General features: G+C 37.7%; 3 protein-coding genes across 10 annotated transcripts in view; 2 read left to right on the forward strand and 1 right to left on the reverse strand.

Annotated features, from left to right (window-relative positions):
• Nucleotides 1-6,373: 6,373 nt before the first annotated feature.
• On the reverse strand, nucleotides 6,374-232,924 carry ARL15 (ADP ribosylation factor like GTPase 15). 8 transcript variants are annotated; one of them, XM_038125726.1, is made up of 10 exons: nucleotides 226,314-232,755; nucleotides 223,733-223,748; nucleotides 221,830-221,920; nucleotides 221,187-221,243; nucleotides 210,080-210,145; nucleotides 151,557-151,701; nucleotides 149,326-149,385; nucleotides 136,969-137,177; nucleotides 35,573-35,683; nucleotides 6,374-10,241 (listed from the first exon to the last, which is right to left on the reverse strand). In XM_038125726.1, the coding sequence occupies exons 4-10, from the start codon at nucleotides 221,238-221,240 to the stop codon at nucleotides 10,089-10,091; spliced, it is 798 nt and encodes a 265-aa protein (XP_037981654.1). In that variant the 5' UTR covers nucleotides 221,241-221,243; nucleotides 221,830-221,920; nucleotides 223,733-223,748; nucleotides 226,314-232,755; the 3' UTR covers nucleotides 6,374-10,088. The 8 variants fall into 8 exon arrangements, with proteins under 8 accessions (XP_037981654.1, XP_037981657.1, XP_037981656.1 ...); XM_038125729.1 differs by lacking the exon at nucleotides 210,080-210,145 and adding an exon at nucleotides 224,547-224,601 and having other exon boundaries at nucleotides 226,314-232,751; XM_038125728.1 differs by lacking the exons at nucleotides 223,733-223,748; nucleotides 226,314-232,755 and adding an exon at nucleotides 232,783-232,924.
• A 23,059-nt stretch (nucleotides 232,925-255,983) lies between these two features.
• Nucleotides 255,984-263,868, forward strand: HSPB3 (heat shock protein family B (small) member 3). Its single transcript, XM_038125733.1, has 2 exons — nucleotides 255,984-257,222; nucleotides 259,529-263,868. Exon 1 carries the CDS (start codon nucleotides 256,606-256,608, stop codon nucleotides 257,200-257,202), a length of 597 nt encoding a protein of 198 aa, XP_037981661.1. The 5' UTR covers nucleotides 255,984-256,605; the 3' UTR covers nucleotides 257,203-257,222; nucleotides 259,529-263,868.
• A 5,670-nt stretch (nucleotides 263,869-269,538) lies between these two features.
• SNX18 (sorting nexin 18) overlaps nucleotides 269,539-288,358 on the forward strand; it is a 22,085-nt gene continuing 3,265 nt past the window's right edge. Inside the window, exon 1 of the mRNA XM_038125723.1 lies at nucleotides 269,539-271,229. Coding sequence (XP_037981651.1) covers nucleotides 269,681-271,229 — 1,549 coding nt within the window. The 5' untranslated portion in view covers nucleotides 269,539-269,680. The remainder of the gene's footprint in view (nucleotides 271,230-288,358) is intronic.

The raw sequence follows: 288,358 nt of genomic DNA on the forward strand, positions 1-288,358 counted from the left end.
AATGATGGCATTTACCTTACCATATGGAGGTCTACATATTTCAGTACAGTGGTGGTATCCAACATGCTTATCTGCACTCCCACTTGACTCTACATCTGTCTAACTACCCAGGAGAGTGATGCATCTGGAAAGGTTGAATAGGCCAAGGGAGTTTACATGTATTTTGCAATGTTCTTGAGAAAATTTACTGGAGGGAGGTCAACATGTCTTTTCTCTTGTATCTCTTTGCATTAAATAAAAACACATTGTATGTTATCTGAACACCCTGACATCTAGGTTTATTCATTAGTTTGTTTGTTTTCACTAAGAATGCAGAAATATATTGGAAAGTGTTTGCTTTTGAAAACCTTGTACACAAGGGGAATGCTTGAGAGAGCGTAATATGAGGATTAGTACTGAGTAACAGATTTGGATGAAGAGATAAAACAGGTTTCTGATGGAACAGATTACAGTAAAAAATGCTTTTTGAAGAAGTTCATAGAGTTGCACTCCAAAAATTAGCATCTTTGTTATTTATGGTAGTGATTCATGGTAGCCTGTGACAGGATGCATGGGAATGGAGCATGTCCCTGGGAGAAACAGTGGGGAGGGTCGAGCAGTGCCAGGAAAAAGGACTTGCTCTGGGGGTGGGGAGACCTTTCACATGCCTCCTCTGTCCATGCAGCCTGCCAAGGCACAGGCTTTGATCTGCCCAGGATGACAGTGAGCCAAACTGTCCCTCATTCAAATGAATCCACCAGACAGTTGTGAGACATTCCTCAAAGGGTCACCAGCACAGGGCTGCGGAGGAGGGCAGCTCCGGCCATGCTCCTGTCTAACATCTCCTCACAGCCGCACCACCTGCTGCAATTTCCCCCCACATCAGGCTCAATTTGTATGCAAATCCTCCCTCATTTATTCTTGCTCCCTTTGGAAAGGACAAATTAAGTATAATAACGGTAATTGCTTTAATAACATGAAGAAAATGACACCTTTATGGGACCAATAATCAAAGACTGAGACTGTAATACAGCATGACAGGTGTGAAGGCATGCCACCAGCAGTGATTTTCCCATTTCAGTATTTCTTTCGTCACCTTGAAAAGTGCTTGTCTCGGTAAGCGAGGCGTGGCTGGTCCCTGGCTGTAAACTCCACACTGTTCCTGGCAAGCCAGGCGGGGTTCCCGTGGCAGAGGCACCACTAGCAAGCAGCGGCTCCACTGGAGCAGTGGCTGCAGGTCATCAGCACCCAGCTCTGGGTGTGGGTTGGCACAGGGCATGGGTTGGCATTATCTCGTGAGGTAGAGCCACTACCAAGGCCTCCTCAAACTGGTGTCTCCCCTCAGCTCTGCGGCAAACAAATATCTTATGGTTGATAGGTCACAGGCTCAGGTACATGGTCATCCCTGAGGAAGCCTCAATGTCTGAGGTCTCAGTGCCATTCAGAATGGTGGCCCACACCTCACTAGGCTCACCTTCTGCATTTCTTATGCTGAGCCAGACATTATCTAATTTTGGCAACTTTTTCTGGTTTAATTCTGACATTAGTAAATGAGAACCAACTTTCAGCATAGTCAGCTGGAGCAAGGTACATTTGATCTTGGCTTTTAGTTATCCTCAAAGCCATCTCCTAACAGTTACATTTTCTAGCTATTTGTATTCTAACTTGTAATTTTGATAATAAAAGAGAGTCTCAGAACTATCCTCCTGTAATAGTCCCTGCTTTGTTGAAAGATAAACCCAGCATCAAAGATCAATTATTGCATGAACCAGAGTTCCCACCCAAAATAAGCAGATATGGAAACACAAAAGATGATGAGAAAATGAGCCTTCATGCATACTCTGATGAAGAAAGAACAGGATACTGTGTCTCATGACAACCATGAATGAACTGGACCTTGGGTGCCAGGGGAATTACAGATCTGTGTTAACAACCGCTCCAAGGGCACACTTGTGTGACACGGAGAGAGATGTGCAAACAGGTGTGAACATCAAGGGGTTTTAAAATGTTATAGCAGGCAGAAGTTAAAAGGATCCAGTCACTAACTGGAAACATTGACTTCTAGTGAACACCTCCTCAGGCCCTAATCAGGTTAGATGTGAAATGGGTCTCACAGACCAAGTGCTTGAGAACATGCTAATGACATCCTAATCCACATAGTATAACTAAGTACCACACTTGAAAGAAAAAACAGTTTCTGTTTAATTTGCTTCAACCCAAAACCTAAAAGCAAAACTGCCTTCTGAATCTCACATGAACAGACAGAGCAAAATTTACTATCCCACAGCAGTTTGTATGGAAGATTTATCCTCATTATTGAGAACCCAGAAAGCAAGATATTTCTAATCTACAAACACTGTATGCATTTTCTTAAATGTCTATGTCACCCATACATCTACATATGAAACCACCATATTTGACCTTGATATTAAAATTCTTCAGAGATCAAAAGCAAGCGCTAAAAATAGGCAAGATATTTATATAGCCCATAATTGTAGAACCCTGTATTACAGGCACCTCTCAGTGGAGACAGGCCTGAACTGAAATCTCAGGTCTGCACATCATACCAAGAAAAGAAAACAAATAAACAAAGAGCTGATGTTCTGTCTCAGATCTCAGAAGTTTACCAGGAATGTTCCTGGTGAGAGCTAAAAGACTTTGGTGCATGGATGTTTGGTACTCTTAATGCTCCAGAAATTTAAAAAAAAAAAAAAACAACAAAATCAAGAAAAGAAAAAGAAGCTCTCTTTAGTCTGAGAGTGAGCCCTGAAGTCAGCATGCCATGTCAATGAAATGAGAGAACCCTAAAGAAAAAAGCCTCAGCAGCATACTGCTATCTTTGGGTAAACATTTGTTTGCAATATCTTTTAAAAATAATACTGTCAACTTCAGTGACTGACGATTTCACCCCATTTATCATTGACAACCAGAATTATTTTTTCAGCTGTGGATCACGTTAATTGTGGAAGCTAATAGAAAGGAATGTGAGGTAAATGGTCTCAATACCTTTAGTATATGTGATGACTTTCACAGACTTGCAGTACTGTATTTACTGTAACCAAAAGGTCATGCTCTATATCTTAAAGGCAAAAGTGAACTTTCCTGCATCAATCACACTCCTGCAAAGCATGCAAAAAAATATTTTAGACAAGGCAAGCAGCATTTTTAAAAATCAACCGTAGTTTCAAATAATTGAAGGAAGTTCAATTCAATTCTTTTAATTCTGACACACGTGTGTAAACCAGAGAGGATTACAACTACTTAGTTGGCAAACAAAGTAATTTATTAATGGACTGTTAAATGCTGTTATAACTCATGTAACTGAAAACAAGTGGTAATTTCTTCTCTGCAGCAAGATAAATATTGAGAAAAGGATGAAATTGCATTTTTCATTCCACTGTTAGACAAAAAAAAAAAAGTTTTCCAGATACTGCAGTTAATCAATGTTAATTTTAAATGGTGACAATCCCATTCACATCTTGAATCTCCAGGTCCTACAAAAATACCATACATAGCAATGCTATAATAAAATAGTTCTGATGTAGTTTTGCAAACAGGTATTTGTTTTCACAAGCATTAAAATTTGATACTGTCAGAAATGGGGTCTTTGAAAGTTACAATAATATAGCAATTTGGTTATAACTTTCTCTGAGGAAATGAGAGGATATGTTCTTTCAAATAAATGAGAAGGTCACAAAAGACAGAAAATGCTATTTTAGTGTCTGTTAACAGAATACAAAATAGATTCATTTCTATAGATAAGACTTTTAAAGTGCCCTCTTTAATGCACAGCAGGAATTATTGCTGTCAAGGGACTATGTCAAAATTAACAAACCCAAAATGTAATCTACTATAAAATTACACTTTTTTACAGGATGCCTTTTTGATCCTGAAATATCTATTCAGGATATTTCAGGATCAAAACTTCCTAATTCAAGACTGTCATATTGTGAAAACACCAAGTACTTCATTGTGTGATTGGCCATTAAACTTGTTTTGGTTTCTCAACACTCATATGCAAGTTATGATTTCTTCTCTCCTGCCTACCATCTCTGGGATTATGCATTTGAACAGCACCAGACCTTTTGTTTGGGATTTCCATGATTTAGCATTTCAGCTGGCACTGTTTTAAACGAAATTACAAAGTTCTTGTCCTTCAATGTTCAATGCTTCCTTAGAAAGATGGCAGCTCTTCATACGTGGAAGCTGCAAAACCACAAAAGGATTTTTTGTCTTCTTTCACTTATTACACACAAATGCTTTCTAGTGCATGCTGAAATAAGGTAAATTATAGTTACATTGCATGGTAATAAAATGAACAACAGCATTTCACTTTTGCAAGGTGATAGGTGAAGAAAGAAGTACTGAGGTGGCTAGTTTTATTTGTTGTCATTTTTAGGTACAATTAATGCCTCTTGCTCCTTAGCAAGTGGGCAGGTTTTTAAATACATATATATAGTTATATATATAGTTTATTTCATGCATGATGTTGTGTTTCTGTGCTTAGAACTTAATTGCAACAGCTTTTTATTACAAATCGGGTCTTTACTAAAACCAGCCTGGAGAATAGGAAACTGAGGAGAGATTTCATCACAGTCTACAACTTCCTCAGGAGGGGAAGCAGAGATGCAGACCCTGATCTCTTCTCTGACCAGGGACCAGTCTCAGGACCTGAGGGAATGGCCTGGAGTTGTCTCAGGGGAGGTTTAGGCTGGATTTCAGGAAAAGCTTCCCCCAGAGGGTGTTTGAGTACTGGAGCAGGCTCCTTAGGGATGTGGTCACAGAACCAAGCAAGACAGAGCTCAAGAAGTCTCTGAACAATGCTCTCGCAGAAGGCACCATTCTTGGGGATGGTGCTGTGCAGGGTCAGGAGTTGGACTCAGTGATCCTTGTGGTTTCCTTCCAACTCAGAATATTACACAATTCAGGCTATTTTCAGGTGAAGAATGTCTCTTTTGCCATAATCATCTCAAGCCAATGCTGGGCCTTTTGCTGATTACTTCAGTTGGGTTTTCTGTAAACCTGACAAGATTAGAATATGTCTGCTCTCTCCCAGTTTATTGCTACAGGCAACTGGAGCTCCACAGACTACTGTTAGTACCAATACTGACATTCATTTATCTGCCTTTCCTAGAGAGACTTGGTGATTAAAAAATCAAGGTATATTTAAGGCATTATAAATGGAAGTGCAGAACATGATATCCTATTAAACACCACCCAAATACCACATATTAAATTTTCCTACGAAATTAATATATAATGAACAAGCATAATATATAGTCTATTTTGACTTCTCTAAACGTAGCTGTGATAAAAGCTAAAATACCTTATAAACAGCTAGAATTAAGAGGAAATGTCTCATAACTATTTAAATTAAACTTCAGTCAAATCTACACAATGAAATTAGTCAGTTCACTCATGAGGGCAGAGGACTGAAAAGGGTCATGATCTTCTTCAGTTTCTTAACCTAACAGAATTCAGTACAGCCTGCTTGATTTCCTCTTCAACTACAGATGCTGAAAAAGGTATGGTTTTTGTTTTCATATTGGGTATGGGACTCCCTCTTATCCTCATGTTAACCTGGGCCCTGGGTGACTAACCCTACAGCTGACACAAACAGATGTTTTTATTTGTTTAAACTATTAGGTCAAAGGGCTAATGAGCTAATGAAAATTCTTTTAAGAGCTATCAAATGAGGCATGATTATCTGGTTTTAAGCTCCTATTTGTGTGAAACAAAAGAATTAAAAAGAATTCTCAGTTTACAAGTCTTTCATTTCAGTCCTAGTCTTGGTTAAGAGGCAGATTTTAAAAACAGTGACATGAGGAAAAGCATACCTCAGTAACTGCATTACCAACTCCAGTCTCGTTTAGCAGTGGTGTTCTTCCATCAGCTGTTACAACTTGCATTGTGAGAGCACCTTCTACTCAAACAGGGCTTGACAGGATAACATTGAGCCATTTCAGCAGGCTTCTATTTTTCCCAGAATATATTCCTTTGCTCAGCTTCTGTAACTTCTGTTTTGTAAATGTACTTTGCCAGGTCATTTATTTAAAAAGAATTTTTTAGTCACATAAACATGTCCCTCAGTTTAATATTATGGAGTAACTGTATGGAGGTTATTCCAATCTCTGATTCACCAATAAACCTGCAATACCTTTCAGATATACTTCCAGAGCAAAAACATCTTGCTGTGGAAGAAATCAGCTGATTTTGGAAGTTTCCATTTCATACATATGTAAGTGAATTTGCAACTGTGTATGATGTACCAATAATTATACAGTAGTATTTGTTTTCACTTATGAATAAATAATTTATCTTGAAGAATCCACATCAAGGTAATATGCCATGCTCCCAAACTGGCTACTTACTCAAGAAACAAAAACTTATCAAGTGAGTTCTACACAGTGTTTATTTTATTTTTTTTTTCTTTCTTTCTTTCTTTTTTTTTTTTTTTTTGATAGTGGAAATCATGTATAAATCACAAACAGTACAAGTTCCCCATGTCAGCAGTTGACCACTTGATTGGGTCAACTTCTGTTGATACTGTATTTTAAGTATAAAGTCAAGATAATATGACAGTTAACTAATACTTTCGACTACAGTAAAGATACAAACTTTTGTAATATAAATTAATTGCCATTACAAAAAGGCAACTGTATTAAGTAATATGGTACAAAAATCTGCAACTTCTATAAATATAATGAAATGCAAGAAGTTAAACGAAATAATACATCACAGATTTTTGTATAGCGCATTTGAATAGGCAAGCTAAGATACACATGGAGCATTATACAGCAAGAAAGAATATCAAAACCCACTAAGACTTAACTTTTAAGCCATAAAATGCTAAAAGTACAAGTACAGGACACAACATGAAGCACTTAAAATTACCAGCTCAGAGTGGGCAGACAAAGAAGCCTTACTGATGAGTTGTAAAGCATTAGGCAGCAGACAGAAGGTTGTCAAAACCAGCTGTTGTTGGATACTGATTGATAATGTTTTCATTCTGACGGCTGAGACACCGCAGACAGCCATAGGTCTGAGAAGAAGCCCAGTGTGGGCACACACACACACACACACACACACACACACACACACACAAAGTAATTTAACAGATGGCTAAAGAACATTAAAGCACAATATCTTTTTTTAAAAAGACAATGTTCACTCCTTAATGAACTTGCATGGAAAGTAGAGCCTAGTGCCCAAGTTTATTCCACCTAAATGACAAACACATGTGAAAAGATTAAAACAAACAAACAAACCAAAACCCAAAGCAGTTAAGATTGGTTATTTGAAAACTGCATGGTGCTTACATATTCTACCATAGCTAGAGCATTCAACAACACTATAGACAAGGAAGTGTGACATGAGCTGCTATGAACATTGTTATCCCCTCATAAAAAGGTGAAGTTGTTTATAGACATTTAAAAGGTACACATCCATTAAGTCCATCTACAACACAAAACCACAGAAGTACTACATTCAAAGTAAAGTGTTGGTCTTAGCCTTCAGCAGTTATGAGGTATTGTTCAACCTGTGATGAGGAATGATCACTATTTTAGTAAGAAAAAGCATACTCAAAATAATTCTGAAAATTAAAATCACTGCTTCTGTGCAGTTGACATTTGCCTAAAGAAAAAACATTGACATATCAAAAGGTCCTAGTCTAAATGGCCACTAGCATTCTCCCAAACCACATTATCAAGGACTTCTTGGGCATTTTCATGTAAATTATGTAGCACCTTCAAACAGTGCATAGTCAGGAGATCACTACCAAAAGTTGGAGCCATTAGAGTTTTTGAACCAGACAAACTCACTGATGGTAGAAATAAGTACAGTTTCAAGAGTGCAACAGAGTTGGGTTTATTTTCATTTCCTGTACCTTTTGGTTCATAACTAAACAAAAGCAGGGGAAAATAGTAAAAAAAAAGTTATTTCACATCTTCTAACTAATGGCCAATGGAAAAGCAGTAAAAGCTTGGAATCCCTCATTTTGCCTCCCCAAACTGCCTGCTTTCTCTGGAAATAATGCTCCTACTCCTCCTCCCCGCTTATTTTTCTTTGTCCCTGAACAGAACAGAAATTTGGGGACCTTGTGGAAATCTGGGGAGTCTGTAGCCTTTAAGCTCATGTCAGCAACGAGGGAGTTTGGAAATGTAAATTAGATCCAGTTCCTCTTTAAATCCAGGGAAGAGAAGCTTCTTAGCCCTCACAAGAGAAAATTATGGGCAGCTGGGTCCTGACTAAAGTGTGCAGAGAGACCTGAATCAAAGCAGGGCTTCTCTGTGCTTTAAAATGAACAATTCCAGTTCTTGGTTGTTTCCAAGAGTATTAGCAGTGAGACGATTGACCTGACAGGAAAGAGAACATAAAGCAAGGACATGCCCTTCAGGCTTCCTGCCTATTCCATCTCAAAATTAACAAGGAGTTTACCAGTTTTCCCAGCTTCTTTTTGATAATAGAAAGCAGTTACAACAGTGGGAGCAAGGCAGGAAATTAATGACAATTGATAAATAAACTAAAATACCTATGAGAAACATTTTGTTTAACAAAGAGCAAAATTACAATTAATAGGGAAATGGCTTTTATGAGCCTTCAAAAGCTGATATTTACTATTTTCTTATCCCCACATAAACTAATAAGAAAATACAATAATCTTCAAACAGAAGATAAATGCTCAGAGTGGAAAGAAATGTTGCTTAAAGCCCCGAAAAGAAGGCATTGTGTGTTTCAAGACAGAAGCAGAGTTGATGAGGAACTAAAGACACCTCACTTGAGTTTCTGTTTGCAGATACTCATGCACAAGGGTAGCTGAATGCGCAAGGCACAGCATTCAAGGCGTGCACAGTCCAGACTGATCTGCACATGCCCTGTTGTCACTGTGAACCAGTGGCCTGGCACGTTTCTTCAATGGATAAAATCAGTTTATGAGTTTTTTAAAAATCAACAAAAGGTAGCCAAAATACTGCAATTCTACAGTGGGGAAAACATGGAAAGAAGAAAAGTGGACTGTGTTATGTGACCCAAATCAACTTTTTCTAAACACATTACAAATGTTGTTTCCAGTGACTACTTTTTCGTCTTAGTAACATTTAACCCAGAGGAAGTTTGAAAGAACAAGATATAATCCCCTTGAAAAGAGAAGCTGATAGTACAAACACTGGAAGACCCTTAATTACTGGATAGATGCCCTGGCAATGTTACAATAACAGTAGTAGTCTACGAATGAGTGATAAAGGAAGTATTTAAAATCACTTACACTTTTAACTAGCAGCAAAGCCTCCACAGATGAACTAACAGATATTTGCTCTGCTTTTCTTATGGAAAACCACTTTCAATTAAAATTATTACTTTATTCAACTTCTGTATATTTCTAAAATCTTTCATATACTTCTAAAAATCTTTTTACTTAGATCACCTGTTTATGTCAGCTGATTTCCCCAAGTACTGTTATCTGTGCACATCTGTTTGTTAATTTAATTTTCAGCAAACTTCCAGCAAAATACCATATTGCCTCTGGCAGGGTTTTGCAGTGACTTTAGAAGAAACTCAACTACCTTGTGTAGTCCACTACCTCGTGTAGTCCACTACCTCAACTGTGTTTTCACTTAGAAAAACTTTAGGAATAACCTTTGCATTAACATGAAACTGCTTGCATTTTAGGTATCCTATTAAGGTTCTCAGTGGCTGTGCTTTTCCATAATGTGAGGTCAATAAACAAGCTAAATTAGACTTGTAAATTCTTTAGACATTACTTATTTCTAAAATTCAAGATAACACGTGGAATTCCTCCTTTACGGACTCTGTTATTTTTGTGTGCGTAAATTTTTCTACCAAGGATGATCACGGTGCAAGCAAGCAACATGTGGTGTGCAGAAATAGTGGTAAACAAAGAGGAACTTTCTACTTCAGTAGTGTAGACAACTTTACTGGAAATAGCTGTGTACCTGATTCACAGAACATTTATTTTAACCAAAGGACATTCTGCATTAACTCTGTATGAACAACATATCACAGCTCAGCCTTGATACTACACTGTAATTAAGCTGTGACAGAGGGAGCAGGTACAGCAATGCGTGGGAACCTCTTCTTTCTCTTGGCTTTCACATTCTTGAAGGTTCGAAGTCTCTCTCTTCTAGCAAGTTTATTAGAAGGGAGAAGCTGTCTTTTACTGCCTCCATATCATCCAAGGAGCAGGGTTTAAGAATCCAGCGCTTTCCACGTGCAAGTGGCTCAAGTTCAAAATATTTTTTTATCTATTAGGAAAAAAAAGAGAGACCAATGGATTATATTATGACAACTCTCTGTCTCACATCTAAAAAACCAAACCAAACTAAACCAAACAAAAACATGTAAAAAAAAAAATCAGGATATTCATTTTTAGAATCTTTTCCACAGCTGCTCTTTTAGTACAGGTTATATGACATGACCTGAAAGTGTTTTCTTTAGGTGTGCTTGGAAGCTACCATTCTACCCCCACATTTAACAGCATGGGAGGTCTGAGGAAGAATTGTACTGACTTGGTGCAAACAACTAAAAATTCAAACATGAAACATGTGCTCAAAAACATATCCAAAACAGCAAAAGTAAATAAGAAATTGTGTTTGTATTTCACTGTTAAAAATTAATTATTTCATTATACTCTTATTGGTAAACACTTAAGATACAGAATTTGTCACCATACTACTGTAACTTCACGAATTGAACATGAAAAATTTACAGATCCTAAGCATTCTAGTCAAACATGAGCTATAGCACAGCATCTCTTTGTGACCAAGAAAACCCTATAAAAATAAAAATTCTTGCAAACTTATGTAGGTTTTCATTTTTAAAAATTAAACATAGACTAACACACTAATGTTAGTAGGATAGTAGTAAGTATTATACATGAAACATGATGCAGTTTCTTGGAAACACCAATCATTACTGACATTGCAACCACTGTCAAGACACAAATACAGATCCAGAAAGACTGAGAAAGATTTAAATTTGGTAGTATATTCCAATCACTTTTCAAAATGGAAAGTACAATATCAAAACAAGTTTTTGATGTGTCTTAGAGAAGGACAGAAGCCGACAGGTTATACTGGTCCACAGTTTACTGTTTTCATTAAAATTTTAGTCTTTGAAGGTATTTGATCCAACAGTCTACTCATGTTTGACTTGTCCAATAGAATTTTAGATTTTACATCCAAAACTACATCTCTCGGTTCCTGCTACTGTCCATATATCAACAGAAATGTTTAGTCCCAACTTAGTCTGCACATTTTTGTTATTGCAGTTATTGCAAAATACTCTTAATTTTCTTTCAGGAGAGACTATGCCATAAATATGCAGCACAATCACAGGAACGGTTACTCACAACATGGTAGGCAGTAGAGGCCCTAGACAGGCAACTGGAGCCACACTGTGTAAGGCTCCATGTGCAGAAGGAATGAAAAGAGAAAAGAAAAAAAAATGGCTTTCAAAGCCCATATAAAGTGCAACATCTCTGTGTTGCTCTTATGGTGTCTAGTGATAAACAACAGTTTTGTTTATCTATTAATTAACTCTAATAGAAAAAAACAAGTTGATTCATATCAACTCACATAATTCAAAATTCAACCATGATCAGGCATGCTTTCTTATTTTTTAGAATGGAATTTCAACCAAAACGTTTAGTAACAAATATTAAGGAAAAAAATGGTGGTTTTGAGATGAGAATTTCTGCTAACCCAGAAACAACACTGTGAAAAATTTTAAATCTCTTTTATTGAAGTAGAATTGTACCAATAACATTTGAAAATGAAGCATGGTACTTAACATTCACTTCCCCTCAAACAAATTTAGAAAATATACAAGTTGAAATAAATGGGGTTCCAAAAAAACCAGTATTTTAATAGCAACATACCAACTCTTTAGCATTGCTATCTCAGTGCCACACCAGTATCTGATATATTAGTACAATTATATGTCATAAAAACCAAAATACTAAGATCTACAAGGGATGCATTGCAACTTTTACAGCAGCCTGAATTTACCCCCATTACTATACTGAGTTAATGGCACTGATCACAGTACTGGAAAAGCAGGCTAAGGAAGCCCTATTGCCTGTTCCAGCAGCAGCCTCCTTGACTGTCACATGAGGAGAGGAAGCAAAAGCTGCATGGAAGGATAACAAAGCAAGGTGTCAGCACAGCTAGCAGATAGAGCTGCCCACTGGTGTTAAGCTGACAAATATGGCTGAGTAATCTAAGATGTTTCAGACCCACAACCCAGAGGATGTCCACCACACCCCCTCTACTGGAAGACTATTGCCATCAGACCCTGGAACTCACTGAAGTCAGTCCGCAATCTTCTTTACACACCCTCTTGGATTCTGCCATATGAAGGAAGGTCATTACATTGTAAGGACAGCACTTGGATTTAAAAGTAGAAACACATGCTCAAGGAAATCATGGCAGTAACTAGTACTGAGTCTTGTGCATTTGTGGGCAAATACAACACAAGTTACCAAGGTAGCCGCTAGCCAAGAAAAATACAATGCCTTTAAGCTATATTTCAGTGACTGCAGATGCCAACAGATTTAGTGAAACAAATTTTGCAGATAAATTATGTGGATACCCAAAAAATGTATTTTTTTCTGTTTCTATCTGTGTAATCAAAATGTTACTAAATTAGTGATGTGCTGTCATCATTTTTCCTGCTAAGGAACAGTTCAAAGTATCGGCAGTAATAGGTTCTTGATGAATGCTGAAATGAAAGTGTTTGTTAGGCGGTTGTTTTTAAAATGTGAGGGTTTGATACTGGCATGAAAGCACAACTGCTTATACTCACAAGTAAGAGTTATTTCATTCATACCTTCTGTAGAAAAAAAAAAATTTGCTAGATGACTTGTGTGTAATACTAATCTAGAAATAAAACACTAATTGGCTTGCAAATACTAACTAACTAAACTAACTACTAAACCAGAAGGACCACAGAAGTGATTTTTCACAACCCAAGGGACACTTTGTGGTGTGTTACTATACTTCCTCATTTAAACTTCCTACCACAATGGAGTTTGCTAAACCTTAAGGTTTAGCAAGAGGGCTCTCTAGGCTTTGAAACTTCCAGAAAGAAGCTTGCAGACCCAAATATTTTCCAATTTACTGTAACTTTTTCTCCCTTCAACTCAGAAGAAGTCATTCTGTTCTAAAAGCAAGTACTTTTTTTGGACTTGAAAAAAGAACCACTTTTTACATGCAACAGATGAAACATGAAAGATTGACACAATCAGATGCCCAATTATTTTTATACAGTTAGAGTTTTCCACTGGAATGCACTCAGCTCTCCATTCATGCTTGTTTTTGTAGTTCCTTTCTGCCTCACTGACCATCATCCACACTCATTCCCTGCAGATTTCCTAAGAGGATGTACACTGATCACCCAAGTGTCCAAAGAAAGCTGAAATTCATGGAATACTCACACACCTAGGTAGTTCTTGCATAATCAGCAGTTACTATTTTACAGCTCCCTTCAATCACACTAGCACAAAGGGGCGAGTTCCTAAGAGAAGCTCTTCTGTCTTCCCCTCTGCACAAACAGTGAAAAGCTTTCCACCTGTTCATGGATGCTGAAGTGAAATATAAAGACTCAAACATGTTTCAGAAGTCTGATGCATTAGCTGCACATTTACATATTGGCTTTGCATCTTCAAGAGTTAACTTTGAGATTACTAAATTTTTAAAAGATATAATCTTAGGAGAAAATACAACCAATTAAATCTAATTTTAAGACCTCTTTACTAATTTTTACAGGATATCACTGTATGTCTTGACTCCACATGGGGGCCTTGTTTTATAGAGAACCTGACATTGTATTTACACCACATTCTGAAGTCAATAAAATCTAACAATACACGTTTGCAATTCCCACTCTTCCCACACTCCACCTTCTAAGTCCTATTCTACTGGCACAATACATTAAACATATGGTCATCAAATGTTGCTTAACCTATGTGCTAGAAAAGTGAAGACACAATAAAAAGGATCAGTGCCCAGAACCTCAGCTGGTGTAAATTATCATAGCAGTATGGAACTGATGTTACTAAATTGATATACGTAAGCTGAGTAACCAGGCCCTGCTGAAAGCTTTTCTATGTTCTATTAATGAACTTCATCATCTAGTCAGTTTACCACCCATGTGAACATAAGATCCATAGGAGAACTTAGATGTTCTAATATAGGAGAAAAGTAATCTCTATTATTCAATTATTATGAAAAAAAGCTGATTGAAAGCATTATTTTTCATTCAAATTCAAAATTATACTACCAAATTTCATCAAGATAGAAAAGCTTCCAGTCCACTGTGACTAATCTGTTGTAAACAAATACAAAATTCAGACACTCACTTACATTACCAGGCTGGTAAATGGAGAACTTAATGAATAAAATATTTTTTCATTCATTGCTGTTTTATTGAAAAATTTTATTGGGACAAAAAAAATTGTAACAAAACATGTGTATTATATCAAATCAAAGGCTGCCTTGGTCTTGTCAGTGTCCCCACTAGACTAAATTTTTGAAAAACTTTTACAGGATTTACCAATTATTACTGCAAAAGGGTGACTGATGAATGTATGAATTGAACTAAAATAATCTAATTTGCTGAATCTATGTATTAACCATAAGACATGGTTCATTCATCCATTCCAAATCTGCATGGACAAGAAACAAAGTAATAATGGGAGACAGGAGTAGACCATGTTAACACTGTGAAAGTTTCACTGAGCTGTGATGCTGATAATATCTTTTCAGACATCATAAAAATCTGTCTTTTGGAACAACCATTTAGAAGATGCAACAGAGAGAAGGAATTTTTCTTGCTGTCTCTACAAACAACAGACAAGCTGCCTATAACAATTCTTGTGCAAATTCAATATATTTGGAGAAGAGAAAAAGTCAAGAGTACTTTACTTTACATAGCATTAAGTTTTAAAAAGGGAATCTACAAAAAAAAAATGTAACTTAAAGAAAATTACCTATGCAGCTAAAAAAGTAAAATGCTTGCAGGTGGCACAGAAAAAAAATACCATAATTAGAGGCTCAGAGTATATTTATACTGCTTCAGAGGACTTTAAAATAAACAAAAAAAGCTTTCACCAATTGCAGTAGGGAAAAGGATGGCATTAGAGGTAAAAGAAGTCATGTCTAAAAAAAGAAAAGAGAAAACAAAGGAAATTCTGGCAAATTAATTAGAAACCACAAATGTTGACCTACTAACCATAGAGTAGAACTCATTACTTAAATCACCACTGATGCTAAAAAGTAAATTGAAATCCACTCTAGCTTATGTTGGTGTGCTCGACTACAAACTACACAGCCTCCTGAGCTGCTACATGAACTTTTCTGCTGGTTCTTTTCTGAGTACAGTGATTTATAGGATTGTGTGGGGTGGACTGATAGCCACTAAATCTTAAATCAACTTGTTTAATCCACCGTCATACAGGAGCTTACACGTCCATGCTTTTCCTGAAAAATCTGCTAAGAAAGCTTCTTATCTGACAGTCCACTTGGCTAAAAGGGACATCCTGCCTGACCAGAGCAGCTGTAACATGCACAACTCTCAGCCAAAGTTTTGTAATATTTATTCATCCTACAGAGACACTTCACTTCTCCTAAAAAGATACTTCACGTATGCCTGCTCGTATGCTTCTTCTTAACAGTGATCTCATCCTTGTCTAGAGGGATCCTTGTAATGCACCTATGCATCATAAGCACTCCTCCTAAAGCACCTGTACCTCATGTTTATTGATTCCATATGCAATATCTCTTACACAACAGGGAGGGGAATGAAAGTGCCTCAGCTGATGAGAAGGGATGGTGATGTGCTGTGGTCTGGAGCAACCTATGCACAGGGCTACTCCCAGGAATGCCAGCTGAGGTCCAACAACACTATCAGCAACAGAAACGCTTTTATAGTCTAGCTCTTTGAGGATATATATTTCACTGCTCACCGACTTTAATGTGCCAAGGAATCCAAAGTCTGTATGCACAATGTTAAAAATTTGCAATGAGTCCATTAAGTACACATGACAATCAGATTTATGTAATTGAGCTGCCTTTTTTAAAACTTTAAAATACAACCTGCTGAAGTAAAATCAAAAGAAAAAATAAGTCTGTCCTCTTCAGCATTTCTGTGTCATAGCAGGGTAAGCAATTTCTCTAGACAAGATTACAAAACCATCAGAGGCTTTTTAGTATATCTCACAAGTAGTGGTGAATGCTTTACAAATTGGTATTTCTAGTTTGTACAGCTTTCCAATTTTTTTTTTTTTAGATTTTGCCTTTTGTAAAAGACTACCTGAAACACATCCAACTCAGCTTTGTAAGAGAGCTGGATGATATTTTTGGCTTCTAAGTCTTTACAAAGGGGAATACAATCACTTAAAGTAATGTACACAGTGCTTTGTGCACGTTTCCATCCTTGTTATCTCCAGTGGCCACAAGTCACAACACTTTTCAGATTACAAGTGATAGTTGAAAGAAATGTATTTTAAGGAAGATAACTAACTATTCAGAATGAAGAAATAGGATGCCTGACAAATCCACAGAGCCACACTATTCCAGAGAGCACAGAGTATTGGCAAATGCAAGCAGGAGACAAGAAAAGGGGGAGTGAGCTAAAGACCTGGAAGGTTTTTAAAACAGAGAAGTTAGGGTGGTTTTTTACAGATACACAGAGTCATGTTACAGTGGGTCTGGAAAAATAAGATGGATGAGAGTGAGGAGAGAAAATTGCAGAGGTTGCAGAAGTACCACTGAGATTTGTATGTGGATGGAAGCAAGGATAGGCTTTGAGAAGCTACTAGGATCCATCAGTTCTTTGCACACACTCTTTGTATTACACAACAGTGCACTACAGTGCATTAGATTTTTTTGTTAGATTCTGTTATTTTGTACAAAAGAAATAGTAAATCGTGTAGCTGCCAAAAACATACACCTATACTTTGCCTTCCATGTCTTATTCACCCAGGATATTCCTTTCATATAAGCATGTGCTTTTCTTACAACTGGAAGAAACTGAAATGACACTAAAAGAGCAGCAGCATACCTATATGGGAAAACCAGACTTCCAGATAAGGATTCATATAACCAGAAAAACAAGATAAGGGCTCACAATTATCCAACCCTAAAGTGAGTGAAAGAGGATCTTGAGTGATAAGGGAAACAAGAACAGAGAAGAGGATACTGTAAAAAATGCATGCAATGAAAGCATAGTAAAATATTTTTCTTTAATGCCACTTTAATTCTTTATTTTACTTCAAAGAATTACTCAGAATTGAAAATCAATCATCACTTTACTGCTCCTTATGCTTTCTCTCTTACCCACTGTGTTTTATTAAGTACTGTGGGTTGCCACAGATACTGTCTGACAGTTACATACTTATATATAAAGTGTTAGAATACAAAATCTTAAAGAGTAATGGTGCAAATCAGCCCTGGTTAAAGATAGATATTTGGAGGACACCTGAAATTCACATATCCTTCTTCCTCCACATAGAGCACAGACACAAAATTGCCAATTTACTGTATATAAGGACAATTTTCTATTTTAGTGTATTCTTAGCACATCCTAGTATATTCTTAAGCTGTACTGAAAATGACTGATTGAATATAAGATCAATTTAAACTTAGGATAACTCATTTAAGTTACTATTATTGCTCTACTCTGTTAACCAAAAGTATAGAATGGAACATATCCAAAGATAATTTTACAGGAAATCTACTGAAAGATTTTACTATACTATCAGTCATCTCCTCTCTACAATCTCTGACTCAGGTTTGTTTTTGTTATAACTTCAGTTAAATAGCTTAAGGAATTCAAATGACTAGTAGAGACTCAACACTCAAGACCTTCAGGAAACATCTTTCAGAGACTAAGAGTTTTTGTAGCATCCTTTTCTGTTAAATAGATTGCAGGTACTCATGGTTTAGTTCAGAATACAACACTACTGACAGAGTATGCTGATTTCAGCAGCAAAATATGCTAGTTTTCTCTACAGATTATGGTTTGAACTAGTAATAAGACTGAGGCACAAGTACTGAGATTTTTCCCTCCCCAACCCAAAAAAGTTTACCTGCAATGTTGAATGTCAAAATAATGTTTAGAGTAATGAGAAGTCCAAAGATCAATCCTTATTATGACGTCCTTTCTGCAAATAGCATGTTTTCTGTTCCGACAGCAGATAAGCAGTATTTTCTGGACAAGTGCATATGTGATGATTCATCTACATTTGCCTGAACAGGTACACTAATCTAGCACTTGAACAAATAACATCTGTATACTGTGCCCACGTCTGCAAAGCACCAAAGTACTGTATGGACATGTACCCTTGTATCAGCAGCAAAGAGCAGGATCTCTAAGCTCTGTGGTTGGCTCTTCACATTCACACTGCTGACACTGTTCCAAGTTAACAGTCAGATTGAGCACAAAAGAAAAGTCACTCAGCAGCAGCTGTGGTTCTGTGAGGTGTGTGCTACCACAAGCAGACACAGACAGCAGTTGTGCCTATTTCCCTTGCTCCTTACCAGGTACAGAGCACAGCATGTTAGTATAGGATGGTTCCAACCTACCTTCAGGTCTCTTGCCAATGGGAGAACTATTTGTTATACAAAGCCTGCATAGAGGCAATAGAAGCCCTGAACTAACTGCAGTTAACCATTTCTTGTTCTAAAGCAGAAACTGTGTAATAAATCCATTTGAAAAAGTTAACATAAAATACTTGTTAAGTAAAAATTTTTCCCAGAGACTATGCCACTGCCAGGTTCAGTTCCTGGCTGTCAGAATGCCACAGGCTCTGTGACCCTCCCAGCAGCTCCAGCACCAGGAACTTCTGGTGGACCTCTTTCTGAGGAATTCTTTCTGCCCTGTGGTTAGAGGATGCAAGTCTGTACTTTGTGTTTTCTAGATCCATGCCTCTGAGAAGATTAATGCCTCCAAACTCACAGCAAGCCACCACTTAAAACTACTATTCCAGTCAGCTCCAGACTCATCTATTTTTTGATACTTTTTAACCCTCCACCTAGAATTATGGCAGAACCCCTCCAGGTTCTCTGACCAGGGCTTGCTTGAGTAAGGCCCCCTCACTTATTTCAGATTTCTTCACTACGTACACAGATACCATGAGAAAAATTACACAGCTCAATTCAGACACAGTCCTGTACACAGGAGAACATCCATGTGCAAAACAAATCTGCCACTAACCCTAAAATGATAAGAAATGCATGAGCAATCATAGATATGGAAAAAAAAGTGAGCACTTTACAGCAAGACAGGATGTTTTAAGTCAAGTAAATGGGAAGTAATATTAGCAAACTAATTTGCATTGAGATTTGCAGCAGTGGTGCTGGAAAAGATCTGGGTGACCAGAAGGATTTGGTGGAGATGGGTGAATCCAATGAGATGCTGAAAAAGAGTATTGTTCTTTTAAATCTTGAACTTAAAGGTAAAGATTCTCTCTGTTTTTTAAGTTACAGAGTTATTCCTTCTGTTAGCATAGCTTGCAGCAGGGAATTCTATCTTTCTGAAAAGTCTTTTTAGTAAAAATATTCCATGGGAAGAGCTAAGAGAATGAGAGATTAATATTTTTCTTTACTTCATCAAGAGATCACTTCCCTACATTATACTGATCCACACTTCAAGGAAAGAGATTAAATGATCAAGAGTTGCACATATAAGAAAGAAGAGAGGTACACCGATACCTCAAGAACAATACCAACCTTGACATAAAAAAATCCAAACCAGCCCCAAAGTACCATAAAATGGCTTGGGTTGGAAGGAACCTCAAAGATCATCCCTTTACAACCCCACTTCCATGACTGAGACACCTTTCACTAGACTAGGTTGCTCAAAGTCCCATCCCACCTTGAGCACTTCTTGGGATGGGGCATCCATTCTCAGGATGCCCTTCTCAGGGCAACCTGTTGAAATGTTTACCTTCCCCACAGTAAAGCATTTCTTCTAATACCTAATCTAAACCTGTTCTCTTTCACTTGAAAGCCATTCACTCTTGTCCTATCATCACATGCCCTTATAAAATGTCCCTCTTGTCTCTCCAAAGAATGGCCAAACTCTGACTGACAACATTTATAAAATTTATGGTCTTCTTAAAGAAGAGCTACTGAAAATAATATTGAAGGAGCACAGAACAGGTTTTTTAATCAAGCTATTGTTACTTTTAAGTGAATTAAGGCTTTATTTTGTACACACCAACTGTGGAATACCTTTAAAGTCATTGAAAAGCCAGATTATTTCTGAAGAAAAGCACCTGGAGGCAGGTGCTATGCCCTAGTAATGCCCCAATTATCATGACTGTACCAATGAAAAACAAAAGCAGGTACTTGTCAAGTGATTCTAGCAGAAAGGAAAACCTGGCTTTTGCAAGCTAACCGGCAGCTCCTTCCCTCCACCTTTGGCTGTGACTTGCCAATTTACCAACAGGCCCTAGTGTTACACCTGGTGTAAGCACTGCACTGAAAATTAAATCAAACACAGCAAATGTATAGCTGGCACAAAATATTTATGAGGATGAGAAGATTAATATCATTTGACTAAAATATATTAATGCAACAGATTTTTCTAAGCATTCTCCACTTACCTTAGAGAGCAACCTATCTATTCCAAACTGGGTCTAATAGAAGCAAAATCACCTCTTTAAATTCTGAAGTTCCAGTGCTCAACATAAGTCAGAAATCTGCACATTTGCAATTCCTAACTGAGTTTACTTTGCATTAGAAATCATAGGCTAAGATTGCTGACTACTAGTGACAAATAAAAAGGTTATAACCACTAGCTTTTACAGAACATATTAAAAATTGGTACCATTTTACCACTTCTTGATAATGAATTATTATATATGTCTACAGCTAAAAAGACCTTAACTAAATACTCCTTACCAAGCCAGGAAGGGTTCTGTATATTGAAGCTAATAAGTTTAAATTTCAAGCTCTCATATGAGAAACAACCAATTATCCTGTCTGAAACACAGGCTTGTAAAACTCTCAGTTACTTGTAAAATGGTCTGCTACACACGAGTAAGATGTTGTTTAAATGAGTTGTTTGACTGGATGCATTCACCATGAAATTGATTCTTTTAAAGCATTATTTTTAAACTTCATACAAGCTAACTGCATAAACTGAAAATGGGGAAAATCTGGCATTATAAAGTGTAAGTTGTAGTATGAGTTTAGTATTTTATGAGGTCGAGGGTTACTGGAATAAGAAACCCATCAAAAACAAATAGCCATTTGTGAGGCAGTAATTGAAAGGTTTAATATGATTAAACTATTCTGCTATTTCGATGCCAAGATGTATAGTATATTATCTACTGTTATACCACCACCACCTGTGCAACTCCAAAGTATTACAAAGGCAATAAAACAACAAATAGAACATCTTTCAACCATAAACACCAAAAATAAATCTGAGTTTTGATTTTTCTATAGTCTGAAAGTAGCACTATATCATAGCTTTTTCCTTGGCACATCCAGATAGATTTAGTATTACTATCCTGTTATGTCTATTATTCAGTGGGCGGCATAAGGGGATAATTAGCAACAGGTTACTGCATATTCCTCAATCTCCAGCTCAGAGACACAGTTTTCAGCTTTACATGGTCCAGATTTCAATGAAAAAGGAACCATTGCAAGGAGGTAATGAATTTAAATATATATATATTAAAAAAAACCCACCACTAAAAATATGTTCTTCAATAACACTTTAGATTTGAATGTTTGAATGTACATCCTATATAAACAGACAGACAGATCATGCCAGTTTTACTGAAAAGACTAGAAAGTGCAAATAATGTTTTAAGTTTGCTTCCAGAACTGAAAAATGGTTCAATTGCTTTATAGTGAATCAGTTTACTAATGGTATGCTGCTAATAATTCAGATGTTTTAGTGACTTATAACACAAAAGGTCTACTTGGTAAACAGCTAGAATTTGAAATATTAATAATGTAATGTTTCCATCTATCCTCTCCCTGAAGAAATCACCTCCTTACAAGATGAAGCACTAACAACAATTGAAAAAAAATTAACATTACAAAGTGTTTTATACATTGCTCCAGAAAAGCAGGGAAAGATGCAATGCTGCCTACTGCAATACTGTTTTGGAGAGGGATCAAATTCTTAAGACTTCAAATAAATAAGTTTTTGCACACTGTACAGCAATTTACTCAACATGCAGTGAAGAATGCCACCAGCCACACTGTTTTATAAGACCAGTTGCAGACAGATTAATAGAAAGGACAGTGTCATCATCATGTCAGTCAGACCCCAGGCAGTGCAGCAGGAATTGGAGAGGGTAAGTAGAGATCAGCCATATAAAATGGCTTTAAATGATTTACAAGCAATAAAACTTCCTGCTTCTAAAGATGTCTAATCCATGACAGCAGAAATTACTTCACATTAAAAAAATTCCAGTCCAGCTGGTAGTGTATCTGCTTGATGTTCCAGCTAGAAAGCATGAATCTGCAAAAGGACTTGACTACATTTGAAGAAGAGTATACTGAGAAGTGAACAATGCTTAGAAAAAAATCAAGACTGAAGAGTGACATCTGCCACAGAAAACAAAAAATGTTTCTTTTGTTTTTTCTTCACAAGAGTTTAAATGTATTAACAGTATTTATCAGTTAAAAAAAAAAAAGGTATAAATTAAATCGCCTGGGTTTAGATTAAAGACAAGCATGGACAAACAAGTACAACTGGATCCTATTAAAAAAATCCACTGTCCAGTGGTCTGATTAGATCTTAGCTGTTCTTATGGGAAGGAAGAGAGCAATCCTCATTGAGAGAGAATTCTCACTGAATTCTCAGTGTGACAGCTCACTTCATACAAAAATATATGCAAGACCATAATGCTTCTAGTAGGATTTGAATACTCCATTTTAAGTTAAAAGTTGACATATCTGACTTTTCTGAATTGTACCAGAACTGCTAGACAAAACATGAAGTTCTTTCCCTTTTAGCCTTGTCTGTTTTTATGAACACAGAATATGAAGACAAAAAGCCAATGAAACTACATTTGAAGTTGTACTGTTCCACTTACATAGCCCGGACACTCACTAGGCATATATACATATACCAATCCCTATTCCTGTGAACACTCTGTCACTTACTTTTCCCAATGAATTTTCTAATCTAAAGGGCAAACATGAACAGTTCAATTATTTTCTTTTCAGTATCCAGAGTATGTGATTGATCAGCTGTTTGGTTTGCCTTCTTCACTGCATGACATTTTAAAGCATGATAGTTCAATAAACAACAACACTCATGTTTGTGCACAAATACCCTGAATAATGCGCAACTTCTCATTCTCTACTTTCTTTTCATTACAAACATACAGAGATATTAAGTTTATTATCTGTTATGCAGTTAATTCATGCTTGATATAGCAGTGTAAGAAAGGTACTGGATTGCTCTTTAGATATCAACTACACCTTGGTCTACAAGCAAGAACATCTCAGCTAGTATCACATAAAACATAAAGTGACATTATCATTAAAACGGCTGCCCAAAAATGCACAGCTGGAGCAAAAGGGGAAATATAATGTCTTGTTAATGTCCTATCCAATACTGTTTTGTTAAGCTCTGCTAATATCTTGATGGGCTATAAAGAAGTAAAATCACTTGGTAAAAAAAATTTATTAATAGAGCAGTCCATCTACCTATAACCAGTACCAATATGCAAAAAACCCAGCACAACAGAAACACATTTTACGGGAAAAAAACCCAAATGTTTTTGGTCTTACACTTTGGTATTAGCACATACTAAGCACTTACACTTTGAAAGACACTATAACACCACAATGATGTACACCACCCTCTCTCTGATACAGACAAATCTGGAACATTTTGAACCTAGTTTGTGCTTAAAGCTGATAATATTAAGAAGAAGGAAACAGCAAGGAGAAAAATTAGCAGAAACATCAAAAAGAAAGAAAAAAAATCCCTTTGCCTACAATTGCTAGCATAAATATATTTTACAGCCATGATCTAGGCTACCTTCCTGCAGAAGGAAGCTAGTGCAAAGAAGTGGAGGTCAAACCTAGAGTGACATGGTTCACTGAATGACCAAACAGAGGTCTACATATTTCCTTTATGGCTGCTGGCACCAGTTTTGGCCTAGAAGCCTCTAATGAACAAAGAGAGCTCTGATCCCTTCTGGAGCCATTCATATGTGATTAAGATCCAACAATACAACGCTTTGATCCACTGAGTTACAGAAAGATTGGATGTTTCCTGAAGAAGTCATTTCGGGTGAAAAGGAAAGAGAAGAAAAGAAGAAAATTTTCCTGATCAGGTCAAACTTACTGAGACAGCACTCTTCTCACATTTGACATTTATTGTATTCTCTTGAGATTTTTGAAGCTTTGGAAAGATGACAGATGACTGAGGTAAGGAAAAGAGGAGTGAACTGTGGCATCAGTGTCTCAAACTCAAAGAATAAATTTAACTTTTTGAAGATGGAATAAGATTCATTTTCAAGAGAAGGAAATTGAGTTAGGTAATTCAAGGGATATTGCAACAAAGGAGGAGAAACAACCACTACAGCAAACGGGATGGATGGCATCTTTCATAGATATGTTTGAAAAAGCTTGCAGCACCACAGTCAAAAATACATGTTTCTTTGTGCTGATGTAGCTGAAAACAGCAGGAGATATATGGGTAAGTCTATAAAAAAATCTCAGAGAATGAACACCTGGTTTCTTTAAAGTAATCTTTCTATCTTGACACCAATATACTTCACATAACCCAAGAGAATTAAAGGCCTGTTTGAAGTTAGAAGAGCATGTTCTTGACATACCATTTGGAGGAGTATTTAGTTTTTTTCAACAGACGTAAGTATTAAGCACAGGTGATGGATTCAGATCCACAGGAATGAACGGAGGCTGGAATGTCTAGACAACCAGGAAAGCATAACACAGGTGTGACAACTCTGCTCGACTATCACATTCCAACATTTTCAGTATAAACTAAATAACTTCCATCATCTGTTGATATAAAAGCAGAAGAGGAAAAACATATTTGGCTTTGTCTACTACAAATGTCTACTCCTAATAATTTATTTTGGAACCTAATTCTCCTGTTCATATTTGGGTTGGATGCTTCTAAGTCCACCTGGGAATGGCTCAGCTCTCTGGCTATCCAGGACAACAGTTCTTAGTTCAGAAAACACTTCAAGTTATTTGTCACTGGCATAGTCAGACTGCTCATACTTGAATGCTTTTTATGTGGCTGTCCTACTGGATTGCAGGTGATTTTTTGCTCAAAAAGAAAATCTTCATAGTTTAAATTTAAACTCTAACTTCTTAAAGAAAATCTTCATAGTTTAAATTTAAACTCTAACTTCTTGAATCCTTTGCTAATGTATGTGTTCTATGATTCCTCATATACAAAGCAAGCAAAACACATTATCTTTCCCCAGATGTTTTTTGAAAACCAGTGATGTAGAGCTACACTGACAGACAACTATCAAATCCAGGGAAGCTGAAGTGAAAGCAAAGGGAATCAACAATGTGGTAATCCTAAAAGTAAAATCTAAAGGAGATTTGCCACCAGTCTTCTACCATGAAAGATAATACCACCTTCTATAAACTACTCCATTTTATAGTGCTATAATGCCAGATGAATATTAAATAAATCTTGAACTATTATGCACAGTACACATGGAAGGCAATTAAAGGTTAATATGCTCCTTAAAACAGTATGACTAAAAAAAAGTGAAAAAAGCACTTTCCATCTCTAACAGATTGAGGCACAGTTTACCTGTTTTGCAGTTGAAGTTATGGAAAAGTTTTACTTTTCCTGATGCTTTAGGATTTTAACTTTTATACTTTTCATGTATTTGTAATCCTGTAATTCTTTAGTGTATAACTCTAAACTCCATATTCAGTGTTAACTACTGTCTTCACATTTTGGTCAGACAAAACAATTCCTCTCTAGGCCTGGGAATCAAGGACACCTCACTGTCTCAGGCCCCAAGAAATGTAAACAAAAGTGAGCTGGGGAGGGAGCAAACTTGGGTAAATTACTTCATTACATGAAGCTGGAGATTAATGGAGATTAACCCCCAATATGCAAATAGACTCAACTTATAAAAGTGTGAAAACCTGTGACCCATCATCCATTTTTGGGTGTAGCCCCTGGGTGGGTTCTGTCTGCCCTAAATGTACCTGAAGGCCCTTCAATAAGTATTACAGCTTTTTATTCTCTTAATTTTGTCTGGCCTCTGTTTTTAGGTAAGCCTGAAAGGGCAACATTCCTATCACACACCTGCATTATCGCATGTTCAGCAGACAGCTGATCAGCAAAATCTTCAGTAATTAATGTTTGATTACTCCTGTCATAATTTCTTCTGCTTCACAGAAGATAATCTCTAATTAATAATTTAATTTTAATCAACTAATTAAAAATGTATTAGAGACCATTTGCTATTACAAATCCATGAAAAGAAGACACTTCAACAAATCCAATAGACAAGTACAGATACAATTTCTGGAAGTATAGAACTGTAGGAAAAAAACCCAGTCTCTTTGGAAAAACTGACAGTGGACTGACCTATGAATTAGTAGAGGGGCAAGAGTCTGGACAACAGCACCCTCCCATGACATTTACAAAGCTGCAGTTCATCAATATTACTGCTAAGAGCAGAGCTTGTACTGACAAACCAAAACAACTTATTGACCCTACTTATCATTAACAACAAAGGCATAAATTTCAATGGTAAGTAAGTAGTTAAGCAGTTGCTAATTGCTGCCAACCTGCAACTGGACGCAGCCACACACCTGTGCTTCCAAAACGTCCTACAGTCACATACAGCTGAAATGTTTGACGGCCTAAGTGTGACTGCTCTTCTTCACCTTTAGGTGATTTCCCCTTTCCAAAGCTGTCTGTCCTGCAAAAGTACCCCACATATAATTGTGTGACAATTTTCATTCTTTTCCATATACTCCCTACCTTGGAAAGTCTGTTTTGTTCTCTTCTAGTGACTGGGGAATTGATTTCTCAGGAATTAGCTTTCAAACAAAGAAAAAGTACTAAACTAAAGGTTGTTATAACAGATTATGATAATTAAAAATTGCAAAGAGAGTACTGCTGTTGTAACCCTTAAAGAAGCTGAGTTATGCCCAGCTTCTTGAAGAGGCTTTCCATGAAAGCCCTCTAACTTCCTTCCTCATTTAAGTTCAAAGTAAAAGACCTGGCAACCTTTTGACTGAACTTGTCTAAAATACATGTGGCAAAGTAGAGTTTTCACTTGGAGAGCTGCCAGCCCACCTTTGGCTCCCAGTGACAACCAAATATCCAGCTGCAGCTAGGTCGAAGGATGAGAATTTGGCATATCAACAGCAGTCAAATAGGAAAAAGTTTACTCCCAGGCTCCATAGCTAAATGATCACCATTTTAGCTTTGACTGGCCACCTAGAATAAGGGAGGCAAGCTTTCTCAGCATTCACCAGCCATGGAGCTTTATTTCCTATTCAAATTTAACTTAGCAGTAGAATGGTCCATGTTAGCCAGGGGCAAAGGTGAATGCTGCAGAACTGAAGCCCTGTACAAATGCTGGAATCACAAAGGGTGACTAGAGCTCCATTTGTGGACTTACATTAAAATCAAGTCAAGTATGCCCAACAGAAAAAAAGAGAGCTAAGGGGTCTACATGGTTGTGCAGTAGTGGGATTTCTTTTCTTTTTTTGGTTTTTGTCTGTTTGTTTGTTTGGCTTTTTGGGGAGTTTTGTTTGTTTGGGTTTTTTTGGGAGGGTTGTTTCTTTTGGGACTTTTTGTTGGGGACTTTTAAGTACAGGTGGGTTGTTTATTTGGGGGATTTTTTTTTCTTTTTATTTGGTTGGGTTTTTTGGTTGATTGGTTGGCTGAGGTTTTTTTTCTCATTCTCTTGTTTTCATAATTCAGCTCAAAAGAGAGCCCAGGAAGGTAGGAATAGATGAAGAAATGGTGAAGGAAATAGACAGCTAAAGTAAGATATATTCCATTAGAAACAGAGGAAAAGACACAAAACTCAAACCAGAAAGTTCAGAACATGATTCGTTTCAGATTAATTTTGTTTACTAGAAATTGCAAGAGGTCAGTATGAGCCATTATTGCATAAAAACTCTCTCTTCATCATCGCTACTCAATTCTCTCCAGTGTTTCCAATTCATCTCATCTGACATCTTTCATTCCATAAAGCCTGTATTTTGGGTCATAATCCTTATTTTAAAAAAATTATTTTTTAAATAGTACTGAGATATCAAAGGAATACCACACTACTCCCTATCTTTTGGACCAACCTGAATCTGGAAAAGCATCAAGATGAGTAGTGTTTTTATAATTCATGCTTACTCATTAATGCAAGTACCAACTGCAAACCACTTTACCATGCACTCTAGTTCAACAATACCACTGCCAAATGCATATCATCATCATTATATACTTTGAAAGCATGGCTAATAAAACAATATGGTAACATTTACCATCCTCGTTCCCAGTTACAATGTCTAATATTCAGCTAAAGGAACACCTAGATAGATAATCATATGTATCATATATAGAGAGAAGGTAAAAGATTTGAACCATGTCTTCAATAAATTAAAATTCAGATCTGGGAATATTTTTTAACATAAACATAATTGCTGAGCACTGTGAGTTCAGCAAATTTGGTTTCTCTACTTCTATATCACTTGGTTTCATTCTAAGGGGGCCCATATCTAAATGATGCTCACTACTTTGGGCATCATTTAAGGAGGCATAAACAAGCTTTAGAATTACTACAAATTACAACAGGGATACCAGTCTCTTTCTAAAAAATACTATTGAATTCTTGAAGACTTTTGTGCAAGCATACTATCTCATGCCCAAGATATTAATAAAGGAAATGTCATCTATCCCCATGAGCTAAATAAGTACTGTTTTCCCAGTTTTGCACATGGAAAGCGGAAAGGAAAGATTACAATCCTGAAATGGCAAGTTACTTCACCAAGTGTTTGATTACCAGTTTTGAGCAGTCCCACTCAGATGGGTAAATACTTCACTTCTGACTTGCAAGCAATTTTTTCCAATTTTTCCCAGCCACCCCCGTCCCAAGTATGTTGGAATAAGCTCAGCCAGGTAATAGCTAGCCAGAAGAAAAACACCACTTCTTTTTAGGAACTAGCACCAGCTCAGACTTGTTCTTTTCTGAGTCTGTGCCTTAAAGAAGTTCAGGAAACTTGTCATTTCTACATAGAAACTGCCTCCTAAAATAGACTCACTTATAAACAGGCTCTGGGCAGCACCTGGATCTGGTGATGATCCCATCTTATGACCCCAGAAGGGGAACAGCACAGATGAGTTGGTGAGGAGCTATGACATGGTTTTGGGTTTTCCTTAGAACCCCTTGTCTTTTGGGAAAACATGGGGCATTATTAGTGCTTATCACCTAGCTATTAATCAACTCCTTACAGAGAAGTGAATGAATTCAAATTTGCACTCAATTAGTTAGACAAAAGTTAGATTGCCAGGGAGGGAACAACAGAAAAAGGTGTAGAGGGTTGGTTTCCTTGGAGGACAAAGAAGGACTTATCTCTCTTTAGATCACCTCTTTAGATGCACAGAATGGCCTGGGCTGGAAGGCACCTTAAAGATCATGTACTTACAGCCACCTTGCCATGGGGATGGATGCCATCCACCAGCCCAGGGTGCTCAGAGCTCCATCCAACCTGGCCTTGAACAATGTGGATCATTCATAACTTCTCTGATAGACCTGTTCCAGTGCTTCACCAGCCTCACAGTAAAGAATTTCTTCCTAACACCTATTCTAAACCTACACTTTCATCAGTTTAAAGTCATTCCCTCTTGTCCTGTCACTAAATGACCTTGTAAAATGTCCCTCTCCATCTTTCTTCAGGCTCCCTTCAGAGACTGAAAGGACACAATTTGGTGACCTCAAAGACTTCTCATTTCCAGACTGAAAAATCCCAATTCTTCTAACTTTCCACATAATAGACATGTTCCAGCCCTCCAATCACCTTGGTGGCCTCCTCTTCACCTTCTCTAACAATGTGATGTCCTTCCTATGTTGAGGGTCCCAGAGATGGATCCAGCACTCTAGGCGGGGTCCCATGAAGGCACAGCAGAGGGGTGTGCCTTCATGGGACCCTTCCCCTATGCTTTCCCCTCCCTCCCCTGCTGCCCACGGGGCTCTGGATGCAGCCCAGGACACGTTTGGCTCTCTGGGCTGTGAGTGCCATGGCTGGGCCATGTGCAGCCTCTCACCCACAGCACCCCCAAGTCCTTCTGGGCAGGGCGGCTTTTGTTTTGTTGATGCCCAGGCTGTGCTTATACCTGAGACTGTCCTGATTCAGGTGCACACCAGCACTTGGTCTTCTTAAATCTCATCAGATTCCCATGGGCCAACTTCTTGAGCTTGTCCAGATCAAATGTTGGGAAGCAGAAAATTACAGTAATTTAGAATTATTAAAAAAATTAGGATTTTTTAAATTAAGTTATTTCCCAGTATTTACTAGTAAAATGAATTTTACATTGTAAACCCAGTAAGCTTTCTCATCTACATGTCTCAACTTTTTTGCATAATAATGATATGCTCATATTAAGTGTTAATTTTTTCCCTTTCAGGTAAGTTTTAATCCACAAATACAGTGGGTCTAAGATAGAGTAAAACTAAGTTTATACAAATCATATTTTGTTAGCAAATCTATCTCTTATTTTTATGGGTAAATTTATGCATAAAGAATTGCAGTATGTTGAACAAATTTTTGCCATTTCCTCACATGAACAGCTATATTGGGAAATCCAGTGCTACATATATGCCACACGTATAGTTGTTCAAAAGATAGCTGAGACTTCTGCTTGGCATGAAACCAAGGAAACTAGATTCTAAAGCCCATTAACAGTACATCATGACTGGGAATTAAAGACTCTTGTGGAACCATAAACCGTCTAGGAAGAGAATGAAAAAAATCATAACATTTGATCAGAGGATTTATATATTTTTATTAGTGCCTGGCAGCAGACTAGTAATAGATCATTTAAATGTGTACAGCAATATATCTATGTTGTGTCAGATGCACAGTGCTGAAAAAGTCTGCAGACAGTATTCATATTTTAGACAGTAGAGTAATAATAATTTTAAAAACCCAATCAACCAACCAACCACCTAAAAAACTACCAAAAAAAAGCCAAACAAAACCCCAACCCCCCAAAGCCTGACTAGACTTCCTATAACTCTTATCTGTAGTTATCAAGGCAATATTCTCTGGAACATGGAGATTTTCTAAAGAAGTCAAAACCAAATGTCTCCAGACTATCAATGTCAATAATTACATAGCAAGCACTGCTGGGAAACTAGAATTCCCACATTAAAATTCCAATCTAAAACACTCAAAACATAACTACCCCCCAAACTCTGTTTAAATAAGGTAAAAATAGCTGTTCAATTCACAGCAAATTTGCATAGTCCAGAAGATGAATGCTTCAAGGCAGAACTACCTCTCTGTCAGTGGCTGCAAAAAGTAATATTCTGAAGTACAGCTGGACCATTAGTCAAGAATTTCATAGCAAGTCTCATGAATAAAATATTACTTTCTTCATAACAGAATGTAAAATGAATATAGAGTAATATTTAAGTTAGATTTTATGTTTCCTAAAACATTCAAGCCCTGAGAAGCCAAATTTTTTGTTTGCAAAGTTCTGTGTTTAAATACCAAAAGGACTGTATTTAGAAAACCAAGGATGTTTAAGAAGTTCCAGGATCTTTTTTTGGCTTTCCCATTTAAGTTTAGTGACACTACAAACCTAATATTAATTCATTTTAGTTACCAACACATTTGAGAAGTTTGTGGATGTAGAGTTAATGAACACAACTGAAGATTCTCCAAGTAAATACAAACAGAAAGTCAGAACTTTAGCTGATCATGGAAACATTAAGGGTAGGTTTTTGTTGTCCTCCTCACCCACTAAAATAGTCTTGCTGTTTACTTGTTAAGATATTTATATATATTTATACAGAATTTAAAGATAGAAAGCAAAAACTTCAAAGAAAAAAAGATAAAATAAACATGGCTTGTTTATCCCTCTTCATTCTTTCCCCTCTCCCCCCCAGTCAAGTGCTTTCCTGTGCCTACCTTTTTCTGATCTTTCAAATCCACCCAACTGGACAAGAACCATCTGCTGCAGCACCACAGCCCACAAGGCCAGGAATAGCATGGAGAACCATAGCATCACTTAGCCCACAGGCTGTTTTCTCACGACTGCTGAAAACATGTCCAACAGCCAGGTCATACTGCCTTCCATCTCCCACAGAACAGATTGCAGTGACTCAGGATCCTTCTGGGTCAGAAGTCCGCTGGGCCAACCTGCTGCTGCTGTACACAGAACTAATTCACCCTCTTACAGCCACTCCACCAAGCCTATTTTCAAATAATTTAAATGTATTCTGGCAGACAGCTATGACAAGTAAATGCCTTTTAGCAGCAGACTGAAATGAAACTTGGGACATTCAATAAAAACAGATCTGCAAGGCAGTTTAACACTGGACAACTTGTTTTTCTTAACATGCTTTTTTTTTAAATGATACTTCACCAAACTACAGCAAGTGTTGTATCACATTTTCTCTGCATTTCTGGAGAACCTCTTAGAACTATACCTGAGGTCGTAACACCCTGCTGTGCAAAAACAATATTTATTTTAGTGATTTGATTAACCCATTCTAGGTCAGTAAAGCTTGCACACATTCATGTTAGTTGACTTCACAAGTTGACTATAAAAATTATACAGATAAGGGGAGGGGTTACTGCCAGAGACAGAAGAACTTAAAATAATAAAAATTAATGAACTCCACAGCAGAATAATTCAGATGGAATTATAATGTATGCTTCCTTTTTGTTTCCTGCTTACTATGTAATAGGACTTACATTGGCAATTAAATCATAGTAAGATACGTTTATGTACTGAGCATCCCTTACAGTCTCCTCATCCTCTCTGTAAACACACAAACCAAGAAGACGCAGAAATTACCAAATGGCAAAAAGTCCAAACAACTCCTAAAATAGTCTCAAAACCATTTGCTTGAAAAATATTCAGGTACCACCTGAAGTCAACAGAGGAACTTTCCTATTGGTACTTTATATGGAAACAACTGAGACGTGAAATCTTCATACAGAAAGACAGCTATATTAAGCAAGATAGCATTGTCTTTCCTTGCTGTTATTCTTCACTGCTCACCACAGTCTTATACACTCTGATAATAATCCACTGACAGCAGAATGAAAAATGCATTGAAAGCCTCTGATATAAAGCAACATAGTGACTACCTAATTAGTACCACGAATATTACGTATTTTTCCAATTAAAAATGTAAACGTTAGTTCCATAAAACTTTTGTATTACATTAAACCAAGTTTGAGATACATGAATTGAAGTACAGGAACAGTGAAATTTCTTATTTCCCTACTTTGAAAAGTTAAAAGTCAATATAAAATTCTGGAACATCACAGCAAGACTGATTTCAATTCAGTATTGCAATAATGATATCTTAAGAACTAGTATAAATGGAGGCAAGGAAAAAAAAACCCAAGGAAATTATTTTCCCAAGCAATTGTGATGTCTGCAAAAGGACCAAATGGAAAGTGATTGGTAGCATCAAGACAAGTAATAAGTCTAAACAGGCTGTGAAAGCACCATGCTCTGTACACCTCCATCAAAAATTGCAAATTACTTTCAGTAGTACTTTTTTACTCCTGAAAGGTGTTCCAGCAGTTTCAAACACAAAAGTACTTTAAAAACTGGTCCCAACTTTGCTGGCTGCTTGTCTGAGCCTTTTGCTGTTGACAGATGTTTCCTTAATAGCTCTAGCAAAGATGATTTGTAGGAAAGATGAAGACTTGACAATTTCCTAGGTGCTCTGTACACACATTTCAGGAAAGGCAGGAAAAGCTCTTCATCTGGGACAAATTCTCCTTTCTGAGGAGAAAAGCATAGTGGAAGTTGTACCTTCAGACAATGACGTTCTTTTTCCTGCCCAGAGATCTGTGGTTTCCAAACACTACAAGTTACATGGCTCTTTACTGACAGCAGTCTTCTCCTGTCAAAGGTAAAAATAATCTGGTGCTAATGAAAAAGTGTAATGTACTTAGAAACCAAGTAGATACCATGGGTCACAAAGTAAGAAACTTGTAGGCAATGGGCTGAAAGCCAGAAGGAAGCACTACTAATCTGTTTGCTGCAGCTGGTGCCTCTTTCTGCTTCTGCTTCTGGAGAATCAGAATGATACTTTGTCCATGCCAGGACTACTGAGGCATGCAGAATGGTAAAGCACAACTCAGGCAGTGAGTGAAAATAGACAGCTACTGTACTACCAAGCAATTATTTCTGGATACTGGCTTTCTGTATCTCCAGGCAGGCATCACAAGCTCAAAGAAGCTCATTTTCTGTTTTACAAGCCCTGATGCCCCAAAAGAGATATTGTGAAAAAGACTGCTGAGTCTCAGTAACTACCATCAATGCTGTGATAATGAAGGAAAAACTGCTCATAAACACCATGTCCTCTCCTCCTCCCTGTGAGGGCAACTTCAAGTTCAACTGCAGCCATTCACATGTGAAGCTCTGAGAGGTTATGCTTGCTTACAGACTACTCATGAAACAGCAGTATGACTGAGTGCAAAATCTCCCAACTGAGAATAAAGAGCTCTTAAGTAAAAAGAGAGAACTGTCAACTTGAAGAGACTGGTCTTTTTCTAGTGGGAATACCCCCATGGAAATTCCTCCAAATCTAATATGCAAGACCACACTGTTTTAAACTAAGAGTTCACAGGCTCATTTGAATTATCTGCACAGGAAAAAAAAAACAAAACAAAAAACCAACAGAACACAAATGAACATATATAGAAAGTTCATTAAAAGAATACCATCTGTGAATTAACAAATCAACTCTTGCACAAAACTTATCTACAAAAATAAAGACCAACATTTTTATTAATTTTAAGATCCAGACATTAATAGTTTGATTTGTCAAAATTCATTGCATTTTACAGCACTTTCCAGAGTCATTGTGCTGACTAAGTCTTTCATAGTCAATATTTACCTCAGAAAAGTTCTCTCAAGCTGGGTATCAAGAGAAGAGAACTGAGAGAAAACACAAAAAGGAACCACTAAAAACCACTAGGTTTCAATGGCCTGTTTGGCACTAGACAAAGAAAATCTATGACAAAGGCAGTCAGTTAGAGAAGACTTCAATTCCTACAACCACATAGTTCTTTGTGTGTTGCCTTGCACATCCTCCCAACTGCATATTATTCCTTTCTAAAATGATTACCAGCAAATTAAAAAGAACCAAGATTAAATAGAATGCTAAGTAAAATTTTAGGCACGTGCTGAACTTTAAATATTTAAAATGTACCATTTATACATAAAAAGAATTGAAGACACTTAAGGACCAGAGATAGGACCCTTATCATCTTTAAAAGTCCTTGTTTAAGAGCTTTGCAGAATCAAGGCTTAAACACTAATACATATTGTTAATGGCTGATTCCTAGAAGAACCCTTGCTGAATCTCACTCTTTTTCCTTACCATTAAAGTATCTGCATGTGCTTCAGACTGTCTGACGGCCAATTTTTGGCTCTCCATACTTGGTACTAAGCTCTGTGAAGCACATATTTCACAAAGACACTGCAGAAGAATCTGTAGAAGGAAGTTTAACAATGTCAAGAGCACAATATCACATGACTGACATTAACATTTCACCAATAGGGAATGCTAAAAATAATCAGGAATTAATTGAGGCTCGATTTGTTAAATGAGATGCTTATAGTTACATTCGTAATCCAGGAATGCTGATTTGAATGCTGACTTTGAATGCTGACTTAGTTTTCAGAGGTGTTGAGAACTTGCAAAGTTCAGGATTTAGGCCTTAAACATCACACCATTTGTTGAAGTACCTAAATATAAATTACGTAACATAACTGGAGGTTAGGCTGAATCGCTTCAAAATTTTGTGGATGAGAAAATTAAAATTAGTCACTACTTTATTCCAATGAAACAACCAACAGAAGCACTGAAAATCATGTGGTGACTGTGGTTTTATAACACTATGGAACCACATCACTGTAGCTACATGAAACCAAATCATGCTAGCTAGAAAGCCACTTTCAAAAGTATTTTCTATAGCTAGTTTTCAACCTGGAAACAGGAAGAAATAACACTGATGTTCTTTGTTGTACCCAATTTTGAATAATTTTTTGGGAAGATGATTGTAAATAATTTGGGCAGAGAAAACATTTCCATAGATGGCCACAGCGAAAATGCATCCACACAAAAACTAAAAATAAAACAGAATTATGCATCAAACTAACATAAGTGTTATCTATTACAAAGTGCAAAAAGAATGCAGCTCACATTGAACATAAACCATAGCATGCTCAGAAAGATCACACTAACCTACATGCAACCAACTGAAAACATAAAATCAATTACAACTTTAAAAAATATATTACACAGAAGTCACCTGTGTGCCCTGTGTGGCATGGGTCCACACAAACGTCAGGTAATCTGTCTTCAGTCACTGTCCTTTGTTGTTGATGACAAAGATTAGCAGAGAAACAGAAATTTACAGAGGGAAATGTGCCTGAGGCATAAACCCTCTCTCCCACATACCAATAAGATCCTATCTCATGTACTTACTGGAATCCAAGCACACAGGGCAGAACCTTACCACAGGTTCCAAAAAAGCAAATTAACTGTTTCTCAAAATAAGTAATTTAAAATAAGAACAACTAGAAAAGAGATAAATAATTTCTACAAAAGAGAGAAATTCTGTTCAATGTGGCATCACTGGCCACTAAAATCACCTACCAATAATCATCTATGTCTGAAAAAGCATGATTCTACAATCAAATGCAATTACAGCAGGATGGAAGAGGATATAGAGGCAGCAATATTTCCCCCTTAAAAACAACGATAATGTAGCTGTAGTAGGCATGTTCCCAGACATTTTTTTCTTTACATTTTATCTATATATTAGAAAACCCAAACCCTTTCACTTTACTTTAGGAAAAAGAATGTTTTTCTCCTTCATATGCAAATACTCATCTACATAAAAAATAAATTCCCATAGAGCCGAGAGGGAAAAGTCTCTCCCTCCTACAATTTCCTTTTTCACCTCCAAATGTCATATTATACATAACAGCAAGTTACACATATGTATAGAGTAATAAATTACTTCATATACTGTTGCATCAGAAGACACACGGAATGTTTATAGTAGTCCTAATAAAATGCCATTTTTAAGATAGCCCACATACTTGAGCACTTGCTTCACTTTCATCTGCCAAGATATGTAATAGGATGAGTGTTTGGTGCTTAGAACTATTTTTTGATTCTTATTTGTATCTGGAATTACAAAACATTTTATTAGGAGAAAACGTACTTCAAAACATAACTTATGGAGAAGCAACTTAGTGTTTTCACTATATTTTTTTCCTCTTACACAAGCCATACACACACAATATGTGACAAGTAGATGAAGTTCAATGAAGGAAAATTGGATAACTAATACCAAATACAACCACATCGGACTGATCCAGTTAAACAAGAATGCATGTTGTAAATTTTGTCTCCCCAGCTAGTACTTTTGGTGTCTAAATTTCCATCAATGCAATGATGTACCTACTCATGAACATGGGTCATTTAAAAGGATTTCCCACAGACAAAATATAACCAAATGTGAAAATAGCTGCCACAGAATGCTGTGGATGCCAGAAGTGTAAATACATTCAACAATTAATTTGAGAAATTCATGGAATCATCATTCTTTTAGGTGGAAAGGTATGAATGCAACACTGCATGATTAGGAAGTATCTAAATATCACTCAAAACCAGGATAGGATGATGGGTGAAGCATCACTGTGTACCCGCACTGGTATAATGGCAAAGCAAGCCATCCATGGTCAGAAAGGGGCACTGGGAAAAATGATCCTTTGGTGTGACTCAGTGCAGCAGTTGGTGTCTTGCAGCTCCATACCAAAGCTTTTATCCGAAACACAATCTACTTCCATTCTGTGTATCATACCTAAATCTTTTATATATAAACTGAAATAAACATCAGAGTGATGAATTGTCTAGTGAAGCCAATGCACAGGAAACTGCATTAACCTGTTCAAGCAGTGTCTATATTCATACTTCACTAAGAACAACTCAGTGTACCTGTCTTTACATTGTCTTGCCAATCAAAACATCCATATTGAACCTACATTAAGAAAAGTGTTATTAATATTTTAAAGCATGAAATTATTTGGAATAATTTTTAAAAAATTATTATCAGAAGGCATCTTTGCCATAAGTTAAGTCCAAGATGAGATGTTTATATTAAAAAAAAAAAAAAAGAATGCTCCGTACTTTCTGAACACAAAAAATTATGCGAAAGTATCTAAGACAGTTACAGAAGTTTTTGGACATGACAGCACATAACAACACTCATCCAGGAGCAAAAGACCCAAGAGTATGGAAAATTTCTCTTACTCAATGGCATCATACATCAGTTTCCTTAAGCAAGAAAATACAACAAAATTCCCTATGTAATACTTGAATGCAAGTGAAAAGCAACCCTTATGAAATCAGATTCAAAAACCCCAATTATTTTGGGAATAAGAATGGAATGGTATTAAAGGTCTAGTTTTTTCAAACAAGGGAGCCAACCAACTGAATGTAATGAAATGAAAGTTAAAAAGAGATAGAAAATCATTACTAACTCTTGGACACCAAGTGCAGATTTCTACCAACATAAAATAGTCATAAACATTTCAAAAGGAGTGTGAGGCTGAACCATCAAAAGCGTAAAAATCCCTGCACTTCAGGGGAGGATTGCAAGCTTGAGCCAATAAGGTGCAGCTCAATACTTTAGCAGAGAAGGAGGGAACATTCCTCAAGTATAAACCACCAGTAATTAGGCTAATATTTGATGCGCACAGCAGCTTATGGGTTTCTATCACATAGCATTCTAGTTTATATTATTAAAATTACTTTAGCAAAAACCAATCACAATATGTGCTGTAACTTGGTGTTCTGGGTAGTTGCCTGTTGGACTTGACTTTCAGAGGCTTTTTGAGTGCAGGATATTTGACATAGTGTGAAAGATCATAAATAGTTTTAACATCACCCAAAACTACCAAAAGATATCCACAGATGAGCTACAAACTAAAGTGGAGGAACTCATGCAGACAATACAACCTTGGCAGTCAGCAAAGCTTAGACCTCCCAAACTTCCTGGTTGTTTTTCCTCTTGCTTTGGAGGAAAAAAAAAAAAAGAGGGAAACACAACCTTTTAAAATTTACAGACTGCTATTAGGTTTCTTAGCAGTCAGCCCTGGGTCAGTTATGGGAAGATTCTTTTCACATGATGGATACCAGAAGTAAAGTGAATTTATGAAAAGCATTATGTGAGAATCTAGACTAAATCTTATCTTGCTTTCACCAATAACAAATCTGGGAATTTACCAGATTATAAACATTAAGGATTAAAAAAAAAAGTAAAGCCATGTGATTTTACATAGGATCTCAGCAGGGAGTCAGTGTGGGCCAAGAGGCTCACTTTGCAGGAGGTTTCATTGCAAGACCAAAACACAGGACTGCTCACCACATTCCTTGACCATGTTCCCTGTCCTAGTTTATTCTAGCTTTATTTGGTGTATGGGCATAAAATCTTTAGGAGACTGAAAATCTCTGACTGATAAAGATGTCCAGTGGCATGAGGCAAGTATTGATGGATAAATGGATCTCTGACATTACTGAATTTTTTGCACATTAATTTTATGCAGCAATAGAACAAACTAAAAAGTCCCATTAAATAAGCGCTCAAGCAAAATTCCTATTATCATACAGTCTTAAAATGATGTTAAGAAGTCGTACATTTTCACTCATCTCCATGCCCTCAAAACTGTTCCCAGAACTTTCATGTGGCTTTTTCAGCACAGCTTCAAATTACAAATTTTGTGATTTACAAGCATTTTTCCCTGCAGAAGGACTTTTCCAAATCCTTCTGTACAGAGATACCTGCACAAAATACGGTCGTATTATATCAGAAAATAAACTTTTGAAATAAAAAGTTCAGTTACAAACCATTAGAAATTACCACCTCAGTTTTCCAAGAGCACCCTTCAGGGTATGGAATTACTGGGTACTCCATATTTTAAAATACTTGCTATTAGTTCTGCAGATCTAACCATTGGTATATCACTGTCAAATGTATTGGATAAGTAAATTTTGTATGGTTATCCTATTTTCAGCAGAGGCAACCAGAAACTGTATTTCCTTGTCTGTACCACTGTACAGATAAGTCTGTAACATTTTGATGGACCTTTCAGAAGGTGAAATTATTTACATTCATAAAATTATTTGAAAACTAGAATGCTTACAAAGAAACGTTCCTATTAGAACCTATGAAGGAGGGTGGTTTGATATAATAAACCCCTAAATGTACAGTCTTCAACTGACCAGAACATCCTTTCATGTACTAGAAGCAGATAGTGGCATGTTTCAGCAATCTCCTTTCTAAAGCCTTAGTATCACCACAAAGCATATGGCTAAGGATCAATGCAATGAGATCAGACTGTTCACTGGGTTACACAGAGATCTCATTTATCTTTGTTTTTGGAAGGCAGAAAGGTAGGGTGTATTTTCACATTAGCAACTGCAGAGCACTCCAAAAATCCTGGCATGGCCAATGACATGGAAGTTTCAGGTCCTATGATTTATTCTCCTCCAGTACACATCAATTAGTGTGTGTAGATGGAATCCTTTCACTTCAACTAAAGCAGATAATGCAAAATAATTTTTGCTGACAGATTTTTTTCTTCACCTGTTTTTTTTTAAATTAATTTACAAGTCATTATGATTTTGTTCAGCATATATGTGTATCCACAGACATACTCCATTCATCCATTTGGCAGAAATTAAGACAAGAAACAGCTAAATAAGTCCTACAGTGCATTTAAGTATTACATCCCTGCATTCAACAGGTAAACCTACATCTAATAATTTTACTGAATAAGAACAGAATGAGTGCATGTGTGTAGACGATAAATTTGATCACAAAGCACAAAAGTTTTACTGAAGGTCAAAGTAAGTGCTTTCATTACACAGTTTCTTTTATATAAAGGATCTGACCTTTTCTTCAGACTGCTCAGCACTTTTAAGTTCGTCTGGTCAAATAATTTCACTGCAGCCTTCATCTGAAACTACAGAAGAAACTATTCATAAGTACACATAACTAGCAATGATTTTTATTCAATCAGATTTTTAATGCAATGGGTTTAAAATTCAAATTGGGAAGAATAAAAGTATGAAAAAACCATGTTTTTCAAAACAGAACATCAACATGGTATCCCATGCAATCCAGGGAAATGAGATATAGAATATTACTGCACCATTTTTCCTAGAAGAGTTAAACATCAAAATACCTTCCCTTGCAGTTTAAACAAAGGCCAGACACAGAGAAAAATGCACAAAGTATGACATTAGCCATACTGGAGTTATTAATGGAATAAATGCAGTCAAAGACTCTCTGAATATAAAAGCATCACTCTCTCCCGTCTCTGGAACTCTGCCCAAAACACAGCCATATTTTCATATTTGTCAGCCTCTTTTCCCTTGTAATGAAAGAGTTTCCTTCATAATAGGAAATAAAAATTAAGTGTTCCTTCTGTGCTTCAAAGTAAAGTGGATTCAGTAATGATGCAGACAGTACAGTGTGCATCTTTCTAAGAAAGATTTACTGCTTCAATTTCAACTTAACATTTTGTATTGCTTCAGGGTTAAAAATACTAGAACATGTAATCATGCAGAAATCTATTTCTTACAAGTGAATTGGATGCTTTTTCTGGTATCTAGCTCTATGTTTGGGAAGGGTCACATTTACTCATTAGTACTCTGAGAAAGAGGTCTTATAATGTAAACATATGTGCTGTAAAACTAAGTCTTGCATAGTCAACAGTAAAATAATCCTTAAAATTTCAGTGTAGAATGTTAACTAGACTTGGCCTTAAAATTCTTTCTGCAGGAAAAGTAACTGAGCTAGAAAGAACTGCTATGTCAATCACTGATTTGACAGACTGACAGTTACATCAGTTATGACAATTTCTGGTCTTACAGACAATCCACAGAGTTTCTGCACAAATCACAGCTATTATTGTTTGAACTAGAACCAAACTTTAAAGCAAGATCCTGGTCTAGTTTTAAAAATTGCAGAAGCTCTGACACAGGAACAAGTCACTGTGGAACAAAGCATTATGTTTCCAGGCACTATACTGACAGTTTACGTTGGCCCAAGACAAATTCAAGGCAGTTTACATCCTCTGAGAACTACCCTAATTTAAATTATTTGGTGCTTGGTGAAGGCTAAGTGGGCATGGACTATGATCATGAATGAGCTGACCTGTACCAAATTCATAGCGTATTGCAACTATCTTTCCTCCCACCCCCACAAAGCAGTCCTGGAGCATACAAAATTATTTCTGTATTTAACTCCCTCATATTTAAGACACCCTTCTATTCAAAATCTTTCATGTGTTCACTTACAGATGACAGTAATTTCTTGTTTATTTACTTGTTTACATAAGAGATACAGATTCTTATTTTAATTAATAGTAAGTGATTTTGCTGTATCTGAAATCAGATATTCCAAACACTTTACTCTGAAAAACAGGCTCCAGATCTGTTAGAAATGGGGGCAAAACCATTAGAAAGTATTTGGACCGATAAAGACAATGTTTTCTTTAGCTGAATGAGGAATGGTAGTTTCAGTGTTTGGTATTCAAAGACAACTTTGCTGTTACTATTGCCCAAGAAAGTCCTGCTGTCTTAAGGCAAAGTTGAAGCATCAGGGAGAACACAGAAATGCCAATATTGCAAACCACGTATCACTTTGTGCAATGTTTCATCTTATCATGATTGCACATGAAGTTAAATAATACTCTTAAGTGGTATTGTTCATTTTTTAACTAAACTCTCTGATGAAAAAAAAGAGAGAGAGAGAGAAAAGCATATAGTAGACCTTTATATCTCTTTTGGAACACTTTTCTACATACTGTAACAGTGAGCTATTTTCTGTCCTCCCACTCTCACCCAGAAGCTATGTCTGCTTGTCACTTAGATAGCTGCTCATGAAAGATATAAGTAGTAACAAGTTGTTGATTTCAATATTTAATTTATTGCCAAGCCTAGAAGCAATAAGCAAAAATCTGTTTGACTACAAGGAGTCAGCAAACTAAATACCACCACAAACAAGCCTGTATCCTTTAAGTGTAACTCAACCACACCTTACAGCTCTTCTTTATGCAGCAAGTTTTTACATAATAAACATCTAATGAAGCTGGAGTGTCTCTACACTGTCCTGGATATCTAGCCTCTTGACATAATGCAATCAACTGTTTCTTCCTTGCTACACACATTCATTTTAGTATTAACAAATTTGGTGTCACACTGTGACTGAGGCTATGCAAGGCAGCACACATGCACGCTTTTCTCTAGAACATGTTTTTGGGGGCTGCAGTCTGAACCTCAAATACAAAGGTGAAGAGACCTTCCAGGTCTACGAAGACTTGCAGAACATTACCCAGATGCATTGTAACAGGACTTGAAGGACACATATTATGGATTTTGAAGGGACTTACTGTTCTGTTCTGCATCACTTTCAATGTGTGAGAGAAGAGCAATGCCAACTCTCCTCATAAGCTAAGACGATTTACAGTTACAAGTAATTATTGCTTTATATTTTCTTTCAAAGTCATAAGCAAAAGACTACATTTTTAAAATGTCATTTTTTTCATGTTTTCCAAAAGTTGTATCAGGTAATGCACATTATTTTTGATCCGAACCCAAATGACATTCATTTGAATGTTCAAACACTTTTTGTTAGGTATCTATTTAATACTAAATGTTCAATTTGGTAATAAGAATAAATTTCCTGAGCTGAGGTTCCATTCAACTGCGGTGTATGCTCAACAGATCACAATAACACATTAAATAAAAGTTGGGTTTTAAACTTCCTGGACTGAATATTTTTAATTAAATAAATGGAAAAAAAAAAAAATATGAGTATGAGCTAATGGGTTATCAAAAGTTTTCAATCTGTAGAAATTTCCTGCATCTCCAGAATGAAGGCAGATTCAGCATTGCTAATGGCGTACAAGTCTCAGTGTGGTTGTAGGAAAATAAACCCAAACTCCACAAAATCTCTACAAGCTCTTCTAATCCCTGCAATAAACTTAGTAAGATAAAAATAAGGGCAATGAGAAACCTGCATTGCAATATTGAGGGAGCATTGCCAGTTGCTGCTCTCATTTAAATGGGGATCTTTTGTTTGAGCTCCCCCGTTGCTCACTGCTAGAACAAACTGCCTAGACAAGTTTCTCAACCTTCAGGTGTTCCATAGGCCAAAGTCAATATTTTAAATACCACTCCAAGAACAACACCAGCATTATTAAATTACAATTTTATCATGAGTCTTAGGATATTTGCTGATTTTTTTCCACGTCCCAGTTTCCAGAGCCACACAGTGACAAGAAACCCTACTTGTTGAATTAAATGAAAAGAGTTGTTCAAGTAAATACTCTTAAACAAGCAGCCTACCATGCTCCTTACCAGCTTTGGGCTAAGAAGGTGGGTAAAAATGCAGTTCAATAAAATTCATGTTGCAAACATCTAATCACAAGCAGACAGAAGTCTGCACTACAGTGCTCCACGCTCAGTCTTCTATAAAAATACAGATGGGAAAATGTTTTTTTTGGCCATTGATCTACTTGATCATTGCCAACAGCTAGAAATCTAGCAGGATTTGTAGCTCATGAATACTTCCACCAAATTTTCTGGTAGTTTCCCTTAAACTAGAACCAGTATTTTCTTTCTTTTCTTTTGATTGAGCTTCTGCCAACCAACTTACTTTTGTGCATCAACCAGTCCTCCAAAATACAGTGACAGACTGCTGAGACCATCTTAAAAGAAAAAAAGCTCATGTTGATAGAATTATGACAGCAACAAGCCTGTAGCTCTCTATTCCTGTTGGATTTTGATGCCAGGAGAGTTCCCCTAAGAGAGAAGAAGTTCTTCAAACTCCCTGGGGGAACGTTTTGCAGGAAAGGAATACTTGAAATTTGATTTGTCCACTGAATGAACAGCACTAAAAGTCTGTTCAAATGCTAAAACAAACACATGAAGTACAGCACAGCCAAGTAACTTTACTTTATAAATCATATCGTTTTCATTTCCTGAATTCATAACCACAGTGATGCAATAATGGAAACTTTTGTATATTTATAAGTTAGATGACCCACAATCACTCTCTACAGTAAGCACTAGTAATTTCTGACTATTAAAGTAATTCTTATATTCTATTGCTATGATTTGCTTAACATTATAAGGTGAGTCTTCTATTTCACAAACCGTATTACATTGGCAACAAGATTTCTGACCTTAGCCAACAGTATTGGATGTGATTAATTTCTAACATTCTTTTTGGAAGTCAAAATAAACATCCACTCAGTTTTCTTTGTTTGCCATCTCAATATACTAAGCTGGTTGGCCTTCTCACAAATTCATGTTGGTTGTCCCTAATTAACTTTTTTTTTCCTTTTAAAAATGTTTGAGTTACATACAATTAGATTATTTCCATTTAAACTCCCTTTCATCTAACATTAATCCCCAATTGTTGCATTTCATTTAAATAACAATCCCACATTATAGTTTAAATTAAACTGTCAATTAAAATAGACTGTCCAGACTTACAACAAAAGTCATTTATGTGGCAAATAATGATGGGAAAATGAAGATACCTTTTACACAAGCCTATATACAAAGTACTGTATTATAGAATCAGGTCTTAAAACACCACCACATCTGATCAAGAAAGTCAGTATGTACCATTTTAGAATACGTAGAGGAATTGCTTTAGGATATTATTTTGTAACCCTTCTTTCTTAAGTTAGTCTCACTCTCAGTATCTTGTGCTGCTTAGAGGTAGAAATTAATTTGCTCTCTCAGCTTCTGCCATAGATTCATCACCTAGGTAATTAACAAAACTGCTGAAAAGATACCTTGCAGTTTTTTTCTAAGTTCTTCTGAAGGAGAACAGACCTGTCCTTTTGTAGAATAACACACAAAGTAGCCGTGCAAGGTTGGATTCTACTCTTCACACTTCTAACTAATATTCACGCATTTACTTCACACCTTCAGTGCAGTAGCTGCTTTCCAGACACTTGAGAAGGGCAGCCTGTTATCTTTCAGACAGCAGATCAAACTAGATGTGCCATTTAAGCAAAATAACCATAGAATAGCTTGCTGGAAGTAACAACCACACTATGAGGCTCAACAGATGAGACGCAATGAAGAAATTCTGTCTATACAATCTGCTTCATCCATTTCTTTTCATAATTGGCTTTAATCTTTGCATCTCATGTCTCATTCTTAGTTTGTTTAATTGGCTGTAGTCTAGAATGGCCTCCAGCTGTCTAGACCATTGAACTAAGAATGCAACCTGCACTAGCTCAAAGAAGAGTGCCTCAAGTTTTGCTCCTGAAAATTTACATGAGCAGTTATTCACACTGCTTTCTAGTCTGTCTTTGCAAGGTACTTCCTGTTCTACTTGTTTTAATTGCCTGCCTGTCATTTTACCAAAGCATTACCTGACTACCAGTGTATTTACCATAAATACACATTTGTTTCGCAAACAATTACAGCTTTCCTTGGTGTGGATCTTCCATCATTCTGCCCTCTCATTCACTTACAATGTATATTTAATGTCCTTCCATAATGTTAATTGCATTATTGTGTATATTTGCTTCAGTTCAATGAAGTATCTTTCTCTTTCTTTCTCTCCTCCTCTCCCACATCATAATTTTTCTTTATTATGGGTGCATGACTCCATGGCTTAAAAGTAGAAGATTTCTGCATGTTTAATCTTAACTTTCCCATAAACTAGCTCTGCTGGAAATGTTATGTTAAAGTCAGTTCTCTGTAGCACTTCAGTAAATAGTTATTTAAATTTTATATCTAAGAACAAGGTGATTTTAAAACACCCATAGTTATATATTTTGATTTTTTTTCAACCAACACACAACTTACCATAGCTCCTAAAGAGTCTCATTCATTTTTCTACTCTCTGACTTAGAAGATACAGCTGGGCTATGTACCTGTGTCTCGGAGTAATACACCAACATGCTCATGGCTTCTTATCATCATTTACAAAGACCAATTGTCCCTTTGAAATGCCAATCCCTGAACACTTTAAAAAGGTTCTTTGATAAGGATCTAAGGGAGATTAGTTGTCTCCCTCTCTCTCTTTCCAGCAGAAAAGAGACTTGATACACTAAGAGACCTTCATTCGACTGACCTTATCCACCCAGTAATTTGGCAGATGAAGTATGCCACCGGTCCATTAAACCTCCAAGTCTCATGAAGATCAACAAGTGTGCAGAGCACTGTAATCACATTAACTGACCCACTCTCTTGAAGAATGAAGCCCAGATCCAAACCTCATTAGAAATTGAAGAAGCCACAGAGAGATATAATAGCATATGTACTTTAACTACAGAAAAGCCAGAGGTAATCTTCAGATCAATTTGAAGTCTCAAGTCCATTAGAAATCTGTACCTTAGACTCCTTCCAAGGTTTTCATCATCTTCAGATTTTTTCTTTAGCATCTGCAGATTGTGCATCTCCCTTCTTGTTTTCAACTTTTTTGTCTGCTTATCTAAACTGTTTAATAATTTGAAAGTTTATTTTCTTGGATTTCTGTACCCATTAAGAGAGTCACTCTTCTGTATGACTCTCCCTCCATTATTAAGCAGTAAAACCTCAATGAAGTTTTCAATAAATTTTCTTTCAGCTTGTTTTCATTCCTTTTGATGATATCTGCCAAACTTCTTTATATTCTCTTTCACCACAACTCTTCACAGGCTATGATTTCTGTTTTATGTATATTTTAACAATTCTCAATTATAATTACCAGATTTAAAACCTATCTTTATGTGTCCCAGAAAGCCCATCCTATTTTCTTCCAGATTATTCTTCCTATTTGATCCTTCTTACTCTTCCATTATCTCCATACATTGTCAACATCTTTTGGACAGCCTGTAAAGGGATTACTCACTTTCATGACATTGTTATTTATAGCTACTTAAAAGTACAAGTTTACCACATATCAGTTGTATAATCCTCCCTTCAATTTTATTCTTTTTTTTTTCCTTGGGCCTCTCCATAGAGTTATTTCTTCTTCACATTTTACATGTTCTCCTGATTAATTTTTTCAGTGACAGAATTCAGACACTCAATAAATAAATCTAACAAGATAAGACATAGCTCAAGTCTGCTCAGGAAAAAAAGTTCAACTTTAATCCAATACTGTATCTCTGTATAAATTACTGTAGCAAGGTGAATGGGGTGGAGAAACTATTTTAAAAAGAAAGTGACTCCAAACACGGCCCAAATAGTGAAGATAAGGATGCAAATCTAAGCACAATTCTGAACAAGATCAGCTAAAATGAGTAAGAAAACCCAGACAATTTATACTTGATCATTAATAACATCTGAGCTTCTCTATGAAAATTTCCAGATGTTTACCACTTACTTTTAGAGTGTCAGTCTTAAGGGTTAATCAGTTAAAAAAATAAGTTGAAAACAGACTGGAAAACATAAAATGCCTCTAATCAATACAAAGATGGCAGGGTACAAAGTAGCAGCATCTGAAAATATAAGTCTATACCTTTGTATAAAACCACTAGATTTTGGAAAAATGGAAACATTTTTGAACAATAAAGAATCCCATAAGAAGTAAAACCCGTAAAAAAATTCAAAGTCTGAACATGCCATGGCAAAACAGTCAATAAAATATGGAGTATAAAACTCCATGTAAATTGCTACTATTTGTGATAATCAGAAACACTGAAATAGAAGTGAAAGTAGAAGTCAGCCACAGTATTTATCTCAGGCTATGAATTATCATTTAAATTAAAACATTATCAGAAAGATATACCACTTAATCATTAATAAAAATCGCCTGTATTCAATTATTATTCTATCCATAGTACTAGTGTGCTCATTAAATATAACTCTAACTGCATAATCCTTCCCAAGTATTGTATCTTGCAAAGGAAGAGGCTGAAGTCTCAATTTGAAAATGTAGTAGTAGTCCTAATCAACATCTAAACCTTAAGTCATTTAATAATAAAAGATTTAAAATTTGTTGCTTGATTCTATGGAATTAAAAACAGTGGTGGAATAGATTTATCTGGAGATTACTTAAGTGGGCAGGAAGTAAGATCAGTAGTCTCCAGACCTCCTGAGGCACTTAAGCAAGAATGGAGAAAGGAGACCTGCATTTAAATAATGCAGCTGGGAATGAGATAGGAACTTCCCAAAGTGTCAAGAGAATCAAGAGAGGACAGAGTGAAAGAAGCTGCAGAAGTTAAAGTTAATATACACAAGAGTACACACATACTGAAAGAGCTTGTCTGCCTTTAATATCAAAGCAAAAGCAGTTTCAGGACATAAAACATGGCTGACATGAAAGGACTTATAGCTCTGAATATTACTACCACACTTTGAATTTCCTTCAAATTAGGGGCTGTCTCACAGCAGCTGCCTTATAAGATTCAAAGCTCCATTTAGTTTTGATAATGATAATAAGGCATCCCTCATTCCTGTTGGAAAAAATGCCCAGTTTAGTATTAAGAACATCATCTGGGCTCTCTACCATATGGAAATACAGATCAAATCTAAATAGAGAGCTGACTTCCTTCAGACATTTTCGGAGTCAATTCTGGATGGTAACTAGCTTTTCTTGATTACGATGCTGAATGGAACAGACAGAATTAAATCAAAGAGAGCTAAAAATTGTATCATCAAGTCTAGCAATAATAGAAATCTTAGAATTGTGCATATTCTCAGGAGCTGCAGAGTACTATTTTTTTTAAATTTTTACATTTAATGAGTATTTTCCAATTCAAATAAATAGTAATCACTTTAGACCTTTGTAAGCTTTACTTAAGCTACTATGTACTTGGACCCAATACAGCACCCTTCTCTCTATCTGCTGAAGCCATTTTCTATTCAATGCAAAAGTATAAATCAGAAACCAGTATCAATTGGAAGAAAAAAATCTACAGTAATTATTAATAGAACTACTTACTTTAGTGTGGTTCAAAATAATTTACTGCTGTCAGATTTGGTTATTTTTTTAGGGAAGAGATGGAAGTAGCTAGAAAATTAGTATGATCCATTTATAACGAACAGAAAGAACATAATCATCACCCCTGAATCTTTACAGGGGAGTGTTTTGCCAAATCACTTTCTAGGCCTCTAAAATGGACACGAAAATAAAGAATAGACCTTTAGCTCCTAATAGGATACCTTGATTGAAAAATAAACATGTCACAGTAGCTCAAGGTAGTGGGTGTAATTTTTTTTACAGACAAATAATGCCCATGGCCAACATGAGAAACTGGCATTTAGATTCAAATCCTAAATTCTATGACATATGTTTTTATTTTGAGTTTTTCCCCCATCTCTGATTCAAAGCACTGGCAAGAGAAATTAAATCAACAGATTTTTGGCACAGCCATGACAGATCCCACATTACAATGAAAAAAAGATTTCCCCAAAAACTGTGTGCGACATTTTCTCTTTGAGACCAATGAAAGTCCAGCATTATCAAAACATGACATGCCAGACTTTCAATATTACTCAACTGAATACATAAAACTACTAAAATGTTGATGTTCAGAATAAGAATGCAGTCCATGGATTTAAGGTTCAGAGGTACTATCAGATCACTCAATTTTACAATCTGTGTAACGCATACATGGCATTTCAGGTCGTATTTCATGTAATCACTACAATGACTTGTATGACTTATAACTCATGGACCCCATTCCTGATGATTCAAACAACTGGAGATAAAAGCAATATGCTGCACTCCAGTTTCTCAGTGGTACAATGAGATACCATCCAGAAGTGCTAGGCATGGGAATGCTGGAAGATAAACTTTAAAGGAAATGGAAGCAAGGTACTTTAGTTAATGTTAGCGTCTCAAGTCAGCTTATAGTACAAACACAGAAAATCATATTTCAGGTTGCCATGGTAACAACAAACAGATTAGAAAATTTTCACCAGATTTACTTTTTTGTTTGAAAGGAGGAGGAAAAACCCCATGACTGTCATGATTCCCCTGTGGTATTCTCTACATAAGCAGAAAGCCAGGTCAGAAAATATATTTAAGGTATGCGCTGTGCTTATGAATAACCCGTATCTTTATTCCAAAGAACTTAGTACTTAGTTTCCCAAACAAACTGCTATTGTATCACAAGAGCAGGATAAGGAGAGATGAACATGTGGAGGCCTCTTTCAGCACACACACATGGACTAGAAGACCTTTGAGCTGCAAAGGAAAGACAACCAGGATAAAAAAGGCGTATCTGAGAACAGTGTTCTGAATGCAGATGGCTCCTTCCATTGCTGATATGCAGTCTGGGATCACCAGCAAACTGCTGGCTGTGAGCTCAGCTGACGTCCTCTGCTGAGCGCACAATTGCTTCACTGCAGCACATCTCAGGCTTGGTGGAAGTACACGGCTTTTAATTCATCTGTTCACACAATCACCCCCAGAGCCAAATATGAGGTATGCTTCCAGGGTCCCAACAATAAAAACCAGAAATATCTGAACAACAGTGTTTGTCATATCACCACAACTAACAGATTTACAACACCAAGGAAAAAAAAACCCAATCCTGGTTAAAGTTTTAGCTTTTTTCAGAATACCACAAAACAAGTTCTTCAGCTTTTCTAACATTCTCCACACAATTTTGAACACGTTTGTAATCCTATCAGAGGATGTGACACCAGCTAAGTGTGTTTGCATTGTGCCAGACAATGTGTCAATGCCCACATACTCTAAGACTGTGCAGAAAAATTTCTTTGTGATAAAACCTTTTTTATTCACATCAAGCAACTCAAAATTCTTGCAACATCCCATTTCCTGATCAGGATTGAAAATAGTGATGTTGATACTCAGGCAGTAGTGTACCTTCAAGTTTTAAGCTCTGAGCCTATCAAACTGCTGTAATAACACTTTTGTCAGTGTAATAACACTTTTTGTTATCCAATTTGAAATTCTTCATGTCTCTGTCAGTTTTGGATATGTTTTCTCTTCTTTCATATAGTCTAAAAGGAAAGCACTACCATACAATGGCAGATAAAAGAAATGAAAGTTGCAAAAGAAACTCAGGTTGACTGGAGGACAGGTAATCATATTTACAAATAACACTGATGATCAGATTTTAAGGGTTCTGACTAACATATAGTTAGGTACCTCTCATTTATTTGCATATTTCTATGCTACTTTACATCTAGTAAGGACAAGAAACTTAAGTAAGCACACAGACAAGCAGATACACAAATGAATATCTGCCCTCTGTTCAGGGGTTCAAGAGGTACGTGATCAAGCATAATTCTATTTTCAGCACGTCTAATGAAGTGTCTGTCATGATAAAAGGATAGAAAAAAGCCCCTTGCCTTGACGAAATGAATCTTGCAAAACGATAATTAGGAAGAAAAAGATCTTCTAAGCAAATTTACACTTAAGGGAAAAGGACAAGACTGAAAACTTACTTTCCATACTACAAAATGAAACCTTAAAAAAAAAAAAAAAGAAGAACAACAAGGCTACAATACGGGCAGTACTTCTACCAGTTGTACCTGAAAGTATTTTTCCGATGTAGAAAGTCATTCCAGAAAGAGCTGAATGGCTCCTTCTTCCTATGCCTTTCTCTTCAGACCAGATTGACTCAATTTGCAATCATGAGCTTAAATTTCAAGAATTCATTTTCTATGCTCTTTCATAAAATACTAGCCTGATGAAACTGAAATTTCAATCTGAGCATTTCTATCAAAGGGACTGGGATAAATTAAATTTTAAAAAAACATAAAATGGGATACATGAAGTTTAAGGTACCACTAATTCAAATTCAACCTGGAATTTGACAGTTTAAGTGTGATCTTTTATTGCTGCTCATCCAACAGAGAACTTGTACTTTGCAGAGTCCTTTGCAAACTGCATCAGGTGACTTACCTTTGGTAGCACAAATGTCAAAATGGAAGCCAGATTTGTCCTGATACGGCAGAGTTAATAAGAAAAGAAACTGAAACAAAAATATGTATTGTACTATAAGGCAAGAGGATGCAACACTGAGTACATACAAGGAATAGATCTGTTGAGTAAGGTGACATTTCACATAGCCACTTTTCAAAGCCCAACTACATTTTAAGGGCTTTTGCATATGTTTTACCTAGAGACCTCTGTGATGATGTGCCAATATCAACTTCCCTTTCTCTTTAGTTGCCTGTTTTATTTGATTTCTTTCTTCAGATATGTGCCAACCAGTTCAACTTGTTTAACAACATTTTTTTAAAATCAGCTGCCTTGCTGGAATGTTGAACTGATGCATGTGTGGGTGTGCTTGAAATGCATGTAAAAATATATTAAAGCAATATAAAGGGTCTAGTTTGAGCCTATAAAAGTAAAAAAAAAATTAAACACAAAGGCCAAATACTGAAGCAGACACCTCTTTATATATCATAATACCTTACAAAAACAACCACCTAACTTGCATAGAAAGTGCTGTGGAAGTGGAAGTGCTATGTTCATTTAATACAGCTGTGGTTTATACAGTTAAACAGCAAACCTAATGGAATATCACAGGCCATGTTAATATTTAATGGAAGAAGTTAAGATTTGCAAAAAGTTTCTCTCTCCAATATCATAATAGGTAATAAAATTATGCGATGTAATATATTTGATGATTATATATATTGGATTGTGCACTAAAAAGAAGTTCTTTCCAGAAAAATTATTTAATAAAATGCTGATGACATGAGGGTAACCAAGCAAAACAATTGAACCAGGATGTCAGATGGGGATATACTGTTAATGAAATCAAAGCTGCATCCTGATCTGGAAAAGCATTAAGATTTCCTTATTAAGTCAGCTTGAGGCACAAAAGCTTGCCTGTTTCAGGCTCAGATCTCCAAGTCATAAGCAGCAATTAGAAACCCCTTAGGAAATTTCAGTTGCATTGTCTGACCTCTATGTTTGTGACTGAAAACAACTATAGGATGAGAATAGACGCATAAACCTGGTCAGAGAGACAAGCTCTCAACAGTCCACATTTCCACCTAACCCTAATAAATCACACTAACTATAAGTCTTCATACTTATGATATAAACTATTTTGTAATGTTTTGATAAAACATTAAACAATAAATCACAGAATAGTAGAAAGACTTGGGTCAGAAGGGACCTTAGAGATAATCTCACTCCAACCCGCTACCATAGGTAGGAACACTTTCACTAGATCAAAAGGTGTTGCTTCTGAAGTCCTTAATACTTAATTGGATTCATTTTTGACAACTGATATAATGTCAGATTCTTCTTGTTCATACTGGGAGAGAGAGAGTAGAGTTAATGGGAGATTTTACAGCTCTAACAGTCACTTCAAGATACTTGGATGATCAGCATCACTTTGATAAAGAGCAGCTATTTGTGCAAGTCCTGCCTTGTTCTTACGTGTACTTAGGTACTTCTATTCTGCTAGTGGAGAAACAAGCTTGTTTGCAAAAGGAAGTGGAAATACACCAAGAGTTTTTTTCATCATCATATAAAAAGAACTGTTAAGAAAAAAACCTCTCTTCCAGGTCTCTGTCTTGCCATATCTCTGTCATCTGAATATTTTCACATCTCTGAAGCATGGTCATATGCTTTTCATCTTCTCTAATGCCTCTGAATTAACCATTTTTCTCCATTTTTCATCTATACCAGCTGTCTCAAAGAATCATTTTTTTTTCCTGTTAAGCAAACTGCAGTAGTTTTCACAAGAAAAGTGAACAAAAAAAGCAACCCACATCACCTGCCTGGTCTTGACTTTTGGATAATCGCCAGTGACTTCACCTGCTTGAACTGCTTAATGATTTTGTGAAGGTGGGAAGAGTAGTAGGGTCTTGCTTTTTTAATCACTGCTTGATTTTTTCCATTATGTGAGGGGAATTAATTTGATTAACTCAAACCTTCTTGGTAAGTAGAAGGTATCTGGTATCAAAGACATTTTAGGAGTCCTCCCAGCTCAGTAATTCTGCTTGCCTCTACCTGCCTCACTACAAGCAAATTTGTGATGAAAAATTGATGCTTAAGCTTGTCTAAACCTGATTGAAGACACATGGACTAAAGAAGATGGTAGCCAGTGGATTTTTTTTTTTACTTTACTCTTGTTGGCATTGTTCACCTTTTGCTGTCACTCACCCAGTAGTGGATCCCTAAAGTAGTAACTTGAGATTTTACTCATGCACTACTTCAGCAGAAGTTCCTGCCACATGGAGTTCATAGGAAGGTCTCAGGAGATGTAAACCAACTAGTAGTTGGCCCAGATTTGCCCTTTGTGTTTACATACATTCCTTCTTGTAAAAAATAGAAAGTTCCCTCAAACAGTCCTCAGTAATTGCAGACGCTGACCTAGCAAGTTGGAATGATAATTTGCTAACAAATGAAGTGTTAGTCATAAAAAGTTGTCTATGCTCATCTGTTAAGAGTTGTAAGGCTCTATGGACTGTTATTTTTAAACACCTGAATACTCAAAAAGTCACAGTACAGCTTAAAAATAAGAGTAACTCCTGCAATATTACATACCTATTCAGATTGCATGCATTCTTGGACATCTTGTCTTTATCGATGCAGGATTGATCTTTTATCAGTCTGTTTATATGTCTTTGGTAAACTTCATCTATATTTGATGACTGTGGCTGCACAACTCCCTGCTTTGACATGGCAGATCTTGTACCAACTGCAAGAGCAACCAACTCATCAGGCACCAGTCCACCAGCCCACTCCACAGAGAGAGATTTGCAGGCGTCCATTAACCATGGAACAAAAACCAGGCCCATAAGTTCAGCTTTCACTGTGATGGTAGCTAAATCTCACCCTGACTTTTGCTCAATATTCAAAAATTTCATGCCAATTTGACTACTTGAATCTCAATATTTTGAGCAGAATGCTTTCTGTATCATTCCAGAAGGCAAGGGGACATAACCATCTGATGTAAAACCATTCAAACAAAGAACTTTGTCATCACAGTTGTACTTAAATTAAATTTAAATTTAAACCACGCTTTTCTAGTAAGTACAGCAGATTAACACTAAAACGATTTTAGTTGAGCAAGATGTACTGACACAGATATTAGAGGATATCACTGTCATTTCACAAAACAATCCTCCTTTATGTTACCTCTTTGCAATTTGATCAAAAATACTTCACCATTCCAATTTAAGACTTATTCCTCTCATAATTATGCTTCTTTGACAAGAACCTAATCGCTCACCTGTGCTAAGAGCAAATGAAGCTATGCTCAACCTCCACGCTATTGAAATACAATATCACATGCAGTTTCTAAAGCATTTCTCTCAAAATCTGTATCTATTCTTGTCCAAACCAATAGATATGACTATTTTACCAGCATTTCTGTAAAGGACACATCTATAACGACAAAAGTATTACCCAGTTGTTAGAATCAAAAAGCACATTTGACATAACAGGGTGGAAGGTCTAACACATTTTTCACTCCTGTTAATGCCAGAGTTAAATTTATGTCAGTGCTATCCAAACTATCAATATGTGAAGATGTCAATCAAAAGAAACTTTTTTCCCCTATGGTTTAGTACAAAGAACTGCAATGAACGAAATAACATTGAAATGGTCACTTTGGGTGTTGCAACTACAGATTTCTCAAATTTATATATTTTTTCTTTCCAGTAGTGTGAAATACCTGTCAATCTATGCTTAGTACTATGTTACATAAAAATTGACCTTTTAAAATGATATAATAAAAAAAGGAAAGAAATAAAATTCTCAATTACTTCATGTCATGTACAAGCACTTATTTTTTAAAATTTATATGTCTGTCTTCAAAATACATAGCCCATGTTCTAATTTAAAAGAGCAAAGCCAGATATATTAAGAACATACTTCTCATTTAGTTCCTTCTAACTCAGAAGTTAGTTCAGGTATTGACAACCTTCCTTTAGTTAATTAACATACTCCTCCCACTTTCTTCTATGGACATTTTGTTTTGATTCTTGAAAAAACAAAAATCATTTGCAGTTCCAGGAGAAGATATTAGGCACTCAGAGGGTACTGGTCAGCAATATAATTATTTTTACAAACTCTAATCACTGAATTTCAGGCATTTTTTTATCCAAGTGGCAAATATATTGAATAACTGACTGAATTCTTCAGGGTCACACAAAAAAAAGAGCTACGTGATGTATTTGCTAAAAAAGGAACTATTTGGGAGAGTTGGGTGGGAAGAACCTCCTGAGAGAACAGCAGTCAACAACAGATGGTAGATAAAGGAGGAAATAATCCATAAAACCTATCTACATAAACAAAACAAGACATTCTTTTTCCTGCAGAAGCTCATAGCACATTTCTTACTAGACAAAACATTAAACCGAACAGAACAAGCCTGACATTGAGGTGCTAAGTGCAACCTGGATTCAGAGTCTGTCCTGCAGCATATATTTAAAAGAAAAAGACTGCTTTATGCTGAACAGCAGTATCTTGGAAACACATTCTCAAAGTAAGAGTCAAACAACAAAATTTTATCAGAAAGTTTTTACCAACTTCCTTATCATTCATGTCAAGTAGTTACAAATGAAAGGAACAGAAAAAAAGATGGTGTGCCTAGGGACACCAGGACCTGATCAACCCTTTGTTGTACTGTAGATTTGAATAATAAGGAAGAGATTTTCCCTAAACTCTCATCACAGATACTAATAGTAATAACTCTATACTTCTTCAGTATAAAAAAATCAAAATTAATGACTGAACAAGTATTATTTGATAGTTCAGCAAATAGAAGTTTCAGGATATTAATAAGACTAAAAGTCCTTATCCTATTTTTTGCTGACAGTTTGGCAAAGCCATATATTTCTAATAAAGAGAATGTATTTTGATTTTTAAAGGCAGACATTTATTTTTGGGAAGGCTAAAAACCACTCCAAATGAGCATTCTTTTATGTTTTAAGTAGCAGATTACAATAGGACCCACATAACGATATAAGTGGTTCCTTTTTAAGTCCATGGCCTGAGGCAAAGGTGAGTGATAAAATACAGGTCAAGAGGAGCACAAGAGTGGAAGTGCATTGCAACTGCCTGACTGCCACTAGAGAGACCCCTGGGAGCTCTGCACTTGCCCCTGGGGAGGGCAGAGGCACATGGGAAATATTACTCTTGCCAAGGTGGAAGACCAGGATGTATGGGATAAAATTGTTACAAAAACAAGATGAAAACTGGCAAGTAACAAATATGTAGGAGCAGCAGAGCTCCCCCAGCTTCTGTGGGACCAATGCAGGGGATACCCTGAACTGAAAGCAGAAGGTATCCATAGTTCAAATGAGAAATGCACCTCTCCTCTGTTCAGCTTCTAGTTAAAGCTTGGAGGCAGGTATGACCGGCTCTACTCGAAGCTGGTGCAGCCTCACCTCGAGTCCTGTGTGCAGTTTGGGCACCACAAGAAAAAGACATTAAAAAGACATTAAAAGACAGTGTCAAAAGAAGGGTAATAAAGATGGTGAAGAGCCTAGAGGGGAAGCTGCCTGAGAAGCAAATGAGGTCACTTGGTCTGTTCAGCCTGGAGAGGAGGAGGTAAAGGAGGAAATGGGGGAGGGAGACCTCATTGCAGTTACAACTTCCTTGGGAAGGGAAAAGGAGGAGCAGGCACTGATCTCCTCTCTGTCACCAGCATCAGGGCTCAAGCGAACAGCCTGGAGTTGTGTTTAACCTCAGGGGAGGTTAAATCTGGATATTAGGAAAAGATTCTTCACTCAGGGATTGCTTGGGCACTGGAACAGGCTCCCCAGGGAAGTGGTCACAGCACCAAGCCTGACAGAGTTCAAAAGGCATTTCGACAATGCTGTCAGGCACATGGCACCATTCTTGGGGATAGTCCTGTACAGGGTTAGGAGTTGGACTAGATAATCCAGATGGGTCCCTTCTCACTCAGCTCATTCCGTAATTCAGTGATTCTACGGATAACTGGACTGGCAAGGATGGAAATATTAATAGTTTGCTAGTCATGCTGGACAGCAGACACTCAGGCTCACAATACCATCTAACACATCATCGAATAAATTACAGAAAATCTAAAATACATATCTGAAATAAAAAGACTCAAAGGACAGCTGATATGGTCACTAATATCAGACAAAATCCACACTTTCAAGCTACATCATACAAAGAAACTGGAAACAGCATCCATACAGTTTATGTCAAACAGGGCCAGATGTCCTGGCTTGCTCACCTGTATGGCAACTCAATCTGTCATCTCACAACTCCCCATCAAAACAAACCAGTCTGGACCAAGACGAAGTCATGCAAGCCTGAGTTTAAAAAGAACTTTTCCCGACTTGGAAAAGAAACAAATTAAACCCATATGTTACATATGAATCAAGCGTTTCCATAAGCAGCTGAAAGAGTAAAATTTGGTTTTCTGTGTCCTGCACTGATTCTTTGTTATCGAGGTGAACTTGTTTTTCAGAAGACTGCTCTGAGATGTTGAAGTTGGACAACAGTCAAAAGTTATTGCTAGTAGAGCACACAGGCAGGCTCACATGCAGAAAACACCATCACATGAGCTTTGTTTTCTTGGGAAACCAATATTCAAAAACAATTCCTCAAAGGATATTTACTTTAAAGTAAAACCTCACTTGTGACATGACAATAATAAAGAATCACATATTTTTAAAATGAGAGTTCACACCACATTCCTGGGACAAAAATCTAAAATCCTGTTCCAGGGAGTAGAAAATTCAAAGCAACAAAGCTATCTTGCTGCAATTTTCTAAGGTATTGAGGCATTTCTAAGGCTGAATAATTTCTAATTCAGAATTTAATAATGGTAATAGAGGGAGCACTGAGATTCATGACTGGTTTGGTACCCCAGAACCCAACCCTCTTAAATTAATTCATCTGAAGCTCATGCTGTCCTTCCAGTACTATGTTAAAGAAGATTGTACAGGAAAAAAAAAGGTGTTCAAAAAATAAGTGGTTCTTCCATGACCTCAGCTGTTTAACTGATTGCCATGAGCTCATGTGCAGAACCTGAGAACTTCACCATCATACCTCCTATATTAAATCTTCAGTTACACTTGGGTTGAGAGCAGAAAACAAAATTGTATCTATCACTCAATAGATTTTAGTCTATAAAGATCATATCTTATTTAGCATACTAAAGTAGGAAAATACAAAAAACTTACAATAGTATTGTCAGAAGCTTTTTACTTAGTTACAATATTTGGAAATTTTACAGCAATTATTTAAAAAAAAATGAGATAGTGGAAGTCTTGGCTACAAAAGAAAATCACTCCCTACTAGCTGGAGAAAGTTCCTAGATTTAATTTTTTTGTTGTTTTGAAGTACAACATTTCAACTGATATTTGAATACTTTTGTTTCATATTCTGTATTACTTTACTGCAGAGAACAATCTTTTCAACATAAAATAAAGCAAAGTATTGGGCTTTTTCAGAGCTGTGCCATTAAACTCACAAGTTCAGAAAACATATTTCATTTTCAACAAAAGATTTCTTCCTATTGTAAACAAAAACTTGTCAACATAATAATTTGGTGGACTTTCTCAAGTTTTTTCAAAGCCACTCAAGTTTACTGACCACTGTACCCAAATACAGCAGTCAAGCTGATGAAGAACTAGTATTCAGCAGGTGCAATGACCCAATCAAAAAGACATCTGCCACTAGCATGTGTACAGTTACTACTAACCTGGAAGCTGCAAACACACACTGACATGGCTAGAAAAGGTTTCTTAGTTGCCTGATTAATCTATTAAAAAGTCTATTAACAAAATAGTTGACAGTTGTCTTATAATACTTATAAAAATACTAAGACTGGTAAAATGAAGACTGTTGTGGTTTTAATATTTAATAATCCAAAATATATTTAATAATGTTTAAGCCCTAATCCATTTCTTCGTAGATCACAGAAACCAAAAGAAGTTTCTGCTATAGACATAGATTTATATGTCATCCTTAAAATCAGTCAGATGCTGTTGTCAAAGATAACAGCCTTTAATCAAGAGGATGTGGCTATGTAAACACAGGCAAGCTCAAAACCCTACAATAAAAATAACAACCCCTCCAAAATACAGAAACAAAGGTAAGGAACTATCCAGAAGTTACAGTCTGAAGACCTTGTGGGTGTAGGGGAGAACAAAGTCCTGTAATGATTCTTAGACAGCATCATCATTCTTCTAACAGGAGAGGAGGCAATCACTCATTAACAAAAGTAACACTAACAATTTTTCCCACTCTTCATGGCAAGTGCCACAACATCAGCAATTTCTTTAAGAATATGTTTTGCAGAACAGATCACGGCACATTGAAAATTTGAGAATACAGGTTTCTTTCAAGATGTCATAAGAAACATACCACCTCAAATGTTCAGTATCTTGCTCACCTAGCATTATTGTTCTTCTGACTGGAAACGAGATTCAATTTTAGGTTAAGAAAAGCTTATGGGCTGATTTTCTAAAGCAAGCAGCTTGCAACTAGAGACAAAGCTCAGAAACACATACTCAAGACAAAAAGACTTAATAAAGGTCAAAGGTTCAGAAAAATTCTGCCTTTTGGCATAGGCATTAGGTGTATTAAAAAGCATTCAAAGGGGCTTCAGTTACTTTTATGCTCAAATAAGATCAATTTATAGTATTAAACACATCTGTTCTAGTATCTTTAGTAACAATGTTTACATAACAAGTATTCTCTGTCACAGAATATTATAAAACTACTATTACTTATTCAAGGATCTGAATTCCCTAGGAAATTATGTGGAGCCAAACAGTATTATACAGTTTTTCATAAGTGTTTATGGCAGAACTTCAACTACTTTCCTGTTAATGAAGTGTCCAGAGTGGGTTTTTTTCCATGTTTATCTTAAAAACATTAATTTTCAGAAATTATAAACATGTGACAATAATGACTTCTGCATACTGCCAGAAGCTAAATGGAGTCTTTATAGTGAAAAGATTAATATAACTTATGTCCCAGTAAATCAGTTAGATTCACAAAACAAGAATGTTTTCACCAGCAGCACTGAAAATGCTGAGGACTAGAGCAAGTAGCCTCTCACAGCTCAAAGAGCCAAAGAACACCTATTCTGTGAAATAGTCAACACAGTACTTTTTTTGAGTTCAAAGTATTACCAAATAGTAAATGCTCACTTTCTTAAAAGTGGTAAGATGTCCATATTCTGACCTCTTCCTTAGGAATAGCACTAAACAAAATTTTATTAGACATCTAAAATTCACAAAGTAGTCACTAGCATAATTTGGGGGTTAACAAATAGGTTCAAATTTTCACTGTATGCAAAACTCATTCTAAATTTCAGTTTAGAAACAGAATATGCATTATATAAGATCTACACATAATTCTATACACATGCAAAGAGTATCATGAGGATATCTGCATGCAACGTTTTTTAGCAGAAGTAGTAGTGTTCACTGTATCCAGGCTTGCTGACCATAATTATCTCAGGCTCCCTAGCAATGCAAAAAGCTCTCTTCAAAACAGCTTTTCTTTCCAAAAAATACCTTTTTTTTCATGTCTCCAACTTAAACTACACATATACACACACAGAGTTCAATGTGCAGCACATTTAAATTATTGTGTATAGGGAAGCTCAGAGAACATGGGTACTACAGAGAGTCACCTAGGCAGCTCTTAAACTCACTCCCAAGTTTTGCTGAGTCACCTACAGAGGATGCAAAAGCGAGTGTGTTATGTGTAGATGAGGGAGGCCAGGAAAAGGATTCACTACAGTTTGCCAGACCTTTTTCCACAGAAGTTTGAGGGTTTTGGTTTTTGTAGGTTTGTTTTTTTGGGAGCTGAGTCCACAGATGCCAACTCTTTAAACATCTCTAAAAGACAATGGACAAAAACTAGAAACTGCTGACCTTCCAAGCATAGCAGACTGTGGTTGAACATAGCAGCACACAGTTACAGAGCACACTGTGGGGCTGGGACCTGCAGAAGGCAGCCCAGTGCCATGTGCTGGGCAGTGCCTGTGCTGATGGTGCTGATGTGCCTGTAGCTGAACTCTGTGAGAAGACTGATTCATTAACTTGGTTGTCACTGCCACCTGCCAGCTCCTTCCCTGGCATGTCAGAGTTTTTCTCGCCCTACAATATGCTGGCATAAGTGCTTGAGCAATTATTTGCTTAAGCAGTTCAGTTCTAATTGCTTGGGCTACCTTTGGCATCAGTAGCACAGTTTTTAAACTATTATTTGGCTAAAATTTAAGCCTAGAGATGATATGGGAGTAATGAGCACCCACATGGGTTATGTGATGGATGCTAACTTACAGCAGGGACAGTGTCAGGGAATCCTGAAACAGAGAGGCAAACAGGGTGAGCAGAGCGAAATGGGGTAACTGGACAAATTCTTTCTGCTCAGCTGTAGAGGAGGATCAGCAGGGAAGACAGGGAAGAGGAAGGGGAAGGGAAGCAAAAGCTGAATACCACTGGCATGTACCAGCAGCAATCCAGCACTGATAGGAGAGCTTGAGACCTTCAGAGCTGATTCAGGCATAGAGCTGGGGTCCTCAGAAGGGCTGCTAGCAGAGCAGCACCACGTCCTACAACTACAAGCCACTCAGCTTGCTGAACACCAGAGTAGTTTATGGCTGGTAACGTCACAGAGCCATTATTATGGTAGTCCCCATGCTCATGAGGAACCAGAAGCTAATGTCCATCATGGAGCACAAAACCACACAATTAGTGCCTCCACTGAGAAAGACCTGGGCAACTCAAGTGACAAATGCTTTCATGCTTGCTGGCTATTGTATTTAAGACAGCACTTTACAAGCATGACCTAATATATTGTGAGATTTGGGACATAGTGTTACTATGGTAATAACCTCCTTTGCTTTCTTCCCCTTGCAGGGGGAAGGCCACAAATTGCAGGCAACAAATTAAAAGTAGAGCAGGAAATATTATTGTTCATAGATATTAACTGGTACAACTCTGCATTGTCTTAACATAATTCTCTTTTTCCATCATCACTGAAGGTTTATTAAAGGTTAGAAGAAAACAAATGATCACGGGTACATAGACTGGGGGATAAGCTTATTTTTGCTAATTGAGATGGAAAACTTGTGAGGCCCAATTTCCACCTTAGCCTGCTTACTATGTAGCTTCCCAATCTTTTAGCACTATTACAATTAGATTTATACTACCTTGCCAGACAAAACACACAAAGAATTAACTGGAATGATTACAAATGGATACCTTTTTTTCCCTTTTTGTTTAAAAAAACCACAAGTTACCCAGTTGCCAGAACCATATTTAAAATGGAACATCTACCAAGAACTTTATATGGCCCTCATAATTTCTGTTCACCTATCTGAAACCAATCAGAACAAGTAGAAGTCTATTTAGGAATCTGACTGAGATATATTTTAATCCATAAATAATATATGAAACTGCCTAGGGAGGATTTTTAAAAGGGGGTTTATTGACATGGGTAAGAAATTTTGCACTTGTAAATAGAAATAGTTGAAAACAGTGCAATTTTCTTTGGATAAAAGATCATTCTATTGTCCAGTGCAAATATTTTAAAGAAAACCAAAGAGACTGAAATTATTGGCTCAGTTTAGAAATTATGACATTGAACAAATCAAAGTAAAAAAAAAAAAAAGGCACAAAACAATACTGGGAGATGAGAGGTCTGGTCAGGTTTTAGACAGACTATCCAAACAGCTGGAAAAGATGTAGATTCTCTGAGGGAAATTTGTAATGTATTTGACTCATGTTTTTGTGGAACTGTGTATTATCCTAAGGGGTTAGAAAGAAGGAACACATGCCAAAAAGTTACAAACACTATCTGGAAAATGATAGCATTTTAGTAGTTTTCCAACATAGCCAGCAATAGAAATTAAAATTTAAAAGTAATGAAAGAAAAAGTAAAACACCAATTAGTGGGGTGGTCAAAATGAGAGATTACCTATGGATGAAGGGGATTCTTCTGCTTTGTTTTCACAAAATAAAATAGGTTCATGTTTCCAAAAACTAAGCTTTCTTTAAAAAACATATTGTCAGGATTAAATTTTTTAAAATATTATAAATTTCTTTCTAATTTTTGCAATTTTTTCATCCCTTAAAATGACAGAACATAAATAAAATTCATCATTAATACAACTCTTACAGGCTTGCTTTTTCAAGTCACATATGTACTACACTCTGTAAGTGACAGACTACCCTTAACATGTGTAATACTGTCTCCTCAAGTAAATCTGTTTTATAATGATTATGACTTTACAAACTATTTATTTTTAGAAATTTGCAATATGCTTCCTCTCACCATTTTCAAGTACTTCATAAAGCTGGTAATTATGGAGATATTTTGTGTCTTTGCACGATTACATCTTCTCATGTTAGAAGCCAGTTTCATGCAATTAAAGATGGAGCTGGAATGGCTTACAATGTCACTTTTCCAGACAAAGGTTGCTATCTTCCCTGAAATCCATCAAACCCAGATAACTAGGGTGTTTCATCTTACTAATTACTAATAATTTACCAGTTACTATGTCAGTAATAAAGATAAATATTCAGAAACTACTCCAAGTAACTGCTTCTTGTCTCAATTATAAGGATTAGAGTTTTTTATTTCTACTTCAGTAACCCAGCATTTAACATTTTGGAGGAATACTACGTACTTGTGGAAGAATAATGCAGAATTTGCAATTTTGCAAAAGAATTCAGTTGACAGGGGCCAGTGACAGAAAAGTCTCTATGTAAAAGGGTGTGCATAGAACACCTGATCAATGACAGGTGTGGAGAGATGTGTGTGGAGCTTGGCATGGGACACCACATCACAGCAGAGTCCCCGAATACAGGGCCCTAGGGGGGGTGACACACACCTCCTTGAGTTGCACAGGTATCAAAGCCTTAGACATCAAATGAACTGACAATTAAAATACACCATTTCCCAAACAACTGGGTCCTGGCTGATGGAAGCTGCAGAGAACAAGTGAGACTGTGACATGGAAATGGAAAGCAGCACCAAGAATGCATTTGGAGTGATTAATATGCTATTTAACAATTCGCAGCACAAGAAACTTGATGAATCTCAGTATGCCAGAGCAAGATGCAAATTATTTCTGAGTCAGGCAAGTAAAGTGTTCATTAAATTACTGATCAAACTGAAGCTAGCTTTGAGTACAAGAAATTTTAATCCCTTTCTACTATGGGAAGCCTTCAGCTGCACCCCCTGAGATGGGCTGCTAGGGCATGGTCCGTGTTGATGGTTCCACACTGGGGGTTCCTGGCACAGGAGGAATTCACATGTGTAGGTGGCTAAACCTGCTCTTCATTGGTAGAGTCATACTGGTGGACTAACCAGACATATGGCTCAAAGACCTAAGCATCATTGCAAATAAATGAGCAATACCTATCCTGAGTAAATTCCTAAAATTGAGCACATGGAAGGAGGTTGTAGGAGCCCAATTCTGTTCCCAGAAAAATTCAAAAGCGTTTTGGCCATTAGTTTTTGTTTGGAGGACACAGCTCTGCAGAAGAATAATCAAGTTCAAATTGTTTGCAAGCTTAACAATTTTAAGGCTGAATGATGAACACATCCAAACCTTCGGGGAAAAATCCTGCTTGCTCTTTTAGTCCAAAAATGACAATTAGATTTTAAGCGGCACAGTTGAGCAGATCCAAACACCAGTTTAAAATTCAATCCAGAATCCAAAACATAGCAGCCAACTGAGAAGCATCTGGGGACATCCTGATCGGACCAAAGAATTTATAACACAAACCCAGTATTTATTTAATAATCATAATAAATGTACCAAAACACATTCATATAAAGGCCAAAAAAGTAATAGCGTTTACCCAGATACAAAATTCTAACCAAATTCTACTTCAAATCCGTTACATTTGAGAAAGGCTTAAACTGGGTTTTCACTTCACCTTGAAAAATTACCAATCAAGCAGCAGAATTTTAATTTTCAGTAGATATCAAGTAAAAAACATTAATGAGAAGAGTTCTGCTAGAGTGGAAGATCTGTGTGTACTCACAAATTACAGTTTGGTGTTTTTTTCCAGCACCCAAATAAAGAAATGCAGATTGACAAATGAAGTTCTTTAAAAAGAAAATGTTTTTCCTGTGTTTTTAATTTAAACTGTATCTCAATGTTGGATCTGTTACAGAAGCAGAGGCAGTCTTTTTAAGATGTGCTTAAATGCTTGTGTACAAATATTCTCCATTTCAGTAATGAGACAGGTCTGTTTTAAGACAATAAGACGTGACAGGTAGCGCATTTGTGGGAGATCAGTGATTCCCTTGGTTGCTCTGCAAGATGCAGGTCTAAAGGCAGAGTGACATCAACCAGCTGAGAAGTGCAGTAATCCCCTGGGACTAGCTGTCATGTCTCATTGTCCTTATGAAAGAAAAATGGTAAACAAGGAAGCCAGTCTGCAATTATGAATTTATGGATGTTTGTTAATGAGTATCTCAGACCTAGTCAGAGAGCTCCTTTTGGAGTATTTTTCAAATTTCACAGGCTGTTTCAGAATGGTCCTTCAAAACTGATTAAAAATGCCACCATCATTAGATTATGTGAGAAAAAAAATCCACATTAAAATTTGGATATTGTGACTTAACACAAATACACTTTGAAAGCCTGGGGAAAACACCCCCCCTCTAAGTCTCAGGCATCAGCTCTTCCCAGTGAACAAATAATCCAGGGATGAAAAAAAAAAGAAGATGGAGAAAAAGAACTTAATTCATAATGGTATAAAAAAGAATGACCCAAGAGGACTTCAAGGAACAAACTTAATATATTTCTGGTTTAAGACACACAGACAAAAAATGAAATATCAGGAATCATATATTATGATTTATGCTAAAGGAATCCTTCAGAAAAAATGCCAGACAATTACACAAAAACCTAATGAGGATAAGATGACACAATTTGAATACAGATCACCCAGACAGACACCCTCTCAGCCATTTAGTAACTCCAGACAGTTTGCAGCAGTTCTCTTACCCTAACTATCCTTAAAATCAGGGAAATCACCCAGTTAAAAACAAAAAAGTCTTTTTAAAAAATATTTTTCTTAATATTAAATTAAGTGCTATTAAAAAAATAGAACATAACTAGAGCAAGAATATATTAAGAGAGAGAAACACTGGTGATTTATAATGAGTGCTGGTACTAGATAGGGGAGTAGGGTTGGGATGGCAATGGATAAGCAGTTCATAAAAGTGTCTTGCGCTGCAGGTCATATACAATCTAACACAGTATCTTTTTTATGGGAGAGATTTACTTGCATGTCTGCTTAATGCTTTGCTGCATGCCTGGGTATACAAATGATCCTTTAGAGAGGTACAGTGCTGTTTCATATAGGGTGTTTAACAGTATCCAGGCACCAGTCTGCAGCTGGAGCTTTATAATTGATTAGAACATATTTTCTCCAAATAAAACTAATTTTTCCACAATTTGTTGAACAACAAAGGCAAACACCCACTGAAATACCTGACAAAGCTTTAAGAAAAGTCTGTCCATGGAAAAGAGAAGCAAATAACAGAACAGTGCTTACTGCAAACGGCTGAGATCCAACTAACTGAACAAATTTTGTCTGAAGACACGTTTCATTTTACTGCATTGGGGAAACCCATTGCTACTCATCCATTCCACATTCGCCTTCTTGCAGATTAACCCAGGTGCTGCACATTGCACAGCTCAAACTAACTTATGAGCAGCATACCAGTGAGCTCAAAGACATGAAACCATTCTGGTTTAAAGACACAAGAAGCTCAGTTTACGTATACGACTTCAGTACGACGTATACTGACTTACGTTCAGTATACGACTTCAAAAGGTGGTAAGAGAGGGAGAGTGTGGCATTGCAGCTGCAATATATTTGTACTCACCAGTGAACCCTCTCTCTCCAAGTGCATCTCTGCAGACTTTCCATCTAACAGACACACTCACAGTACTCACACACCCATAGGCTGAGCAGAGCTCAGTTGGAGGGCTGGTGTCCAAGGTCAAGCAATTGAAGTCACTTTGATAGAGCCACAGAGGCACCAAGTGAAAATGAGAGATCAAGCTTCATGCCGCAGTCTTCCAAGTCTCTGATGTGCATTATTTCACATGTTCAGGTCACCAAAGTGGCCACTGCTTCAGCTCAGCATGTCACAAAACCTTGTCACCAACTGCTCTATGAAGCACTATTGCCCATACAGTTTAAAGACATAGGGCACATAGTGCTGTTCCACATCTATTTACATTTAGACATTTCTATGGCAATATAAAAATTATCTGATCCAAATATAAATATTTCTATGCAGCACTAATGTAAGTGACCCAAAGAGAAGACTGATTAATTTTCTAAAATTATCTTAATTATATAATTATGGCAAACTAAAAGAAAAAAGATACATATATTTGGAGCATTTCATGTGCAATTACATGGATTATGATTTAAAAAAATGAAGGAATTAAAACAGGCAAAAAAATACTAATAACATATATTTTAGGATTTAAAAAAGAAAATAATTGTGAATGATCCAAAACAAGACCAAGGATCTCACATTTGTGTAAGAGACACTATTTTATCTAGGTCCAAGATATCATAGGAAGACTAACAAATTATTTAAGGAAGTTGGTTTATAATGCTTGAAGATGACATATCCCAACTCTTGATTTACACAGCACTTGATTTAGGTACAAAGCACTTTTCTTTTTCACACCTCAGATACAAATGGAACCAAGGAAAATTAGATACCTTCTTACTCAACAGTTTTACATGTAGATAGTTACTGTGCTGCAGATGTTTTTACTGTCATTACACACTCTCATTCAAGCAAGATAAAATAGTTAATTACATATGCTTTAGTATATGTCAGCTTAAAGAAAAGGTTAGCTTAAACTGTCTTCATCAGTAGATTACACCAGCACATTTTACTTTGCTCCAAAAATGAAGAGAAGCACTTGCAGTGCTGGATATGTCATTGCAGTTCAGGGCCAATAATCAGTGTTTTGTGGGGTAACTTCCCAAACAGCTTATGGCGGCTCCTCACAAAACCTGACTTGGCTGCATTTTCACTTTGGTTGTTGCAATTATACGTTCAAGTTGAAGACAGTAAGATAGACAGTCTTTTTTTGCCACAACAAATTCACTATTTTCTCTTGGTACCAGGGAACAAAGCTATGAAGATACATCTGTTACTGTAAAAAAAAAAATTAAAAGAAAAATTAATAGTATAATTCCCAAAGGCAGTTATAATAAGTATCCATATCAGGTGACCTATGAGTCCAGTATTTTAGAAAAATGAAGTTAAGAGTCTGCAGCAGTTAAATGAAAACCTTTTTTTCACAGGGCATCAATATTTCTCCCTTTTCTCATATCTCCAATACAGGATTGCATTTTCTTGAACTGTTGGTATCTGCTTTATTACCAGCTCCCAGAGATATTGGTCAAGAGTCATTCATGGTCTGAGTGGATTTTTGGAGTGGGAGTGGATGTTTTACTGTGGGGGTTTCTGTTTTTTAAAAAATACTTCACTTATACAAGGATCTACAACAGTAAATGCACAGTGTACACACTCAAGTTGTACTAGCTTGAGAAATAATATAGTTAAAGAGTTACCAAGATCCTCATGTTGGCATTTTTTTCCCCTCAAAACAGGCAAAATTATTGTGAACAGTAGGAGCTGTACACTGTAAAATCTTTCTATTTAAATCAAAACCTTTATTCTTAACTTCAAGGATGATGAACAACTTGTTGAAGGCATATGACTACAGATTCGAGACAAACCTTATAGGGAAAACCTGCCTCTACAGTTTTTGATCACTTTGACTCAATCAAGCCACAGAGAATGTTCCTGTCGGTGATCAGCACAGTCTTTGTAGACACAGTGCACCATAAGAAACAAAAGCAGAGTTACTGAATGGAAACTGTCTAGACAGTCAGCAGAAACTTGAGCATTAGCAGGTGGCATCAGCATGTCTCTGAGCCACGACAAGGGAGGATTTTGCTCTTTCCCTAGAGAGACTTTTCTCTTGAGTATAGTTCCCACCTGTGAACAAAATGTGTGATCCCTTCATAGGTTTCTAAGGGCTCATTGGGTCACTTCTACTGTGTGAGCTCAGGCCGCATGAGCAAGAGACTAAATCCCTATTTTGAGGACACAGCTACAGTTTTTAACTGCTCACACCATGCAGCTTGGTTGCTGCTATAGCAGCATGCACAGAGTAAAAGTGAGAGAAGCAAAGGACTCTCCTTTCACATCCTGCCTTCACTCTTGGAAGAAAGGGATGATAGCATAATGATTCCCGAATGTCTTAAAGAAGGAAATGTAACAGTGTCCTAAATTTCCTAATAACTCAAGCATCAGATTACTTCAACTGTAATCACCATTTCTATTTTATAACCAAACCTGTAACTCAATAGCAGTGGAACCACACGGAAAATAAACTGAGAAGAATGTTGATATTTAAAAAACTATAAGCAAATAAGTATAATTTGATTCAGGTTTTATTTTTGTTTCTCTTTTCCTTAGTAATTTTTAAAAAGGCCAGTTTGGTTTCCACGAGTATATTTCTTTTGCAAAAATTTATTCTACAGCTGTTTATGAATTTAGAAAAGTAAAGCAAGAGTGTTGCAAATCAGGCTTGGGAAAAATCATCACAGACTGCTTTCATCAACTGCAACACAGAAACACTTTAATACTGACCCTTCACCAACTATAAACTATAGGAAGTATCTAGTGCATTAGCTGTTTCCTGCTGGTTCCTAAAGTTTAAACATTTGCATTTGTGCACAGAATGAGAACTTGACAGTCATCTGACTACAAAAATTGGTTTGGGGTAGATTGCTTTGGTTGTAGTAATGTTATTAAAACCTATTAGTTTTTATGAACATTAGTATAATATTTAGTATATTGGATCTGCTTTTTTAATCCAAAAAAATCAGCAGCTTACTGCCACTGTCAGTTAAAATGATGCTAGTCTCAGTGGCAGCATGCCTAACCTCAAAATCACTGAGGTTCATTGCAGCAAGCTAGCCACTAAATCTCCTCAGTGTCCAGTGGGGACAATCAGAATTGTGCTGATTGAGAGGAATCTACAACAAGGATACAAAAGGGTCACCACACCTAAACAAACATTGTGGCTGAAAGCAATTTCAAACTTCTATGTTTTGTAAACTAGAGAGACTTTTTTTTCCAAGGAAAAGTAAAATGAGATTCAAGTCTTCCCATTTATTTTCTCTTAAATCATCTGGTTTTCTAGAATTTATTCTTTACACTCTGCCAAGCAATATTATAATTTACAGCAGTTTTTGCTGATAGAAAAAAAACTGGAAACCCTCTCCAATGCCAAGCGACAGCAGTTTAGAGTGTTTAACTGGTGAGTAATGCACGATGAAATACCACAATGCAAATTTTTTTCAAAATATTTAGGACTTAGAGATTACTTGCGGAAATGGTAATGTTTCCTAACAAATCAAGTGTTTCAAGAACGGACCACCCAAATGTATTATCATAAAAAGAAGTCAGATACTTAATTACATAATAGAATGACACATTTCTACTTTACTCCTCTATTTTACATTTTTTAATTCCTTTTTTTAACAAAATGTATCCTCTCTAGAGAGTAAAAGATTTACAACAGGAGGCGGGTCGAATTAATTTGCTAGTAACCAACTTCCTCGTGTTCCAATTACTTTGGAAATAGTTTAGCTTGAACCATGATACTGTACATACAGCACAAGGGAATGAAAACACTACCCCTTTTCCGCATCTGAAATGGCTTTCCCTAGACCACCTACGCTGACTTAAACCATGTGCACTCCCAAATAAATTTAAAAATCATAGACTCATAGACTTGTTTAGGTTGGAAAAGACCTTCAAGATCATTGAGTCCTACCACTAACCCAGCACTGTCAAGTCTACCACTTATGGACCACTTCTCCAGTGCCTGACAACCACTTAGGTAAAGCAATTTCTCCTAGTATCCAATCTAAACCTTTCCCTGGCACAACTTTGAGGGCATTTCCTATCGTCCTGTCACTTGCTATCTGGGAGAAGAGGCCAACCCCCACCCACATCACTTCAACCTCTTTTCAGGCAGTTGTAGAGAATGATAAGGTCTCTCCTGAGCCTCTTTTTCTCCAGGATGAACACTCCCAGCTCCCTCAGCTGCTCCTCACAGGAACTGTGCTCCAGACCCTGCCCCAGCTCCATTGCCCTTCTCTGCACTCTCTCCAGCTCCTTGGTGTCTTTCCTGCAGTGAGGGCCCAGAGCTGGACACAGCACTCGAGGTGTGGCCTCACCAGTGCCCAGCACAGGGGGACAATCCCTGCCCTGCTCCTGCTGGCCACACCATTGCTGATCCAGGCCAGGATGCCACTGGCCTTCTTGGCCACCTGGGCACACCCTGGCTCATGTTCAGGCACCTCCAGTGTCTTTCCAGGCACAATTTCCCAAGATTGTAGTGCTACCTGAGGTGTTGTGACTGAAGCACAGGACATGGTGCTTTGTCTTGTTGAACCTCAAGCTCAGCCCATTAGTCCAGCCTGTCCAGATCCTTCTGCAGAGCCTTCCTGCTCTCCAGCAGATCAACACTCCCACCCAACTTGGTGTCTGGGACAAAGTGACTGAGGATGCACTTCATCCCCTCATGCAGGTCATTGATAAAGAGGTAAACAGGACTGGTCTTGACACAGAGCCCTGGGGAGCCCCACTAGTGTCCAACCAGATGTAGACATCTGGGCCTGGACATCCAGACAGTTTTTCAGCCGGTTGAAGAGTGCACCTGTTCAAGCCATGAGAAGCCAGCTTCTCTGGGACAGTGAAGTGGGAAATGGAGTCAAAGGCTCTACTAAAGTTCAGATAGACAATATCCACAGCCTTTCCCTCATCTACCAGGCAGGCAAGTCTGTCACACAAGGAGATCAGCAAGGATCTCTGACTAAGCAGAGATCTGCCTTTCTGCCTGGGCCCAACACCTGGCAGACCCTGTACATGCTGTGTGATGGCAGTCAAATGATATGTTCCATGACCTTTATAGCACTGAGGTTAGGATGACAGGCCTGTAGCTCCCCAGACCCTCCTTCCAGCCCTTCTTGTAGATTGGCATTATACTTGCCAGCTTTTGGGAAGGCTGTTTGGGACCCACCCAGTTTGCCAAAACTGCTTGTAAATGATGCAAAGTGGATTGGTGACCACTTCTGCCGGTTCCCTCAGTACCATTTCTGGCTCCCATCTGGCCTCATAGTCTTGAGTGAACAACTGATCTTACTATTAAAGATTATTACTATTAAAGAGGAAAAGCAGGCCTTAAGTACCACAGCCTCCTCCTCATATTTTGTTACTATGTTTCCCCCTGTAGTCAATAAAGAATGGAGATTCTCCTTAGTCCTACTTTTGTTGCTAACATATTTATACAAACATTCTAAGTGCCTTTTATGTCAGTAGGCGGATTAAGTTCTAATTGGGCTTTCGGCTTTCTAATTTTCTCCCTGCATAACCTTACAACATCCTTGTAGGCCCTCTTGGTTGCCTGCCCCTTCTTCCAAAGGCCATAAACTCTCTTTTTTTCCCCCCTCAGTTCCAGCCAAAGCCATCTGTTCAGTTAGTTTTGTCTCCTCCACTGCTGGCTTGTGTTTCAGCACACTGGAGGGCCTGCTCTTGCACCTTCAGGATTTCCTCCTTTAACAGTCCAGGAGTCCTGGACTCCTTTGCCCTCTGCAAGTCCAGTATGGCAGTTCTGCTGAACCCCCTCCTTACGTGATCAAGAATTGAAAACTTTTTAATTTTTATGATAATTGTGCCCAAGACAGCCGCTGACCACCACATCACCCACTATTCTTCCTCTGCTCACAAAACAGCAGGTCCAGGAGTACATCTTTCCTCACTGGTCCACACACCAGCTGTGTGAGGAAGTTGTCTTCCACACACTCCAGAAATTTACTTGGCCGCTTCCTCTCCACTGTATTGACTTTCCAGCAGACATGTGCCAAGTTGAAGCCTCCCACAAGAACAAGGGCCAGTGATCATGAGACTTCTTCAAGCTGTTTATAGAATATTTCATCGGCTTCCCTATCATGGTTGGGCAGTCTCTAACAGATTTCCAGCACAATATCTGCCTTGTCATCCTTCTCCTGATCCTTATCCATAAGCAGTCAATCCTCTTGTTTCTATTGTGAAGATGTAGACAATCAAAACATGCCCTAAAGCAGAGGGCTACCTTACTGCCTCTCTTTCCTTGCCAATCTGTTCCAAAGAATTTCTAGCCCTCTACTACAGCACTCCAGTTGTGCAAGTCTTCCCACCATGTTTCCATGATGGCAACTATGACGTGTTTTTGTGCTGTGTAAAAGCTTCCAGCTCCTGCTGTTTGTTGCCCATGCTGCGGGCATTGGTGTACACATACTTGGACTATTGATCCCACTACCTTTTGAGGGAAAGAAACCCTAAGTCCTTTGTGACCATTCCTAAGGTACTTCCATGGTTTCTAACACATCAATAATCCTTGTGCTTTTGCTGCCACGTAGATCTCCATCTTCTACCTCCACTGAGACAGGACTTTGCTAGCACATTTGCATTCATTCAACATATTTTCTATCACTTCAACTTTTGGTCAAGAACTACTGTATTTCTGCTGTCTGTGCAAAAGTGAGATATTTCTTGAGCTACTTCACAAATTTTACAACTGACCTTCTAAAAATCTTATTTCTCAGATTCTTAACTAGTCTTCTTTAACAAGACATACAACTAAAGATTGCTTAGGCAATAAAATGTGAACTAGAAATAATTTATGTAAAAATTAATCTGCATGATGATGTGCCATGCTTTGTTTATGCCAGTCTGCTAATTTCCAGCAGTTAGCAAACAGACCAGGTATTCTACTTTTTAACACAAATAAACACACAGTTCATATTAAGACTTCATAAGATCGTCACAAATACTGCCTTAATGCACACATAAATTACTAAACCTCTCCTTCATATCTTAATTTTCTTCAAAATGAGGAAAAATATGTTCGTAAAATGTATACAGCAATGATATGTCTGAATGTTCATAGTTACCTACCAGAAACATGCCTTAAACACTGGATAGCCTAAATGCTAGTGAATATTAAGCAGACACAAACTGTATTTTTCTATTTGAGAGCGAAGTGCTGAAACAACTACTTTGTATTTCACTACCTATAAGCCATATTGTGTGTTCATCACCATTTTACAGAATAGTAAAGTCTACTAAAGGGACTATCAGTATCTGATGAGAAAGCAATATGTATTGGCAATCCATTAGAAAAGGGTAACAAAAGGACAAAGTATTAAATAATTGAATTTCACAGCAGATAACTTTAGCGGGTGCCATAAAACGTGCTATATCTGTAAAAACATGAACATACTGAAGGGGAAGATGGAATAAAACTGGATCAGAGGTGCTCTGGCAAAGAAAGCAGGGAAAGAATAGGGATTTTGTAAAAGAATTCAGCACTGGTCCTTCTCCTTTTCTGGGCAATTACCCTACATTTCCTTCTGGGACTGTGACAAGACACTTTTTAAAAATTTTTTTAATTTTTATTTTATTGCACTGCAGACCTACCATTTATTTTAACATATTCAATGGGTGACTTTGTACTTTCCTTGGGTGGCTGTCCCATTGGTGTACTTCTTCTGTGAACCTGAATTTCAGACGATCCTATACCTCATCTGAAACTAATCTACTGTGCAAAGAAATTTCTACTTATCTCCTCACTGCACTAAAACTGTTTAAACCAGATGTGTCAAAGTTATTCTGCAAGAAGGGACTGAATTCCACATTTAATTATGCCCCATGGAGCAGGTCATAAACCTCATGCTATCACTGACAAACTGTTTTTGATCCCTGTTGAAGAGAAGCTGCTTTGGCCCAATGACTAAACACAAAAAACAGACCTATACAAAAAATACAAAAATGTTTCAGACTTGCTTTGTAAACACAAGGAAAATAATTGGAGAAGAAAATGGTATTAGATGTTAATGTAGCATTGACTGACAAACAGTATAATGGGACAGAAAACCGCTAGCAGTATGGAAGCAGAACCAGTGCATGTTTTCTCTTCTTGGGAAGTATCCCATTTGTCTCATTCTGCAACAGAATGGCTGGAAGAAGTTTATAGCCTACACATATTACAGTGTGGCTGCACTGTAAAATGGACTATGGAGACATCCTAGAACAAACATCTCTCTCTGAAAAGAAAGGCAAGTACATTGAGAGATGCAGAATTTCACTGATTCTGTTTACAGCAAAGACATGTCTATCCTCCAGCTCCAACAGCAGTGTTAGTACCACCACTGGGAACAAAAACTTGCAGCTTGGAAATGAGAAGAAACTGGACAAGGACATAGCTGGAAGAAAAAAATAAGAAAAAAAATCAAGATGGCTGGTTAAATTCAGTATCTAACTTAGACTTTCTCCATCTTTTCAACCCATACATCACTGGATGTGTTTGAGAATCTTTCATCCCTCTCTACAGTACATACCTCCCAGCTGATCATCACTTTTTCCTACCTTATTTGTTGTTGACAGCTTCCCCTAAAATCTGTTTCTTCTTAAATTATTGGCTGGTTCAAGTGAAAAAAAGGTCACCATTTTTGCTGATGCTGGTGGACTGCATGACTTTGGACTGCTGCTTTTTAAACACTTTCTACAACAAATCATGTGACTTGGACTGGCAAAATTTAAACACTCCTATGTTTTGAAAACTTCCCATAGATCTTTCAGAAGCAACACTAGCTCACTCTTTATTAGGTACATAAATAAAATACCTTTGCTTTTCATGGACGGGGCCAGTCATGCCATCTAGTTTTCTCTCCAGTTTCACTGTTTTATCCACAACCTATCACCTGTGACATTCTGCTAACAGCAAATATATATATATGTTACAAGAATGAGAGGGAAAAGACTATGTTAAAATGATCTTAGAAACAGCAGAAAGAACAGAGAACTGCACAGTATTGTCAAGAGTTACTTTAGGTCTTCATGCAAGCATTGCTGCCTAGTATATATGTGCGGTACAGAACATTTCATTCAAGAGCAGGAGAGCCTTCAGCCTGAACTCAACTTGATAGCTTCAGCTAGGTTTCCTTCAGGCAGCGTGCCCATTAGCCTGCAATCTATCAGAACTAAACTGCACTCCTCAGGTACTTCTATATACCACAGGAATGAAAAATTCCCAGTTTAAGCCACACGTGGGGTGAAAACCTTGAGGAAGTTTCTATTACATAATAGCTACTTACCAAGGCTGAAACCTATGGCCTGGCAAAGCATTTGCCTTGAGCAGAAAGTTTTGTCCATGATTCACTGGTAGGAATCAAGATCTCACTCAACTCTGTTCATGAGCATCAGGGAACTCCAGAAAAAAGTAACAGGACCTCTGTATCTCAGTGTGACTTCAGGCACAAGCCTGGAATAACACCATCACCTGGCAGGTTAGTTGAGGCTTTATCTCTGTGGGTCTTGAAAAATCCCTGAAGGGAGACTCCATAACTCCTCTGTCTGGGTACAACCACATTCTCCTGGGGAAGATCCTCTCCCAGATTGAGCCCCACAACACACAGCTTCTGGTTATTACTCCTTATGTCACCTGGCTTTACCAAGAAGAGTTTGATTTCATTATCTTTCTAACAGCTTCTCAAGTATTCTTTCTGTGTTTCAGCCTTCTCTTTGCCAGACAAGAGAAACCCAGCTTCCGTACTGTCTCTCTTGGTTAGAAGATGCGTCCTGGTTACCCTGGCAATTTGCCACTAGACCATCCTCACTTTCTTCACATCACTGCTGACTTGAGGACTCCCTGACCTGCAGCACAGTATCCACAGAGGAAGAGAAAGGCCAGGTCGACTTGTGTGCAGCTCTGCAGAGCTGCTGCTAACACCCAGAACAAAATTTGGACAACTCATTCATGGTACTAATCACTCATGTGCAATCTGTGCAATGAAAATGTAACCAGAAAGGGAGAGATCCAGATGGTAGTGGCTAGATCTGAAATGTAATTAGTTCAGTCAATACAGTAGTGTATTTTTAGATCTTCCACTAGTCAAAACAAGAGATGTTGCTCAAGAAAATTTAACATTGCTTAAAAAAAAAAAAAAAAAGGAAAGAAGATTGCAAGAACTGTTTGCATGTCAATTCTGTAGAGACTTTTCTGACAACTTAGGCAAGGGCTGGAAAGCACATTTTAATTCATACAATGGCTAAAGGTAGGAGCACTGCCAGAAAATATGATTTGGAACAATTCTTGGAATACAGAGGTTCATCTGTTTTGCAAAAGAAAGAATCAGAAGCACATAAGTATAAGCAGTTATTTTAAACTTGCCAATTAAGCAAGGACACCAATAGCTAACAGATGCAGTTATTTGCAAATGGTTTCAGCAAAACATACATACTACATATGACAAATCCTGATTGAAACCTGTGTCCCAGTAGAGACACAACTATAACACAGACCTGTCTATTAAACTCAGCATTTGTTTGAGGGCTATTACATTAGCTGTTTAATTTGTATTTCAGTAACAGTATCTTTCAGATGCAAAGTTGGAATGTAGAAAAATTAATCTAGATTGTCATTTCCCGGAACCATTTAAACCACTCAACAGAAAACTTGCCTTTGGAATTTTTCAGCATAGACTAAGAAAAACTGTTCCTACTCTGAAGGATCTCTTTCCAAAAAACAGACCTAATTGTTTCCAAACACACCTCAGAACACCGAGGAAACCCAAACCTTCACGAAGCAGTTTAAAAACTGTGGCTTTGATTATCACTGACACATACATCCATTACATTGTTTAGGTCTGTTTTGATAAGTGCTACACAAACACCGCAAGAGTGAAAACACAAGAGGAACACATATCATCTGGGAGGATAGAGAAGTAGGAGACACCAGCTAAGTAACAAACGGCTACTTCATGTCTCAAGCTGTGTAATTGACAAATTTCAAGAAGGAGCCTGGAAGAGCAGGGTATGAACTACCAGAAGGGCAGCTAAATGGAACCTCCTTATGAACAGGAAAAGGTACTGTAAGGAGAGTCAAAAAGACTAATCCCAGAGAGCAAGAAAACTGGTGAAAAGCTAGATGAGTGCATTCTGCTTATTAAAACAATATTTTTAAGTTTAAAATAATTTTTTTCTAATGAAGAAATATGAGTCCAAGGGCTTTTTTATGAAGGAAGACCAACACCAAGAGGAAAAACCTCAACAAAAACTACACAAAGCAACCCCATCTCCCTCAAGAAATGAGACAAGACAGTAAAGAACTGGGTTATCCATTTCAAGAAGTGCATAAGGTAAGCTGTGGTGGTTTATGTTATGTTGCATTTCAGCGGTTAGAAAACTTCACTGGAGTGGTGAAGAGTCCCATTGGCTCAATGCAGAATAGCAGTGGTAGCCAAGATAACAGTGATAAACCACTTTAAAATGTCTGGTGCACCACAAGAGAGCTGTGTTTCAAGGATATCAAAAATACATGGCAAAACAGCCATTAAAACCATTCATTCAAAACACGGTTTGACAGTTTTCATGGGGCCAGTTTAAGATAATGGATTTTTATTTATTTAAGCATTTTTGTGAAGTGACAAGCCCTTTTGTACATAGGTTGAACTATGATCGCTTTCTAAATTAATGCAAACACAGTTCAACTTCTGTTGTTTTCATCTTTTGCTTTCACTTTTTGCCTAAACAATTTTATGAAATATTCTGAGTTCCTGCTACCTTCTACCCATATTAAGCAACCTAGGATTGTAAACGAGGGCAGAGTTTTCAGGCTGAATGCAGAGTATTCTCCACTCCCCTAATCGTGCAGAACCTCCTCCGCCTCACATCTGCAGGGCTGGAGCATTGCCAGTGGCAGGTCTGCTCTTCACAGGATCATTCTTTCGATGCCGCTGGGGATTTTCTGCAGAAGATAATTTTGACCATATCTTACTAAAAGTTGATGCCCTTTGATGGCATCAACTTGATAGTTTGATAGCCTGTGCAATTTGGTCGACTGTCTTGCTTAATTTCTAGAATTGCTGGCATTCTCAGTAATAAACAAACCCCTTGATTCACACCACCATGATGACTAGTAATTTTGGCAGCTCTGCAGTTCAGACCCAAGGCTGAAATGGCATAGGAGAAAAAACAATATTTCCCGTTCCTGTGAACTGACTTTCGAAGTCATGGCTGTAACACTCTGGGCAGGCTGACTCTGGTCACAAACACAGGACAGTTTTTAGGACTAACCACCATGCTCTCTCCACAGAGCTTAAACTAAGATTAAAATAATATTTGCATCAAGAGAAACTATAGCTGTAAAGAGAGCTAATTTTGTGCTTGTATGGTTGGAATATTATACCTGAACTTGCTCAGAAAGTATGTACTTTCCTTTAACACAAAATTAGCTTTGGGTGTAACTATTATTTGTTTTTCAGCAGAACCTACAAACTACTTCTGTTTGCTTGCACCTAAATGTGACAAAAAGATGTCCTCCACACCCATGAAGTATAATTTTAGGAGCCAGAGGCTTCTGAAAGACACAGGTGAGCTAAGAGCTGGCTCTCATCTTCCTCTAACCACAAATGGAAAGGTGGAAACTCCTAAAGAAGGAACAACTCTAATCCTATTACTCTTTTGCTGCTTCCATGCCATGCCAGCCAAGCACCTCCACAGCAGTCACATTCACTGTCTCCCTCTTGCGGGATTAATGGCCCTTTCCTTGTTGCTGTCAGAAGGTAGTACACCCATCAGGAAACCTCCTTTGCTCTAGCTAGTGTCAGATTTATCTGAGATGACAGATTTTTTTTGTCTTTGTTTTTACTTTCTGGCAGGACTTTACAAGAGTGGCTACATTTTAAACCTTAAAATTCACTTGCTAAATACTGTTCATGATTACTCATTCATTCTGCAAGTTTATCATATTTCAAGCACTGCTCCAATTCTACCAGATACTGAAAATCACTAGGAAATATCTGAATTAATATTTTCCATCATATGAATAAGAGAAACAAATAATTGTAAAAAAAAATTAGTTTCTATACTCATCTTTACTTTTCATTTTTTGTAAATTAGATTTAGAATATTTTTATAAATTTTAACGTTCCTCTATTTCAAATGAGAAACTAATGGTTTTGTAAGTATTAAACCAAAAATTTTGGCTGAACTGCTAATAACTGAATAGCTGAGTTTGTGTGTGTGCATATAAATATATATATACATATATATATACATGTGCATGCACAAAAAGGCAACCCCCTGAGGTTAAATTATCTTTACAAGAAGATTTTCCTTTATTATTTTTTATCATGATAAAATCTATAAACCCCACTAGAAACTGAGGCCCCACTGCATGATTTGCCATACAGACATCTATTAGAACTTAGTTACAGCCCAAGAGAGTTGACAAATGTGTATTTCTCCTATGATGCACATAAATACAGTGTGGCTGTTCAGTTCTTCAAAACTAGTCTGAATAATACCCTCGAGAGCACAGATATCAAGAAAGTACTATGATTTGAGATTTACTATTCCTTTTTTTTTTAAAGACTAAGTAGCACTTCAGCTTAAAACATTGCGAGAAGCAGTGTATTGAAAGACAAACATAAAATGGACTTATACAACTTTTATAAAAGCAAGTCCAACTAAAAATTAATCAAGTTTTTAACTGCTGAAGCAGTCAAAAAAGGAGTGCTTTTGCAATGGCAAACTTTTCCTTTGTACGGAAAGAAGTGGGGTAAATGTTTCAGTTTAGTCTTAAGCCAAGGAAATTAAATCAGCCTCTCACACTATCAAGAATAAAAAAATAACTTGGTGGGCCTTCTCTCTTTCACTCATCTCACAGTGTTTTTTAGTGTTGCACATTGACAATGACAACAGCTCGTCTCACACACACACACACACACACACACACACACAAACACACACTTGTTAATTACTCAGTTTTACTGCTATGTGTGATGCACAGCTGTTGACTTGCACCCATTGCAATAGATTCTGCACATACAGAACAGAGGCTCGGCCTCAGTGCTTAGAATGCATGTGTAACAACAAAAAGAGCAGATGGATGCAGACAAATTCCAAAAACAAGACAAAGCTGGTCAGAATATTCCCAATAGTGTGGCAGATAACTGGATCTTATATATCTCTCTATATAAAATATATATGGCAAACTTCTTTTGAGGAATACACAGAGGAGGAAGATGCTTGTTTAAGTGTTAGGTGAGCAATTGAATTCATCATCATAAACAGAGTTAGAACACTTCACACAGTCCTATTTAAACATTTATTTTCATGAGAACTGAAGTAATGAATAAAGAGCTCTCTCCCTCTCTTAATATGCAATTGGATTCCATGAGGAATCCCCAACCAATCACTCCTCTTTTTTTTTTCCAACCTCTAAAAAAAAACCCAACAAAAACCCCCTGCAATCAAACTAACCAAACGCCCCCCCTTCCCCATTCCCCTGCAAAAACCAACAAAAACCAAAACCAGCCAACCACTGAACAAAACACCCAGTGTATCAACAGCATTAATCAGTCAAACACGTACCATGTATGATTACAGTGGCAGTGACAGGAGTATAAAAACATAATTTTAAGAGCATATGAATAAAAAGATTCACCAGAGTCTTATAATGGTGCTTGTTTATTGTGAAGCTACTGACAGATTCCCTCTGATCTTACTTCAGGTTTGTATGAGTAAGCAACTGAGTCGGTAACCCTTTCAGTACAAATCTTCAGGGTAAACGGGAAGCATTAGTTAATGTAAATACAACACAACTGTTCTCAAATCTATCAGTTGAAAATTATTCACATTTTTGCCATTTCCTGATCAAAATCAGCACCTCCTATTAATTTACTAAGTGCTACACTCCAAAATTAAGTTCATGGCATGAAGGATACTAAAACATAAAATGTTTACCATCAAAGAATGTAAATACTAAAATTATTAAATAAATTAGAAGATTAAGGTCCCTAGGATCAGAGAGGAAATGTCTGTAACATTGCTTTTTTATCTGTATATTTCTCCCTCCCTTCTCTTTTTCACTTATCTTGCTCCTTTTCCACCATCTCTCCAGAACTCAACAGGAGATCAAAGGATGTTCCACCCATAGTAAATCAAGCTAGAGGCTGCCAGTCTGGAGAACACAGCCAAGCCACAACAGCAGAGGAAATGAACACAACTGCACTTACATCAGCAAAAGAGTTTAATAATTTTTAAAGGATAGAAGTCATTTATTCACTGGTTCCACAATTACAAAAATGGTGTCTATGGTTTAGACATCCAATAACAAGAATAAAACATATTATTCACTTTTTAAAAATAACCCTGAAGCTGTTTTCATTGTTCTAGGAAAATACTATTTTTTGAAACCTGTTCTTTTTAAATGTTTAAGCTAATATTCAGTATGATTCAATCTAATTTCTATTAACATGTCTGCAAGTGTAACAATATCCGTATCCTTTTCAAGCTGTTTGAATGTGGGATTTTTTCCAGCGTTTTCTTTAAAAGTTTAGCTGGCTGTTTTATAATTTGTCACCTTTTGTCTTCTTTCAGCAGTATGTCATTAAGTCTTTAATTTGGCGTTTCCTGTTGTCTGCAGAGGGATATATGCTGTTTTAAATCCAAAGGACTGCAGACATAGATGGTGGGTAAAATCTGTGAACCATAAGTAAATTCTTATAAGGAACATACAAAAAAGATTGTTCTTCAGTCAGACTTAAGCCATTACTTTCTTCAAAAGAAGAAAAGACGCAAGTTAAGAAAAAGGCACCGCCAAAGACCTTCTGCCCAAATGTGCATCTCCATGAAGTTTCCTGCTGAGTGCATATGAATGCACAGCGATCTGGGAAAAGGATCCAAATAGGATTTCAAACATCCAAAAATTTTAACTCAAACATTTAGGTATTTCACCATGCTGCTATTCATTCATTCACTGATTTTTTTTGTCTTAGTTTAAAGAGATGCTAAACAAAAGGAGAAGAGCTCTACATGTATTTACATTCCAAAACTAAGCTCCCCTTACCACCCCCCTAGTCTGTCATCCCTTCATAGCTAAACAAACCGTAAAGTCTAGCCCTATGTCCTTGAAGCAAAGTCACAAACACAGTAACAGAAAAGTTTGGTCTTTCAAGAAAAAAAAAAGACAAAAAGCGGTTTTAATCTATTATAGCTGCCCATGCTGTTTTGACACCACATTCAGATAATATGTGCAGACTGAACTGGTGGAGGAGTGGGATCAATTTTGTTATTATTTTGGCTCTTACTAAGCTTTGTTCTTTGACAATTTCCCAGTCATGAATAGCTATTCCTGTCCTACTGCTAAGACTTGCTCTTAGATACAAGTGATACATTTACCAAAACAATTTCACAAACAAAACCAGAGGCTAAATATTTTACCATGTAAAAGGCAGACAAGACCAATGGTTGGCTCTCTGCAGCTTAGGGGTTTCCACGTAGATGAAGCTTGACAGACCCAGCCGTCTGTGCCACAAACAGCTGCAGGGCCCTCTTAGGAGCCGCTGTGTGCTTCAGCCAGGGCAGGTCACACACTGCAAACACCAAAACCTGCCAAGTTTTCCCCATTTCTGACACAACAATACTTTTAACACAGTACACACATACACGCAAGGGGCTGTATCTTTCCCAAGGAGAGGAGAACCTAAACAATATTAGAAAGGCACTTCATGCCATTGAGAAACTCCACAGTACTCTGTGCTGAACTCTTACAGCACATGTGTCGTCTCTGGTGGAAGAGGCAGCAATACCCTATTTGAAGCAGAGCAAAGCAGGAGAACAGAGTGTGAATGACTCAGTGGATTGCAAAGAAAGTTCTTTCACATGGAGAATATATTTAACCAACCTTCTCCAAAAGGATTCATAACAAATTATACCATCTTCTGTTTGTGAATCGTATTTTAAACTTTAGTATAGTATATACAGCTGGATTTAAACATGGGAATTTTACTATAAAGTTATTTATTCTTATTGTTAAAATGCAAAATTATAAATCAAAATAATGTTTCTTCATAACAAGGCCTCTGATGAGAGTGACAAACATTACTTTGGAAGCACTTACAAAATTACATCTTTTAATATTAGAAGAATCTGTTGAGATCATTGTGACAAGGATGGTAACTTGAATTGCATTCTGTTCTGTTTCAGTTCTTCTGGTGAAACATTGCTAAGCACCACCTTTTTGAGCATTAAACATGCAGCAAAACTTTTTGCCTAGGTTGCTGCTAAACTATATTACACTTTCTGACCATGTCCATGATATGTGTTTTGCTTTGTTATTCACATCCAGCCTTAAAAGCTGAAGGATTCCAGAACCTGACTTTCCATCTGGCTTGTTTGGAAAAGTTCTGGCCTTTTCTGTGCCAAAAGTACAGGAGTTTTATGATCTTGAAAGTTGTACAGGTTGAATTGATTTCTGCTATCAAGTATGAGGCAGAAATTTATAATCAAGGTTTATACAGCATATTTAACTGCTCATGACCAGCATTGTAATATTCATATCAGTTTTTAAGAGCCTTCATTTGTATGCTTATTATTTCATAAATATACTTAAAATGTTTTCTGAAGCTGTATACTGTCATGAACCCAAAAGGAAAATTCTCCTAGAAATGGTCAAAACTGCTGCTAAGACAAATCTGTGTGGGGAGGGCATTCTGAAAACACAGAAGTACTACACCTATTCTGTTCAACTCCTGCACAGACTTTTACTAAAAGCTTTCCTGTGGTTTAGCTAAATCCACTTTCAAAGTGGACTAAAAAAGACACTCTTAACATCCTCTCAGAGAGCTACTGTAGAAGAGCTATTCCTTGACAGATATTTTGGGCAGATATTTTGGGCTAGTTCTTCATGCAGACAAGCCTTATGTGACACCTTTCTTGGCATAGTTTCTAATGTCACATCATCCACCACAATGCTTCAGTCTTTTGTAAACAATTTTGTGGGTAAACACAGGTATTCTTTATCCCAAGTCCTCTAAACTCCAATATAATTCTCATCCATAGAAGGCTTTGTGTATACAAACAGTTTTTCATCAAGCACTTGCATAGAAAATCTGAACTTTGAACATTCCTTTACCATACTCTGAAAGTTGTCACTAATATTTTTCCATTGTAGAAAGAAATTTTCCATCCAAATTAAAAAGAAAGCTCCCCAGCTGTATTCTTTTTAAACAACAAACATTAAAACTTGCTGTTTCAGTCTGGGAAATTATGCATTTAGAACTTCAGAAGCACATAATCTTTAGGACTCAACTTGAAATTGTTTTTTTTCTTCACCTTTATAACAGAAAAGTACCTATTCTGATATAGTAGTTGCACTGCTAATCCAAGACATAACATGGTGCATTAAACCTGTTCTGTGATGACAGAAAACATGTGCAACTCTGCAGAAACATCCATCAAGAGAAAGGCTTCCAGTAACTATAAGACAGAAAACAGCAAACTCTAGACCCCAAAGGGAAAACAAAAGAAATAAAATGTAATTTCACACTTTGTCAAATGAGTAACTACAAAATAGGTAAGTAAATGTCCCTCTCTTTTCAAAAGCAGACAACTTTGCCAGCCAGCCCACTCCAGCCTAAGTAACAGAACGTATCACTACGTAACCTTCATTTCCCACGTAATTACCCTGTCCTTATCTGCCAGCATTATCAACATTGCATTAAAAGATTATTTTATTTCACTTGAAAGTTTGAAACCTTTAATATGGAATTGCTATAATTAATTGTGTTTCACATATATCAATGAATATATTGGAACATACATTAAAGATGCAACATAATCATTGTTTTCCTATCTCTGTAAAAAATTTCAAGAGACATTGGCAAATCCCTGTTGTTTTGGGACATGCTAAACTAAGTTTGAGCACACAAAAAGCAGGTCTGCTGGAAATCAATTACTCACTCTCAGAGGATGGTAAGGCCAAAAAATGTAAAACCATTTATTAAAAAAATGTCCTCAACATGACAACAAACGGGGCACTGCAGAAAACAAAACTCTTCTGGACATCATCAAAAGGCTGCTCATGACCTGGTTAGAGAAGATGCTCAAAGGCATGACGTGGGAAGCCTTGAAAAAAGATACACGCAGTAATACACCATGACAAAGTGATTATTTTTTTGGACTCTACAGTCTGCATGATTTCCATCTGCTGTTTATTCGTTCTCTTCACCCTCATCCACTCATTTACATTTTGTTAGAAATAGACACATTTTATATCTAGCTGTTTTACAATCCAGCTTTGTTCTCTTACTTCCCTCTTTCCCACCCAAACTCTTAAAGGCTTCTAGATTTTTCTAACAGCTTTTTCTCTACACTGTAAACCTGGTTGCTAAAGTGCAGAAGACTTTAGCAGTTCTAACTCTCCAACCTAATCATTGAAGCTTTCTCTTCTTGCGCCCAGCCCTCCAGACACTAAAGCTTTTCATCTGGCCTATAAGATTTTAATGTATTTGTAGGTGAGAGAAACACAAGTGCAAGAATGGAAACCCCAACTAGCCAACCAGCATGTCCCCTGTTAAAGAACACACTCATATTAGTCAGCAGTGACACCGCCTGGCTTATTCTTCCTCTAATCCAAAAAAATCTTTTCAAGAGTCCATTGCTGTTTCTGGGTCCAAGCTGGCTTGAACATTACTCCTTTGTAGTCCATATCTACAGATTGTGATCAAACAAGGTGCCAGAATACTGTCTCTGTCCACTATTTAAAACAAGATTAGAGCTCTTCCTCTAAAAGACAAGTCCTAGAAGTGAAGTCCCTTCACATATTAACAAGGCAACTCCACACCAATTACCATCCTCTGCTCCTGAAATTTCAATAATGTTATAAAAGCAAGTACTCAGAAGCAAGTAAAATGGGGGGTAGACCTTCCTACACAGACTGAATTTTGTCCTCTCAACTGACATTAAAATACAAAAATAACTACATTCATCCGTAGGGCCCTATTTTCTGTAAAGATGTTTCCTTGATTCCAGGCAGCCTCTGGAGAATGAGTTCTCTGTCTCCATGTGCAGGTTAGACTTAATGAAGAAAGCATAACCCATGCAATTTGCATGACACTCTGTGACAAAAACAGAGTTCTGCTTTTGTATCTTCCAGTTAGAAAGCAAGCTCTCAATTTTACTTTAATTTTTTTGCACTGTAATTCACCTTTACCATAAAGCAGTTAATTACAGTGGGAACGATGCATGGAGCAAAACAGAATGAGAACCCCCTGTTTTGGGGTTTTATTCCTCATATAAGGGCCAGTGCATTTAGACACCTTCAGAAGAAGAAGGATGCTGATGAGGATTCACAGTAAGTAGCCTTGGGTAGGTCAGAATTCTTTCCCTGGTAAAGAGTGATTAGGAAAACACAGATTATTAACATCAGTCAGCAGACATGACACCTGATCGCACGCTTTTCTGATTACCTGCCCCAGGACACCTCTGTCTGGGCCAAAGGGTATTTAGAGGGAGGAAAGCAGCTGCAGCCGTAGTCACCACTATTTTATCTGCGTCCTGTCTGGAGTTTAAATTGTGTGTGTCATACTGACGCAAGACACTAAGATGGTTCAAGTGTTGTGCTAATAATGCTTAGTGATTTTGGCAGGAATCCAGGAACACCCTGTACAAAGGAAAACCTAGACAGATTATGACAATTTTCAACGGTTTATAACTTGCTCAACTCTCCAAAACTTTTCAAGGATCTAGCAAAAGACTTCCCCCACTTTCTACCTTACTTTTTCAGGAAAGGAAGTAGCTGTGAGGAAAAAAAAATCCTTTCAATCCAGGAAGCATTAATATTGAAAGGAGTACCAATGGCACTTCCCCTGAAAAATTCAGACACCGTCTGCATGATAAAACAGGAGCAAAACTCCCTTATAATAGTCAATTATCAGCCTGCAAAACCTTTATGAGCCTTCATCTTGTAAAATCCCAGGTCTACAGCTCTGATAAGACATTTTAAAAAATGCCAGAAGTTGTTTTAAATGTGAGGACCTCCTAACATGAACTTGTTCTACTGGTAATAAATCTATCTATCAAGTTTACTACTTAGAATAACTAATTGAATGGAGATCCTCATAACTCTGAAACATCATGTACAGTACTAGACATAAACAGGGTTCACTTGAATCTTCAGGAGACTATTGCTATCTCACTTTATATACAGAGCCCTTAATCACAAACTTTCACTACGTGTTATACTTTTGCAAGGCATTTTAATTCGGAGAGAGAAAAGAAATCTATTTAGTTACAGAAGCAATCAGTTTAATGATAGGAAATACATTACTGCACAAGAGTCTGGAACAGTTGGCCAAGCCATCAGAAAGCTGTGATATTTAAGAAATGTTTTCTCTATATAAGCCTTAAACTGACCTAGTTAGACCTTAAACAGAACCGGAATTAATTCTGTAAACTTTTAAAGGTCTTGCCTGCAGGAATACATTTGCATGACTATCATCCTGGAGTTGTGTCTAGTCCAAACTTTAACAAATTGACAAACACCGTAAGTGTTCCCAGAAAAGAAATTTGTTTGGAAGTTTCAAATCCAGATACTTTAATGCCTGGTGAGTGAGCTTGAGCAGTTTCACTACTCAGTTCTCAGGAGGAAACTGACAAAGAGAAAAGTTGTTCTTTACTGTGCAGAAATGGGTTGAGAGAAAGGAAACATTAAGACAACTCAAGCATGGGACTGATTGCCAACATGGTCCAATGGACTAATCTATTAGACTTTGACAACTCTAAATTCAAAGCATAAAATTCCAGGAAAGCCACTGTATATTGAACAAAGCAAAAATGAAGGACTTAATATTGATAACAAATACCTCAAAATCTGTGTCAAGCATTTTGTTTCAGATAAGAAAAACATTTCCTCCTAATGTTCCCAATGTGGCAGTACCTAAAGGACAGGTAATACTATGACCACCTGTCATACCTAACTCAGTTCTTAAATGGGCTCTGTTATGCACAGAAGTAGGCTTAGGAGGAAAAGAAAAAAGCTAAGATGATCATGACTATTTGCCCCTAAATAAAAAGAAAACAAAACCAAAACTACTATGGAATAGAAGACTTGAGCATTTTCAAATCTTTACCCTATTCATAAACAAATAATCTGTGTGGATGAATCTACAGTAGCAAAGTTCTTCTCCAGAAGAAAAATGGACATAATATGAATAGTGAATAATGGCCATGAATTTTCAGTCACCTAGGCAGGCTAGGCTTTAAGTGGTATTCTTATAATTAATTTATTTCCCAACATCTTGTATTGTACATCAACTCTTTGTATTCAGTTAAAATCTGACAATTTTATTTTTAAAAAATGCTTATGAAACATATCGTGCCTTGAAAATGAAACTCCAGTACAATAGATCTGTCTTCACTCTCTGAATTATTCACAGACAATATCCTGTTCATCTCAATACAATTTTATTCTTACAAAAAGCAAACAATACACTGGTTTGGGGGCTGGGGGGAGAACTGTATCCCATCTTGTCCTAACCAGTCCAGAGCAATTCTACATGGGGAGATTCCTCTGGATATTATTTAGACTTCCTTAATGAAATTCAGGTGTAATCCCTAAGGCTCTATAGCAAAGAGTATCTTTAACTTAACTACAGAATACAGTATTTGCCAAAAGGAGATTAATTATGTTTAGATGTGTCTACAATGAATACCAACAAGTTTAGAGTCTCTTTAAAATATATTTCAAAATTCATTTAACTCAAAATTCAGTAGTGAACAAAAAAATATAAGCACCGGGAAATCCAATCTATAAAGACTTTGTTTTCATTTGTTTTAACTCTAATAAAGTCAGTCACAATATGAACTCCCTCTCTAGCCCATAGAAAATACTTATGAGGAGCAAAATGTTTAATTCTATTCCCAGATTGCCACAATACAGTCTCTGGTGTAATCCACAGAGGTTTTCCATCAGCACACTGTGGAGCCCAAAATATATGTGCCTTTTAATTTGTTTCCTCAAATGCTTTTCCTAAAGAGAAAGTCTTATCCATCAATACTATTTTGGTAAAGTTTTATATTTCTTCAATAGATTTCATGCAGTCTAGATTAAGAGCAGAGTAAGAGTCAAGCCCTGCATCTCTTCTGAGCAACCATCTTTTCCAGAAGCTTCAGCTTCCAGATTTTTAAAAATTTTTTATTATTCTATTAATACTTTCAGCTGTGAATCCACTATCCCTCAGCCTGGGACTATAATGTACTCAGAGCATTCCCATAGTATGCAGGGTGTGAGACTGCTTTTTGTTGTCAGACAGAGCTCATGAATAAGAAAAGTAAAAATATTGACTAAAGGAAAATAGAAGAACATTTCTAAAGGTAAAACTGTGAATGGACATCATACTAAATGACAGACCTTCCCTTCTTCTGAATCAAGGAGATAAAGGAGATGATGTTTAGATTGCGCTGTACATTTCAGGCAAATATCCTCAAAACCAGTCAATACCTCAACTTCAGATTTACAAAATAGTAAAAATAGGCAGATACTGAACAAAACAGTCATTCTGCAGAAAGAAAGCTAACAACCCACTGACCAAAAGGGCAAATGAGGTCTTTACAGAGTCAGTTAATATACATGCTTTTGCATGGAAACATAGTGCCAAGGAAAAAAAACATCTAGAAATACCAGGCATTTTGGAGCTTTTCTTTGGTCACTAAATCAACTTTCTGTTTTACTTACACAGGCACCACACAAGCTAATGCAAGTGTCTAAACCCAATAAGCAGTGATACACTAACTGTAGTCCCATGCTGTACCCCTGTGTCCAGATTTTAAACAGTTTAAAATCATAGGGGAAGAAAAAGCCACAGAAGAATCAATGCTGACAGTCCTTGATTATCTTAGCATAAACTATTAATTATTAAACTCTTTATTTACTGACAAAATGAAACAATATCTTCACTTCTTTCATCACTGTAGTGTATTTATTTTTCTTCTCTAAACACTTCAGACTCGATCCTCTTACCTGATTGTATTGATGCATGCTCATGAATGGCGTGGTTGTGGGGAAGGCTCTCTTAAACTAATAGAGCAGAAAAAGCCTCAAAGGAATAGTGCAGTACAAATACTTGTCTAGACATAGAAAAGTTAATTTAACATTGAAATATAATTTAAACAAGTTTTGGACACAAATCCTTCAAAAAGCTAAGCTGCAAGTTTTATGTTGCATCTACATTTATAATTGTATTACAAGTCCATATTTTGAACATTTTCTAGTACACAGGTTACCAAGGCAGGTAAGTCTGACTCAAGAGGTAATTGATGTACTTTAAAATTTTCAGTATTGTTAACCTTGAGAAAAGCATCTATATTCCTGACCCGCCTGATTTTTCAGTTTAAATAACTGATCTCTCACCATAACACTTTTCTTCCTATAGACCTTTGTGAAGACTCACAGTGATCTGTGCTAATAATGACTTTTGTGTATAACAGAACAGCAGTTCACTGAGAATTGAATTTCATTTTAAAAACAAGAATAATAAAGCAAATCAGGTTCTTTCATAGCAGAATAATGTATTCCCGCATCTTGTAATACAAAACCACAGAAAAGCAAACAGATAAGAAGTAAGCAGGAAAACAAGAAAAAAGCATTAGTAGCTATTACCTACAGAGTTCTCTTGCCTCTCATTTATATATGAATAAGCAAACTGTGTTCTGTTAAGAGAAGTGTTTTTCCCAGTTCAAGTGTTAATGTTATAGCTTGTCAAGGAAGAGAAACTTAAAACAGATCAAAAAGAAAGACCTGTTTCCAAACTGGAAAGTGAACTGCAAGGGTGATTAGAAAGGGCAGACTGCTCTGCTTAAGCACAGTAACTACAGAGAGATGTACTCCTGATGACCAAGGAAATGACCAGGTGAAGAAAAAGACCCCATCTCTGTTCTTCTCAAACTTAAGGTCCAGGAATAGCTAACCTAATTTATGTGCATGTCTAAATGTCAAATTCTTCAGGCTGACATAACATTCACACATTATTCTAATTGACAAACCCTTTTAGAACTCATAAACTGGTAATTAATCAAATTGTCAAAAGAATATTAGAACATGTCATTTTTGATTTTTATCTACACACAGAGGAAGGTTCTGTCACCCAATTATTTTATCAAATACCCTTTAATTTTGCATTTATTCTTACTCTGACAGCTACAGTATGTCCCAGCTTGTTGTAAAAAAACCTAACAAACATTGTGGCAAAAATGAATGGAAGCAACAGACACCATCTAACCAACCCAGTTCAAGCAGCACAGCCAGAAAAAATAATTACACAACAATGTAACATGCTAAATCCAAAACCAACTAGTTTTCACTGGATGGTCTTCAAACTTCTAAAAGTAACCTGCAAAAGAAGAAAGATTGTACACAGAGTCTTATACAAAGACTAAAAGAGTAACAATGCTACTCCCTTAACATTATTACCTCTTATTTATTTTAAAGAGTAACATATTTTATTATTCTTTATACTTCAAGACTAGGAGATTTTCATAGACTGCATCCTTTAACTAATTAACTTTAATTAAAGTATTTAAGTTTTCATTTCTTTGGGGTGTTTTGCTGAAGAAATCTACCCACATTTGCCATGAGTAAGCTTGGATTTTCATAAAGTGCTTGTGATGCACTCTTGTACAGCAGTAAACAAGGAGTATTCGGAAGCATGCCACAGTTTATAAAAACTGTGAAGAAATAAACAGGCAGACTTTTTAAAAATGCAGGCAAGCCCAAAAATGAGAACTAGAGATGACCTACCCCCCCACGCCCAAATGGGGCATCTAGGGAATGTTGCATCCTCCTCCTGTTAGGGAGATTGTCACCTTGTCTTCTTTCCTACCTCCCTGGGAATTTTCTTCTGGGCTGCTCACATGTAGTGAGCAATAAAAGGCTGATGAAAAACTCATCCTCTTACTGAGTTTCAAAGCATCTTCTTTTTGCCAAGATCAATAAGAGCAACACTCAAGGCTTTAAAAGAGACTACCCTGGTTTTTATATTTTTAACCAAAAGCCCAGTACATTTGATGAGACAATAAAGGCAGAAAAACAAGCTGGAGCAAGCTACTTTTAAAGGAAAGACTAGGGAGAAAAGAAGTGTTTCTTCCTTAAACAAACATGTTAATAGGATATCTCTGTTAAGTTAATAAAAAACCCAAACAAACAACTAACAGCCAACCAACCAACCCACCCAATCCAAGCTCCTGTAGTTACATGTGAATTTCCCATATTCACATATCGAGGATTTAAATACAGTTCTGACCATCAGCATCTGATGCCGCTGCCCACTCACTGCCAGGGATACCAGTGGGACTGACTCTTATTCACCCAGTTGCCTGTCTCAACATGGGCAGGACTTAGTTTTCTCTGAGATACTGACATCAGGATCTTTAGCATAAACCAGCCAAATAATTTTAGAAGTCCAGTTTCTAACCACAGGTAAAAGAGATGGATATAAATAAGTGGTCATGCTCCATGGCAACAGCAGTCTGGGCACAGACTGCCCAAACCTCTTGTTCATTCATTTGTTTTCACCTGGATAACTACACCACTGTACTGCCTTTATCTGTATCCTGACTCTACATAGTCTTCTCACACAAACATCCTGCAAACAAAATCCTACTCTCAGACCAAAGGAAGGCAAAAAAATCTAAGATCTGTTATCTCCAGTTTTCTACAATTTTTCTCCTTCTTGTCACTTTGACATTTCTTATGATAGATACAATCCTTGGCATAAAGATGCTAGCTGTCATCTAGTGTACCTTTCATAAAAGAAAATTTAAAAAGGGGAGGCAAGGCAGCTGTATGTTCTTCCAGTACTTTTTCCTGTAAGAATAACTGAAAATTATGGAGAACATTGGTAATTCCTTGTAGAAACTGCAGGCATGATCCTAGAATACTGCTGCTGGGCATTTCTATGGAAGACCTGAAAACTTAAATGTCATCACAGCTATGCTTCTTTAAAATTTACTGTTTATCTGCATGATCAGAAAGGCCTTGCTCCCAATGTACAGGTGTGGGGCAGGGCAAAGCTGTAAGTTGTGGTGCTCCAGCCAGATCATCACACATTTGGTTCTGCAATATAAAAAACTTCACACCACTCCAGAACACAACAGCAAAGACTTGACATCCTCTAAACTAGTAATGAAAAATAGTGAAATAATAACTATTATTATATGATCCTTGAGTACTATTCAGGAACTTGTGTTTTAATAACACCTGTAATTCTACCTAAGTGTGATCACTGTAGAACACATATTCTGGAGTAAATATACTCCCCATCATAGGACCTTGAAGTCTATGAACTGCAGCACTCTACATAAGAGCTCTCTGGGAGAATACCAGAGTGTATGGAATTTTAAACTGTAATGCTCCATTCTCAGAAAGACTGAGTCCCTAAACATGAACTATTCTAGTTCAACCTGCCCTGGAATTCATTTAAATCAATGTGTTCTTACTAAAAATACTTTTGAGGTATGTTTTTCTACTGACAGTTTTTTCTAAAGCATGCAGGACTTTTAATTTTACATTTAAGATTTTTTGAATGTACTTCACAGTTTTTGTAATGTATACAAATACATGTTAATAACTGAAATTGAGAATTGCGACCTTACATTAATGCCACAGAAGAAATAATTTCAGTCACTATAAAGATGGATCTGTTTCTGAATGCTAAGGACTGATCAAATTCCCAGATTCCCAGAACAAGTGCTGAATGTATTTCATCAAGATTTTAAAAGGACACCATGCTCTTAATTAAGTGAATTGAAAAAAACACTTTCAAATTGTCTTCAAAATAAGGAAGGGGGAAGGTGTGAGACTTTTGAAATGGGTTCTGTATAAACTCAAGAATTTCAAAAATGTTATTGCATATTATTATATAGCATTAACTAGTATGAAAAGCAGTAGCACTGGAACTGCTTTTATTACTTATATGATAGCCTAAAACACTAAACACATTGGAAGATCAGTAACTAAGACTTTATCTTACAACTCTGCTTCTAAGAAGACAGCTACCGCAACTAATTTAGGTGCATTTAGAAGAGGGTATCACCATTTGTGAGCGCACAAGGGTATTAAAACAAGTATCCCACAAAATTTTTAGATGCATTTTTCTTGTTTTGGAAAGACACCAGACTACCCAACCTACTTCATAGAGCTTGACTTAACTTAAATATACCGTAACATGATGTGCCTATTTATTTTGCCATTACAAAACCTGTCTGCCATGTTCTCTTTGTTTTTGTTTTTTAAGCAGAACTGAATGCAGTTTGATGACACTTTGATAATATTTAGTAAGGAACATATTATTTGATACTGAAGTATTTAATTACTCTTTGCTTCAAGATATAACTTGGAGCCAGAATTTCGTAGCACTTAGTTAAATATTGGATAATGATCTCATTTAAATGATGAAGTAATTACGGAAAATACATAAAAGGAATTAGCTTGGACACATCACCAGCATCTTGAAAATGTGTTAAATGATTATGATGGACACTGCTTGACAGGGCTAATAAGGCAGATGGACAGAAGTTATTTCATTGCATACTAATGCTGATGGCCTTAAAACTATAATTTTTAAAAGTATAAATAACATACATTTTTAATATATATATGTATATGTATATACATAAAAAATATTCACAAACATTTTTTCCAGCTGAGTAAATAAATATTTAAGACTTAATTTTCTACAACAGAAATCTACAACCTCATTAGACAATTTACCTAAATAAATATAGTAACTACACAAAAAATAGTAATTTCTAAGTGTACACAAGCAAACTAGTATTCTCAGACACTGGAAAACCAACTGTTATCAGTGAAGTGTTTACTTCTTTACTAAATTGTGGTCAATCTGTAGATGAAAGCACTTTCACAGTTCATCAGACAGCATGAGATGCAAAAGTGAGGAAAAAAAAAGATGGTCCCAATCTGATAGGGTAAGAAAATTGTTCTCTTTTTTCCTTCTTCCAGAGATCTGAGGTGTCAAAGAAAACACTAACATGATTAGAAGACAGAACTCTTTATAGCTTAAAAACAATAATCATATAATAGCAGATAGGAGCCATGTGAGTTTGCTGCAAAATATCTTCTTATCTGAAGTGAAAGATGTTAACACTTGTAAAACTATTAGAATGATGCAGCATGTGTCTGTCATTAACAAAATAGAGAATGGCAGGCAGTGAAATCTTTACTATATGTCAAATTAGTATGAGATTGAAAGTAAAAATATAGAACTCTGACTTGGATAAATTGAAGAAGTACAATGTCTGTGGGGGGGAAAACAATTTTGGTTTACATGTATTCCCTGGGTATTGTACTTAAGAAAGAATTGTGACAAAAGGTGATGACCAAGTTTTATAATAGGAAACTGTTTGGGTTTTTGAGGGTTTTTTTTTTGTTTGGTTTGGGGTTTGTTTGTTTATTTGTTTGTTTAAAAACTAATTACTGGCAACAACTGATGAGAGAGAACTGAAGGACAGGGATATCTCTTAGTGTTTCCTGCAAGTAATTTTTCCCAGCAACTAAGGAAATAATTTAAGCCTCCACAAAAAAGACAGCTCCAACTGCCTTTTTTCCTTAAATATTTTCACAGAAGGAAACTTGAATATACACTAAGACTACCAGCAAATACATTCCAAAACTAAAGTACAGGGATTAAGTACAGGGATTTGTTAATTTACATTAAAAAAAAAAAGAAAAAAAAGTGATATTCTATGTACTCAGCACATCCCTTGCAATTAAGTTTTGCTCCCTCTCATAATTTTCAAAGACTTCAAAATGAATACTCTATGATTTCTCTCATTATAAGAGATGTTGTTTTATATGATATTACAATTACAAGTAAAAAGTGCTTGGCAAAGATACTGGTAGGTTATTTATCAATTTAGCTGGTTTTGTCCAAGGAATATTTTCTGCAGATTTTCCTCTTGCTCTCCTTCTAGCATCAGTTCCCCAAACAGAACGAATTTGGTCAGTTCCCTTGAATTCAACAAAACATTGATTGGTTTTGTTTTAAAAATCTATCTGCCTGAGGAATTCAGAGCCCAAAATCTACTTCTTAAAGAAAATATTATCATTGTTGTAAGTAAGGTTTTCTGGTAACAAAAAATAAGGACTTCAGGCTGATGGAATAAACTGGTAATTTAAGTATTTACTTCTCTATATTGCTCTAAATGAAAGCAGCAGAGCTGTTGCTGGTGTGATTTTACCACCATTACAAGGGAGCGGGGAGCTTCAGCCAGTGTGGCACTTCAGCCAGCACTTAACAGAGATCCAAAACAACATTTCTTCAGTCAAGTCCACAAGTTTGTCATTACACCTCTTCTTTCCCTTACCCTAGCCTACTACTTGGCTCTTCAGCCCAGTTTGAAAGGAAGAATGTTCATTTCCCATGCAGAACTACTGGGAGTAATTTTTCACTGTATTTTGGAAAATGCAATAAAAGTGTGTCAAAACAGCTAGAGCAAAGTATCTTTAAGGACATGTATTTTGCTTAACATCACAATACAAGATAACTTCTTACAATAAGATTATTGAATTTGTTCTGCTCTGGTTTTAAAGACTGTAATTCTTGTGCTTTATACCATTTCTCCTCCAACACCTTCAGTATCATTTGAGAAAAGAATCCCACAAAATGAGACAGCTTTTAATGTCATCAATACTTATTTCAATTACTACACAAATCAGAACAAACCCTCCCTTCCTTATTAGTCTTCAGTAACTCATAAACAGTTGTTTCAGTTAACTCAAAAGCAGTTGTTTTCACAGCCTACAAGTACCTCACTAGGCTGTACATATTGAGCCCTGTTACTCATCCCTCACAAACCAGTCCCAGCACCCTCTTTAATGCAGGGTCAATTTGTATGCAAGAATGCAGGCAGTTATTGCCCTGCTACTGAGATGTTTGAAAGCCTCAAATTGTTTATGTTTGTTTTGATCTCTTTGAGAGATGCAAGGTGATTTTGAATACTGTCGCATACTTCATTCTTGGGTAGGTCAGATATGTTTCACTTCCCGAGTGAGATTTTTTGGCAGCTGCTACTAGGATTTCTTAATATTTGCTGATGGCTTCAATTACATACGTCTCATGTTTATTCCTACCGTTTTTTTAGAAGTTGTTATGGATATATTTCCCTAAGTTCATTAGCCATTTGCTCATCCATTAACAGTAGCATATATATTTAAAAGAACCTGTTAATAAATTGTCTATTTCCAACATATAAACTTGGATCTAAATGACAAGCATGATGACTACATATTTTCACACGCTGATACAGACAAGCCTTTTTCCAGCACTGAACACTTCCAGGAATTTTCTTCAAAACTCAAGACAGCCACTGTTGTGTATTAAAAGCCATACCTGTTATTAAAATACATCTTTGTATCATGGCAAAGTGCACTACTATCAGTCAGATGATAACCAACTTCATGAATGATTACTTAAGTATTTAATCAGCATTTAACCCTTTTAAGTCTTTGCTACTTGGCAATTTTTGAAGCATTTTATCCTTGGGAGCCAATACTTTCTCTGAGAATTACAGATACAGAATAACAGATTGAAAAAAAGCTGCAGTAGTACAAAGTAGTACAAACAACTCTTACATATATACTCTACTCCTCACTCCTATATCCTCCAGAAGCTGGTCATTTTCTTCCCTTGTCAGCTTACACTTCTTCATCTCCTGGACAGCTTTCAACTATATGACAAAGAAGAAATCAAATACCAAAAAAGCAATAGCTACATATCCTCTGTATGACAGTGTAATTTCTTCTGCCTTAAGGCAGTGTCTAGTGTTGAAATCAAAGCCTCTTTACTTTTAACTGATGTATATTACACTAAAGACTTAACTCTTGCTTACATAAAACTTCCAGAAAGACCAATTTACTCACAATAGTTCTATTTAGCTTTTAGAGTCCAAGCCAACCATATATTTCATAGCCAAGGCAGTGAGAGTAGTTGGACAGAACCCTAGTTCTCATGCAAAAGAACAGAGGACCTCAAGCCCTACTGCTACTTGTATTCCTATACATAAGAAACAAGACAGCAATGTCTACACACATTTACTCTTATATGTTTTGAAGCTGTTTAGAATGGTGATAAGGTCAATATTTTAAAATAAATTATCTTCAAGAGTTTTAAAAACAGTTTTTATACTTAAAGTCCAATGTATTTGAAACGGATCATTCACAGTTTAATTAAAATCTAATACTTGTATGACAGGGTCTTGGAAATAGGTATGTTCTTCTGAATTGGGATGCATGATTCTGTTACTTGCATGAGAATCAAAGAGAGAAAACTTCAACTAAAATGAGCAAATGAAAATGCACCAATAGAAACTGTGACTTCCTAAAGAGCAAAAAAATGAAATTATTAGCTTCACATATTTTACACACATCTGCAAGATATTAGCAGAGAGTTGAAAGGGCAACAGCATTTGTGCAAAAGTCGTGCATGTTAGAAGCACAGCACCCTATATGTGCTGCTGGCTACATAATTCAGCACATGTGAGCAGTTCCCCCTGTTCCCCAAGAAGGTGTTTGTTGCATAACCAAACGAAGTCACTACTGACTACCTGTTCACTGTCACCCAGCATGGAATGGTACCACACAATATATATTTAGCCAAAATAGGTCATATACAACAAACCTTTCAGAAACATCTGTAACTGTAAATTAAACACGTCCATGAGTAACTTCCAGGGGACTGAGGCCAATTGGTACAAAATGACATGCGTCTAGGGTGGTATACTCCCTTAGTCTGCAAAACAGAGTGGCCTCACAGAAATGGTCTTTAGGGATGATCCTTGGAACACTGACTACCAAACAGTGTCCAGAAATTAGCTCAGTAGTTTTGGCTTTAAGTTAATCAGGACATTTTTCTGTAAAACTTTTACTGTGCACATAGCCAAATAAATTCAAAATGTCCCTGGTCCAGTCTACAGCTACAGAGAAAAACTGCAACCCATCTTCAGCTGGTAAAGGGGAAATAGTCCAACATAATTTTAATTAGAAACAGGCAAAATTGGAGCCCAAAGCAGAGGAAACAGATGCTACTTTGTTACTGCAGTGAGAAGGCAGCTGTTTTTATCTCTGAGGATGGCATCTGGTTAAAAAGTTCCATACACACAATGCAGACAGGCAAAGAAACAACCCTACACCTGTGTTCATAAACTACATAGCTACCTAATTTACCAGGGTTACTTTACACTCCCACATCAGATAACATGGTTACGCTACTTTGAGGGACTTGTCCTATCCCAACTTGCTTCCTCAGTCTGGCAATCAGGTCTTAGGAACAAGATGGAGACCAATGATAACTGATTCACTATCCAGGAACAGTTAGGAAATAATCATGACCTTCACACTGCAAGTTCTAAAGATCTGATGAAGCCACAGGCTCAGTGAAGAATGCATCTCACATCATAGTAGAAAAGGAAAAGGAAACCCTCCCAGCTGTGGCTGAGTCACATAAACAATGCATTTCACAAAACTGCATTTTTGTTGGGCATGTTTCTCTGTCCTTCTATAAACAGTTCCGGTATGCTACTTGGGCCATATTCTATGAAATTCCTTAAGCCTATGGTATTTATATTAAAGTACATTTCATGACACAGCAAATTAAAACAGGAGTTTCCACATATCTGCACTGTACAACATTCTCCACTATAGTAGGAAATTCCACCACTGTGGAATCTTTGGCAGATCTCTCTTTTGTCATTGGTTATATTCTATTTTACACAAAGTAGCTTAATTAACTTACATCAACTCAGTTTTCTCTAGCAAATTTTGCAGGCTCGGAAGATAAAAATCTCTGGCTTTTTTTAACAACTAAAAATTCTTATCTGTAAGAACTGACAGAAATTATACATGTGCAAAATTCATTTTAATCAACAACACTTAGCTACAATTATTCCACGCAAGTGTTTTTCTAGCTAGTCACCTTAATGAGTGCTGCCTCCTAGTACTAATCAAAATAAATACATACATATATACTTTAGCTATTGCTATAAAGACTAATTTTATATTGTTATGTTGAAAATAAACCCACATTTTCTGAGTAAGACAAACAAAACAATGTCTATGTATTCAAGTGTCCTTGAAACATGCACTGATTTTACAGCACAATTCCAAAGCCCAAACAAACAAGATGTGCAAACATCTTTTATTGTACATGGAAATTAAGATAATTTCCACAGGTAACAATTGGTCCTTTAAGCCACCATCAATACATTGGGAACTTAGGCTGAAAGATAATTTTTACTCTCTAAAGCAACTTCATAAATTACATTGTGGCAATTCTCTAAGCAGTTTTAAATATAAATGCTGTCTAAAAACCAGTCTTCTAAAATTGCTCTCAATTCTAACTCTTCTGAAATAACTTTTTTCATTTCACATCTGCAGAGAACATAAAATTCTGGAAAAAGAATCCTGAAACTACAGGCATATCTCACAAGGCCATCTCTAATTTAACAAAGTCAGCCTGAGTGAAAGAACGTAACAAGCCTGATCAGACAGACACTATCAAAAAGTGTTTAACTCAGAGCTATAAGCCTAATCTTTTGGTGTCTAGCATGCACTAGTTAAGTCCCTAAAAAGAAGGCACAACTAGATTCATAACAAATTTTGATTTCAACTTACTAGGTCTCAGAGAGCAAGCATTATAATCAGGAATTTCCAGAAAGGATGACCTAAAATCTTCTGTTCACATAACAATCAGTCTTTATTAGGTTGTACTCTGGGAAATACCTATATCTTTTAAATATATCAAAGTCTAAAAATATCTCCCATCAAAACATCTCTTTGAGATTAAGAGTTTCTGTTCTCAAAGAATCGGTCAGGTTGGACGGGCCCACAGTGATCTGGCCCAACCTCCCTGAACCAGCAGGGCCATTCTGGAGCACACAGTACAGGACTGTAACCAGTTGCAACCATTCCCTGAATATCTCCAGGGAGGGACACTCCACAACCTCTCTGGACAATCTGTTCCAGTGCCTGGTCACCCACGAAGCAGAGCATTTCTTCCTCATGTTCAGGTGGAATTTTCTGTTCATCGGTTTCTGCCCATTGTCTCTTGTCCTATTGCTCAGCACCATGGAGCAGAGCCCGGTCCCTCCTCTGACCCCTGCCTGCAGGCACTGACAGACACTGATGAGGTGCCCTCTCAATCATCTCTACTTGAGGCTGAAGAGGCCCAGCTCCAGCCTTTCCCCACAACAGAAACATTCCAGTGCTTTAATTGTCCTAAGCTGGACCCACTCCAGGACCTCTGTGTCTCTCACATCCTGAGTAGTCCAGAACTGGACACAGCACTCCAGCTGAGGCCCCACCAGGGCTGATCTGGGGTTTGTTTTGGTTTTTTTTTCATTTGTCTTTTTAATTATTGAAATCTGACACTTGAACTAGCAATTTTTAAATGTTACTTAGGTCATTTATAAAACTAGGTAAGTGCATTTTTGTAGAATGAACAAATCATACAGCATCAAAAATAACAACTCTATGAGACTGTAGCTTACAAAGTATTACTCCCTACACCTACAAGGTTAGGTTGATTAAATGGAAATATGAACAGTCTAGTGTGTGACATTTTTAGAGATTATCTCCAATTTCAGGGAGGAAAAAAGAAAGTCAAGGGCTTTTTCAGTCACAGAAGATCCATTTCTGTGTTCGAAACTGCTATTTTATTATAAATACACTATTCTAAGTTTTCATTTTTTCTTTATATTAGAATAGCTAATTTCATAATTTAAACTATGTCTTGAGCATAATACAGGTTTTTTTGGTGCCCTCAGGTTTTGGTCTAATTATTTTACATCATGTGCTGAATTACAGCTATAGTGAAACAGAGGTAGTGACACAATCACACAATTTTTAAAATACTTCAACAACAGAAGTTCCTGTATTAAGACCACATTATCAGCAAGTCTTCCTTTTGCTGGGTCACAGGACTCAACAATTAACATCAAGGCTCTGACACTGAGTAAAGCCTCAGCTTTCATCTAATTCAGATGACCTCTTCAAAGCTTCATTATAAGATTTAATTGCACTAATTAACAGAGATCAGAGTCAATTAGCTATTTGCAGTCTGCACATCACATCACAAGGCACCTATGTTTGCAGTGATGCTCTATGACAGAAAACTAGATCAATTAATGTAACACAACACTTGTTTTCTTCCCCAAATGTGCATCTCCAGATTTTGGATGCCTCTGTGCAAATGTTGTCAAGGCTGCTAAATCCAGAAAAAGCTAAGTAACATTAAAGCTCTTTACAAACAGGAATTACTGGGGTTTTTAGCTATGACAAGAACTTCCAAAAAAAGTACCAAGAAAAACAGTAATAAAAAATCCCAACCTATCAGTGTCCTTTTAACATTCCAATATGAAGGACCAAGCTTCCTGAACAGCTACATTTTTAACTTCAGAAGACACTTGGAGAAATAAATAATAAAATAATAAACTTTTCACACTGCACACACCCTTCAATCTCTTTGTAAAATGCACCTTTGCCCTGCAGCTGTGCTGCACAGCAATAGCATGCACAGCACCAAGCCTTGCATTCAGACCATGGAAGTTTCCCCTTACAAGTGGCTGCAGTGCTGTGGCAGGATAGACACTCATCTGCCAGTTCTGAGCTTAGAAAAACATTTCTTTGAATGCAGTGTAACCTTCTGTTCGCTATTAATTACAGGCTCAGAGACCAGTAGTAGACAAGTCTCTTCACCGTATTTATCAAGTAATGACATCAATTTAAACAGTGGCTCCAACTTTCAGCTGAGCCAAGACATGCCTAAATAACTGTGATCTTCATTTTGCTTCATTAGAATATGCACAGAAATATAATCCTAAATTGTTATACATATTTTGTACTAGTACATTGCAATGACCATTATTTATGTATCCAAAGTCTATCTTGAAGGCTGGCCTGAGCTTCCTTTGCCTGAGCTTTAACCATGTATAGCCAAGAAAGGAGCGCCTAGAGTGGTGTTCTATGTGCCAGGGCATCCTGAGCCCAGTGCCACAACAACATGGCTGCATGACACCTGGTCTGCTCATAGTCCTCCTGCAGCTGGAAAACACTGTGTAGACATACTCTTCATCTTTGGATGATTTTACACAGTATTTCTTATTTGATCTTAAAGATTGTAAAATACCCTAATTTTTTTGGTGGAACACTGAAAACTGGTGGTTGCAGGAAACTTCTGAGTGCTTTTGGTTGTTTTAGCTTTACATCATTGGCTCATATTCTGCATAACAAATGCCAAATCAAGTTCTCTTGTAAGTGGGGCCCAGTGAAATTCTCATACGTCAGTAAACCACTGAGATGCCACAAAGCCACTGCTTTAAGTAATGAGGCTGAGTTTACCAACTATTATGCAACATGACATGGGTGCAAAAATCACTTGTGTAAGTTTTTAATGAATAGATAACAATAAACTCAAGACTATTTTCCTGCTGATATTAATGTACATGCCTATTTCAATAACAATGATAAATATTAATTATGCTTTTTATATTCCTATATAGATATAAATTAAAAATTAAACAGTATTGATCATGCTTCAGATTGAGAAAGGGATCAAAGAGATCTAAGCAAATGAAGGGCTACACAAGGTGAGATGGCTCCAGTTACAATAAATGCATATCAATGGCTTCTGAAAGGAGTAAGATCAAATACACATATATTTTACTGAGCTCTAAACTGCCCATCAGCTTCTCAACTAGCGCAGGAGTTGAATATTGTGTGGAGCCAGCTAGGACAACCAAGAGCATTCCTTCTCACCTGCAGGTAATCACAATCCCTGTTCCCACTTGGAAAACTCATGAAACTACATCTTTAAAAGTAGTTTGATCTGTTGGCCTGAGATTATGATTGATTATAATTGTAGGTTTATTACTTCAAAAACCTTGGGAAACATTCATATGTGAACATTTCCATATTTGCTTTGGTAACCAAGTCCTGACACACTGCATCTCCACAAAATTCACCAAAGCACTCTAGCAGGTTCTAAAAAAAGGAGACAACCAGAAAAAAAGACACTAGAACCTAAGTGGATTTTTTCCTTGGGAAAGTAGTACTACTTTGGTGTTCATACTTAATGCAAAATACTCCTTCTGCAAATAAAGAAAATACAGTAAAATCAATGAGTATGCTAGGAAGGCTTATGGAGTAAAGAAGGGATATAGGAACCCAGGGAAAGAACAGCCATGTTCCTTCACTACCATAAAAATCCTGTGTCCTGTCTATTTACCATCATACATATAAAACCAAATGAAAGCCAGAATCACAGAATCAATTAGGCTGGAAAAGCCCTCTGAGATCATCGGGTCCAACCTAAGAGCAAACATTACCTTGTCAACTAGACCACAGCATTAAGTGCCATGTCCATTCTTTCCTTAAACACTTCCAGGAACAGTGACTCCACCACCCCCCTAGGCAGCCCATTCCAGCATATGATCACCCTTTCTGTGAATTCTTCCTAGAGCAGAGCCAAGAGCCAAACTATTTTAAAAACACAAAGCCTGCCAGAGTTCAAGAAGTGTTTAGACAATGCTCTCAGGCACATGAAGTGTTTCTTGGGACTGCCTTGTGCAGGGCCAGGAACTGGACTTCAATGACTATTGTGGATGTCTTTCAACTCAGAAAATTCTACGATTATATAATGAACAAAAGTTGGGGTTTGATGATTGTTTATTCCTCCAACTTCCTTCCCCCCCGCCCCCCCCTTTCGTTCAGGTAAAACAGCAATTAAATTCACTATAGTTCCTTGGAGCATTTACTCTGGGCTTTGATCACTGGACCCAAAAATCTCAGTCCATTTCTGTAACCCATCCTTATGGAAGGGAAAGGAACCTGAAGGAACCTAAGCAGAGATGCTTTCTCACACCCAGTGAGATGCTGCTTCTCTACGTCAGAACTGGGTAGAGACCGGAAGAGCAGCCAAGCAGCTGCACAACTGCAATAAACGCAATTGACTGATCCCTTCAGAAAACTTTTTCCCCTATTATGTTTTAAAACCCGAGCCAAAGACTTGTGTATTTTGCTTCATTTTCAGAATCCTTAAGTATGCTTATGAAAAACTTTCTTAGAAGAACAGATTTCCATTACAAGTGATTTTGAGAGAAGCTAATACTACTAAATTTCAAGCAAAATTCATATTGAAAGATATCTTTAACCTTATTCTAAAAACTTCTCAAATTAATCAGATTACATTCACAAGTCAAACTCATAGTTCAGCTTCCACTGTTCATGTCTGCCATTTCTGCCTGAGTGCAAAATCTTGCTCAATTTGCTCAAAGTTTACAGTAGTCTACATTTTACTGAGAGAAGGAAGATTCAGGAGGTTTGGGGGATAAAGAGATGGAAGAATAGAGGCCTGTTAACCAGTCTTTATTTTCCAAACTATTTTGGTATTTTTCATATTCCTGAATATTTTTCTAGGTGATCAAAAGAAAATGGGTAATGGAATTTTTTTTTTCTGTATTAAAATAAAATAATTACTACAGATTACCAAATCATTTTAAATCTCTGAGAAGAGACACATGAATAGTTTTGCCCTTAATTGAAATTATTATAGATTAGTATTCCTACTGAGAGTACTCCTGTTTTCCCTTTCATATTATCTGGGTGGAGCAGATTAGGCGATCAGTCCCCAAGTTTTCTCTTAATCCTCTAAAATCTCCTGTGCTTCTCAAGTTCCTCTCTCTTTCCACACATGTCTTGTCTCTGATTTATATAAAGCTGGAACATAGCTTTCTTCAGGATGCTATAATGTTAAACAGTCAGTATTGGCACAAAAATGTGATTTTTCCTGTCACTAGTGGAGTTTTGGTGGCTTAAAAGAATTGAAAGCAACCAACCCAGCAATTAACCTACCAACACCCAAATCCCCGCAACAACTGAAACAACAACAACAAACACTTGCAAAAAACTTTTTTGGCACTTTTGAGGAGACACTGCTATGTTGAAAGCAATAGGATTTGAAAATTTTGGGAAAATTAAGGATGGTAAATCTATTGTACACAATACATAAATAATTTGCAAATTAAAAAAATAAAATAAAATACAATTTTAAAAAGACTAATTCTGAGAGATAAATAAAGTCTGGGATTTCCATGATTTCTTCTAAGCTATCCCCTCTTTAGGGACCTCTCCATCACACAAAGAGGAAAGAAGACTAAAACCAAGATGAGTGACACAGCTAGACTGAAGTGATTCGCCTGAAGTTTTTTGCTCAATTACACATTCCTGCACTTCTTGTTTCATCCTGAATAAGATGAAGATGCTCTCAGAAAAGCCTAACCTCTCCAGAATAGCAGTAGAGGATGTCAAAGGGATTAAGGTTTCCACATACTAAACCACAGATTTTCTTGTGTAAAGTGCAAGTTCCGTAAGACTAGCAAAAAAACAGAAATGAAGACCAGCACAGACTTGCACATCACAGTAAGACAACTCATTCTTCATAAAAGCACACATCTTCACAGCACAAGAAAACTCATGCTGAATGTTACAGGCTTAATCCTCTATTATAATCTCAATCTCCTTTACTTCTAGGAAGAAGGGTCAAAACTTTGTATGATGTTATTTGAACATATTTTACTTGTCCTGCCATTTTCCTCCTCTTTTAGAAGAATGCTGTTATTCAAACATCTGTTGTTTTCTCTGTAATATAATGAACGATATTTTATGGGCTGTATAATCCTCTAGAAATATTGTATATTTCTGCAGTTACATATTCTTTATTGAAGGCAAGAGTGAAAAGTACACTACTTAGTTTCCTTACACCTGACTGCGTTTTATATTTCTCATGATGAAGAACAGGACCAGCAAAGTCTACACACACTGTAAAGGCCTGTTGAAAAACTACTCACTTCATGATCTAAACTGCTTGCAATAACAGATTATCTGATTAAAGCTCCCCTAACACAAGCAGATAAATTTATCTTGCCTACAGGCATAAATGAGACTGCATCTGCAAACTTACAATAATGTTTATCTATTGGTCTCTTTCACAGCTCAATAACATGCACTAAAGAAGTTTTTTAATAAATTCATCTGCCTTTTGTAGTTCGGGGGAAGAGGGGAAAGAAGGAGAAAATGCAGACATCTCTAGTTTTCGTGTAAGACAACAATTTTAAAAGTGTCTATTACAGTACACTTGGCTCCTGACAAACTAGTCGAGAACCTGTCATATGGCATGCCAAGTTCTTTTAAACCTCTGAACAGGTTTATTATTACTGCTCTACAAAGTCTGCAACAAGTCTTGGCAGACCTACCACTCAGCAAGAAGAACACTAGACCAGATGTGTTTAGAATTCAAAAGTGCAAAGTTGCCATTTTCCATTTACAAGTCACCTTTAATCTTTTCAACTAACCTTTCCAACTATAGTCAATCCAGAGTCTTGTCTACTTTAGCAAGACAGATAGGTGGAAATGTAATGAGAGAGTTCAGTTGTCAGGCTAGCTCTTCATGGGCCAAACCCACTTTTCTAGAACTTTTAATTAGTCTTTGGGTAAATGTAACTGAAGACAAACTAAACTGACTAAATGCTGCTGGGCAGCAGAACTACAGTGCACAGATGTACACTATTTCAGAAAATATTCACTGCAGCACTGTCTGGAAGATGTCTGTAAACACACACACACACACTCTCTCAGAATAATTTTGAATTATCATTCCTCTCCCTCTATGTTCCCCCTTTCCACCCTGGACTCCCCAAAAATATCACAACTGATAAAACCATCACATTAAAAGTGGCCAGGATGTCACCAATACTGACAAAATGATCAGTGATAAGCATTTCAAAATGCTGCAACTATTAGTTTTCAGATGGTCATGTAAAGTAATACTGCAGTAACATTTTTTTATTAAATTGCTTCTTTTTTCAAAAGAGTTTCTGGCTCACAGAATTAAGACAGAACAAGCTTAAGAAAGAAAATTAATAATTAAGACTCCAGAACATAATTCCTTGGAAAACAATGACAGCTCTATCATATTCAGGACATAACTAATCAGAACAGAAGAGATTTTTTTCATATAAGACATATGTCTGTGGCTTGTGGGGGCTAAAGGGTTCTCAGAAGTTTAGAAAACTAGCTAAGATACAAACAATGGAAAATATCACAGTATTTCATAAGTGCAAGTATCAATACATATCTGAGAATTCACAATAGCATTTTCTGAAAAAAATTCAAGTATTTTCTCACCTGGAAGTTTTTATAAAGAAGTAGTTCTCTTCAATCTGAAGTGATCAAATAACAAAGAGTATATTTTAGGAAAGAATTATAAAACTGAGGTAAAGCACTACAATGAATGCACATTAATAAAGGAGTGAATTAATCCCTGATATATGTTACCTGAAGGAATATCAAAAATTACAATTTTTTTGGTAATGTATGAGGTTTTAGGTTTTGCTTTTTGTTTTGTTTATTTTTAATGGCTGTATGTATGCATGCATGAATTTCACAGCATTTTGCTAAATATTGTAACAAACGACAAAACACCAAGAATAAATAAGAGAATAAAGCATCAATAGCTTCTCAATCCCAAAGTATTTAAATTTCAAAACATGTCATTTACACTTTTGAAGAAAGCTCACATTGCAAGGAATCACAGGTGCAAACTGCTGGTTTGCAATAGGATCCATAGATTCCACAGTATTTCTCAAGTGCAAGAAGCTGCGCCTTCATAAGAAACACTGACAATATCTTCAGAAAATGTGCTTCCCCATATTTTGCATGCTACTAGTCTTTCATCAGACATTACATTACCTTAAAAACATTAAATAACTGAAAAAATCGGTGACAAATTGCATTCTATAGAAAAAAGCTCAATATGATGATCAATTCTCAGAAGCAGCTAAGAACACGCCATGCAGCTTTGATTTCAGATTTTGACTTGTTTTTTTGAAAGGACAGTTTCTAACAGAGTAGCTATAGCACAGTATAACGAGCACAGGGTTTCAAGCAGCAATGGATCAATGTTAATCTATGATCAACTTATGTAAGGCCCTAGTAACTTCAGATGATTTCGAAATATTAACCAACACCCAACAAACTTGGCTGAAGAAGCTTCCCAACCTTCCTGCTTATTGCTGGCATTTGCATGGCAGTACTCTTCCACAACAAATCCACACAGCCCGTATCTTTGAGAACTTCAGCAGTGTAACACCTCGGAGCACTGCATCAGTATTTCACTTTAGACCATGTGAATTGGTCAGAGTTAAGCTGAAATCTAAACAGCAAAGTTTACAAACAAGAAGCATGCTCCCACAAACTAGGGAGTGTCTTCTGACCATTTCAGCAAAGATGCCCTCTAAAAGGATGGTCTTATATACCTGCATTATTACCTGCCTAGCATGACAACCCAATTTCAGGACATTATGTAGGCATTCTGCTTCTTCTTAGTACAAACCAAGATGAGCTGCTCAAATGTGGATGACCTTATGGAAATAAGAATCACACAGTTGGTGCTCTCAACAGCTTATGTACACCTAGTCTCATCTTAAGGACAGAGATCAGCAGTTGGAAAGGTCATGACTGAGACCTCCCAGGATGATGAAGAAGAGCAGCTAATCATGCCACAAGTTATGCAACTGCTGGGGGGGAGTTCAAAAAACCAAAGCAGATAGCTACAAAGACAGGCCTATGTACAACAGATAGATATCTATATAACTGTAGGGATAAATACTTACCTGTATGCACAGGAACATCAGACAGTGCCAGACACCCTTCTCCTCAGGGAAAACTCAGAACCATGACACACTGTGAATTTTGCTCTACATGACCACCATATACCTTCCTATAGACCTCCGAAGTGAGTACTGGGATCTGACTCAGAGACTGATGAATGTGAGATTATCCATGTTAATATTCTGATAACATTATGTCAATGAGGTGAAAGGATAAGCTTATAGGAAACAAAGGGGGATTATTTCTATGAGTCAAAAAGAATTCTCTTGGCAAACAGAATTTTGGGGTAGAAAACTCATTGGACAGAAACTCTTTTTACACAGGAATTTTTCCACTTGGGTCATGCACCTCTACTAATCAATAAGTAACTTTCTGAAGACAGATGAAGAACAAACACACATTGCAAAACACACCATAAAATGGGAGTTGCTTCCTCTGACGATATAATGAAATACTCTAAATGACACAAGTGTCCTCCTACAAATCTTTCTGAACTTAATGCCAGGACATGCTTGGTTACTGTTTGTCAAGTTAAGTTCATTTTCTCCTTTCAACAAGCACCTCATACAAAAAAAATCCTTATTAATTAATGTTGTTATTCCATAGCAACTTCCTTTACACAGTCACAACAAAGATCTGTCCCATCATAATGAGATTACATAAAATATGCATCCACCTTAGTTGTATAACATCACCTAAGATGGACTTTAAATATGCTCCTTTTATCAACAGTTTTTTCCTTAAACTGCATCCTTTTTTGGACAATCAAAAACCAAACTGTCTTCTTCAGTATAAGAAATCTGGTTTTATGGTCTTGCTGCTTCTTATCTCCTTAAAGGAGTTATTAGCATTATTCAAAAAGATAGTTGATAAAGAACATTTAACTGTTTAACAATACTCAACAGAGAGTTGATTATAGAAAGACATGTCAGTGCACATATGGCAGGCGGATAAATTATGCACATCTGGATTACTTTTGGCAAGAAACACAAGTAAGTGTCTAACGCCAAGTTTAGCAATCTGTCACTATCAATATGTGCATTTATTTAAAGACGTCAAGGATTCAAAGTCATATTTTCTATTTCTTCATAAAAGTTCCAGCTCTTCACGAGACAGCAAAACAGGTGACAAAACACATTGCATAAATTGCCAAAGGCTGTATAAACAGGGAAAATTTTTAACTTACCATGCTTACTGGAGTAGCCAAATTTATTTTCAAATCAACTCTACCCTTCACCGGTTTATATTAGTATTTAATATATAAAGTGGGTATATAATCAAGTTCTGAATACCGAGCCTCAAAACTTAGATGAAATTTTGCTAAGTTCAAAGAAAATGAAATAATATGAAGCTATCTAAAAAGTTTCAATTATGACCTTGTCTGTACAATAACTGATTATTTTTGGTGATAGTGTAATGATAAAATTTACTCATATCTAACTATATTACTCAAAACTAAGTAATAGATTTAGCAGTAGGGAGAACTTGCACCATACTGGAAGGCAAGCATAAAACTGAAGGTTGAGAAGTCATGCTTGTTCTTAATTCCAACCTAAGATAAGTAACCAAAAAAGTTAAGTGCAATTGATATGGATTTATATTTGCCACAGAAAGCAATAGTTGCAAACAAAAAAATTATCAAAAAGCCAGAGCAAGTTTTCCTCAAAAGAACAGAAAGATTGATCAAAAAGGCCTTTATAAATCCATAAGTATCTTAAAAATATGAAAATCAAAATCAAATTTTGTGGCAAAAAGCCTAGTTGCTTTCTTACACATTAAAATCATTCAGCTTATACTAAACAAAGGGAGAAGGGGAACAAGTATTACCACTGCCTACCATTTTTAATGTACAAAAACCTACAAAAACAAGTTGTAAGAATTTCAAGACTACTCATTGCTTAAAAGGAGGTGAACACCCCTTAGTCTGATGGTGCTGTTTCTTTGGTATCAGAAATTCCACTCAATGATCATAGTATGGTCATCATCCATGGTCTTCTTATGATTTTCATCTCTGAAGGGAATAAAACCTCATTCTGTCTTGCTTACACTATCTAGATGTATGGAGAGACAACATTAAGCCTGTGTAAATAATGTAACTTTTATATTCATATTAATATATGAATACATGAAAAATATAAAGGTTTTGATTTACAGTCGTAATAGAGCCTTAATTACATTCACAAGAAATTTCTTGAGACAGGTCATAACATTTATTCCAAATACTTACTCAAAATTGTATTCATATTTGTTATACCAAAATACAAAAAAATCATTATATATTTCACAACCTGATACCTTGGCATATTTTCTACAGAAGTAGTAACCATTTACATTTTATTTCACACAAACACAGAGGTAAACAAGTAGCTACAACATTTAAAATTTTAAAGAATTAACTGATTCTCCATCTTGCTGAACACCATATCTGAAGCTTTGAGTGAGTTTTCACCTAGCCAAACACAAGAAAGAGAAGCTGGAAAAAAACAGTAAAAAGACAGTAGAATTATCTGCCTTCCTGATAGGCAACCATGCCTGTGGCAGAGGAAAAGATACTGCACTGTTGGGGTTACTGAGAAAACAGTTTTCATACCAGCCTCGGGACAAACACACTAGACAGACAGCATGAATTCACCCATGAGAGTTTAAATTAGATGGATTTTTGTTTGTCTTTTCACTTGTACTTTGCTGCTAATTCACGTTCTAGTGGATAACAGTACCTGCTACTCACCATACATAATCTATTTCTCTTGTTTCCAGTACCTCGAAAATTTTCACTCTTCTTCACAAGTACTCAAAGAAAATATGCAAAATTTGGCACAGGCACTTCCCACCACAGAAGGAGTTGAGAAATTCTCCTGACAAGTATGCATAGGGTAATATTTTAAGCAGATGATTAATTAAATCAAATTGAAAATCTCTTAAAAAGAATAAATGAAAAATGTTTGTTTACTAGGACAAAAATCTTGAACAGCACTGAAATGGGTAAATACCAAGCTGAACAGCCACTGGTTAGGTACTGACAACACAATAGTTTACACTCCCTATTGGGCACTTGACATAAATTACTTACATGCCAGCTGAAATAAATGGACATGGAACTTGATAACTTCAGTTGTACTATATTTCACTTTAAAAATTCTTTTAGCAGATTGGCAATAGTTTATCCTGTGTAACAGCAGCTCTTTCTTTGCATACATATGTTCAAACTCAAATGAATTGACCTGTGTCTATGAATTGACACTGCAATGTCTTGAATATTGAACTCTCTACCAGCAGAGGGGGAACCTCTATTGTGATTTATTTCTTTCAACACAATCTTAAAGGCAGACTTCTAAATCCATTATTTAGCTTCTAGTGCATTCTTTTTACAAACCTCACATGCAGGACTAAGTTAACACTCCTACTTCCCATGGGCACTCAAGACAGAAGACTCAAATTGGCTGACTGTGCTTGTTGCTTTGATGACATCATGAGACAGCATTTCTAAAGCTACTTCATAATTTTAGCTTATACCAGAGTGACTGTATGTTAAGGGAAATGTATACATTCAGATTTTTCTTGATCCCTGTTTTAAATTACCTCTTATCAATACAAATAACCCATTTCACTGTCACAATCTTTTAGAGCTTTTTTTTCTGTGGAGAAGAAACTTCATCTGTCACATCTGCCACAGAAATTAATGCTCCTTCTCCTTGTACTTGAATTTCCAAGACACTCAAAACTTCGTATCTTCATTATCATTTAGAGCACTTACAAGACTCTTCTATATGGACATAAGCTGGAGAACAGAAATAACCTATTCCCATAAAGTCATACACAGCAAGTCAACAGCAAATACAAAGAAATGGACCTATATTTCATACATCTTAGTGATTGCAATGACTTTTCCTACTATGATTAATCCTCATCTTAACTTCCTTCCCTCAAAAGACTCCCTCAGATAAAAGCAAACTTTATTAGTTATCCAACAAAACAATAGATCACTAGCTATTTTGCTCATAAAGCATTATATTATGGCATTCTGTTAAAAATAAAACCTCTTTCTGCCAATAACAAATGAAAAATTGGACAGCAGGCATTTGCTGGAGAATCCTCAAGGTGGAAGCTTTACATATAGAAGCAACATAAGAGTAAAAATATTTTAAGTATACATAGGTTTTATTTAACTTATGCATTTTCATTTACATCACCCACAAAAGGTGCTCTAGATTAGAGTTACCCTGAAACAGTAGTAGGAGATATAAAACAGGAAACACAGATCTAATGTAATTCAAGAAAACATTGTAAACAGATACTCTTTTTTTTTAAGGGTAAAACATTTTAAGTGCAAAACATTTTTCTCACTAGGAGACAAGTGCCAAAAAAAGGAAAAAAAATTAAAATAAAATATCTAAATCGCCGTCTAACTTTGCCAAAATCTAATCTGAGTGCTTACATTGTGCTCAAACAAAACTTTGATCATAAATTTCTTTTCAGAGACTAAAATGAATGACAATAGGAAAGCAGGTTTCTATGGCAGGGCAGCTCTGTTAAAGCTTTCAATAACCATGTCAGCTCCCAGGGGCTTTAATTTGCTTCTGTGGTGGCCTTTGTTTCTATCTTTAAAGAATTCAGAAACTACATGACATACATGTACTTAATTTTTTTTTTCAGTATTCTTTGGTAAAACTCTAATTGCTCTCAGACACACATTTCTGAGGGATGATGGTCACCAGAGCCGATTTGCAGAGCACCAGACAGGTGAGGATCTCAGCCTCTGACAAGGAGTCCCAAACGCTGGCAATTTCAATTCTTTTGGGGAGGTAACAGGCAAGCACAGCTCTAATTTTCTGCTTTTTAGTATTCTTCTTTCCACTCAATGCTTGGTGACATTAGCTGGCACACCCTGTCTGTCAATATTTTTTTTTTCTGAAGAAGTAGTTTCATGGGGGAAAAAAAGAAAGAAAAGGAATTTTCTAGGCCTATAGTTTGCTTTTCTCCTCTTCATCTCTTTTCCCCTGTTATTTGCCTCTTAAACTTTAGATGAAAACCTCGAGTCTGCAAAGACAAGCAAGAGATTACTACTGCATGACAAAAAAAAACCTCTCTTGTATTTTATAACAATAGCCTGCCAGCCTCAGAAACAGACTACAAGAGACATGTAGATTGGCTCTTCTAAAGCAAAACTTTGGGTACTATGTGTAAATAATATTCTCTAGTGTTATGAAATACAAAAAAGCTGATATGGCCCTTAAATATAGTACGACAGTACAGGAAAACCTTGCAAGATCTAGTACCAAGCACACAATTTAAAGTAAAATTGAGTGATTAGAAGGGTTGTATTGATACATGCTTGCCATAGAAAACTATGATGATAACGTCTAATTGTGGAAATTTTCCTCAGTGCCAGAAAGCTCATGAACAGAAAGCTCATGGTGGTAAGAGCCATAATTCTTCCTTTGCAAGAATAGCAAGTATTCCACTAAATGGGTAGATAAGGCCTGGCTGGATAGTGCCCTGAGCAACCTGGGCTAGTGGCTCCACATCAGAGGGGTTGGAACTGGGTGATCTTTGTGGTCCCTCCAACCCAGGCTATTCTATGATATTTAGAAATTGAAACTAAAATCAGAGAGATTTTAAATAATAAGGTGACAGAACCAAACTATTTTTGAAAGTCTTTCAATAGCCAAGAAGTAAACATTTGCTCAACAAGAACAGACTTCAATCTTCCACTTATAAGCAGAAATTTAGATTTTCAGAGTGGTTTTGAGTAAGATAGTTATAAACATCCTGTGAATAATCACATCTGCCCCAGTAAAAAAAGCTGCAGATAAGAAAACATTTCACTATTTCCGAACACTGCACAAAGCATCCATCTAATGAGGTCTGAAGATTTTAGAGAGACAACTGTGATAGAGGTTGTTAGACTGATGGTCCTGATCAGTCCTACCTACCACTGTTGTAGAGAGACAGTAGTTGTCCAGAGTGCAGTCAGCTGAAAAATGCTATATTTGTGGAATCCTGCGGTGTTTTGCAGGATTTCTGACAGATTTTTCCCAAATTTCAGTAGAACTACATCAGTTTCTTGGTGAGTCTTTTGTGGAGCTCAAATAGCAAATTCCTTTAATAGGTACAAGGTTGTCACAAATTTCAAGTAGTAATACATTACAGCAGTCTTCAACAAAATTTGCACTGCCTTCTAAAATGTGTCATTGGTCTAAATTAAGAACTAAGTAACTGATAAAGGAACATTTAAGTTCCATAGAAGAGACCTGGGATTCAGATTCACAGCTTTCTCTTCATGGGTAGAAAAATTCAGAATTTTATCAAAGCTTGTAAACAACTTCACTGAATAAGCTAGCTGACACTATTTTTTGCATATTAATCAAAATTAAAGAGTTGTTATGTATTAGCAATTACATTCTGTATATTCATGCTAATAATCTGAATAATTGCCCCAAGAGAGGAATTCTGAAATACTACCAAATAGAAATAATTTCTTTTTGCACACAAGATTAATTAATACTCTATTAAGAACATAAAGTCAAGCAAAATAAATGGAAACAACTGAAATAATCTAAATGGTAACAGGAAATTTAAAATTTCTAAGGTAAGGAGAATTACGGCCTACATTAGCAAAATCTCCATGGATTATTTCTGTATTCCCTAATACCATAGCTGAATTTACAAGGAGGAAAATGATCATACAAATAGAGAATATTACATCAACATAGTTCTCAAAAAGCATTAAAGTCAGAGGATGGCTCAACTGTTTCTAAGACAGACATACTTCATAGGAAAATACTAATACTAATACATATTAAAATGAATGAAACACGCAAATTTCTCTACAACAGAATAACTAATTAGAAGATGCTCTATGTCTCAGGAAACTCAAGAATGCCATTTCAGAACTTGAGAGTGCTATATTTATTTCCAATTATTGTAATAAAAGAGAATACAAACTGATATCACAGCAATCAAAATCTTTTCCAAAGTGTCAAGAAAGGTTTTGAATGACAATGTTGAAGTGTCAGAGAACATCACTACCTTGTTCAATTAATTTGCAGCAATTGCTCTCCAGCAGGTTGGAAAGCAGCATATAGCTATATAAGTGCACCAAAACCTGTATTTTGAATGTAAATTCGAAATTTAAACCAAATTTTAATTCAAAAAACAAAATCAATTTTCAGATGCAAAAAATAACCTAGTAAGTTTCGGCAGATTTTTCCAATATTTGATGTATTTTAGTCAACTAAGTCAGTATTTTAGTCAACACAATGAGTGTCTGATAGATAACCCTGAACAGGGCAAGTCAACTCTTCTTTCATTGCCTGATCACAATACCCTGGCAATACACACTGTATTCTCAAGCACTCCTAGTTACCCATTGCAGGTTCTCAGAATACTTGAAATTGTGCTTTTCAGAAAACATAAGTTGAAATAATTGCAAATCCAGGATAAGAAGATCCTCATAGTGATTTATTGTTTAAATTATTTGCATTACTCCTACAGTGAGAGAAAACAATACTGTGACCACAACAGCAACATATGAGTGGTGTGGGACTCTCTGTGACCACAGTGCTTACGACTGATACCACATTTCTTTAATTTGTGTATATCAGGTTCTATGCATAAAAAGGCACTGTGAAGCAGCCTGAATAACAACCGTGTCAGAAATGGAGAAAATTAGAAGCATTCAATGATTAGAATGATAGCACCAGTTGGTGCTAGTAGTCTTGTTTTCCTTTGTTTGTCCAAACTTTTGAATTAAGCTCTTAATTCCTGCTTAACATACAAACTCTCATTGGAATCACTAATAATTAAAAGGCCATTAGCTTTGTGGTTGTATCTGATAAGTCTACCAGTGCTTAAATTACTGTAAAATAATGGCAGATTGCTTCAGTACCTCAGAGATGACAAGCAATTACATTAAAAGACTGACATGTTCCAATACCACACTACTACTTCAGTCAAACATCTAAGTGCAGGGAGCAAGATGCATGAAAAAGACCCAGACATCCTCACATCTAAAAACCCTGAAGTAAGGTGCAATGTAGTCATAGACGTAACTCCAGCCATCTCTGGTATATCAACTTACAACTGAGGTGTTTCTTTAATTCAGATTTTGCAACTGTAAGAAGAAAATTGAGTAGAAGGAACAGAACCACAATTATGAATCTGACTCTTGCTGAGAAGGGCAGTTTTGCAAAATATTTCGTATCCAATAAGCTAGATTTCTAGTCTCCCCTCTGGCATGCTTCTATCTAGCACAATAGTCAAGTTTCTCCTCGTTCATTGCATGTGATTCCTCCCTCCAACCTCTCTCTCTCTGAACGGTCTCTATTTTAGGGTTCAGATACATATGCTACTTGTTTTGTCCTCAAATGCCATAGGGAGATTCAAACCCATGCCATGCATATCCTGATCAATATTATACAGAAGTGGATTTAAACACCAGACCACAACTGAACCAAACTAACACAAAGAGGCCCTATATGCCCCACTGTCAGACACAGGAGATTTTTAAATTCTCTCTCAGCTAGGTTCTACCAAAAGTGGAGAAACTGTTTGGACCTTGTTTAAATGCAGTCTACTTCTACAGCATCCATCCCTCTGCACAGGGCTAAGGGACTGATGATCTGATGCCTTTTACATGCACAAAAACCATCAGCCAAACCCTGAGTTTACTACCCACAAGAGCAGACAGTTGGGTTTCAGCTTTGACCCAGTTGGGTTACTAACAGCCTGTAAGTATATTCCTAACTAAACCCTGCTGTCAAGTCAACAAACAATATCAACAAACCAACATGTAACAAAACAAAAAACTTAATCCAATGTTCCCGATTTCAAAACAGGCAGTTCTTCAGTCAATAAACATTTCTTCTAATGCTACAAGTAAGTGAAAGGTGACTAACAGGCAAAAGACTTTTTAAATGTCTGGCAAGTTTGGAGAGCGTTTGGAAGGAATAAGCTTGCCAGAAACTGCTGGCAAGCACACTCCCTACAACAGCCAGCAATGGATATCCAAGCATGCATTTTTGCTTCCTTTCCCAGACATAGTATTACCACCCCCACCTTCTTATTTATGCAGGGAAAGGGTGGCATTATTGAATTTGTTTTCTTAGTCAAGCAAATTTTTTTCCTATTGCACAGAAGGAATGATTTCCAAAAGGAGAGGTAGCCAAACACATCTGGGGAACATTTTAAGCCCATTTTACAGGTACTAAAAACTGAATTGTCTGAGTCCATTAGCAGAACATAACACTTCACTTTTATACAATGTATTAGCTACTGCATTCCCAGTTTAGAACAGTTTGAGAGTTATACTTCTCAAATATAGCACTGAGATGCAAATAATGGCCTCAGAAAAATGTAAGAAGTCGTGCCCATTTTCTTTAGAAAAAGAGCACCTGCAACTACTTTTCTATTTTGCTTCTTTTGTTTCACTAAACTTTGTGTTTGCACCCTCTCCATGATGTGGATTAAATCACAACTACTTCACACTACTAAGGATTATAGAGTGGACAGACCATGGGAATTGAACCCACAGGAAGGTTTTGCTGGAGGTTTAGTATCATGACATGATAAAAAAGAAAATCTTTGTATGTTGCATTCTAATGCCTACATCAAAAGTTAAAAAACTCTGTCTTAAAAGAAATGCTTTCTAAAAATGAACTGGAAAAAAAAATTCCAGAAGCCGCCATTTGGCTGTATCCCCTCTTCTTTTGTCGGCTGTCTTCCTGAAGCAAGCAACAATATTACCATCAAAAAAGAACTTAATCATTTCATATAATACCTGGCAAGTTTATGTGAAAACAGTTTATGTTGCAGTAGACTTTTTGTGGTTTTTAAAGCACCAACCAGCAAAAGCTATTCACATCCTAAGGAAAGTTAAAAAGAACATATGAAAATTTCCCTTTTTTTCAGATGAGTAAGTAATATTTGCTCTTCCAGAGCCTATGATTGGTAGTATCAATAATATACTCTTGAACTGACTTTTCTTTATAAATCAATTTTGAAATACTGCTCCAGTGTCTTGATTCCTAAACGCACACGCACAAAAATTAGTCTAGCAAGATGACATTAGTCTCTTCTCACTGACCAAATGCTTTGTAATAAGCAGATTGGCAGAGATGACTTAATTCAGACACACTGAGTAACTGAATAATTAAATCAAATAGAAGAGCTAATAAAGAGTGCATAGAGACTGCACAGACAACATTATTTAGGGAATGGAAAAAGTAAAGGGGAAGAGAATACTAGTAAGGCTTAAATGCGCCTTGATTCAGTATTCTGATTTGTTAAACATTTCCCCATCATTTTATGCCCTAATAAGTTTCCATTGACTAACATGACCTAAAGCTACAGAGAAAGCTAGCTCAATGCAGAGTTTCCTAGAATGTGTCTCCACCAAGCTGCTGCAACTAAATATCAGTTAAAATAATTGAGAAAATGGAAGCATACATATCATAGCAAATTTTTTTTGAGACCGGTGTTTGGGTATAGTAACAACCAAGCCACTTTGAACACCATGCTGTTTCAAAATACACTAATCCTATTTCAAATTCTAATAAAAAGTGAATTTTACAATGTGTTAAAAACAGGAATGACATACTGTGAAATTAGTTGAGAAATGCAGCACTGAATATAAAAAATGTACTTTGTTACCCACATTCAACTGTCAGTTAAACCTCAGGTTATCAGGAGGTAAAACTATACCATATATCTACTGTAAACAAAAGATGACCAAGAAAAACCAAAAAAAAATCTGGCACCATATATTAATACATAATCCAATACAAGTTAAAACCAAAAGTTAATGTTCAATGTGAACACTGAAGCCTGACATCCTGTTGTCTTCTCTTCCCTTCAACCAAGAAGAGATACTCCCTTAAATGCCAATGAAATTATTTGAATGATAAGTGGGAGCACAGCCCCCTGAAGTCAGGTAAGGAATATAGTCTTAGTTATGGGTCAGTTCTTCTCAGCTGTTTAATTTCATGTATTTCTAATTGCAAAAAGACACAAGGATCAAGGCAATCACATCTGTCTATGCAGTATAATCTAAAAGTTAACACAGTCATACGGCAATAGCGAAAACCTGACTTTTGACAGCCAACAGATGTAAGAATCAATTAGTGAAACTTCTGGTAGCAGACAGAAAAAGTACCTTACCCCTAAGACCACCCATTTGTTTTATTACCTACCGCTACAATGCACAATTATAATATAGCTAAAAGGCTGCACTTCGATCTTCACTAAAGCCAGCCAGATCAGAAATAGTAATGACAAGAGTTTGCTATGAGTTAAAGGCTATCAGTGCAACTGCTTGTACTCTTCAACTTATGGAGATTCAGGCCACTGCCAAGTAAGTGAATGAAACAGAAGAGTAAATGTAATTTCAAGAATAGGTAGCTTCAACTTTTCATTTTTCCAATTTCAAAGCAGCAGGCTGTCAACTCCAATTCAAGTGCTCAGAAGCAATCTTTACTATTAGAAAAATAACTTTTTAGTACATAAAGACAATTTTTGTGTGTGTCTGCATTTGTAAATGTAAATTTAAGATAAATCTATGCCTATTTCAAGACCAAAGGCATGAAGATTAATGTTTACTCCAAGAGAAACAGTCAAGAATATGAGAGCAAAAAAGTATCATAACATGCTGCAGAAGATTAAAAATCTACATTCCTGGAGAAGTAGAGCTAAAATCTTATTTTGACATACATATTCATATGTGTACATACATATGTGTATGGATTTAACACATACAAATAAAAATTATATATTATACAAACACGTGTACACATACACTCTACAGATCTCAAAATAAGCAGCACGGGCACATAATTAAGGGGTCCCCAGGGCTCATAAAGAAAGTGCAACGACCTTGTTAGTGTTTGGCCTTTCTTTCGCACCCAATCTCATTGTAAAACAGTCAACCATGAAAGTACTTTAAAAAGCTGGTTTTCTTCTTATTTACAGCATGATTTTATAATGTACCATTCATGTTTTATAGAAGCTGGTACTTCTGTATATCTTTCTGTCAAATTCAACATGAACCACAAACTTTCTAATTTACAACTTTCAGAAATTTGAATGTTTTTGAATACCGGGATTTTCAACTTTGCAATTTAATGACAACCCTGCCTTTGGCCTTTCCTGACCTGTTGTGAAGTAAATCAGGCACACTAATGTGGGCTAACAAGTCTTTTTCACACTGTTCGATCACCCTGCATCTTTTTTCTCAGCAGACACCGCCTCTCTCCCACTCTCTGTCTAGCCATCCTCCCTCAAAGCAAACAAAATGGTCACTGTAACCCTGCATTACTGCTCATTAGATCACAGGTTAGTCAAGTGGAACTGCCCGAGGTTCCCAAAGGAGAGCTATACTTCAAAAATCTGTCCATGTCAAATGAAGAAAAAACCCCTGAGCGTGGGGTCACCCAGATCAATGATCAAAAGAGACTGAGAATAGTGGAGGGAAAAAAAGAAAAAAAGAAAAAAAAAGAAAAAAACCCTTTTTTGTAAAAAAAAAAAAAAACCAGCCTTCTGTATAATAAATCAGAATAGAAAAATACTAAGCTTTTTTCCCCACTTTAACAACAGTCCATTTTGGCTTTAAAATGTTTTTTCTTGTTTTTCAGAAGATTTTATAAGAGTATTTTTAAAGTGTTAAGATTGAGGTTTCAATAAAATTCAAACTTACTTTAAGAAAATTAGCAAGAGGAATAATAATGGAAGGTAACAGAGATTTTTGCTCCATCACATAAATACTTAGTTATTCCAAAATGAGTCAGCATCAATTTTCATTCAATTATGACTTTAAATTAAACAAATCATACATTCTGAACTTCATGAGAAATGATACTGGTAGCATGTCCACAAAAAAAAGGTAGTCAAGCAAAAACTACATAGTCTGAACTCTTCTGCTACATGACAGATGTGCAGGCACGTGCAATACTTCAAGAATGTACAGTACCATGTCTGTGGCCTCTGTTTGTCTTTTACATATGTAGGGCAATTTTTCAGTAACAACCACAAAAACAAAAAAGCCCAAACCGAATTAAAAAAAAATTAAAATACAGTAATAATTTTAAGTAATAAATTTTGATTCACAGAACAGATCAAATTACTCAATGAAGAGCACTGACTGTTTAGTAAGGCTCTGTGCAAACACAAGGTTATAGATATCACATGCATTAATACTGCTTATTCAAAATGAGTTACGTATTTCTAGAACAACAAATATACGCTGTGCCACTAGATGCTGTTGCAGCTAAAGAGACCTGATTGTTTCCTGGAATATTGGTAGCAGAGCATCTTTTTGTTTACAGCTCTGAAAAGATTTCTTCTCCTGCTCTAAAGAGTGACTCAAATTTCACTCTCTTACTTCCTTTATCCTCAGCCATGAGTAAAGGCATAATTAGCAATAAGGAGCAAAGGTAAATAAATTGGAACAGAATATCTGTAGTAGATTTGTAGTTAATATATGGTCTGTTGTAAAAGCATTACTGCAACAGAACAAAGCTATAGGAAAGCAAAGGAAAGAAATCCGTAAAGTACTTATATGTTTCATAAAATGTAGTAAACTATTTCCTAGTATTTATTACCAGAGTAACATAAAAACCAAAATGAGACTGTAAATGCTGAGATAATACACTATGAAAAAATATTGAAAAAAATTTACAGAATCAGCTTGTATGAACAGAGAGACAGACGAAACAACTTATTTTAAAATAAATAATGCAACTGTAACAAATATACAACAGTATAGCCAGTAATCCAAATTATCCACCTCTGGAGATATGTGTGGATGAAATGAAAAGTCTTTTAAGCAAAGCTCATTCACTAAAGCAGGTTGGGCATTTTGTTGGTTTTCTTTTCTTTTAATCAGTTTGCTAGATGCCTCACACATCTATTAATAGGCAATAGATGCCTGTTAATACTTGAAATGAAACTCCAGCATGCATTAACTTTAAAGAGGCCCACACATTAATACTGAGCCTTTATTTTTAAGACAGTATTAATACAGCACAGGCTTTCTGACCCTTGCAACTTCGCATCTAATCAGAATCTGAACAACTAAATATAACAGAAAAGATCAGAAAAAGCAAAGATGTTGAGAAATATGTAGTCATAGCTATGGATTATTCAATACACTGTCAATACTCTGTTTTTTAAAACAGTAGGAAAAAAAATCAGGATGACGTGTGTAAATCTGAATTATTAATAAACACATTTTCAAGCGAAAAATTGCTGAACTTTGCCTTTTTTAAAATATGTTACCTAGTTAATTTGTATGATCCCTCAAAGTGTCCTTTTCTAGACTAACTTAAAACTTCAAGCTGTTCTGATTCTAACAGAAGTTACTGTTTCATGTCAGACTGCTGTAATAGATTTTCTAAACATTTAAATTATTTTGAGAAAACATTTATGCTTATAAACATTCCAGCATGACTAATGATATGCTGCAGTATCAACAAATCATCATTAGAATAATGTCGTTATATTCAAAACCCTGCTTCTAGTCTTATGAAGACAATTGTTCCCAGATGCTAGAGTGGATAACTCATGTTTCTTCAGAAGCATGTCTGCATCTGCTGTTGAATTACTGCAAGAAGTGGATGGGAAAATGGTTTCCTCTTTTTGAACCAAAAGTCATTATGCACTGAACAGAAGTGGTTTCTGAGGAAATAATGGGCACTGTTCAGCCTATATTGCTATAGAAGAAGGCTTCAATAGCTCAAATTTTCTTTAAGTAAAAACTCATAGTATTGCATCCTCACAGTATCTGAACTGTGGGGCCCTTCACTACTTTTGAATTTGCAGAACTCCATTCCATTCTTCATTTTTGTTTGAACCCCAGAATGCTTTCTACTCATCTCTTCTGCTTTACGGCCAGTAAAGTCTTGGGAAGTAACCGGGTAAGAGGTGCATGAGACTTGTCAGCAGTCCCCTTCCCTTTCTCCTGTTATTCCTTCTCTCTGGTTCATTCCATTTAGCAAAAACAGCAGTGTCCAGTCCAGCAATCAAGCTCACAGCAGTCTTTGATTTTTGTCTTCCACCACATCCAGGGAACATCCAAAATTTTTCCAGGAGTATAATTGCTTGAAAGAATGCCAGGGTAAAAAAAAAAAATGAGCTCAAAACTGAAACTGGAAAGGAAGGAATTTAATCTCACCTTACAGTAGTATGTGTTTCCTTCCTGGCCTTTGATAATTGTAGCATTGTTTCAGTAATATCCAGACCACTGATGCAAAGATGATCCTTTCCCCATCCTGTCACTTGGGAAAACATCATTGTTTCATGAATTCTCACATACATGCCAACATCCCCATCCCAGAGATTTATGGTTCGTTTTCACTCATAGGAATTTTACACTCAAAAATCTAAAGAACCACCAGCCTCTGATAGGCCAGTAACACCTCAGTTTTCAGGTTTGTTTTTCCTCACACTGCAGCTCATATTCAAGAGAAATTCTCCTCAAGCATCTTCAGAAATTTTGATTTTCATACGGAACAGAAAGCCTCCCATGCTCAGGCTGAGCTCTGAGCACCTTCTATTTGATGCAGGTTTTAAGAAACTCTGCATACACGTATTTCTAGCAAGATCTTGAGGGTGTTGGTAATTATAGGCAATAACCTATGCTGTGTCACAATGTAGGTAGTATTGATGCAGGTGAAAATTTTCTAATTTGTGGCACATAATTAAAATCCAACTTGAAATACTTATATAGATATAAAATGGATAGATTTTCTCCTGCTGTGCTTATTGTTGAACTTCCCTGACATGACCAATTAAGATACGCATCATGACTTCCCATGTGCGTGAGTATGCAATTCCTGCAGAATGGACTGTGGCCAGAAATTAATTTCATACACTGCATACCTACTCTAATGGAATGAAGATTATGTGATCACAAACAACTTGAAAAACCTTTCTTATAAAATTTACTTAGTTATATTGAGTACCAAATATAAATTATGTAGTTCAGCTACAAAAAATTATCCTTTCCTCGGTAAATACAAAGTTCACAGTATATTTAACTTGCCTTCAATCAGCAAACTTATTTTAGCACTAAAAAGAAAAATAGAAGAAAAAGTCCTCTTCTTTTAAAAAGCAGCAGCTTGTATTATTGAACTCAAGATTTCATTCTAGTACATATACATACATATATCCATGTAAGATGGGTGTTTGAAAGAAAAACACAAACTAAATCATTTTTACAATAGAAGAGTTTTCACAAACTTGATCCAATGCATTACTAAATACTTTTCCATAATTTTTCAACTGATCCTGAGACCATTTTTGCTAAAATGGTAGAGTTATATTTGGAAAGTAGTTACACAGTCACTATTTTGTTCCATTTGTAATAGTTATTAATTCTGAAAGAAATACGACTTCTCTTGTTCATGTAAGATGTCACTAACAGTAATTAAATTTTTGAGCATTCAAGAATTCCCCAGAATAGCAATATCACAGACCTAGAGGCTCAAAAGAGTCATAATGATTGTGTGGTCAGATTTGTATCCAACAGGCCTCAGGATTTCATTTAATTCTCTTCTAAAGCACACCAAATTTTTACCAAGCAAAAAAGGTTTCAGAAAGAACTACAAAAAGCTGCGCTCTTCTCTGGTAGTCCTTACTGACTACCATATAAGCATTTGTACATAACATTTCTGTACAAATATTTGTACAAAATATTTGTCATATTTTAAATAAATATTTATATTTCATAAATATAAATATTTATGAAATATATTTACTAAACTATGCATATAGATTTGAAAGTTTTTCAAATCAGTGTAGTATAGTATCTGAAAGCATTTTAAACATTCTCTCACAAATTTAATTTTCTTTTTTAGAAACTATGCTCTATCTTTACAGTCATTGTGTTTAGCTCTGCAAGTGCAGCCAATTCCTTCTCTTTTAATGACATTTTCCATCTTCTTTCTTTGCTTGGAAGTCAACAAAGACACTAAATTTTCAAAACATAGTGAAAATATATGCTTCTTTCCTATCTCTCTCTCAAGTCCAGTAAAAGTAATTGCACACCTATACTCTAGAACATTGATTTTTATGTAAGAGGGAAAAATTATTTTTCAGTATTTCCTGTATAATCTTCCTTTACTGTGGTTCACTGTAGAGGGATAAGCCAAAAAAGCATAACAAGAAACATAGTAGGTAGAAGGGTCCAATTCTCACTAGATTTTAGAGGTTCACACCTCCAACTTTCCACACCAGTTCTAGTTTTACACCTTCCTCCCACCTCTTGTTTGTGCCTGTACGCTAATTTTCCAATTGTCTTCTCGTCTGAATTTATTTAAAAATAATACCTTGAGGAAGAATAGTAGTTAAGTAATTTTTAGGTCCAAACCAGTTCATCGCATGGTCGTCTGTCACACCTGAAAGATGGGGGAGGCAAAGAGGCCAGCAAGCAAACCTATACTGCTGATGAAATAAATACTCGAAGTACACACCATCTATATACATATAAAAAAACCTTTGAAGACCCAAATAGTGCTGCAAAAATCCATGTCTGATGTTTAAAACTATATACAGCAATACTCTTCGAAATCTACTCCAAGACATGCATCTGCTTTTTTTGCGGACATGTACCTGGCAGCATTCACTACAAAGGGCAGGTCAAGAGATTTATTTCTCTAACTACATTTTCATGTTGTGAAAGGGGTGTATGTGGACAGGACTTCTACTCCTGTGTCTTAGCTACTACTACTCTTTATCTTCTTGTACGTTTTGTAATATGTGCATATTTGCAGATGTGCTTGAGCAATTTTTTTTGTATCTTCAGGAACACCACTCCAAATCAGAGTTTCTGGGGGCAGTCTTTGAACTCATTTCCTTGCAGACTTACATATTTGTCAAGAGCACAACTAGGAATTTACTATTCAGAGAAATACTTTTCTTTGTTAAATTTTTGTTTCTTTGTCCCACATACACTGGGACAGCAATATTAAGCTTTATTAAGTGATATTATTCACAAAAACATTATCAGCTATACTAATGCATCTTTTTATCTAATGAATACATTGACAGTTTTATCTGTTATGGCTTTGTTTATTTTAAAACATGATTGAAACACAAACCCATGAAAAGAAAATGTGTGGTTACTGTTTGGATTCAGTCTTGCAACTGCATGAAATTTCTTGCTGTTCACATTTAGCTAGGATACGGGTCTACTCACATTTATTTAAATTTGTTATCTTTTTAGATTACATTTTTAGTATATTATTTTTATCATAGGATCCTTTTATATCTAAATAATTTTCCTAATAGGTATGAAGAAATTTTTAATCAGAATGGAAGTTCATATGAGAAATGCATGTAGGAGTTACTTCTACATTGTTCTAAAAAGGGAAAAACTAATATTGTCTAAATACTAGTTTAATAATGTTCTCCTCTCCTGCAAATGTGTTCATAACTGAAGTCTGACAAATAACTCTTCTGTTCCCTCAAAGGCCACAGTTGTGAAGGAAGCAGCCAATACTCAAAATAGCAGAGTCCAGTTCCAAAACAATCTGCAAATATCAGGGGATACACCTTGGACGAAAAGAAGTATTTGCAGTGAGGGGATTGCAAATATTAAGGTCACTAAGGTCGCTATGATCTCAAAAACAGGGTAGGAATCTATATTTTGGCTATTTACTGCAGTAATCTGAAAATAAATCATCTCAGAAACAGTTCCTTGAGGAACCAAAAATCTGTCCCCGATTTAACTTTGCTCTGGATGTCCCTGTCACAAAGCACACAGATTTGCAACAGCTGGTCTTTAAAAACTCAGATTTGAGAGGCTTGATCAGGGACAGACTGCGGAGAAAACTTTCATTTTCACTCTTGGTTATAAGCTATGTTTAATTAAGAGTACCTGCTCCTGGAGAAAACATTTGCTCAAATCTATGAGCAAAGAAACTACATATTCTCTGAAGCTAAACCTCTTTAGTAGTCACTGTTCAATGCAGTTTTTCAGATTGCTTGTAATGACATCTATTACTCATACACTGAAAGGGTTTCCAAAGAGAAACCATTTTTCCTAACTAGCAGAAACCACAAACAGCATGAATTATGGGAAAACAGTACAAAGATATTGGAATATAAAGAAGTGATTACATCCTGGAATTGAGCCTGTCATACTAAGTAGCCAACTTAGACCATTGGCAGGCCCAGAAAGCCCAATCAGCAGCATGCTCCAGATCCCCACCACCAGCAAGAGCCACCACAGATGCTGGCAAACCTGAGCATTCTCCTGCAATGTTTATTTAAGGCTTCAAAAAGACACTTTATCTACAAAATTATTTCAAGACATAAACAACAGAGAAGAAACTGGCAGAGTAATAGATAACAGCCCTCACAGCCCTAAGATGGGTCTTCATTAGGAGAGTTACCTTCCACTATTCTGCAAACAGAAAACCTAATTAAACACCGTCAGTGACTCAAAATCCATATAACCTCAAAAAGATAAATACATCACAATCTATGTAAATAAGTAACAAACCTTTCACACTCACTTTTGAAAATATTGTTAGCATTTAAAAGATTTTTTTTAAATCTTGGTCTATCAAAGCAAAAAAGGACAATAAAAATTACTCTCCTATGGAGTTTCACACCCCCATCAAGTCAAATTTAAACTAAGGTCTTGTATGCAAGAAAAAAAAACAGCACTTGTGATCAGTATAAGCTTTCCACACTATTCTTTTCCCAACAACTATATTTAAAGCAATAGTATAATCTTAAAATATAGAGAATAGGTTGATTTACTCTTAACTAGAAGGTCTACATTAAAAAGTTCTAGCTTTTTTTTTTTTTTTAAAAAGGGAATTTAGAACTGGTCTTCAGTGATTTCTCCTGTTACTAGCGGTCACCAATTTAAATATATGAAAGAAATTTATTATTTCCTGAATTTTTGATTATACAGGTTATACTGTATGAATGTCTTCACATATATGGTCTTAGAATAGAATAGTTCAAATGGAATGGATCTACACTGATCATCTAATGCACCTATAAACTCAAAAAGAGACTTGAATATAAAAATAAAAACAACCCAAAGTCAACACACTGCCAAATAAGAAGCTGCTTTACCAGTGAACTGGAAAAACTAGTTCAATTTGGTTCCTCCTTTAGCCAGTCCTACATGGCTTCCAGGAGTCCTAAACAGATTCAGACAAGCATCCAGAATAGCCTGCTCCTAAAATATAGTGGCTACGGACAACTTCCAATACATGCAGCTCCTAAATATTGCTCTGACCTGGGAAAAAAGTGCATGCTGGTTCAACTCACAAGAATCCACTGCAACATCCAGCTTCTGATACTCATACACAAAGTAGCATACATTCAAAAAAAATTAACAAGTTGATAATCACAGTAATGCCTGTTCCCTTTTAGAGCAATTTGAAGCACTTTTATCACCACTACTCTCCTGCAATATTTTAAGCCTGTAAGAGAAATCTGACTAATCAAAACCATTTCGACAATCAAAAGTACTTTTGTGCGGAGAAGTAAAAGCACATTCTGCCAGGAAGACACTTATTTAAAAAAACATATAATTAGATAAACTGTTTTGAAACTGCAGCCTGTCTTTTGGAAACCATGGCCAAACTGATATGTCACCACCTTCCCTCATATGCTGAGTAACTAAATTTATTTTGCATTTGTAAAATTTTTTATTTGCTATTTCATATGTTTTATAAAACTACAGTCAGAACTGACTTATACGAGTCAGTATTACTTATATGAGTAATTCTTCATTACTTTAATTTCAATCTAAAATGAAGTTATTCTGGAGCAAACCCATTGGAACAAAAACAATTGTATCAGTTTTACAGCCTGGTTAATTTATGCAGTCTTTATTTCAGCATGGCTCAGTAGAAATCACTTAGTAGATATTTAAATACATCTAAATAAGTGCTATTGTCACAGGAAAAACAAATCAACTTACAAATATCTTTGACGTGGGAACATAGAATAACCACCATAGAAGTCCACATAAGAGAAATACGAGGGGCATCTTTATTTATAGTTTCTGAAATCAAATGCCATGCCAAGTTTACTTTCTTGAATTCATTTAAAAATCAAAATACAACTAGAAAACAGCTAACCAGCAACAGAACTCAGAGAAAAAAAGGATTACATTTACTGATTAGTATTTCAGCTTGGCTTCTCCTGTAATTTTCCCATATCACTTCAGTAATATAAAGTATATTCTGCAAAATGAATTAGGTTAAATTGCATTTCATAAATTAAATAAGTTATTTGGATATTTTTGCAAGTATCTGTTATAGCTGTGAATTGAACTATTCATGACATTGCTTATTACTTACAGCATGTAGATTCTACAGTATCATTTCTACCTAAGCAATGTATGGAAAAAACCACATTAAATAAAATGCAACATTGTGAAAAACTGAAGCAACTACATTTCCCAACAAAAAATATAACTAACATCTGTTGCAGAAACTGCTTGGCACTTGCACAATTTTGTGAAGAATTTTTGTTGTAGATAAATATTTTTCTACATTTCCTATTATGCACCACTCAACTCAGACATTTTCCTTAATTATACTCCAAGGAGTCCTTTCATATCCATTAAAGACAGGCAATTTGTTGCCTAAAAGAATGCATACATATTTTTAAATTTCAACTGTGATTCATCTGTCTTCTAACACATGAAAAAAATCAAGAAAATACCTATAATTAATGGACTTAGTTCTGCAAACATTTCTAGTAAAACTTTCAATGCTCAACATATTACATTTGTTGCATACTTTAATATGTTGGTTTTATATAAGCAATGGTCTTGGGATTCATCATTTTACTTCTATTCCACATCTCAATAATGAGGAAAATAGCACAGCTTTTAGGAAAGCAAGAAATTACCATTTCAACATTGGTAAAAATGACCATAGAAGGCTTCTACTTTGTATACACAGCAAACACAGACCGCCATTTTTTCAGGGACAATGTAATAACTTTGTGACATTTTCTCTCTCTTTTTCCTTTTTTTATTTTTCTTTTAATTTAACTTTCCACTACTCTTAATTAAAGAACTTCAAAATCACTGAGCTCTTGATACAGTGTGAGTTTTTCCCTGAGAATATGCATGTACAGTGCACATTTAACAAAACTGTTGTATTCTGCACACATTCTGGTGTACTCATACACTAGCAATCAAGACTTGTCTACTACCATAATAAGCTGTAAGATTTTTTTTTTAAAGCATGTGGTAGAAACCCATTTAAATGCTATTGTAAGCATAAAGATCTATTACCCTACTGAGATTTCAAGCAACTGGTAATGAAGAATGAGGTGAAAATGAGGGTACTGCCAATGAAAGAAAAGAAATGTTAACTCTAAATACACAGAAAATTCAGTTCAGGCCCAAAAGTCTACCCACATGAGCAGCTCACCTGCAAGATGAGAGAGTTACAAGTATAATTTGCTGCAAAGTAAACCAACTGCCATTTCATTCATTATTAATATGAAATTGGACAAAGAACATTTCTTAAATTTTATTTGCTATCAAAATCTTCACATTATATTGAACCAAATTTGGCCACTTTAAAAATAAAAAATATAGTAAAATAAGAAATACTTAAGTCATATAAGAAACAACCCTTCTGATGATAAAAAATGTGATCTGTATTGCTCTATGAAAAAGTTAAAGCCAAGGCATATAGACTATATTTGGATGATAAAATCCAATCAGTTTGTCTCAGGATATTTTCATTTTTGTAGTGGGACATTTTTGCTTTTATGCTGTACAATAAACTAGGCCAAATTTGCTTTTATGCTGTATAATAAACTAGGCCAAATTATTAAACTTACATATCAAAATCCATATTAAATTTCCTTTAAGTATTCATTACTTTTTTTCTGGTTTTTTTATATGAACAAGACCTAGAACTTGTAGGTTCTATCCCTTCATAACTTATGTTTACTTTTTTATGTAACTTGATCTTTTCAATTCAAATTCAATTTGTTTTCCTTTTTCCTAAGAATGACTTTTCAGAGAAAAGGACCAACAATTTTTGGAAATATTTTAGGGTGTAGTTTACAAAGCTGTCACAATCTCTTCTTAAAAACACTGCTATACTCCACTCACACGTACGCCATTTCCTAACATATAATATGCTTAATTTCTTTTGACTCGGAAAGAAGACATAAGTAGCAATAAAGAAACAAAGGCTGCATGTTCAACTATACTGTACTAAGAGCAGTTATTCTACAGATCAGTTTGTTCCAAGCTGAAAGTCTAAAACTTCACATTTCGGAAAAAGAAAAATCTAAGAAAGAATCAGTTTAAATACAAAGCAGCAACACAGTAAGGTGCTGAAACAGTTTTCACTCTGCTGCAATCACAGAACAAATGGATTTCTCATATAATCGTTAAGAGGAGGAGTCCTTTAAATGACATTTATGAACAGAATGACACAACCCGATTTTAATTTCTTCCTACAATTTCAGAAGTAATTTTCAGCATTTCCTCAAATGTATCTGACATGATAGGAATGTAGACAAGACAAATTTCTCAGAAACTGAAGAGCAAAAGGTACACTGAATAGAACAATTTCATAATTTACTGTATGATAGCTAGAAATTAGACAAAAAAACATAACATTACTCCTTAGAACAGGAAGATGAGAACCAGTTCAGGACTTCAGAACAGGAATTGCAACTCTGACCTCAAATCAGTACACAGCAGTTCAGAAAAAAGCTTTTACATAAAAAAGACAACTTATGGCTGCAACGTATTGCTTTAAGCAGTGGAAAAGAATAGAGTAATGGAACAGTGCAAAATTAAAACTAATAGCAAATAAAAACCCAAGTTAAACAAAAAAATCACTCTCCCAGCAGCTTTTCATAAGAGTAGTTTTAAAAACATCTTTCCTCCCTTAAGCAAAATATGGTGAAAGCAGAAGATCTGTTTGTATCCAAGTATTACTTGTCTGTTTTCCAGAACAGCTAAGTCTGTATAGAGTGCAGTGGAGTAAGTTTTTGGGGATTGGGACTGTTCCTGGTCTGTGTACTTACAGTAAAGAAGAAACAGAGGCCAGTCCTTAACCAGGATGTCAGGGTAATAAGTGATAGGGGGTCAGTGGTGTGCAGAAAGTAAATACAAACAGGCAAGAAGCTGACACATGAACATACCTCTTGTACTGAGCGAGCTGCTGGCTTGTCTTGGTGATTGGCCAGTATTAAAAACGGCAAAGTACATAACTGTGGGTGCTGAAGAGCAGAATGCAGCTCATTCCTAGCAGTTTCTAGATCATCTTCAGAGGAGGCGCTGTCTAGTACAAATATTACCCCTTGGGATCCTTGGTAGTAACGACTCCAGTATTTCCTGATATTGTCAGCTCCTTTCAAGACAATAATAAGAACTAATTAAAACAAGAATAGTTTAACAAATGTAACACTTGTAAGTGAAAATAAACCATCTACTTAGAATGATCAAAATAATTAACTACATTTTCACCCTTAACCATAATTAAAAGAATAAAAAAGAAAAAAGTATTAAAAAAATCCAACATACACACACACCCCCCCTCTATGTCAAATCAACACTGTTTAAATAAGGAAGGAAGTTGACTCAATGTAGCTTTCTTCCATTTAAGCCTCTGCTCTATTAATGAGTACTGGCAGAACTACCATGCTGACAGTACCACAGAGCCTAATCCTTTACCTTCTAACTGGACTATCTTGGCACTAATACCTAAACCTTTACCCATTCTTTTTCACTTTGCCCTGCAGCTCCTTGTCATAAACCTGCTTCTGTCATGGCAGTTGTTCATTTCTGATAAGGTCTTCCAGTTCATCTCCAAACCATCAGGCAACCACTTCATAATTGGGGAAAAAAGGTGTCAGGAAAGCCTATTAAAGTAATTAGATACTTAATGAGGAGAATGATGATACAATAGTGAGTTGAACAGTGAATGAGGAGCTAGGGTGACTACATGCAAAGGCATTCAGTTCAACTACTTTTGCTCTGTCAACCACACTAAGGATTCTGGAAGAGCCCAACAGCAGACACATGAGTGACTGTATAGGCTTATATGCCACAGTAATTTTTAGGACACAGTTCAGCAGCACTCAGCCATCTCAACAGAAGCCAAGCACTAAGGTTATCAACAGAAAGCTTTTGTCTCCCCTGGAGAGCAGCATATGTTGTAGCAATGAGGTAGGAAAAAAAAAATTGTATTTGACAGCTGTCAAACTATCTAAACTATGATTTGGATATGGGCTATTCTTTGTATGTCTGGATCTGGCACTACACTCATGGGGACAAACACTAAACAGTGAACAGCAGCAGCAATAGTCTAGTAATAAACTTGACATGTCTGCCAGACAGTGACTTGCAGAAATGTGCAGAAGGTATCTTTTATAGACACTTCTCTTATTTTGAGACCGGGAGAAGTGAACTTCCATATATAAAACAAGTAGCTTGTTTTATATAAGAACCAAGAGCTTAAAATAAAAAAAATCCATTTTTCAGTGAAACAAAATGACACAAAACTTCTGAGAAACATAATGAGATTTTAATGCAACATAATGACTGTAACATTAATACAATACTAAAAATATTAACTTAATTTACACGTTGTGCCACAAAAAAGACAGTCACTAAATACAAGTGAAGGAAGAAATAAACATCTGCTCTACGAAATTTAGGTATGCAACTCAAGAGTATTCAAATCTCACCTAATAGAGTTACTCTTGTCTTTTTACTAGTCACACTGGAATCCTGAACACTTTGTTTCTGTATCTGCACCCAGCACAAACTGTCAACACACAAGCACACACACTTTTTCCTACAGAGAATATTGAAGTCATACCTAATAATTTTTTTTTTCTGCAAACGACCTACAGAGCTGACTACTTAAATGTGAATAGTTGTGGGACTTAGTCGAGACCTTGCCTAATCTCTCTGTTAATTTAACTAGACTCAAAATAAAAATGCCAAACAGGACAGTTGTTTTATTTATTTTATCATCAGGATCTGAAGATTAATATTATATATACAGAAGAGAGACTACATTGAAAGTTAATTCTGTGTTTCTGTAGAACACGAATATCTGTCAACTATACTTGTAAAGAATTTTATAGCATCTGTTATATGCCCCAGTCTTTTCAAACAGCTGTCTACTTCAGAACCAAGTAGAGCAAGCTGCCAGAGGGACACTATTTACATAGCCACACACAGCAGTGTCACAGGCATCTGAAGTATCACATTACTTTAAAAACTAGTAGAGAATCATTTTCTATGAACCTAAAGACCAAGACCATGATCTGTTCTTTGAACGTATTTTTTTTTCCTAGCAACATAACATCTGTCTTATTTGCTCTCAGCATCAGTCAGCTACTTTTCAATCACATGTCACTACTAGAATCTGAGTCTTACCTTTGTAACCATACTCACTCTGAAAAGAAAAACTGTGGTAAACTGCAGAGCATTTGACCTCTCATATCCAGGCACTTGGAAGAAAGCAGCTCATGGATCCCTACATGGGACACTGAAGCCAGAAAAGGAGTATGCTGATTTGTTGACCTTACAGTCCTGTCTTTTTGGTTCAGGTTTTTTAGCAGCTCAGCTTTGTTCCTGCAGATCAGTTGTCCCAAAAGAACCACCACCAAAGTATAGCAATCCTTTTCTCTCCAGCCCTGGTCAGTCACCATGGCATAGTCATAAGAACAATTATCCCATTAGAACAACCATGAAACTTGGTATTTTCTTTGGGATCTTCCATTACTCTAATGACATGCCCTGAAATTGCTTACACTTCAGTTCTGAGGAAATCACCTGAGGTTTAAGAACAAAAATAATTTCCACTAAGCAGACAAGGAAAAAACTGATAAAGCATGTACCTTAGGGTGCCATTTTAAACCATTTTTCTGGCAAATGCACTAGAAAAATAATTCTTGGCATCAACAAGCTATCAGCAGCTGGAAGTCACAATTTCTACAAGACAAATAACCTGATATTCTTTTGCCTTAACTCTTCATATCCAGAATCTGCTCTCAGCTTCTTTCCTCAGAACAGTGGAGTAGAGTGAACCTGGAGTTATCCTGGGAAGGATATACTTGCCTATGAAGTATTCAGCTATTCACACATTGTGGCATGACAAATTTAGCCTTAGAAAGCAAGCAGTTGTTTTGAGGTGCAGTTCAGCAAAACTATCTTATTAATCAATTTTTTTTCATCTATTCCAAAGGTTTCAAAGACAGGAAGATTCAAAGTCTGAGGTCTTTGGAAATCCAGAATATATTGTGTATCCATGAAACATCCTTAGGCTCTCAGAAGACTGATGCGATAAAAGCAGGAATTTAACTTAAGTAGTACACAAAACATCCAATCAAACAATAGTAACACATAGAATAAGCATTTAGATTTATCAGCCTGCTATCATGTGTTTCTCTGACAGCTTTGAACCATATGTCTGTTTCTCCAACCAATAAACTGCCTAAACTAAGATTTAAAAAAAATAAATCTCCAAAACATCAGAAAAACATACTTCACATTAGACCTAAGGAATGTGCTTTGTGACAGGTTCACTTAAATGTGACATTCAGAGTAGTAGCTTCCTCAAACACAAGCAAGAGCCACTACTTATGGCTAAGCATATGATTTGTTTCCCTCAGCAATGAAGGAACTTACAGGAGTGGGTTGAGTCCTGTAAAGTGACTGAAATATGCATTTTACAAATAAACTAGGGGAAAAAACCCACCAAAATCCACAATCTACAACACAACCACACCACTTACTCTAAAAGAAAAACTGCTATTCAATCAAACGTAGGCTTGAATTACTTTATAACAGGAAAAAAACCTCTCCTTACAGAAAAATGAGAGGATGCTGAATTAAAAACCCCAACTATTTAGCATTACTACAGGACAGGTTTACTTAAGTAACTGTAATTTTAAAGACCTTCATTTTAATATTTTTAAATATCAAATAAATATTTTTTCTTTATCATCAGTCAAAAGAACAGTGTGCCCATATTAACATTCTTAATTATTTGTGATAATTGAGTTATGTGCAGTTTAACATGCACTTGAACCAGTACATACAAGTACAAGTACAAAGTACACACTCTTGTAAATATTATGCAAAACACAGAGCTGCAAATCTACCTTTCAGCTATGAATACTTCTATTTACGTCTTGATTCACAGTGGTGGTTTGAGGCTACCTCCAATTCCTCCCTTTTCAGTTCAATTCCCTCCTTTTTCAGGAGAACAGAACATAGTGTTACAGAAAAAAAATCACTGAAAGAAATTTGCATGTATCAAATTGTTACTTGTCAGATGCAGCAACTCTGCATCAAGAGCACAATGAATGTCACAGACCCCTTGCTTCAACACAGTCTGGTCTGCAAATTAAAGCTCTTGTTAACCTTAAAATACATCTCAGGTCTGGAGAAGTTACAGTCTCAAATAGAGGAGAAAACTTTTTTTCCCTTCCCATCAAAAACAGTTAACTAGAGCACATGAAAGAACACAGGCTGCAAAGAGCTTTTCTAGCACTTCGGAGATATCATCCACTCACCTACATACTCCGAATGTTTTATAGTTAATTAAAATATTACATAGATCATTCCACGACTGATATTAAACAGAACATTTCTAATAAACATAAAGATGAAAAAATGCCAAGGACTCTGCCACAAAATCTTTTTGTGTGCAACGCTGGCCATGGATGGGTTAGTAAGAAGGGAAGGGAAAAAAAAAACTCTCATCCATTCTTGCAAAATTTGTAAATATACCCTAGTCTCTCACCTCAAGAAAACCTTTGGAAAACACATGTTTCTAAATCTATGTAGGATTTATACCTTCACTTCACATCATATCCTCACAAGTAGAACTGATGTACTTTCCTGAGTAGCCAAGAACATGTCTGAAACCTTAGAAATCTTAACATGTTCAAGAGATGTGGTTGCTCCTTATCTATCTTGGGCAGGTTTCCCAGTATTCCACCCTTGAATAAATCCTATATACAGTAGAGGGTTTTTTGCTGTTGTTTGTTGGGGTTTTTTATGTGCTGGCTCCTTTTTATGACACACACATTTTTAAGATACTTGCTATGAATCTGCACGGAATTTGTCCTATCTGACAGATACATCCACACAGAGATACAAATGTTTTCAATGGCGTAATGTCAGTCATCATTTATTGGCTACTTTGTATGGCTACTGCAACAACACAGACGCTAAACCAAAACCTTCTCCCATTTTCAAAAGTGCCAGGACTTCTGCTTACTAGAGTCTAAGACCAAGTGATCACAGCCTACTTCCTCTAGGCTTTCAGGCAGTGTCCTCCTGCAATGCACAAAACATGGTAGGGGGAAAATGGCACTTTTCCCCAGAAAGAGGAATATTTTGAGATTGCCAAGTCAGCTATATTCACTGCAGCAATTCAAATATGGTAAGAAAAAAACAGCATAGAAGGAAAAAAAAAAAAAGAAAATGTTGAGGAAAAAATTGTCTGTCTTTGTATTCAAAACATACAAAATCAGAAATGCATATAAGTTTATGGTACTTCATTTTATTTTTCTTATCAAACTAAAGTTTATGGAAACCATCTCTGTCATCTTTTGTCTGCCTTCCAGGCTTTCCCAGTGAGATTAATCTGTAATTCAAGCCTTCAGTATGTTCCTTATTAGCCAACTTATATGCTGTTTCCAAATTTGAATCTCCACCTTACTCTGATATTTAAATCTGTTGGAACAACATTTGGGTTTCAAGCATTTGGAAGTTATAAAACATTATACTTATACCTGCCTCCAGAAAGTCAGTTTGATCTACTTGGTTGTGTGTATTATATAATACCATGTTAAAAAAAACCCACAAACTTGCAATTTGAAACAAGTATCACCTGTTCTACTCAAGAACATAACATTCATTATAAAGTTTATTTAATAATTTACAAATTAATTTAAACGAAAGAGAAGGATATGTGTGCTCTGCAATATGCTGTAACATCTATTTAAGCCCAATATCTAAAGATTTATTAGTTTGCAGCAGGTGGCACAGACAGCCATTCTTCACCTCTTCTTTTTCTGTTTTTCAATGAGTTTGGGGGTTTTTTTTGGGTTTTTTTTTTCACAAACACACAGTATCTCCTCCAGGGCTAGCAAAGACTGGCTGGCATCAAGATAACCTGCATCTGTGTCTGTCTCCCACATCTGTTAGAGAACTCTGAGACAGTCAGGGTGTCAGAAGCAGAGGCACAACTCCACAGTAAGACTGCTGCCAGCACCCAGCCTGTACCCTCCCCTGAGCTGCAGTCACAGCTTTGGTAACAGCACAGCTAACCTCAAATAAAGTTCAAAATACATCTATCTCTATGGCACTTCAAACTAGTAGTCATACAAAAGAAGTGGCAAGTCTTCCACAGCTGTGTACTTCTATTTAGCCTTTTTGGGAATTGGCCCACAGAAGTTCAAAGCTTTAGCTGTCTAGAATCAAAGACAAAACTCTGGGGGATGTTCCTAAAATATTTGTATAATTTCTGATGCTTAACTAAGCTGCTACTCTCTATCCTTTGATTCTGCCTGAAGAAAATGGCATTGCAAGCCCAACAGGAGGCAGACTTTTAAGCAAACCAAACGTTCTGCTTTTCGCTCCATAAAATATCTCACAAACAAAAACAACCAGTCCACACCCACAAAAAGCTTAACTAGGTAGTTATGTATTTTGCTTATCCTGTTTACACATATTTGGTAGGCATTGCTTGCATCGCTCCTACTTGTAGTGAGACAAATTGCAGGTTGTCTACTCACAGTAAAAAAACCTAATTGTAGCAAAAGCACAGTATTTCCAAAGAACACAGTTAAGATCACTATGCTGGACAAGAGCTTCCTCAGACTCTCATTAAAGAGGTCCATAAGCAGGTGTAAATGATCTTTCTTACCTATGAAATGAGGAAACTATGTGACAGAGGCTGGGTTTAGGCATCATTTGAACAGCAGGCAGAGCATGACTGATAGCAAACAGATCTAAATTTAATGCTTTTGGAAGTGGAATGCATCCGTGCGACTCACAGCGTGGACAGCTCAACAGGGTCATCTAAAAATTTCATCCGCTAAGACATTCTGTAAACTGTTTGATGCAGCTATGTCACAGATGGCATTGCATGTACTCCACAACCAGATTTTGTAGAGGTGTCAAGTGCCTTTTAGTCAAGTACAGTATGGGCATTTTATTGCTTTGTGTTAGTTCATCCCTCTGTAGATGACTTAGGCTGGCATTTACTTGTGGGATCAGTTTTCTGATGACTAACTTGATGAAATGTTAGCTGCTCTATGTTGCTTGAAGGGTGTTCTGTGCTCTACTTTCATAGAGTACAGGGAGAGAAATTTCCCAAAAATGTTTGAATTTTAAACTCTAAATAATAGAGCAACACAATTTTCTCCCATGTCCATCATTTTTTTTCACCAGGCAGATACTACCTGACAACTGTTGCTGTCTTCTCCAGAATTTCATATTTTCCATTCAACTTGGACTGCACAACAGTGTGGCTTCTCCTCCTACTCTCTTTTCTGCTGCTCTTTACTTCCAAATTAAGGCAAAATACGCATGCTTTGTTTAACCAAACCTATTTAAAGCTATTTGTTCTCAAGCTGTCCCCTAGACAATTAATTTAGCTGGCCTAAGAATGTGAATTTATGACTTTGGTAATCAAGCTTAAGAAGTAACAGCAGTGGGGGGCAAGTTCTCATCTCTTTTCCTGGGCATGCTCAACCAACTGGAGACAAGAGCATTCCTGATATTAACCACTCCACTCTTACTAAGCACTTAAGGGATTTTGGTCTTAAATGAATTTTCCAATATGACTATACAACATGTACTCTCTATGTTTGAGAAAATGGCTTTACAGTGTACCACAAAACCTAACACAAACATAAGACAATATATTTAAATAAATAAAGGGGGAACATTATTAAATCCTATAGCATGTTGTTAGTATTTCTAAACTTTGTAAGAAGAAGAGTTGCTCGCAACCAGAATCATTCTTTTAAATTTGACGTGACTCATTATTTGGCATCTCACTTGTAGTTTCTAAGCCTCCATTTATGAGATACCAAACTAAATTATTAAATAATTTATTCTAAAAAGACATCTGGAAATTCTTAGTTGACTACCAGGATGGACCTTAGATCTTGATAAAGACCTGAAGAAATATCTAAACCGCAATTTTATATTCTGTTTTGAAAGCATTGCAAGTGCATATTACTTAAAAAAAACAGGGAATAAATGGTGCATTTGGCCACTGTGTCTCCAGGTTGGAATTTCTTAGGACCAAAGAAAAAGCTTCCTATTGCCTTTACACCACCAGTATCTATCTTGAGAACCAGCCTCAGCATTCAACATCATAAACTTTTTTTCAGCAAAACACTGTTAGAATCTTCTGAACAACAAATGTTATCATCTGCCTTATTTTTACAGTCTTCTCCCATTCCTCTCTATATTCATTACAAACAATGTCACCCTTAGTTCCCACAACAAATTACTGCACTGTAAGAGGAAATCATTACAGCTGTAGTTTCTTTCCATACCATTACTCAGCTGAGTCACATAATAAAGACAGATATTTCCAATTGTCCTGGTGATAGTACATTCTGAAAGAATGTGGACTAGGCCATGGCACATCTCCATAACAATTTAAATTATACATATTATCTTCTAGACCAAATTTTTGGGAGGAAAAAATGGTATTTTTTTTAGCTTCTTGGGGACAAGGAAGGGATTACTGGTATAGCAAAATAGCAACTTAGGGAACAGTCAGTTCAACTTGGTCAGCAAATAAAGCAAGACTTTCTTTTCAAGTAATTCAAGAAAGCCTAATGTGAGATTTGAAAGCTCTCTATATAGTCTTACCTTTTCAGGATTGAATTCTAGGTTTTTAAACAAAACATTTACCATTTATCAAATTGGATAAACAATTTATTTTCTGTTAGGACTGCAAGTTCCTGTCTTAGGAAACGAAAAAAATAAAAAAACAGAAAATGTGTTGAATTTTTAATATTCTAGAATCATGTGCTTCAAAGAAATACTTCTGCAAAGAGAGCACAGCAAAACTTTGTTCCCTGTCCCTAAATCTTAAAGGAGGATGAAGAGATAACCAGTCCTTGAATTGATTAAAGAAGGGAGACTATGTTCTGTATATTTTGCCTGAAAATTTACAATCCCTGTAGAAATGAAGAAATAAAACCTGGCTTCATTATCAGCTTTGGAGACAACCAGCACAGTAAAAATTAGCACCATCTTTGACCTCAAGGAAGAATACTGCTTCAACAAAACAGAAAGAATACTACAGAGTCAGCATCTGTTTCATATAAATGCTTGGCTGGTGAATATAAGAACCTTAAGCACTATAACTTCTGCTGTGTTTTAAATACTGGCTGTTAATATGTCACTGTATGATGACATATGAAGATTCCTGTTACCTAAACCTAAAAAGACAAAGCACCAAAAAATTAAAACTATATAGAATGTCATTCTGTAAATAACATGTAATAACAAGCAGTGGTTATTAACGAAAGATGCCTTCCTTCAAGTTTCCAAGATCAAATGTGTGGAGGTCTGGACAAGTCCACCACATTACAGTAAAGAGAAATTATATAACAATAGCATAACGATTGAAGGGAAAAAAACAGGAATAAGACAAAAAAATACCCAGCAATCAGGCAAAACATGGGTTTCACTTCAACATCAGAAGCAGAAATTCCAAAACAAAATTTAATAGTGATGTCTTAGAGTGACAAATGAAAAATGTTTTGGTTTATTTTCACATAGGAGCAAGAGAGAAACCATGCCTACTCCAGAAAGCTCAGGTTTTACCCTCAAACAGGAACATTCCTGTTTTCATCAAACAGGAACACATTTCTCAGTGAAAAGGTTAAATGCTGACTAGAGAATCACAGAATGATTTAGGTTGGAAAAGACCTCTAAGATCAGCAAGTACAACCTTTGACCTATCACCACCTTGTAAACTAGATCATGGCACTAAGAGCCATGTCCAGTTGTTTCTTGAACATCTCCAGGGATGGTGACTCCCTTGGCGGTCATTCCAATGTTTAACAACTGTTTTCATTAAGAAATTCTTCCTCATGTCAGTCTGAACTTCCGCTGGTGCAGCTTGAGGCCATGTCCTCTTATCCTGTCACTGGTTGACAGGCCCTACCTGGCCACAGTCTCCTTTCAGGCAGTTGTTGATAAAGTCACCTCTGGCCTTCCTTTACTACAGGCTACATACTTCCTCAGCTGAGGAGTTTCCTCAGCCTCACAGGACTCCTCACAGGACCTGTGCTCCAGACCCTGCCCCAGCTCCATTGCCCTTCTCTGCACTCTCTCCAGCTCCTCAGTGTCTTTCCTGCAGTGAGGGCCCAGAGCTGGACACAGCACTCGAGGTGTGGCCTCACCAGTGCCCAGCACAGGGGGACAATCCCTGCCCTGCTCCTGCTGGCCACACCATTGCTGATCCAGGCCAGGATGCCATTGGCCTTCTTGGCCACCTGGGCACACCCTGGCTCATGTTCAGCTGCTGTCACCAGCACCCCCAGGGTCCCTTTCCAGCCATTCTGCCCCAGCCTGTGGCACTGCCTGGGGTTGTTGTGACCCAGGGCAGGACCTGGCACTTGGCCTTGTTGAACCTCACCCCACTGGCCTCAACCCACGGATGCAGCCTGTCCATATCCTCTGCGGGGACTTCCTACTCTCCACCAGAACAACACTCCCACCCAACTGGGCATCATCTACAAACCAAAAGTGCACTTGATCCCCTTGTCCAGACCATCAATAAAGATATTAAACAAAACTGGGGCCCGTAATGGGTCCTGGGGAGTACCACTAGTGACCATCAACTTTTGGAACATAACAAACGTTTGGAAGCTTGCTTTTGCTCTCTTACCAGACCATGAAAAGGTAACGGAACTAGCATTTTTCTGCAATATTTCATATAAGAAATCAGATTACATAATTTTTAAATACAGATATGCAAACAGCCATAGGTCAAAGGAAAAAGGAGGTAAAAGGTCCAGTAAAAAATTCTGACAATCCTTCTGTCTTTGAGAAGAAATAAGTGGATGAAAACAACAAATCAAGTATTCTGGATTACTCCCCATCATGAGCCAAAACTCTCCACTAAGATAAGATTTCTCAAAACACACATACCCATATGATCAGAAAATGTTAAGAGACTTCAACAAGGATCTACTATCTGCTATTGAATCACAGATTCAATTTTTGATTAAAAAATTCTATTTACCTACAAGAATTATATATTTCATATAGCTTAGGTAGCAGAACATATAAACTAGACTGCAAATTATTCACCCTATTTAAAAAAAAAACCAAGAAGTGACATTATGACTAAGTGCACATAATGCACATAACACACTCAAGCAGTATCCACACTATCCCTGAGGAGTGGTCTCTTTATGAAAGAAAACTTACTGGGTTGGTTTTTTTTTTTACAGGATACATGCTCAAACAGGAACATGTATGTTTAAATCCATGGACCAATGGTAGTAAAGAGGAAATGTTACACTTTCCACATGTGCTTATCTCAAAGCACATCTTATCTTCTTGGAACAAGTTCAGGTAAGACAACTATTATGCAACTAGATCTCCTGAAACGTTCCTCAAGAACCAAGTCAAATTCTATCACAGATAATTTAAGAGAGGTTACAAGCTCGCTGAAAAATCTAATAAATATCCTCAATATTAAGTCTACCATATTTACACAAATAACAAAGAAGATATACAGAAATTCTAGAATATGAAGAAGATCTAAGTGGGGTTTAAATTAAATTAAACATTAATTAAACATTAATTAAATTAACGTTCTATTAGAAGAACATTAGACTCCATGAGAACCCTCCACAAGAGACTTGTTTTCTTGCTTCTAACAAACAACCTCACTTGAGACTCAGAGTCAGAAATGGGAGCCAAATAGGTTGCCTGTATACAGAATAGTTAAAAAAATCCTATATCCTTAAAACAACCATTGCTCCAAAATCCAATAAATCTAACAAGAGAACAGTTCTCAAAGAATATAACTCATTATAGTTGGCTGCCTTTGCAACACTTTCAGTGGTGCAGTAAATATATTGGTTTTGACAAATGTTCACATAGTTACCTGAGCCAGTTCTCATAAGTGAAAGTTTATACATACAATAAACACAAGGAACATACACTTCCTTGTGCTGCTACATGAGCCATACTAAAATTACAGTCCAGTTTGTATTTCTGTGTAACTTAATCACTGCAGTCCAAGAAATTACATTATGGAGATACACCACACGCCTTCCACTCCTCCTACTTTTTTTACCCTTTGTTCTTTGAGGTCAGGATTTGTACAGCTTTTCTCAACTTTATCTGCTGACATTTTTAATTCCAGCTGTACTGATCTATCATTTTAAAATTTAAAATAACTAACAATTTAAAACAACTGACAATTATGATGAGATTTAGACATGCATGTTTTATAAACAAAGGAATAAATGCCATACCTCCAAGTTCTTTTACGTTCAAAATTGCATTCTGGAATGGCACTGCTTTTATACTAAAACCTAAGAAGAGAAATACAGAACATTAGTAAGCTATTTGTTAAAGGGGCCATTTGGAATCAATTGTATATATTCAGAAAAAAAAACTTTTTCCATCAAGAACCAGGATTTTGCCTGAGAAATTCTGTTTCAATTAAAAAGTCAGTTATAAGGGTTTAAAAAGTCAGTTATAAGGGGATGGGAAGGGGGTAAGAGGTGGACGAGTGCCATAGCATGGAACAAGAATAAATCAGAATGAGCAATGCAATTTTCAATTATAAGTACCTGGCACACAAAACTTAGCACAAAACTTCCATCCAGACCTTCTACGAGAATATACTTCAATAAAATAATCTTTTACTGCATCTAGAGCTAAAGTGGACAATCCAGACTACCACTAATATGAGGTGATCATTCTGCAAATTTTAGGAGACCTTGAAAATAATGTGCAATTCAAATCATTGTATTCTTCCATTTAAACTTCATAGGTTTTGCAACTGGATTATTAATTCTTTCTATAAATGTTGTTAACTGAAAGATGTTTCTATAGACCTTAGTTGGATGTATAAAATGGTCATAAGTACACTAGAAATATCTGAGTCCTCTATTAGTCTGATTTTTGCTTAAAACTGAAATAAAAATAAAAAATCCAACAAAAAAAAGAAAAACAAAACAAAAACAAACAAACAAACAAAACCAAACCAACCAAAATGTGACCGTTACCCTTAACTGAAAATTCAGACAAACAAGAGAAAGGGAATGTGAAAGGCTCCCAGCCATACCAATGTATTATACACTAAATTTTGCATGTTCAGTGCATACAAATATATAGGCATACATAATACTTTATAAAGGAAAAATTATGTGTGCTGTTTCAGCAAAAAATATCCAGACAGACATTAAATTTATTTCCATCTAGCACAAGTAGTTTCAACATGATTACATACCTGTGAACTGAGTAAACAAGTTTTGAGAAAATGTGTTTCACTTCACATTTATCAGCTATCATGTTGAATCTCTCTAACAATGCCAGTAACATCACTAGAGAGGCCACAGGTTAACTAGTCACATGTTAATAAAAACACCATTTCCTTGTACCTGTTTTACATTTTACTCACATTTGTATTAAATAAACTTATGTTCTTGTAATTTAAGAAAACATAAACTGAAAATCAGTCAGAGCTGCTAAGGCACAATCATGAAATTCAAGCCCATGAGCCACAGCTACAGTACCAAGCCATGTTACTGTAAACACAAGGTACTTGCACAACATTTAGTATCAGTTCCATCAGCAAACCAACCTTAATAATTGCTGCAGCCATTGAACCTGATTTCTTCAACCTTCATGACCTAATCTGCCCTCTGTCTCAACTTTCCAGCCAGGTATTCCATCTTCTTACTTCACATGTCTGTTTCTGGTTTTTCTGGTGTTGTTTTGTTCTTGGTTTCTTTTTTGTTGGTTGCTTGGTTTTGTTTTGGGGTTTTTGAATCAAAACATGCTTTTCAGTATTAGGCATTCTGGTTCACCATTATCAAGATGCCCATTCAAATTTTTTGGACTTAAGATACTTCTTATCTGTGGTTGTACTGTCTGTTTTTATGTATCTCCTCAGTACCACTGGAACATTCTGTAAACTGATTATTTGATGACAATTTGCCCTTACTACAAGCCTGTTGCTCATCTAAAAAGCTGGGATTATCACCAAAAACCATATTTCCGTTACTTGTTTTTTTTGGTCACTAGCATATACCACAAGGTAGCATGGACCAAGTAGGTACAGAAATAAATCCCAATTAAAGTCTCACAGCATCACTGTCTTATTCTATTTTTCAGCATATTCCCTTCCTTTCTCTCCAATATATAGTGAGACTGTTTAAAAATCAAAAGTAAAATGAGAAGAAAGAAACATTTTAATGTGTGTCTACAGTACAATATTACTGTATGTTGTTATGGTTCTGCTTCATTAGACCACACATTTTTGCCTTTTAACATATTCCAAATTGTATGTACTGTATTCCAAATTCCTCAATATATGAACAAATACTGAAAGAAAGTAGTGGTAGCTGCAAAGTGATCCATTAGGTACTTTCAACACCAAGATAAGTAGGCTGAAGTTCTCTACAGCCTTTGCTATGTTTCAGTAGTCATCTTTGGGCAATATTCCAGCACACCATGGACTAAAGGCACATCCTACCTGTGGTAGACACGATATTCTCCGGGCTTTCACTGCAGAGCTGAGACAGAAGACTTGTCTTGCCAGAACCAGAGAGGCCTATGCAAACCAAGTCATACTCAGGTCGTGGTGGTGGCGGTCCCTTGCAGCAAAGTGCTCTAAAACACTGCCAGGGTAGGGCAAAACAAAAACAAAAGGAAGAGGTTAGTTTTATTTTTTGGCAAATGTTTATTCCTCTAACCTTCTAAGAAGGAAGTTAAAAAACTTGAAGGCATTGGAGAGAAGCAAAGTATTATTCCAACTTATTATTTTGACTAAGTCAACAATTAATAGACTAAGACCACCTCAACTAAAATCTAGAACAACTTTATAAGAAAGCAAGTATACAAGTTAACTTTTCACCTAAACATCAAAAAGCTGTGTGTTCATTTCCCAAGTAGCACAAACTGCTCACACCACGAGACAGGCTCGTGCCCTATACAGATCTGCAGCTGATTATCCATGAGTTTCCTTCCTGTGCTAATTTCTTGCAATACCTGGTGTGAATAGCTCTACCTGTTGTCATAGAAAAGAATCAGAGAACTTTGCTCCACTAATATCCTTTCCAGACTTGCTTTATCACACATTTCAGCTCAGAACAACAGCTTGTAAATAAATAAGTAAATAAACAAATCTTTCTGGACATAGATCTAATAAAAACCAGATAGATATCTCACTTTCCCTGGAGAAGTATAAATTAATCACAATGTAAACAAATAAAAATCTCTTACACAAAGCCTACTTCAGATTTCTGCTCACTTCTCTTAAGCAGTTTTGCCAAATAGGCCAAGCTTCCGAAAGGTTCCTTAGGCCTTCATTAAGTTCTTCAGTTCTTTGTTTATATGCAATTTAGAAACTTTTTATGTAGAAATCTAAAAGCATACCATTCCAGGAAAGCTAGAAAATTCATATTTTATGTATAGAGCATAATTACCCACTAATTTCCAATATACATAGACATAAATAACTTCTTCCCCAGTATCTGCCACATTCATATCAAAGGAAGACATCAGCTCTAATAGTGAAGGGAAAACATGTCCATGCAATCAGCCCTTTCTCACACATCCACATTCTGTTTTTACACAGCCCCAGCTCTTTATTTCCATCTTAACCACAAGTCTGCACTGCACCAATTGTGGGAAAAGAAATCCAGTCTTTACAACCTTAACCTAGTTTGTCTTGACAACTGCCCAGGTTTTCTCACTGAGGGCTACTGGAGGAGCAGAGAAACTGAACTGATGTCAGTAAGGCTCTAATGCAAACAGTGGGGTCTGACCCTGTGAGCAAGTCGTCCAGTGAGAATGTGATTATAAAAGGACGGCTCGCTCAACACAGAACTTTAATTGGATTCTTTCAGTATAGATGGTAAGCTATTACACATGCTGCCAAAACAGTTTTCATTGCTTTGAAGAAGCAAAAGATAAATTCAGTGAAAGCTACAAAACTACATCAGCATTTTTAAAAGAGTGAAAGGCAACTTTAGAAGAAGTAAGAATATGTACAAGAATATTTAAGCTGAATAAAAGCAGCAGATTTTAAAAATAATAGCTTTGCCTCTATGAAGATTTGATTCAAAAATTATTTTCTTTTAAAAAGTTTGCTCTTGTATGTGTCCATACCTCAAAGGAATAAACTTGCCTACTAGCTTTATTTACTAATGTTTTATTCATTTACTAGTTTATACTCATCTCACAGGTTCTACAAAGCCACAGCAAACATTCTACTGTGGTACTTAAGTGAGAAAGGCCAACTGAGTTCATTGAAAACTATAAACTCCTTTAAAGAGAGCTTCCACTTAATGGATATCAAGCTGAAGGCCACATAAAATCCTTCAGAGCTTCCCAGAGCTCCTGAGGCCGTGTGTCAGACCCTCTATAGCCAGTCTTTAAAAGGATTCCATTTGTCCCTGTCATCATGGCATCTTTGCAACAACCTCTTGATGTGACATTGAAAAACACAAAGGAATAGATGAGCTGATGGAATTCTGTGCTTCTCTGTCCAGCCACTGTGCTGGTTCTTATGCAACCAAACATGACACTCGAGTCCTGACAAGATCAAATGACATATAGTTCTGTGAAAGATAATTTCTGCTCCTTGTAAAACATATATGGAGGCCCTGTGGGCGACAGGCAGGTTTGTGAAATTCAGGATCTCTCTACTGCAAACTCTGTAAGTCCAACTTAGACTGGAGAATCTTTATATGCTGAGGATGAAACACATGATCAAAAATCCAGGTCAGATTGCATCTCCAAAGTAGTTTATGTAGGCTCATGACCCTCTCACTTATCCTTCACTATTAAGCACAGTTAGGCATGCAAATTTCAGACAGACCCTTAAAAGACAGGAACATGGCTCCCCCCAGACCACTCTTGTATTTTATTTGGTATGATTCCCTCATGTTTGCTGTATTCATGACTCTGTCCTTCTGCTAGGCTAATTTCCTTCAGTAATTTGGTTTAGTTGTAATGAAAACAATTTTTTTAATATTCTAGCTTCAAAAAGCAGCTGAAACTTAAGCTATAGTGTATATAAGTGTATAGCACTTAGCAGCAGCTGAGATGAGAAATTCTAGAGTACATTGTAGAGTACGCTTGTAAAAACAGATTAAGACTTTATAAACTTGGTTTGCAACCCTCCTTACTCAAGCTCAATGAAGATCTTTCCCATTGGAAATATCACTATACAAACAGTCTGATCACTTTCTTCCTGTTCTCTCAGCAGCCTAAAGTTACCTGCTACCTAAGTTAGGGCCATTTAAGAATCCATTATAGAGACTAAACTTTTATTGTCACCACTGTGGCAGCTGCATCTAGTAGCTACACAGTATCTGTGGGGAGTAAAAAATTCAGAAGTCACAGATCATGCAAATAAAATTGCATCTTATATTCTGTATTTCATTATAGACAGGAAATGCATCCTGAAATATTTTATAACCATGATAACCATGGACTAGAGCTACACATTATTTAAGATGTCGTCACATATTACAATGCACTCTGAAAACCACAAAACTGCAAGAAAAGTGTACCAGTAACTAAAGAAGTCATTCCACCATTCCAAAACACAAATACATCAAAAACATTGAGAGTTGCTTAATTCACAACTAGTGGTCAGTTCTTTCCCAAACCAGCATACTTTCCACTCCATTTAGCCAACCCAAAAGGCATAAAAGAAGCTCAAATTAACTTGCCAGATATAGGCCTGGAAGTCTCCTCCATTGATTCCCAAACTTGATTCGCTCAATGGGCAATAAAATCATGCCTTTTAGGTATTGCAAAACAAACTCTAAACCCAAACAGTGCCTCTTAGAGGAAGTGTTGGAGCAGACAGAAAAGAAAACATTGGACTACTGCAAATACAGGGTCAAGCAGAGCTAGTTGGCAGTCACTGAAAGGTTGTTTAGGATATGGTCATGTATTCAGACCCCACTGCTAGCAACAAAAACGGAACATTTTTTTGAGCCTGCTCATCTTATCAGGGTAAGACCTTACTTAGTATAAAGGAAATTACATGTCAAATTGTCGGCTTTCATAATTTTTGAGAATATCACACTTAAAGCTATAGCCACTGGATGGGGGAAATAGGGATGAAAAGAGAGGCAGGCAGGGAGAGTCAGGAATTCATTTTTTAATGAACAAACATATTTTTAAGAACTGAAAATAAAACAATAAGGTATCTTTAAAAATGTATGCATTTAATCAGTTTTTGAAAAAAAGGATGGATTAATCCAGGAAACTGGGAGTAATAGGTGCTGCAGTCTGCAGAAATCTTTGCAATATTCAGCAGCACTGTTACTTTCATTTTACGTGTCAGTGGGCAGGAATGCTGCATGTGCATGCATAATCATTTTTTAAGAGTTAAGGGAAGAAGCTAGCCTGCTCTACTCTCCTCACAGATTTCCAACCCAACAAGATGATTCTGGCTTTTAGGCAGATCAGCATTTATGCTGACAATCCTAGACAGTGTCCCTTTAAAGCTCTGTGGAGATTTCTTCTGGGAAAAGCATGTTGTGTTTATAGCAGGGATGGCCAAACACTTCTGATATATGTGCTGCTTAGAGATCACAGATTGAAGATCTGGGCAGCAAATGTCCCTGAATTAGTACTCTCTTCAACACATCAAACTGCCTCCAGCTGTTGAGTCTGTCTTTGCCTACTCATTGTACTTCTCGTTTCACTCTCCTTTTTGGGGTGAAATACTCCATTATTTCTGCTTTGTTCTGGACCCATCTCCTGTCTGTTTCTTTTGTTGCCGCTATTTAATAGGGACAAACAGAAGCAAGAGATTTCATGCTTAGTTGGTTAAATACACACACACTCATGGAAAAATACTTTAAGTTAGTGCAGCACTAATGCTAACAAACCAAGCATTCAGAACTCTTGAAATACAGAATTAAGGTTGAAAGCTCAACCCTAACTCTGCTCCCTTCCCCTTCTCTTGGTTTTACTTATGGATATGGTCTCCTTTTACAATTTATTTTTCATTTAAGGTATCTTTGAACAAACAGACTTCTAGTACTTGCACACACTTACATCCAGAGGAGTAGTTAATCATCTGAAGCTGTTGATAAAACTCAAGGAGTTTTTATTAATAAAAGTAAAATTTGCACACAGTAGGTTTCATAGCTCTGATGTTGTCTGAGATCAAGCAAGCACAAGAAACCTCAAACCTTGAAGACATAATGTGAAGGGGGGCACAATGACACAAGACAGACATCATGATGTTAACAATAGGAAACAACTGGGAAGAGAAGCAGAATAACTGAATGCAAGTAATAAAACACACAAGGCACCAGAATGAAATTATACATTGTGCGGCCTTGGGGGTGAAGGATATATAAATAAACTAAATTTTAACTGTATGAATACCTTAAATTTAAATTAGTACAACCAAATTCCATACATTTCACAGTGTGAGCTAAAGTTGCAGGCTCCTCAGTTCCCATACTGCTGTACAGGTAATTATACCTCTAAAAAAAAATCAAACAGGATTCACCTTCATCTATATGACTTCAGTAACAAGGCAGAACCTAAGATTGCTGTTCATTTTGTGGCTACTGAAAGAGATGAATGTAGATGCATGTAGCAACTGCTAGCCTGAGTGATGTTTGGCAGAGGCAAAAATCCCAGCATCATGAGTAGACACCTTCTCTGACTGTCCATAACCTCATTAAGCAGCGACCACTACACTCAAGATCCTCCACCCCAATAACGATCTGAACTCCAATGGAAGGATCAAGGTCTCCTAACCTGCTACACCACTTCTTGCACAGGATAAAGCAAACCTCTAGTTCAACCTGGCTAAGGAGTGAGTGCCCAGCCCACAGACTGAACTGAAAGCACTCCTTCTCCACGTGCATCTACTCCTCTTCAACTTTATATCAGCCTGTGCTGCAGAAAAACCAACAAGTATAGGCATTAAAGACAGGATAATATAAAAAAAAGGACAGAAGAAAACAATTTCTCAAGGAAGTGAGGCAGTTTTAAAGAGCAAACAGTCCTGGTGATATCCTACCTCACAGAAATCACAGAATCATAGAATTGGTTTGGTTGGAAGGGATCATAAAGATCATCTAGGTCTTGCTGCCCTCCCAGGGGCCAAAACACCTTTCACCAGACAAGGCTGCTCAAAGCTGCACCCAACAGTTCCTAGGATGAATCATCACAACACTCTGGACAATCTGCTTCAGGGACTCACTAACCTCACAGTATCACAGAATCACAGAATTTCTAGGTTTGAAGAGACCTTTAAGATCATCGAGTCCAACCCATGTTCCAACACCTCAACTAGATCATGGCACCAAGTGCCACATCCAGTCTTTTTTTAAACACATCCAGGGACGGTGACTCCACCACCACCCTGGGCAGACCATTCCAGTATTTGACACTCTTTCTGTGAAAAACTTCCTCCTTAATTCTAGCCTGTTATCTCCCTTGGCGCAGCTTGAGACTGTGTCCTCTTGTTCTGTCTGCTGTTGCCCGGAGAAGGAGACCGACCCCCAGCTCACCAGAGCCACCCTTCAGGAAGTTGAAGAAAGTGATAAGGTCACCTCTGAGTCTCCTTTTCTCCAGGCTAAACAACCCCAGCTCCCTCAGTCGTTCTTCATACGGCTTGTGTTCCAAGCCCCTCACCAGCCTTGTTGTGCTCTCCTCTGGACGCACTCAAGCATCTCAAGGTCCCTCCCAAACTGAGAGGCCCAGAACTGGACACAATACTCAAGGTGTGGCCTCACCAGTGCCGAGCACAGGGGAAGGGTGACCTCCCTGCTCCTGCTGGCCACACTATTCCTCATACTGGCCAGGATGCCATTGGCCTTCTTGGCCACCTGGGCTCACTGCTGGCTCGTGTTCAGCCGACTGTCAACCAGCACTCCCAGGTCCCTTTCCACCTGAGCACTGTCCAGCCACACCGTCCCCAGCCTATAAAGTTGAAGGGGGTTATTGTGGCCAAAGTGCAGGACTCGGCCCTTGGACTTATTGAACTTCATCCCATTAGATCCCGCCCATCCATCCAACCGTTCCAAGTCCCTCTGCAAAGCCCTCCGTCCCTCTAACAGATCGACACACGCTCCCAGCTCAGTGTCAGCTGCAAATTTACTACTGAAAGACTCTAAACCCTCATCCATGTCATCAATAAAAATATTAAACAGAACTGGCCCCAGCACAGACCCCTGAGGGACACCACTGGTGACTGGCCTCCAGCTGGATGCAGCACCATTCACCACCACTCTCTGGGCTCGGCCATCCAGCCAGTTCCTAACCCAGCACAGAGTGCTCCTGTCCAAGCCACAGGCTGCCAGCTTATCTAGGAGTGTGCAGTGGGAGACAGTGTCAAAGGCCTTGCTGAAATCCAAATAAACAACATCTACAGCCTTCCCTGCATCCACTAGGCGGGTTACCTGGTCATAAAAGGTGACCAGGTTGGTTAAACATCACCTACCCCTCCTAAACCCAGGCTGACTGGGTCTGATACCCTGGCCATCCTGTAAATTCTGTGTGATGGCACTCAATATAAACTGTTCCATTATTTTGCCAGGTACTGAGGTCAGGCTGACTGATCCTGGTAATTACCAGGATCCTCCTTTGCACCCTTTTTGTGAATGGGTGTCACATTGGCCACATTGGTGTCACATTCAAGAATTTCTTCCTAACTCCTTATACAAATCTACCCTCTTTTAGTTTAAAACCATTCCCCCTTTTCCTATCACTACATGCCCTTGTCAAAAGTCCCTCACTGGCTTTCTCGGCTGCTCATTTAAGATGCTGGAAGGTGCTATAAGAACTCTTCAAGCATTTTCTTCTACAGGCTGAGCGAGCCCAGCTCTCTCTGCCTGTCTTCATAGAAGAGATGCTCAGGCCGCCTCTGGACCCGCTCCAAAAGCTCCATTTTCTTCCTGTGCTGGGGAGCCCAGGGCTGGATGCAGCAAGCAGGGTCTCACCAGAGGAGAGGACAAGGGCACAATCCCCTTCCCCTGCCCTGCTGGCCGCATCCCTTTGGATGCAGCCCAGGACACATTTGGCTCTCTGGGATGTGAGTGCCCATGACTGGGTCATGTCCAGCCTCTCATGCACCAGCCCCTCCAAGTTCTTCTCAGCAGAGCTGCTCACAATCTATTCTCTGCTCACAACCTATTCTTTGCCCAGCCTGAGGTGCTTGGGATTGTCTTGCCTCAGGTGCAGAGCCTTGCACTTGACCTTGCTGAATTTCAAGTGGTTCACATAGATCCTCCTCTATTACAGGGATGAAGCAAAAACACATAGAGCAGGAATCCCAAATTCTGCCTTCTGACCATGAAGAAACATGGATACATTTGGATTCATTGGTTGTAATTGTTTACCATCCCCTATCAAAAGCTTCTTGCTATTTCAGAGTAGCCAGATTCTGGAACCTCAAAAGAAGCAATAGCCTTGAAAAAACTTTCAACATGCCTTGTAGTCCCAGATGAACAAGACACAAGACACAGGCTCAAGCACTAAAACCAGGCAAATGACAGAGACATATTCATGTTTTAACATATTTGATAACTCTGCTACCAACAGAGAAGGCTTAGAGGAAACACAGTTAAGAAGAAAGAACTGGATGACTTCTGACAGGCCAGATATGACACTGCCATTCAGAGCTATAATTTCAAAGGAGTTCATGGTCATGATAATACAATTACAGTGGGTCAAATTGCAGGAGATAATTTGTTTTATCTGATATCAGATGAACTGCTCTTAGATGCAGGCTTGACCCGAAGTTCAGGAATCATAAAAATGCAATAAATGCAGCCAAAGACATAACTTCCCTGGAAGAAGCTGTAAGGCAACAGGAGACCTTTCCCTATTATCAGCCAAAAAAAACCCACAAACCTCACATCCAAAATGGAAAATGAGCCTCTCTGACCTTAATCTCTTGCCCACTCGCTATAAAATCAAAACCAAATGATAATTCTCCCTTACATTCACACTAGAAGAAAGAATGAAGTAATAAATATCAAGTTCTAGATGTACTCAGATATTCAGTGAAGTAGTATGATTTAAAAGCCTACATAAAATTAAATGGCAGGCAGCTATGATAAACCAAAGCCGAGTCAGCAAACAGTTATAAGCACGTGCACAGGTGGTACTCTGAACAGAAGACAAACACTCGCTTCACTGCAGAGTCAAATCAAGCTCCAAGGGGGCTTTTGGATGCTTCTAAGTTCCATCAAGTATAGACTTATTGCTCAAGTTGCTTCCTCTCTGACAGTTTGCTTTCCACTTGTTTTATTGCACAAGAGTAACTCATTCAATCCACCCATCCATTCACATTTAACAGAAAGAGACAAAGGCAACAAAACAGATGAATTAAAGCCTTTGCAAACAGTTTGTTTCACAACTTAAGGACAGACAACCACACTAAAAACAGCCTGAAGAGTCATCGAAAATACCAGCAAAAAAGGCAGTAGCAGCACCACCTAAATGTGCAAAAGTTAAGGATATGACACTTCCTGTCACTTCTAACTTCTAGTAAGGACAAAAGATGTATACATTTTTTTTCTTAATACACCCCCTCAAAAAAAACCAGACAAATAACAACTAAAACAAAATTACACCTTTGAGCTTTCAGGCTGGCTAAAAGTCATCCCTGTACAGTTTCTGAGAAAAAACATAAAAAGCTTTTCCATTATTTATGTGTGCTACAAGGTGGGTTACCAAATAATTTTTTTTAGCATAGAATGAATAATTCTTTTCTGTCCACATGGGCTCACAAAAGAAGCATATAGACCACTTGGTGTTCTTTGATTTTTTCCTGAGCTGTCTACTCGACTACATGCAATAGCTTTGTTTCTTTTTTCTCCTCAAAAACTATTCACAAGTACACAAGACCTTGGACATTAGTATTCAGCATACATGGCACACATAGGACTACTTTGGTAACAATATCAAAAAGAGGATTTATTGAAACAGTGGAGTGACATCTTTAAGCCCCATGCTGGAATAGGGCAAAGGAAAAAAATTAGAGAAATATATCTGGTGCAAAGAGGAATCTGGCTTTACACTAGATAGAGGCAAATGAAGAATTGTATTCCATGCATTTAAAAAGTAAAGAACAATAAAAGTTACTGCTGCTGTCCTACTCTTAAAATCCGCAGGCAAATTCAAAGTACACTAAGAGAGTAAGACCCATCACCCCCTGTGAAGTGAAACTTCTGAATTTTGTGAAAGGATCTATATAACAAAATGGTCTCCAAAAAAAACAGTTAAGTTAAAATAAACACAAATTAATTTGAAACATAGTTGAAAAAAGGATGGGAACAGCCAAGCATGAACAAGAAAAGTGTGTCCTCCTGCACAAACAGCCAGAAGATCTCAAGGGGGATACCAGTGAACAAACTCCTGGAAAAAGTAACAAGATCTGAATTCTTCCATCCATTGTATCAGTAACCTTACAGAAACAGGCAAACTCCAGTGTATTTTCCCAAACAGTTTCATCCAAAGCTTTCAGAGTTGTTTGGCATCATAATCATAAATAAAAGAAAATAATTCCTGAGCTGTGTGTTTCTCTTGAGTATCAAAAAGCAAAGTAACCTAGAGAAACTCTAAGTGTTTCGAGGGAAGAAGAAGAAATAACTAATGTCTACTTGAGGCAAAGTTTCCTCTGAGATTAAGCCCCAAGACATGTCTTGATCCCTCTTATGAAAGATTTCAAAACTAACCCTTGACATCAAATCTGAGAGAAAAGAGATGAAATCCCTGAGGACAGTGGTCCAGACTGTTTTCTATAAAGTCTGGTCTTACTGAACAAGTTCATAGCTGAGATAGAATAGTAAGTACAACAAGATTGTAAGTATCAGTCAAAGCAAAAAGAACTGTGCAAAAAAAACCCAAACTAAACCAACCAACCAACCAAAACCCACCACCCAACAACAAACCAAACACACACAAACAAACAAACAAGCAAACAAAACCAGAGAGAAGAAAAGGACCCACTAGCATTTGTGGGGCAGCGGGAAGCCACAAACATGAGAGCTTTAGAATCAATTTGCAAAATACCATAAAGCGAAATTAAACACAATCATGACAGTGTGACAATACATTAAGAGGCAAAGTACAATTTCAACTGTGACTTTTAATCCTGCTCAGGAATTCCTGCTGTTCTCTGCTCATGCATACCAAACCAAGAAGTGAACAAACCAACAAATGTTTCATTGCCCTAAAATTCAGGGGATAAGGAAAGAAGACATGAGTAGAAACTGATGCAACAAAAGTTACTAAAATAGAAACAGGGTATGCACTTAATATCTAAATAGCATTACCAGTATAAATAATCCAACAAGAAGTAATCAGAGGATTTAGATAATAGAAGGAGGTGGACAGAACAAAGATATCCTGATTTTGCAGACTGTGCAAGTCTTCTGGAAGACTAAAGACAATACTGCTTTTCAACACCAGAAAATGGAGTAAGAATTATACCAATGTTAGTGCAGTCACAAATGGGAGATCCAATAGACTATTACTAGTTCATGGCAACACCAGCCTCCAGGGTTGAATTTGAAACACTAGGTAATTGCAGGCTATAAATATCTCTTATGCATTAGGCTACCTATGAATTATTTCAATCTTATGTAGCCTTTTCCTCTTACTTTCCCAATACACTATATTTACAAAAAATGAGAAACTTCTAGAGAATACCTGTTTTGACCAAAAGACCCTAGGGAATATACACAGGAACCTCTCTTCTCACACCCCCTGATACAGCATAACAGTTTTACTTGGCTAGCACAGCACATTACTACCATGGGAGGAAACAGACCAACCCACACAAAAACATTAATCCAAAATATACAATTAGAGGAAGGCATATGAATCTCAAGTACCATTAAAAATTCTTCAAATTTTAATCAATGAGAGCCTCTTGGAATGCAGAATAGGTTTAGCCTCAACCAAATTTTTAATGAGCTAGGTTTGAGAAACTTCAGCCATTGAAAACATCTCATGCTCCAACACAGACATTTCACGTTTCTCCTGTCTCCAGTTGCAAGTTTGGATATTTTTTTCTGCCTACATATGGCATGTCTGCCTAAATGGAGCTTGTCAGCTGCCACCCTGCTGATGAAGACTCCATTGGATATTTTGTTCACTTGAAACTGCAAAATCAGAACTGAAATTTATCATTCCTGAGCATGCATAAATCACAGCCTTTAAACCACTTTAAAGAGAATGACAAGAGATGCCCTACTTCTAGTGCCTGAAAGTTTGGGAAACACAACTCAGTTGGAGATGGGGATTTTCAACTGATAGGGAAGGGAACAGATCCTACAGAGAAATGTGCCAACTACAGATAATAGTTGTTTTCACGAGTTTGCACTCGTTAAAAAAATAAACAAAACCAAATTAAAAAAAAAAGAAACACAAAAACTCATACAACAACCACACAAATGGGATTTTTTTTTAAATAAGTATTGACCAATGCCTATTCATCTTTTTTAGTTAGGTGGGAAAAAATCCCAAATAAATGGTAGAAAATAGTCTGTAGACAAATTCCGGACACACAGATTATATTACCTTTGAAAAGCCATAGCTGAATTTTAACTTTTTTTTTGGTGAAAATGTAAGTTGGCAAGAACCAGCTTTTTTTTTTTTTTTTAAAAACACCCATTATTTTGGCTTTGCTTACAAAACAGCCTGCCATACAGTTATCCAGACTCACAGGTAAGTTAGTGTGCCTGCTCTGTGGTGCTTACAACCCAAGCCAAGAAGTTTCTGCTGGTGAAACAACAATCACTTTTTATCAATTAAGAAGCATGAAACACTTCAACCTACAAGAGTGTATCACTATGCCAGTTTGTTGGGTTTTTTTAAGTCTCAGAACTGCTGAAAGCTTTTTAAGGGGAATTAAATTTTTCTCCTTTCAGTAGGTGCAGCCTCCAGTCAGCTCTACGAAACTAACACTTTTAAAAGACAACCTCTACCTGAGCCCTTCCTGCGCAATCTGTTTCCCAATGATACTGCTTTCATTGAAAGTGTGATGAGTGTCTTGGGTTTTTTCAGATAATTATTATGCAACAGTTCCATAAAAATTTTTGTCATTTAAAAAAGCAGCAGATTGTTACTTAAGAATACACTTAATGTTGATGAATACAATCACAAATCCAAGCAGAAATACAATTAACATGTTGTTCAGATAACTGAGCACAGCTCTGGGATTCTTGGTTCCTCAGCTGATTTAATGCTTAGCTGTGAGAGATTTAATACATGTTCTAAGGAGGCTGCAGACACTTCAGTAAGAAGTGACTCACTGCTTCTTACGGCAACTAAAATTTTACCTTTTATTCTAGATCAGCATAAATCTTGCCAAGCTGGGAAACTCCTTTTTACTGGCTAGAGAGAAAAAATCACTGACGACCAGGAAGAATTGCCATAATGATGAGAGTCTATCAGAGAGATATAAGCAATCTGTAGCTGGTAGCATAATTCAGAGTGAGACAATGAATAAAAACAGGCTTAAGAAATGGAAGACAGTTGATTTTTAGAGACTAAGACATAGGATTAGTTGCAAAAGCAGTACACTGGATTTAACTCAACTTTTTGTTTTAAGTATCTTAAATTTTTACATTCACTTTACTAAAGAATTGCAATAAAGAACTGGAAGCTGCGATTTTCTAATATAAAGGCATAATAAACTTTAACAGTGACACTTCAGCAACTGCCAATTACCTACGTGTTATTAAATCAGTATTTTTGAAACACAGGAAACATATAGAGCATGAGAAAAGATGCACACAGCTCTATTCATGACACAGAGATTTTTCACTGAAAAGGATTCTTTCACAGCTCACAAGTAATTTTTTGAAGCAATTTATTACAATGAAAAGATACAACAAGGCATGGAATATATCATACCATTTTATACAAGGACTAAGGAGTGCAGCACAGTTTGATTATGTTGTTGGGGAATAAAGTTACAAAGTCTAGGGTGTCAGAAGAAACTAACTGCTCTAAAACATGTCAAAAATCACAGTAACCGAAGAAACACTGGAAGAATTTTACTTTCTTAAGTAATAATAATATAGGACTCTTTATGTGAAGAAACATATAATTGATCAGGTTTCCTCATCCTCGCAAGAAATTCTTAAGATTATGCTGTCAAGTTTAATGCCAGAAAAGCATACAATCACAAATTATGTCTTAAAGACATCAATGCTTTTTCAGGAAGAAATGGCAATCTATAAAAGAAGGGAGACATTACACCTTGGTTTCCTAGTGCACTGCACACAATCCTTACCTGATACCTGGAGGTAGAATCATCATGCACATAGATGAACTTTTACGTGAGAGGTTTGCAGAACAGAGAGAAGAACAAGGTGTTGATGTACTTCTATATTAGAAACACTACCTCTGTAGATGAGTAGAAGCAAAAAGGCTGCCCCAAATCCCACAGCCCAACAGAGTAAGAGCTGGTAGTCAGGCATCAGCTCTATGTAGAACCTTGGACAACGTAGCTTGGACTTCTACAGTTGAGCAGGAAGTACCAGGGACCTTGTGGATAGATACTGAACCAAAGGAATTAAAAGAGGAGATCCTCCAAGACTGCAGTCACTTCCAGTTTTGCAGGTCAAGAGCAGAGAGATCAGACTTTTAAGTACTTACTGCAAAAAATTGTCTTCTACTCATTTGTATACAAGCATTTTATAAAACCTATAAATTACATATTTATAAAACCTATTTTATAAAACCTATGTAAATCAGAAAAAAATGCTGTTTGCATTCTCTGACAAAGAGACTTTTGATAAGTCAAAATTTCTGGTGCCCAAAGGATAGCACAAGCCCCTATATCTCCTGCAACAGAGTAGAGGCAAATTTTGTCAGGTCACTCTCCTCAACTCCTGCGTACCAAGAAAACCAAATTAAACAATATGGAGCAACACATTACAAAAAAGCATAAGACTGACCATTCCTCAAGGCATACCAGTTGGGCAGATTGATGAAGCAGAAGTTTTCCTGTTACTATTAATCACACTGATCAAATCTGAACGTTTGCTAACAGCTACTGTTTTTTCTGTTGAATTTTCCAAGTTCCTTACCACAGGAAACTAAAATATCTCAGACCTTTTTTAAAGCATTAAGTGTTCTCTCTTCAAAGTCATAAATAACTTGATGGAAAAGAACAAAATATCTAGACCTAGGGTTCAAAATTAAGTAAATAGTGAGAAATTCTAGGGAATATATGCTGTCTCGAGTGATTTTCCTAAAAAAACCTCTCAAAGGACTTTGATATTAGGAGGTCAACTGTGATTTCCAAAACTAATGCACCTTTGTCTAAATTTTCAAACTGACACTAGCAGTATATTAGGTTATTTTCAAGTTCATTCTTAGAAACAAATTTTATTAAACCTATTTTTAAATGTGCCTAACTTCACTAAGTTGAGGCTAATGTAAAATTTAGAGAAAGAGCAGGGAAAAAAGCCTTAGAAAAATTAGCAGGAAGGGAGAAGAACATGTTGCTGTTATTATTGTAATGTATTAGTAGTATTTACTAGTAATGTATTACTTCTAGTAAAATGCCACTGAAGTTCAATGTAATCCAAGCCACAGTGCAACGTCTGTAAAGCAGTGAAGAGTCTAAGTTACACACACTAGAAGAAAAGCAACAATTACATGCCTTTATTTATCTTGTTCAGATTTGGAATTTAGTTGTGGCACTGAGTCAACCTATATATCCTTCAGAAGAAAACCATTCTGCATGGAAACATAGTCCAAAACAACAACAAAATGCAGATTTCAGTTTTGCTTTTAAAGGCATCAAAAATATGAGAACATGATTGTTATGCCCATTGAGCACAAGGGAACTAGACCAATTTAAAGTACTTTATTGTAAGAGGACACGACTGAGCTGAGAAGTCTCATATTTGACTTGCGTCCAGAAATAGGAATCAAAATGAACTATTAAGCTGTAGTCTAAATGTTTGAAGATTTTTTTCAGCTGGGGACATTGTACAGCCTTAAATGGTATAAACAGTTAAGTCCTATCCCAATAAAAATCCATGGAAAAATAATCTTTTACAAATAAGACGAAATTCCAACAGACCATAAATTGACTTGGTTCACATTAGAAAAATTACATTGATAGCAATAAGCACACCATTCAACAATATGAAACCAGGTAAATATTTTTGCAATAAGCATACATATGAACTCCATTGTAAAAACATTCAAACCTACTTGGCCTTCCAGGCACACTGAAGTATTTTAATGACAAATGTATCATGATTCTTCTTCCTGCTGTCTCCTGCTTTTCTCTTCTGTTAAACCTTACATTCCAGCATAATAGCAATATATTTTCTCCTTCAATCAACCATACTATTCAGTGGCATTTCCTAGAAAAATTTTTCTTGTGTGTCAGATAAACACAGAAGAAAATCCTTCAGGGACAGTTTCATATACCACAGATGCCAGTTGAAATAATACTGAACCAAGAAATTAAGAATTTCCTTAGTGGACCTATCAGCACAGAAAATATGGTAGAAGTACATATTTTAGGAAAATTTAACCATATCAAGCATGTGACTTGGACTCCATTCCATAATTTTAAAGCTATGTGGGATCAGAAGTATCAGAAAAGTCATGCAGTTAGGAAAGACCAACCGCGAAAAAAACAAAAGTGAAAAAGTCTACATGCAAGAAGCAGCATGATGGTACTGCATTATTGTGCTATCATGAATCTTTCAACTAGGAAACAAAAGCAGCTCATATGTGGCATTTTAGGATAACAAAGACCTCTTCATAGATAGGATTTTTTCTGGTTAAAAAAAATTTGATGCTGACTGGCTAGACAAAAACAGTGACAAAAAAAAGGTTACCTTGCAGGTGCCACACAGGATCTCATTGAGGGTAAACAAAAACATATTTCCTGGAGGAACTGCTGAACTTCTATCAGCAATTAAACACCCTATTAATATAAACTACATATAACAAAGAAGTTCGTGAATTGGCAGTGCAACTCGATCATTAGAGTTCTCATACAATTCTGTGCTTCCCACATTTTCAGGAATTAGACTGCAAGTTTCCCCATTTTTACATATATTCAAAGAATTTAACATTATTAGACTGTCATAGATGACTTATGATTTTTGGCAGGCCATCTGCTGTAATAGCTTTGAATTTCCCTTAAGTGCATATTGTGGATGACTTATTTTAGCAAGCATTAACACTACCTTGAGGCTCAAACAAAACCTAAACTCTTAACTCCTTTGCATCACTAACACACCAAGTGAAGGTCAGTGTTATATATGTGTTATGTGCTTAGGGTAGATTAAGCTGCATGACATACTACATATACTGAACATTCTTTTGATGTTGATTTGAAAATATTAATCCTTCTAAAGCAGAATAAGACCATCTCCATATACTTGGACTACGCACTTTGTATCTCTGGTCAGCAGAGTCAGAACTCAAGAAAAAATTCAAAGAAATACTTTTCCAGTTACATTAGGGTTAAAAATTAAGCAAGATTGCTCATGCTCGCCATTCCACAAATTCCAAATATATTTGAAAAGTCATACTAGTCCTATTCTGCATTCCAAATTCCTGCAATATTCATTAGTCTCAGTGTAAGAATCACCGCGAGTGGAAGAGCAATTTGCTCATAACGTTTCCTGTGTTAGTTGCACACTAGATCTACTTTTTTACTGTAGCATATTGGAGCATATCAATCTTCCCAGAAAGAATGTCAGCAACAAGAGCTATTTCAGTGGCTCATTAGCTAGTTATTAGAAACAGACTTCATCACTGATATCTTAGGACAGTGAAAACAAAAACCAGATTGAATGGATTTGTTTTTAAAGAATTTGATGTCATCATTTTTGCCATTATAAATTAATACTGAAAACAAATATTGGCAAAGAAAGCAAACATCCTATACTTTCTGGATTTCTCCATTGACTACACATAGGGAAAAATACTTCTCCAACACTACACAACACTCCTCTTCCAATATAGACGTGAGATATTATTATTTTTAATATGAACAAACAAAACCTTTGATTTTCTATTATGTCAAAGGGAGAAATGTTAAAGGGAGAAATTTCAGTTACAGTTTCACAACCACATTTTCCCCTTAAAAAATACTGACATAATGATTCTGCAGTTTTCAACCACTTTACACTGCTGATCATGTGGCAGAACTGTCAGCCATACTCTTCAGCATTTTCTGCTCTTCACCTTGGGTGTTCTTCACATTGTAAATGAATGGGCACATAACTTTGTTCATCCCCAACACTTGCAACACTCGAGAGTTTCATTCAGAAACCTGAGGATCTAAAAGTTCTAGAGGTATTCAGCTTCATGAAGGTGAAGATTCCTGAATTATTTCACTAGATTTTTATACCCCAGTTTTCTCTTTATCAGCTGAGCCAGTATTTAAATAATTTCTTTTAAATATAATTTATATTCATGAGTCTGTATGGAGAGATTTTGGAATATGGCATCAAGTTCCAATTAGGTTTTTTCTGTAGTTTTTTAGAGCCTGATAATATCAGTGCTTAACCCACTTCGGTCAATGCTTCCATCCAAACAATCCAAGGGAAACCGTTTCAACACTGAAGAGATGCTATTCCCCAGTTGTGCTTATTCTACAGTCACATCATCCCAGGTTAACATGTACTTCATGGTAAAGGTCAAGTTTTTATTTTCAGTATCAACATATACTATGCATATGTAGGGCCCACCGAAATAACACAGGAAGAAAAAGAGAATCTTCTGGATGGTGTAGCCTCATTCCTTCAGGGGGATTTGCTCATTTGTTGCTTATGGGGGGAATGTTTTTTCTTTTTGCAATTGCCAATTTTAAACCTAGGAGGCTAGGGCTACAAAACCCAACTACTGAAAGGACTGACATTTCCCAAAGAATGTAGGAGGAACTGGATTAGGCTTTTTTATTGGGAACTATTTGTAGTACTCCTAGATGCTTACATAGTAACAGTAGCTAAAAACTCTTACCATCTTTGGCTGTCCAGGAGACTGCACCCCTTCTCCAGGAATGTGGATTCAAGCATAGCTATCCATGTATTCATCACCCCTAGGCTGAATATCACTGAGCACAACACCCCAGGGATGAGGCGTTCCAACTGAATCAAGAGGCACCCTGCCCTGGGAAGTGGCTCGTGGGGATTGCTCACCCGCGCCAGGCAGCCCGCTGGTCTGCTAGCAGATTCTTTCCAAGATCGGGTGCTTGATTTCATGCTAACGCATGGGAGGGGATCCGTTTCTCCATTAATTTCTGTGATGATGGCAGTTGAGAGATCATTGCTATGGGCCACATCAGGGGAGGGAGGCTCATTTCCACCGCAGCTGACTTCAGCAGTGAAATACTTGTGGTGGTGTCTCAACCGCAAGACAATTATTAGTTCAGCAAAATTTCCTCTGTGATAGCATTGTGATTATAGGAATGGGTTCAGTGCCCACAAAGAGAAAAAGTAAAGCACCATCTCAGAGTACCATATTGAATTTCCCTAGGCATCCATATCACATTACTATGCATTTTGAGCAGAACATTTGAGCAACATTTTTGTCTTAACAAAAATATGATTTAAGAAGTTGCATAGAAAGCTTTTAAAAAATGAAAAAAAAATGCTGCTTTATATAGAAGTAAGAATAGGGCAGGAGCAAAAAATTTACAACAGATTTCTTTTATCCAATTCTGTTGGTTTTCAGCTAGAACAGAGGTAACATAAATAAGTAGATCAATCAAGGCAGAGACCATTCTGTAGTTCCGATTTCCCATGCCTTCCCAGTTCCAGCAACTTCTAGTTTTCTGCTCTAATAAACAAGCTACTCACTTCAGTAAACAGTACTTTTTGTTAGTCAAGCCTTGTATTATAAAATAGTTTCTTGGCCTTGATGCTAGATTTTTAATACTGGCTATTCACATGCAGCTCTGCACATCAAAAATGCTATTGTACCACTGCAGAAAATTAACCACCTAAGGCACAGGCTTTAGAAAGCAATCACTGTAGATACTGTGCAAGACAGCAAAAGCTCCAGTGCATCCAGATCAGGCAGAGGAAGAGAACATGACACAGTCCCTTTTTAAAAGCGGAGGTTCACTGATTTAAAAATAAAACAAGTAATGTGCTTTACACAGGCCCTAGACAGCTCAAACGACTGTGTGGACCTACACACAAACAAGTGATATTTAAGCCTTTTCAGGTAATGCACAAAAAGAAAGCAAATGTTAATTAAGAAGTGGATTCTTAGTACATTACATACATATATCATGCAAGTTAGCTTAACTCAGTGAACTCTCACACATAGATTAGTGCTCATGTGCCTGAAGTGTTTTCAAATTAATTTTAATTACACTGCAAATTGTGCACAGACTAGACAGCAGCTCAGCATGTATTGATGTAGCATGTAGCTCAACTCATCTTTCCTTATGACTATCAAAAAGTCATAAGGAAACAAAAGAGAAATACATGAAGCACTTACCTCCTTGATAGCCATTAAAGAAAAATCTATCTGTGGAGCAGAGAGAATAAAGACATCTGTTTTCACAGAGCTGGATATTTTAACATCAATTTCAGGTTGCCCTGCTATGTAAAAACAGTAGCATATTAACATGTTGCTGTCTTTTGGTTCTGTTGACTTTTTAGTGTCTTTGTGGATGCCCTAGGTTTCCTACATGAAATAAAAATCAGTCTCTCAACTCTAAGCCTTAAATGTAGCAGCATATATAAAATAAATAAACCCATTTCCCTTTGTTATTTGCAGAGACACTAATTTCCCTCTTTCAGAACAGGCATTTGTTAATGTAAATGCATCAAGGCATCACATTTTTTCCTTATGTTTCAGATGACAATATTGCCAAAAGTAAAAATTTCTATTTGTTCAAATTTATTTCATACTTATACTACATGTGGCATATTGAATGCTCTAGCTCTCAAAAATCACAGTGCAGTCTTGAGCTGCACCCTCTCCTAAAAGAAATCTCACTTACAAAATCTAAGAAAGCCACAGCAGTATAAACACATAATAATCTTCGAGACAATCTAAAGCAATTGAGATATTCAGATAAATGTCCTGGGAACCTTCTGAAGGGATGCATGCAGCTGTAAATGGAGCGAGGACAAGAAACAATGGACAAATTGAAGCCCAAGAGGTTCAGACGGGATTGAAGAAAATGCTTTTTGCCCATGGGAACAGTCCAGCACTGCCCAGACAGGCTCCACAGCCCTTATCTTTGATGGTTTCTTCCACTTGGTTTCAAGACCAGAACTAAGTTGAACAAAGCCTTGAGCAACCTAGTCAGACCTTAAGCTGACCCTCCTTTGACCACAAGGTTAGACCTTCCAAGATCCCTTCCCACCTCAATTGTCCTGTGAAAGCAACACAAATCCTACAGTGCCCTTCTGTGATATTTCATCTATACAAGTCTTAAGTGACAACATTTTTCAAGAAACACAGTGTGTAAGTCAATAGTGTTCTTAAAAATCTACCATCACTAGGGAGGGCCCATAAAAAAACCTGAACAGTTTATTAATTTGAACAGACTTCCACAGACTGCTTGATCCAATGCAGGCATGTTGATTCACTGCCACTTTTGCCCAGGTGCTCAGACCAAAGCACGCACACCAGCTTAGTCACAGGGTGAGTAATCAGTACCCAATTTATTGTTTCTTTACCAGTGAAAATATCTCTACAGGTGTACCACAATGACCAGGGTGTTTTTTTCTTTGTTTTTACAGTCAGGGGAAAAGAGAACCCTCTCACACATTAACTGGAAAAGAATCATCAAGCATCTGCCTGCTCTTCTGGGAGAGCTCTGGGACAGCTCTGAAAGACTGCCAGATCTACTTACTCAGTATCCTCATTTGCACGGCAGGCAGGTTGCCAGACTCAGTTAAACAATACCTGAGGTCTAGTTTATATTCCCACCTAGGCCAGATAGCTGGGATTTAAAACACTTGCAAGTTTGGGTGTGAGGGAGGTGTGCGTTGACAAGGGAATTAGGCCATGGCTCTACAGGATTTCTTTTCTGATGGAAGATTAGCTCAAGCAGCTCTGCTCTCCCCCTCACCCAATTTTCGTCAACGTCTGCACAGATGGAGAAGTGAGGGGCAGAACTGGAGACCACACTGCCTGTGGGGTGCAGGTGATGGACCTGGGATTTAGAATGGTGGCCCAGGCAGAGTCCAGCAGTAGTCCAGTGGTTCTGCTGTTCAGGCAGGCAAGCTGCAGAAAGCTTCTGCCCTTGGGCTGGCAGGGCCAGGCTGGTCCCAATTTATTTGAAAAATCAGGCCCTTCTCAGCTGCTCACTTGCTTTTCAACACTTACTCCACTCCTCTGCCCCCGTGTCTCACACACCAGTTGCCATAGTTTGTTTCCTCCCCACTCCCACTTCTCTCTTCACATTGTCAGAAAAGAGGGGAGATGGAAGCACCTTCTTTCCCAGGTCATCACCTGTCAAAAAATCTCTTTATAAAAAACAAAAACAAAAACAGTGACTCACCAAAGCACAAAGCCAACAAAAAGTTCTAAATCTTGCTGCTTGCACTCTTTCTAGAAAGTATTGCGAGGGAGCACCTCTGGCCATTGTGATGGCAATACCCAGCACCACCACCCAGCAGCTCTTTAGTTTTCCTTCTCCACTCCAGCCACATGCTCACAGAGCAAACCATCCTCCACTGTGGTATCAGGGGTCTTTGCCTCTCAGAACTGACAAAAGCTTGTAACACACTGACCTCAGGCAGCACAACACACCATCCTGCCAGGAACCTAGCCAGGCCCACTCTTTTATCAGTCCCTTTGTTACTTTTTGTAAGTTTAGACTGACCCAAAAGTGAGACTCAGGGGGTTGAGGGAAACCAAAACACAAGCACACAAAAAAATGTGAATCTTTTAGTCCGCCTCTGACAAATTAATTTGCAATGAACAACAAAATTATGTTAAACCACATTAATTAAGGTGAGAAATGCTTATATAAATACTCTCATTATCTTGTGTACAAGTAAGTAAAAATAGCTGTAGAAGTAACAATTCTGGAAAATTTAAACTATGTAAAATTTTTAAGCTGATTGATACAAGTTAAGGCAGCATGGAGTAATATTTCATTCCAAGTTTTCAATATATCAAAACAAAACCAGAAGTATGCTTAAAGAAAAATCTCAACTCTTCAACTTCTAAGAAAAATTTTACATCCAAAGTCTCCCAGGGTATATATAGTTTTCCAGTGCACCACAAGCAAGGAGTAAAAAAAGTAACCAAGTATAATTTACTGGTATTGAAAATAAAAAAAAAAAATTAAAAATAAACCCATATTTCTTGTTTGTAGATACACCTTTCAAAATATCCAGTTAAAAGCAGAATAAAACTATAGTCAAGTTACAATTTTTACTCAATTATTTAAATATTGCATTAATACTAGTTAATTTTAAGTTAATATTGAAAATTAGCAGGTTAATTAAAATATCTAAATGCAAAATATGCTTATTTTTATAAAATTAGAGCACAGGAAGGATAATCAGAACGAAGAACGTTTCTCTTACTCTGCTTAAAAGGCAGAGTGAAAAACATACTGCCACCGAGACAGGAGAAGGTAAAACAGAGACACGAACTTTGACAAACTATTAGACCCAACAGCCATAGATAATATCCCTAAGAAATATTAAAAAAAAAGAGAAAAAATGAAAGAAAGAACAGCCCTATGCCTTCTTTGCATAAAAAGAACTCCTATTCTCCTGTTAGATTTGTTTATTTGATATTTAATATTCTTTTCACTAAAGAACTTAAAGAGGAAAGCTGTGTAACAGTCAAACATGCACACAACACATAAATCACAGAAATCTACCAAAACCACAAACAAGTATTATACCATCAAAGTCTCTGAACACAGATTTGCAAAATATAAAGTATCTGCTTTTTCCAAGATTCAGCAATACAGTGCTGCTGTGTAGCAGAGAGGTTAAGAGTCCCCAGAACACTGTTTCCCTGGAGCTGATTCTTGTCAATTAGTATTTACATATTTATTTTATTTGCATATTTACCAGATATATTTACTTTTTTCCAATGTCACAAATCTCCTTAAAGCAAGAAAAATAGCAATAGCAGGGGACAAAACTATCTGTAAAATGGCTTTATATTTAATTGAATTCTTGTTCTGATTCATGATCAGTAACAATTATTCCTAGCAAAGACAGTCCAAAGCACATACCATGGAGAGACTTGCAAATTAATTCAAGTATTGTGTAAAATTGTTTCTTCATTAAGTGGTAGTGTTCCTCAAATATATAGTTTATTATAACATCTGAATCCTTTCATCATCCCATTACACCCTTTACTATTCTTGAAATATCCCTGTAAGAGGAAAACACTTTCAGAACATGCTCTGGCATGTTAAAGCCCAGAGCTTGCCCCTGCAATTCAGATATTTTAAATTTACACCACCTCTCGTTTCCACCATCAAATGTACCAGCATGACTTAGCATAATTTAAAATTTCCCCAATGCTCCTGCTTAGCATTCCCGCTGCAACACAAATTACTGATGCCACCCCCCCCCCCCCCCAAAGAAAAAAGAAACAAAAAGATACTTCAAAACATTTGGCTTATTTTAAACATGCTCTCCTCAAAATCATCTCTCCCCTGGTCAACCATCAGTGGTTCTTACATTGCATAGTAGCTATGACCCCTACGTTTGAGGTGGCATGATCAAAGGAGCACTGGCCAGACTTGGAAAAACATTTCCACTGAGAATGGACATACTGCCTGTCAAAAGGTTATTCCCACTGCGTACAGGGAGCAGCTCATATTACTGCAGTGTAACATGAAAGTGCAAAATCTAGCCATAGTAATCCACATACATGTTTTTCTTTCTAAAAAGGGCATATGGGACACACTGGCTAGAACAGAACATCCGTATTATCATTTGAAGGGAGGAGATGGACTGGCGAGGGAAAGCTTCCCTAATCAATACAGCTGTAGGAATCAGCCTCTTAAAAAATACTTTAAAAATTCTGCCTCTTACCGTAGCAATTACCTCTCTTTCAGTTGCTTTCCTTCCCTTTAGTTAAAATTTATATATGCAAATATACATCTACATATAGATAATCACACACATACATATGATCAGACTTTACACGCTGCGGAAGACAAAATAACTTCGGAGGCGTAAATCTTAATGTCAATGACAGGAAGGCTTTGGTGAACCATTACCATAAATCTGACAAACGCTAATTTGATGGGTGGCTGTATCTGTCTGCTGCAAGACCAGTCTAGACAGTCTATTGAGAAATCCTAAAACACAACTGTTTGTTCCCTGTAACACCATCTGGATATGGCAATAAGAGCCGACCCAGTGCCATTCACACATGGATCAAAGCACATGCTAATGCCATCATGAAGTCATACACATAAAAAATTCAATCTGAGAACTCTATGCAATTTTCCTAAGTCCTCAGTGAAGAAACCTCAGACTTAGCACAACTCAAGCTAAGTGCATGAAGAGGGGGAGAGGGTGGAAAAAAAGAAGAGAATATTTAATGAGCTTGGCCTTCCCGAGGAATGTTAGGCCACCCATTGTATTGGAAAAGGCTCATGTCACACTTCAGTCATGGCACCCATCAGGGTGCCCCTTTACAAAAATTGATCCGGAGGTTTTTGTAATTACCTGTTTCAAACAGAAAGAGTGCCCAGAAAAAGGAGAAGGTTTCTGAGGTGTAAATCTTGCATTTTCTTATTTAAGACAGAGCTGGCAGAATTTGCAATATCGCAGACAATATTGAAAACCCCTCTCTCATTAAACTGCAGCATGGCACTAGATCAAAGCACCAAGGGCCCCCTATTGAACTTCTCTAAATATTACAAACCTAAGAGCAAGTCTGCTATGCAAAAACTAAAAGTGAAGCCAATTTTGCAGAAAATGGCTTGCAGAAAAACAAATCATGGCTTTCCATGACACAGCTTAAATAGGTAAATACTACACAGCTACCACAAACTTTAAATTGTTAAAGCTTCGTCTATTACAAAAAGAAAACAAAACCAAAAAAACAAAGATTACTGGGGGCTTTTTTCCTGCAAAGCTCCCATCTGACAGTTTCTGGGGTGCTTTTCTAATACTGCCTTTCAAAAGATTATTGTAATTTTTTAAAACATAATGAATTATGTAACCAAATCAATAATCTTCACAAAACATTTGGCTTTGTCATCAAATCCACCATTTCTTTCTGCTAAGTATCCACTAATACTAGGCTTCCAGCAATTATATTGTTCCCAGCTTTCTGACCACTCAAACTGTATTTCTTAGCTAACTCTGTTTTCTTTTTATGATGTATAAGTTTACAACAAACAGTCCTCAGTCTTTCTGGAAAATACTATCCATAAAGCTGGATTGCTGATCCTGAAGATGTATCAAGTCAGGAAGCAAAGGCAGGTTTAACAATCATTTTGATACAAGTCCCATCTTTAAAAGCTAACATCCTATCATTTAAGTCTTTTCCTCTAATCTTTTGAAAGCAACCTGAATACTGTTGGACTTCAACGATTCTTGTGGGTCCCTTTCAACTCAGGATATTCTGTGACTCTATACTGTTATGGTGGTGTTTCATACTGAAAACATTGTAAGATTACAATCTTAGCTCCTTAAATACTTTTCTTTGTAAATTAAAAAAAAAAAAAAAAAGACAAGTAGCAAAATTTACTTCTGCCACCACGAGCAGGTCAATGGAAGTTAAACAACTATTAAAACTGTATTTCAAACATTTATAAGCTGATGTTAGTAATTTCCTTACTGCCAAAAAACAGAATCAGTATATTAACATGAATGACCAGTCATAAAATAGTGCATCCCTAAAAGTTTCACAAAATTACTGCAGAATAGTAAATTCCATACTTACTTTAAAGAACCTGCAAAAATCCTGTATATCTGCACACAAACACAAAAAAATCACTCAAACTAAACTTCCAAACACAATTTAACTCTCCATCTAACTTGAAAAAGTATGTATTTGTAAGAGTAGGTATGAAGTCACAACAGCTATATTGTGGTCCATCACTGAAATAAAACTGTAAAAAAAAAGTACACTACAGTCGTCAAGATGTTTCAATTCAGTACTATTGTGAACATTACAATTATCTTAATATTTAAATATCTGAGTTCTATATATAAAGTTTTCAATAACAACTTTAGAAGAGAAACAAGTTCAGACTGTTACCGAGATAAAATAGTCTGAGGAACTTTCTGCTACCATGCCATGAGAAAATAAATTATAATAACCTTTTTTTCGTAACTTAGATTAAAAGATTAGCATTCCAATAATAAAAAAAAAGGCAAAAAATTCTTTAAAAAATAAAATTTGAAAAAAAAGGATGGGGGACTGAAAAAAATGTATTGTTGCAACCAGATGACTTTAAAACAGGGAGAAAAAAAAAGAGAAATCAAGTAGTCTTTCCGTTCAAAGTGTGTTTATGGATAAACAGAAAAAATCTCCACCAAGATTTCCGGTACTAGAAAAGCCAAGAGATTGCCCCTAACTTATGACTCAAAAGACTGATACACTATGAGTCATCAAGTTTTCAGACTCTAGAGATATTTCAATATGGAGAAGTGGAAGATTTACAGGAATTAACTGTGCATCCCAAACCAACACTTGTTTCTGCAGAAATTAAGCATTCCCCCTTGGGGAAGGAGAGTGAAAATGTGTACATATCACAGCAATTCTTCATCACCTTTGAAACAGGATTAAATAGCATCAGGCTAGCATTAGGCTTTTTAATGTCTGAATCATGTACAAAACAGATAACTGAAGAATACACATGCACTTAGTATTTGTTTAGAAATACACAGAATCTCCTGTCTCCTCCAAATTTCTACATGGAGTATTGTCTTAAGAGAACTAACCTAAGTTTAGGCAGAACAATATATGCCCCAACTGTCAGTGCTTCAGCAGCAGACACATAGCAAAGGGCATGTTTCGCAGGACTTAAAACTTCCAGTGACTCCTCTTCATGCTGTGCAACAGGACAGCACTGCCATCTACTGCTCACTGCCGCAGCACAACCCTTCCACACACCTCCAAAAAGTCTCCACCCGCTTAGAAACAACATCTCTAATAAACAGAATCAGAGACAGAACCTTGAGAAGCCAGTCCCAGGGAAGACACCTGCACCAGTAACTCCTCCAGCAATTCTATAATTCCACATAATACAAAACAAAAGGCTGTGTTTCTTTACTCAAATGTCTTGCAGAGCACAGAATTAACTGGAGCACAGAGGGAAGAGAGCTGCAGCTGCTCCCCAGAGGGGGTCACCAGGTAACTGTGCAGTGCCCTCTCCTGCTTTCCCACCAACGCAGCTGTACGCTTCCTGAACATGGAGGCTTTTTTCTGTTTTCCAGTCCTTTTCAGAGTACAGACATTAATCTGTTTGTATCCTGAGAAGCTATCCATTTTCCCAATGCACAAACATTACAAGGCTACATGAATTACATATCCAGTGTTGTAAGCACAACAATAATTAATTTCCCAATTTTAGCACAACAAATTTATTTCTACCAAATGCCATAGACTCAGCTTGTGGATAGTCCATGGACCAACAAATAAAAAGCTATTTCATTCAGCTGCTTAAAAGAGTTGCTAGGAAATTACTGACATGTTCAAACCATTTCAATTGCAATCTTAATATGACAATGAATTCAGCAGAATATAAGCACAAGGACATATTTATGCCACTGCCTTTCTAACTGAAAGAAATTAAGCCCAACTGGAAAGCTTGACAGGTTTTGAAGAATCCATCCTCAAAAGCGCTATTCCCACTAACAAAAAATTTTGATCCACTAGAAACTGATACACAAAATTTGAAGAAAGGAGATTACAGAATTTGTTAATGCAGCACATCTCACATGGTAATAATGATGATGGAACTACTGAAAGTAGCACATTTACATCTTACATCTGTAAGTACATTGAAGAACCACCTCATTATGAAAGCCAAAAAACTTATTACTGTTTTGCAGGATACAAAATAGCCATGTAATCACTTCAATAACAAGGCAAGAGTCATATAATTACAGTACATAGTTACTAAAGTCTCCCAAATTCCAGAACAATAAAAGTTTACCTGTGGCAATTTGAAACTTGATGGTGACAAGTGGTAGAGGTGGAAAACAAGTGAGGTGGGAATAAAATGCTGAGAACAATTGTAAAATCTGTAATTAGAATATTGTGAAGTTATACAGACAGTTTTCATTTGCTGTTGTATTATGGTGTTTGGGGATTTTATTTCTCTATGGCAGAGTCTATCAAAATGTGAATAACCTTTCAGAAACTTCAAGATTCTTCAAGATCTTAAAACACTCTCCCAAAAACCTCTGCAAACACTCTACCCCTCTTTATTCTAAAAACAATTCTTCAGAGAATGTGCAAATATACTTGCAGAACCCACAAAAGCAAGTCACAGCATTTTTGTCACAGTAGACAAAAAGAAATACAGATTAATTTCTTCACAGATGACATTATACTGGGGATTTGCTACAGGCCACTCAAACAGGAAGACCAAGCTGATGAGGTTGACTAGAGACAGACAGGAGCAGCCTCATGGTCCTGGTCCTGGTCCTGGACTTGGGGGTCCAGGACTTGTCCTGGTCCTCATGGGGAACTTCAGCCTCCCGAACATCTGTTGGAGGAACAACACAGCAGAGCATATGCAATCTAGGAGGTTCTTGGAATGTGTTGGTGGTAACTTTCTTCTCCAAGTGACAGGTACTTGGGAGGAATACCAAGCAACCAAGAATCACATTAGGAAAGCTAGAAAACCTCATATAACTAAATCTGGTCAGGGACATCAAGGGCATACTTGTGTGACTGATAAAAGGAAGATTAGGGAAAATATAGCATTCGTTCAGAAAGAAATGGACAAGAACAAGGAGAAGGCTGAATTATTCAATGATTTTGTTGCTTTCAGTCTTCACCGAAAAATGCTTCAGCCACACTGCCCAAGTACCAGAAGAAAAAGGCAGGGACTGGGAGAATGTAGAATCACTCACCCACCATAGAAGAAGATCAGGTTCAACATCTGAGGAACCTGAAAGTACACAACCTATGGAACCAGGAATTGTACATCCACAGGTCCTGAGGGAGCTGGCCAAGGAAGTGACTAAGCTGGTATGAATCATATTTGAGAGGTCATGGCAGTTCAGTAAAGTTCCCACTAACGAGAAAAGTGGAAATAGAGTCCCCATTTTTAAAAGAGAAATAAGGAACACATGGGAAACTACAGGGCTGAGAGTGCCACCTCAGTTCCCAGCAAGATCATGGAACAGATGAAAAAACTAAAAACTTTGCTAATGCACAAGGGAAATAAAGAGGTGAATGGTAATATCCAGCACAGTTTCCTAAAGCGTAAATCATGCCTGACAAACCTGGTGGCCTTCTCTGATAGGATTAGGGATGGGTGGTGGATGAGGGAAGAGCAACTTACATCATCCACCTGAACTTGTGCAACGCATTTGACACTGTCCTATACGACAACATTGTCCCTAAACTGGGGACAATGGATTTGATAGTGGTGGAACATTCAGTGAGTAAGGAACTGGCTGGATGGCCACCATGCAAAGCGACACGGTCAATGACTCAGTGTCTAAGTGGAGTGGAACAAGTGCCATTCCTCAAAGGTGGTATTGGGACCAGCTTGGCTGAAAATCTTTATTGGCAACATGGATGGTGGGATCAAGTGTACCTTCAGCAAATTTGTCAACAACACCAAACAGTGTGGTGCAGGTGACACACTGGAGGGAAGGGATGCCTTCCAGAAGGGTCTTGACAGACTCGAGAAAAGGACTTGTGCAAACCACTTGAAGCTCAACAAAGCCAAGTACTGAGTGCTGCACCTGGGTTGGGGCAGCCCCAGGCACAACTACAAGCTGAGCACAGAATAGATTGAGAGCCGCTTGGGACATCTGATATCCAAAAAAGCTCAATATGACCCAGCAACATACACTCACAGCTCAAAAAGCCAATAATGTCCTAGACTGCATACAGTGAAGTGACCAGCAGAGCAAGGGAGAGGACTCCGCTCCGCTGCTGTGCCCTCATGAGACCCCACCTGGAGCACTGCATGCTGCTCCAGGGCACCCAACACAGGAAGGACACAGACCTCCTACAGCAGACCCAGGAAGGGTCACAAAAATGCTCAGAGGGCTGAAGTACCTATCCTATAGGTAGGTTGAGAGAGCTGGGCTTGTTCAGTCCAGAGGAGCGAAGGCTTTGGGGAGGCCTTATAGCACCTCCCAGGTGAAGGGGCCTACAGGAAAGCTGGAGAGGGACTTTTGACAAGGGCATGTAGTAATAGCGCAAGGAGGAATGGCTTCAAACTGGAAGAGGATAGATTCATGCTACATATTAGTAGGAAACTCTTCTGTGAGGCTGGTGAGGTCCTGGAACAGGTTGCCCAGAGAGCTTGGGATGATCCATCCCTAGAAATGTTCAAAAGAAGGCTAGGTGAGCAACCTCTTTAATGGAAGGTGTACAGCCCCATGACAAGGGGATTGAAGTAAATTATCTTATCCAAATGATCCTTCCAACCCAAACTACCCTATGGTTGTATAAACTGGAAAGCTAAAGAGGCTCAATTTTCATACAGTTCCCATCAGGAAGTGCTGACCACATTAATCATTCTATCTCTCCAACAGATCTGCAAAGAGATTTTAAGATACAAGCTGATAGACTATAAAATTCAAGCTGAAGAATTTATTTGGAATGCACAGAAATTAACTTTTAGATTTTAAGTATGCAAATTATTACCTTTTTCTTACAAGTTACTTTTTTATTTGAGGTCAGTGATGAACAAGGGTATCCTGGTTTTTCCTGGGGTAGAGTTAACTTTCTTGACAGTGGCTGGCATGGGGCTGTGCTGTGGATTTGTGCTGAACACAGGGTTGATAATATAGACATGTTTTTGTTATTGCTGAGCAAGACTCATACAGAGCCAAGGCCTTTTCTGCTTCTCCTACTACCACAGTGCTGAGGGGACTGGGGCTGCCAGGGAGGTTGCAAGGAGAAACAGCCAGGACAGGCGACCCCAGCTGAGCAAAGGGATATTCCAGACCATGGCAGGGGCTAAACCACAACAAAAGGATAAAGGTCAACACTACCTGTAAAGAGACACTTCATACCTTGCTAACAGAAAAGATGTCATGTTCATATATAAAGGGCGGGGAAGAAGAAGGAATGGGGGGAGATTTGGAACAATGGCGTTTTGTCTCCCCAAGACACTGTTGCATGATGGGGTCCTGCTCTCCCAGAGATGGATGAAAACTTGCCTGCCCACGGGAAGCAGTGAATTAATTCCTCGTTTTCTCTGTCAGGGTGTGCGTCTTTTGCTTTCCCTATTAAACTGTCTTTACCTCAACCTCCAAGTTCTCCAGCTTTTACCCTTCTGATCCTCTTCCTGATCCTCCTGGTGGAGCAGTGAACAAGCACCTGCCTGGGCTTGGCTGCTGGCTGGGGTTAAACCACGACAAAGGGATAAAGGTAAACCCTACCTGTAGAGATACTTAAAGCTTTGATAATGGAAAAGGAAAGAATTCTAACTGAAATCCAGATGCTTCTTTTGGTAGTTCTTCCTTTTTATACCTGAAAGAAAAGACTATCAGCTTTGCATCTACCCTAAGTTATGTATAAATCTGAAGGCTTACAATGATTTAAATTCTTTACTGTTCTTTATACCCAGTAAAAGGAAACGGGTTCCTCCACAACCAGAGCTCTTCTCTTTCCAAAATGAACATCTAAGGTCACAGGTATATTCCTATGTTTAGATTTGGAAGTCAAACCAGCCTATAGTAAAGAAATAGTTACCAATAGGATGCTCATACTGAAAATTACTTCAGTTATTTTATTTTCCTTACACAAAAGATACTAATTCATCTTTGGCAGCCTGATTAAAATCATCTCACTTCATTAACAGGGTATCAGGTGTCCCATCATCATAAGATGATTTCTGGGAACTAATACTGAAAGAAAATTATGTAAGTTTAAAAAGAACAGAGAGACGAGAATAGCTAGAATTGTTAGACAAACAGTCTTTAAGGTGTCCTCTACTTCTGGGGGAAAAAAATGCATTATTCGATGAAAACTGTAGCATTCCTGAAAATAACAAAGAAAAGCATAAGTTCAGTACACACAACTGTCTGAGAAAAGGCAAACAACATTCTTATGATGGTGATTCAATAGTTTCCATTCCAACAATAACTCATGATGTTAAACAGCCGCTATTAATTGGACACTTTTACATCAGCAAAGCTGGAGAGCTTGGATTCAAGAATGCTGAGAGGTGGCATAGGTACCGGCTAGACTGGTAGTGCTTACTGTCATTAAAGTTTGAAAAACTGGAATTGAAAAAGTTCACAAGAACAGCAAGAACAGAACTGCTACATCAATATTTACAAAAGACAAATTCGATGCACTAAATAATTATGCCTGTCAGCCTAAAGCAGATTTTGTAAAGAAAAATAATTTTTATGTAGTGAAATAGCTGATGAAAGATTTGATTATGAACAATTAACATAAATTACACAATGAATGCCAATCAACAGGTCTACAGACAATAGACTTACTGTTCTTAAACTGGGTGTAAAAAAGTAAGTCTTTATGTAATATTCTTAGTCGTCTGTAATAACCTACAGTGCCAAACTGAGTGTATTTTCCTTAACCCACTAGAAAAATACAATACCAACAAAACACTTTTAAAACTATGTAAATTTATTTGATTTATGGTCTCCTGACTATACCTTTAAACAAGGCACCGTGATGGAGTGATGCATTTCTTCTACTGTGATCACACAGGCCCTAGCCCATACTGTCTGATATTAAAGAGCACCCATCCCAAAGAAGCACAAGATCATCAGAAACAGTGAAAGAACACAGGAAAATAAAAAAAAAAAAGAAAAACACAGTTTTTCAATATATTACTAGGTGTCCAGGAACACAGCAAAACTTGAAAGAGACACTGCTTAAAGGAATCTGTGGAAGGTAATTCTTTTAAAAGAGACTAAATGTGCAGTGGGTTTCTTAGAGAGAAGACTGTAGAAAGCAAATGGCAGGCCACACCAACTGTTCTGAGCACAGAACATGCAATGAATGGCAGGCCTAAAAAGAAACAAAGTTGTGCATTTCTATCTAGACAATAAAAAGGTGATAGCACTTTCTGCCCTGGGAAATAAAGCCTCTAAACGTTTTTGGGCATGGTAACTAAATTTGCACAGGGCATCTATAAGGATCAGTCATAGCCTCAAAGGACCAATGTCTGCTTTGGAGATTGCAGAATTACTAAATTGGAAAATTAAGAAGCTATGATGTCTGCAGTTGACGCAAGAACAATTCCATGGCATTGATGTTGTTTGTCCTGATTGTCTGCAAAGCAGCGTGTTTAATCTGGAGGAAAACATAATCAAATAGGTCAGGGAAGAGTCAACAAAATAGAATGTTGAAAGAGCAGAAAAAAATGTCAGATAATTCAGGGATTGAGGAACTCAAAAATTCACCTTACAAGATAAAGAGCAAGAGCAATCTTCCTCAAAGCATACAGAAAAGGATCAAAAATGCCACAGGCATCCATTAAAGGAGAGGCATTTAAACACTAGAACTTCTTGCCCAGAGTACAGTGCATTTTTTATGACTGAAAATACTCAAATTAGAATTAGATTTTCTGACCTTCACCCCAAAATAGTGTTGTAGTTTAGAGGGCATCTGAAGATTTATTATAATCTTCTTAATATGATAGTAAACATGATCAAAACAAACCCTTCTGGATTTACATCTATTGATTTGGATATCCAACACATATTGTCTGGACAACCAGCAACCATGTCTTTACTGAAAGAGAGAGAAGACAGTGCACATCCTTGAGATGAGTAGTTCCACACCTGGTTCCACCAGTGCCACTGTGGGCCATTCAACATTTCACAGAGCTGACAGAAGCCTATATTATGCTGAAGCATCTCAGACACAGAGATAGGTCACATTCAGAGAAGTAGCTGACACGGACAACACAGCGCTCACTAAGTTACAACCACGCTAGGCTGATTTCAGCTTATTAATCTTAAGGCTGAAGAGAGAACAGCCAGCATAAAGTACAAAACCAGCATAACTTCCCATTTAAAACAAAACAGCACAATATTTCCAATTCTGAGAAAAATACCTATTTCAGGAGGACTCTAGTGCATGTCAGACCCAAGAAGAAAAGCAAACTTTTCCATAGGACGTCCTGTGGGACAGAGCAGCAAAGGTTTCCTGCTTACCTAGCCTGTCACAGGGACTTCAAAATATGCGGAAGCAGAATTCACTTCTGCAAGACAAGAAAAAGGAAAGGAGGCGGGGGGGATCAACACCATCCTTTTGTAATTTTTACTTTCTCTCCCTGCTGTAGATATGAAGCCAGCCACAGGCACTGGTTAAGGAAAGGAAGGAGACCTGCAGAAGTTGAAAGTGAGATGGTCACTACTCCTGCTACAACTGAGAGGACACAGCAAGATCCTTTGCAGCTGGACACAAATGAGGAAGAATTTTGCTCATCCACTCCCACATGTCAAATGGAGTAAGTCTAGAGGACAGAGCCAAAAGATGTAACATACTGACTTCAGTGTATTTCATCTGGCTGTCTGCTTCAGAAAGCTTTTTGTAAACTTTAAATTCTTGTACCATGTTTGGTGTACTTCACTAAATTCTATAGAAAATGCATCCAGATTTCAATGGAAGAAATTCTGTTTTGCTTGCAAGCATCACTTCAGAGAACTTCAGGCACAAAAGTTGAGATATGCTGTTCACCTCTCACATCTAATAAAAGGTTGTCCAAGCTAACTTATGCTGCTGGTCACATGCATGCAATTCCTATGATTTTAATAGATGTGCCCAACTCTAGCTAGAGGTCAGTTAGTTAGAACTGAACACCAGCAGCAATTTAATCAGAGAAGCAAGCAACACCAGCTCATACCTCAGAGAGCAGTTTGACTTAAACAGCTTTTATTTACTCCATTTTGAGGAGTAGCAAACTGTCCTTTTTTTCTATTTAGATCCAAAAATAGTCTATGTGTCCACACAAACAGATTTGTAAAGTCTGCACTGACTCAAGAATTGAAATGGTTCCTTCTAGATGTCCATGTTTTACTTTAGACAGCTTTTATTCAAACCAATGCAGTAGAGGAAATTCATCCTAAGTGCAGTGAGCTTGAAAGAAAGACACCAAAATTGTCATTCAGAAAAAGATCAGTTTCTGCTGAAACCACACTTCCTTTTCCCATATGGGAACTTACTATAGGGAACCTAATGACTGAGAAAACATTTCAGAGAAGAGTGTGCGTACACACCCACACTGGAACAGATTACCAATTGTTAGGCTAGTGAAGGCAAGCATATTTCTCTAAAGCAATCCCTTCTCCTCTCAGGAGATAAATCTTGGGCAAACAATACATGCTAGCAATGAAAACATAAGATGTCAACAGCTTTGTAGTTTGTTATGTTATTTAATATTAAGTTTGTGCAAAGCACTGTGTGGGAATTTAAAAAAAAAGAAAAAAAAGAGAGTGAGACTGAAAAAAACCCGCAGAAAGTAATTTCTAATGTTTTCAGGTCAAACGTAGAACATATTAGTTAGAAAAGTCTGGAATGATTCTGAACTACATAAGGCCTGTAGGAGTCTTGGAGATGTTCTCATGAGCCAAACAGGCATAAACAAAAGACAGCCTTAAATATGAGATAAATCTGAATTTAAATTGAGCCAATATGAATAAAAATAAAATAAAACAAACAAGTTCTACCTGACCTGAAACTCTCAGTAAGCCACAACACAAATGTCAGCCCTCTCCAAAGAGCTGCAAAATGAAACAGATGTGGCTAAACAGACAATATAGTATTCTAAGAAAGCTCCCTCTGGAAATTCAATTTACATTTAATAACTTGCATATAAAAATCATGTAAGGCACACTTTTTCCACAACAAGCCTTTAATATGGTAAATTTCTTCCAGTAATGATAAATTCTTTCTGTTTCAGATAACACTTTGCAGATAGAAGACGTATGCTCCTACCTTGCACAGTTTTATATTACTATTTAAGGATTATTTAATACACATTAGTGCCACGGAATGTCCTTCAGCTCCCACATGTAGCAAAATCTAGAGTATGGAATTTGTCTAAGATGAAAAGACTGAGACTAAATAATGACCTAGAAAACCACAAATAGTAATGCCCAGAAGTATGATAGAGGACATCTGTGAACAAAATTAAGCACAAATTTCTTACAAGATTTGTGTCTTGATGACTGATGATATAGGTCTCTTAGACATGACAACAGAGCCAACACTCCTCCCCTTTAAGCATGAAGCCAAACAAACAGCTTATGGGAATTTCTCAGCAACTTATATTGAACCAGGTGATGCAAAGTTGGCACTGGAATGCTGTCTTGGTGAACATCCTGATTTGGACCAGACACTCCTAAGACTAATATGAATAGTGCATCAACTTTACATGAACAAGGAAAATGTTTTTAACATGCAGGCAAGACTTACATGGTAAATGCCAGAAGTGCAAGAGCATTCATGGAAGCCTCATGAAGACCAATCCACTCTCACTCAAGGCTATGAATATAATTTCAAAAGTACTTTCTGAATGTTTAATATAATCTGATGAGATAAGGCTTTTGTTAGGAGTTAGAGCAGTTAAATAAAGGTTATCAGAAAAGCACAGGGTAAAGATGGATTCAGAAGAGATTACTGAGTCATCCAGCAAGGTATGAAAGAACTGCAAGGCCTGAAACATCACAAATCTGTAAGAGCAGAAAAATGAACACTCTCCTCTTGTTAACACTGCAGCTTACATAATTAATACATAAGCAGAAAAAATAACTCCATTTTTAAAAGTGATCAGTTTTCTGGACTTAAATTTCTAGAACAGTTTAACTCTAGCATTAAAATTTCTCTGAGTTACAGTATTACATCTTCAACATTGTACTTTTCCTCTGTTTCTCCAACAATCAGCAGTTTAAAGGAGATCAGAGAAACAGATGATAAAGCAACAGGTGGGGAAAACCCAGAAGGCCTAGAAAGTACAAAAGAAGAAGGCTTGTGGAAACTTGATGTTGGCATTTTCACTCAGCAGCTGAAAAAATTCTCTAAGGTCTCTACTGTAGATAATGTTATAATCTCTCAAAATAAGTCCCAAGACTTCACCATTCTCTTTCAAAGAAACTGAAGGATTTGAATTAAGAAACATCTTTTTCAAGATATTGTTCATTAGCAACAGGATAATATGAACAGAACACCCTTGATCACTTTCTTTTGTATCAGCTGTCCTTTCACTGTTTTCTACAAAAATTTTAAAACTAACCTTTCAATGCAAAACTTTCTTGAAATCAGAAACAACACCAAAACAAACTTCATTACCCTGCTGCAAATAAGATGCTTACAATGCTGCGACAAACAAGTACACAGTACTGGTTTGTGAAATGATCTAAGAGGTGCTGCACAGAGCATTTACAGTCAACATAAAGGCTGATGACCTTTTCCTCCACAGCATGAAACAAGAGCACACATGGAGTGGTCACTGTTTAGTCTCTATTAACTCAAAGAGGTGCAGCAAAAGATATCATGAGACACCTAGCACTCAGTGATGTCAAAAGGGTAGGCTCACCCCTTTCTGTGTCTGTTCTGCGCTGCCTCTCACATGCCATCAGCCCCTGGTGCTAATTCGGTCCCTCATATAGACCATTCATGTACACTGAACTGACAGAAATCTCCCATATGGGTGAAAAACACAAACCAACTTGTAAACCTGGCAAAAAAGTAAACACAATAATACAGGCACTACACACATATGCTTAATCTCCAATGTCAAACCAAGCAGAAAGCTGGAGGGGGATCATAAATCTCAGAGCAAAATTCCCTTTTCAGCAGCATAGTGGTCCTGGCAGCTGAGCTGTCCCCCAAAGTCTCATTTTAATCACTCCCTCATTTTACAGGTTTGAACATTTTCCTAGTAAAGAATTTCTAAAATACCACAATAGCGGTCCATAACATTATGAACTAGGTAGGTGTTTCAATGAAACAAGATCTCTAGCTCACAACTACCTAGACACTTGTGATAATTCTCACTCCCTTGAGTCTGAAAACTTATTCCTGGTTGAACAATGAAATATTAACTAAAGAGTTAAGAACTCTTGATCTTCATTTGCCTTCCTCCCTCCAACCCCTTCCCTCAGATAAACCCCATGCTCTTTCACATTTGGAGCCACTGCTGTATTTCAGTGCTGGCTCGTTTGCTTGCATCCTGAGGTTTTCTTCTAGGCTTTGTTTGTTTTCAAACATATCTAGAATCTCTCTCCTCTGTAGTTCTTGGCACCCATCAGCTTTCTTCATGAGCTTTGCAACACAAGACCTAAGGTGAAACAATTCAGAACCTGCCTCCGCCAACAACACAACTGTCTAACCAGAAGGGATTTACACCAGTTCTCCTTGCAAACCAGACAAATCTATCTTCCTAGCATGTCTTTTTTTCAGAGTGCCTAATAACTTAGTCAAGATAATGGAAATGCCAGAATGGCAAACAGAGGAGTAAAGGTGTCACAGGAAACTTCTGCTTGTCTCAAGCATCTTGCGCCTATTACAAATAATTAGCTATGTAAAAACAAAAACTACCCTGCCTTGAAAAGTCACAGTGACAATTTTGCTCTTTCTCTTCTGCAAATACTCCATAACTGGGAAAAGAAGATGGATAAAGTTCCTTCTCTGGAGAAAACTGCACAATGATCTGGAGATGATGCACTTGTAAAAACAGTAACTATGCTAAATTAGTAGCTATTTCCAAGGAAACAAACAGACAAACAAGATTCCCCTCTCCTGAAATGTACAATACAGCAAAACCCTGTTACAAGATACTACAGAATACCATAATTGACAAAAACCAAATAAGTTCTACCCATTCACCCACCAGCAAACAAATTTAGAGAGCTGCAACGCTAGGAAAAAGACAGATGGATAGATAGTAAGGAAAACAAAGTTTAAAACCCAAATTTAACCATTAGACACCTTGAAAAATCCTCGTAAATTTCCACAAATTCACATGGGGAATTTTTTATGTTTTTCCTGAATGCTGGAGACCCCAAACAGATTGCAGATACAAATTAGGACAGTTTTTATGTTCTTATCTCCCACAAAAATGCTACAGGGTTTCCACTCTACTATGCATTATTCAAATGCCCACAAGTGCTTTGTTTCTATAAAAATATAATTTAAAAGACCCAAAGGCAAATCACACAGAGTCTAACAGATGTACAGATTTGCAGGACAACTGCAAACAAAACAGACCACTGTGGATCCTCCCTAGTATCCTTCTTCCTCCCTTTTCTCCCCTGTTTAGCCAAGAAGGAAGATTGCTGTGGATTGTCACTTTTCCTGCAGAGCAGCAGCATTGCAGAAGGTGGTTGTCTCTTGGCTTCCCACAGGACAAAACCCTAGAAATGTTGGGAGCTGAAGGTAGGAATGTTGCCCTTCTGTTCCTTCATTTTACATTCCTCTGCCCTGACACTAGTACATTGTTAATTTTCCTGTCTCTCAGGTGTCAGGCTCAGGCACCCACTCACCCAAAACTTCCGCTGTGCAGGAAGAGACTGTTTTCCATAAGATGCTACACTGCACCATTTCACACACCCCACGGGAACTACTCCAATTTAGCTCTCGTACTCTCCCTTTCTGCAGTCTTGACTGCTATTGCCAGCATTGTAGTCTCTCTGGAGTCTTGGACTCACAGGGTCATGCCATCCTTGTTCTCCTTAACGAACAGGTACACTTACTCCAAGCTTTATTCATCATTCCATTCTGTGTCCTGTGCCTCAGACCACAAAGTCTCCCAGTAATTGCTTTAGATACTTGCAAGTCCAAGCATTTTCCTGTATTGTACTGAAGGCATGATAATAGTAGGGAAAACAGTGGGGGACAAAACCCGAACAAAATCAGCTCTCTCACCTCACCTCACACCACACACACTCACTCACTATCCCCCATCTGCTTGACTTCAGGAAAATTCCTGCACTAGTCCCAGACTCTTCTCAGTCTTCTCCTCACAACAGAACCTTAGGTTACACCCTCCCTTTTGGCAGGGATCTAAAAATTTATCCATCCCCAGTAGGAATGAGGGCTGCATGTCTTAAACTACAGCTGAAAATTAAGACTACAAGCAGCGTCTTCACAACACCGTGGCAGGCCAGCTCTTCGCTGGAACACGAATCCTGCTCTTAACTGCAACCCGGAACGTTTTCCAGGAGCAGCGGGTCACGTTCACCCAGCCCCAGATGCGATGGGTGCAGAAGGCGGGCGGAGGAGCGGCGGGACGCGGCTGCGCGCGCTCGGGGACAACGGGGGGGCGCCGCGCCACCGCGCCGGCCGCCAGGGGGCGCTGCCCGCCGCACGCTGCCGCGCAGGGCGCCCCCCGGTGGGGGCCGAGGGAACGGCGCCCCGCCAGCCCCGCGCCACCCGAGAGGACACGGCCGGACACGGCCACGGCCAGCGCCCGACACGGCCACGGCCAGCGCCGGACACGGCCACGGCCAGCGCCGGACACGGCCACGGCCAGCGCCCGACACGGCCACGGCCAGCGCCCGACACGGCCACGGCACGCATGGTGCTTCTGTCCGGCTGCTACGGCTTTTACACCCCTGCTTTACCACGCGGGCTGCCAGACCGGGCCAAGCTTCCGAAAGAACCCAGCAGTCGGGTTATGCGCAAGGAAAACGATGGATCCCGTAGAGATCGGAGGGAACCGGGCGCGCATGCTGGGGGCAATACACGCCACAGGAATTAAGGTTTAAAAGAAAAATACTTTGGTTTCTTCATTTGTTTTTTGTGGGTTTGGTTGGTTTGGTTGGTTTTTTTTTGGTGGGGGAAGTGGCTGTGTTGGTGTATAACAGACTTTAAACAAACCTCCATAAAAATACATTTAATTGATGACACTTGTGAACTGCAATTACAGTGCTCTGTTGCCAGACTGCAGCCGACTTTACTGTAAGACAGAAGTGGTACTGAGACAAAGGCTGCTTAGGAGCTGCACTTGCTGAATTCCCTCTCTACCTTTGCTGGAGTGCATTTCACAGTTTACAGCTTTCTAATCTGAAAAAAATAATTTGCTAAACAAGTTCTTAAGTAATTTTCTGATGCTATTGTCTCCTAGCTCTTCCTAACCAAACAGATCTGCAACTCAAAGCCATATCTATTAAACAGAGAATTCTGAAACCAACTACAGAAATTCAGTTTAACCAAACTGAGAAAATTCAAGACAATCATGCAAACTTATATACTGTATATACTAGAGGAAACATTTTTCATTCAATTACCTCAGAAAGAAAGCAAGCAAGTTTTATTAACATCTCCTAAAATACAACCTGGTGTCTTGGGTTTTACATGTCAGTATCAGAAAACCACAGAAGTAAATATACAAAGATTCATCTGCACAGTAAATCTGAAAAGTCCAATAACCACCATGACTGTCACTTATTACCAGCAACAGAGTATTGTGTGTATCTGAACCAGCTACACATCTAAGTCATGTTCAAGGTACATTCTTTAAAGATTACAACAATGCTGAGGGAATATAAGTAGTTAGAAAATAGACTAGAAATAGATGTTTTAGAAGACCTTACTTGAAGCTTGCCTCTTTGCTGTGCTTCAGCTTATTCTGCTACTCTACTGGTCTCAGACACATTCCCTTCCCTTTCAGAAAAACTGCTGTCCTCACTACTATGCCAAAAAGATCACCCATAGACTATTCACAAGGAGAATTTCCAGCAGTGTGAGAGGACAGTAAGGGGTTGTGTGAGACTGCAGCCCACAGAAAAGCTCCACTCAAGGAGATCTTCAGTGGTGACTGAGATGGGAGCAGGGGGATAGGTCCCAATCAATGCCAATGGCATGCCATCTTCAAAAGGCCCCAGAAGAACTGTCCGGAGATCTACGGGGTTATCAGTATAGATTTGGAGAGCAGGGCTGCCATCCAGAGGGACATGGGTAGGGTAGGGTGCAGGAAGGTGGAGAGGGCCTTGTGCAGTTCAGCATGGAGAAAAGACCTGCCCAAAGAAATCAGAGCCTCATGCAGTAGTGCAGGCTAAACATGGCCTGCCTGGGCATCAGAAAAGGCCTCGGGGCTAGCAGCAACCAAGGTCAGCAGGATCCATCACTACAGTAGTGCAGGCACAACCAGGAGATGGAGGAAAGTGATGGTTCCCCCAAGATTCAGTACTTTCTAGATAACACCAAGACAAGATACTGAGTCTTCGGTTTGGGCTCTCCACTGCAGGACTCCCACTTGCCAAAGTGGTGTGAGCCCAACACAGGCCCACCTGGATGCTCAGGGACTGGAGCACCTGCAAAGTGAGGTGACCCTGAGGTACAGGGCTGCCTCAGCCTAGAAAGGGAAGGCTTTAAGAGCACCTCAGAGCAGCCCTCTTCTGCCTATAGACAGGTTACTGGCAATAAAGAGTCAGGCTGTGTCGTGGTGGCTGAATGACATACATTAGGCACAAGCTGAAAGACAGCAGGTTCAAACTGGAGATAAAGGGAAGCCTTCCGCCTACAGGAACAGTGCAGCAGTGGTGCAGGTTGCACCGAAGTGCTGTGTGGTCCCTGCTCGTGGAAGTTATTTAAAGGCAGACTGCAAAAAGCCCTGAGCCACGTGGTATGGCATCTTTGCTGACCCTGCACTGAGCAGAAAGTCAGACTAGAGTCACCCAAGACCTTTCTGTCCCTAGCTGTAGTGTCCTCTTCAGTGCTGGCCAGCTGCAATGCAAAACTAAACATCTGGTGAGCTCCTTAACTTTTCATTTATATTAATCTTGTTAATTTAGTGGGTGACCAGATCCTACAAATGCAATCTATAAACTGACAACATGTTTTCAAGCCTACTTACATGGAAGAAAGACACAGAAGAGTGAAAATCCTATTAATCTGAATCCCCAAGCCTGCATGGTATCAACTTCTGTGCTTTTGGAGACCAGGGAGGATGGGCTTTCATAAGAAACATTACACTGCCCATTACATATGGTCATCCGAAGTATGAAAAGAACTGAATGACTCTTCAAGCAGGTAATACAGTAACAAAACAAAGGCCTGAGAAAAATCTCAGTGCTGCTCTCTACCTGCAGCCAGTGTGAAAAACACATTCAAGAAAATCAGTACTGGACACAAAACATACAGGTTTTTGGAACCAAAACTAAATTCCCTCTTTAAGATGGGGAGAAAAAAGAAATCAGTTCCAGAACTTCTCACAAGCAGAGTAGAAATAAAAAGACCTGCATTCACCTATACCAGAGAAAACAGGAAGCAGATGTGCTGCTGGCACGCAGAGTGATGACAGAGTCCCTGTGTTAACAAACAAAATCCCAATGCTGAAGCAAGAGGTACATCATAATTCTTAAAAAAACAACACAGAACATGTGAGTTTCCCCAACCCACCAATCATTAGCAAAACCCTGATGTCTGCTTTTAAAAAGGTCTGCTGTGTATTGTCCTCATGACAGAGATTACTTAACAGAGGAGTTGATTCTTGTATAAGTAAACTGATTAAAATTTTGTACATGCTACTAAGTTCTTCACATGAGAAATGGTGCATGAAACAGTTGTTACTCCTCCAGTCTCTACAGGAAGGTGGGAAGGCTTTGAGAGGGAACAGCATTTAGCTAATAAGCCTTGCTGTAGAGCAGTCAGACAAGGGGTTATGCAAAACAGTCAAAAGTTTCCAAAATGGCTGTAAATTATAAGAATCTTATATTTTGAAAAACAAGTGGAAGGGACTGTGTAAATACCAACCATTATTAAGAATAGCTTTGAAAATGCCAACCTGTCATTTCCATAATAGATAAATCCTCAACAGTTCGAGGAAGGTTCACAAAGAGGAATAGCTACCACATAACCAGTTGAGTTACTGATCTCAGGTTTACCAACTATTGGGCATTATATTACCAACCCACACTAGATTTGGTTACACAGATTGCCAAAGTTTGGAACAATCACCATCTCATCTGGTTGTTAACCTCAAGACTCTGCAGGTCCAACATCCAGAAGCAGAGCTATCATAACTGATCAGCCCCACTTGTGCATCATCATCTTGAGCTCCATCCACACTAGGTACAATACATAACCTACATCCATCATGCTCTGGGCTAAAAAAGGTGTCACTGGAAAATGAGATTTACTGGGGAGGGCAATGAGAAATAAAATTTAGCATTTGACCTTCCTGTTCTTCACTTAGACAGACTATCTACACATGAACTTACTATTCCAATTACAATTAGTAATTACATACACAGTATGGGCAAGAAGTCAACACAACTTAAGACCCAGCAGAACAGCTGTCTTCTTCCATAGCTGTACAAAGTCTAGGCAATTACCTGGTTTTCCTGCTGTAGCCATGTGACCTATACTAAAAGATCCTAAAAGCCACCCTTTGTAAAATGTTCTGTTTTGCCAATGGAAAAAATGTCCAAGATATGCAAACAACTGCAGAAAAAAATAAGAAGTGTACAAATACATACATCACTCCTACTAATCAGTCTACCACATATACTCTCTATAGCTACTGCTCTACTTTTCCCCTCTCCCACTGTTTTCCTTCCTTTCCTGTTTTCTTTCCTAGCTTCAATAAGTATTTCAGGTACTCTAAACACACCAATGAAGAAACTACATGTGTATCTGGAAAAACAGCTTTACAGATGGCAATACTGGAACAGGCGAAATCTTAAAACTCTACAGTGTTAATAAAAATCCTAAAAACACTTTGAGATTTCAACTCAAAGAAAGTTGAGATGGCAACTGATTGAAGAAAATCCCCATTTTCCTACTTCCTTTTTCCTACTTGTTCCCTTACCCTCTTGCCTCCTACCTCCTCTATGACAACAGCAGTAGATCAGACAAGTATCTATTGACAAATTTTATTATTTACTGACAAATATATACTCTCACATTCACACTTAATTTATCACTCCCTTGCAGCTGCAAGATTGCAGCAGAGAGAAACCTTTTGACTGGTTGCGTTCCCATGTACCTTTAGGGCACACCCCAGTCTGTGTTGACTGCCAAAAAACACTGGGGAACAGAAGACCTCCTTTCACAATGTCAGGACACAGTGATCAAATCCAATTCTGTGCCAGATAGGAATAAAAGTCTATGTGCATAAACCACCTCTTTCCAAGCCCAACTTTTCCACTACAGTAAAACAGTGGGATAATGGGAATTTTCCACATTGTTTCCTGTTGTGCATCTATTTTCTGTTCCACAGAAACCTGGTTTTTTTTTAATTCTTTAAGAAAATTGAGATGTGCCATTCTAAATGCAAGAAAGCAAATCATTTACACAGCATTTGCAGACAAATCCTTGGAAAAGTATATGAGTACAGTGAATAAAATTGAAAATTAATTTGCTATCACATTGCTGGCACATATCATTATGTGGATCAATCGTTATGTGGTGCCTTTGCTGTATCATATTGCTGGCCTTTGCTGTGCTCTCTGTACAGTGCTGGATGGTGCCACAGGACCAGCTGGTGTCATAAACACCAATCTCAAATTTGAGGTGACAAAGAAATGTCTCTGGTAATGATGTTTATTTGTCCTTCTTAAGTCTTTTGACAGTGAAGACAAAGGCACTGCAACAATCCTGAACCTATACAAGACAAATTACACCAAATTTAGTCTGTTTTACAAATCTATAGACTATATAACATTGTTTGCTGTAGAAATTTGAACAAGGCAAGAGATTTTCTCATTACAAACAGAAGACTGCCAGCTTGGTAAATGTAATTCCATCATTTTTGCCATGGAGTGGCTCTGTTAGAACACTTGCACATTTCAAAGATACATGCTATTTTAGATACACCACAAGAGTATGACTTAGCTGGAGCGTGACTTAGAAAAGAACTAGTCATTGCTACAGCCAGCATTATGGATATGTAGGAGAAATGATGGCATGTTTCAGGAGGATGAGAATTCTGGGGGAAAAATTGAGAGAAAAAAAAAGAGTGAGTCTGAAACTGGGAAGTAAGTTATAACACAGTTTAGACTTCAGCTACTTTATGCTCTGTTCTATAACTGAAGACATTTTAGAACATGAATAAATAAAATTCAGCATTTGTGAGGTACCCTGACAGTAGCCACAACTGCGACAGAAAGATGCACAAAAGCATAGTCAAGGCCTATTTTCAGTAAGCTCTCTACAAAATTCTTCAAAAGCTGAAGAAACCCAAGTCATCGTGACAGAGTAAGAAAATACTTGTATGAATGAGTAATTGGTTAAGTGTTAGGAAACAGAGGGTCAATTCTGCAGTGCAGGAAGGCCACTTGCAAAATTTCTCAAGGAACTGTGATGGATCTGCAGTGGCAAAGGTAAGCAGCAAGAAACATCCAGTTACTCAAAACAGTACAGGGTAAATCTTCATGGAGGGACAATGTGAAACTGAACAGACATCAGAATAGAAGGTGACATTCAACAAATGAAGTGATCTACATGTAGGGAAAAAAAAACAGCAGTCCTAATAAGTTGATCGGGTCTATTGCTCAGAAAAAAGATCTGGGGTCATGACAATCCCTTTTAAACAGGAGTTTGGTCCCTGATTAAAAAAAAAAAAAAAGGATTAAAGACAGGAACATCATCAAACCATTGTGTAAATCTGTGTTTCAGTATAACCATATTTATACATAAGATTTTTTTATTTTCTTTTTATCAAAAATGTTAACAGATGTGGAAAAAGGACAAAAAAGAATGCTCCAAATATGGGATAACATTTCCTTCAAGCAATTCTGAACTTAAACAATCTTAGTTTCTTTATTCAGGAAAAGAGAATTTTAGGAGGTCTGACACATGTATAAAAGTTTAGGTAAGTTCTACAGGGTAGTGGTAAAGGTCACTGCAAACTTCTCTTCCCATAAAAGGATTAAAAGCCATTGAGTCCAGCTCATCAGACACAACTTCAGGAGGACATGAGTGGTTCCTTGTGGAACTGGTAGTTCATCTAAAGAACCACCAGCTTATTTGAAAAAGAGGCCATGTATTCTTCCTGACTTCTTGAAGAAGCTCAACATAGTCCGAGATGCAAATCTACTGATGATAAAAGAACATAAGCCACAACAAACTCCAAAATCTCTTGGGCTTAAAAGAGTTGCAAACTTGTAATTTATCAGGTAACATTAGTGCATACATATTTCCTATTCTTATAACTTCATAGGAACTTGTTTATGGATCTTGTAAAACATGTTGCTGGTCAAGCAGTGTATTTGGGCTGACCTAATACAGCCATCTTTGTGTTCTAATTCTACTTCAGAACAAATAGCAAAAAAGAATTTGAGGCAACAACATCTAACTCAGTTTTTCTCCACAATTGTTAGCAGTAGCTAATTAAATTACCACCACCCATCCTGTGCAATGAATGACTCATGGTTCAATGGGGAAAGGAAGAAGGAAAACAAAACAATGTTAGGTAATTAAAGGCTATACAAAAACACACATGAAACACAGAGCGCAAATTAGGCAGGATTATCTAGCTTCTATATTTCCCAATCTGTGATAGCTGGGCTTTGCAATCAGACAATTGTAATGTCTCCTAAATTTTGAATGGTCTGCAGGAGTTTGATGTATGGGTCTTCTGAGAGAGAATGTCACTCATATGTCAGATTTAAAGGAATACTTGCAGAATCTCCACTTGCTTTCCTGGAAAGAGACAATGCATAAATTATCAAAGACAGTGTTTTAAACTAAACTGGGTGACTTGGACTTAGGCAGATATGGGAGGACTCTAACTATGTTCTAGCAGCTAAGACAGGTAACCACGCTTCTCTCCATCCATTCCAGGCAGATCAAAGGTGCATTTGACCATTGCTTTAGATGTAAACAAAGAAGAAGAAATCAGATGCCAGCACACTGACAAGGAAGTGTTTTTTGTCATCAGCACCACAATATTCCACACACGTTTGCCAGTTCCAAAGTTACTACTGTAAAAGTCCTTCTGTATCTTCAGCATTGGATCAAAACCAGAAGGTTATAGCTGTTAAAATTGTTGTGTTAAAATTGGGCTGAGTTCACTAATGGGTACATCTGTCAAAGGGGAGGCAAGATGAATTTTGTTTTTTAATCCTAGGACAGAACCTTCAGCAGTGAGTAGAAAATGCTAACAGGGCTAAGTATAAACAGACTGCAACTTCACAAAAGCTGATTGTTTTTAGGAACAGACATTTACAGATTGTGTTTTAGTAAGAGTAAAACACAGGTTTCCATACAAATTTTCAGGAAGGGAGGACATAGTCTCAAGCTGCACCAAGGAAAGTTCAGGTTTGGACATCAGGAGGAATTGCTTCACAAAAGGGTTGTCAAGCATTGAAACAGCCTGCCTAAGGAGGTGGCAGAGTCACCATCCCCGGAAGTCTTTAAGGAAAGACTGGATGTGGCACTTAGTGCCATGGTATACTTGACAGGTGCTCTCTATGACCTCAAAGGTCTTTTACAGCCTAATTGACTCTGTGATTCTATGTCTGCCAGTGGCTGCTAAGACAAAATATACAATACAGCATTGAAGTATGCATGTGTAAAGCTCTGAAATATTGTTTGTAGACTACCTCATGAAAGCCTGAGGTTTCATACCTCTAAGACTGGGTAAAATATAATGAAATACCCATATAAACATTTAGCCCTTCAAATGCTGTTAAACTCCAACATGATCTTACAGCACAAGCTCCTCTACATACCATACTAAAAAAAAAAAAAAAAAAGTGTACAATCCTCTACAAAAAATAATTTTCCTCTTTAATGTCATTATTCTAAGAAAAGAGTCCCAAATTATGTAGCGGCCTCTGAAATCAGAATGGGAAGGAAGGATTTAAAAACTGTCACATTTTTTGTTTTTAAACAGACCTGGAGGTATTTTATTTCCATACATTTTTAGCAGAGAGATGGAAAAACACCTATGTCATGCTTTAGGTAAAGGAGCAACAGTTACTCATCAAACTGCATCACTATCCTGTTTCTAGCATCTGCATTCGCTTCTTTTCCAAAGAAAAGAAAGGACCGGTAAGTTTTATCAAGTCATAGCAGTCCACTTCACTAATTGTCATAGCTTTGTCACTTCTCAGTTTGCATGTCAAGCTAACACACACAAACTATTTTGCCGAGTTACATATACCTCTGTTCTAGTCTTCATATGTAGCTATTTCATTCAGCATGCATTCATGCTGCTCATTTATTTCAAATTCACCAAAATATGAAGCACTTAATTGTTAAGTGGGCACAGACTTCCCCTTTGCAACCCAGCTAATCTGTTCTCTTTTTACTTGCACTATATCCAGTTTCTGGGTTTCATTCTCCTCCTCCTTTGAACTGGTCTAGGATATCTCTTCATGTGCAGTTTAGACAATTACATTGATTTACAATTAAATTGGTTTACACACCAAGGCTGTGTCAGACTATATTTTTATAACATTCAATTCAATGTCATTTCCCATGAGTCCACTTGCCGTCTGAATTAGTTTTCAAATAATGTATTAGTATCACAAACTTATGATACGGTCCATTCAATTTCTGTGCACCAACTCATTTGACATCTGACAAAAGACAAAATAGTATTTTAATATTAATTTTTATGCCCAGAGTCTGCCAGTGAACAGATTCAATAATACCAATTAAGATTTGAACCACATAATTCAGAGTAGCTACTGATGCACTTATATTATCCAGGGAACAATCATCTACTTTTAGCTGGCCACAGCTCAGCCACTTCAGGGCAAGGTGTGAACTTTCACACCTACATCCAGGAACTGCAGCTGTTTCTCAATCTCCTGACAGGGAAGAAAGAAGCTACTACAAGCAGTTAAAGTTAAGATGCATAATCATTGGTAATGTAGGCTCTTGCTAGACAGTGCTGGGGAATGGAGAAGACTAGTCTGCAAGATTTTTTTGAGAAACACCAATAAAATTTAAGGAGAACTGGTAATATTTGCTTCTTTTAAATTCTCCATTATTGTCTGTAAAAGGATTGGAGACATTAGGAAAAATAAACTAACATCATGTTTAATAGCTGAATGTCCACTTGAAAATAAGGGCAGAGAAGGACCACACAGTCTCACGGTATCTAAACCTACAGTCCTGGAAGAGAGGAGGGAAATCACTAGGATTTTTCAGATAGGAATTGCATGGTTTATAACCACTTTCTAAAGCATAGCAGGGTTTTTCTCAGTAATTTTACATGAAATTGTATACACTGTCTGAATTTTTAATAAGCAAACATTGCTTTGCAAACACAGTGTGTTAAGCCCTCAGGCAATATCCACATGGTATAGAAGCACACAGGCTTTATGAAATAGCTCTGTAGGACATGTTTCTTATGACCAGTCATGCAGCAAGACAACTGAAGCAGACAGAAATTTTACAGAATATGGTATGAGACAGTCAAATTAGCAATGCACAGGCATAAGCCAAAATAATGACTGCGACTCAGGAAGAAGAACAGACCATGTCTACATGAGTAATTTGCTAACAACAAGTAGTGTCACTGCTTCTGGTACTAATTTTCAAAAAAAAAGTGCAATTAATTTAAAGATGGAAATGAACACCAGAGTTTTCAAACCATTAACATGTATTCCATTGATTTTATTCAAATGTTACTACAAAACAGACCCAGAGATGTCAATTATGCTAAATTACTTTAGCCACCAGGTGCCTCAATCAAATGCCCTGAAGAATTGACAGTAGGAGGCTATTATCAACACCTGAGCTCCACATTTAGGGTGCAGAGCAGGTAAAATTACCAACTCAGAGGTAAACCACCTCCTACCATAGTGGAAATGAAGGAAGCAACACAAGCCAGACAGTCTGATTTCAGAAAAAAAACATATTCTTGATCTCAGATCCAACAATCAAATTTAATTCAGTCATGTGAACCAGAGAACAGGCAACTAAGAACCCTGATACTACTGTCCTCCATTCTCTACATTCCCTTCAATGCCTTAGAAAAGACTTTCATAAAACTAACAAATTGCTCAGCACAAGAATATGCATCCTCCCCAAATCCCACAGATAACCAGATAAAAGGCTGAAACACAAATTTTCTTCTTCCCTGCCTCTCACCTCCCTCTTATTTTTTAAATTGGGAAAGGTAGGTGGGATAGTTTTTGTTTTGAGCTAGAATCATTGTCAGATTTCATTAAAAAAAATTCTCTGAGAATACATTATTCCGGATCTGAGAACCACAGCCCTGAATTTATGGAAGTTTTTACTGTAGGCTGAAGAAAACCAATCAGCAGTGTGTATTCAAAAAGCTGGGAGTGAGAACTCACAGCAGCTTCAGAGGCATGAGAGGTATTCAGCACAAACTACATAGAAAGTAAAACCCACTTTTGGTAAACTCAAGATTCAGCATCATGCTGACTCTTCCTCCTTTCAGAGGGAACATAGGACTAGATAGGATCATTGTTAAGTCACTAATTTCCATCTTTCACAAGCACAGGTATCCAAACAAAGACTTATTCATAGAAAGATTTACCCATATAAGGAGATGGATAATCTCAATCTTGAAGATTCACTTTGCTCTGTTGTCCTAACCCCTGCACATATTTTGAGCTTCAAGTCTTCTCTCAGTTCCTCATAGCAGATTAAAGACTACCAAAAAGAAATTCCAAAGTCAGAAAAATAGCACTTCTCCAGAAAATAAAAAGCATAAATTGCCAATGTTTTGAGCTTGCCAGCACCAAAAAAAGTCTTTGAGGAATAATTTTTTCAGTCAGAAAACATCTTAGGAAAAAAAATTCAAATAACAGATAATAACTAAAGAGTCACAGAGAACTTTTCGCAGTCAGTAGCTGACAGAAGACACAGCCTAACAAGTCAGGGCTTAAATAAAGAACTGGCTAAAGGAGGACCATTAAAAAAAAAGAAGAGACTCTTAAAAAAAAAGAAGGAAGGTAAGAACAGAAAGAAAACCAAAAGAAACTTCATAGACATTCCTACTAACACCTTGCAGACAAAGCCCTTGAGGCAGTAAGCATTACATTTGTAACAATCAGAAGAAACCACCATGGAAGAGGCAAAGAGAGGATGAGTGCACATTGCCTGCATACACCTCTTGGGTCTCAGAATCCTCCCCAAAATCTTCTTTCTATACAAAACAGAGGGGCAGTAATACAGAATGATTTTGATCCACAAACAAAACAGGTTAGCTTGAGTGTCACAAGTGACCTTCCTTTCAGACATAGTTCAAGAAGTAGAAGGCTAACATATTATTTCATCAAAGCAGGTGACTGAGTGAAGCAGAAGTTGAGCCACAGAAATGCAAAAATAAGCACATAAATCCCTAACACAGGTAAGGCAAATGTAGAAGGCAAAGCAAAAAGCCCTTACCAGCACTGACAGAGAAGGTGATCCTGGCTCCCTTCAACAATTTACATACTCATAAGAAAGAATTAGGCCTCATAAACTAGTCGTGACTAGAAGAAGAAAACACTTCTGCTGAGACAAGATGGTACAGCTTGAAAGGAATTATACAAGAAATTAGCAAACCTATAAGGCTAATCAGGAGTAGTACTGCTGTGAGAATTATCTCAAATTTAAATATGAAAGACAAATGGGAGGAAAAACAAACATTTTAGCTAGTTAACTTTATAGCATAAGATCATATAGGAGAATACATTGGAATAAAAATATACAAAGCCTGTTGCATGCCAACACCACTCAAAGCAAGAAATAACTCAATACAAACTATGCTGCCAAAAAAACCAACCAACCAACCCCAATTGTGCCTAAATTCACTCCCACTGTGATTTAAATCTGAAGACATCCAAGTGATTCAAAACTAGCCTGTCTGAACAAGATGTTATAAAATGTCAACAAGATTGACAAGCATTTCTTTCCTGCTTTCATACAAAAGTATTTCCCAACTCTCCTATCATAGCCCATCAAAGATTCTCCTATTTTCTTCAGGTTACATCAACCATGATATCTGCCCTTAAGGTAGGACAGTATCTCCAACATGAAGATTAAACAGTCAAGCATACTGCCAGAATTAGAAGTGGTTTCATACTCTGCTACTGCCTCTCTGTTAAATCTCTGTCTGTGGTAACTTCACAAAGGATTTCCCTGTTGCTATGTAGAAAGTGCATGTCAGCAACAGTGATTTGACTGTATGGAATAAACCACAGATAAGCTACTGCGCAGACACATTTAAACAAAACAAAAATAAGGAGGCTTAAAGTTATAGAGTGATTATTGTTACAATAAATCAGCATGCAATTTTTGAGGAAAGTTTCATTAAACTACTATTCACCTTGTATTCAAGAATAGGAGTGCTCTAAAAAGAGAGAATCCAAACATTTGTTTTATTAACAGGGTATGTATGAGAAGTCTCTACTCCAGTACCTGACCGCTTTCTTTCTCTATCATGAATATTTTGCAGGAAGTTGAGAAAAGTCAGAATGATTTCTGATTAAGAAAAAAAACATTACTGTTAGCAAAAAAAATCACAACACCTTGGAAAAAGAGGTTTCAAATACCTTTTGAATGGTATGAAATTTTCTTAAACACCATCCGGAAACTAGTGAAAAAAACTGTTTCTGAAAGGAAATTGCATTTCTCAATATACAAGAAACTATGTGTGAGAAAGCTCCACCAAAATAAGTTTGTATTGAATTATTATTTATATCTACATCCTGTTTAGCCATTTAGAAAAAAAAATAGTTCATGTTCCATAGAACCCTTTGTGTAAAGCTTTAAAAAGGCTTCTGCTAAAATAGGGAGGGGCCCCGTACTTATATCCTCCAATTCACACTCTGTGGCAACTCAGAACTTTCAACCTGGATTTCCCCAACAAAAAAAAAGTCATCCTTATCATTTCCTCATGAAGCAGTTGGTTTTAAACTTTAAACAAAGAAATATAAAGGGGATATTGAACTCTAGAAAAAAATACTCATGTTATTGTTTATAGGTCTATGCAGCTTGATCAAAATACTATACTGAGATAAACCCAAGTTTTGACAGAGAAGGCTATTGTTTGCCAAGCTATAGCTGTTTTTCTACACCTTTCTGCACGTTCCCAAGACTCATAACCCTTGAAAAAGGCAGAATTGGGCCTAAGAACCCTTTCCTGGCTTAATTATAGCAGCAGCACTGCACTGAGATGTAATTGAGGCTTACTTGCACTTTGGACACTTGCCGACTTAAAGTGACAGGTTACTCGAAAAAGTTACAGCTTACGTTCAGGCACTCCTCATCTTCAGATTTTTTTCTACAGGACAAAAGGTACTCTAAATACATACACTCATCTGATACAAGCTAGCACAGGACACCTCTGGACCCATACATAACTGCTTTTTTTTTCTCTTACTACTATTCTTGGCATCAAGTAGAACATATACTAGAATAATCCTATATTTAGCACAAAAATACAATTTGAAGTTCAAGTTATATACTGTATTTCTGTAAAAGAAGACCAAGAGACCTTGTCTGCTGGGGCATACAGGAGGAGAAAAACCCAATAAGCTCCAAAAAAAGACAGCAAGCCAAATCAACCCTCAAAAATATTGAATTGCAGGTAAAGTCCTCAACATACAGAGACTGTTTCTTTAAATTATTTTAATCTCACAATCACTGTAAAATATATTTCATACTATTAACCACCATTATGAAAGTGTTCTGCTTTCATGTTTTTTGAAAAAAAACACGTGTGATGCTGAGTTCTACAAATATAATGTTTTCTTTCACAATTGCAAAGGTACTTCCAAGACAAATTGTATATAGCCTTCTGCTCAAATTATTAGATAATTGTCTCAAGTCAGTTCATTGAAAATAGGCTGACTTGTATACTTGGCATATTTATTTAAAATAAAGCCCATTCAAAATTCAGTATTATAATAATATCTAATAATACAATCTACTTCTACTTTAATTTTACAGAATGGGAACTAGCCCAAAACCAAATTGTTTACAAATGTTGCTCAAAAATATGCCAACAGAAATGTATTGTTTGAAAATTAGTTTTCATTCCTGTGGTTTTAATTTTTCTCGGTTTGGTTTTACTCCATTTGAAGACTTATTCCACACGTCCATCATGTAATTAAAAAAAATAAATTATTACTTCTCCCTAAACAGCTTCTTCTCCTTGCTCTTGAACTTCATTCCACTTCAGTTTTAAACAGGGGAATTCATATTAGGTTTCCTACAAAATGGAGAAGCTTAACATTAATTTCACCTCATAAGACAGTTAGGACCTGCCAATCAGAAACTGTGTAAGGGTTTTTCAAAAATATAAGAGTCTAAAACCAGCTGCACAGTATCTTGTCTTATAAATATACTGAACCAGCTCGATCTGACATAGCTCAATTTTGCCATTTTGATAGTGACAGCACTGAAAAAAAAAACCATTACTTGGTAAGGACTGCTATTTGTCCCTGCAGCTCACAGGGGCAATCTGAAACTGGTGAGGAAAATCAAGAAACTCTCCTCCATAAAAAATTACTACCCATCTAACAGATTTTTAACTTGTAATTCAGGTAAGTAGGACCATATAATTATAAGTATAAATTAGGAGAAAACTTCAAAAACTGATGATTTTGTAATCTAATGTTACCAAAACATTAAGTTACAAAAAACAGCAAGAACTGCCTGAAGATAAAGTTGAAGAATGTCCTGGTACTGACAGCCACTCTTTGGCGTTTGGTGATGTGCAACCAGAAAGTGAAACAAACTTAAAATCTGTTCAAATATTTAGCAGTAAAAAATAAAGTATGTACATTTCATAAACATCATATATATTGGCTTTGCCCTATAGATAAATTTCCAGCTTTTAGCAACTTTCTGAGTGTTAAATCACAAATAGAATGAGTTCTCTCTGTAAAAGATCATAACTCCTTCACTGGAGTTATTGGGTCAGTAATAATAAAACAATAATAAAACTGAATACCAAACAAAAGATAACCAAATGAATAAAAATTAAATTAATAAAATAAATACATAAATAAATAAGAGGGAGAGTGATGAGGGGCAATGGCTTTAAACTAAAAGAGAAGAAGTTTAGTTAGATGTTAGGAAAAAATTCTTTATTGTAGGGGTGGTGAAGCACCAGCACAAGTTCCCCAGAGAAGCTGTGGATGCCCCATCCCTGGCTGTGTTCAAGGGCCAGGCTGAAAAGCACTCTCAGCAACCTGGGATAGTGGAAGGTGTCCCTGCCCATGGAAGGATGGCTGGAACTGGATGATCTTTAAGGTTCCTTCCACATCCTGCTGGAAATTATATCAAGTTTAAATTTTTTTAATATAGCTTTAGTCAGGGGTTTTGTTCACCTTTGCCCAGGGTAAAGGACTTAAGGTTTCCTTTCAAAGGACTGTTTCACCACTCGAGGCCTGATGACCTTAACATCTGAGCAGACTGGGAGTAACACAGAAGATACACAAAAAATAAGGACCATTAATGACCACCAGCTCCAAAATCACCCCTGGCATGGCTGGAGACCCCTGGTTTGGGAAAAGATAGGTAAGAAAACAGAGAATGAGAACCATCGAAGGCAAAGAGATCAATAACCAGTTGGGAACCAGATACAAAGAACTGTGTAACTTTGGACCAATGAACATTGAACCAACTACTTTCTTTGGGTTTTGACTGTATCAATATGTGAAAATTCCAGTAAAAATTATGTGTGATTGAATTTCTCTGCACAACCCAGGCAATGTGGGGATCAAATTGCTTCTGTTGCACATCCTGGCCAGAATAAAGTAATGCTTTAATCCTCTAACAGTAAAAATGGACAGGTTTTTGGAGAGTTTTTGTTTTCCTTTCAGTTTCAGTGACACCAACACAAGCTTTTTTACAGTTCTATGAAATGCAAGCAATTAAGGACTGAAATCTAATTACATAGCAAGTCATACTCTCTTTAGACCAAATACCATCCAATGATGGATGCATTTTGAAATGAGCTTTTTAGTTCAAAGTTTACTATTATACATAGGAAAGAATCTTAGAACCATTTACGTTAGAGAATGTTTTTGTGATCTTTAAGTCCAAGCATTAACCCAGTATGGCCAAGTCCACCACTAAAACAGATCCCTGAGCGCCACATCTACACATCTTTTACATACCCCAAGGGTCGGTGAATCAGCCACTTGCCTGGGAAGCCTCTTCCAAAGCTTCACCACCCTTTCCATGATGGAATTTTGATGGTAGGTATTAGTGGATATTAAGTACAAATAGTGGACATTAGGAACACATTTTCCTAATAGCCACTCTAAAATTCGCCTGACACAACTTTGAGGGCATTTCTTCTTATCATATTGCTTGCTGGCAGAGAAGAGGATGACTGCCCCCAGCCACAGCCTCCTTTCAGGCAATTGTAGAGAGTCACCCCTGAGTGAAGGTCACCCCTGAGCCTCTTTTGCTCCAGGATAAGCATCCCCAGCTCCCTCAGCTGCTCCTCACAGGACCTGTGCTCCAGACCCTGCCCCAGCTCCATTGCCCTTCTCTGCACTCTCTCCAGCTCCTCAGTCTCTTTCCTGCAGTGAGGGCCCAGAGCTGGACACAGCACTCGAGGTGTGGCCTCACCAGTGCCCAGCACAGGGGGACAATCCCTGCCCTGCTCCTGCTGGCCACACCATTGCTGATCCAGGCCAGGATGCCACTGGCCTTCTTGGCCACCTGGGCACACCCTGGCTCATGTTCAGCTGCTGTCACCAGCACCCCCCAGGTCCTTTCCAGCCACTCTGCCCCAGCCTGTGGCACTGCCTGGGGTTGTTGTCACCCAAGGGCAGGACCTGGCACTTGGCCTTGTTGAACCTCACACCACTGGCCTCAGGTCATGATCCAGCCTGTCCAGATCCCTTGCAGAGCCTTCCTGCCCTCCAGCAGATCAGCACTCCCACCCTACTAGGTGTCATCTGCAAAGTGAGCGAGGGTGCCCTCAATCCCCTCATCCAGATCATTGATTAAGATATTAAACAGAAATGTCCCCAGTACTGAGCCCTAGGGAACCCCACTCATGACCGGCCACCAGCTGGATGTAACTCCACTCACCACCACTCTCTGGCACCAGCCATCCAGGCAGTTTTTAATCCAGCAAAGAGTGCACCTTTTTGCTGTCTGTAAGACAAAGAATGATAGAATGGTTTGGGTTGAAGGGACCATTAAGATAATCTAGTTCCAATCTCCCTGCCAAGGGCAGGGACAGCTTCCACTAGACCACGTTGCTCAAAGCCCCATGTAATCTTGAGCTAAAAAGTTTAAACTGAAGCAAGAAAGATCAACATGAAATTTAGGCTAGATCTTAGAAAAACTGTGTGTAGAAAGTAGGGCTAGTTCAGCTGAGGAAGAGTTTATTAGGAGAGATTATGGAACCTGATGTGTTTTTTTCAGAAAAGCAGCCTGGTCAGAACTGATTTGGTCATAGTTCATCCCGCTTCTAAGCCAGGAATTAATGAGAAGACTCCCGCTTCTTTCAGCTTTATTTATTATGATGTTATCACGTGAACACGAAAAACAGAAACATTTGTGCATTAAAGGAGACTCTCTGTTTCTGAGGCTTCTTATACTTCACCAATCTGTGCTATGAAGTCTTGCATCAGCAACACAAAAATCTTTTAAGTCATTTGCCTATAAAACACTTTTCTCTATTAAGTCTTCCTTCCAAAATTTATTTCAACCTTGTCAAACCCAAAACAGCTATTAAAAAAGAGTATTTGTCTTCTTTATTTCCCAAATTAATCTTGGAAAACCCCACCAAGACTCAAAGCCTATTCTCCAAACAAGGAGTCTGTTTTCAGTACAAAATGCAGACAAAGCCAACAGAAAGTTACTTATGTCAGTTTAAGAGCTAAGGAATACAGCAGTGTTCAGTGCCTAAACAGCAACACAGAGACCTGCAATAGTTCAACATACTGAGCATATAATACTAAAAATTTATATACCACTTCTATAATTTCTTTTCAGTCCTCCACTTCTCCTTAAGAAAAGAAGTCCTTCCTTGTGGCAACTGCTACAGTAAGCAGGCAATACACGTGCTGAAATATAACACAAGCAGCTTTTCTTAACAAAAATATTCCAGCAATGAGGGGAGCAGGGAATCAAAACCAGAAAATCTTGAACCCTGGTCACCCACAATATCACAGTTAACATATATGGGGGGAAAATGGTTATTTCATTTGAATCAGATGCTAGGAGAAAAAAATTATGCCAGCTTACCTGGTGCACGTAGCTCATATAAAGCAGCCTTGTAAAGAAAGCTTGAAAAGTCAGAGGAGAACAGAGAAGTGACAACATGAAATTAAGTGGCATTCTTTGCAATATTATTCAAGAACTTGAGCAGATTACTAACATCTTCCTTCCTCAGGAAAGAGCTTCCCACACTACAGAATTTTCAAAGAGAAAATCCTTAACTCCCACAAAAGAAGCCACAAAACCCCTTTTTTTCTGAATCCCATGCTAGAATTCACAAACAAACTGGGAATCACAACATATTCTTTCTAATTATGTTCTAATTTCATGATAAAAAGAGCAGAAGGCTTATATAAGTATTCAAATGCCCAGACACCAACCACCCAAGATATGCACTGCAATTCGGAACCACAAGATCTTGCATAAAACTTGCTGTAGAATATCAGTAAATTCTTTTTATTTTACACCTCAGTTTAGCCTGCTGAAAAACAAAATAGCTTGTGTCTCATTGGGAAAGTTGAACCACTATCTGTGAGATCTGGGAATACAAGCATATTGAATAATAAAACTATCATAAGGAAGAATTCCACAGGCATTTCAAATATGTTCAGATGTTGTACTTACTAAGAGCTTTATTCATATTCTCCATCTAGAGCTGATTTGTCAACCACTAAATTATTATTGGAGAGTGATGGCTTATAAAAGATTAATTAATTACAGATTCAGCACAGAACACACCTAAAACAACAGTTTCTTTTATTGTGGTTTTCTTGCTCATTATCCAATAGTCCTAGAGCCTCAGTTTAGCTTAGTTTACTCCACAGTAATTTTTTGGGTTTTCTAGTTGCTTGGGTTTGGTTGGTTGGTTTTCTTCTTTTTTTCTTTTTCTTTTTAAATATATGTTTTGACCTTCTTATTTCTGGGTTATTTGGATTTAAAACTCTCTTTTATGATCCGTATATTATTCTTTCCTGCAAGGCTGAGGTCCAGTATCTGGGGTCTCACCTACCATGGCCATTGTTTCTTAATCTGATATGACAAGGTGTGTATTTCCACACTTGATCCCTTTTCAGAGTCATCTTCTTGTTCAAAGCACGGTGAAAACATTTTAGACCACTGAAACTAAGATATACTTCTTTCTAACATCCCACTATATGACCTAATCTGCTTATAAGCCTCTCTTTGTAGACTCATTCTCTTCCATGGCAAATAAATTCAAGCAGAGAAAAAAACAACACACAGCTCTTATGAAGAGCAAGGCAAAAGCACCTGAAACACAAACCTTGATGTCAATAATCAGAAGTCGTTGTCAAGTCTTAGTCAACACATTTGCTTCACTTTCCCCCCCATGCTTCCAGATCTTTTGCCTATAAAGATTCAACTTCACAACAAATCCTACCTCTTTTTCCACACACAAAGACAAGAAGTGCAAATGGAGCATATGCACGGTTTCCCAATACACTGATGTGTTTGAGGTAATCCCTGTCTGCCTGTAGCTTGCTTGTCACAGCAGAGACTTGAGTCAGTATGGAACAGAGTATCAACCTCTGTTGAGCCTCTAGGTATGACCGTGTACAGAAGGGTTATTACTTACACATATGTGTAAGTAGAATTGCACTGGAATGTCTTCCACAAAATCCAAGATGACAACTAAATGAAGCAAGCAGATCTCCAAGACAGCACTAATACAACATAGACCTGGTTAAGAAACAAAATCTCACATGTTTTGGAAGTGTGTGCACGTTTAGAATGGGGGTACAAATAATTATCTTCCATTAGGGTGAAGTGTATGTTGTCTGACTACATTAGAGTGTAAAGAATGGTTAAAAAATTGGTCGTGGTTTTTGCCTGAGATGCAACATTTTTTAAAGTTGAGGACATGTCTCACTAAACCAGGTTGCTCAAAGCCCCATCCAACCTATCCTTGAATACTTCCAGGGATGGGGCATCCACAGTTTCTCACTACAACCTATACCAGCACCTCACCATCTTCACAGCAAATAATTTCTCCCTAATATCTAACCTAAATCTTCCAGTTCAAAGCCATTTCCCCTTGTTCTACATTTCCTTGTAGAAGTCCCAGCTACAGCATGGAAACATGTTGTCTTGTTTTGATAAAGAAACCAATGGCAGATTATGGATCTGTTTAACATGGTGTCAGCATGTGCACAAGGCTAAGTTTTGGAAATGCTACTGAGCAGCTACTCTCAGTTCTGTCATCAGCATCCAGTTGGAAGCGCAGGAAACATATGGCAGACTTGTGTGTCCCTCTCTTAAATTACACTTTGATTTGGAGAAGAGGAGGAGAAAGTGGGACATTTCATTGCATTGGCTGTTGCTACTTTCCTTACTCTAATTTTAAAAAACCCTCTTTCAGATGAGAAGCTCTGCAGGATTGTATCTGGAGATCCACCAATGTTGTTCTTCTGTAATGTGTAAAGGTCCCAGTATATGAATCAAGAAGGATTTTGAAAATGCACATGCTGGAATTTTTTGGGTTGTCCTGTGCAGCACCGAGAAGGTTGACTCAATGATTCTTGTGGGTCCCTTCCAAAACAGGACATTCCATGATAAAATAATTGCAAGACAAATAATTTGTGAGATCTTGAAGACACCAGAAGGATTGAGTGAAACAAGGTAGAACAAGGTAAAACATTCACTGGTAGCACTAAATAAAGCTAAAAAATCAAGTTGTAAGTTTGGGAAGCCCTGGGACAAACACTGCTGCAAACAGAGGTACTAGATTTTTGCCTGCATTGACACAGGCAATTGTGACAATACCAGAAACAGAATTTTAAAATCTTGGTTACAACATACCATGTCACAGCTGTATGTAGCTTTGTTTTCCCTGACAAAAGATATTTTTACATCACCTCTCACAATTTTACCATTTCCTAAAGGTCTATTGCCCAAAATGGCATCTGAGATCCTAGTAAACACTTTTTTAAAAGCTTCTTTGTGAAATTTAGCTATATATAGTCATAAGAGTGGAACCATAGTATGAATTTATGACATCTATTAAACTCTGTTGTTTTCTACTCTTAAACAACATAATACCCAGCAATATAAACACAGTAAAAATTCAGTATAGTTTTGTACTATATAAATCCTTGCCATAAAAATGAAATGGCATTCAAAAGTTTTCATATGACAAAATATAACTAGCTTTATGATTTGTATGCAATATAATCAAACTGATCAAAATACAAACACTGTAATAGGAGGCAGATCTAAAGGCACTATTTACTTTAAAAGGCTCTAAAGGATGCTGTAGAACAGCCTTTCCAAAAGCATTTATGGATTTAATTACACATGAATACAATCTTAAACTATGTTGAAGACAGCAGACTATACTTATAAAGAAGCTGCAGCAACAGATATTCAGCAAACCACTATGAAAAAAACTAACTTCAACACCTAGGCAAACATTTTCAACTTTAGGGGGAGAAGAAAAACTAAGAACATCGTGGATATACATATAGTGATGGTAAGAATTAGAAGTGTCTTTCCATCAAAAAAAAAAACCCAAAAAACAAGCTAACTCATGAACAGATTCAATTTTGCGGCATTTGATGCACTTCCTTTTTTTTTTTTTTAATCTACTATCCATTTGTATGACTTCTTCCCTTACCAGATACCTATTCTTGAACAAACACAGGATGTCTTCAGAAAATAGAGTTGAACTATTTACAGTAGCAATCATAACAGTAACTTATCATTGATGGCCTCAGGATACAGCACATGCATGTTCACAGGAAAAAGCAATCTTCTCTCACTCTAAGACTAACAGACAATTTTTGAGCTCACAGGACAAAAGTTTAGGAGCTGCAGAACAAACTTTTCCCACTTCTGCTGTAATATGGAGTCTTGTGAAAGATGCAATTATTCTGCAAGCATAATTTCTAGTGCTCTGTGGTCTTCCAATTGCTGCTTAAGGCAAATACAGACTAAACACAAATACTTTACAACTCATACACAAAAGCAACCCAGTTTTTGGCAAGATTATGACTAAAAAAAACAGAGCAATAAAAAAAAATCCTGCAGCTACATGCAAAATATTACGAGTGATATATATTACTGTAGCTCCCTATTTCCACTTGCAGATCACCTATTAGATTCTTACTTATCCAGCTGCACAAGGTAGAGGATATGATTGCATGTGCACAAACAGAAGGGCATGCAACTTTGACCATAATCACAAAGAGCTTGCTTTTCATCATAACTTAGAATTGCCCAGTCAGGAATCCTTGCAAATCAATTTGCTCTTCTGCACATCTCATTGCTATGCATGGTCCCAGCCACAGGACCATATTATAGAATGTGAAAGAGAAATTTCACTTCCACTGAAGAGCCACTTCTAGTTTTTTCACCCGCTTAGTAATTCAAATGATACAGTGAACTAATATGTTTGCAATTTGCCACTAATTCAACATTAGTTGAATCCTCTGCTATCTTTCAAAGTCCACAATCTGAGGGCACCTCTGATTTCAACCAGGTCATTTTTTTCATAGGAGACTGTCCAAATTTTTAATTGTTTTACTTTGCAATGTACTTACAAATTACCTTTAAAACCTACTATTTTTTTTCATTTTGTAATTAAAGAGGCTACTTTGAAAACTACACAAAAAAAGGATGATCAGCAGAGGCCATCAGAAAAATTCCACGCTCATACCATCACCTCCTGCATCACTTGAGCCTAACAAGAGCAGTTTATTTTCCATGTGGAGCACCATGAAGACAAAATACAACATTCTGACAACACATTACACAATTGTTTTCTGTACAGGCAGCAAGAATGAGGATCAGGAGTCCTGACTTCCAAAGGGAAGAAGCAAAACAGCACTTATGTACAAGGTAACTAATCCCACAGCTCTGATAAATGCAAATTGAACAGCATCTTGTCTGAAAAGAAAATATTAGAGACTTTTGTAATGATGACCTGGGCTTTTCATCTTGTCCTCCCTAAAGCTAATGGCCTGTGGAACAACACTGCTGTTCTTTAGAGCAGGAAGGAGCCATGGACAGCAGAGACAAATCAGATGGAACAAAACCTGTATTCATGAAGTCCCTAGCCCAGGACAAAGCTCTATTCCAACTTGCAAGTTTGTCCAACGGAGATTCTGACAAAAATTAACAGGCTAATTTGGCAAACCATACCTTTCCCAGTGAAATCAATTACTAATTATCAGAGATTCTCAAAGAGCTGGAAACCAGTGCATATCACTGAGTAGCCCAGGGAAGCAATGCCGTCGCAGCAGCATTGGCTGCACCAAGCTGCTGAGCTCTTTGAGCAAGTAACAAGCTCTGCCCACAAGGAGAGACTCTCAGCAATGTCAGCACAGTTCACTTTAACCAAGGAACTCTGTGGAAAGACAGGGAAGAGAATCTTCTACTCTGATCCACACTCCTGGCCCAGTCTTGATTCTCTCCCTCTTCACCAGTCTTTACTTTCCTCATTTGAAAAAATGTTATAACTGTTCCTTTATTTCAGGAAAAGTAAAAAGGAAAGTCTCAGATCATAGTACAAAACCCACAATATATATAACATTCACATGCACAGAGTGACACACACATCAGGACACTCTGCCCCTCTTTCTGCTGTTTAGGTTGGTAGCAACACAAATCACAACTAGTGTGGTTCAAGCAGCTTGACTACAGGTTTGCAACAACAAAGCAGGCACAGTCCCACCCAACCCAAGTCACTGCCAAGACTGGGGTGATAGCAAGAACCTTTCATTTAAGGCTGGAAGTTAAAAGCATTTAGACCTTTCCTTTCCAACAGGCTATCCACAGAATATCAACAGCAACTGTGAATGGAATTACCCACATTTCCCCAAGGGTGGCACATAAAAGGACTTTTTCCTGCTGCAATTTTGTGCTTTTGTTATGCTGCTGATGTCAAGGACACAACATGGGAAAGGGAGGAGTAGACAGGATATGCTATATGAACACTGTTATTACTTTAATTTAGTATTTTCCAATGGGAAACCATGTTAGGGAGGGGAAGAGTCTCATAGGAAGCTTTCCACACTTTAAGTCACAGGCTGGCTCCAGGAACCTCCCAGGCATGTTCCCATGATTACCTCCTATTTCATGGCTGCCTTCAGTTGTTGACTTTGTTGATTTCTCTTCTTTTAAGAGCTTCCTCTCCACTGCTTAATGAGTAAATGTTATTTCTGTTTTGTTCTAACATCAGACAAATTCCTTAGCACAACAGCTGATTCCAGCCAAACCATTTCAATACATGAATTCATCATTATAAACAAAGACAAATGTAAGTATGTCTAAACTAAACCAGATCACTAAAAGCACATTTGCATTGTTTACTATACCGGCCAAATACAAACTACAGCAAGCAAAGCTGTAAAAACGCAGAATTTATTTCCACTTCTCATTACAATCAAATTCAAGCGAAGAGGCTACTAAAACTAAGATATTGGTTACTCATGATTTTCAGGAAGAAGATGCCAGCATTGATGCAATGTTGCCACAGTGCATTGCTTTTGCCCTACCCAGCATTTAAAAGCAGAAAGAGCTACAGGGAGATTTTTGTTATCCTTGTGCTGCTTTGAAACAAAATTATTTACCTACTGGTGCCATATTTTGAAACCAAGAAAAAATTACTTGCTAATTTCCTGAAACAGGAAAATGTATTTTTCAGTATTTTACCTTCTAATAAACACCAGTAAAAGACCATGCTTCCTTTAGGCCTCTTCAGGTATTTTTGCATGGTTCTTACCTCTGCAGAGGCTTTTGTCCTTGTTTTTCTATCTAAAACAAAAAGTTATCTGAAAATTACATTTTGCATGTTCCTGCAGTCACATTTAAGGGTCGGGGACAAAAAGAATACCTTACTACCCCTGTTGAAAAAAGCTTAAAATCATATGCAAATGGATGAAAAGAAAAAGGTCTCAAGAGCTAGTACAGAGTATCAGAGAACCTTCCAGAGTATATGTGTAGGCACACAATCACGCACACCGTTTCCAAGATGGAGTATAAAGGCGGTGAATGTGTTTCAATATGTATAAGGTGGCAAGTGTTCTATCATAAAAGCTGGTTTGCAAGACAAAAAAAATGTGGACTGTTTTCCCTCTGAGATTCACATAGGTAGAATTCTCTATCATTATTTTAATAGGATCTTTACCTGGTTAAGAAAATCAAATCAGAAACAGAAAGGAAATAAATTATAGCCTTTGTTACAAGCTGTCATATGCTTACAGTTTCCACAGTCACGCAGATTCACATTTATCTGCCTGTTCCCACACATCCAATTGACATATCTAATGCACTAGTATGGTGGAAGAGTCAGAAACCTGCACCTGAAAAACTGGTACTTCTGAGAGAAGCTATGTGAAACAAGTTGAGTTATATTTTCATTGGCTGGTTGATTTCTTAATCCCAAAAGTTTTCATTTGAGTTTATGACAATGTTTTCATTTTAGACGGAAACATCTATCAGTTTCAGACCCCTACAAAAATCTATATAGTCTTCATATTAACCACCTCTGCTTTGCTCTTCCTCCTTTCAAGTATGTACACTTTAAAAACAATTTAATCTAGTTAATTCACCTGATGTAGGCATTACATCTCCTCCTGCATTCTTGCAAAGATGTAGGTTTTCTCCTTACTGAAAGCAGCACAGGCTGTTTTGCCACAGATCACCACATAAACTCTTTCCCCATCTCAATCTGTATATTCTATAAAAACAGGAAGCCTATTTAATGGTGTAGTACAATTGATGTAATGGGTGCTTTAGAGTGTTACTGATAAGCAGCTTGATAACAGACTAACAGTTGAGATGTTGGTAGTCCAAAGGACTAAGAGCCTTACTTGCAGCACTGTACCACGAGGACATGCAGAACAGGAAGTGTCCAATCACCTCAGTACAAGCTGAACACATGGCGCTGCTAAGGACTGGCATCTGAGAGACTGCTTAGATTTTGGATAAAAATCAATCAGCTAGTAAACAGAAAATCGACCGAATCTGCAAAATAGCATGCAGCAGAAAGCACAAGACCCAAGGAATTAATTAGAAGGGAAACATGAACTGGAGTTTTGTGGAGGTTTGCTTCATGAAATCACTATGGAGCACTCAATACTGACAGCTGCCAGACTTCTGACACACCTGAGCAACAAATCCGGTGACAATTACAAGCACAAGCAGTGTATGGTGCAGAGGCAGAAACTATCACACTGTCTTTCTGCACAGCTCTCACTTCAGCAGGCCTCTCTGTTTACTATGATACCAAAACTGTGCAAATCTACCCTCCAGTCAGATCATCTGAAACTCACCTTTCCAATGACAGGCATTTTATGTAAGCCAGTACTCTCTGCAGCTAGCATTTTCGTAAAGGAACAATTTTAGCCTTCAAATGCACTTTACATGGCATGCCCTGCCTGGTACACTGTGGCCATAACACTGCATCTCCAGATGCTCTGAAGCCTAGTCATCATCCTCCTCACTATCCCCCCTGAAGTACCAGCAGTCAATGAAATCAATTTCTTTCAGCATTTTAATAAATGAAGCAAGCTGGTTTTATTTTGCAATTTAAAACATTTGATAAAATTAGGTATTTTGCTGCCCAAAAGGTCAAAGTGAGATATCAGTTATTTAACTATCACTATAACTCCAGCTACCACAACTTAGCAGAACACTCTAGAATATAGACAACACTTGACCTATTTTAAACAGAACTGATTATTATCAGAATAATTTTACCTTCTCATACCCAGTTCTGTAATACACACATATTTATACTTGGACATTCCCTCAAATTAATTTGAGCAGCTTACTCTAGCCTTCTAAAGAATTAGCAGACCATTTGAGTACCTTGCAGCCACTGAAACCTCAGACCATAACCTTCTCTGATCCTTAAGATAGTATGCTCTTATCACACAGTAATTTTTAGACAGAAAGTCTTCCCAAGAAATTTAAATACCATAAGGAAATATGCCTTTGACTCATCTTTTCTACCATTTAAAAGACTTTTAGATGTTGAAAACAAGAAAGCAAGCAAATGTTATGGGAAAAAACCTCAAGCAGATATTAAACACTACCTGGAACCAAATTCTGTGAACAAAAGCAAATGTTAAGCTTCCAGATTCTGTCTCCAAGTAAGACTTACTGATGGTACATAGCACTCATCACTTTTGTTCAAAACTCACCTATACTTTTGACTGTGCAAAGTGGTATGTTCCAGGCTTCCTCCTGAAAAGTGCTAACAGAAGGAGCAGCATTCCCACTCCAAAAGCTCCAGGATATGAAGCATGATTTGAGCAATCAAGCCTTACATATTGTGTAAGCTCTGTTTACACTACATTATTGTAATGTATTAATTAAAAGTTAATTTCTACAAAACCCCATTCATTCAACTGTTCTCCTCATTAATTAGAACAACTATGAGCAGAAAAAAAATGCTAGTATATTTGGGACACATAACTGAAGTAAACTTCTTATTTCTTTTATATAAGGTTTGCTAAGTTTAACTTAAAAGCATTTCCAAAACATTAAGGCTCTCCAGACAAAACTTAAAATATATGCATTTTTAATATGTGACATATGTCACATAGTTTTAGTATGTGACATATTAATATGTTACATAATATGTGACATTACTCAAACATCATAGATATTTAATGGCAAATGTATATAAACCCTCCAACAATTACATTACACAAGAATTTTCAGCAACTGATGCTCACGAATTCTACATTTTCTTACACCTCAAGAGGCTGGCTGAATTTTTTCTTTACCTTTTTTTAACTAAATTGTAGGATACTTCTTCTCCTCTGGTTTTAGTAAATCTTTGAAAGGACAAAAATCTACTGTAGTCTGCTTATGCAAACTAGCATGAAAAATCCCTTTTGCTATCTGCATTACTTAAATCCAATCCTAAAAGAGTAAAGTAACTTCTTTTCACTCAAATGGCATTAACACTAACAAAAAATACTTAGTTAGAACATTGCCTTACCGTGTAAATGCCAATTCTACAAACAGCAAATGAGAGCTGGATACATTCAGACATAGTCTAAAGGAATTAAAATAAAGACATTATCAAGAACACTGTTTATTAAGAACTATTTTTCTTCCCATCTCTCCCCTCTCCCCTGAAAGAAACACCTTCTTCAAGGCTGTATTAAACAACCTTAGAAAAATGCCATTTAATTTCAGGTTATACAGATACATACTACCTGTCATACAGAAGCAGCTAAGTGTAGAGGTGTCAACACCTTTGCACTCACTAGTTCAGTATTTCATTATAGGTCTCAAACTATCTAATGATCCCAAAAATGCCTGTACACAACATTAATGATTTGCATGTAAGCTTTCAGTCCATTTTTATCTACTCTGACTTAAAAACAATCTGCAAGAATTATTTTAATGGAGTGCTTTTTGGCCTCTTAATGGACTGAAAGAGCTTCTGTGTTTATATTTTCCTCTTCTTTTACCATCACTGAAACTGTCTTCCTATATATACCAGAAAAATGCATATAATTTAATGTTTGCACATTTCTGGAGCCTTATTGCTTTACCTTTCTAAAGCAGAACATGAAAATTCAACATTTTATTTAATCTGTTCTTAAGCTGGGAATAATCATATTAAAAGTTTTTACCCTCAACTTGCTCAACTTCCAATCTGCTGTGATGCCACAACTCTATGTCTTCTGCAGTCACCCAGAGAGGCTGAGGATGGACTACGAATTTCTGATGAAACAGATGAAAAACACCTTCTTTAATTAGCACAACAAAGCCAGGAAATAAAAGCAGCTCTCCAACACCAAAATAAAAACTACTGTAGGTTTGTCATATTTCCTTTACAACTAGGTAAAATAAACTAAGCTTACAATTATTTATTCAGAAGAGTAATTGAGGAATTACTTTATATAAGGTATTTGAAAGACAAAAAGTCTTCAAGCAGACCATTTTCATTACATGTTTAAAAAGTTCACACATTATCTAAGATAAAGTGTTGGATGACACAGACTTCAAATATACCAGTCAAAACATCTTTTCAGCATGTGCTTTCTAATTTCTCCTTCCCTCCAAAAAAAAAAAAAAAAATTGAATTGAAATACCCATTTAATTAGAATTGGGATTTTAAAAAACAAAACAACAGACCTTTTTAATTACAAGTAATAAAAAAATGTGTAGCAACATTTTTCTTTTGCTGTTAACTGTTACATCTAAATTTTAAACAAACAGTATTTCACTGAACTGTCTGAAAGTCAAAAAGCACAGCACAAAAACCTGAAAACAAACTTCAACAGCACGTTGATTTTCATTTCTTACTGGAAGTAATCTAGCATGCTATTAATGACAAGGAGATGCTGACTTGAAACACCATTTCAGTTTAAGTAGGGTTTTTTTTTCAGCTTTAAGACCAAACATTCAAGTCTATCTCTTGTGCTCTGAGCTTCTCCCAGAAAGAAAAAATTGACAGAGAAATAGGAACTGACTTCAAGAAATCCTACAGTTACACAAAGTGGTGGAGCGGGGTCATAAACCATACCCCTCCTGACAGTATTTGCAGACCTTGTTCCAAAGGTTCCAGGGATGCATGATTTCCCCAAGCAATTTAGTCCAGTGCTTCATTACCCTCTCTACTAGAAAGTTTCCTAATGTTTAACCTTGGTCTGTGGCAATTTAAGCCCATGCTTAAACACCGGGTGATATATTGAATGATTTGCATTTTCAGTATCCTGGCAGAATCTATGTTGATGGCAGACACAATTTTATATACAAAGTAAATTATCATTTCAGCTTGGGAGAGAAGTAAACATGCAGCAGCAGCAAACTATTACAGCTTCTTCATGTATACAGTTTGCTTTTACTCTAGACAAGCACAGCATTATAATTTTTTTTCTTTTTTTAAATTTTTGTTCACTACTTCCAGGCTATGCATTAGTGAGAGAACTAAGCTGCAGTTCAAAATTCTCCAGCAAGCCCCTGTAGATCCTTGCTTCAGAAGAATAAAATAACCTACATCCTGTGTTACCTTACTTATCCATTGTTGCATTTGCTACTGTTAACATTCTGAAACCACAGGCTATTTTAATTATTATAAAGCATGAATTCTGTCACATACAGATTAATATTTCCCTTATGCATTTCCCAGTGAAATATTAAGATAATCCCTTCTTCAAGCCTCCAAGATAATGCTTATAAACTACATTCTATTGCGGTAAAAAGGGTCATTAAATCCAACACTACTATTAATATCTATTATATTCACCTATCCTTTCTTCTGAAAATTTACATTCCCTCTCCAGAAGCATTTCAGTTTAATCCTTGAAAAAGTGACTGGAAATTATTTAAATAATTAAAAGTTTAGTGATACTATCCTTTTCACTATCAGTCTGACCAGTGAATTAAGATATAGTTGATAATCTGTTGCTGCAATGGAGAGTTTATTCTTTATACTTGTAATCCTTCATTACTTTGGTTGTGCAACTCACTTGGGACCATACAATTGGGCAACAAAACAATTGTTGAAAAATTTACACATAATTTACTTACAGTTTATTGCTGCTTTCTGAAAGGATTTTACACGGTAAGCATGAAAATAAAAGAAAAAAAGTAAAAATATACCTACAAATACTATGAAAGAAAGATACCTTGTTTGACACAATTCTACAAAGACTAGTTCTTCACATATGTGTTTTCACATGTCTAAAGCGACAAACGGAGTCATCAGATCAAATATGTCAAACAATACATGCATGCATCTCTGCCAAAAAGCACCCTTCTGCCTAGGCAAAGGGTCATCTCACAAACATTAAAAAACTTCTCCCACTGGAAAGCAAACTCATAGCTAACTTTCCTATTCACCCAAGACTTTGTTGTTTTAATCATACCTTGTAAAAATGTAGCTGTTTATAATGACTTAGAAAGAGGTCTGCCCTGCAGATGTGTAGCATTCAGTTCACAACAAGCATTCTATTTCAAGTATTCAGCTATCAGTACAAATATCAGTAAAAAGTAATTTCAGTATTTGGTGTTTAAAAAAAAAATCTCACTCAGTTCTGACTCAGGCACACAGTCTGCAACTCACAAAGCTATTGTTTTAAATATCTATTTTGTCAGCAAATACAAGATTAAATCCCTACTCATAATATTTACAAGAGACCAGATTTTTAAAAGATTAATTAGAGCATGTTCTGCAACTGATGACTTCAAGCACTGAGTTGAAAGCATTAGCCTCAAGAACCTTGGTGGGCAAAAGAGGAGGGTGATCCTAACCAACGTCTCAGGAAAGAACCAAGAGACTCAACACCTGACAGAACTGCAGGAGACAGTTCTGCCAATTCTGCCGCGCAGCAGAAATACTCACCTCGACCTCAACTCACTGTGACATAATCCTAAATAAATTACAGCACTGAATACAGCTCCAAGACCACAAAAACAGAAAGCAAAACAAGAAAAGGAAGATGTTAGAGGTTGGTTTGTTTTTTTTTTTTTTTCTGGCAATATGTTTCTTTAATACATTAAAGATCAAGGTACACTTCTGCTCATTTATAATGAAGTGATACAACCCAGTAATCACTTGGAATTGCTGGATCTTCCAGGCAAAAGTTTTTCCACCTCTATGCTTATCTGCATCTTTTTCAGTGTATAAAATTGCAAAATTAGCAATACAAGTGCATAAAATATGCAGGTTTATATAAGGTACCTTTAAGTATGGAGCCTGAAACAAATTCTCAGTGCTTATGTGTTGTAAGAAACATGTGGGTACCCAAAAGCATGCACAACAACATTACAGTAAAGGTAGCAGGAACTTTGACCAGAACTGCTATTTGCTAACCTTGCGTACTGAACTCCAACTAGTAACTCCAAGGCTCCCCTTTCTGTGCATGATGTCACAGCCCTCTAGCACATTCCATTATTAACATTTCTAATTTAAACTCCCTGAATTCTTTTTAATACTGTTCTCAGGGGAAAAAGGCACAGAAAATATTTTCCTATTCCTCTTTAATACTGAATAATTAGATTTCTAAAATACCAATCTTCTTGTACATAATCATTGGAAAAATAAATCTCAGTTTAGAGACTAGAAGAAATCTGATGTTGATGGAAAAGCAATGATATGTGAACAGGAAATAGGACTAGATCCAAGAACTCTCTTGTCATCATAAAAAGTAATCAAGTGGATGCACCAGAGAACAATGCTCTCTTCTCTTTTAGCCAATATTCTCAGTGGAACAGTTTTCCATGACTGTTTCCAGGACTGCAGTGGCTCAGGCAGTGAAAGATACAGATTAGCCAGCAGAAAATTAATAGCTGCAAGAACAGCATAGACATTTTTTCTCAAGAATTCTGGACCTTTTATTCAGTCTTGCTGAAACCTGAAATTATGCAAGTTTCTAGGCAAGAAGAAAGCACTGAGGAAAGAGATCACTCATTGTAGAGTGCATCATCCCTCTACACAGGTTGTCCATATAGTTTCAGGCTCACTCAGTGTTGTGGGCCTCACATAAAACGTTATAAATTTGTTAAAGCACAGATGCCAGAAAGCCAATAGCCTTTACTCATACATTAAGGCAGCACCTCCAAGCAGAAGGAATCTGTTAGCTATGTGCCCCTGGAGTAGATTTAGTATCTTCATAAATACCTCTGAATTAAAAAGTCCCACCTCCTGTGCAGTCAATGCAATTCTGATTACACCGGACAGCACTCCTGGACACCACTCAGAATAACTCAATTTTCTAACTGCAATTTCCTGTTCCAGAACGGATTCTAGATTCCTCCTAAATGAGGAGGAATATTGGATCTCTTTAGTCCACAGAAAGCATCAGGATATCCAGGGAATCATAACTCATGGACCTATCCTTATGTACCAGTAATTGCAACTTCAGGATTTCCTACCATCATGTCTGAACATCATGTTTAATACTGACCCACAATGGGCCTGTCTTTGAAGACACTGTACAAATTCCTGGTCTACTCATTTTCACCTTCCTAACATTATTGCACAGGTGAGAATTCAACTATATTCACATGAAAACACAGTTCAAGGATTATAACTGTGAGTTCTTCTATATGGAAAAAAATTCTTATTGCCTAATCTCTTTCTGATTCAAAAAAAAATCTAGACTATTACCTCCTCTTACCAGTCAGCTGTCTTTTCTTCAGACTGAAGGGCTGTAGCTACTTATCTCTGCTTGTATAGAAGAAATTGCTTTTCTTCAATTACCATATCATCCTTCTCTGTATTTTCTTTGGTTTCTCAATACTCTTCCTGAGATGATGCAACCAGAAATGCAGCATGTAAGACAAGAGCAAACCTTATATTTAAGCAGTGTCAAAATGAGATCTTTCCCTCTTTTTCCTTCTTAATACTCTAAATTTGTTGACAGATGTCTGGGTTGAGATGACATTTTAAAGAAGGATCCTCATTCCCTTTCCTGAGTACTGATGATATTTTAGGGCCTATCCATGCATCTGTACTGCCATGTGACTTCTTCTAAAAATATATTCAACTTTGCATGTATCAACACAGAATTTCATCTGCCATTTTATTACAAATTTCAAAAGAGACACTAGATTTTTTTTTTCCTGGCTTCAATATGCATTCTTAATATCTGTCTCTGGATCAGCCCCTCCAAAGCATATGCAGTTTATACAACTAAACACAAACATGAAACTCCCTTGTAATCTCTGCATTCACTTCTACCTCTTATTCACTGCCAGACCTGTGCTCTCAATACTTATTTTTATTTCTCATGAAATTTGTATTACAGATTACAAAATTATTACTTCATTTTTAATTGTTTTTAAGTTTTTCACCTCTATTAGAGTCAAAATCACATAAAGGAAGACTAAGCAATAGTTGTTGTAAAAGCTAATAAAATGCGGAAAACAGATGTTTCTTCCATACAAAAGCTCCAAGTCATAATAATAAAAAGAAATCTGCAAACTTACTTCCCCCATATCAACAGCTCCTAGTGGATCTTGGATGCCATCTTGCTTACTCAGACTCTCCAATACCAAAAGCTAATGTGGGTCCTGTGAACAAATTTTTCTTCTGTTGCTCCACCAAAATATACAGCAGAGCATCAAAGATTCATGCTCTTTCCTACTGTTTGTTCTTATAAGCAATGAAGCTCTAGGGCAGGACTGCATCTAGCGTAAGAGCACTTGTCAGGTACATTTCCTGCTTTGTGTCTCTCCCTCAGATAGAAGGAACTTTACACTCATTGGCAATTAATTTAGTCACCTTACCAGGCTGCCAGAGAGAAAAAATAAATTCTGCATGCTGAAGAGCTCTGACATGAGATGAGCCATCTTGTTAGATTGCAAATACCCTACTTATGTCCAGAAGGACTTTTATATAGTCACAGTCAGACAGTTTCACTTCAGAAATTTATCCTGCACGTGAAAAACAGCAAAACCAACATAATGCAGAGCAGCACGAGCCAAAACAAAAAGAAGCACAAGATTTTAAATACTGTTGTGGTTTTCTTCGTAGGGCTTTACAGCTCTTTGGGCCCACATTTGTGGTTTTAAACTAAACTAAAAAAGCTTCTTTCATTAATGGAGAGCTAATATCCTCATACAATCGCAAAACTTCAGAACTACATTTAAAAGAATAAACATCACAAGCTGGCAGTATTAAAAAACATGAGCTGATGATACTGACAACAAGCCAAAAATGTTAATCAGCATGTGGTATTAGAAAGAATATTTTGTCCTTCCTAAATGCAGATATTCTCACTTACTGAAGGCTTGCATTTCTAACCTTTTGTGAAATTCATCACCATGTTGCCTTGAAGCTTGGAGTCTGACTGAAGAATTCAGGAGCAGCACACTGCAGAGCAACATGGCAAGTTGTACATGGTAGTACATAGCAAGAGCTGGAATTGAAGACCAAGTATTCTTAGTACATACCTCAGACACTAATTCTGATCTAGGCCTGTGGTGTAAAAACCCGTTAGTGAAGTAAATCTTTCCATTTGGTTTCATTTGAAAAATATTAAATTCATGTAATCTGTGATCACTCTGCAATGCAAACCTAGGTAAGCATTACCTTCTTCAATTAAAAGATTCACATCTGATTCAAACACAGTTTGAATAATACAGTTGCATGCACCTTACAGCTGTTGTTTTCTTCCCTGCATTCAGCTGTATCTTTATTTTGAAACAACTGTCAGACCCCTCATCCTTGTGTCTAATTAACTTCCCAAACTGAAGGGAGGATAATAAAATAGAAGCCCTTGTGCTCTACAGAAGGTGTTATAGCTGATAGATCAGTTCACATAGAGCCAAAACAATCCTCATTGTTACGTTACAAAAGACAGAATTCCTATGAGAGGGGTGTTCAGTGAACAGTAAGAGGACGTGGCCCTATGTATAGACCGTGGCTGCTCGTGTTGCAGGCAATGTATCCAAATCACACATGTGCCTCAGAAAAAAAATACAGAGTTGCTAGTATGGACCTTAACCCATTTTTCCCTATTCAAAGTACAGCATCTATGGGTTTACAAAGTTTCAGTGAAGTTAAACTCTTACCTTCGAACATCAGGAACGCATTTGAGGTGTGAGAAAAAAAATGTTTTCTATGACCTGCAGATATCAACCAATGGAACTGGCAATAGCAATGGAAAGACAGGATCTGAAGTATACCAGAATCACTAAGTGATCTTGATCTATCCCATATTGCCACTTTCTGAATCTAATCTGTCCAATTAAATTAAAGACTCTAACTACTTAAAAGAAAGGTCTTAAAAGTAAGCGGGCCAAGAAAGAAAAGTTGCTCAAAAACATTTGATTTTTTAAAGTATCACCTAACACTTTAGGAACACCAGTTTGGATTATGCAGCTTTGCCCAACCAAGACTCTGTCTGAACACTAACTACCTAGAATGTGTAGAAGACTGTTCAGAAACAAAGCAGAAACTCTTAAGTCACTTCAAGACCTATTCATACATACACCTAAAATCTGAAAATTTAGTTGAATTTACTCAAAAACTTACTAATTTTAGATTCCATGTGCATGCATACTGGAGCAAAATGGTTTGTATCCACTAAAAACTCCACAAAGAACAACAAGAACCCACCCAAACTTGTTTTAGTTAAAAGAAACCAATCCCCAACAAAGCAACAAGGATTCTAGCACACTAGGAGTGTGCACTCTCTTGACATTGCAGAACCCATGTTCCTGTTTAACTCCTCAAAAAAGGGACCAAAAAAAAAAAAAAAATTAAAAAAAAAAGACTAAAACTGAAGCAGTTGATCATTCAAGAAGAGTTATCTTCTGTTTCAGGTCAGAATATGCTCTTCAATATCTGCCCAATAAATATTCTTATCTACAACTAAGATAGTGTATCTTTGGATATAATTTAGGGATGAGCTGTCATAGTAAAAATGCTAGAAATACAAAATTAAACAGGTTGTCAATTTTTTTTATTACAAACCTCTTAGGCCAATATAACACCTTTATTTTGTGAAGAGACAAATTCAAATTTCTACATCACTGTCTCAAGCAGTTTTTAAAAATTCTACACAGATCAGGCTGACACATTGAACAGAAGCATATAAGAACTTTATCTAGTGCAGAGGATGCCACTGAAGAAGTGTATTGTGGAAGTCTACTCGGGAGGTTAAAATCTGCATTGTAATTGCAGCACATAAGAAAAACAGAAGCATTTTTATTGTTTCCCCACAAGTTCTCCAAGCAAGAACTGTAAGACTGGTCACATGCCATGCTTTTCACAAGATGCATCATGGCGTAACTTCTTAAATTAAGCATAGTCTACTGAACAGAGGCCAACCAACACAAGTCTCTGAATACACTAAAATCCTTCCAGACACAATGTAGCAAGAATGAAACTGAAGGAGGTTGCAGACAGTACTCCAGATTATGTAGTCACCAAAAACTACAAATCTACATTGATGTAGCTGTGTTCACATAGTATGTTTTAAAAGAGTTAACTAAATGCAAGGAGAACAACATATGTAAGTAAAAGGTGCCTCTGAAAGAAGATGTATTCTTTTTTAGAGGTTGGACTTGGTTTAGCCATGTTGATTTAAAAAAAAAAACACACCACACCACTCCTGACTTCATAATTATATCAACACAAAAATAAAAGAGGCACCAGGCTGAAGAACCTCTTCTAGCTATCAAAGATAGAGGCCAGTAATACTTTTTTGTTACAATGTAAAACTGCAAAAACAGACCAGAGCACCACAGAAGATACTCTTTTAGTACCAATTTATTATCAAATGGCCATAAATCAAGGATCACACTCTAAGTAGGGAAGGCACTACCCAGGTTCTGGGTATCTGCCCATAGAAGTTCCAGGCCCTAGTCCAAGCTGGCTCCAACTGACTTCACTCTGAAAAGGTTTTGAATGCTTTCAACAACCTGATGATATTGGAAGGTGCTTCAGATGTTCAGTACTTCTTGGGATCTGATTCTTAACGGAAAAAAAGATGTCTCCATAAATGTAGGTCCTGTCCAGCTAAAATCAGGAAAAGAACCTTCCTATGCAAGTTGGCTGAAGGTAGACTCCTTGCAGAGATGCAGTGACCCCTGAGTTCAGGCAGCAACAAACCTGACCTCATCGGTCCTCACCTCCCCCCACTACACTCCCTCACTCAGCCCCACTCATAACCAAAACTCGCCAAATACTCTCTCTCAGCACTACTGCAAGAGGAAACAACTCATCCTTTGCTCTCAGCCTCACACTGCAAGCATGGAAGAAAAACCTCATTGGCTGCGGGCTGCAACACAGGTGCCACACATGAGGAACCAGAAACCTTCTGTTTGCATTTTCATGCCCATGTATGTGCAAGAACCCAACATAAATGCAGAAAGCACAAAATTTACAGCTCTTTGTGCTATGGAAATAATGAGACAATTGTTCTACATCCATAGCTTAACATTCACACTGTAACTTCAAGTCTTGCATAGATAATGAGTAGGCCCATCTTTACATCAGGGCAGACTGTGACAACAAACCAAAAACAAGTGTACACAACTAGTTGCCTAACTCAGCATCATAATTTTTTTGTTGTTGTTAGAGCAGACTTTCTGAGGTGCCTGAACCTCATGATCAATGACGTTTTTTAGAACTGACACGAAAGAAGGCCACACAACAAAAAAGAGGAAAAGGATCAGCTGGAGAATAACAGTCAGGGTAAGGAGAAAAAAAAAAAAAAAACTAGAGCTATTTAATCCCCTCCCCCCTTCAGTTAATACAAAAACATGCTCTTAGTTTGCAAGGCTTATTAAATTTATTGTTCTCAGAGTGGTTTGCCTTCCACACAACAGCCTGTAGCAGTCACAAAGGTTAATGCAAGCATTTGAAAAAGTACAGAACGGCTAGTTTCATCTGGCCATAAGTTTATAAAGAAAAAAAAATCTCAGAAACAGCTCCAGGCTCTCAAGGAGCTATGAGGCTGCACTTGATACCCAGCAAGTCTATTATCAGTATTTCATTAACTAGGCTATTAAAGAGAAGTCTGCCTACTTATTTCTGCCACACAGAACTCATTTTCTAGTGTCTCTCTATGGTACTCAAATTCAGAAAGGCAAGCCTAAACATTTCTGGGTGTTGCGAAGCTCAATAAATGAAAATAAATCTTAGCTCCGTAGACACAAGAATAGTGAAGTATTAATTTAACGTATTTCTCGTTTAGTTAGCTGCCAGAAAAGGAAAAGCTGGACACTGTGTGCAGCTCTCATCTCAGCATGGCAAATACTCTGTTCATTAAAAAGAGCATCTCCAGAGATTCTGTAGCATTTGATGAGTCTCTCTTGAAAGCGTACACCCGTGAGCATCCTGTGTGAAAAAGCATGAATGACAAGAGTCAAGATTCTGACTCCAAATACTTCCTGGTCGCACTTGACACCAACAACGAACAGCGATGGCCATAACATGCCTGCTCTTCACTGCCCCAGCTGACGCTTCGCAGCACTTCACGGTGAAGGAGCGGGCACCAGCTCACAGCACAGGGCTCGAAGCCACAAGACTGGAGCAATAGGATGCCAACAGGACTGGAGCGATGGGATGTGCACGTTACGCCCCCCCCCCACTCCGCTGGGCTGTAAAGACCTATAAGGTACCTGAGCAGGTACCACACTGAAACAAAGCCACCTGCTCATTAGCCAGCCGAGCCACAGGGCTTTTGCCCGCCGAGGGTGCGCGGGTGAGTGCAAACACCAGCCACGATCCCAGTTGAGGTGCACGCCCGCGATACGATCTTTCACAGACGAATGGAGCCAATATTCATTAAAGAGTCATAAACACTACCCCGAATACCAGCTGCCCGGGAGCTCGGCTGATCCCGTCCGCGGTAGCAATTTAGTTCACTGAAGCATGCCCTAAGCTTCAGCATTTAGGAAAAAAACAGCGACCCGGGTCACAGCTTTAGCAACCTAATAGCGGCCAAATGAGCCCGGCCCGGCCGCTTTATCGCCCGTTAACAGCCCGCCGGGCCGGGCGCGGCAGCGCGGCCGGACCCGGCTGGCCCCCGGCCCCGGGCTGCCCCCCACACCCCGCCGCGCCGCGGACGCCGCCCCAGCCGCTCAGTAAAATGTCCGACGGTCCGCTGCCGCCGAGAACCTACCAGGTAATCCATGTACCGGGGTGGCGCCGGGCGCCGCGCTGCCGAGATCTCCGGAGGGGCCGCGGGCGCCCGCCCGGCTGACAGCGGCGCTGGGCCAGCGGGGGCAGCGGCGGCGCGGGGCAGCGGCGGGGCAGCGGCGGGGCGGGCGGCGCGGGGCGCTCGGCGCGGCGGGGCCGGGCGGGCGCGCCGGGGGCGGGCGGGGGGCGCGGGCGCTGCCCCGGCGGCGCTGTCAGAGCCGCGCTGCCGCCCGCACCTCGCGGCGGAGGGAGCGGGGCAGGGGCGGGCAGGGGCGGGACGCGCCGTCAGCTGATCGCACACGTGGGGGCGCGGCCGGGCCGCCCTTAAAGGCGTAGGAGCGCTGCTCCGAGGGGCTGCGGCTCTCGGGGCTCTGCCGTCCCGCAGCCTAACAGGGCCCGGAGAAGGGCAACGGACTGCAGCAAAAGTCCTGTGAGGAGCAGCTGAGGGAGCTGGGGTGTTTAGCCGGGAGAAAAGGAGGCTCACGGGAGACCTTATCACTCTCTACAACTGCCTGAAAGGAGGCTGTGGCCAGGTGGGGGTTGGCTGCTTCTCCCCGGCAACTAGCGACAGGACGAGGGGACATGGTCCTAAGCAACGCCGTGGGGAGGGGGGGGAGTTCTGTTGGACACCTGGAAGAATTTCTTCACAGAAGGGGTGATTAGAGACTAGAATGGACCGCCCAGGGAGGCTGAAGAGTCACCACCGCTGGAGGTGTTTAAGACTGGACACGGCACTTAGTGTCATGGTCTAGTTGAGGTGGTGGTGTTTGGTCCACAGATTGGACTCGATGATCTCATAGGTTTCCTTCCCAATCTAATTGATTCTGTGATGGTTCCCCTAAGCACCCGTGAAAGCAACGCCCATGTCTCCTACTGCAACCTGACATTCTAACCTGGAGGCTTTTCCACAAACTTAAGGTTTTAGTAGGAATGCCTGACTCCTGGAAAAATTGAAGAAAACTTCTCCATGTGTGTGACAGTGGGATAGGAAATCTAAAAATGAAGCATCAAGTGAAGGAATAAGGAAAAAAAACAGACTGGAGTTAAAAATCTAGGAGAATAGATAAGGAGCTAGAAGAAAATGCATAAATGAGGAGCCAGGAGCAACAGGGAATCAATATTTTTAAGGATATTGGTGAGCAGTTCACCTACATCTAGTAAATTGGGGTGGGGGAACACAAATTACAATTAGTGCTCTGAGTTTTATAACTAATTAAGGCCTGTTGTGGACCGTCTCAGTTACTATATCCAGAGAGTGTTGGTAAAATGTTCTCCTTGTGCCTGCCCAAAAACACATCTTGCCAATGGATAATTCATTTTCCTCATACATCTAGTCTAGAAAAAAATTGATTCCTTTGGCAGTCCTTACTTTACTTTGGGATTAAATATCAAATACATCTGCATAGCAACTTAAGTTTAATTTAGATGAGTAAAAATGATTTTTTTTTTATTTTTTAATGATTTAGAAGTTCACTAATTTCAGTACTTTAATAGGTAATGGGTGGAAGGAGGGATACAGGCTTGGCCCTTCCTGCTATTCAGCATTTTGACTGTTTTTCATGTAGTCACAGCCATTGTTGGCAACTGTCTCTTGATCCTGAAATGTCCTTTTGACAGGGGGAACTACAGTGTAAAGACTACTTTAGCCACTACAGTAGTGGGTAAAGTAGGCCTCTCAATAATGTAACTCAGGAGCTGCAAGAAACTGATTTCATCACACTTCTGTCATCACATGTGATTTTTAACATTTTGCAGTGCTTTCCCCTTAACAATTAAAAACCCTTTATTTCTTCTTTTTTTTTTTTCAGCAGTAATACATCATTCTTGAGACTTGCTGCCTTTTGATGCTTCTCTAAATGAAAGGTGACTGAAATGAGAACATCAAGAACAAGCAGATATTTCAGAACTGTTTCCTGTGAGACAAATGGAATGGACTGAGAATTATTTCTTCTATAGCTGATTGAGAAGAAAATAGATTTATGAATCTAGAGAGTTGCTGCAGAGATGCTGCTGTGATAGGAAAAGAAGTAATTGGCTTTTATTGCAAGAAGAAAGATTCAGTTCACCTACTGGAAAATAATGGAAAGGATATTTCAACATGTACAGACACCACAATCAAAGCTAGTAGAATTTCTGAAATTAGCCATGAGTTATAATAACATTTCTCAGATGTAGTTTAGTTTAGTTACTTAGCACTGATGTACATCTGGAGAAAAAGAACTAGAAGACCCCTCTGTTTTATATGAAGCTGACAGATCTGATTATGAAGATGCAGTGTATTTATATATCCAAAGAAAAATGTTTATTCTGTTTTATAAATGTGATTTTCATTCTAGTTTATAAACAAGACCTCATGATCTGAACACAAAATTAGTTTTAAAAACTCAAGAAATTTCTCATATACTGAAAATCCCACAAACTTGATCAAAAGAGAAGCCAAGCTTAAACTTATGTATTAGTCCTTCTGTTCACTGTAAACACATTATTCCTTTGGCCATTACATAGCCTTATGGCACATTAATTTTATTACATAAAGTGGAGATTAACATTGTACAATAGCAGAATGTAAGCAGCATAAAAGTCCTACAGCAAATGCCTTCCAGCCTACATAGCAGTCATGATGTTGCTGAGATTTTTTCTAGCAAGTCTGGTTCATCTAAAATGAAGTTCAGTTTCATACTGGAATATATACCTAATGCAGTGTAAGTTATCTTCATAAAGAAGTTTGTCAGCAGGAACTCATATGTCAAGATAGGAAGGAAGAGATCAAAGTATTTAACTGGAGCAAATGTCATGTGTTGGCTGTGAGGTAATTAGTCTGGTTCCAAAAATGGAAGTGAGCTTATGCACAGAAGCACAGGTTTATCTTCAGTGAAATCCTGTTGCAGGAATAATTTTCTGTAAACTTGTATGAAAAATAATCAATCTGGGGCTCAGACTTTGACCCTGAAAAGTGCTGAGTACAACATTCTATATCATCCATTGCTTCTGTCACTGCAATTTAATGAGTTTTTAACCTAAGAGTAGCACCTGACAAATTCAAGCATTTGTAGCACTAGCCATTAGCAAACTCTGGTGGTGGATTACATATAAAGGTGTTACTTAATAGATACCAGCAAAATGGGAATTTAAAATGTGAATACTAATGAATATGCCTATTTCCAAACATATTTGAATATAATTAGTTTTGGGTTTTTTTTTGGAATTGCATAGCCAGCTGTATATATGACAAATTGTCCAGTGAGCATTATCTTGGAAAACAACTTGAATGACAGGAGTACTGTAGTACATTTTTAGTCATATTGCTTTAATGACCAGTCTCATTAGTTAAATAGATTCTGTCATAATAATTCTACTTGTGTAGAAGTCCTGCAGAAAGCAGTGCTGCTATTCATCCAGTAGATGTACATATGTGTGGTGTTGGCATATCATGGTTTGAATGACCTGAAAACTGAGTATTTTACAAAAGGTTCCCAAAAACAAAAAGACCCAGTAGCACATCAGTGACTGAGACAATCTAAACCACTTTGCCACATGAGAATAATTTCATTCTTTAAGAGAACAAAGTGCATGGTATGTTTGTTCTGCCCTTGCTCTCTGCATCCCACCCAATTTTTAATAGGGGAAAGGCAAGTGATTTTTTTTTTTATTAGCAAGAAAGTGGTTGTTTTAATCACAAGGTTTTACTGATATAAGGAGCCCTGATAGCTCTGTTTAAGAACATTAATTACTGGAGGGGCATAATATTTTATCCTTCTAATTAAAGTTGAGAAGAAAAGCATTTATTATCTTTGAAAGTACTAAAAGAGGCTACCTTACTGATACTTATCAACATTAGTTTTCCATGGTACAAGGTTGTTACAGAAGCAGTTGTTCCACCTTGGCAACTTATAGGATAGTTAGCAGGAAAGCAAAACATAATGTTTACCCTCAGGTTAATACCATATACTTACTCAGGAAAAATAAAATCTGTAGAAAAAACCCTCACATAAAAATGTGGACTTCTTTGATTTGGGATGCTCATACAGTAATATAAAGGCTCCCAAATGCTACAAAAACCCCTTATTTGTTACGGCTAGAAATTTAGAATTGGATGTCTTAGAAGGTACAAATTGTGCTTAGTTCAAGAATACAAATGATGTGATAAAACAGTCTCTGACTTCACTGGTAGAATAGAAAAGAAGTTAGACCAAATAGGAAGTTAAGATTAGTTAGAAGAGTTCTGTTGTTCAGCAGCTGGAACACTAATAGGAAAAAATATTTGAATGGTCTAATGGTAATAGATTTCTAAGTGTACATTTTAACAATAAATGCATGTGGCCAATTGTGACCAAAAGTATTTCCTAGAAATATCCAGAAGGGCATAAAAAAGTAAAAAGAGCTGGATAGAGAAATGAAAGAATGAGGTTTTCATTAGGAGAGTTTGAATATTAAATAGATGCCAAGAGCAGTCAGCAGTTTTATTTGCAGCTCAAATTTCAGTAAGTGACTTGGAGCCTGCTGTTAATCAAACTCATGTAACTTACAGGGAAAGGGAGAAGGTGCTCTGAGTAAATAATGTTTGAAGCAATTTGCAGCTCTTTATCTGATATATTGACAAATGTCAACATGCAGAGATACTACAGTCAAAGGTGAATGAACGCTAAGAGAGAAGTAAAACCTCTCTGTCAAAAATCTCTTTTTGTTTGCTCTAATGCTTTGCTACCTTCTGGCATTTTGGCCACCATGTGTACTCTGGTTATATTTTTTTCTTTTTTTTTTTTTTTTTTTTTTTTTTTTTTTTGATCTGTAAAAGAACACATGGATGTGAAAACAAGCAAACAGATTTTGAAAAGGATTTTTCACCTGTTCTCCCTCTTGTTTCCTGAAATATTTGGCTGACCTTCAGGTAACCTTACCGGCAAAATAACAACAGGCAGTCTAAAAGCAAAGGTTAATGATGGAACAAGGTCAAAAGTAGAAACCAGTTTCCCACTGTAGTTACACTGATATAAATTTAGTATAATTAATAATTAATTTAAACCTATGGGTTATGAATAAAGTGATTATAATATTACAGTTTATTTATGTAGCATATTTACTCCTTCCTGTGCACCAAAAAAATTTTACTGTTGATAAAATTATGCAAAAAAATTTGCATGAGGAAATTTGAATAGATTATATTGTCAAGTAGGCTGGAATTTACATATTATATTTTTTCATTTCTCCATCACCCCAGCTCAAGTTGGTAGTGCTGTAGACTCATTTTTAATTTTATGGCTGTTCTATGTTAGGTTTTTAAACAGTCTCACAGCAATAAAATATGCAATTAACAGCCCTAGTCCTAAACCAGTAACCTTGTTTGAATTATTAGCAGAATTTGAAGACTAAATGGCCACAGATATTTGCCTTGGTAGCAGGGTTTCTGTGTTTAAGAGACTTAGGAATTTGGAAACCTTAGACTTAGTGCTTTAGGGTTTCTTCTCATACACACTTAAGAAAGCATTTGATCTTGGCTTGGTTTCTTTTTCATGAAATGTAGAAAACAGTGGTCTCCTGAAGATTTTAAAAAAATGAATTCACAGTTCTGATCAGGTTTAATTCTCTATTGCTTGTGGCACTGTAGAAAACTTCAAGAGATGGATTAGAAGTTGTACCTTACCTTCATGTCCCTGCTAACAAGGAAAGTAAACCCTTGAGAAATCTAGTCCTGTTTTTCGTAATGTCTGGTTTTCTGGGATGAACTGAACCTTTTAATTTTTGTGACTTAAGTGTGGTACATTTTATGAGGACTACAATTTTGCTCAAAGTTTGTAGTACATTTGTTTCTAATATTGTTTACAAAGTATTCAAATATTTATCTCTCATGTTCAGATTGTTTTGCCTTTTTATTGAATGAATATGTAAATAGAAGCAGTACAGTTAGACTCTGTGGTCTTTGCTCTGGTATTAACATGCAAGCACATGTGTCCCTTTGTAGCTTTTTCTTTTGTTTCTATGATGAGAGTTCTGTTAGGCTAGAATTATACTTGTGCTCCAAATTTACCCCTAAAAAATGAGAGACACAATACTCAGTCTCTTTCAAATTATAAGATGGGCTGAGTTCTGATCCATTTCTTACAGCCTTTCACCTTCTTTTTTGGGATCAGAAAATATTTCTTTTGTTCATAAGTTTTCAAATCATAGTCTTCCTAAGGCGTGAAAAAAATGCCATTGCTTTACGAGAAGAAAATGTATCTTATGACCTACATAATGTATCAGTTGTGTTTGAAGATTTACAGTGCCCATCCCACAGGTCTGCCTGTCCAAAGGAGAGGAAGGTCATTACACAGATAAATCTCTGCAGGAACCTGGAACATGGGTGACTGTTGTCTGCATCAGTCTTTGTCTTCTCTCCAAAGAAGGAAGATTCAATAATGGAACATTATGAATTAGTGAGAGGAATTATAAAATCTCAATGCAAATGAAGGTACAGATAATTCTGAAACAAAAGAAATTGCAATTTCCATATGACCTTGTGTTTCATATTTATACTGAATGTGTTGTCCCATCTTATATACTTACACTGTGTCCTCCTTATTAGTCCTGTCTTCCCAAGAAGTCAGTGTGACTACAATCTCATAAAACTAAACTTTGCTTGTAGTATAAATATAGCATATACTAGGAATATGCTTGGCAGAGCATTGCAGCAATATGTGTAGATGACCATTTGATCTCTTGCAGGAGATAATGAACATCAGATACAAAGTCTCTGTGGTTCAAGGTTTTTCTACATTTACTTACTTTGTTTCTGAGTACTAAATGAAAAGAAAAATGCTTTCCAGAAAAAATAATAAAATAAATGCTAAAAATTAATAAAAAATAATGTCTTGGTATGGATATACCTTTGTGTCAGGTTTTAGTCTCATCTAGGTAGTACATTAAGAAGAGAAAGGACAAAGTAGTAACATGTGCCTTAGAGTCAGAACACCACTTACCAGTTCAAACAGATGTAATTCTTTTATTCATATTAGGCAATTTAAACTATGCAGGCATGTGAACACAAGTTATAATTAAACCTGCATTTCACTATGCAACATATCCTTAGGAGCTATTTTCTTTTTTATAGCACAACCTGAATGCCTACTGACAATGTTTATAGAAGCAGATATTAAATAGGTCCTTCCTAATTTTTTTTTCTTATCTCAGCTTTGCCTTAGAAATCCACAGGTCAAGTTTTCACTATTTGTTTTGTATCACAGACTTTTAAGAAACTGTTCTATTAGTGTGAGTGGAAATAAGAAAGGAACCCTCTGCAAAAAGGATGATCTTCATGATGAGAATTGTTGCCTATTCTGAAGTCACATGCAAAAATCTACTTTTAAAAACATAAATAATATTTGCATCTTCAGCATAACCTTTATGATTATAGCAATACTGAGAACATCATCTCTCTGGAAAGCAGGACCCTTTGTCTCAGAAAAAGTAGAAAACCCTATACTCATCTTCAGAAAGATGTTATACTTGACTTGAAGACCTAATTCATGTTTCTACTAAAATCCTTCTCTTCAATAGAAGCAAGACACCATGTACCTGACTTTCATGTGACGGCTACTTTGTTCAGAAGTTTTCTTGTTAATTGAACTGGATTTTCATAGGTCTTATGCACTTTGACAGCTAGGCAGACTTGAAAGGAGAATGTAGCTCTTGAATTCTGGCTACCCAGCATAACTCATCCATGGTCAAGAGGGAAATGTAAAGCAAAGAAGTGAAGTAGCTCAGATGTGTTTTTCCAATCAAAACTAAACTCTAAAAGGAAATTTGGCGATATAATTACTTGTCTCATAACTAGCACATTGATCAAAAGATGTATTTTACACTTTGACCATGTAGCCTGTGTGGTTTTTGAGTACATATTTTATCTTTGAACTTAGGCTAAATTAGCATGACAAGATCTGACACTGTTACTTTCTGCATGGAAGATTTTTTAATTAGAGAAAACAAGATGCCATCTGTTTGGACATGGGCAGCTGACCCTGAAATGCCAGTACAAGATACACCTCTCTCCACTGTATCTTGTTCCCAGCCCAGAAGATACTTCCAGTAATACTCATCCCTAATGACTGGAAGCTACCATCCAAGATTATAACAGCACACTGAGTGGCTTCTTAATCCTTAAAGCACAGGGAAATGGCAACAAGAATTGGGATAAAGTGAGATATAATAGTGGAATTCTGCTTGTTTAAATCCTTTGTCTTACAGAATTCCATAGGAGGAATAGAAATAAAATTTGGCCCCTTAGAATCTGAATAGAGACCTGGAAGGTTTCAGAGAGAGGATTTTATGAAGTCTCAGAAGGTCAAGATAGATTTGCAATAAATGGAAAAAAATCAGTATTGAGTTCTGCTGTGGTGCAGAAGTGGCAATGCTCAACAAGTCTATTTGAGAGCTTCATTCCCTAGAACTGATTGAAAGCAGGGAAAGAAGAATTGGAATTGACTTAAGGATGTTTCAGTGGGAAGGATGACTGGAAAAAGGTTTGTGAAAAGGAGTGGGATTATAGAAAAATGAACCCCCAGCAGATCTTGCAAAACAGGTCCCAAACATACTATTTTTCACTTTGGTGGTGCCTGAAAATTAAACTTGCCCATTGCCATTGGTATTGGTGAGAAAAGCCTCCACAGATTTCAGCTGATTTCCATGAAAAAAAAAAAAGGAATGGTTTGTTAGAAAGCCCTCTTTTCCCTTGGGTATCTGGAGGAAGGTCAAGGAAGTCTCTAATACCCATCGCTACCTTTTATAGAGCTTTTTGGATGCTGGTGGTAGTTGTACAGATGTACGTTTAAGATGACTCAGTTGCTAGAACTTATAACAGTATATAAATTGTTTCTGTTCTTCTTTACTCCTCCTTGTAGAATAAAACTTCTGAGAAATGTTTCTTTCCCTTCCAAATAAACATATGAAAAATAATAAAGTAAAATACATAGAATCCTTTTGAGAAAAATACACGTTGGCAAGAATAAAAGACATTATCAACTGAACTAGCTGGACAGAAATACGCTATTTAAACAATTTAATTCTGCTCATTGGGCTGTGTAAAATCAGGTGTAGAAAACAGCTAAAGGCAAAGTCTATTGTAACTTCCTAATATATTAACTAAGAAATTTAATCTTTTTAAGGGTGTGAAAGCTAACTAATCATTTGTCCATAAAAAGCATGGAGTAAGGGTTATTGTCATTTAACAAAGGACCAAGTGCTTCTGTGTCCTGGAGAACAGAAGATGGTCACTGACAGGGAAGGATTCAGTCCAGAAAGAGATTATGTGGTCAGCTGTCTTGCTTTTTCTTCTGGGAAGAGGTACCAAATGAATAGAAATGTTAATGACAATTACAGTAAATGTGAACTTGCTCTTACTACAGGCAAAATTATGTCTGTATTAACTGCTTTTTTCTGAGATAACCACAATTACTTACTGTATTTAAACCCACAGAATTAGTGCATTATAAAACTCACTTAGTGTTTTCCAAATAAAACGGAACTAAAAGGAGGTGCCAAATATTTTATTTTAAATATCAGTAAGGAAGCCTGAAAGAGCTATCCTGTTCACAGGCAGAAGCAAGTTGCTGTGAATCAGGGTATCTCTCAGCATTCCTCATCACTGCCTCTCACTTTTCAGGCTCTACTAACCTGCTTTGGGATTCAGGATAGGGAAATGTGTGACTAGATTTCTGTCAGGATAAGGCTCCCTGCTGACAGGCTTTGTGCAAAGGTCTGTATCGTTAAATATGCATTAAGTTTTGAAGAGACTCAGGAATTAAACTAATTCCATATACCTTATAGGAAACTAATTCCATATATCTTATAGAAAACTAATTCCATATACCTTATAGTAAAATGTAACTGCAGACTAAGAATAGGCAGAATGCTCATTTTATAGTCTCCTTATTTTATGCAAACTCTAAGTGACTGACTAAAATTCCACGTTATTATTTACAGGAAGCTGCAAGTATATAGTTAAGAGAGATAATGACAGGGTTATAGCAACTATGCTAATGGCAATCCTGGGTAAATCACAACTCTTTGTATTCATTTTTCACATATGCAGTTTTACACATTAGCATGTACGGTCACTTGTCTCTCTTACCTTCACTGCAACATTTTTTCCTAATAATGTCCAGCTAGTGGCTGAGGCTTATTTTTGTTTTTTACTCATTCTACAGTATAGGCATTATAAAAATAAATATTTAATCCTTTTGTCCCTTTGCTCTTTTCAGTCCTGTCGGAATCCAGAACATCCCTCTGGGTGTCCTGGATGGCCAGAGCTGCTGGCAGGGGGCTCTGAGACCCTGGCATGCAGCCAAAGACACACGTGGGATTTTGATCTTAGCCCGTGGAGCAAATTACCAACTCTGTATGAAGAATTACAAGCCACACACACACACAAGTTTAGATAGTATAGTAGAGATAATCACGAAGTGAAAGGAAGGATTTTTGAGTGCTGTACAGGGGGGTTTTAAGCCTTGTACGCAGGGGTCCAAGTTTTGTACGTGGGGGTAAGGAGTTCTAAGATGGAGGGATTTGGGTGTGCCCTGTCCTCTTTCTTTCTCCTTCCTAACCTCCATGTCTTTGGTGATGTTGGCACTCACAGATTGGTCTAGAGTAGAAAATCACTGTTCAATATAGATAGTAGGTATTGGGGAAAAAGTATAAACATGTAGTACGTAATATATGATATAAAAGATAGCACCAGCCCCCTGGGAGGGCAGTGTGCCTTTGTCTGAGCTGCTGAACGGGCCACAGCAGCTCAGGGAGAAGAATCTTTTAGATAACCAACAATAAACAACCTAAAGAACAGACAACAGAAGACTACTGAGTCTTCCTTCAAAGGCACGGGTTGGAGGAGGGACTTTTCCATCTTTCGGGGTCACCCACAATCCAGGGCAGAAGACCCGACATCTGGCGTCCCTGGGTGAGCAGGAAACCCCACACAGTCCAAAGGAATGTGAAATTCAATTTCAATATGAACTTTGCCCAAGAGAGGACTGAAAGCTGAGTGTATAGTTGTTAATTTTAAATTGAATTGTAGTAATTTCATCCTGAAAAAGCTTTTTTTGTAGACAAAATCCATTAGTAGTACTATAGTATGATAAGTCAGTCTATGAATATGCAGTTTTTGTATTCTCCTTGCAAACTAATGTTCTATGGGTGAGTTAAACAAAAGCAATAGCCTTGCAATACAATTATATTTACATTACCAACAGAAACAAATTGTAAGTCTGCTGAAAATGTCTGAATTTCTATTCAAATGCAGCCCATTGACAAACTTTAATTACTATGTGCTTTCTTATTTTCTGAATACCTACTCTCCACTTGCTGTATCCCTGTAACATCAGATGCACTATAATGATGCCCAAGCAGCCCTCCACTAGCAAGTGACATACTTGGTGCCATAGTAGGGCAGCTGGGAAGACTTACCTCTTCTACTGTCTGCCTCTGATACCTGAGTCAGCAAGTTATTCTTTGTTTTCATCAGGAATGTTAAAGGTATGCTCACATTAAACTCAATTTCTTCTTTGTCACTAGTGGTACACCTTCATACTTAAAATTTTCATGATCGTCCTTGTTTGCTCTTTTTCCTCTGAAAGCTTCATATGATATTTTGCGTAAGTTGTTGCATATGTGTATTAGAAGGTACTGTTTCTCCTAAAAATAATAATCTAAACAGGGCTATGATGCTGATACTTCTTCCTGTGCTCTTTTAAAGTGGAATAAAGAGTCTGTGATTTTCCAGAAGCCAAAGAGAAAAACCTGCCCTAGAGATAAGAACCAAATTGGATTTCTTACCTCCCAAGGCAGTGCCCCTAACCAATGTCCAGCCATCCTTTCCTGCCAATGTCTTGGCACCTGGATTAGAAACCTATCCTGTCAATAACAAAACCAGTTAGTGATAATCATCTGAGCAGCACAAACAATGCTGTAGACATGCTAAGGAACAGTCTTGTGTATCCAAGAAGCTTAGGTGCATTAGAGACAAGAGTAGAGGAATAAATACAACAGAGAGCATGTACTCTTGGAAATGCATTTCCACTCAGGCGATTTACTATGTGAGTGGGAACTTTGCAATAACACTGCCCCTTTTTCCCACTGTTTTTTATGTGTTTCCAGAATGAGGGTCTAAATATAGCATGTGAATTTAGCCACTTCAGTGCAATTGTTTCATCTATCCTTCATGCAATTACAGCTCCAAAAGAGAGGGAAAATAAGACAAGGGTGTGAATATTCTGAGTCCATCTTGAAGAATTATTGCTTAGGAATAAACTTTGTTTGTCTTTTTAACATCCTCCACATAGTCTTGAGGATGGAAAAAAAATGGCAAGAAGCTGTGTCATGAAGAAATGCAAGTATGGCCCTGAGACTGGGTTAGTTGCCTAGAGCATGGTGCTATTTACATACAGGTAAATACAGCACCAACCAGGGTTGTAGGTTCAATCCCTGTTATAGACTACTTAATTAAGAGTTGGACTTGATGATTCTTGTGGGTCATTTCCCACACAGAAAAATTCTGTGAATCACAGTGTCAAAGATGCTGGTGGTGCTCTCAGCCAAACTGTATCTCAAATCAGGAAAACAGACTGAAGTATGGTAAGGTTGTGTAAAAGCTCTTTAAGGGCTAAGTATTTTATGCGGTTGCGGTAGCAGTAGCTATGGATTTCAGCTCTTGAAGCAAGTCCAAAGCATGTTTTACAGGGCTGTTTTACTCTCATCAACCTATTTTAGATTTTTCCATTGAGGGAGAGGCCAGCAGCCAAAGTATAGGTTCCTTGCCTTTAACCCATCTGAAAAATATGTGAGAAGGAATACCTGTTGTATTTTATTTCTGGTTTACTTCAGCATAAAGGATATGGGTAGATCTGGATCATACATGATTTTTACAGTCCTGGCAAAACAACAAACTACTTTCCTGTGTAACTGATGTGAAATTTGATCTCTTGCTTCTATGTGGAGACTTTAAGAATAAAGTCGGGGTGAATTTGTTAATTCATTAACATATAATTCTGTTAATACTTATTCAGAGAATTAAAGCTAAATATTATTGTCATTCTGAGCACATAAAAACCCATAAGTAATGGTACTAAATTATCCAGATACTGGGATATTCTTTCAAGTGCAGCTGTTGATATTTTGAGCAAAAAGCACTGTCCATTTGTGCTTAGATCAAATGATTATTATTAGTGTTGATCACTAATTCTTCATTTTCACCCTGCTCAGCAGTTCAGCAAGCATATTAATGCATTGTCTTAGAACAGCCATAGGCAAAAGTAATGTTTTTCACACACTGTTTTAATGGCAAGCTTTCAGAAGACTAAGACATATTACTGCAAACAGGTAATTGTATTAATACAAACAGGTATTACTAAAAGTACCAACAAATTCAGTGGTATATAAATAGATTTCCAATCTAAACATTTTAACCTGAGTCCTTCCAAGTCCTGCCTACAATTCCTAATATCATTCTGCTGCAGGTGGGGAAGTACTGGTGTATCTCTGCTGGAACAGTGGGCAGAAAACACCCAACAGATTCAGTCTCTAGACAGTGAAGTGCCAAGAGGTTCCATTTTACCACATCAGCTGACCCGTAATTCTGAAGGGAGAGGAGCAGAAAGAAGTCACAGTGTACTCAGATCTAACTTCACTTTTGAAAACTGTACATTACTATCTGAATTAATTCCCCAATGTGACTCTGCCTTTCTGCATATCTCACATCCTTATAGCAAACTGTGTCTTGTGAAAAACAAAGAAGGCAAAGAGAAACCTAACAACTGTGGTTGTAGTGCAGCAAATTTTAAAAACACTTAGTAAGAAAATGCTACATTTCTGATTTCCTGTGCACATTTATTTCAGCCTGCATGTGCCTGTATATTATAATGTGCTGTCCAATTATATAACTCAACTGTATATTTTCCACTTGACTACTATATCAGTCAGAATTAAATTTTCCTTCTTCTTTACTTTTTAGTAAATAATAATTGATGCATGTGGCCTCATGTTTTTCTTAGGTTTTTTTAATCACCACTTGAAAAATTCTGTCTGAGGACAAAAATCTTTTTTTTGGTCACATAATCTGACACTAACTTCTTCACAGATACTATGTTTCTAAGATTCTATGATTCTACTATACTAGTCAGTTCATTTTCACAACAATCCACTAAGATGAAAGATTATTATTTCTTTCTTTCAGAAGCAGGAATGAGGCACAGAAAGTTAAAGGTCAAAGTATTTATTGATTTTGGGCACCTAATATAAACCAGAAAGGATTCTGTAATATTTAATACCAAGTAGCTCCTGGCCAGACCACTTTTAATATTTCCTGGAAGTACAGCTCTCAGTGCCTAGCACTGCTGTAGGTCTTGACATTCCAGCTCAGAGCTGCTGTAGTGGAACAAACCATGGGCTAATGGCTTTCTCTGCTAGCCTTTCTTCCCACATCTGGAGGTAATAATTGCAGGGCTTTGTATCGAGTAACAGAAGGCATCAATCGAACTGTTTCAAACATGCAGGCAATCAACTCCATATTAGTTGGTACAAAAGGCAGAGTTGACATGTGGCAGCCTTGTATTCTAACCAGCTTGGAGTTGGAAAGACAACTCCTAATGAACTCACCCACACAGGAGATGGGAACATAAAGGATAACAAGATGTTGGAGGCACGTGCAGCAACTACATTTTGGAAGGCCCTAATGGCTTTTTGTCTTCTCAAATGGGACTGAATTTTACAAGTAGTTATGCACCTGACATGTAATTGGTATGTAGCAAGCATATCTTGTAACCACATTACCGAGCTGTCTTAATGCTTGCTTCACACTTGGATATGGATAAAAAAATATATGAAATCAATGTGTGACACTTGAAACCAGGAAATTAAAATTATTATCAGTATGTAAAGTGGCTTTAAAGAGTAAAGAAATTGAACTACTGAGAAAAAACAGTAACATCATGATTCCACATAATCAGAGTGTAGAACTGCAACAGCAGGATAACTAAAACACACTTTTCCAGATTGCTGAATAGTCTGGTGTCTTTTATGGTATCAACAGGATGCATTTTTTACTCTGGGAACAATAGCAACAGGAAAGTGTATTTGATTTCTCAAAATAGCAGAGGCCTCTTGCACTATTTAAGTACCTAAACTTAGGATGCTGGTTTCCTATGGTTCTAGACTAGACCTTAGATTACAGAATTACCAGTTGTTTGTTGGTCCCAAATCTTTATTGCACTGCAGTCTGTGCATGTTAGCCCTCCCACAATTATAGTTCATCAAAGAATTCATTACTGTTGTTTGCACACTGATGGCTAACTGTGGCTCACTATACAAAGGAAGAACGAAGCATGATTTGGCATCTGATTTGGCCCTGACTCTTGTTCCTGAGCAGAAAAGGGGCCTGTCTCCAAACTACACAGATTGAGGTTGGAGAACTAAATGAAAAACAACATAAAACTGTATCAAAAGTAGAGAGGAACTAGAAAGCATCCCTTCTTCCTCTAGGTCATGTTCTTAACTCTAAAATGTTGTACATTAAAAAAAAGAAAAGCCATTGCAAGAAAAAAAATCTAACATTGAACCAGTGGAAAAAAATGCCATAGGCTGTGAACCACTGGTATGTGATATAATAGTCTGTCATTGTTCTTAATCCTGTTATTGTTTTCTTTGCTATTTGTTTCCACAGCAAAATTCCAGCAGTGGTAGAAAATGAATAGTGGTGAGACAGTTTGGAGTCTATATGAAACTGTCTGGTGGTTCTTTCTGTCCTGGATTTTTGCTAGAATAAGATTTAATCCTGTAGTCTTTGCTGATATCCTCAGTGAATGCTCTGGGAATAGCAATGAGAGTAGGGAGTTGACAAATTGGACAGATAACCACGAATTATTCAACATCCAGCTGCCTTCAGCTACTATCACTCTGTACAGTTTGCAGAATGACAGCTTGCTTGTATGCTAATAACCAAATTTCCTTGTGTTGAGCACATTTTGTCTTTCATTCTACTTCAATCTTCTTTATCCATCCATCAGTCATTCTCTTTGTAAAACTGAGTATGTTTTGAATTGATAACAAAATGCCAACAATGCTAAGTCCTTTGACTGCATGTCAAAGCCCCCTCTGTGGTTTTGCTTATGATTAAATCTTCTGAATTATTTTCCTGTGGCTCTGTTCATCCCTGCACAAAGAAGCCCCTCTTCACTTTATCTACAATGGAGTCCACAGTCTGCTATCTGTAAGTAGCTTTAACTAGTCCCAAAGAAAGCTACAACCTATATGAAATAGCTAAGTAAACACGCCCAGTAAATACATGAATTATTTTTTAAAACTTCTCTCTTAGAATAAGTAATCACATTCAAGTTCAGTTGTACTAATTACTAATTACTAATCTTTGACTACAGAACTACCCCATTAGCCTGCACAGATTTAATTTACCTCCTTGGTACAGCAAAGATTAATATGGAAGAAAGAGCTTCTACTGTGAAAATAAAATTGTTTCTATAACATGTGAGTTAAATCTGCCTTTATAAATATTATTTTTCTCTCATGACCTCACTACAAACACTTTATTTCTTGCAGAGCATGCTATGTAAACACAAACCTTAGCAAAATAAAGTTTAATTAAGGATCTTCTGCCCTTCAGTAGAACAATATACAAGCAACAGATTTTCACTGCAGTTGTGATCTGTGTTATAAAAATAGCTGTATTGACAAGTGTGTGTTGGGAGGAAAGTATTGTAGTAATGAAAAGAAAGTGCTACCCTACCTACTAAGCAGGTTTCTGGTCATGTTAAATAAATGTTTACATGTACAGAGATCTTTGTTTAAAGGGTATGGCAAAGACTGAGTTAGATTCTGCCAGCATTTTATATGATACAAAGGCTTTTTTATGAAGAAAAACAAATCTCCATTTTTTCCAACATATGTGGCATGAAGTCTTTGCAAATAGGCAAGTGTACAAAGCAGGGCAGAAAACATTTTTAGTTTTTTCAAATTCTAATGGATAAACAGAAGGTCGAATAAGAGAGAGGACAAAAAGAGTTCTAAATTTCAGACCTAACACTCTTTTAAAGCATTCATGACTCATGTATGTGGAATAACCTACTTACCCCTGTCCTGTAAATTAAGGTTCACAGTATATTAACTGGTAATCTTAAAAAAAAGTCTGGTCAAGTTCTGTCTTCTGAGATGAACACATACTAGGAAAGAAAATGTAATTCCAGAAGTAGTATAGATGATAGTGTTAACATTAGGTACATAAATTCTGCACTGATACACACTTATGTGCAAGTCCAGTAAAGATAAAGGATTATGTAGTTTATATATCAGAATTTGTTCCTCATACTTAACTGAAAACTATCAACAAAAAAGGAGATTTTAGCAGCAGATTTTACCACCTCTGCAGCCTTTCTGGCATTGCCAAAGTCAGGAAATTAGGACAATATGAGATTATTGTTTTAATTCCAACAGTTCTGACATAGGAGCCAGATTTCGATTGGCTTTCATCATGTGGAGGGGCAAGGTGAGACAGTATTTTTGCCAATGAATTATTTGTTTTCCTTCTAAGAATTTCATATTATCCACTAAGTCACCATATGAAGACAATAGCATTGAGACATCATAAATATCCTATCAGTCACTCTAAATTTGAGATTTTGGAGTAAGCCTTCCACTCTCATTACTTACCCAGTCAGTCTCCAGCTGCTCCTTGTCAGCTAAAGATGCTTGACACAGTAGTTAATTGGGGTACATTGGTATCAAACAGGATATTTACGTCATCTCAGAGAGGAATTGTTCACTAACCATAGCAAACTCTTCCTGTAAATCCTTCACAAATGCCAGCAGTTACTTTTTAAAGACTTTCTAGATGAAGTACTTCTACCCCAGCAGCCAGTCACCTTCCAGACCAACAAGTTAACTTGTTGCCCCAACGAGTTATCGGCTGAGTTTTCAGGGATTCTTTGAACACATGACTTCTTAAATCTCAAAATTCATTTAGTAAGTTCAATTATTTTCTGGTAAGCACTTACTTTGACAAATATATCCAGAGGATCGGTACACCACGTATCTTCACTTTGTTCTTAGGAAAAAGAAGGAAACAAACATCAAAAACCAAAAGGAGATACTGGGTGTTTTGTACTAATTACATGCTAGCATATTTATGTGTAATGTAGGACCTACACAGAGCATAAATTTTGCTACTTCCTGAACTTCACAGGTGAGATTTTCAGGACTTGTATTATTTTTACTAAAGTGTTCCACATGAAAACATGCACAGCTGAAGATGTCCCCACAGATAGAGGTTTCACATCTTAAATGTACATGCCAGCACTAGCTATGAAATTTTAATAGGCCCAAAATAAATACATGAGTCTTAGTGTACTTCATTGCCTTGAGCTATTTCTACCAAGTCTCAAGTAAAACCTTCAGTGAGGCAGAGGAGGAGGAAACCTGAAAATTGGCATTCTTCTTGGAACACTAGTTGATTTTTAACTGGTGAAAAGTAAGGCTGTTTCTACAGCAAGAGTGCTTTGGATCCTGACTTTCAATAGCAAAACAGAACTTTTGACCCTCTAAGGCACATTATTATCTTTTAATTGTTCATTTCCTCTCTACCGTTTTGTCTACAAGAATTGAGCAGATTATTATCACTCTAAAGAGTTTGCTTTCTGTAGGAATTACTCAAGAATTTGTGAGGCACAGATACATTTGCCTCTAGCATACATACAAATATTTAAAAACAAGCCATGTGAAAAACAAAGCAGATTTTTGTAAAGAGTTGCATGACATCACCGTAACGTGTACAGTAATGTGAAATTTAAAAATCATTGTTATACATGTTGTATTTAATTCCTTCACTGTTCTGTAAAGCTGTTGTTCCAACAGCAGCTGCTGTGGTCCTGTCAACCTTCATCTGCTTCATCCTCATCCTTCATCTGCTCTTCTATCATCTCAACATGTCAAGAAAAACCAGTCTTGTAATAGTGGTTGCAATGTGTCAAAATTATCATCTATTCCATGAGTACTTACTTATATTCCTTACAATACTTCCCACCAAATGAGCAAACACTTGATTCTTAGTGCAAAAGCTGGGAATAGTTTTCCACTTCTTAAGAGGCCCATAAATTATGGGAGAGCATCAGTGCCCTGGAGAGATTTTCCAAGAGGTTGAGCAGATCCAGCCTTTTCCAGGTTTTGAAGGACATGACCCACAAACAGACGTCTCCCTTCAGTAAAGCTGGCTATGTAACAACACAGTCTTTACTACTTGCAAGAATTTTTATAACAGCATGAAGTCTTGCTGCAGAAAGAGTTATGTTGTGATTCACTGACCAATATAAACACCATGTGATTGGAATGAGACATTACTTTAAAAAAAAACAAACCCTCAATATTTATTGAAAACAGAATACTTAGTATCTGCTGATTAGACACTTGCAGGACTCATGGTAACGTTGCTTATTTCTTCAGCGTTTACACAGATCCAGATGTAACAATCCAGCTAAAAAGACTGCTCATAGCTTTAAGGAGCAAATGGAGTCAAAGCAATGGAAGTGAGACGGTAATTTTCTCACTCTAAACAAATATATTACATGCCATGTGGAAAATAACTCTTTGCCATCGAGTTTTCATATGTATTACCCCATTTACATTGTCACATACATCTTATTTTACTATCTAGCTCTTTGGTACCACCCACAAAGCTTGCATTTCCTGATTGGGCATAACAGAGCACTGGTAAAATGAAAGGAAGGAACTACTTTTTCTTTAATTTCGTATGTATTGCAAAGTCTTAAGTGACAATATCTCTTTTGAATGACATGTGAAGTAGATAACGAGTGACATCCCTGTGTGCTTTCATGAAAGTAACTTCAGTGCTTCATCTAGATTCATTTGGATAATTACATGGCCTAGATGTGAATTTAGCCTGTTAGCTTCTCCTATAAGAGTTCTTGTTCAATTCAGCCTGCCAGCCTTTTCACATTTTTCCCCTTTCAGCAGTTACTGAATTTCAATGGTAGTTGAAATACAAATTTATCTTTGGGGAATCAAGCACACAGAGGATTGTGACAGGGTAAGCTACTATTTCAAGCAAGATGAACCTTGATGATGTATTTATTTAAGAAATGCATCAAAAATGTGTTACTCTCATAATTTTTTGCACCTTAGATTTTTGCAGTTTAAAATACAGCTTTACCAGGATGCCTACTTTATATATTTAATAGCATCACAGAATCATAGAAAGGTTTGGGTTGAAAGAAACATTAAAAATCGAGTTCTAAGCTCCCTGCCATGGGCAGGGATGCCACCCACTAGATCAGATGGCCCAAAGCCCCATTCAATCTGCCTTGAACACTTACAGGAATGAGGTATCCACAATTTTCTGAAGACAACCTGTTCCAGTGTTTCACAACCTACACAGTAATTAATTCCTTTCAAACATCTAATCTAAACCTACTCTCTCAGTTTAAAGCCATTCCCTCTTGTCCTACCACTACATGTCCTTGTCAAAAATCCCTCACCAGCACTCTTGTAAGGCCTCTTTATATACTGAAAGGCCACAATAAGGCGCCCCTGGAGGCTTCTCTTCTCCAGGATGAAAAACTCCAACTCCCCACCTGCCTCACTCTTTCTCTACAGGAGAGGTTCTCCAGCCCTCTGATCGTCTTGCTGATCCTCGTCTGGACCCTTCATGCTGAGGAGCTCAGAGCTGGACGCAGCACTGCAGGCAGAGGGGCAGAATCCCCTCCCTCGACCCGCAGGCCACGCTGCTTTGGATGCAGCCCAGGACGTGAACGAAATCTTTTTTACGCCACCCCCTTCCAACATCCTGAGAAAGCAGCTAACATCGGCGCCAAGGAGAGAAGAGCTTTCGTCCGCGTTTCCTGCCGCAGAGCGCGGCCGGGCGGGGCGGGCAGGCGGCGGCAGCGCCCGCCCCGTCCCGGCCTGGCCAGGAGATGGCGCTGTGCCCCGCGGAGCCCGCGCCGCGCGCTCCCGGCCGGCCGTGCCCGCGCATCCCGGCGCCGTCCTGGAAAACCGGTGGGGGACGCGGACACCAGGGACACCGGCGGGCAGCGGGGGAAGCCAAACTGCCCGGCTGCTGCTTCGGAAGAACATCTCTGCAGTGCTTTCCCTGGGCAGCCTCCCCGCTGGGCAGCACCGAGAGAGGCCTCCGCAGGCACGGTAAAACCGGGAAACAAAACCTGAGGCACCGAGCTGGTGATTTAGGACATCGATCCTGCTCCTGTCGGATCTGCTCTGAAGGTTTAAAAAGACCACGGTAATCAACTGTTATTAAAACCTATTGCTGGACCGAATCCTGCTCTAGGTATTTGAAGAATACGGCGCCATAAGCATCAAGTGCCTCAGTGTTGCAGCACTGCGCCCATATTTAAATTTGAAAGCCGAAAATCAAGGGTGTTTATGTGTTCCACTTGGCATATTCCCCATGTTAGTAACAAAGAGATAAGAAGCATTGTGCTAATTTATGAGACCACAGGTGACAAACTGAGAAAAGGGACTGAAGAGGGGAGAGGACAGGATGGGAATGCAGAAACAGGCTCTACAGCTTCACTATCAAAATCTTTCTGATTTATTGTCCGACAGAGTAGAAAGGGATCCTATAACCTTCTGCAGCATTTTGCATACAATATGAATTTAAAGGGTATTCAAAGAATCTTTCGTGCTAATTAGACCAGGCAGCTTCTAGTATGCTTAACACAGACATTTGAAAGACTAACACAGCTGTTTCTGGGAATAGATACAGCTGTCCCACAGTGACTTGCAGTGAGATGATGACTTCGGTTTTCATGTGAAGCATTAACTATGGGCAAGTGTATCTTTCTCCAGAGATAATGGGAATAAATAAAACAAAATTTAAAAGTGATATTCCTGTAGAGTACATTTATTAATTAAGTGCAAAATTGAAGTAAAATAAGTCAGGCTATCATCACAGAATTAACTGGGGACAGCAATAGCTTTCAGGCATCTGTATAAGCATAATATCACAACCAGCCAGGCATACTGCTTCACTTCAGGGTTAAAGTTTCCTCATCAAGTGAATCATTTGCTAGCAAAAGAGAAAACAGCTGAACAGATAACAGGCAATGCTCCAGGTTGGTTTTATCACTATTTTAGTAAGACATACATTCAGAATTGCATTTTTAAATTATTTCTGGAGGACACTTTAACAGGAAAAAAGCCAATAGTTAAATAAAGCAGCCTAACTCTCCTTACTCACAATACTCCTCTCTCACAATACTCAATTAAACAGTTGGCCATCAATGTAAGTTATCTTGAACTTTTGAAAATTTCCTTACCTTCCAAAGCAGCCTTTCTAAGTTTAAAATAAAAAGGCAGCCTTAAAGCTTTAATTACACATACATCTGGTAATCCTGCCCTGCTATTAATGCAATAAAGAAGTCAATATCTGATAAATATCGAAATTTAGTTGCCTCTTTCTTCATTACTCCATTAGCAACCAAAGATCCCATAATAACTATGGTAATGGAACATGTAAGGACAAGGGAGAGACAGAACTCTGAACAACAACAGCCAAACAAGAAGGAATAAAAGTATCTTATTTGATTATTTCTTGCTTTAGGGCAACTCTTACTGCACTAACAAATCAAATAAAAAAATCTTCACCATCAATTGCCGTAACACATTCCGCTTCACATTACCAAGCTCAGCTAGAGTGATATTCTAGCAAACACACTAAAACTGAGAAATTACTTTCCTTCCTTATTGCACTTTTCTCTTAGCTCTTGTTAAACAAGCTATTGACCTTCACAGGCATTATCTGCCCTGCATTTCATAGAATAGCATGAAGATTATAAGCTAGAAGTTGTAGAAGCTCCCTCTCTGGAGATACTTCAAACCCACCTGGATGTGATCCTGTGCAACCTGTTCTAGGTGAATCTGATTTAGCAGGGGGGTCGGTATAGATGATCTCCAGAGGTCACTTCCATTCCCAAACTTTTTGTGATTCCATAATTACACCTTAGAGAGCCTTGGAAGTCATCAGTCCTGCTTTGCAGACACATGCAGTAGATGAGATCACGGGTTCAAGCTGTTAAGCAACAGAAGATGAAGGTTACTAGGACAATGTGATAGCATTAAGGAGTTAGAATTGTTTTTACTATGGCCCTGGGGGAAAATAACTCTACCCTCTTCTGGAAGCTCTGAAACATGAGCTTTCATTGTAGTTCTGTCTGCACTCTTCTGTCTGACTCCCTGAAATGCTGGAGACATCTCTGTTTGTAGGTCACTAAGACTGCAGATTCAGCCCTTCAGGCTCTCCCTCTTTGGGCAGAGGTGGTTCCCTCCTCCCACCAATAACATGGTGTCCTGGGGTGACCATGCCCAAATTTCACCTGTGCACAGCTTCTGCAAAAATGTCCAATGCACTTACTAACTTTACAGTTTAGCTAACCTGAAATCTGCTCCATTCCTGCTGCCAATGTAATTAAACCTCTTCCCTCACTAGCTACCTGTTTCAATTAGAATATACAATTCAATTAGAAATACAGATTTTGTACTTATTGCCACATATCCCTTGGAAAAACAAAAGTATTGAACTTCCTTTTAAATAAAAAAAATCTTTCACATTATTTGTGTAATCATTATTCATAAACAGCACAATATTGCAATAAGAAGACATGCATTACATTTTTTCTTTTACTACTCCTGCATGAAAGCCATGCATGTGTTGAAGCCACTCAAGACTGCAGCGCTATAAATAGTGCTCTATTGTTAGTGGATAAAAGACGAAACAAGTCTCACAGCACTGGAACACAGGACACTGTATTAAATGTTAAGCTCTGCCTGTTCTAAAAGTGAAAGGCGACATCAAGTGATAGACTGGTCTGTGGGTAAGACACACGGCTGGGAAAAGCTCAGTCTGACTCTGCAGTTTCCCAACACAGCAGGAGTAGCAGCTGATCTTTCTGCCTCAGCAATGGCAGAAGCTGTCATAAGACATTGGGTGGAAACTCCTATACGCTACCAGGAGCAGTTTGTTGATCAAGAGCTGGAAGCACACAAATTGAACCACCTTTTATATGCTTTGCCGGGCCCTGCCACCACTGCACCGAGCGACCGAAGGTGCACCACAGAAAGCACGGCTGGGGCCAGGAAGAGCGGCCAGGAGGAGGAAAACACACACTTTCGGGTCTTGCTGGATGTTGTGCAGTTCCGCCCCGAAGATATCATTATCCAGACTTTCGAAGGCTGGCTCCTGATTAAAGCTCAGCACGGACCCAGGATGGATGAACACGGTTTCATATCCAGAAGCTTCACCAGACAATACAAATTACCCAACGGAGTGGAGAACAAAGACTTGTCTGCACTTTTCTGCCATGATGGCATTTTGGTTGTTGAAATGAAGAACTCAGTGGAAAAGAATTAGAACCATGTCTATAGTTATCGGTGAGATAAAATCATTCTTAATGTAACAAAATTATATCAATCATGCAATGCTGTAGAGTGTAGTAAGCATGTAGCTGTATTTATTAAAGGAAATTATTTGTGTATTTTTTTGTATGCTGTGTTTACTGTTTGATGTGAACTGTTATACTGCTTGCCTCCAGCTATACATAGCTTGAAAACACAGGCTGTTCCAACAGTAGCAAACTCAGGGTAGTCTCAGCAGGAGAAAAGAAAAAAATCTATTTGATAACATATTGAAAATGGAGCACAGTTTTGAGTTAAGTAGCAGGAATTGTATTTCTAAGCATTAAGCATTTGTCATACATAATAATAAACATTAAAGAAGAAATGGACAAGTTGTGAATCCTATGGAAATTTATGTACCAAAAAATCTGTTTTCTAATTTTTGAGATTAAATTCTTCTCTCTGGAAATGCACACAAACTGAAAGATACCGTCAAGAGAAAAATTCCTATTTCCACAGTTCAAGCTTCTATACCAAAAAACTCTCAAGGGATTACTTTTTAGAAGTGTGTTGCATGTTTCAAACTATAAAAAAAAAGAATTTATCTGCTTGACTTTATTTGCTTGAAAACACAATAAATAGAATTATACTTTCTGTCAAATTAATTTGAAAGAAAACCTTTAAAGACATTTTAGAAATTTGGTTTTGTTTAACGTAACAACTGAAGAAAAAATTTTTGCTTACAAAAGCACCAAATTCTCCTTCGTGACACCTCAGTAATAAAAAGACATTGCTCTTGCACAAATGCCTTTTTTCTTACACATTTTAGGTAATCTTGTTATTTAATCTGATGAGTATTTAATTGTCCATGTTGCTTGACAATTTAGGCTCAAATCCCACAACTCTGTCTTCAAGAGCAAATTTTTCTGCCAATGATAATCCCTCTCTCCCCATAGGAACACAGGCTTTACATGAATCTAATTTTAAATACAGGGATTCCTTGCTGCAGACTCAACTTTAGTTTCTGTTCCAGTGTCTCACATTTCATGAGAGTGGCAGAGATGAAAAAATATCCACCTTCTATATCTAGTATGTAGTCTTCTCAATATTAAAAAGAAATAATGCTATGGGTTTGTAAATACTCACATATTTGAGGGTAACTGCATCTGGAAGTCGAACTGCCTCCTTTTATGTGTACTGGAGATTACTATGACTGGTGTGCTATGAATAGTAAAGGAATGTGGAATGGAAAGTGCCAAGTTAAAAACAGACACTTTATCACAGCCATCTGCTGTTTGGACAAATCAAAAACATATTCAAATGAAACTGAATACAAATACAATTTTAGGAATACAAGAAAACTATGATGAACAAAACCTGGGCTCTCACTGGCTGAAGCTAGAGATTTCCTTTAGTTTCAAATTAAAATCCTAAGCTTGTATGTCTGGACATGTCTATTTATGAGAAAGATTTACATTTTTGTTGTTTAGACCTAAAGATATTTGAAGCAATTTTTTTAGAAAAGTGGGTGGCACAATTCTTGTATTTTACCTATTAACTGTGCTAAAACTCTGAAGAAATTTGTGCAAGAAAGGCAGAATAAAGTCTGAATTGTAAATTTCCATCACAAATTATATTTTTAATACACCAGAAGTCAAGATTGTAAAGTTTTCTAACAAACTAAACTACATATAAAACATATGTGCCTGCATTTCTATTTAACCCCACACTTTTCGCTCATATTGCTTGTGTTCAATTTGCATATTAGTTTAAGATCAAATAGCAAATGAGATCTAGATTTCTACATCTAGGAGCTTCATCAGACAGCAATCTGGTAGAAGATGTAACATGGACTTGAGAACTGAATTCTAGATACAGGTCTAGTGTAGAATTTAAACTTTACAGGCCAGATTTATAAAAGCTGTACAAGCTTAAACCCATGGTTTCTACACCTCCTTATGGCACAACTATTGGGATAGTGTTCAGGATCACAAGTTAGCAGTCTGTTTTGGTGATTTTTGTTTACAGAGAGTTTTGTAAATTTTATCACTTAAACTTACAAGTTATTATAAAAACTATTCTAGCTATTATTGCAGTGATGATATTCATAGCCCTATAGATGAGAAAGATGTTCTAAAAAAAAGGTAACTGATTTAATTATTTCAAATTAGATCATGGTGAAGCTACTGGAAACTTGGCAAGGAATTAGACCATACAGCCAAAATCATATCATCTGTTCTATATATGTTAATACCATGGTTACACACAGGCCCGCTTATGTACACAGGCCTGCCTCACAAAACCGGGTGGAGAATGTGACATCTGATTGTTTTGTATTGCAGGTCTCTCTGCATCACTCTGTGCCCAAGTCTGTACTTGCTCACAAATGTCATCAGTGATCAGAAATCACTGGAACAGCTTGACCTAGACATAGCACAGATTTATCCAGCCAAACTTTACCTTCTCTTGTAGACAGTTCTTTACAAAAGCCTACGTCCATGCTCCTTGATAAATGGGACCTTCCCCTGACCTGGCACCTGAGTCTTCATGTAACAGGAACCACAATGGAGTATGGACCTGCCACCGAATTCCTGCATTTTAGCACCAAGAAGAGCATAGGAAAATGTTTCCATCATTTTTTTAAGTGATTCATCAAAAGATCTTGGATGGATGATTTTTATGTGTTTACCAGAACAATCTCAAAGTACTTGGCAGACAGTATCTGAATAATCTGGAAAGATCTGTTCTCACATATTTTATATGATATTTTACTTTTATAATCTGATTAGAACTGAATGTGAATGTCACATAGGAAGGTGCTAATATTGCTCACAGGCAGCAGACTGAGATATTAATCAACAGCAAAGGATTTCAGAACAGCTACAGCTTAAGACAGGTTTAAGACATGCTGATGTGGTTAAATTAGGAACTGTGAAATTGGCTGTCTAAAAAATTCTGGCCCAGAATAAGTGATAAGCCTGTGCAAGCCTTACAGACCAAGTGTTACCAAACCTTCTCAGTTCCCAACAGTGAGGGATTACCTTCATAATTGATCAAACTGCTCCTCCAAATGGATAAAGATTATTAAATGCATGAATAGAACCACTGTGAAAAATGCCTTCAGAAGAAAACGTATCAATATGGCACTAGTCTACAAAAAGAAGGTAAAAGAAATAAATTTCCAGAAGATTCTTGTGGGCAGAAAGCCCAAAAATGTCTTTCATTGCCTTGCTGCCTTTTTATAGTTTCTGCTGCACTCAGGACATTTGAGCTCTCTCTACAAGAGTCCAATACTGGTAATTCAGTGAACCAAAGCTGACATGATACCCACCAGTCACTCAATAATGACTTAGCTGCAGCACTGGAAAAGCAAAAAGAAAATCTCTGGTGTATCATGGTGGCAACACTCTCACTCAGACGGGAAGGTCTCGCATTCCTTACTTACTTCATATCCAGGAATCAAAACGTCCCTTTTTAATCTGAGTAACAGTACAAGACTGGTTTTTAAGTGAGTAGAAATATTTCTCAAAATATTAGGTACACCTTCTGTTGTTTGAAAGAGACCTCTGTCTTGCCAGCTACCAGAGACAGTGGCTGGCCCCTCTCACCCAGAGGACAGCAGCTCAATAGCTCTACACTGTGAACACAGAAGTTAAGTCCAAAGAGTTACTTACACCTGTACACTACATTGGGGTAGTGAGCTCACCCCACTTAGCTGGCTGCTAACTCTGGAGCCAGAAGTACTGTCCCTGTGTGCCAGCTCAGGTCCCGAAAACTCAGACTCTCTACTTCTGTTCTCAGGCTGAAAAGTCATCCCTTATTAAAAAAAACACTTGGACATTGAGACATAAGAAACATAGCACTCCAGCTCAGGACTCCCCATTCAGGTTAGTGCTAGAGTGGAGATTTCTGCTGTCTGTGCCATGGTGGGCTGCATTTTCATCACAAATCCCATCAATCTACTTTAAAAGTAACCCTCTTTAGCCACATGGTAATACTGCTGATGCCAGCCTTTTCAAGGGGAAGTATGTCTAGCAGCAGCTTGCACAAATGGAACTGGTGCAAATAGAGAATAATCTACAGTTCCTCTCATGCTCCTTGGTGTGTTTACTATGCTTTGGGTTGCCCCTGACCCTAGTGAGCACTGGCGATGAAGCATGCGACTGCTAAGCTCTGCTACATGGCACAGAAGCTGCAGCAGGCAGGTCTGCGCGTGAAGAGGAGAAAGAAAACTGTAGAACCAGGGTAGGTAGGCCTTGGCACAAAGCTCTCTCAGGGAGAGCTAAAACATCCTTGTGTTAACAACACTTTTCCAGCAAATCCACACCACAGCCCCATAGCAGCTACTGTACAGAAAATACACTCGATCCCAAGTCAAAACCTGTAGCTATATAAAAAAAGATTTGAAGACATATTTAAACCTTCTGCAAGAAATATTTGACTTTTATGTAAAATAAGCATTTTTAGGGGCTGAGAAATACATTTCAAAATTACTTCAAAAATTTTTGTTTGTTAATAGAAAAGGAACACATACATGGACTGAACCCTTGGTATCCTGGGCTGAAAGAGATTAAGCTTCTTCAGCTACTGTTTTCAACTATGTCTCTTTCCAATTGCACATCTCTTCAATTATCTTGTCTATTAATTGCACATTTCATCATGTAAGCAGATATATCGCATGTCAGAATCTCCAAAAGTTTCATTTGTTCTTAGCAGAGTTGGATGACATGGGGATTAAAGTGGAAGTGCCCTACCTGAACTAGCCACCCCAAAACTCCTAGTCAAGTCTTCATCAGCTCAAACTGGTTTACTGAATCAGTATAAAGTAGCTAATTTGTGCAGTTATCCCTCTCACTGGCTCTGAATGGAGTTGCTTTGATCCAGCAAGACTTCCTCACTCAGGTGCCAATGTGCAGCCTCCAGGGCTGGCTGGAACATTTCTCTCTACCACCACAGTATCAGGAGTAGAAGCTGGCTGCTCCTGCAGCTGATTCAGATGCTCAGAGGGACCACATGAGTAGTTCTTCGCATGTGTCTGACTTCCCACAAGAGGCAGAAGGGATCTGAGAATGTTTTGGGTTCCAGGGGCACTAACTCCTTTATTTTTAGTTCCACTCCTCACTTTCCACGATATACCATTCCCTTCTCAGCCTGGGCACAGGAGTCATCTGTTCCACAGACATCACAGTAGCACACTGGAGTAGGCACAAAGAGCAGGCATGGCTTCTGTCTGTGAATCAACTAACTTGGAATTTGGATGTTGGGTTTAAATAAGTCCAACTCTTAACTAAAAATTATTCCATTGATCATAGCTATAATGAAAAATTAATGAAGGGAATGATTTTCAGAGCAGAGTGTGACTAATAAAAACATAATTCTTGTACTCTGTCTTACAAGGCAGACAGAAGCTCATAAGCTACCTGCTCTGGTGACAGCTGTATGCATTTTAATAGCAGTTCAATTATATTTTGCAACTTTACCATAATTACCCAAGCACTGGTGGCATGATTAGTATGCAACGTACAAGACACTCCATAAATACAGCCTCTGCCTTAATGTATATATGGAGCCTCAGGACTTGATCCCGGAATGAAACTGAGAGACTCAATACAGATTAGGAGACTATGAGACAACTAAGTGAAGAAATACGAACTCTAGACCCTATCATAATAACCGTAGCAATATTTAACTTAAACCTGCTAGAAACCTCAGTCTGAAATGACTACAGTGTCGAGACAGATAAGGTTTCCAGATTTATTTTATTCCAGATTTAAAGGTCAGGAGGATCAGTGATGATTCCTAGTGTGACACCCTGAACAGAATGCACATCATCTCATTTGATAATTTCCTCAGGAAGTCAGCCCATAATATGTTTGAAAAAGAACACATATTTAAGTAAGAGATGAAATCTTTATTTCAAGACTTCAGTTGTTGGAAAACTCATCACACCTCTCCTTTAGTTAAAAAGTGTAAATAATCATCATGACCTACAAAGAGCAGGTTTTCCCTAGTCCCCTGAGATGTGTTCTGTTCAGTGATAATTTTACCCAAAAACTAAAAGTAACACTCTGGACAGCTCTTGGGACTGTCTTTCTACTACAAGTAGAGTTACAAAGATATAAAAGCATAGTGCTTTCTACTAAACAGTCCTATTAGCTACTAATAGAACACAAATGAATTTAACATGAAAAAGTGTAAGCATAATCTTTCCACACAGAACAGAAATATGTATTGAATAACTTTGCATATATTTAATACCTTTGTACCTTATGGATACCTGTATCATCATTGGTAATTTTGCCATCTTTATGTCCTACTCTTTAAACTATTGCTAGTATTCTGTTGCTTGTTGAATACGTCCTGACCTCCCACTGACCATATAATTTTTAATATACTTTGGGTTTTCTCTTGTATCAATTGATATTGCTTGCTACCAACTCATTTTTTCCATTTCTACTTTCACTTGCCCTTTTATAACAATGTATTTTAGATTTGGATAATTCTGCTTCTATGAGCGCAGTTTGTATTTATGGGTACCAATAAACACTCCAAATGCATGCAGAACAACCAGAGCCAGGTTCTGACACTGTTTTTCTTAGGAAATTATAATCTCTTAGGATTTTACTAATGGTATGGGATGCCCAATACATCTCTGTATTGAACTCTATCCTAAAAAAAATGTTCAAAACAAGGAAGCACCAGGCTACACCAGCTGTGATAGGGAATTAATGTCATTCACTTTCTCACAAATGAATGGCCCTAAGCAAGCACAGCAAGAACCTTCTTCACCACCTCGGTATTTGCAGGCCTCTATGTTCTCCAAAAGACCAGCAAAACACAGAAGATAAAACTGAGTAATATAGTGTCATCTTCAGTCACTCAGCTTCTCAGAACTTTCCATGTCATGAGCTGACATGGACAAATGAGTAACTTCTTGGCCATCCTTCGAGTAGTCCATGTCCTCGAGCAACAACATGAACAAAATTTTTCTCCTTGAAGACAAAAAATATCCCATAAATACCCAAATATTAATTAACCCTAATATAAATGCCATTGTCTCCTGATACAGAATGAACTGTATCAGCTTAAACACAAGCCCTGAGAAAATAAAAGCTATTTTGATGGTCAAAATGCCACCAAAACTGTCTGTTGCCTAAGTTAATGAGCACTTGTCCTGGTTTCCAGACTGAGACTGAGAAGTCACTCATAAAATTCAATGACAGACAGTAAAAGCTCATGAAGTAGTGTCAAGCCTCATCCACCCTGATCCATTGACATGTATAACTGAGGAGCTGCCAGTCCCTCACTGGCAACCAGCCTCTGCCAGGCACCTGTCTGCACTGACCAGAGCAACTTCAGTCCAAGTCCTGTGGATTTTTAGAGCCCACCAGTATTTGTTTTCTTTCCCATAGTAAACCTCAGTGTTAACACGAGCACAGACCCTGCTAAGGAGGTCTTCTCTGCAATTTCTCTGTCCTGGGTGAAAACAGGGAAATATGCATGCAGGAAATTAATGAATGCTCAATTCTTTATTCTCACTATACTATGACTTATTCATCCTATACAATGGGTTTATTGCTGGAATAACTTACTTTCATGCCACATTTATATGGCACATGGATATAATGCTGGTCTCAACATCAGCTACCCACTTAGCTCTCAGTTTTGCTTTTTATCAAGTATTTGTTATTACTAAAGGTATTAGACTGATAAACGTAAGATTGAGATTATCCCTCAAGGACTTAGGTAGCTCAGGACAAAGTACAGCAGGCTCATTCATCCTCTTTTGCTGTCTCAGTCTTTATTCACCAGGTAAATTCGGCCTGTGTGGATGTCCAGGCACTGGCAGTTGGCATGGGCCCATTTGTCCACAATCATGAGACTCAGCACTGCCAGAATGTCAACCTAGCACATATCATCCCTGCCACAGCATGGAAGAACGGCACACGTAAAGGACTTCTCCTGACAGCATCCTTAGATGGTGTGAAGCATTATCCCTTCAGACAGGAAATGCAGACAGACACACATTCCAAGTAATACTAAATGGAGAGTGGAGAATAACTGAGTAAGAGCCACCTATTACACAGACTGGGGCTGAGATAGGTAATACATATTGCAAACGCCAAGCAAAAACCTCAGTGTTTCTGATCAATTATCTCCAACTTTACACAACCTAGTTTGAAAAAAGCAACGCCAACTTTTGTTTCATCCATGCTTGTGACTGAAAAATATTTTGTTTTCTTCTATATCTGACTGAATATTTTCCTAAATTTCAGTTCATAGAACGCTATAAAGTGTCTTAATTTCTCTCTGTTTTATACTTTCAGGTAAGATTTTATAAAACATTTCAAATAAAATCATGTTTCATCTTTCATAAACTGAAAAAAATGCCACTAGAATAACATGCTTGTCAAATTTATAGCACTTTCTTTATTGATTTGATAGTTCAAAGTCTTTACTTGCCTTTAGCTTTTGACGTTTAGCAAGTGAAATGTTTAAACAATTTTGTGTTTAAAATCATTTTGTGCCCTCTAGTGGCAGGCCTGCCAGGCACCCCAACTGTGACTTTCCTGTCAGAGATTACATAAAAATGGAAGCAAAACAGTTTATTCCCCTACTAAGTGAAATTTATTATCAATCTGTATGGTTTCAAAAAATTACACTCAGCTCTAGTTATGATGAGGTAGTAACACCAGCTACAGATTTACCACAAATAGCAAAACCCTCAAAAAATCACATATACTGTGTAAGCATTTCATCAAATTTGCTCTTAGAAATTCTATTGATGAAAAACAACCTATTTGGAGCCGTTTCCTTGCACAAAGCACTATTCAGTGTATTTCCTATTAGAGCATCGTTCAACGTCCAGACACATGTTTTTTCCAGGGTCCAGAGAGAAGTATCATCATAAAGAAAAGGCCTAGTGCCCCCAAGTTTCATCTTCTCTCATGAAAATTCTTTTTTTTCTTACTAAAACAGCAAAGTAATAGCATGAAGGAACAGTAACAAAATAAAGACGGAAAGATTTGACACCTTCTATGAAAAGTTACACAGGGCAATATAAGCTTCCATTACATTTGAGTTCAGAGCCTCTCTTCATTCACTTTTTCTTAATTCAAGATAGATTAAAACCATATATTTTTTTCAAAAATGTTTAAATGTTTCCAAATTTTTTACTCTAATTTTCTGCACCTGATCAGCAAAAAAATCATGCTGTTTTCAAACATCTCTTTTAGCACATATTAATGCTGTCTTGACACAACTAACTCACATACAATGAGATATCCCATGTATAGTCTTCGGTAGCCATTTGGTTTTAGTCTGGCTTTCAGCTTTACTCCCTCAAATTACAGGTCCCTAGGAACACAGTAAATAATAGACATCTTCACTGAACTACAGCTTACTAGTCTTTATAATAACATTCACTTTGCCTCTGAAAATTCAATTCCCAATGAAGATGGTAGAAATTCCTGACTAAGCACAGCATGGAGATAGACGCTTTGTGCAGCTAAAATGCTCCAAGTCCCTACGCATCATTCTTACTTTGAAACTGTAGTCTCTCCTAGCCCAAACAGCAAGAAGCAAAGCTCAGTAAACCCAGCTCTTCTGCTTGGCACTGCAGATGGTTATTGAGGACTGTGGAAGCTGGTTTTTTTCAGACATTTTAAAAATGTTTGTTAGAATGGCTTCTAATTTTGCAGGTTAGTTTTCTTGAAAATAATAATTGATGGTTTTAAGATGTTATTTATAATATCCACAACAGATATTGCTGAGTGCCTCAGCATTGTGGTAATCAGAGTTGGCTTACAGGTGGGAAAGGATGGAAAACATCATTTGCAACCTTTTTATTGTTCCAAATTCTTTTTGCAGTTTTGATCACTAGGAAAGTAACACAGCACACATTTTCCTTTCATATTTTTGCCTTATTGAAAGTATTAGTGCTGGAAAAACCATGACTCAATGTCACATAACTTACTTTTTGTTAAAGTCTTCAGATAAGACTGAAAGATCTTAGAGAATAACTACTTTAAAAATTACACCTATGTTATTAAGAAATACTATTTTCATTAGCTTTATAGATCTTACACCTTCAAATTGTCCTGGTAGCAGTTTTTGTCCCTGTTCGACTTGACACCTTTGCTTCTGTTCATTTGAGATGCAAACATCAAGCCAATACTTACTAGAGAAAAATCAGGCCAAAAGTACTGAGAGCAGGAGGAAGTAGGACAGCTGCTACCTCCACCAGACCTAAGGAATTAACAGCTGAAAGTTGTCCCTTTGTCCTGCCCTGGCTGTGACAGCCACAGCCTGACAGGCACTGTCAGCATGACCACTTGGAGCAGGAAAATCCCATTCCTGAACCAGCTTTGCACTTTGCAAAGGCATCTATTTGTCACTCCACGTTGTCCAATGAGAGCAAATCTTAAATATCTGTTTAAAACAAATCAGCATAATGTCTAGTAGCGTTCACTTCATGTGACAAAAAAGAATTTTATCTGTTCAGAGAAAACAACATTAATCATTAAAAACATTGAAATTTAGATGACTAGGAGGGAAAAGTTTAGGAAAATGAGTTGGATCAGGTGCAGTCAAACATATGCAGTAAGTAGTGTAGAAAATGCATATCAAGGACTTTTCTTCTGTAGTTTAACCTGTGAGGATTCACATGAATGCACAAAATTTCCCAGCTTGTTAGCAGTAACTTTGGAATACAAAGTCCCATTCACTTATCTTGATCTGCAGCAGTCAGAATTTGGGATGAAATCTAAAACCAAGGTAAAACTGACCCTCATCTACCTCCTGTCAGGGTTTTAGTCCTTACTGTAAGTTGGCCAGTGGGTAGACAGCAGCATGGTGGGCTGTGGGCCAGCTGCCACGGCTATCTCTGTGCTTAGCAGAAGAGAACCAGACCTTTGTGGAAGGCAGACACTAACGGTGCATCAGCTGCAGGGGCAGAACACTGGCTGATGGAAAGAGAGCTTCGGTGGTTCTAAGAGCACTAACAAGTGCTGATGCAGGTTTGAGGATCCCCTCAGGGCCTGCTGGTCAGCGGTGAGTGATAATGACCAGGCCAGGTCAGGGTGTTTCTACCAGCTGCCAGCTCTCTCTCAGGACACAGCTGATGCTTCTCACCTTAGCACTGCTGTAGATACTCAGAATTGCTCTCTTGCAATTAAGTAAGTAAAGTAAGCAAGTAAACTTGCTGCAACACAAATGTGTTCCACAGGGCTGGCCAATGAGGAGCTGGTTGTGTGGCGAATTACATGTTTCTTTGGTCACTGTACTCAGTGATTACAACAGACTTCCAGATTTAAGCATTAAAGGAGTTTTGGGCTAACATACTGGACTGGGGGGAGCTGACATATTAAAAACAAAAAATGAGTAGACTGAGAAACAGAAACAAGAAAGTACTGTGATAATATGTGAACTAACTGTGGAGAAAATGAACGTCCAAAGAAGAGGTGTAAAAGTAAACCCCAGGTATCAAATACTAAAACCACCAGTGAAAGGAAACAGTAGATCTTGTAGCATTCCAGTGAACTGCTTCCAGGTGAAGACAAATTATTTGACACAAATCTATGAAGTAACATACTCCCTAAACTATGGCAGAGAGATAAGTAAGATAAGTAAGATGCCAATGGGAAAACATGAAGAACTGAGGACCAGAAACTTGTAACGTCTCCTCTGAAACACTTTTTTCTTATTGCTCGTGAACTAGTAGAAATTTTGAGAGAAACTCGTACCTAGGGATCCAAAGAGAGGTAAAAGATGATTAACGATCCATATGACTTGACAACACAGGACCAGGAGCAACAGGTGGGGAAATAACCTCGACCGGACTGAGGCTGTTACACAGAAAACCAACATCAGTGGCATCACTACAATTATCGTGAAGGCTAAAATACGCGTTATCCACGAGCAAAACGCACCCTGACATTGTTTTTCTCTGGACGCAGCAGGCAGCCGGAGGAGCGCCAGCGGCGCGGCACCGGAGCGCGGGGAGAAGACCTGAGGGCTCGGGAAGCTCCCTGGCCGCGCGCGGGGAAGCGCTGACGCGCCCTCGGGGGATCGGGAGACGCCGGCGGCGATCGAGCGGCGGAGGCCCTGCGGGGCCGGACGACACCGGGCCCGGCCGCGCGGGGACCGCGGATCCCCCGCCCCGCGGCCGGCAGGGGGCGTGGGGGGGGGGGGGGGGGTGGCCATCGATGGGGGCGGCCGCTCTGCGCTCGGCTGCTCCGCCCTGCCGCTCGGCTCTGGATTAGCGCAACTGGCGACGTGGGACGGCACGGCCCGGCCCGGCTCCGCGCCCGCCGCCGGCTCCGGGAGCGGCGCCGGAGCTGCGCCGGGAGCTGCGCCGGGAGCTGCACCGGGAGCTGCACCGGGCAGGCCGCCGACGGGACGAGGAGCCCGAGGGCGGCGGCACTCTGTACGGCAGCCCTGCCAGCGCGACGCGGTGAGGGGCGGCGGCGCAGGGAGCGCCCCGGTGGGCGGCGATGGCGCTGCGGGCGCGGGCGCTGTACGACTTCAGGTCGGAGAACCCGGGTGAGATCTCGCTGCGGGAGCACGAGGTGCTGAGCCTGTGCAGCGAGCAGGACATCGAGGGGTGGCTGGAGGGCGTCAACAGCCGCGGGGACCGCGGGCTCTTCCCGGCTTCTTACGTGCAGGTGATCCGCGCCCCCGCCGCCGAGCCGCCGCCGCCCGCCCGCTACGCAAACGTCCCCGTCGGCGGATTCGAGCCGCTGCCCCCCCCCGCCGCCTTCAAGCCTGCGGCGCAGCAGCCCCCGCCCGAGCCCTTCCCGCCGCCCCCCGCCGGGTATCCCTTTCCGCCCTACGGCGGCTCCTACCAGCCCAGCCAGGGCAGCGATGACGACTGGGACGATGACTGGGACGACAGCTCCACGGTGGCCGACGAGCCGGGCGCCCTCGGCAGCTCCTACCCCGACTACGAGGCGGCGGGCGGCGGCGCCTCGGGCCGGTACCGCCTGTCCACCCGCTCCGAGCCGTCCCTGGGCCCCCGCGCCGCGGGGCACCCACCGGGACACCCGCACCCCCCCGGCGGCGGCGGCGGCGCTGCCAAAAGCTCGGCCACGGTGAGCCGCAATCTCAATCGCTTCTCCACCTTCGTCAAGTCCGGCGGAGAGGCCTTTGTGCTGGGCGAGGCGTCGGGCTTCGTGAAGGACGGGGACAAGCTGTGCGTGGTGCTGGGCCCCAGGGGCCCCGAGTGGCAAGAGAACCCTTACCCCTTCCAGTGCTCCATCGAGGACCCCACCAAACAGACCAAATTCAAGGGCATGAAGAGCTACATCGCCTACAAGCTGGTGCCCAGCCACACCGGGCAGCAGGTGCACCGCCGCTACAAGCACTTTGACTGGCTCTATGGGCGCCTGGCTGAGAAGTTCCCTGTCATCTCCGTGCCACACTTGCCAGAGAAGCAGGCCACTGGCCGCTTTGAAGAGGACTTCATCTCCAAACGTCGCAAAGGCCTGGCCTGGTGGATGGACCACATGTGCAGCCACCCTGTGCTGGCTCAGTGTGATGCCTTCCAGCACTTCCTCACCTGTCCCAGCACAGATGAGAAGGCCTGGAAACAGGGCAAACGCAAGGCTGAAAAGGATGAGATGGTGGGTGCCAACTTTTTTCTGACCATCAGTGTCCCCACAGGCCCTGGGGCCAGCCTGGACTTGCAGGAGGTGGAAAGCCAGGTGGATGGCTTCAAGGCCTTCACCAAGAAGATGGATGAGAGTGCCCTGCAACTTAATCACACGGCCAATGAGTTTGCCCGCAAACAAGTCACTGGTTTCAAGAAGGAATACCAGAAGGTGGGGCACTCCTTCAAGTGCCTCAGTCAGGCATTTGAGCTGGACCAGCAGGCCTTTTCAGCTGGCCTCAACCAAGCCATAGCCTTCACTGCAGAAGCCTATGATGCCATCGGGGACCTCTTTGCAGATCAGCCCCGGCAGGACCTAGATCCTGTGATGGATTTGTTAGCGTTATATCAGGGGCATTTGGCCAACTTTCCAGACATCATCCATGTGCAGAAAGGTAAGACCCTTTTGTGTTTTCTGAAACAATTTAACTTTAATGTATCAGTGGTATGCAACCGATACAAGAACCAGTGCCTAAATTTGCCGTGTGTCTGGCTTGCTGGCTTTGTGTTCAATCTTCCTGTGTTTACTCAGGTAAACTAGAAATACACAAAACTCATCAGTGACAATTTTTATTTTTGTGCCAAAGGCCTAAACGTAGTTTGGAGTTTTCTGATCAGAGGTTTCTATGTTTGGCTGTGTGAAAGCAACCACGTCGAACTAAAAAGCAACCACGTCAAACTAAACTGCCTATATATTAAAGATTATTTGGCTTGTTTGCAAACCCTGGAAATCAAGTGGTATGCAAACATCTATTACTCTGAGGTATGTGAGGTATCTTAAACCTTTTGTCTATTAGGTAATAAATATGAAGTAATATGATGATACAGGTACTCCTCTGATTGACCACTGTGTTCAAGGTGCATGTGGAGGTGTGTGTTTTGCAGCATCAGTCTGATGAGATGTTTAAGGCTGCTGGGGCGTCTTTGTTCAGCCAAGTGTCCTATGGTGTTTGGGAAAGAGTAATGGTTAGCCACAGTGTTCTTAGTTGTTCAGCCTTTGCCCTTATTGTTATGAACAGATGCTGGTCACCTGTTACCCTTTCAGCATCTTTCTAGCTGAAAAACGCTGTCCAGGTTCAGATTGCTAGTTATAAGGTACTTTGTGATCTGTCAGAAAGAAAGAAACTCAAAAATGAAAAAATAATCTGCTATATAACTAATGACACTTGTTCAGATAAACAGAAGTTTGTAGTACTGTCTATATGACGAGATGGTGCTGTTAAATTAGTGATAGTCATACATTCTTTACCATTGCAAGTAGGTAAGTCCATCATAAATTCTTTTTTTTGTTATCTTCTTTACCCATAGTTTTCAACTCAAAGTTCAGGAGAATGTGGGCATTTGAGCTGTAAAACCAAGGCCAAGAAAACATCACATATGCTCTGCAGAAATGGGTATCCATAAGTTACCCAAGAAAATGCATGAGCTTTGAGAATGAGAAAATTATTTTGGAAATTAAATCCAAGTGAATTGTCACCCAGAGCAAATCAGTCTTTTTGTCCTTACGTGGCATTTCCAGGGGTTTTGCATCTGGAACAGTACACTTAAGTTTGGTAAAAAGAGTTGGAAAAGTTTTTTCAACAGAGCAGCAAGACAGGTGTCCAGAGGTATGCATTTGGGAACATCTGAGGAAAGAGAGTTGCTACGAAGTGCACACTTTGTTGTCATTTAAGAAAATAAGCTTTTCATAAAAATTGTATGCATCAAAGTCTGATTTCCATTCTGCTGTCAAACATCAAAAATTGTGAGTGGAAATTTAAACAATCTTAATTTTATTTTGAAGAAGAAAGGGAGGTGTGAAGGTTAGCATTTGAGGAGTTTCTTTTCTGGCTGCTGTTGTATTGTGTTTTGATAACAGCCTTCAAATATTTTAGATTTGTAGAGATGAGTGGTCTTGGCAATGCCTCATGTTTGGGAGCAGAGCATGTTAAAGTGAGTTTTCATCTAATAGGATTATCTATAAGCTGGAAAAAATAAAGGGACAGATACTTGTTTCAGAGGGAAAAATCCAGCAGACTGTATTTACTATTTAAATAATACATCCTCAGGCTTTAAGGTTATATGGAGGTCTTCAGTGAAGTATCTTTGGAAACAAGCCTTTGAAGAGAGGACTGAGATATAAGAGAATAAGATATGTGCTGAAACCATCCTTTTTTCTTTTGTAGTTCTATTTGAATTTACACTTACTGGTAGAGTGTACCTTGCTGAACTGCTGAAGGTTCATGTAAAAATCTAGAGCAGTGCATGAGCATGAAGTATGTAGAGGTGATTTTGGGCTAGAGCATTGTCCTGGAGCAGACTGCAGAAATGTCCAGCTCCCCTGCATGCAGCTATTAATGCTCCAGCTATTGCATCTCTGAGCTGCATTCACAGTATCATCCATGGTACATAGTAGACATAGGAATATGGCAGGGGCTTGAGAGGGTGGTCTCTTGAGTGTACATGGCCATGACAGGAACTGAGTTGTGTAGGTTGTGTGTTTGTTGTTGTTTCTGTTACAAGACAGCAAACTAGACGAAAACTGAGTCATGTTTTGTGCTCCATATTGCTGGTTTATTACTCTTAAGGGGTACCGTTAAGAAGGTACAGCTTTTCAATGCCAATCTATAAACTTCAGATGAAAATATGAACTGTTTGGTGTTCTTGCAGCATAAAGGCTTTGTTTTAAATTTACTGTCTGGGACAGTTGCCAGTTTTGAGAAATAATATTGTCCCTATACACTACACAAATATCTGTTTGTATAGTCAACAGCTATGAAACTGTGTTAGTGATAAGAAATTATCTGAAAAATAGAGTTGATATGTCTTTCTTCAAGGGTTTTATTTTCTAGCGTACAACCTCATTAAGCAGTAAAATTACACCAAAGTGCCCTTGTAAGTGGCAGAAGCAGCAGCCTGACTGATACATTGTTTAAATGGCCATGCCTTTAAAATTATGAACCCTGAAATTAGAAGTCGTGCTCTTTTTTTGCTACATAATGCAAATATATTGCTTACTTCTGATAAAACCCAAGATCATATTCTTTTGCACCTAAGAAGGACGGAAGAACAAAGGCAACTGTACCAAAACTTGCCTGTGTCTGTGCATAGAGCTGGAGAACCATGAGTGTGAGAATGATCAACTCCTAACCCTCCCAGCTCAAGCTGGATCCCTGCAAATCTATGGGGCCTGCTAGGATTTATCCAAGAATCCTCAAAGAGCAGGTTAATATCATTACAAAGCTCCTCTCATTGGTTTTTGAGCAGTCTTGGAAATCCTAAGAGGTCACAGCTGACTGAAAGCTGGCAAACATTGTCCCAGTTCTCAACAAGGGCAAGAAGGAGAGCCCCTTCCACAGGCCTGTCAGTCTCACATCAGTGCCTGCTGAAGTTATGAAGAAGCTTATTCTGAGAGATGTTGAAAAAAGCATGAAAGACAGTGCAGTCCTTGGTCACATCCAGCACAGCTTCATGAGAGGAAAGTCCTGCTTCTTGAGTCTTCCTTTTATGACAAGGTAATCCACACAGTTGATTGAGGGAAGCCAATTGGTGTGATCTTTTTGGATTTCAGTAAAGCTTCCATTGCTCTCTCTCACTGTATCCTTCTGGGCAAAATGTCCAGCTCACAGCTGGACAAACACATCATGGGATGGGCGAGACCTGGCTCATGGGTTGGGCACAAAGGGTTACGGTGAATGGGGTGGTATCAGACTGGGGACCTGTCGCTAGGGGTGTTCCACAGTGCTCCATCATCAGGCCTGTGCTCTTTGACATCTTCATGCACGACTTGGACAAAGGACTGGAAGGGACGCTAAGCATATTCCCAGGTGATACAAATTAGGGAGATGGGCAGTCACCAACCATATGAAGTTCAACAAGGGCTGGTGCCAGATTCTGCACCTGGGATGGGGCAGCCCTGGATGTACAGACAGACTGGGGAATGAGAGGCTGGACAGCAGTGCCATGGAAAGGGCCCTGGGGCTCTGGTCCATGGCAAGTTGAACATGAGCCAGCAGTGCCCTGGCAGCCAGGAGAGCCAAGCGTGTCCTGGGGGCATCAGGGACAGCATCACCAGCCGGGCAAGGGAGGGGATTGTCCCGTTCTGCTCTGCACTGGGGCAGCCTCACCTCGAGTGCTGGGGGCACTTCTGGGTGCCAAAACAGAAGACATTAAACTACTAGAGAACATCCTGAGGAGGGCCATGAGGATGTTGAAGATTCTGGAGGGGAAGCCTGATGAGGAACAGCTGAGGTCTCTTGGTCTATGAGGAGGCTGAGGGGAGATCTTGTTGCAGCTTGCAACTTCCTTGTGAGGAAAAGAGGAGGGGCAGGCACTGATCTCTGTGTGACTGACAACATGATCCAAGGGAATAGCCTGAAGTTGTGTCAGATGAGGTTGAGGCTGGATATTAGGAAAATGTTCTTCACCCAGATGGTTTCTGGGCACTAGAACAAGCTCCTGAGGGAAATGGTCCAAGCACCAAGCCGGATAGATTTCAAGAAGCATTTGGACAATACCCTCAGGCACCTGGTGTGACTCTTGGCATGTCCCTTATAGGGCTGAGTTGAACTCAGTGATACCTGTAGGTCTCTTCCTACTCCCCATATTCTGTGATTCTGTAATTTTAACTGTCTTGTCCTGTTATGCTTTTGCTGTACTGCGGTTAGCTGAAGAGCTGCTGAATGTGATTTCTAAGTGCTATTTGTGCTGTGGACTGGGAACTCTGCATGTCTGAGGTTTTGTTTAAAAACTTTCTGCAACTTATGCAAAAAGAGCCGCAGAGATAAAAGTTCCCCTCTATGTGGGCTTTTTCTTTTTCTCTAGAATTATGAACCAAAGCCATGTAAGCCTTGCTTTTGCTTTGTCTGCATCTTACCAGGAAAATGTGTTAACTGTTGTGCTTTTAATTGTTTTGGGATTCAGGTCTTTCTGCCTTCTATGCTGAGGACATAATATGTGATCTGATTTGTGTAATTTGTGTAGAACACATGTACCAAGGGACTGCAGAAATATTTTCAAACTGTTAATTATCTTTTTAATACTGTTAATTGATCGTTTATGAAATGGCAGTAGCTTAAATAGGAGATTTTAGAAGTTTCCTTTTCTTTCATCTTGAGTTACTATTGTTTAAGGAATTTTCTACAGGAAGAGTTAATGTTCCTGCTACATAAGAGACAGACAAAGTATTTGAACATTTCTGTACCACATGCCAGTCGAGGGTCAACCGGTCAATGCTTTGAGACCTTTCTTGGTTTCATATGCAGCCTAGTCCAGCTCTGATGATTCATTCCCTTGAGCCCTACAGCAAAGAATGTGCCCAGCTGGAAGCCCCACATTTCCATCTGGAAATACTTGGTTTGAGAGTCCCGCTGAGGCTGGTATAGAACATACCAGTATCAAGGCATACGTCCCTTACAATGACTTGTTTTTCTACAGGTCTTGTTTGGAAAATTAAGTGATTAGGGAGAACCAATGCCTGGATAGGGTAGACAATGGCAGAATGGTGTCTCAAGCTTCTAAACATCCCAATACTTCCATGCATCTAGCCCTTAACTCCTTGTATGTAAATGCTTCTGATGTGCATGCATGAAGATATTCTTGGGCATATATATGAGGTTTTTGGAATGGAAGCTACATATTAGACAGATAGGCTTGTACACAGTTTACTTTAGCCTCTGGTAAAACATTTTCAGAAGAGGGATATTAAGTTCCAGAGGCGCAAAACACTAAGCTGCATTTTATAATTTTCTATTGCAGAACTGGTGAATTGTTCAAGAAATACTGGTTCAGTTATTTTAATTTTGAGAAGCAAAGCAGCTTCCCATTTGTAATGGATAATACCTTCTCTTTTATGCATTTAAGGTCTACTTGGGGAAATTCCCTAGGCATTCTTAGTGAAATAATTTCTACGTATTAATTGCTAAAGCTTTGCTCAATGCAATCTTCCTACTTCTGTAATCTTCAACACAAATGCTCACTGCAGGCCCATGCAAGTTCAGAAAATTCATGCACTTGTGGGAATTGGAGACCATATATGCTAGTATCCTAGCTCATTCTTGTCTGGCTCTCTTGTCTTCATATTTGCTTAGTGAGAGTAGAGAAGTTGGGGGAGTTTTGGATATCTTTCTTTCAAGTTTTGTTTTAGGAATTACTGTAATTGGCCTCTTGCAATTCATGAAAGGGGAGGAAGTACTGACTAACATGCTGTTTCATCTCTGCTTTCCATATTTCTTCTCTCTTAACATTATGATGTTAATGTTTGAGAAATTTCTGGCTATGGTTTTCACAAAAGAGACCTGAAAAAGTGGTCTAAATGTTTCCTGAGATACAGGCAATTCCATTTCCTTTGCATGCCAGAATTTAAGAGAATTATTTTTAAAAATACCTGAATGATTTACTGGTTTTTGGTCACTATTTGTGAAAAGTAAAATAAAGCAAAAGTAAAATGAAGCAAACTTAATTCTTGACATAGGCTTTAAAGAATGCACTTGCTGTGTTTTTAGAATATTTACAAATATTATATTTTTTTAATATTATTTACAAAACTGTAGGTAAAAAATTAATCCAGATGGAAATGCATCAAAATTTAAAGCATCAGAAAACCCAAGTAGCACTGAAACCTGGAACCCTCTAACATTTTCAGCTTCCTTCTCCCTTCTCCCCGCCATGGAGAAGTGGTATTTGAATTAATGAATAAATCAGACTGGTTAATATTGGCACCTAAAACTTTATATCACAGTATAAAAGCAGTGCTTTTCTCTTATGCTTACTTCTTAAGCTCTTATATTTGTTGTGCAGACAGGGTTTTTCTCATCACTGTTTTTTCCTATTATCCACCTTGTGGGTTTTTTTCCTCCTCTGTCCCTCAGATGCATACACTTTGCATGGGCTTCAACTCAGGTAGCTGCTGGGTAAGAGCTAGGCATGCAATCCTAGCCAGATGACCCTTGCAGCCGTAAAAGGAGATGGGCACTTCATCTGTGTTAGAGCTTTGGTGAGAAAGGATGTACTGCTCCAGGATGACTTCTACTTTTTGCCAAGTCAGCCTCCCCATAGCTGTCACAGTGATGATGTAACACTGTCTGCTTGCTGCCGCATTACGCAATGTTGTCTCACAATATTTGAAGGTAACCTTAAGGAAATGGAGCTAAAATGTGAAAGAATCTTCACATTTAGAAACTGTATAAAATTACAACTGTCTTAGTTTGTATGAAGTCAGAGAACAGGAGTAAATGACTTAAAATTGAGCAATGCCTTTACTTGAAGAAAATTTAACAGTAAGAGAAAAAAGAAAAAAAAGGACTTCTATACCCTCTCTATATGAAACATACATGGGTCTTCTTAATATATGATTACTTTTCTTTTTCCACTCCTTCACAATCTCTGTGGCTTTTTAAGGGAGCAAGATTCATGCTGTTGTGATGGGTCTTTTTCCTATTACCTTTTGAAACTAGTCTGGTATCATAAACTTTCAGTAACAGAGACATTTAACAACCCACAAGTGGGTTGTTTTTTTCAAAACCTGCTGGTATCAGAGGAAGACTATAGCTATTCCTTCTGTGGGAGAGAGTGCAGGCATTACCACACACCAGAAAGTCTGTCCAGTCTACCCTGCTAGTCCTAACAGGAGAAGTTTTGATTGGAGCTCACATCTCTAGGTTTGACTACCAGCAGTGCATATTTGAATAAATACAAATCTTCATCAGATTTGTAGTCAGATCATAGAAAATGTCCCAGTTCTATGTGCTCACCACAAGCAGTAAGGCTTTATCTACTGGGAAGGCTCTGTGAGCAACTAGGGAGTAGTAGAACAGTGTAGACATTGAAGAATATAAAATAATACTGTAGAAAGAGGAAGTAATTGTATTTCAAGAACAAAGTAATGCCTTTTGAGAGACATACAGAGAATCTATAGAGTGGGATGGTTCTTCTGAAGCCCTGGGTCCTCGTAGTCTGACTGATAGGGCTTCTGTCCAAACATAGAAGACAAGAATTGGCAGACTGAAAATGGAAAGAAGCTCTCAGAGCTCTTCCAGTTCTTTGTTAGCACATTATCAAAAAGCAAACAAGCTGACTAACTTTTTTAGTTTGTAAGTCACCTTTAGAACAAGGACATGTTTCAGCCTTTCCAGCATCTTTCCATGACTTCAATGTTAGACTTTGTTTGAACAGTTAAAATGCCAAGTCAGTAAATGCAGACTGTGTAAACATATCCAGTTGGCATCTTATGTATTTTAAATTTCCTGGTTCAAATAACACAGAATTTGAAAATTTTAGTTGAAAAAAATAGGAAATTACATTTGGCTGAGTCCCCAAACATAAGCCTTATCAGCAGAGTAGAGCAAACAAATGGCACATGCTTTCTTATGCAGTCTTGTTTGTATCTTTCATAAAAGCCATGAGGACTTAAATAAAATGGATAAAAAAACCCCAAACAACCCACCAACATTTAAACAATCTGTTCAGTTCTTGCCAGGGGCTTTGGGTTGTTATTGCAGCAGAACAGGAAGAAGTGCGATGTTTTCAGCCTTTGTTTTAAGTAGGTACACATCATGGGTGGACAACTTCTGTAATCATAGTGAACTGAGCTATGCTTTTTATGCCTGCATGCAGTTCATTCATTAACAATGTGAAAAGCAGGTTCATCCTGTGATTTGGAGTTTACATTGCTTTGTTGTCCCATGGTAAAATCAACTTACTATTCTGAATTTTTTGGAATGTTTGTGATTTTGAATCTTTATATGCATGAATAGCTATGCTGCCTGGCTAGCAGTATACTAAAGAAGCTTTTCTTTTCAATAATGTGAGTATAGCATTATATTATAATTTTCACATGTTCTGCTTTTTTATTATGTAACATTTTAATTGGTTGCATTAATGATGGCTTATCTTGAATACTTTTTTCTGCAACAGGAATTCTACTTCTTTTTGTTCTTACCAAGAAACTGCAGAAAATGCAGTTTTTCAAACAAGAAAGTTTCTTTTTCTTCTTGCAGAGAAATGTTCAGAAATCTAAGATAGGGCAATTAAAGAGTACTAGGATAACATAAACCAGTATCTGCATTTCATTTGACTCTTTTATATGAATTCATGTTAAACTGCCTATACAGGTTTTATTTGCTCATCTTAAGACAGTAGTGGAGCTAAACAGGTGATAGTGGACAAGCAAACACTGTAATTTGTATTTGTTCTTTGCTTCCCTTTTAGTCTTAACAGAAAACAACATCCAAAAGCAGGTGTTTCATTGTGCCCCAATAAAGCAGTCATGTAAGAGTCAGTGGAACTTGCATTTATACTTCCTTCTCTCAGTAATGGTTGGATGTTGATACTCAGTGTTACCTGTGTTCCCCCTGTCCATCCACATCCCATGAATCTTACAAAAATTTTGGAAGAAGTCAGCATTTAATGTAATAGTGCTCGCATCCATTTTGGAGAGGAGGAGAAGGAGGAGACAATTCTGCTTATTTGTTGTTAACCATTTCTACTGAAAATTAATTTATTTTATGCATAGACAGCATAATTTCTGGTGGTTGTTGTCTTGAAGTCAGCTGTATGAACAGGGCGTTCATGAAAGCTGTTAGAAGTCTGGAGCATCTTTCTAACATAAAGTGCTTGTTCCTAGCATCCTAATTAGGAAAAATTCTCAAAACCTGTGACAAGTGAGCTGTAATAGACAAACTCCTATTCTGGGAAAACAGTGTTCTGCATTAGAAAGCTTGTTTGATGCCCCAGTTAGATGTAAACTAATGAGAAATACTAAAAATAACTGAAAGGTTTCATCTTGGTACTTCTGCAAATTCCAATTGCCTACATTTTCAAGTGTGGTCCTAAAAAACATGACTACCTTTCTAATGGGCAGATGTACTGTGTTGCTAGTGACCAGTGTAGTTTATGTTTCACTCTTTTTGGTCCCCCTAGTCTGCGCTGCCAGCTGAAACCACACCAAAGAAAAAGTCTTTTGAATGGTACATGTGAGTGCCAAAAAGTACAGAGCGCCTTAGAACTGGGCAAACCCAGCATTAGTTAGCATTTGCCTCTCAGGCTGCGGTGCAAAATGTTATGTTTGTGATAACAGACAGCTGTACACATAGTTTAACTGGATTTTACAGTCAAATGATTCCTGGTGGGCCTCCTTTCAGACATCACTGTAGGTGCTTGTAAAGTCAAAACTATTCACAAGCACAGTTTAAGCATGCTTTACTATCTAAAATAAGGTAATTTGTTTGCTTAGAGGACTGCTAATGTACAATGCATCAGAAGATAACAGTTTTAACATCTCTGCATTCAAGATTTGAATGGAAAATATCAATCTCATTTTACGCACTTTTTCTGTGTGGCTGCCTAGCATTATATTTTGTTGAGGTTTTTAAAAATTTTATTAATGGCATTATGTGGGGCAGTAGATGCATTAAAATGATAATTCTATGATGTTTCTTTCATTTACTCGACCACGTTGCTCTCATTTTCCGTTATCAACTCCTCCAAAGGCATCTGCTTACATGGCAGTGGGGTGTAGCATGGCCCAGCAAAACATTGGTACTGGAGATGCTGCACAGCAAGGCTCATAGATTCCTCTGGGATACTCTAGACTGAAATGCACATTGACAGTATAGAAATTTAAATATTTTTTCAGTAGTGTGATGATTTTACGCTTTCTGAACGTGCGCAGGTATGATTACAGTCCTTGTAGTTTTGGATAAATAAATCAGCTCTCTGTGCTCTTCCTCTGTGTACACTGACTGACAGATGTATGCTCAATGAGTCTAATCAGATCTTAATAATATTATTTAAAATTTTAAAAAATATTAGTTAGACATTGGTTAGAGTACCAGTAACCCTGGTAGTTTTGAAAAATTGACATTTCACATTGTGCATTCTAGCATCATATTTATTTTGATTTATGTTAATTAAATCAATTTATAAGTTAAGACCATCAGATGAGGTTACAGCTGATTGATGTTCTGAAATACCTAGCAAAGACTGTGTATGAGCTCTTGAGTTGTGTATATTAACAAGTGGCTTCATTTTGAACTGAAGAATGTGTTTTTTAGTGTCAGCTTTCAATAAGCTTTGCAGTGGGGTAACTGAAAGAGCAAAAAACTACGTCTGATTTTAATAACTCTGTAGTCAGTCAGTGTTGATCTAAATGTCAGCAGGGTGCTGTGATTTATAAACCTAAATTTACGGAGTAGTACTATGTTATTCTGGGCTTTTTTTTGAGCAATGGGCAACAACACAATGAAAAACAAAGCTCACTTTAACTATTGTTAGGCTGAGTTCTAAAAACATTATAGACATTTTCATGTATCTACAAAAACCTCTGTAATAATAAAGTAATTTCAGTTTAATGTATTTGAGTTTTATATTTCTGACATTTCACTATGGAAAAGGGAATGTTGTTAAAGTGGTTTTCTGCCCTAAAGGAGAAGAATGCCATCTTTCAAATGTTAAGACTGGTTTTGGAAACTATTGCGTTGGCACTTACCAAAAGCAAGTGGCAGAATTTTGCCTTTGGTTTTGAAAATCCCTTGCTTTTTTTGGTGTAAAACTGTAAAACTAGATTTTTTAAAGCAACTCTTTCCAATATTAATAACTGTAATAGTACTTTTTCCCTGTGACATTTCTTTTAGTTCAGTCTCTACAGAAAAAGTCTTCTGGTTTTAATTTCAGGCAAATTCCTAATATGCTGCTTTTCATTAAAAATCTTGGCCAGAAAATGTAAAGAATTTGCAGAATCTCAGTGTAGGCTTCTTTTGTTAATAAGTGTTCAGAGCATTCTTAGTAAAATAATCTGTCAGGGTAGCAAAATCTGTTCTGTTACAAACTATTTCACTTTCAATTGAGAAGGAGAAGTTTGGGGGTTTTTTAAGAGTTGGATTTCACGCTATGTGTTATCTCATTGTCACGATTTGGGCACAGCTGGAAGTTAGGCACCGAGCAATCGTTCGCTCAGCCCTTTCCTCTCTCTCCCCCCACCCCAACCCCAGTGGAATGGGGAGGAGACTTGAAGTAAAATTTGTATGTTGAGATAAGAACAGTTTAATAATTGATACTAAAGTAAAATGCAATAATAATGGTAAATAATAATAATGATAATAAAAAGGAAACAAACAGGTGATGCACAATACAGTTGCTCACCACCCACTGATGGATGCCAGACCCCACTTCCTGAACCCAAATCTGCTGTGCTTCTGGGTAACTCCCCCCAGTTTATATCCTGGGCATGGCTTCTGTGTAGTGGAATGTTCCTTTGGTCAGTTCCAATCACCTGGCCCAACTATGTCCAGTTTTCTTTTGTGCATCTCCTCACTGGCAGAACATGAGACTAGAAGGCAGAAAAAGAAGTCCTTGACTTGAAATAAACATGCCATAACAAAAACCCAAACATCACTGTGTTATCAACACCATTCTCATTCTAAATCTAAAACACAGCACTGTAGCAGTACATAGAAGAAATTAACTCTACCCTAGCTGAAAATAGGACACTCATGAAATGCTTCTGCAATTTCCTTTGGGTTGGAGCTAATGATTGTGTAACCCAGGGCTGACCTGGATCACATAGCTAAGCCAATGTTAGAGCTAAGGCATCATCTCTCTCCCCAGGCCACTTGCATTCTTTTATTGGATTAGTCATTTGAGACATCTTGTAACAACATCTTTGCTAGATCTGGAGTCAGAGGGACAACCATGTAGACCAACTTGCTCTGGCAGCACTCTGCTGGATTAGAAATAATGTTGTTTCCATTCACGTGAGCTACCTAGGGTTTGTTTTTTCAAATCTTTAAGGAAAGATCTCTAGTTACATAATCTCATCATTAAGTAAGGAAAAAGAAAATATTTCTAGGTACATTATCTGCTTCTACATCTTTTTATGAAAGCAGCATCATTAATATGTTTTTTTTCCTTTTCCATTAGAGATGGTTTCTTAGATTTCTTGTAAGAAAAGTAAAGCAAATTGAGTTGTTTGACAAGTTCAAAGCTCTCTCTTCATTAAGATGCTTTGAAGGGCACATCATGCATCCTATTAGAGGATTTAATGTGTTGGACAGATGGATTGTGTGGAAATGCATGTTGTTTTACCTTGTAGTAAGTAGTGCTAAATGTTATTTTGTAGCTTGCTCATAGTAGAAATATGAAATATTTATTGCATAGATAATTTTATTTGCACAGGATTTCTGAGGTACAGTTGCTGAAAGACCGTAAAAAAAATTGTTTGCTCTGCTTTAGTATAATTTATCAATGAAGTGAAAGAGATACTTTAATAGCTGCAATGATAAAAGCATTACAATCATAGGATATAAAAAATTAACCTGCTGACTCTTACAAATGGTTGAGTTTTCAACTTGAATATTTTGAAGTGAGATACCAAAGACTTGGATTGGTGACTTAATGGATTCTTGAGGCTGACAGTGGATTTCAGACCCCAGTGAATTCAGCTGGTGCTTACCCCTGCTTCAGGTGCTGTATTCAGCAGTGTTGAACTGATGCTTCTTTGTGTTTTTTAAGAATGGAGCAAGCCCTGCCATGAAACAGATGTCATTGTAGTAAACACTGTGCAAATAGAGAGCAAAAAAGGGGCTCCTGCCCTGAAGAATTCTTCGTGTGGATTAATAGCTTTGGACATATCTGTTGCATGCAGCATTCAAGAGCTGATGTTTGGGTGTTTCGCAAAGAGGTGGAAGGGGAAAAATGGTACATCCTTTGCAGGTATCACTGCTCTTTGGCTTCTGATTGCATGTGCTAATAGGTACAGGGCAAGCCTGCCTTCCTAGGGAGACTAAGGAATTGAGTGAAAAGCAGTCTGGATTGCAGTCTGCAAGACAGGAACCCCAAAACTTCTGCCTTCTGGCCACACTGGAGGCTGCAACTTGGACTTGGAGTTGCATATACATCAGCATGGGTTCACAGGAGTACACTTGCACTTCCTGTGTGGAGGAAAATTGAGTGTATGGATCCAAACCCATCCTTATTTGACACTTCACACAGTCTCAAAACATTTGCTACTGGAATAAAACTGCAGATGGTGTGAAAATAGATTGTCTGACCCAAACCTAACTCCTTTTGGGTTCAAGATATTTTCTTTTCCTGAATGTGTACAACTTTTCCTACCTCATAGCAATCTCATGTTTGCATGAGTAGCTTACTGTCTCAATACACTTCTTTTTTTTCCTCATAACTCCTCAGCACCCATTTAACTTGCTGTTAGTGCGCTTTTATGGCTTGAAATTATTTATTTCTGTTGAGAACTCTGTATTGTCCCTATTTTCTTGGCTTCTAGCACAATACACTAGCACAAATTTTGTTAGCATGAATGTCCTTTGTTGAATGTGTTTGTATCATCTTGTATTGTCTAATTTCATATTTCAAAACAAGAACTACTGAAATCTGAGTCTCTTTTAAACCCTTAGCTGCAGTGAGCACAGGAGTCTGTTAACTGTAAGGATTTGGGCAGTGACAAACAGCATTCATATAAGCTTTGCCCCACTTTTAACAACAGAAATAGATGTGGCACAGTTTTTTTGCATCATTTTTAATCCAGGCCCTCTTCACTTGTTGAAAGCTAGTCCTGATCACTGGGAAGTGACTCTTGACAGAAGGTCTTTAAATGCATGAGCAAGATTGAACAGAATCTGTACATCTGGATCTTAAAAAAGCCCAAGAATTTATTTTATGTATTCCATCCCTCTGGGAACAGTGCACTGGGGTATATTTATCCCAGGCATATACTCTGCAGGGGGCTTTCTTGAGCTATTATGCATTGGGAGGTGGCTCCTTCTGTTTCTTCTTCCTGAAATATGTTTTAGCCTCTTCTCGTGCTGCTGTGATTCCTTTTAAAAACATCTTCCTTTTTTTTTTTTTTTTAAATTGTCCAAACCAATACTAGGTATTCACATAATTAAAATCAGAAACCAGGTGTACTTCTAACTTCTAGACCAGTGTGCCTTGCTCACCCCAGCATCCCACCCAAGGGTGGCAGCAGGAGCTGTGAGGTGCCAGAGTAGGCGCTGAGAGTGATGGATCAATTAGTGAGGGTGGAGCTGGGGGAGGTTCATGGTGTACAGACTGGGATGCAGCAGGTCCCAGTTGTGAGCTGGGAGTCATTAAAGGTTACCATCACCTACTGAGGCATCTCTGCACAAGACCCTTCTCTTCACAAGGGATGTACACAAGGGGTTGCTCTCCAGTCCCCAATTTCCTGTCTTCTGTTTACTGTAGGATGAATCATTGAACCTTCCACATCAAGAAATATCTCTTCCATCTCAGGGTTTTGCTCACATAGGTTAAAGTATGAGAAGTGTAGATTATGGAAAGGTGTTTGTAGAAAATTGGGCAATTTTTTGTAACTTAAGCTGCTTTCAAAGCCATGAAAGCTAATAACTTGGATTTGCTAAATTAAGTCTTGCAAACTTCAGTAGATGCTGAACAGCTTAAAAATGACATTTCAAAACAATTAATTTCTTCTTAAAGTAAAGCACATGGTTTGGATTTTTTTTTTCTCTGTGTTTAGGGAGAATTATTTGACTGTCCTAAAATAAGATAATATTATCCCTCTACGGAGTTATTTTAAGATTAATTATATTAATAATAATTAAAAGCTTCATTTAAAGGCATTAAAAAAAAAACCAAAACCAAGCAATAAAGTGTAGCTTTATACTTAAACATATGTATGAGCTTTGTCATATATTGCTGTTGTTTGTGGCTTTCTGAGGCAGCCAGGATGAGGGAAGAGACGAGAAATTTTGACTCTGTGTTTCAGAAGGCTGGTTTATTATGTTATAATGTATATTATATTAAAATGCTAAACTAAAACATCAGAAAGGAAGACAAGAATAGAATAGAATAAAAAACAAAGTTTTGTGTCTAACCAAAAAGTCTAAGTAGATGAACTGCGATTAACTATTAATTAAAAACAACTACATAAAACTAATCAACAGTGCACCTCTTGCATTCCACAGCAGTAAATAATTATTGTTTACATTTTGTTCCTGAGGCCTCTCAGCTTCTCAGGAGAAGAAAATCCTAACGAAAGGATTTTCATAAAATATGTCTGTAACAATAGTCTATCCGGGTTTTAAAAGAAATTTCACTACAGGACCGGTGTGATCCATATGCATTAATAGAGCAGTGTTAGTGATTGTACCATACTTTCCTCAATGGATTCCTTCACTAATTATAAATCTTTCTCTTTTCTTTTATTTTTAATAGCAAAAACAAATTACATAATATGTCTAGTCTGGAGGACAGTTATGTTTGGTAATGTATGATTTTTATTGATGTAAAATAATCTGAAGATTATACATGCTCCATATCTTACTTGTGCTTTCAGCTGCTGATGCTGTGAATTTCAGTATTTCTTTGCCAGTTTGGTCATTTTAGAAATAACATCTAAAGCTGTTTCCTACCTCACAACTGAAGAGTTGTCATGTTTATTTAACCAGCTACATCTGGCTTCCAGTAAGTCCCAAATTTCAGTTTTTCACAGCTGTGCATAGATTCCTGTCGTGCCCACAGAGCACAGAAAAATTTTTGCTAAGCCTAAATTTGTTGAAAGAAGTGTTCTTCTTGTAGGAGAAGGGATTAAGTGTTTTTCAGATCATACCCTACCTCACAGATTCCTTACTCCTTAGAGGACAACATACAGATCTTCACTGCTGGCACCACTGCATATGGAAAAAGTTTTTTAGTGATGTTTTTGGAGCCAGGCTGGAGATGATGAGGTTAATCAGCAGAAGCAGCCTATGCCAAGCTCTGAGCCATCCCACTGTCATGCCATGGGAGCCACGAAGATGTGGAACACTGCCTCTGCCTCGCAGCCCCCAGACAATGCCCTTGGCCTTCAGGCAGCATGCTGTAGTCACATGTAAGAAGTGTAATCTGAAAGGAGAGTTACAACATTACAAATATTTACTGGAACAAGAATCTAGTGAAATGATAAAAGCTGTACTAGTCTGATTTGGTTTAGTTATATGAATAAAGTAAGTAAGGCAAAGAAATTGCTCTGTGGGAAATTGAGTCCAATATGAATGTCATAAGATGGCTCTGCTTTGGGTAGGTCTGTTTTGGATGATACTTTGCTTTTGTAGGATGTGTGTGCCATAATTAGCTATTTGGAGAGGGAGGATTGTTATCTCTGTAACTCTGCTTTTCTACCACATTTTACAACACTGTGTAAGTTTAAGGTCTGCTGGGGCATCTCTGCCTTTGAGATAAACTTTTAGATTCTCTGGTAATCAATAATTAGTTTTGGAGTATCTCTGGTGTGAAAGCAAAAACATGTATTGACAAGATTTTGTGTATTAAGATATGCTTTTGGCATTTCACAAGGATTGGGAAAAGGGATATTTCACATAGTCCAGTTCTTAACAAGGTTATTTTTCTGGTATTTATCTAGGCTTAAATTGATCTGACTAGTTTTCTCATGCTTTCAATCACTCTTCTCCTGGTATAAAGATAGCATATTCTCTGAAAGACACCATCTGATTTTTAAGGTTGTAAAATAGGATGTTCTAGTAACTTTATTATGCTTGAGCCTTAAAAAAGTGTT

The sequence above is a fragment of the Motacilla alba genome, chromosome Z (genome assembly GCF_015832195.1).
Source record: "Motacilla alba alba isolate MOTALB_02 chromosome Z, Motacilla_alba_V1.0_pri, whole genome shotgun sequence".
Classification (NCBI taxonomy): Eukaryota; Metazoa; Chordata; class Aves; order Passeriformes; family Motacillidae; genus Motacilla; species Motacilla alba.

Excerpts from the sequence above, each read along its gene's own strand:
- ARL15 (XM_038125725.1), bottom strand. The coding sequence starts at position 211,336 with ATGCCACTTAATTTCATGTTGTCACTTCTCTGTTCTCCTCTGACTTTT. Across the intron at positions 151,702-210,079 it reads GCTGGTGCCAGAGAGTGGTG|TGTTTTAGAGCACTTTGCTG; the intron begins GTGAGTGGAGTT and ends CTACCCTGGCAG. Across the intron at positions 149,386-151,556 it reads GAATATCGTGTCTACCACAG|GTTTTAGTATAAAAGCAGTG; the intron begins GTAGGATGTGCC and ends TTCTCTTCTTAG.
- HSPB3 (XM_038125733.1), top strand. The coding sequence starts at position 256,606 with ATGTTAAGCTCTGCCTGTTCTAAAAGTGAAAGGCGACATCAAGTGATA.